This window comes from Thunnus albacares, chromosome 12, assembly GCF_914725855.1.
Source record: "Thunnus albacares chromosome 12, fThuAlb1.1, whole genome shotgun sequence".
NCBI classification, from domain to species: Eukaryota; Metazoa; Chordata; class Actinopteri; order Scombriformes; family Scombridae; genus Thunnus; species Thunnus albacares.
In genome coordinates, this window is record NC_058117.1 from 18,196,042 (window position 1) to 18,464,759 (window position 268,718).

General features: G+C 39.1%; 10 protein-coding genes and 2 long non-coding RNA genes across 51 annotated transcripts; 5 read left to right on the plus strand and 7 right to left on the minus strand.

Annotated features, from left to right (window-relative positions):
• Positions 1-3,946: 3,946 nt before the first annotated feature.
• Positions 3,947-104,640, plus strand: LOC122993189 (acid-sensing ion channel 1C). 4 transcript variants are annotated; one of them, XM_044367133.1, is made up of 11 exons: positions 3,947-5,487; positions 89,650-89,800; positions 90,323-90,450; positions 94,827-94,977; positions 95,110-95,166; positions 95,627-95,780; positions 96,003-96,094; positions 96,449-96,528; positions 97,329-97,400; positions 100,232-100,284; positions 101,431-104,640. In XM_044367133.1, exons 1-11 carry the CDS (start codon positions 4,933-4,935, stop codon positions 101,507-101,509), a joined length of 1,572 nt encoding a protein of 523 aa, XP_044223068.1. In that variant the 5' UTR covers positions 3,947-4,932; the 3' UTR covers positions 101,510-104,640. The 4 variants fall into 4 exon arrangements, with proteins under 4 accessions (XP_044223068.1, XP_044223071.1, XP_044223069.1 ...); XM_044367136.1 differs by having other exon boundaries at positions 103,330-104,640; XM_044367135.1 differs by lacking the exon at positions 3,947-5,487 and adding an exon at positions 72,539-73,078.
• LOC122993191 (acid-sensing ion channel 1-like) lies at positions 84,770-86,123 on the plus strand. The gene has a single exon (XM_044367139.1). It carries the CDS (start codon positions 85,359-85,361, stop codon positions 86,046-86,048), a length of 690 nt encoding a protein of 229 aa, XP_044223074.1. The 5' UTR covers positions 84,770-85,358; the 3' UTR covers positions 86,049-86,123.
• On the minus strand, positions 97,483-105,381 carry LOC122993193. Its single transcript, XR_006406356.1, has 2 exons — positions 104,845-105,381; positions 97,483-100,109 (listed from the first exon to the last, which is right to left on the minus strand). It is a non-coding gene; the product is annotated as an uncharacterized LOC122993193 (long non-coding RNA).
• A 1,104-nt stretch (positions 105,382-106,485) lies between these two features.
• Positions 106,486-114,672, minus strand: cdk5 (cyclin-dependent kinase 5). Its single transcript, XM_044367138.1, has 12 exons — positions 114,320-114,672; positions 113,904-113,992; positions 113,750-113,817; positions 113,559-113,619; positions 113,086-113,142; positions 112,282-112,377; positions 111,947-112,021; positions 109,865-109,961; positions 109,688-109,757; positions 109,502-109,562; positions 109,306-109,386; positions 106,486-109,048 (listed from the first exon to the last, which is right to left on the minus strand). The coding sequence occupies exons 1-12, from the start codon at positions 114,354-114,356 to the stop codon at positions 108,962-108,964; spliced, it is 879 nt and encodes a 292-aa protein (XP_044223073.1). The 5' UTR covers positions 114,357-114,672; the 3' UTR covers positions 106,486-108,961.
• Positions 114,673-116,724: 2,052 nt separating this feature from the next.
• abcb8 (ATP-binding cassette, sub-family B (MDR/TAP), member 8) lies at positions 116,725-123,018 on the minus strand. Of its 2 annotated transcripts, none has more exons than XM_044367056.1 (16): positions 122,916-123,018; positions 121,153-121,483; positions 120,887-121,042; positions 120,343-120,437; positions 120,088-120,193; positions 119,775-119,936; positions 119,180-119,265; positions 118,967-119,064; positions 118,765-118,870; positions 118,614-118,647; positions 118,387-118,523; positions 118,178-118,272; positions 117,949-118,082; positions 117,669-117,816; positions 117,334-117,584; positions 116,725-117,115 (listed from the first exon to the last, which is right to left on the minus strand). In XM_044367056.1, exons 1-16 carry the CDS (start codon positions 122,924-122,926, stop codon positions 117,032-117,034), a joined length of 2,034 nt encoding a protein of 677 aa, XP_044222991.1. In that variant the 5' UTR covers positions 122,927-123,018; the 3' UTR covers positions 116,725-117,031. The 2 variants fall into 2 exon arrangements, with proteins under 2 accessions (XP_044222991.1, XP_044222990.1); XM_044367055.1 differs by having other exon boundaries at positions 122,712-122,917.
• A 172-nt stretch (positions 123,019-123,190) lies between these two features.
• atg9b (autophagy related 9B) lies at positions 123,191-135,194 on the plus strand. 3 transcript variants are annotated; one of them, XM_044367051.1, is made up of 15 exons: positions 123,191-123,447; positions 123,693-123,836; positions 124,636-124,679; positions 125,006-125,070; positions 126,158-126,328; positions 128,151-128,292; positions 128,482-129,230; positions 129,611-129,764; positions 130,033-130,212; positions 130,381-130,626; positions 130,887-131,125; positions 131,254-131,347; positions 131,729-131,813; positions 132,469-132,638; positions 132,802-135,194. In XM_044367051.1, the coding sequence occupies exons 2-14, from the start codon at positions 123,728-123,730 to the stop codon at positions 132,618-132,620; spliced, it is 2,430 nt and encodes an 809-aa protein (XP_044222986.1). In that variant the 5' UTR covers positions 123,191-123,447; positions 123,693-123,727; the 3' UTR covers positions 132,621-132,638; positions 132,802-135,194. The 3 variants fall into 3 exon arrangements, with proteins under 3 accessions (XP_044222986.1, XP_044222987.1, XP_044222989.1); XM_044367052.1 differs by having other exon boundaries at positions 123,704-123,836; XM_044367054.1 differs by having other exon boundaries at positions 123,707-123,836.
• A 5-nt stretch (positions 135,195-135,199) lies between these two features.
• On the minus strand, positions 135,200-140,077 carry LOC122993155. 2 transcript variants are annotated; one of them, XR_006406349.1, is made up of 3 exons: positions 139,103-140,014; positions 137,812-137,894; positions 135,200-137,607 (listed from the first exon to the last, which is right to left on the minus strand). It is a non-coding gene; the product is annotated as an uncharacterized LOC122993155 (long non-coding RNA). The 2 variants fall into 2 exon arrangements; XR_006406348.1 differs by lacking the exon at positions 135,200-137,607 and adding an exon at positions 140,028-140,077 and having other exon boundaries at positions 137,729-137,894; positions 139,103-139,183.
• A 635-nt stretch (positions 140,078-140,712) lies between these two features.
• Positions 140,713-210,641, plus strand: obscnb (obscurin, cytoskeletal calmodulin and titin-interacting RhoGEF b). 27 transcript variants are annotated; one of them, XM_044368203.1, is made up of 95 exons: positions 140,714-140,983; positions 142,337-143,430; positions 147,345-147,614; positions 147,875-148,135; positions 148,672-148,977; positions 149,100-149,366; positions 149,564-149,670; positions 149,872-150,040; positions 150,533-150,808; positions 150,924-151,205; positions 151,618-151,893; positions 152,003-152,278; positions 152,388-152,663; positions 153,612-153,893; positions 154,350-154,631; positions 154,888-155,163; positions 155,253-155,525; positions 155,634-155,900; positions 156,008-156,277; positions 156,371-156,637; positions 156,798-157,064; positions 157,155-157,267; positions 157,410-157,563; positions 158,437-158,598; positions 158,744-158,848; positions 159,897-160,163; positions 162,028-162,297; positions 162,415-162,681; positions 162,793-163,059; positions 163,285-163,551; positions 163,647-163,916; positions 164,013-164,282; positions 164,449-164,715; positions 166,824-167,090; positions 167,632-167,898; positions 168,209-168,475; positions 169,068-169,334; positions 169,557-169,823; positions 171,246-171,512; positions 171,732-171,998; positions 172,284-172,550; positions 172,795-173,061; positions 173,307-173,573; positions 173,827-174,093; positions 174,341-174,607; positions 174,852-175,118; positions 175,364-175,630; positions 175,884-176,150; positions 176,398-176,664; positions 176,914-177,180; positions 178,044-178,118; positions 178,608-178,676; positions 179,236-179,325; positions 179,967-180,041; positions 180,990-181,064; positions 181,704-181,778; positions 182,425-182,499; positions 186,353-186,619; positions 187,114-187,392; positions 187,917-188,174; positions 188,443-188,709; positions 189,036-189,308; positions 191,682-191,948; positions 192,174-192,449; positions 192,583-192,855; positions 193,433-193,723; positions 194,101-194,130; positions 194,339-195,679; positions 195,917-196,198; positions 196,606-196,687; positions 196,803-196,924; positions 197,045-197,242; positions 197,368-197,400; positions 197,513-197,611; positions 197,779-197,997; positions 198,330-198,357; positions 198,481-198,533; positions 198,658-198,756; positions 199,910-199,966; positions 200,798-200,937; positions 202,136-202,336; positions 202,457-202,533; positions 202,628-202,798; positions 202,996-203,155; positions 203,432-203,548; positions 203,700-203,864; positions 203,962-204,120; positions 204,220-204,397; positions 204,485-204,598; positions 204,745-204,912; positions 206,525-206,627; positions 206,769-206,898; positions 207,131-207,224; positions 207,435-207,477; positions 208,090-210,641. In XM_044368203.1, exons 2-95 carry the CDS (start codon positions 142,347-142,349, stop codon positions 209,210-209,212), a joined length of 22,023 nt encoding a protein of 7,340 aa, XP_044224138.1. In that variant the 5' UTR covers positions 140,714-140,983; positions 142,337-142,346; the 3' UTR covers positions 209,213-210,641. The 27 variants fall into 27 exon arrangements, with proteins under 27 accessions (XP_044224147.1, XP_044224138.1, XP_044224140.1 ...); XM_044368205.1 differs by having other exon boundaries at positions 182,428-182,499; XM_044368204.1 differs by having other exon boundaries at positions 180,993-181,064.
• A 649-nt stretch (positions 210,642-211,290) lies between these two features.
• On the minus strand, positions 211,291-219,813 carry guk1a (guanylate kinase 1a). 2 transcript variants are annotated; one of them, XM_044367931.1, is made up of 7 exons: positions 219,623-219,813; positions 214,727-214,840; positions 213,853-213,894; positions 213,497-213,732; positions 213,251-213,335; positions 213,075-213,160; positions 211,291-212,207 (listed from the first exon to the last, which is right to left on the minus strand). In XM_044367931.1, exons 1-7 carry the CDS (start codon positions 219,642-219,644, stop codon positions 212,169-212,171), a joined length of 624 nt encoding a protein of 207 aa, XP_044223866.1. In that variant the 5' UTR covers positions 219,645-219,813; the 3' UTR covers positions 211,291-212,168. The 2 variants fall into 2 exon arrangements, with proteins under 2 accessions (XP_044223866.1, XP_044223865.1); XM_044367930.1 differs by lacking the exon at positions 219,623-219,813 and adding an exon at positions 218,705-218,840.
• On the plus strand, positions 218,896-224,246 carry c12h1orf35 (chromosome 12 C1orf35 homolog). Of its 2 annotated transcripts, none has more exons than XM_044367928.1 (8): positions 218,896-219,476; positions 221,231-221,381; positions 221,467-221,512; positions 221,624-221,706; positions 222,302-222,425; positions 222,612-222,691; positions 222,825-222,947; positions 223,645-224,246. In XM_044367928.1, the coding sequence occupies exons 1-8, from the start codon at positions 219,380-219,382 to the stop codon at positions 223,898-223,900; spliced, it is 960 nt and encodes a 319-aa protein (XP_044223863.1). In that variant the 5' UTR covers positions 218,896-219,379; the 3' UTR covers positions 223,901-224,246. The 2 variants fall into 2 exon arrangements, with proteins under 2 accessions (XP_044223863.1, XP_044223864.1); XM_044367929.1 differs by having other exon boundaries at positions 218,899-219,476; positions 222,302-222,374.
• Positions 224,247-225,950: 1,704 nt separating this feature from the next.
• Positions 225,951-229,720, minus strand: arf1 (ADP-ribosylation factor 1). Of its 4 annotated transcripts, none has more exons than XM_044368523.1 (5): positions 229,630-229,720; positions 228,165-228,358; positions 227,921-228,031; positions 227,689-227,813; positions 225,951-227,552 (listed from the first exon to the last, which is right to left on the minus strand). In XM_044368523.1, exons 2-5 carry the CDS (start codon positions 228,307-228,309, stop codon positions 227,394-227,396), a joined length of 540 nt encoding a protein of 179 aa, XP_044224458.1. In that variant the 5' UTR covers positions 228,310-228,358; positions 229,630-229,720; the 3' UTR covers positions 225,951-227,393. The 4 variants fall into 4 exon arrangements, with proteins under 4 accessions (XP_044224458.1, XP_044224460.1, XP_044224459.1 ...); XM_044368525.1 differs by having other exon boundaries at positions 228,165-228,357; positions 229,613-229,693; XM_044368524.1 differs by lacking the exon at positions 229,630-229,720 and adding an exon at positions 229,410-229,579.
• A 14,018-nt stretch (positions 229,721-243,738) lies between these two features.
• wnt3a (wingless-type MMTV integration site family, member 3A) lies at positions 243,739-260,312 on the minus strand. Of its 2 annotated transcripts, XM_044369486.1 has the most exons (5): positions 259,980-260,312; positions 258,256-258,446; positions 252,943-253,184; positions 246,640-246,905; positions 243,739-246,549 (listed from the first exon to the last, which is right to left on the minus strand). In XM_044369486.1, exons 2-5 carry the CDS (start codon positions 258,345-258,347, stop codon positions 246,070-246,072), a joined length of 1,080 nt encoding a protein of 359 aa, XP_044225421.1. In that variant the 5' UTR covers positions 258,348-258,446; positions 259,980-260,312; the 3' UTR covers positions 243,739-246,069. The 2 variants fall into 2 exon arrangements, with proteins under 2 accessions (XP_044225421.1, XP_044225422.1); XM_044369487.1 differs by lacking the exon at positions 258,256-258,446.
• Between the last annotated feature and the right edge of the window lie 8,406 nt (positions 260,313-268,718).

The following is a 268,718-nucleotide window of genomic DNA, read 5'->3' on the forward strand; positions in this document are numbered from 1 at the left end:
CAGTGCTGCATCTCTGCTGCTCCTTCTTTAACTTCATGATGTATGTGCTGCTTATATGTTGGCTGCTTTTTCTGCAAGGTTCAGTTTCTATCATGGTAATCTGTCCTCTAAGGTACTTGCCAAATCTGCATAACTTGGGCATCAAAAGAATGACTTACTGTAATTGCTCCCTTTAGCGCTACATTATATCAGGGCAGTTTCCTTGTCAGAAGAATCTTTGCTGAAATGCAGTAATTACAGCGCATTACTTAATACCCAGCATCATTTAGATTCATATGGTGAGAGTAGCAACAGTAGTGCTGTACTGTATTCACTGAATTATATGATATGCATTATGGACCTGCCAGCCTAGACCATAAGGAGCATCCCACTAATCCAATGAAACTAATAACAATAACACATTTCATTCCTTCGGTTATCAGGATCCTGGGGTCAGTTAGTATTTCTGGTCGTGCTAGACATCTTAATGTGCATTATGGCAGATAAAGCTTTTGTGGATTGATAGAGAACACATTTGCTGGATGTGCAATATAGAAATCTCGTTTAAAGGATGGGTTCACAATTTTTCAAGTCTGTATTAAAACAACAGTCAGGTGCCCAAATGAGCATTGAAATAGGTTTTTCTTGCCATAATTGTTCCCCCTGTTCATACTGGCCATTAGAAGATCCCTTCATAATGCACTTACAATGTAAGTGATGGGGCCAAAATCCACAGTCCTCCTTGTGCAAAAGTGTATTAAAATGTTTATCTAAAGCTAATATGAAATTTCAGCCATCCAGATTGGTCAAATCAAGTAGATATCTTTCAACATTACAGACTTTTTAGTGCCAAAGTCTCTCTTTTTATTACTATACTTCCACCGCAGCTCAACAGGGAAACTCAGACTGAGGAAACACAAAGATCTGAGTAGTTAGTATGAACAAGAGGAATGATTACAGCAAGGAAAACCTCTTTCAGTGTTCATATGGGCACCTGACTGTTGTTTTAAGACAGACTTGAAAAATTGTGAACCCATCATGCAAATCGAAATGTTAAGCTTTTATACTTGCATATAAAATACTTACATATATAAGTATCAAATATATACTTATGTTCTAGAGTCTAGATTATCAAGACCCCCATTTATGTTTAGTGCTGTGTTAGACAGGCACACATATCAAACATTATTGTGATATAGCAAGTGAAAGCTCCTCACTCTTATCTAGGTTGCATTAGTGCCAAACCTCTAAATGTGACTGCATCTCTACAATGTTAAGCTGTTATTTCACTTTAAAAATATGTTGTCTTACATGTTAAATAAGATGCTCTTACAAATATATTTGGACCAGTTAACTTAACATATGTAGTCATAACTTTGTGTTAGTTACAGAGAAACAGACCTCAGTCACATAGTCCATGAGCCTGAGGTGTTTTAAACCTGTAATGTTTCAGAATATTAGTTGGTAGTTAAAAGTCAATTTCAAAGGCCCCAAAAGAAGAGAGTGCAGTGCTTAGCAGTGCCTCAAATATTAGCCCTCCCTATTAATATTCACTGCATTATGCTGTGCATTCTACCATCCGCTTGAAAGCCAATTACTGTTGAAAAGTCCACCACTTTCATCCTGCAATCTGCAACAACAGGCATGCCTGCTAGTATGAATTTGGAATTTAATTTTGGTAATTTTTACACAGGACATCATTTGCACAAATGTAAAGAGGAGAATGCAAATAAATGCAGCGTGTATTTGTTACTGAATATAGAAACTGAATCTCAGATGCAGATTTATGCAACAAAGACGACAACAATCACTATACTCTAATATTGACTATTAATGTGCAGGTTTATTTGCATGTTTGTTTCACAGAAGACAATTGAGTTATTCATCACAGCGACTGCTTTTATTACAACTACTTTTTTATTGAATTTAAAAAAACATTGTTCAGTCACTGTGAAACTTAAGTATCTATATAGTCTCAGTATTTCACCTCGCTTTTTCCTGTTCATGTCACATAAAAACTGAGGTTAGTTCTGATGGGACTCGTAATATCATGTCAGGTCAGGTGACCAACTCCACCACACTCTACAAACCTTTCAGCACCAACAGATAATCCTTATGAATGCTATTGTTGGCTTGCTTGCCTTCCTTGTAAATTTCTTTTCACTATTTTGGTTTTGCTACTAATATACATATGTATTCTTGAAGCCTACATCCTCAATCATGTTTTGTTTATTATACTTTACTATTAATGTTGAGTAGTGCGTGTAAACATTGTGCCAGTTCCATACTTAATTCAAAAGCGACTCCTTAGTAAATGGTTTTTAGTATGCCAGTCAGCAACATTGACTTTACCTGGCACTGTTTGTGAATGAAGACATATTAAAACTCAGTGAAGGTCTCATATGTTAAATGGGTACAGCATCATCCATCACTGTTAAGTGTTTTTTAGCACATTAATCATTGTCGGTATTAGACTGTGAATACAAAGGAGTGCAGCAGAATATTATACATTTTAAAGTATGGTAGAGTAGATAGCCGTGACTTAAGAGTAGACCGCTTTTGGAGTGCCCTGCGAGCCGAATGGTTACTTCGCATGACACACACGTTCCTGGTTCGATTCCAGTTAGGGACCTTTGTTACATGTCAAACTCATCTTGTTCTCCCCTTGTCTCCTGTCTGCCTCTTCAGTATCCCGTGTCCAATAAAGCAAAAAACTGCCAAATAAAAAAAAATCTTAAAAAAAAGATTAGACATTCAAACATCTTAATCAAGTTAATTACATTTTGACAGGAAATGTAATTAGATATGTTTAAGTTGTCATGATGTTTTGAGTCATCAAAGTGAAACAGTCCTGTTCTGATGTTTAGCATGCACTGCTTTTGGGTTGAAGAGGCAATAAAATGTCTAGTGTCTTGTAGTTTTGAAATTGCAATACCTCAGACGTTGTTTCTGGTAGACCTCTCCCAGTATTTACCCTGTCAGGTAAATACTGTGATAGGTGGATTCAAAACCAGAATAGACTATTACTTCAGGCCTCATGTTGAATTTCACTCAGTGAGCATTTTTCAAATTGCATCTCAACTGTGACAATGTATGGTTGACATTGCAATTCTTAGAAGTTTACAGATGAAATCGTTCGTAGTTTTATCTGAATTGCATACCTCTATAGTGTTGTGGATAATGGTTGCTATGGTCTCTGTGCTTGGTTACTAGGACAGAATATTGATTTAATCCTCAAGGGCTGCGGCCATATCCTTGGCAGTTCACCTATTGTTATGATAATAAGACATCCTCGGGTAGCCAATGAGTGATAATCTTGTTTGGTCCCAGGAGAAATGAAAAAGGTTTCTCAGAAGAGTGTGGTGAACTTTTAACCCCAATAAAATCACCAACTCCATCACCGGTCAAGCCTGAAACTCTCATGTAGTCACACACAATGAACCATATCCTAGATTGCTATAGCCACAGTGTGTAAGGCTTTTTGAATTAGTTCATTGCTTTCAATTGCAATAATAAATAAATAAATAAATACCCATGCTTTCACAAGAGAAGACAATACATAAAGATCTCAAATCAAATGATTAATTATATGTAATAATCAAGACATAGCCAGGTGTATTTGGTCATCTCTTTTCTTGCTTTACTTGTTCTCATGGCGATAAAAAGGTTAAAATGGGGACATCTCCAGTTAGATTTAAATACATACGTCAATGCAATAAACATGCAACCTGTGGCATTCTTTTATGCGAGCAAACATGCTGATGGCAGAGGCTGTAGGAGCAGATTAGAGAATAATAACACAATTGAAGGTGGTGTCCAGATTGAGAGACTTCCCCTGTGAGCACAGACACACAGGCAAAGCAGCCATTCAGCAGTGGGATGGATCCTGACTACTAAAGAGGAAGAGGGAGAGAGAGGGAGACTGAAAGAGAGAGAGAGAGAGAGAGCGCAAGAAAGGGGGGAGTGGTGGGAGAGAGAGAGAGAGAGGAAGCGAAAAAGAGAGTGAAAGGCTCCACACGGCAGAATATAAATCTGTATGTTAACAGGACCAAAGCTGGAGGTCTCGAAGCGGCTTTAGTGGTTATGCTGGTGGGGGGTAACCATAAAGCATCAAGAGGTGGTCTTCTCTATTAACTAAGGATCTGTGCAAATAAGGAAGTGGAACCCGTGGAAGCTGTGAACGCCGGTTGCCAAGCACAGTGGTGGGCTGGTCGGAGGTCTTTGACCCCCCTCATTTTCATTTCTGGAAGAAAAGAGAAGAGCAAAAGAGACACGAGAGAAAAAGGAAGGTGGCAGCGAGGGACCAGTGAGCCATTTCTCTCTTTATTACCTCCATTCACAAAACCATTGCATCCCATTATCACAGCGATGTAGAGGCATTCTCTCCGATTGGAGGAGGAAGGGTCCCATTGACTGCTGAGGCTTAGCACCTCTCTCCAAACGCTAGCCCTTTTCATTGCAGTCCCCCCCCCCACCCCCTCTTATCTCTTTGCCTCTGTCCTTACGTCTGCGATTTTCTCTGTTCTTCTCTCGTTTCTTGTCTCTTGTATTCTTGTCCCTTTTCACACAACTCAGGAATCAGGAGGCATTGCATTTTGGTAGAAGTGGGTGTTTCTGGAGCTGTCATTGTGTTTGGTGCCGCTACAAAGGACAGCTGAGCAGGGAGTGAGAGAGACAGCTTTGGAGATAATAAAATAGCAGGCTGAAAGAAAAGGGGGGACCTGGGACTACAGGAACAGCTGACAACCACTGGAAGGTGAATTGTGATGAAAGGAAAACTGTTACAGAGACTGACAACCATTTTAAGGTAGCTATTTACTGAACCATTCTTGAGGGAATAAAGAAGCAGTGTGCCAAACCAACACCACGGTTGGATTCTGCTATTGCTGTTGCTAAGCAAAGTCTCTGACCTGAAGTTCTTGGGGAAACAGTGTTGAGCATCACTCTACAGCCATGAAAGGAAGCTCAGAGGAAAGCATTGAAAGCATCAGGCCCTCGAACCTGCAAGCTTTTGCTAACATATCCACCCTACATGGCATGAGTCACATATTCGCCTATGGGCACATGACATTCCGTCGGTTCCTTTGGACTCTTTCTTTCCTTGGTTCACTAGGCTTATTGATGCTGGTCTGCATGGATCGAGTGTCATACTACCTGGAGTACCCTCACGTCACCAAGCTGGACGAGGTAGCGGCGACTAACCTCACCTTCCCAGCTGTCACCTTCTGTAACCTCAATGAGTTCCGCTTTTCCAAAATCACCAGAAATGACCTCTATCATGTGGGGGAGCTCCTGGCCCTCCTCAATAATAACTATCAAATAGCCAACCCACACTTGGCTGAGCCTGAGGTTCTGGCTGCTCTTAAGGATAAGGCAAACTTCCAGAACTTCAAGCCCAAACTGTTCAACATGACTGATTTCTATAACCGCACAGGTCATGACATCAACGACATGCTACTGCAATGCACCTTTCGAGGAGAGGATTGCTACCCGGTGAACTTCACCACAGTAAGTGTCCATGCGTCCATGCTCTTATCTTCTCACTCAACATGCTGCAATTCTGTACTGCATGTCTGCTTTTCTATTCCCTGCCAGTCCTGACAGTCTGTCCCTTTCTTTCATGTTTAGATGAGCTTAGACTGAGTTTTGATGTTGCTTGAGCATTTTATTTGAAGCAAATGTCTGGGTTTATTGCATTTGTTATTTCTTAAGTGTTTTTATAGTGTTGTCAGTACTTAAAAAAGCTGCTGTTGAAATTAATTGTGATTAGGTATTGTATTGTGTACTGTTGATGCTTGTGCTGTGAGAAGAGCAAACAGTGGATGACATTTGTGATAAGGTTAAGTCCTGAGGTGAAATGCTGCAATGATTTTCCTTTTTTGCCATTACTGAATCACTCAGTGATTTCTGAAGACAGCTTTGCTTCTAGGAGGAGGGAAATCATTTTTGTTAGATGTTGTTTTTTTGGAGGTACCACTTGAGTTTGAAATTGAGCTTTTTGTATACGAGGTGTTGTTGTGAGGTCAAATAGATTGTTTCAGCAACAAGCATTTGTTTTGGTAAATCTGACAGATGTTTTAATCATGTTGTACAAATTGAGGCTCCAAACTGAATATTGCTTTGTTATTAGGTTGGAGGTCACTGTGCTGTCTGTTGTCATTATTTCTGTCCCTTGTTTATTAGAATTAGTGCTTCTCTAAATTATCTGTTTCACAATAGTTATTGCTCACTCTTCAATGAAAACAAAGTCATTTTTGTTGTGTATTTCAAATGCCTAAAAAAGAGGATAACTTCTATAAAGACTAGAAATCATTCAGAGGAAGGTCTTTGGTGCTGAGTTATCAGTAAGTAGTCTAAGTAGATTTTCTTATTTACTTTGACTATCTGTCCAACCTTACTTCTCATTCACCATACAATCTTTTTGTTTCAGTTTTAACCTGATTCATTTGAAATCGCACATGTCTATACAGGTTGTGATGAAGTAGTATTAAACTGAAAACTAATTTAAAACAGTCACAGTAAAATGAACATGGACCCACAGTTGTTTCCTGTGTTGATTAGAAGTGATAGAATATATTAGTTAAAGCAGAGACCTGGATCCAGGTGACATGAGGACAATATATTATCCATGTAATGAATTTAACACAGCTATGTGCAGCAGCTGTATCGTAATGTACACTGTAAAAAAAAAAAAAAAAAATGTTGGTCCTGTAGTCGGTTATTGCCATAGTCAAAAGAGCATCATGAAAAATGGCAAGTGAGAGGGTGTGACGTCATTCACTATAGTTCATTTTACATTTCTTTGTGTTATGATGTAGCTCTAAACATTTCTCCTGTCATGCAACCCGTGTTCTCCACTCTTACTGCTATCCAATACAAGTTTGGGTGTAATCAGACTGTTTCATTCATTACCAGCAGCAGTAGGCAAAGCTCTTCTTTTCTCAGTCTGGATTGCCCATTATTTTATTTAAACAAGAATATTGTACATCAGCCAAAAAAAAATTTAAGAAGCAGCCAAGAGACAGGCAGCACTGCAATATCACTTGTTTCCATTTAAGTCCCAACTCTTAATTTAAGACGCTTTATTATCTGCTCTGTGTCTCTGTCCTATATCTAATCTCTTAAAGTGCAGGTTTGATGGAGTAACACCTAACTTACTTATCTCCCAATTGAGTCTATCCACTCTCAAAAAATACGATTTGTTATCTATGTTGTATCTTTAATCAACCCTGAAAGAAATCCCTACAGATGGCCAGTTTTTAAGTGACTGATTCTACAATCTTTAGAGTTGATCAAAGCTCTTCTCTGCTGTAGGGAAAAGATAAAACACTAATTTAATATTTCCTTTCAATCGTATTTCTTTTCAATTTGTGTCACAAATATCTTGCATTGGGACTGTGTCCATGTATATGTTTGTTTCCAAGCAGCACTCAAGAGTGTCTTAACAAACAAGTCATTCATGGGAAGCTAATTGTTGTCATATTGCTTGATTGAAAATGCTTGCAGCCTCAAATGAGCTTGTAGAAACAGTTGATGGATTTGGTTCATGCTGAATGTTGACTTGTTTTTGTTGGGCGGATTTGGTGGTCCAGCAAACCGTGACCCTCCACCTGGCTCTGAAGTGTCATCAGGTTTGAACAGTCTTGTTGATATCCTTCCATCATTGTGGTATGTTGTTTGGATGGAGCGGTTCAAGCAGTGCCACACCACGCTGCATTATGCTCTCAGTGGGCAGAAATGTGTTTGTCAGAGCTTGGATGAATGCCAGTATGCCATACCCATCTAGCTGAGTGTTTGGTGCTCTATCTGATAATAATCTCACAAAAACTAACTGTAAACACTGAGGCTTGCTAGCTAATGGAGTGACAGAGTTCATAACCTGCTTCAGTGGGAAAAAGAACCCATCTCAGCTACCTTTCTATTAGAAATCTTCAGGAGAAGGCACAAAATCAAGACATGTTCCTCATATACCAAGTTGAGTTTTGTTGACTTCATCTACTAATATGTGTTCATGTTGTTTTCTTTTCAAAACACAGAATCACTATTCACTGGCAGTATTCTGATATTTAGACAACGACTACAGGAAATTTTCAATTATTCAAATTCCCTCACAGACGCGTTGAGAGGAAGATTTACAATGCAAAGGACTTTGGGAGTGATGAGCTTTGACCTTGAATAAATGAAGGAAGAATTCCATTAAGTCTGTGTTATGATGCAGTTGGGAAACAAAGCATTCAGAATGTTTTGCATTGTAATAGATGGATGGGTAAGAGGCGAATGGCAATTTGTGTTTCCAGTAACTACTTTAATCCCTGTTAATGATTTTATGGGGCATATGTTACAAATGTCATGAAAAAACAGAGAATTTTTGAGGCCCATGCATGGCCCAATCTTAAGAACATTTAGTTAGCTCTCTAGCCCAGTTCTTGGGTCAAAACAAGCTGTTTCAATTTGAAAAACCGCTTTTTTTCAAATGTAGTTGATACATTTTTGAGAGTATCCTCATCCTTTAGATGAGCATACGCTATAACCTCCACAAATTCATATGCTTAAATTCCTACCATGGTGAGCTTAGTCTCAGAATGATAAAACACATTTAGCACAAAGTCTTTGGTAATGTGTAAAAATCTACATTACAGTCTGAAGTGAACCAGAGTTGAAATCTTCTCCTGAAATCTCACAAAAGCTGCTTTCCTACCCTATTATAACGCTAATCCTGAAACCTTGACATAAGATAATAGTAGGATTAACTAGGTTTTAATTTTGACATTTTTGTCACCATATCAACTGTAATACAACTTCAATAGTTTAATTTAAGATACTGGGGATTATACCTGTTCATATGGTAAATTTACATTTTAAAGGTGGTATTTAAGATTAAATGGCAGTGTTCTGGTCAGAGAAATGACCTTTATCAATATGTATTTATTGACTTGCACGTCTTTCAAAGACCACATGAGTAGCCTATTACTAACAGTGTATGTAAATGGCACCTCAGTCGATGATAGACTGCAGCTAGTGAACAAGAGGTTGATTATCATAATCTGACCGTGTGGATGTAGCACCCCTTTCTTAAATCTTGACAGGTCATGACAAGTGCCTCTGGGCTACATTTCTGTCCATTTCTCACTGAGTGTGTAAAATCAGTATTCATCATCACATTTTGCTGAAGCTCAGTCTTTAAGATGTGAGTTATCTTTCATCTTATCTTCTAGATGACAGCAGGTGCCGAGAGGCTGAAACATGGCTATAGCTGAGATGAGGCGGGATGACACAATGTGTGTTGTGGATCTACACAGTGGAGATTTTAGTTTTAGGTAGAGGTCCTGAACATTTAAAGCCTCCCCCTCCGACCTGAATGATGCAAGAGCCAAGCCCATATTTCAGAGGCCCTAATATTACTGGCCAACGGATACTGGTGGTATACAGTATGGCTGATATGCACAAATAGAGCAAATAATGCAATTTACAAACAGTAATAATTTCATTGTTTGTTGTGCAGGTTCTTTTGTTTACAACACTGCAGCAGCTGAGTTGGCAGAGTAAAATCTCACATTTCAGCAGATGGTGATGCAGATTCTGTTAATAATAAGTATAATGATCAATTGTAAGAAACCCTGTAAAATAAATATTTGTCCCAATTCTTTGATAACCAAATTATGTGTCAGTGTCTGAATCAACCTTTCTCTTAGAAGATATTTTGACTTTTCAAATACAATTGTACCAAATAATGGCTGCAATACATTTACATTAAGCTGTACCTGGACCCTGTCACCCACATAGAATTGAGCCGTGATTAAAGCAGCATCGACTGATTAATATTTTTTTCACTTGGGGGAAGCGGAACAAGCTGTAAACACAACACTGACATATTATCACCTTATAAATTTGTTACGGCAAACATTTTAACAAATAGTTGACACATCCAGCCGACACAAAGCCACATTAGCATTCATTTAGTGTTGTTTTTCTGGCCACGCGACAAATGTAGATAGATAGTCTTTATTGTCCCAGGAGGGAAATTTGTTTTCACATCCTGCGCATATTCATGTCTCACACAAGAAACGCTTAGATACAGGCAATAAATACATACACCAACTCTTTTTCTCAACTCGTCTCTAGAGCTCTTGAGCAGCTAAATGCTCCACTATGTCCACCAGCTAGTCGTTAATCACTAACTATATGTCATTTGGTGCGTACAGTTTGTGTATCAGACCTTTTTTGCTAAAAACAGCTGCCTGGTGCAGGTGGAAACAGGATTGATGACAGCACTGCTAGTAAACAAAAACAGTGCAGGCCATTCAATCAATACAATGAGAAAGACGCTACAATGCTTTGTAGAAATGAGGGGAAACTTCAGAGTCGAGTGATATCTGTAGGTTCATCATTATGCATGACCCCTTAGTCCAGCTTTAAACTTATTTGTTACACATATGCCTTTGCTGCTATGTGTGTGTCTGAGAGGTATTGTTATCAGGACTTTTGCACTCCCAAATATTAGTTTCAGCTCTCAAAATCCAACATCAGTCAGGGTCTAACCGATGCATATGCTCAAACCTTTGTTTACATATCCTCTTACCATGTGTACATACCATGCGCGGACAGAACACACAGAGGCATGCCTGCAGTCCGGAAAACTGTAGCTGGCACCGACACATGGAGGCATGTGTAAACATACAGGGATATACAGTCAGAGCATGTACCAACACAACACAATGAGAGCGCGTACCAACACCTCACAAAGCTTCTTCCCATGAAATAGAATTTGCAGCGGTAAAACGGAAAATCCACAAAATGCTCCTGCAGCCACCGTGTGAACCTACTGAAGTCATTTGGTTTTGTCAAGTGGGTATGTGGGCTGACTTTGTGGAACAAAGCTATCCTCAGAATTCAGCTGGTGGGAACAAGTAGTCTTTAAATCTGCATCATTAAACTGATCAGTTAAAGTGGGAAAAAAAAGAAAAAAAAAGAATTCATGTATCTACGCTGTACTACCAGCTGCTCGGTAACAGTAGCTGATACGTGAACACAGTGAAGGGAAGCAACATCGGAGAGTGTCGGGAAAGAAGAAAACAAGACGCTCCACTGAATAACGTTTCATGAGTTTCTCAAGAGGCAGACATACTCTGTACAAACTCAGAGGAAGAGGACGTGTAGGAAAAGAGGAGAACATGGTGTATGTGCAAAATCAGACTAGATAAACTGTAACAAACAGAGCTGAGGTGCAATGCATTTTTAAATGAAAAATCTGTGACCATCTGTGACCGTTTTTACAAAACCAAATATCCTCTGTGCCTTTGTACTGATGGTGGTTAAAGGGGTTTAAACCATTTACTGGTTAAAGGGATATTTGACTCACCGAGCGATACAGGTTCCTGATGTGGATTCACATTAGCAAGGTGTGAAGACATTTCTTTTATGGGAAAATGTCAGCACAAAGTACTTCACTTAACATACTCTGTAAAACATGGTCATTACAGGAATATCTTCGGACAAATACTCTCAGACAAGCCTCCCATAAGTGATCTTGTCAGCTTATACATACACATTAAAGCTGTTAATTTAGACCACATAATCATTAAATTTAACAACAGTCCTCGTTCTTTTAAAGTCTTTTAAGTCGTGAATCACCTGATCCCTACTACTGTTTACAACATTACCTGTTACACTTAGGTCTCCATTATTTAGAGTAGGGCATGACAAGGAGGCAGAAAGAGGAAATATATGTGTGTTGTAAACAACAGTATGTCTAAGAAGGAGAAGAGTAATTTCATGGAGAAGTCTATGTTTCTCTGCCATTGTTTCATTCAAGTAAGTGATATCAAACCAGACCTAAAAATAAATGCACTATGCCATGAAAAAAGTTTGAGACATGCTGTTAGTGAAAGAAACACCATTACATTTGACAAAGTTACTCTAGTGTTCAGTAACATTCAGCTAGCGTAGTCTGAGTGAAGCAACCCCCGATGTTCACTGCAGGTGAATTAATCTCAGGACTTCTGACTGAAGCAAGCCTGGAAAAGTAATACATCATTGTTGCAGAAACAGTGTGCAGAAGAAATTGGAGGCCATGAGTGCTGTTATCTGTATGTTTGTTTTTGTCATAATCATTGAATAATTATATTGTGATTTCAATCTAGTGGAAGGGCTCTTTAAACAACAAATATTGGAAAAAATATAATAGCTAAAGGTATATGTCAAACTTAAAACATCCACATTATCAACAATTACTGGAGACTGACGAGCTGTGTGATAGTTTAATTAAAATTAGCATGACACTTCTTACCTTATCACTGACCCAACAGTTTTGCAATATGAAAAATATTTTATTAACTTTCAGTGTAATCTCTGGACGCCTGAAACTGTCTAACTTGGCTGCAGTTTCCGGTTTCTCTCATCCAAATTCCATACAGGGATGCAGGGTGAAATTTGTCTCGAATGAGCCTAAACTCTGTTTGCTCTATGTCACTGCTCGTATTTGACATCAGCAGATAACATTAGTTATCATAGCTTGCTGCTGCTGCTGCTGTGACCAAGTTTCCTGTAATACTGCATGTCTAAATATTCCTATGGAGACTCATACTGTCCTATAGCTGTCAAAAGTTAGTTTAAAATGTATAAATAATGTTATGAATTGTTATAATACAAATAATTGCCCCGTGTCACATTGCTGTGACAGGTGTTAGTTTTCCTAGCTTGCTGGTCAAAAATAGGGGTGGGTGGTATAGCCAAAAATATTGCACTAATACTCCCTGCTATGATAATTATAGCAGCAGCCTCACTATCCATATCTTACTAAAATATTTAAAACAGTCATAAAAAGTCAAACTCATGTGGAGCTGCGTGGCACAGGAGAGACTGAATGGGTTTGGCTGTTGTGTCAATACATTTTTTCATTGATCTGTATTTGACTATAGTAAGGCAAATGAAGTTCTGACTCATTGTTTATTGTAAGCCATTGTTTAACGCAGCCAGGTATAAAAAAACGCCCAATTAAGTTTAGGTAAAACACTACAACAGAATAATGACTGTAAACAAATAAACCTGAAGTACAAACAGCCAGACATTGCATCAGGGATGGGCAATGACTCAAATTGTTCGTTTAACGACTTTGAGAGGAATCATATTGTGATGATGTGATCATATCATGTAATTGTTTTACAGAACTCCTACTCCAAACCAGTGATTCAAAGTCATAATTAAAAGCAAAAAAGCCGCTCATTCTTGACCTTTAAATGTGGGGTTTTTCTAAACTAGTTTTTTTCTGGAAGCGAGGGTTGACAGATACAGGGTGTTGTATGTATGTTGTACATATTGTAAAGCCCCTGAGGGGAATTTGTGATATCAGGCTATATAAATAAAATTGACTTTACTTGAATAATTTTGATTATCAGATACAAGAAAAAGAATTATTGAAGTTTCTGTCTGACCTGAGTTTTGACTGATGTAATATGTAACAGTTGAGTACAGTTCAACTTTTTGATTATTTTAGTTTTGAGTTTGCCATTCCATAATATATACTAATATCAGAAATATATGTATATCTCCATATGATTTCAATTGTACACTCAGTCCTGCTTTCTATGATAAAAATAACCAGGTTCCAGTAAGATGCTAAACTGAGAATAATGAAGGTTCCAAACATTAAGAGAGAATTTTCAATTTAATGCTCCAAAAGTAAAATTGGTTTAGTCAGCATCAAAGCTCCCCGTGAGGGAGCTCAAATTGCCAGAACACAGTTTGAAACTAAAAGTTACTGTATCTGTTGGTTCATTGCCTCCCTTATATTTGCAGATAGAAAATAGCACACAAGGCACTCAGTTTGCTTGAGACTGTTATTGTTATTCAATCAGTGTAACCTCAGGTAAAGTGATATCACTTGATCAAAATATTTGTAAAACTGTGCATTTATAATGTGAGCAAAGTTTAATCTAGTTTAATTTACGCTCATGAATCATCAGTATAGAACAGCAGATTAACCAAATATGTAGTTTCTTCTGCAAAACAAGCAGTTCTATATTTTTGGTCTTTCTGGGGCACAATGAGCATTTTGCACCTTCTATTTGCATGAGTGCCTTTTCCATTAAAATACAACAACACAATGTGGAAGCACAAATGAACATGTCTCTGAGTAAATCGATTCTGCCTCCTACATGTTCAGAATGTTTAATTCCCACCAAATTTTGCCCACAGCTTGAAAACAGGCGACTCCCTCAGTCCCTTATATTTTAGTTTATTGAACCACTAATCATACAGACAGAACTGCGTTAGAAATCATTTCACCTGTCATTACCTTGATTGCGACCTGCGTTGCATGATCATAAATAGGGCTGCTGTGCTTAACTCATTTACATTCATGGGCTGTGGCGGTTCGTTTATCTTAATCCAAGACTGGATTACTTGAATGAAGACCAAATAGTCAACATGTCCCTCTGTATCGTACAAGCTCCATTTATGAGATTTGTTCATGAGAAACAAAATGTTTCCACTTTCACATGTCTTGTAGGAATATTTAAAAATTAAGGAATAACAAAATTTCTTCCTTTCCCAAGAAAGACTTTTAGAACATTTTATCCTCATAATGAAAAAGTTCCAAGTTGTTTGTCTGCTCTGCTTTTGCTTTGATATGAGATGGCTTGCAGTCTTGAATTACTGTTCTTAATGAAATTAATCTTAGGGAGATTGGTGTGTGCCTCTGAGCTTTACACTGGCTGCATTTTTCATCATTAAACCCACTTAGTTTGCGCTTGGTACATAATGTGCTCTGTCATGATTTGTCTCTTTCATTTGTCCCGTAACAACCATGGCCAATACTATTATCTTTCAAAATCCTTTAATTTGTGGTTAATGCTAAATCCAGAAGATCCTTTTTACTTCACACAAGGGTTTTACATGGACAGCAGTATGATGTGATTTTATTCTTATTCCTGCAGCTCATGTGTTGCGTATTGTTTTGCATCATTGGTGCTGCTTTTCACAGTGTCAGCTGAACTATGTTGAATAATGCATAGTAGGTCAATGGCCCTCAAACACTTCAGTAGTTGCAAAAATCCAATCTTACAGTGCTGTGGCCAGAAATAGAGACACAAGTAAGCCTTCAACAAGCTTATTTTTATATACTGTTCTAGTCTGCAGTTGCAGAACATACTGCAGTTACAGGCACAAAGCTGTTAGATGATGTGATAGCCTGCGGTCAGTGGCCAGACAGAAGGTCACACCTCTGCTATGAGACACTCAGGCATTTCTCCAACCTCTCCATGTGTAACCCTCTGAGCTAACATCTGAATTTTATTTTTGTATATTGATGTAAGGAGTGCCTTTAAGTGTATTTTCCACTTGTATGTATTCATTTTAACTTCTTTAACCTGAGCTCTATTCCAGCTCAGCCCAGTCTCTTATGATTTACACCCATATTGGACAATTCTGTACGTCAAGATCTATATCCAGTAGCAAAGTTCAGTGCCAATGCAAGACTCCACATGCAGCGAGACAGGAAGTAATACTGTAGTGTGGAGGTTGGAGTGGTGGATGAGTGTGTAATATGTCTGACTTTCATACAAAATACTGGTTTGCGTCCTGTCACAGACCTGCAGTTAATATTTTATTAAAGCATGAAGTAAACATGATCTGTAACCACCAAGTGTTTTGGTTGCTTAACCTCAACCGTACGTGAACCATATTTTATTTACCATTAACACAGTCTTTCCCAAACCATAACCTCACCATAGTTTTCATGCATAGACACGGTAGAAAGATTTAAAAATGTTGGCATTGGATGTAAAGTCCTCTAACGTAGTCATTCAATATCAACTTTCTAGTCTGGTGAGAGGGTTGCCAGGCAACACATGCAAATATCATATACAGCTTTATACTCTGGAATTATCATCCCAGCTTTCAGCAATGTCTTTATGAAATGTATTATCTCATGACTCGTCCTCTCTGTTTTTTAATCTCTCTCAATTGTGGCAACTCCAAGATTTCAAGCATGTAGCCAAAGGGAAAGTCCTTGCATTGACAAGGGAGTATATTATCTGCCCTTTGAACACTCATTGGATCGTAATTATTTTTGTCTCCCTTTACTGGGTCCAGCTAAGGTCCTATTGCACACCAGTTAAACAACAGATTTTTCAGACCATCAAACAGACTGTCATATCTGCTTCAGTGCATGAAACTGTTCAATTGATTAAATGTCTGAAATTTAAACAGTTAATAGAATTACATTGGATTTTAAGCATTTACTGATTAACAAACAAGTAAGCACAAAAACAATTAAATGCTTATGTTTTCCAGGCTCTATCAGTAATGACTGAAGTGCCATTAGCAATCATGTACCAATCAAAAAATTATGTTTTTTTGTTGTTGTTTTTTTTATCAGATGTCTGAACACAGATGATAACCTTTCTTTGTTTAACCTTCAGTCTTCAACCATTAGCTGCTTAAATAAATCGAAGCCTGATATGTACAGGTTCATGATAAATCTGTTTTCTCATTTCAGTGTGAACTGAAATGAAATCTAGCCCCCTGTTACCTTGGGCCAGTCTGTTGCCATGGCAGTCGTCTGTGAGGCATGCTCCTATGCTGACGAATTGCATTACTCTACGTTCAGCACAATTACCCGACTCATCTAACCAGCTCTTAAGGTGCAACACAGTCTTCCTGCAGTTAACATGGGCTGCAATGCAAACTTCAATCCTATATCCCTTTATTTCTTCTCTCTCTGTATTTGCTCTGAAAGACCTCTATGTTCAGCATGCTGTGGCTCACCAGCATTTGACTATGTTGACAACAAAATGACATCTCATTCCCCTGCTGATCAATATATTGGATCAGTGAACATTACGACATACTAAAGGAGGCAGTCTTCACTCAAGAGAATCAATATGTGAGCATGAGCTCAATGAGATTCCTTTTTTTCAGGATATTTTAAGAGAAGAATTTATTCTCTGTTGTTCTATAATAAGAATCAAAGACTAGCTCTAATTAATGTGGAGGTATTTGACCTGGTATTGGTATTTAAACGTCATAAAATCTGATGGTCATCTTATATAATTAGATAATTCCAACTCAAAGAACAGGAATCTAAAGAATGATGCACATTTCTGTGTAGTCCATATTATCCCAGTTTATGTGCTGCTCTCTATTGTGTGTTTGGTGTAAAACTGGCATTACTGAAGGATACGTGGGTTGCATTTGAACTAATGCAAATAAATTATGTTTTATTTCTCACTGGTTCAAACTTGTTTCTTGAGAAAGTTACAGTTAAATGTAGTGACTGTATGTTCAAACTTCTTAAAGGTAGTATAACAGACTGTTGCTGTATAAAGTGTTTTATGTTCACGCTTGATGATTGATCCTCGATCTGACAACTGTAACAAGTTCCAATTTATTAGCCTTTCCTGCCTTCCTCCGTGTTTAGAGGGAGATGCTTGTCATTGCTATGCACTCCCCTGAGACTTATTATGGCTCTGGAACTGGAGGATATAAAATAATGGTTTCACTGGGGACATGATTCTCACCAGTAACACATCTTTTGGAATGTAAAGCTTCCCAACCTTGTGTGTGACTGCTTGTTTTATTTTGTTAGGGGCTGTTACAGTTTGGACACTGAAATGGTGTGTATTCACGGTCAGACCCTATAAAAAAAAGTGCTAAATTGACTGTTGTCATGGATATCCAAATGTGACTGAAGCTGAGTTCAGAGCTGGGTTTAATTCAAAATTACAATGGCTCTCATTTATTAATGGATTTGATTGGGAGCCTACATGCCACCTGTGGATTTTAATGGGGGGCAGTTGAAAGTGGGCTTTGTGTTATTTCAGAGCACAGCCAGAAATGCACTGTATGTGTTGTAGATGTGCTCTCTCAGCTTGCACTCTTCTGCTAATATCGAGAAAGCACCATGAATCACACAGTGTCTGTATCACCACCATGCCAATCTTTAGATTCGCAGTGGTTTCAACAATAGCGCAATAAATGAGGGCCAAAGCTCCTACTAAGTGAGCTTGAGGGGGTTATGGGGAGGACGTCGACAGAACTGCAAACCTGCAATAGATGAAGTGAAACACAGTCACACAGTTTGCACAGTACTGTATTCCGGCTCTGTATTGTTATCTGTAATTGTAATGACCTTACCTGAAAAGTGTTGTTCTGATACGTGCGAGGAGGAGTGGTGACTCATCTAGTTTGCATTTTCTGTAACTGTGCTTATCTCAAAGTGTCTCTATTCTGCAGCACAGTTCGTACCTTCCTGTCTCCCGTCGCTGCCTCTGCATCTGCGGATTAGTAAACCTTTGCTGCTGCTGATTCACTCTTTTCCCAATACAACACAATCACAGCTCTGACTGTTTTGATCAGAAAATGTTAATTTCTTGGTATTTTGTCTGTTGATGAACTGAACATCATTATATAAAAAAAAACATTTTCTTCAAAAATTACTTTCTAGTACAGATAGTAGGAATGTTCTGTGTTTAGTTTAAGCTGTATTAGCTCAAACAGACCCCTCAGCTCTTTTGGATGTAAACACCCATGGTCTGAATAGCTATGTTTTGAAAATTTCTCTCATAAAAGAGCTGTTATTTCAGTCATTATTGGCTGCCTCAGAATACAGTAATTACCAAAATAATGTAGCACTGCATTTACAATATCTTCTTATCATTTAACAAATGCAACAGACAAATAATTTATGTACCCCAGAATGCCAAGGGAATCTCTCTCTCTCTATCTCTCTGTGTCTCTCTGTCTCTGTCCTCATGTCTGCTTCATCCCTCCTCTGTTTCATCTCCATCTTCTTCTCTGTCTCTCCCTCTCTCTCATATCGGCTGATAAAGTCTATTAGGAGTCTCTATGTATGACAGCCACAGGGGAACATTTCTTTTTGAAGACACTTCACACTTAAAACAGTAATTGTTATTAAGAAACCGCTGCTTTGGTAGCTGAGCTAGTTCTCCCTAATGGCTGGTTTTAGGCTACATGTTACCCAGATGTAAGCTCTTGATAATGCCGCGATAGTTGAGATGCTTTAGAAATTCCTGTCTCACAACTCTACAAGCCAATGCCATACGGTAATCATGAGGTCTGGTCAAGATCACGTTAAGCTGATTTTCCAGAGACATCAGAGTTTCTATACATCAGTGTAGCGCCGCCACTCATAAGCCGAAGGAGATGCGTTTCTCTTCAGTGGGTCGTGGGAAGGCTCTCTGCAGACGAGTCAATGTCTCACTCAGTCTGCTTAGTCAGGCCTAACATGCCTGAGGCAGATCACTCTGCCTGCATATAAATTAAAGCAGATAGCCTTGTCCATGCTTTATTATCTGCTGTGCAGCTGAGTGGTGTTTCAAACTTCTCACTGAGAGGTGGTGCTTATTTCACAGAGGCTAATGACGGGAGCGGCGACCTCATTCAAATGCTTCAAGCTGAGGATGAGTAATGACGACCACCGTCATGAATTTATGGGGAAAGCGCTGCAAATGAATGATCAGTGATTCATTACCGCTCTGTTTTTGCCATGCTTTTATTACATTTCCAAAATAACACCTTTATTTACAATTGGTACATAAGGCACCGTACAGTGCATTTGCCACATTTGAACAAAATGTGACTCACCCCAGTTCATGGATCTTACCAATGGCAGATTTTTTCAATGATATTTTTTGGGGGTATTTTCTTCACTCAGCACATGATCTCTGGCTTAGTCATATTGTAATTAGCACTTATACACCAGCATCCTGTGTACATCGTGGCACATGTGTATTTGGATGGTGACACTGTTTCAGTCATTTTTTCTCTACTCATGTGTATTGGATTTGAATTAAAGCCGTAACTATGAGGTTAAAGTGCCGACTTTCAGCTTTAAGGGTGTTTGAGGGTGTTATTCACATCCATATTGGAACTGCATTTCAATCAGGAGAGACAAGCGAAGGAAGCAGAAAAAGGATTATTATTATTATACAGATGATATTGGTGATGAGGTCTTGTGTTTGGCACTTAGACTCTACAGGGAGATTTTGTAATCGAGGGACATCAGTCCTGAGCAGCAGCAAGATAAATCCCCCCATGGAGTCCAGACACTGTTGGTGTTGATGGTGGCTGATGACTTCTGCTGAGACTGATAAGGCTGATGAGGTTGATGAAGTGGTGCGCTGATGAATCTGTGAAGACTGGGCGTTGATGGGGAGGTGGTAGGGTACGCATAATGGCAGCAGGAAAGAACTAAGGCAGACAGGAAGAAAACATATTTAAAAAGACATCTGCAAAATAATACGCTGACAATGAAGGTGTGTCACCGTGCTATTGGGTAGATGGTACCAGCTGATGTGAACAGCTCACGTCTCAATTAATGGCCTCAGGCAATGACAGCAAGGAAATTATGAATGAGCATGCATTAGGGATGGGAATGACAGATGGTTTGAGAAATAATACTACAGACCTGAGCATGAAAAAGATAGTCTTCCTGACTGAGCTAAAGTTTCATAACATGCTACAGCAAGGATTTTTAGGGCCAAACATTTTCATGTTCTTCACTGGCTAAATCAGTTAGGGCTTCAACTAATAATTATTTTCATTATTGATTCATCTGGTGATTATTACAGTTATTGTTTTGTCTGTAAAATGTCAGAATAGTAAAAAATGCCTGTTATAATTTCTTAGAGCCCAGGGTGACTTTTTCAAATGTCATGTTTTGTCTAATCAACTGTCCAAAATCCACAGATATTCAGTTGGCTATATATGAGACAGAAAAGCTTCAAATACTCACATTTGAGAAAACTGAAAACAGGCCAAATGTTTTTATGCCAAACAATTATTCAATTATCAAAATAGTTGCCAATTAATTTTCTGTCGATCGACTAATCGATTAATCAACCAAGATTGACCAAGACACTAAGACTGAAGGCAAAACTCCCCAGAATAAACAAGGCATGAAGTAGGTTGCAGTAGAGAAGATATTAAGTGTCTGGTGATATCTTTGGGTCGTAGACTTCAGGCAGCTATTTGTTGCAAAGGATTTGCAACCAAATGTTTAATATGATGACTTGATTGATGTTTTTGTTTGTGCAATTACCTTTGGTCCCCTGAAAATTGGTCATAAAATGACAAGAGCTCCTACACTGTTCATCTAAGGTGGATATAAACACTCACAACAACTCATAACAGGGCTATGTGGACGTGTGCAAACTAGGCTTGATTGACATCTCTCTCTCCCTCTCGTGTTAGTATTCCTGCACCTGTTAGGGCGGGGCTACTCACCCTGTTATCATTCTAATTGGTCCCTAGAGTTTTGTGACATCATGTAGCTCCACCCAGCTTTAACCTGACTAGAGGTCTAATCAGCCGCAGTAATTGAAAACACCTGCGTGGGTGTGTAGGTCATTGAAAGCTAAATATCAGCACTTAAACCTCAGAGTCATTGTTTGATTTACAATTCCATGTGGAGCACAGAGCCAACACAACACAATGTATCACTTTCCAAACACATACAGACTGCGCTGTGTTCGTCTGTATCATTCTTTCACGTTCCTCCAAATTCTGAAGTGTTGTGTAACCTCTGTATGTTCCACAGCAGAAAAGTCTTATCTGCTCAATGCATTTCTTGAGTCTGTGTTTAAGTTTGCTAATCTAAATTGCTAGTGGAGAAGCTAATACAAGGGTTTAAGATGCAGAATAGAAAATCAGCCTTGGCGCTTTCATTATCCTAATGAACTCATTATGGGTCTGATAATTGGCCTCAGTTGGCACAACTGATTGGAAGCTGCTGGCAAGTGATATTTCACCAGTTTATTTTCTATATTTTAGTATGTGTTAGTACAAAAACACTGTAGCATTCTGGGACTACACAGCCGAAGTTATTGACACAGTAATTGTCATTTCCAAGCAAACTAATTGCCATATTGTCATAGATGCTGCTCTGATTACAATTTCACAATGGTTTATTTCATCTGTTAGATCATCTCTCCTTCTCTTGCACATTAATTATTAAAACAGTAAAATGATGAAATTAGTTGAATCAGAGGAATGGAACATGTGACAGGATTAGCTAGATCCGTGGGAATCTGCCCACATGAAGTTTGGAAACCGCAGTTGTAATAGTGATTCAAACAGGGGATTTTCAGGACCTACCACACATGGAAGGGTTAAGAGTGCCTCTCTTTGGTTTGGACATACTTCTGTCTGGTGAATAAATTCTCAAAGGAAATACAAAATCTCCTCTGGCTTTGAAATAAGAGAGAAATAACTTTCTGTGGTTGTGGCTAGAATGGAAAAGGAGTGAAGGAAAAAAAGTCGCAGACAGATAGTGTCTGAATGCAGATTGTTTCGCAGTATTATTCATTGATATACATCTCATCTGAGACCTTTGTGGTGGTTGTTTTTTTTTTTACCCACTATCAGAGACATTTCTGCTTGAGTCACTGTCTGAGCAGGGGCAATGCTCACTTAGACTGCTGTTCCTCCTAATTTGCGAAGCTGGGATCATCCTCATTCAGGCTTGTTGCAGACTATCTTCGCTTCAGCCCTTTTTTTTATAGAGGATTTCACTCAAACTCATGCCTTCCACCTCCTTCACCCACTGCCCACACCCAATCTCATTTACCAGACCAATTTCCTCTCTCGTCTGCAAACCGCAGCCAATGTGAAAAATGCCATGTTCTTGACTCTTGTGAAAACGAGGGTCCATTCTCTGACATGTTTGGAACACGAAGGCGGCGTCTGGCTTGACACCAAAACATCACGGTGAACGCATGTGATAATAGTACAAGAATATTAATTCTGACTCTATACTAAAAATATGCTGTACTTTTCAGCATGTTAAAGTGTTAGTCTGTGAGATGCTTCATTGCAGTTACATCCTTGATGCTATACTATCACTGCTGTGGTGTTTTTGCACTGTGTTTCCTAGTCAATTAGTATCATCAGAAATGTGATGGATTTTTCATTGTTTTTTTCAGACATGGTGGTTATTCTACTCAGCACCTCTTGTTAATATACTGCAGAGAATTGCTGCTGGTAGTGTAAAACATGTCACTTGCTGTGTAGTGAAGGTGATTTTTCCCTGTAAACATGTGCCCGTTTAAAACTTTGTGACCTGCATGGGCAAACTGCTATGAAGGAGTATATATTTTCATGAAAAATTATTTTGAGTAATATCAATAAAATAATGGCCATCTTAAACAAAAAAATAAAATGTATTTTGGAGTTCTACAATCACAGTACTGAAGTTGATCATTTTTAAGTTCAGCTTCTCCCTTCTAGACTTGGTGAAAGTCCCACACGCCACAGGCATGTTCTGGCAGAAGGGTGTTCGGCTTGTACCAGGGGGTGAGAAACAGCTCCCTTAGCCAGCAGGATAACATTCTCCTCCCCTCCAGTCTCACAAAACCGCCTCCTGCCAAGAGCCTCCTACTGCACTGCCACCTGGTCTTCTGTTGTACGTCTATTCCCAGCCAGAGACCCATCCATAAGGCAGCCAGGTTTCCTTATGAAGCTGTAGTCCCACTATCAGACCTCAGCAAGGACCCTGGCAAGAACTTGTGTGAATAAGCACGCCTCAGTGCCAAGTGTTTAACTAATCTTCTTTGTTTAGGTGTGATTGAATTACAGGATTGAATAAGCAGAAAATTAAATGTTTACTTTTAATACCATTATCACAACATTGTTTTGGGCCAATTAAGGTAGTAATTAATGAAGATCATTGCACTCATTGGCATAACGATTTTTCAAATCAAAAGGTCTGTGTCATAAGATTCAGTAGTTAAAATGAAAGAATTACAGTGTCAAAAAGAGACATTTGTGTCTTTGGTTTCCAGAATGGGTGTTTTTTTTATTAAAGAAAGGCAAAGGCATTTAAGTAAATTGGCTGCTTTTGATACAGGAGGCCAGAGCCACACAGAGACCCAGACATTTAGATATTCAGAATGAGGAAGGTAGAGGCTGACCTTTTTAAATGGAATTTTCCCTAAGAGCAGTCGCCAGTGACCAAATTTAAGTCTTCAATCTTGTAGATGTAAACTCTGACATTCAGAACCCTTATGTTTATCTCATTGATTCAGCAAACGTCAAGCATCAAGGCGTTGCAAGCAAATTCCCTTCTTCTTCTTCTTCTTCTTTTTTAGGGTTGTGAGAATGGTGAATACAAATTGTATGTGATATTTAAACAGCCATAACATTTGCCTAAATCAAACAGTCATTGCCCAAAGCAGGTTGCCTTCATCAGCAGCATGTTAAAAACGTGCTGTTGATTAGTGTTTGTAATATGCCCTGCTGCCTTTGGTGAAAATACAGCACATTAGCCGTATGCTTAGAGGTGACAAGGCTGCTGTCAGTGGCTGCAGCAGAAACTCATGTCCTGCCAACTGCTGCTGATGATTCGCAATTATCAATTTATTCACAGAGAATCTAATTTAAATATGAATTAGCACTTGAACCTGTTGTAACTGAAGTTAGTGAATGTCAAATTACTTATCAACTAAAATTGTTATTAATTACTGTAATGAAATGTTCCATTTCCACAGTCATTAAGTCATGTCATAGTGAAGCCCAACATGAATGGTGGTGGTTGGCATAATGCTGACATTGAAGGTGGGTAGGGACAGGAACCTTTGGGAATTAGATTCAATTTTGATCCTCTGTGTCACAATTTGATTCTCCGGTGATTCTGTGTGCTAAACTCATGTTTTCAGCTCACTGAATTGCAATATGAATCATAGATCACTATCTGACTGAACAGAAAATAGCAGAGCAAAGTGTGTAGGAGTATGTAGTTTTTTTATTTGAGAAAGTTTACTGTAATATTTTGGAAACAAGTTACAGTCTCCTGCCTGTATAAGAATAATGAAATGAAAGTGTACTTTGCTGTCTGCTTCCGCTGGCTGGACTGTCTTGGTTGTTTTGTAGAAACAAAAGGTGCTCTGGGGTAAGCGAGCTGCGCTGTACTGTTATTAAGGTTATGTCTCCAGATCTCCCTCTCTGCTGCAACACTAGTACCATTATCTACAAAGCTGTACAGTATGGGTGCAGGTCTTTTGAAATTGAACAGGCTAGAAGAGAAGCTAGGAGGAGTTATTTTCTTTGCCCGATCAGACTTGGCTGTAATTTAAGTGTAAGTGATGCAGTGTGTGTCAGTTGACCATCTGATTTGCAAGTGCTGGACTTTGGTAACATTACTCTCTCTGGGTCATTGTGTACAATAGTGAATACTAATTGTGCCCCTGGTTCTGGAAGTAAAAATCCCATTAATTTTGCTCATAAACAATGTTACGCGACTCACAGTTTGAGCACTTCTTGGCTTGCATCGGCATGAAACTCTCCCGGTTAAATCATCAGTACAAAAGATGAACAACTCCGAACAGCTATCTGGTTCTTTTGTAGAAAGTCAAGGGCACAAGACTGTGTACATAAAAATTTCAGGTTATAAATGAAGTACGACTCCCAATGTGCATTTCAGCAGGAAACAGCCAATCACCAAGCTTAAAATTTGGTCACGTGTGCTGCTAACGGCGTGTGGAAGCTAAAGATTACGGTGTTGAGAAAACTGATTTTACAATCTACAGCATGAATCAGTTTACTTTTAATTTCTAGGTCACTTTTGATTTAATTTAATTTTAATTTACTTAATTAAAACATTTAGCATTATTTAAAGACTGTGTGTGGTCTCGTCTCCCTCTTTTGTAACATACTTTTGAGCCAGGTTGTGACAAAACAGATTCGTTGTAGGTTAGGCAGTACGTTTTCTCTCAGGCAGATATTTGGGAGCAGCTGGATGGACGTTCATGCTACTCCATAGTTTTACTCTGCCAAGCATCCATACAAGAACGGATGATGAGTCACACAGCACGCTTCTCCTCCCAGCCCAGACTGTGTGTTACGTTGAGGGGAGTGGATCCACAGATTCATGTCAAGGCAGAAAAATGTGGGGCACACTCAGCTAATTTCTCATGGCTGTGTGCCACAGGGGCAGGGCTAGCCTAGGGAGCACCACTTCTTGCTCGGGGAACACAGTATACATACAATCCATCACAGAGCCACCACAATCAGCTATCCAGCCAGCCTCATCTGGATCTAAGCACTGAAAGCACACTCCCTTGATTAATGGAGTAGCTTGGAGCCTAATAAAGGTCTTTATGTACCTCACATTTCAAACAAATTGCATGAAATCAAAGTCTTCAGGGGTGTACATTATTTTTTTTACTGTCTATATCCCAAGGAATGATCACTGTTTTAACACAGGGTACATTTGTACATGTGTGATCTTCTTATACCTTTAAGAGGTGCACTAATCTATTAATAATGGATCTATTTATACTCCCAATCTGCAAACACAACTGCATTGTCACAAAAATCAATAGCCAGCTAAATTCACTGTGCCCTAAGCCTCTGTCATGTATTTAGAAATCAAAAATCTGCCGTAGAGCACACAGTCCCTTATGGATAAGAGAATCCCAAGGCACCTCATTGGATCTGCATGCAGTCATTGTCCCCGAAGATTGTCAGACAGAGAGCAACATGAGTGAGCAAATGACGAGGCAGCTGCATTGTCCCTTTGTTCCGTACTGAAGCACAAACAGGCACAGTGTTTAGAGCCGCTGGAGCTTTTTTCTGCAAGTCTTTTGCTAGATTGCAGGGTGGACTGCTGTTGAACATTTGTAATTACCTGAGCCTCTGTAGGTGGGATTAGGAACAGAATTAAAACAGCACAGATGGCAAAAGGGAATACAAGAGCAGAGACAAAACCAAACTTTAGTGATTATGGTTGGAACAGTACAGTGGCTATTTTGTTATTTTCTGTTTGTTTGTGTGTATGTGTTGCACATGAGTGGTCACATGAGTTACTAGAAATCCAAGACAGCTCAATTGGTGTGTTACTGCATTTTAGGCCTTCTGTACACACTCCCATCTGGCTGTGGTGCAGTAGAGATATTTATGTGAGGTTGTGACACACCCAGATGCAGTAATGGTTGCATCTGTTCTGTCAGCCTGACCTGAGGGCTCGCTTTGTTTACGGAGCACTGAGACATACTTTCAGTCAGTGACCCGACTGTGTCAGGAGGTGTTTTGTTTTGATTTCAGGAAGGTTCCTACAGTCCTGCACAAGTCAAACTCTGTTTTATGAGTGAGGAGCTTTCATGGACAAGTGGTAATATTTCATGGGTATTTGCTGGCTACTGGACGAGATGAAGCTCTGATGATTGTACATCTAGGGACAGAAGGCTTGAATAATATGTGAATATGGCCGTGCCTGTACACATTGACAGTGAGTAAAAACGGAACACTTCTCAACAAAAGATGCAGTGCACTGCTAAGTGTTTTTATGACAAATTCAATCTTGCTATTTTTCCACAGATACAATAGTCGTATGAATGTTGTCAATTGAAGCATCACATTCCCCAAGGTGAGAGTTGCATGGGATTCAAAAGGGCAGAGTGTAGCTGCCTCAGCTGTTGATGGATGAGCGAAGGGATTTAGCTCCCCATAAGCCTTTTTATCAATATAACTTGTATCTGTGTAGCCAAATATTTCCACAGTATCAGTCACAGATTTACACTGGGTTAAAGAGTCAAGTCTATTGCATATTAACTCTCTGAATTGCTTTTTCAGAGTCACATACCGACTCTAGTATATATGAGTCGAGGTGTTGACTTTTTCTACGGGGCCAGTTCTTCAGCACTATATTGTTGCTTGCTGTTTAACGAGTTCAAGGTTTCAGAAATTCTTCAGGCATTGTGAATATATATGATATGAAAGCTAAATACAGTCGGCCTACAAGATTTATCCTGCTAAAAGCTTTTTTTTCAGTGTGCATGAGTCTAACTGACATGATAAAGAGTAAGACTGTTTCTAATACCATGTCCGTCTGTTGCTGATTGCAGTTGTTGCAGCCCTCAGGCTGAGACTGCGGATGTGATACCTTCAAGGATGTGGAAACACTTGCAAACTGCTCAGGTGTACAATAATATCTTTATATTGTATAGCAGTCAAATGTATTAGTCATTCAGCCAGTTGTTCTTCTGAGTATATTACAAAGCTACAATGCAGCTTTTTTTTTTTTTGGGCTTTCTTCCCTGCCGGCTTTTTGGCAGGAAACTGAACTGACCGCTTCACCTTTTGTAGGTTGATGATGAGCTGTTTGCTTTATGCTTGCTAAAATACTTTGTGTGCAGACCAAGAATGAATGAATACTACGCTTCATAGCTAAACATGTTTAAAAGACTTTATATTTTTATAACTATGGTGGAAATCATTTTTTCCCCACCAAGAGTTTTAGGTCTCTCTTTTGCTGTTAGTTGTAAAGCAGACATATTGTTTATGTTAATGTCTTTTATGTGGCTAAATATTGGGGTTGCACCAATTATTTGCCATGTTGACTGCCATCCACCTCACGGCAAATAAGATGACATTCACTGATGGCAGTGGTCGATGTTTATCTGTTGTGTCGCATCAATTTTGCACTGGCTGAATATTGTGTTGGTCATTTGTGGTCTGACTCGGACAACAGTAACCTACCCAGCTGTGGATTTGGAGAAGAAGCCACTGGCTGGACACGACTCTGGCATGACATAAGAGGACAACGGGTGCTTTGCACATGTGTGTTTTCAAATAAAAAAAATTTAAAAATCTGGGAGTATTTCACTGTGTCAGAGAAAAATCAGCAATATGCAGTTTGTAAGACATTTTCCAGTGACATTTCAAGAGGAGGTACGAGTAGCAAGAATTTTAACACATCAAATCTCATTGGCCATTTGAAAAGCAGACATGAAGAATTGTACAACGATTACCTGAAAGCTGATAAAAAATGGAGAGATGAACTGGACACCAAGAAAGCACAAACCACCACCAGCAGGACTCAGTCCTTGATAACCATAGCATTTGAAAAAGGGAAGAAATTCCCTAATGATCCCTTTAGCTTCAGCCAAAGCTAAAGGGATCACTAACAAGGTGATGGAGTTAATCGCATTAGATGACCAGCCTCTCTCCATTGTGGAGGATGTGGGGTTTCGAAGCCTGATGGAGTACATGGAGCCCCGCTACACATTGCCCAGTCGTCATCATTTGGCTAGCGTCTGTCTCCCCAAAATCTACAACATTGTGGCCACACACATTCATGAGCTACTGGCTCGTGACATCCCTGCCATCAGTTTTACAACTGATATAAGGAGTTTGGATGCTAGCCCTGTGAGCATGTTTAGCCTCACTGCACAGTGGAATGACAAAGATTTTAACTTGATAAAAGCAGTGTAACAATCCCAGGAGTTCATAGCGCTCACTGTGGAGTGCAGCTATCTCAGAGGCATTTGAGAAAATGTTGATGATGAATGAAACATGAAAAATAGACAAATCCAAAGTGCATGCTGTCGTGAGAGATAACACCAGAAATATGGCAAAAGCTATAAAGGATAGTGGTCTGGCTAGTTTTGGCTGCATGGCACATATGCTGCAGCTGGCTGTCCACGATGGCATTCTGCGTCAGCGCAGCATCGCGGATGTGGTGGCAATAGGTCAAAAGATAGTCGGACACTTTAAACACCCACCCCTTGCTTACTCACACCTGCAGGCTGTGCAGATCCAGTTGGGGATGAAACCAAAAACACTCAGAGGAATAGTACATTTTACATGATGGAAAGTCCTCTGGAACAAAAGCACGCACTTATGCCGCAGACTACGACCTCCCCACAATGCTCACTGCGCACCAGTGGGGATTAAGTTGAAAACTTTATCACACTTCTCTCCCTGTTTGAACAAATGACAAGAGAATTCAGCTCATCAGAGGCATCGGCTGCTGACGTGATCCCCTCCGTAAGAGCCCTGAGACCCCTTCTAAGCAAGGAGGCTGACCAGACCATGAGGTGTTAAAACAACAAAGACTATTATTAGAGGCTGTAAACAAACACTTCGATCAAGTCAGATCCCATTCTTTGCATTGCTACCTCGCTTGATCCCAGATATAAGGGCCACTACTTTGATGAGGATGTGAAACAAAGTGCAACATTTGACGTGCAACTGATGGATAGGCCTGCTGCTGGTTCTGGAAAAGAGACGCATGGTAGAGAGAGAGAGAGAGAGAGAGCTGATCACCCACAGAGCAAGGGAACACAAACGGACGGGGCACGGCCCACTCTGCATGACATGTTTGCGGAGCTTCTTGAGGAAAATGGAAAACAGAAAGGCCAAGGACGAGGGCATCACATCAACTGGATGGTTTCTTTGCAGAGGCCCCTGTTCCCAGAAATGAGACCGCACTCAGATATTAGAGAAATAATCACCTCCGTTTTCCAGCACTGGCACAAATGGCACACAAATACCTAGGTGCTTGATGCACCAGCACAGACAGTGAGCGGCTGTTCAGCTCTGCGTCTTGCATCTTAGATGAGAAGAGAAATAGATTAAGCTGCAACAAGGCAGAGATGCTTATCCTTGTAAAGAAAAACATGCATCTTACAAAGAAAAAGGCTATGAGGTACTGGTGATTTAAAAAAAAAAAAAAAAACATTTTTATCATTAATATCGTCTATATCTATTCTTTGCCATGTGAATGATTATATTAAAGGTTGTTTCATACATTTATATGATTGAATTTGTTTCCCTGACACAAAAGGGAGAATAAATAACAACAAAAACAAAACAAACAAACAAAAAAGCATTGGTATTGCTATCAGCTATCGGCCAAATTGTTATTTTAAACACCTGTATCGGCCCAGAAGTTCACAATCGGTGTATCCCTGCTAAATATTTTGTCAGAAGTCTTTAAGTGCAGAGTCTATACTTGTAAAGCATTTAGCCCGGTGGGGCTCTCAGCTAATTGCTGCGAGAGAAAATGGTGTACATGCTCAGAGTTGTTACACTATTGCTGAAGTAGAAGATGGAGTTGTAACGCATGATCACACAGTGGTGGGATAGCTCACAGCGGCTGTCAAAGCTTTGATGTAGATGGATGGAGGAAGAGAGATACAGTAAACAGAGAGAGACATACTGACAGCCAGAGACAGACAAATGTACAGACGCTCTCTGTCTGGAAGTTAGTTTCCAGTCTGGAGAAAACTAAAACAAAGCTGATAATTAACACATAAATATAGACCTATTTTCACTATCGATGATATTGGCAGGGGAGACTTGCAGAATAGTTTAACCAAAGATAATAGGTGTTAGTGGGGCAGTTTGTTTAGGTAATGATGGTAAGAGGGTACAAAGACTCTGTGAATTTTTTTTACAGATCCAAGATATTTGTGAGGCTGTAAAAGCAGAAGGTGAAACATGGGGTTAGGGAGTGTTCAGGGTCATGTGCTTCTGTTTAGTGAATGCATTGTGCATGACAGCATCAGTGTTGCACTGTGTGCTGCTTAAAGTAGATTGTCAAACAACATAAATCTGTGTAAAAAGCTTTTACACATTCTTTAATCCATTGTCTTTTGGGAATTAATGATTGCATTAACTCAAATGGCTGTAGATGACAGGAGTAGACCACTGTAGTATACAAATGATCAAATTATGATAAATATTCAATTAACTTAATTAGTATTGCAGTTGAAAGACGGATACCAGAACAGTCATGCAATCTCTGAGTTTCCCATAATACCACATAAAAATCAGATGTTCTGATTGTTGTCTCCACTGCTGTTTACATCTCGTCTATAGCTGTTAAACTCCCTAAATTAAAGGGAGCTCTCTTGCCACTACAAATGTCTCTAACTTAAAAGCTTTGTCTACCTTTTATTCAGTGACATTTTTTTCACATAACCAAAATAGATTAACTTCTAAGCCTGACGGGAGTGAGATCCGTACTTATGCAATCATGTGACTCTAAAACAAAAAAAAAAATCATTTTTTCAAAGATGAAAGGAGTGCAATGGATTCACAGGCATGCCATCCAACACGCCAGTCTTTAGAAGACTCCTTTTCTTTAGATCATTCTCACAGATATCTCTATTCGCTGCCAGTGGTTTGGAACACATCAGGAAATTTGTGCCTCCTGTGGCAGCCAATATTGTTACCACTTGGATCCTCTCACTATTCCTCTCTCTTGCAGACCAAACTGCTGAGAGGGCAGCTTTATATTTTGGTTTAGGATGTTACCAAGAAGTCATTAGCTGCAGCCCAGCAGACCACAGAAATGCAGCAGTTTCGTTGTTGTTTTGTTTCCCTGCAGTATTGAATTTTCTTTTTAATTCAAATTGTTATTGAATTCTCGTGCTTTTACATACTTAATAAGTAAGACGTTTCAGGTTTGTATTTTTATTACTTTAATTCTCAGAGCACCAGATTGACAGCTAAGAGAGACTGCATGGGGATATATTAAGCTGGTTTTGATACGTGGGTGAGGGATTATTTCACCTACTGAAAGCTGTTACTTGTGCACAGAATTTAGAGAGGTAACTCTGAGAAAATCTGTTGTAATTTTGTTTCCCGGGTTTGTTGCCTGACCATCCTTGAGTCCAGATTTTGTGCTACTTGGGGTGGCTTGAATTGCTTTCAGTAGATAAAATAGCACTATCAATCAGCCTGAGGGATCTAGCAGGTCTAGATAAAGACAAGTAGAATATTGACCGAGCCTGTGCGAACAACATAGGTATTAAAACGCTTGTGTTGAATCTTTTAATGTCTCCCTCAGCTAAATGTTTTCCAGTGCCACAAAATATCACCCAGTGTGCGATGTGACGGAGTGACAGTTGCTCATCTGACACCAAGCTGAAGTTTAAAAGGTCATGTGTGTACTCTGACTGAGGTTTGTTTATCCTTTTCTAACTAAATGAACAGCTGATAGGGAGGAGGAAGGGTGGATTGAGCTCATTATTAATGCATACAGGTTTCACAGGGGCATTATTAGCAACCACTGCCAGTTCACACACAGTAATGTGGCTGTGAAGTGCCAAGGAAAAATTAGATACAGGATATTGTATAGTATATTATATTCGTATAGTAATAGCATTTTACAAGTACTCGTAACAGATAATATGCTTTTTCTGGACACGTGAATATAAATTGCATGTGTGGTAATAAGCTAGAAGGAGCCATCGTCTTTCTCAGCCTCCCTCTTGGACCACAGAAGATGCTTCTACAGTTCAGGATGGGCCTGAAAAAGTGTTTTAACGTCACTCAGTCTGTGCCACACTTAAATATAACAATAACAAAAGAATATCAATATGGTCCAGTCTGCTGCTATATCTGCCCAACCATATAACAAATGAATGAGAGTAAAAAATAATTGGTAAACTGTTAAAAAGACATAAACAGTTGTAACAATCACAAAGCCTTTGTGAGTGGAGCTGGCCTGATTGTCCGACTGAATTGCCATTTCGTTTTCATTTCATTATTCAGTCGGACGTTGTGTTAATGTGAGCTGTTTGCTGTTTGTGGTGTTATTTTCCCCTTACCAATTAGTAACCAATGGAAGATTAGAGACCAGTGGATACATTATTCAACAATGTCTGGTGATGCAGATGCTTGGGGTAGTGGCAGGAGCAGCTGACATGTTGATTGAATAAATATGCCAATTTAAGAGTTGTTATTTCTGGAAGTCAACTTACAGCAACCTTTATAGCTGCATCACAACAGCTTGATGCCATTTTTATGGACAATTGCTGTCGCTATTTTTCTAGCTCTGGCACAGGAGGATGACATCCCCATTCTTCGGATTTATTCATACTTCAACATGGGCACAGAAAGCTGCAGACTTGCACTTATTTACATGCTACGGTTAGGGGTCTAAGCATACAGATGAGTTCCACACATGTGGACTAGAAAACAAGATGGTAACCTCAAACAGCACGAAGAAGAGCTCCTTTATTTGTTATATGTAGCTGGACAACAAGAACAAGTTAAAAAAAAAAAGAAAATGTTAAACGACAGCTTAACAAGACTAGTACTAAGGATGGGGAACACAGTATATTGGTGCAAAAGATGAGCGGCATCAACAACAAGCATCATGACCATGCAATAAGGATGAATTAGGCTGAAATCCCACCTACAGAGCTCTGATTGCATTGGTTGTTTTCCAACTGGGGAAAGAGCCATGAATGACCACAACACCAAACCTAATTGAAATGCTCAAAAAGCTGTGAGATTTAGGCAGCGATTCAGAGGCACGGAACCAGCTTAGAGCCAAGCGTCACACACGCACACAGTCAAAATCATAAACCTCTCTGCGCAGATTAAAGAACATCCTTTAACAATTACAACAATCAACCAGCCAGCAATTGCTCAATAAATCAAAAGAGACAACTCTTTGCCTTGATGTAAGAATACAGTGACAAAAAGTTCACAAATGCTCTTAAAAATCCTAATCACCATCCAAAACACAGTTGGGACCTGTTGGCTTGGTGTCATTCTGGTGTATGTGTGTTTGTGCAGTAGTGTAGAGGGGAGGGGGGCTGCAGAGCTCCTCTTGTGCTTTATTTACATCAGTCATGCTGACTGCCAGACCGGCACTGACTGTTTTTATGGTCACAATCACAAGCACTGAAGCGTGGCCTCTTCATACAGATATGAGTATTATCTACTTGGCAGAGGCCTATATTATTAACATAGGAAGGGCAGCATTAATTAATTATCACTCACTTCATTATGCTTTTGATGATGGGGTAAAGTTTTCAGCAGAGAATTTTCATAGTGCAAGAGGTCAACTAATTCTGTTTTAGGCTGGAGAGAAAAGGGCCAAGCAGAAAACCCAGGGGAGCATGAGGGGTGGAATGAGAGAATTGATCTCTGTCACAGTTTTCATGATTCTTTTGCCTGTTTGGAGCTTTGGACGATGCTGAAAGGTCAAATTCAGCCGGTGTACGTTCAAGACAAGACCTGGAAGAGCAAATAAATGTTTGTGTATACACACAGACTCACACTGACACTCGCAAAACACATTCCCATGCATGCACTTATCCACCCACTCGTTTGTACACACAGAGACACACACAAATACACTCGCAGCCTCCCACACACATATGCACCCAGCATATAAATCATATCGCGCACACAAAAATGCACACACACACAGCCACACCATGAAATACGTCACGTCCTGAGCCTTTATATTAAAATCCAACCTGTCTTTTAAGTCTGCATCAGAGAACGTTTTGAACCTGCCCTTTTTTCTCTCTGGGAGTTAAAAGGAAGCTTGGCTGGTTTTAGCAGAATTAAAGAGAGAAGTCATTTAACATTCAGGCCTGTACTGTCTTTATCACCTTTAATTATTTTATGAGGCTGTGTTAGTGTTCATTTGTGTGTGCGCATGCGTGTGAATGTGCATGAATGACAGAGGGTTAGGGGTGTACGCCATAAATCTTTTGATATTTTAAGTTGGTTGCATTTTGGCGAATTGCAGCTATTATCCAGCTGGCTTTGACAAAATCTGTGTGCTCAGGGACATCATACTCCTACATATTCCCACAGCCTGTTTGAATGGCATAGCGCTCTATTTAAAGCTTTTATATAGCTTATTAAGATACATAACTGACAAAAACACAATATGTGTCAATTTGGTAAATGGTACTCATGCAGTAATGGGTCCCATCTGACTACCTTTTTACTTAATATGAAGCATCTGGCATCTTATTCTGATTGTTTCACATTTATCATTTTGCTGCTTGTCCTATGCTTTGACAGAAGGTGGGTCCTGGTGAGCCCCAGAAATCATGATTTTATGTTTCTTCATGCAGGTGGCAACAGTAAGCCCAACGGGTCTAATAAAATTGGAAATAAATTTAAATACATTGTCACAATCAGTCTTCTTTGCTTAACTTATGTACTTATATCGTCAAAATTGTAATATCACCAACATTTTTATGTATTTTTCTGTAGTAACACTGCCCACTAGTGTTCTCGAGGGGCTGGGAGTTTTTGGTACAGATTGATGATGTTGATACTGTAATTTGAATGGTGCCACATCTGTGTGGGCAGACTGTTTGTTAGTTTGTTTGATCACTTTAATTCCAACAGCCTAACAGGCAGTTAACCAGCTGGGGGGCTGACGTTGTTACCTGTTGCTTAGCCCCATCTGTGATTTGAGCACTCACCGAGTTACTCCGTGACTCCATACATCCCCTGTGTCCTGACTCTAATGGTGGGTTAATATAATTAATGCAGGACAATCACAACACCAAGTGTGCAGGAGCTGCCGATGACTCTGTAGGAGTTGAAATAACAAGAATGAAAAGTAACATGGTGGGAATCAGCAGCACTAATGCTAACAAGCTAGGCTAACTAGCTTCTACTTTTGTGAAATGAGTGAAATACACACTGATAGGCATGATGAGTCCTCTCAAATGTTGAATTTTGTAAATGGACAGTCAGCTCAAATCGCTAATGGTAAACTATTTGGACTTGCAAAGGCATGTCTCTTAGCAATGGCGATGCTTAGATGTAACCTCTGTCACCAGTAATGTCAACTCAGAGCCTTGAGGCTTAGATGGTAATTCCTCAAAATATCAAAAAAATTAGAACTGCAACAATTAGGTGCCAACTATTCGCCAATTATTTTGATAATTGATTAATTGTTCTGAGTAATTTTTTATGAAAAAAAAGTCTGAATTCTTTGATTCCAGCTTCTCAAATGTGAATATTTTCTGCTTTATTTACTCCTCTATGATAGTAAACTGTTGTTTGGCACAAAACAAGACATTTATAAGCATCGCCTTGGGCTTTGGGAAATACTGATTTACAATTTTCACCATTTTCTGAAATTTTATGGACCAAACAAGTTCCTTACACAAAAAGTAAGGAAAGTAAGGAAATTCAAATATCAGTTCAACTTTGCCAAGAAAGGTAGGCAAAAAAAAAAGAAAAAAAAAACTGTCAAAATAAAATCTGAAATCACAGAACTGCTCTTCAAGTTTGAGCAGAGACACAATCTGATCTACTTTTTGAACCCCCTCAGACATTTTGACCCTGTTCACACCTGGCATTAAAATGTGTCTTGGGTGATCCGATCACAAGTGGACAGCTCTAAGTACAGGTGTGAATGCACCAAAAACTCATTGAGATCCAATCGCTCAGACCACATTCAGGGATGGTCTGGGTCACATATGGCCACATTCTTTTAGCAGTGTGTATGTGAATGTGTTCTGGGCCACAATGAAGGGCCACCAACTCAATCGACATCTTCTGCATAAACGGAAGTACATACTCATTCGTGCACCAACAGCATCATATAAACTGCAAAATAACAAGAAGAAGCCACAACAACAGGCAAAACGGATTCTTGTGGATGGAGTACAAACTAAATGTGCTGTCTGATTTTCATTTGGGCCGAAGAGTTTTGATTTTGCCAGAGCGCCAAGGTCTTTGCAGACGTCGTCTTCTTTTAGTTTCTGGCAGACTAAGCATGGGAAGTGAATTGCTGCCTCCCACCTGAGACTACAATAACGTATTTGGACTTTGCAAATGTTAATGATGTACGTGTTTGTTTGAATACAGAGCGAGAAAGTGAGATCTGATCACAAGTGGTCACTCAAAACACATGTGGAGACGCATTCTAATGCCAAGTATGAACTGACACAAGTGGACGTTAGAGCTGTCCACTTGTGATCAGATCACCCAAGACACATGTTAAAGGTCCAGTATGTAAGATTTAGTGGCATTTAGTGGTGAGTTTGCAGATTGCAGCCAAATGAATACCCCTCCCCTCCGAGACAGTCTCATTGTCCTCTCAGCTCGCCAGGAGCTGCAGCTGACAGACGGCTGCTTCTGTGGACAGAGACACTGAACGCAGTTCGAGTGAGAAGTGGGGAGGCTGTAGAGAAGCGGAGAGTGTGGATGGACTGTCGTGTTCACATGAGATGATTTTTTTTTTTTCCCCCTTGTGATTAAGTGTGAGAGGAACAGAAGTGACTCTACAGCTGACACATTGCTCTGGATCCCGCCATATTTCTCTTTTGGTCGTTGCCTTGGCAATGAGCGTCCATGAATTTGGGGGGCAGAGCTTCTGAAGGAGCACAAAGGGAGGGGTGTATTTGTTTGGGTGTTTAGCTCAAATGTCAAAAGTCTTTCACTAGAATGACAGACTCTACCTTTTAAAAAAAAAAAAGAATGGTGGGCAGCAATCGGGAGTGAAGACTTGCTCTGCAGCAGTACAAACGTCAGAAAAGGCACAGTGTAGCCTGCTGGTTTGATTGGACTTCATTATTTTGGCTTTATAATTTACCTCCAGCTCTCTGCAGAACAAACAACACATGCAGCTCACGTCTCCTTAACCACTCTATCCTCCACATTTGGCATGAAGCCCTCTGCTCCTCTTTGTCTTTTTTTTTTTCCCAAATCAGTGCACGCACAGTTGCTGTTGTGAGCTGCTTCCTTCTCAAGCTGCTTTTTAGCACAGTATGGCAAAAAACAGTTTCTTTATTTTTACAAGTGTAGTGTTCAGTGTTTCAAGTATTTTTCACAACTAGACCCAAAGTAGCCTTCATAATCATATTCTGTGACTCTGTTTCGCACCATATCATTCAATTTCCACACCACTGCACTGGCAACTGAGATACAGGAAAGAGGCCACAGGTACAGCGATGTTATGTCTAGTACAGCTTCATTTGACACAGTAGAGTGAAATGTTAAGATTTCCACGTCCTGTTGCATCAGCTGACCCCACCTTGGTATCCCCAGTGCTGAAGGAACAAGCTGCTGACTCTGTTATCTGAATTTTTTCATCGGTCATTTGTCGCTGGAATAGATCAACACAAAACATTTCGGTTCAGTGCACTGAAGACTGTTGGATACAAACCAGGACGTGTTTGTTCCACGGCTTCTTCCCTTCTCTCTGCCTTTTGATTCCCACTCTCACTCGATATTTAGTTATTTCTCCTTTTAGAGTGTACCTTAGTTGTTTAAGCATGGATTAAGCATGGAAGGGGAAGAATCCCCATTGGTATCAGCAGGGAGTCTATGGATTTTTTTTTTATTTTCTACACTCAAAATGTGCTGTAACCCAAGGTTCATTTGTTGATATTTTGTTGCATTTTGACACTATCTCCAAAGTTTTCCCCAAGGGCCTGAAAGCTTGAGTTCCCTGTGGTGTGGTGTTTGATTGATGCAGCCTTTCTTCATCTATGTGATGTGTTCACTGATGCAATGGTGATGGAGTGAGATACCGCTGCCGAAGCTGATATAGTGAGCATCTAGCCCGTGTTCCCTGCTCACACAGCGGCTTCCAAGTTGTTTTCCAATCACATTTTTCCTCCTCATTACGACTTGAGGGGAGTTGTTTTGATGGCTTGGCTTAAGGGAAATGCCGGGATTTATTGAGTGGTTCTCCACTTCAGGTTAGTCTTTTTCATGACACCCTGCTAGAATTCAGATGCAGGTTTAAGAAAGTTAAAGAAAGAGTGTGCAAAGACTGAAGATCCTCCTTGCAGCCATTGTTATTACTACACCTGATTGGACATGTTGATGCAAGTTAAGAGTTGGGTTCCCATACAGTAGCAAGTTTCCCTTTTGGATCCAGTTCCCAGTTGGCAAAATACCCAGATTTGCTAAACTCTGATGCTAGCTAATCACTTATTGAACCTTTTTATCGTTCCTTGTTATTTTTATTAGCAAAGAGCAATATAGAAAACATTTAGGTAACAGGCTTCTCGTTTTTAGTAGGTGCTGTTTGTTACTTTCACCAGTTAAAATGACAAACATCACTGGCAGCAGATTATATGAGCTTTAGCTTATAAACGTTAATGCTGTAAAGGCCAAAATGAAACTTTTGGCTCTTGTTCTCTCTGCAAGCCAGTCGTCTGTCAAAGATTGTTTTTTTTTGGGGGGGGGGACAAACATGACGCTGTAGCACTACTCTACGATCACAGGTGAACTGTGTGTTTTTGTACTTCAGCAAGACCTGCAGAGTGGTAACTCTAGAAAGTCACGTCAGGAGAAAGTCTCAGCTAAACTGTCATATCATATTAGTACTTTAACCTGTCACTTGAAAAGTTCTGCATAGGGACTGACAGTATGAAGTGAAAAATAAGGTTTAAATGTAGGTAAGTTACGCCTGCGATTTCAATGTGTCAGATGCATATTGCATCAACATATCATATCTAATAATGTTCATCTCATTTTCAGGTTGTAGATATGGGTAAAAATTGCACTTTCTGCCTTCTAAACTAAAAAAAAGCTTTGAGTTTTAGTTATTTCTGACCGTGTATTTGCAAATGTTGAAAGATTTGGATTTAGATTTGATAAAACACTATCAAACTCAGTCCTAGGGGTGTGATTATTGTTGTTTGACAGCAATGAACATCAGACCAGCTTTGTTGTTATGTGTAGGTTAGTGCAGACCAGCTGCACAGTCTCTATAGAGCCACTACAAGCAAGCTGGTAATGTTCAGTGAGAAACAGAAGAACCTGCTGTACACTGCTGTTGAGATGCTTCCATAGGGAAGGCTCATTTCTTGCTTTACTGACTTCTGTCTACAGTAGATACTTGCACTCACCAAACAAAGCAAAAACAGACACCATGACCGTGGACCTGCTCTGAACATAACCTTAGCCCCTATATCAATTAATGCATGGTTTAAAGCACACAGTATGTAAAAGAAAAATGTTTCCCATTGGAGTTCATGTTTTTAAGGTCAAAGCAAGATTGTATTTGTGGCAAAATGTATTTGCTACTTTGCAGTAATACTGGAAAACAACAGTTCCGACCTGAAATACAAGGAAAGGTATTTTTTAGAGTGAATGATGGTACTCAGTGATCACTTAATACTTGAAAAATCTTTGGCTCAGTAGAACCTCAATGTGACAGTTCAGTTACTATTGTGACCATGAATATCCTGGAAAAACAAGACTCTAATCTTTTGTGCAGTGTGGAACTGCTCCTTTGGTGCTTCATGAGCCTGACTTTGAAGACTTGGCCAATGTCTGCTTGAATTTGCATGCAAATGAGCTTTATGCCATGGCAAGACTATCAGTTCTAACCAGAAAATGCACCCAGAACATAAGAAAATCATTCCAGGTGCTGTTAGGCCACCTTTCTGTCTCTTTACACATTCTGTACAGAGCTGCACATTAGTGTGACATTGCAAAATCTTCTTGTTGCTTGCCTTGACATTCAGCAGTGAATCATACTGTAACTAACTACTGAAACAGCTCTGTCCTAAGGGTGGAGAAAATAGTATTACAGCTCAGTAATTATGAAAGGTTAAGTTTTATTGTAAAGTAGGGTTTGAAAAGTCAAAGTGAAAGTTTGAATATAAGATATGAATGTCTGGGATAACTGAGTCCCACTGCTAATTTTTGCTGTGTAATGTTTGCAACCTGCTTTCCTTTCAGAGACTCAGATGTGCTCTGTCAGCTGGGATTTCACACACTGTTTTAATTGGGGAAAGATCTGAAATTCTGAAAAAAAAAGTAAAACAACCAAAATCAGATTTAAAGGAACTGCTGAGTCAGCCTTCTTTGAGACTCAAAGTCTTAAGTGTATAGCAAAGGGTATTAAACACAAGCAACTTTACTGTTGCAACTTTACACCACATTGTTTCCATCAAACAGATACTTTTCTAATGCATATTTAGTTTTTAGTTAGTTTTAAACCTATTTGAGTCTTTCATAATTCAAAAAAAGAATTACATACATATTACAATAAAAACTGATGATGTGTATGAATAATACAATTCTCTTATTATAATGTTGACAAAAAACATGATGATAAAAGTATTGTTATGGACCCAGTATCAAAGTCAAAGACAGATACTGGTGCTGTAATGTTGATGATACCCAGCCCCATTCATTTGTCATCACCACAGTGAGAGACAATAAGTAAATAAACAAAATTTGTTCACATGTTGTTGTAATGCATAGAAGGATGATAAAAGCTCCATATTGGTCTGAGTGAAAATAAAACTGTACAATTGTAGGAAATAAGAAAGGAGTTAAGTCTCTCTGCACCATTTCCAAGAAGACAATAAAAGCTGTACATTGTTACTTATGTTTATCTATTACTAAAGCATTGATCAGTAGCACGTGCAAGGTGAAATAAATAAATATGTTGTGTTGAATGTCAATTAAATTTGGACTCGTCCTCTTTAACTTTGAGGTAAGGAGTAGAGTCAGACCAATAAATTAGCCGTGTTGATATGTTGGCTCATATAAGCTAATTTCAAATACATCATTGTATTTTTGCAGATAAATAACAAGAAATTGTAGTCGCACAATTCTGTAGGAAACACATTTTAGGAATGCCTTTTTAAATGTTTCTGTGTGCTATGAGTATCAGCCTCAAAATCCAGTATCAGTCTTGCTCTAGTAAGGAGCTCCTAATGGGGAAAAGTTAGTCTGGAGCCCTGAACACGTTGACATGATGAGGCATGTTCCACTCAACCTAAACTGAAAGACATCAAGCTAACTGAATATATGGTAAAGGACATTGTTTAATCAAATTCTGTCTATTCTATTTCATTACATTTGACAGTGCAGTGCAGGAATGAAGATGGAGCTTCAAGCAGGGATGTCTAACTGCAGAGTGAAATGCATATTTTGTTTGCTTCTAAAAAAAAAAAAAAAAAAAAAAAAAAAGTGTGGAGAATCCATGACATGCACAGTGGAAAAAATACCAATTTAAAAACATACAGAATGCTCATGATCGTCTTCATTTGCATGCAAAGACCAGTATTTGTACATCAGCTTCATTGCCCTGCAAGGTGCATTGAGTCACCCTCCTCCTCACTGATATTTTTTCCCTCAGCATAATTTAACCCAAACACCTGATCAAGAGCTTTAGAGACTAACTTATACATAACATATGATTCAGCACTCATCAGTCCAGAAAATAAGTAGATTGACTGTGAATCCGCTCTCTGGGGACTTCCTCTTTAAAGAGCTAGCTAGTCACATGGTGTTATGGTTTGATTTCTCTCATGTTAGCCACCTGTAAATCATCACTCTACTGTTGTTATGCATCACATACTGTACTGTAGGCTGATTACCTTCTGTGGGGTAAAACAAAGCTCCATTATGTGTTTGCTATCTTCAGTGATTGTGAATTGTTTCACCCTTCAAAAGTATGCTTTTTTACTTGTCAGATGCATATCTTACCAAGACACCTATACCGATAAGCCCTGCAATTTCTGACCATTCACAAATCAGTGGAATGCAATTAAGAATGTTTTATGAATTGTTGTGTCATTGTTACTTTTCTCAGTGTTGATTTGACAAGGCTGGTACATTAGCTGTGCTGGGTATCAGCCGTAGTACGCTAAATAGAGCCCAACCGACAATGGATTTTTGAGGCAGATACAGATATTGATATTTGAGAAGAAAATCCAAGAATAATATAATATAATAATAATATTTCTATAGATTCTATAAATTACTTAAAGTTTGGCCACTTTACCTTTATTACATAGGTCAGGGATGCAGAAAGGAAATGATAACGGAGGGATGCAGGGTTATGACATGCAAAAAAAGTCAACCATCAGAATTGAAGCGGGGACATTTTGACAGTAAATAATACACGTCTTTACCAATATTTGTTTTTTTTAAATAAATGCGTAAAATAAACAAACAATTATGATCGACATTCCCTAAATTTGGTGATTAAAGATTTGTCATGTACTTGAAAATAATGTAGTTGAAAAATGAACTTGTCAGTGCACCCTGGCGGACAAACTGTGTAATGGCAACACTTTTTTCTAAACGCAAATATATCTTTTGCAAATCGATACTGCTCATCCTTTTTAGTTATTGGCTAACATACAGTATGTGCCAAGATATCTGCAATAAGCTAATATCAGTGATAGTGGCCCAACTAAGGGGCACTGTATGAGGGGGAAAAGTTAGGACAATTGTAATTGGCTGGTAGATGAAAATAAAATACTGGCCAGACTGATTTTTTTACCAGCCAAAATAATAAATTGCTATTTACTATTTAAACTTGCTATAATTACTTTTTATCATTTCATTTTGGTCTCATTAACGATTGTCAATCAATATCATAATAGTGTGCAAACATGCATTTCAACACGTAGATGTGCTCAAATTGGAATTAAATGCCGTCACATTAATATAAAGACTACAGCAGCACAAGCAATCAGAAAATTCATTGGCATGAGTTTCAGTGATGATTTAATTAAGAACTATTTTGTGTCTAAACTGAATGCCAAATTCACTAGAAAGATCATGATAAGCAAAATACTTTAAATTATTTACCACTTTATATGTGTGGCAACAAGCAACGCTTTATTGAGCTACCAGATTTTTGTTCAGCAGGACGTTCAAGGTAACAGCGACATTCACGTAATGTAGTTAACAAGCGAAGTTAACGCCTGCTAACTACACTAACGATGGATCAGAAATGTGCAACATTTTTTGCATTCAACATTCAAACAAAAGCCAGAGACTATATCATATTATTGTTGTGAGTTGTAAATTCGCCACTTCTAAGCAGAAGGCAGAAGATAACCTGCCTGACAAGCCTGGGCAGCTCTCCTGCTCCAGCTGCCGTTTCAGACTCACCCTGGTCGATGGCTGTCTCCTCAGCCTGCTGCTGGGTGTGCAGCGCCATCTTCTTCTTTTTCCCCTTTTATGGCAGGTGGCAACCAGTGTTAAGGTGCATCACCACCACCTACTACGCTGGAGTGTGAACCAGAGTTATCTACCCCCACAGTCAAACACAGAGAACGAGCAGCTTTCTCCAGCATGTGTAGGAAATTCATTTTTTCCACTGGCCAGAGTGGTGGGTGGTCTCCATAATTTACTCACCAAAGAAGTGTTAATTTTGGACCCTGCGTGATAAGATCCACTTTAGATTATGGGTGTGCTGTGTTTGGGTCAGCTGCTAATTCTATTCTTAGCAGACTGGATCAGGTCCAGACAAAGGCCCTAAGAATTCACTATGGAGCTTTTAGAACGATGCCTATTCCAGCTTTGCTTGTTGTAATGGAGGAATCAACTTTAACAAAACGGGAGAAACAAATTGGGGCTCCACTATTGGGTTAAGTTAAGTGGCCTTAAATACTGCTCTGCAGCAAAATGTCCTTTGGAGGATGTTTAGGAGTTTCTAGGTAAGGAGAAGAAGTAAAATTTCCTTCACCTCATAAAACAGCTTGCAGTAAACATTGGGCAGTGACAAGACAGTGTGATTGGGTCTGTCTGGTCTCCTGTTCCTTTTTTTTCTCCCTGAACCTGAGGTACATCTATCTTTGCTTGATCAGAATAGAAATCTTACACATAGTCATGTTTACAACTATGTAAATAAATATAAGAAACAGTATATGTAGATGTTTACTGATGGATCTAAGGACACAGTCTATGGGAAAACTAGGTTTGGAATATATGTGGCTGATCTTCAGATCCAGCTGAGTATCCACATATCTGATAATGTGTCTGTTTTTTCTGCTGAGCTACTGGCAATTGGATGAGCCATGTGGTGGATAGAGCTGGTCAAACCCCATAAAAGTATCATCTGTTCAGATTCTGCTGCTGCCTTGTTTGCTTTGAGAGATTGGACATCAAGGGCCCGCCCTGACCTGCTGCTGGAGATTTTGTGCTGCTTGTTTAGCATCGAGAATATGGGCTGCCATGTAGGCTTTTTGTGGATAGCTGGGCACTCGGGGGTTGAGGGAAGTGAAATCTCTGACAAATTGGCTAAGGAATCTGTTGAGGGAAACTATTGATCTGAAGGTTCAGTTGGGAAAATGTGAATGCTGCAGCATTTGTAAAGAAATATTAGAGCTTCAGTGGCAAAAAGGGTGGACAGAAGAATGAAGGGATAGGCATAATTTCTCTCTGCAGTCATCTGTTAAAAGTAAGAGATGGATGATAAAATCTGGAAGAAGGGATGATGTTGTTCTAACTAGGCTGAGGTGAGGGCATTGTGGTCTAGCCAGCTACTTGAAAGTCATAGGCAAACATCCAGATGGTCTGTGTCAGTGTGGAGATTTGGAAACAGTCCAACATGTTATGTTCTCATGTAATAAACACAGAAGTGAAAGGCAACAGTTATTCAGGGAGTTGTCAGATCTGGGTCTTTCGGCTTTCTCTTTCAAGTCTATTCATGCATCTGAAATGAATTTTCAACCTTTTAGTAAAGCAATCTTTAGATTTCTCCACACGACTGGCCTGTATTCAAAAATATAGGATAAATAGCTAACCTCTGTCTGTGGAGGGCAGCATTACGCTTTTCAGTGTGCACCCTGCCAGAAATTCATTAGAAGAAGAATTGTGGTTGAGGAGTGCTGGTGTAGCCTCATGTCTCAGCTTCTTAAAGAAAATTCTTGCTTCCAAAAACCAAAATAAAAAAAAAAAAGAAAGATGAGAGAGAAAAGAAAGGGCAACAGTATGTCACCCAGGTTTTCACAAAGAAAGGTTGGTGTAGTCCATGAGTGGTGGAAATTAACTTGTTTACTTAGTCCACGTCGAAGAGGCTACTTTTGCTCCCCTAACATTAGTTACTTAAAGTCCAGATGAAATGAAAAATGCCTTTCAAACCATTTTAGATCACATCCCTGGTCATATCGTGCACTTCTTTAACAATAAATGCCCCCCCAAAATACAAAAAATTAATTTCTTAATTAATTTCTTTGTATTTTTATATCAAAATCCAATCATGCTTCCTTCCTGTAAAACAGAATAGGACGTGTGCTTACATAGGCTTGAACCAACCAATTTCAATCAATTATACCATGCCATCCACCCATCAGTCGATCTCGAACTTTTAGCAACACAGAGCAAAGATTCATTGTGACACGCCCACTTTTCAATGTTCAAATCAGTTTCCTCCCAACGTTTATGTCCTGCCTGTCTATCCTGATTCACTCGGAAATACGTCACGATTAGATACTTTTGAAATGCTGTTTCATCTGGACTTTAATATCTTCACAGAAAATTCTGAGTATTTACGTTTCGCTCCAATTTTAGCTGACATTTAATCAATGCAGGCAAACTTAGCAAGCCTGTTCCTGCCTGGCGCCAGGCCCAACAGATGCAGCTTCAGGCTCAGCAGCCCAGTCTCCCCATCCCCCCACCAATGAACCAGCCTTACCTCCAACTGAAGGAGAAGGTGAGCAGCATTGTGTTGAATGACATGTCAGTTGGCATAATTGCAGGGGGGTCTGTAGGAATTTCTTCTTTTATTGTTATGAAAAAAAGAAAAAATTATTGAATCTCTTTCAACGATAAGAACTGGAAGTATACTTAGTTAGTATGTATACTTGGTTCAAAAATCTGCTGCTGATTTTACTCTTGTTTGTTATATCATTTTATAGATGATAATGTTAATGTATGTTTAAGTTATATTTATTTTAAGTTATTCATTAATGTTAAGATAATTTTCCATTCAAGAATTTTACCATTAAAATTACATTTAGACTGCAAAAGATGGCTTTTAGCATATTTCTTATAGAGGGTATCAGTCTTGCATCAAATAATGAATTCTGCTGTATGCAGAATGTTACATGCATATCTGCACAGTGTTATATTTTCAGAGCTCACTGTCAGTAAATGTTATACAGTAAGTCTTGGACTACAAGAGAGAGTTATTTAAAGCTTTGAATGGGTTGATTGGGTTCTGAAGGTGTGGTTACAGCAGTAGCGCAGGGTTGATGTGGCCTGTGGTGGTGGGGCCCAAAATCCCTGGAGGCGCCCCTGGACCAGCTAATTTATTGGTTAGCCTTAAATGGCTTATGGCTTGTCTTACCATGTTGAGTGTGATTCTTTACAATATTCTTTGTTGGGGAATCGTATAATGTTGCCAACAATCCAACACAATACTACTTTTACTTTTTTCTATGATTGTGCTGCCTGACACAGCCTCATGAAACCTGTGTTGCACTGAGCCCTGGATGATGTAACTGTTATTTTACCAATGACTGGAACTAGAAATTATGTCAATTATTTTTTGACTGTTTAAATAATAGTTTTTTTTTATGAATTGTCAAAAAAAGATAAGGCATGTATAATGTATAATGTATATTAAAGCTTCCCAGAGCCCAAGGCAATATTTTTAAATTGCTTGTTTGGTCTGACAAATAGTCAAGATATTCTATTTCCAATTATATGAAACAGTGACGAGAAATACACCCTTATATTTGAGAAGCTGAAACTGTCCTATGTTTGGCATTTTTGCTTGATAAATGACTTCAAAGATAAATTGATTATCAGAATCAATTCATTATCAGTTGATCAACTAATCATTTAATGGACTTTTATTATTTGAGCACTATCTGTTGGCATCAGCATAGTTTTAATCTTGTTTATCAGCATTTGTTTTTCAGTATTTGTCTAGTTTTTCATTACATTGTAAATTCTCTGATCACTGGAATAAAGGGAACTCTGCAAATAAAAGCCACAACACAAGCTTGATGATACTTTGTTAATATAACATGAATTTTCAACTCCATTGACCAAACAGTACACTGTATTATTAGCAGTCGTCAGGTATGGACATGTCAATACTGCGGTGACATCTGATCGCTTCTTTCAAATGAGCATGGTGAAAAATGCACATGCATTGGTATTAAGTTGTCAGCGTACATTAAATCATTTGTTTGGAGCTTTGCATTTAAATCAGAGAGTGTGGCACAGTGGAAAATTCCAGGAATTTATGTCTGCAGCAAAGATTGAAGGCAAAAGAACTTCCCGGCTTAAGATTTCTGCTCCATTGAAGCAGGACCTTTGCTTTTCTGTAGACACACCTCGAACCTCCCCTCATTCTGTTCCAGCCAAAAGAGTGACAAATGAAATACATTTCCCTCTTTTTTCTGGGGGAGGGGGGGGGGGGGGGGGGGGGGGGTTCTCTAAATGTTAAATTTCTACATTTAATTACACCAGACCTGATTAAACCACTGCTCTCCCTCAATACAAGGGAGCAAATGGATGCACCATATTAGGTTGTATCAGAAAATGTGCTTCCATTCTTTGCTGAACCTTCAATCATGAATGCTGAGAGAGACTGCAAGACACGACGAGACCAGCCTCATAATTAGGAAAGGCTCAAAAAACAATTTCTCTGGTGGTGCTGAAATAATGACTGTAATGAGGTTTAAATAACAGCTATGCCCTCCAAAGTGTTTTCCTTAATATATGTATATGTGTGTATGTATGTATGTATGTGTGTGTGTATGTATATGTATATATATATATATATGTGTATGTATATGTGTGTATATATATATATATATGTGTGTGTGTGTGTGTGTGTGTATGTATGCACTAATATGTATTCAATTTATATGTGATTATTAACTATGCAAAGGCCAAATCATTGTACTCAGACCAATCAGTTGTACTCAGATACAGAAGCTGTCCTGGGGCTCATTATTAAGTGAAAGCTCAAGGATGTTTTTACTGATGGCAAAAAAACCCCCCAAAAAAACATTTTTATTGCAACCCCAATAATACTTCAATTTTATATTTTCCTCCTGAAGAAATAAAACAAAATTACAATTGGCAGCTATAGCTTTCTACAGAGGATTTATTACAGATTATCAACTGATTCTTGTTGATTTACATAAAATTTAATCTCCCATATCAAGTGGATTTGCATCTTAACTTTTCATACTACGGTATGAATTAAGTGGGGGTCATGGGTGTTTCTTAAATTAATCCTTTATTGGTGGCTTTTAATGACATTTTTTGCTTGCATTGGCTGTTCTTCCTTCTGAGAAACACACAAACAAATACAGTAAGACCAAGAAAAAGCAGGCAAATGGCAGAAAGAAAGTGAGGCATCAACCAGAGATACTTTATGAAGCAGTTATGTAACAAAATGTGATATGTTTCAAAGGTCTGCACGATATGGAGGCAATATCACAAACACATAAACATCAACCCCCTGAAAGAGTATGAAGAGATATAATGATAATAGAAGAGGGAGAGAAAGCAGCCAAATGTCCCTGCATCAGGTGCCAGAGTGAGGCAGTGTTCTCTGATGAAGCCTTTCAGAGAGGCAGGCATTATCCAGCGCTGCACAGTACTGCACGAAGCACTGCCAGTTGAATATCTGGGCTTAACTGGACAACTACTGTATTCAAACAGGAGGCTTCTTGACTTGATAGGATATCCATGTATCGGTATAGTTATTGTATGAAAAAACAAATAAGATTACAGATTGCTCACTGTTTTTAAGAAGGAGCTTTAGTGATCAATACAATACATTAGGATTTGTCTGTTGTGAGAATATAAATGTGAACTGAATACTAAGTACTAAACATACACCCACCCACTCCTGCTAGCATTAATACAGCACTGTATGTACAATAGCTTTTAATAATTCTCCTGAAATATTACAGCTTTTATATGTAACCAGAGATGTAGGAAAATGACAAAAGTAAATGAGCAATCAAAGTACAAAATAGAGGTAAATGGCTCAATTAAGGAACAGAAGATAATATAAATAACCTGCAGCGTATTGCACCCAACCTGTTGCACTCAATATACTGAAAAAGATATTCCCTCATTTGGTATTTTGATGATGGTGGTGGAGAGCACTGTCTAACACGCTGGTCCAAAATCGCCCATCTGTGTTAATTTGTCACCCGTCTGTGACAAATTAAAGGAAAAGCCTGAATAAATGAGTGGTGAAACATAACGAATGCAGATGATTCCACACAGGTGCACTGCATAGTACAATTAAGCAATTAACACCCAGTCATGCCCTGTGTTATGTATAAAAATGCTAAGCAGGCCCACTTGATTCAGATTTTGTATCAAGATGGAAAGAGGAAAAGATCTAAGTGGCCTTGAAAGAGGGTCATTGTTGGGGCACGGATGGGAGGGGCTTCAACATTTAGATCTAAGGGAAAGACATCAGTAAATAGGGTTGGAAATTGTGGTCGACAGCGGACATTTGATGACTGATGCTTGTGCATTAGTGCGATATGTAAGGAAAAACAGAAGAGCAACTCTTCCTCAGGTGAATGTCAATGTAGGACATGATCAGACTTTGTCAGCAAGAACAGTCCGTTGACAATCACATAGAGAGGGATATTATAGCAGGATTGCAGTGCATAAACCCCTCATTACAAACATGAATGCACATTTGAGAGTTCAGTGGTGCAAAAACAATAGGCACTGGTCTACAGAGATGTGGAAAAAAGCGATATGGTAAGATGAGTCAGCCTTCACCATATTCTCAACAAGTGGGCGAGTGCATGTGTGGCATACAACAAGAGAACAATACAGACCTGAATGATTGACCCCTACAGTGGCTCTGTCATGCTTTGGTGGGCATTTTGCTGGCATGGTTTGAGTCCACTTGTCCCCTTAGAGGGAAGGGTCACTGCAAATCAATACAAAGTTGTTCTGAATCATCACCTTTATCCTACAATGAAACATTTCTATCCTGTTGGGAGTGGTCTCTTCCAGGATGACAATGCCCCAATTCACAGGGCACAAGGGGTCACTGAATGGTTTGATGAGTATGAAAATTATGTGAAATTTATGTTATGGCCTTCCAAGTCACCAGATCTCAACCCAATTGAACACCTATGGGAGATTTCGGACCGACTAGACAGCGCTCTCCACCATCCTCAAAACACCGAATGAGGGAATATCTTTTTGAAGAATGGTGTTCATCCCTCCAGAAGAGTTCAGAGACTTGTAGAATCAATGCCAAGGCATATTGAAGCTGTTCTGGTGGCACGTGGTGGCCCAACACCTTACTTTATGTTCGTTTTTCTTTTAATTTGTCACTTTGTCACCTGTCTATCTATCTATCTACCTATATATACATACATACAGTCCAGGAGCTCTCTGGATAATCAGCTGCTGTCTTAGTAAATCAAATGCATAATAATCACAGATTGCACCATTTTCTTACTAAATCAGGCCCCACATCTACTTTTTAATAATTCAATCAAAGTATTATGTTCCATCTGTGACAGTCATTAAGGATTCATAGAACTGTAGTTACATGTAACTTACTGTAATTTGGAGGGAGGTAGAGGAGGGGGCCTGTTCTAGCTCAAATGGCATGTTGACTTGCTCTTTAATTAAGTATTAATTTAAAAACAAGAGGGATACAAGCTTTAATTTCCAAACTCATCCATTGTTTTCATTTGTCAGTCACACTCTGGTGGTGTTTTTTGGCACGTCAAACAAGTCGGTGCTTCCTCCATTTTAAGTTTGGTAAAAGTGAAAGATCAGCTGTGTGTCATGGCATTTCACAAGTCAAAGTTCAACCAGGTAAATAAAGTGAGAGCTGTGTGTGAAAGGAGGTGAATGCTTTTTGTGTGCTCCTTTGTACAGTAAACAAAATGGATGGTCAACTCTGCAGTGACTCTTTGGTGTATTGTTGGCTAATTTACTGTAACTATGCAAGTAATCTGCACCAACAATCATCCACTGAAGTATTAACCATATGAAACCCTTAGTCTTGCTGATGTTCAGGAGTAGGTTGTTGTCCTGACATCAGAGGGTCAGGTTCTCTTCTTCCTGTAGGCCTTTTCATTGTGATCAGGCCCACCACAGCTGTGTCATCAGCAAACTTGATGATGGTGTCAGAGTCAAAAGTGGGTGTACAGAGAGTAAAGCAGTGGGCTCAAAAGGCAGCCCTGGGGTGCTCCAGTGTTAAGAATGAGGGTAGAAGACGCCACCTGGGGTCTGCCTGTGAAGAAGTCAAGGATCCACATGCACACTGAGGTGTTTAATCCCAGGTCCTTGAGCTTTGTAACAAGCCTGAAGGGAAATATGGTATTAAACACTGAACTGTAGTCGATGAGCAGTAAACTCACATAGCTACCTTTCCTGTCCAGGTGAGATAGAGGGGTGTGGAGGATGTGTGCTAAGGTATCTGCCGTTGATCAGTTGGGACGGTAGGCAAACTATAGTGGGCCCAGTGTGCTGGGTAGTGAGGAGCAGATGTAATCCTAGACAGAGGTGAGTACCGCTCGATGATAGTCATTCAGACAGGCTGGTCTTGTTTTCTTAGGCACAGGAATGGTGGTAGTCTTCCGAAGCATGTGAGTATGGCAGACTGAGCCAAGGACAGGCTGAATATCATTGTTAACACTGGCGCTGGTTGGTCAGCACATAGTTTGAGGGCCCGCCCACTGATACCGTCTCGTCCTGCTGCTTTCTTGGTGTTCACACAATTGAAAGCCCTCCTGACATCATGCTCAGAAAGGGTGATAGGTGTGAAAGATACACCCACCCATCCATTAATCTCTGCTTCAGTTGTTTTTGCTTTCTGGCTGCCGATGGTCTCAAAGCGAGTATAAAAGTTATTTAGCTCTCTTGCAAGAGATGCATCAGCACTTGACAAGTAGGGGGGTGGGTGAGCTTGTAATCTGTCATAGTTCTTAGATTTAGCCACATGCTTCTGGGATTGCCCTCCTGGAATTATAGTTCCACTTTCTTCTTGTAGTCCATTTTTGCCTCCTTTACGGCTCTTCTTACATTGTAGGCTGCTGTTTTATAATTTTCCATGTTTCCAGACTGCAGCCTTAAGTTGTAGGCTGCTGTGCATGTGTTTATGGCATCCCGGATGGTTCTGGTAATCCATGGTTTCTGGTTGTGGAATGATTTAACTGTAATTTTTAGTACCAAAACTTTCTAAAACTTTCCAAACTTTTCTAGAGCACATGCCCCTTCAAAAGAAATTTGTTGTCACGGCACCTCGAGCCACCTAATCCCCAATATAACTTGCATAACCTATATGATCAAATCAATACAGATTCCAACAGAAAAAATGTCACATTGTTATGCAAATTGTGCACAACAGGTTTGAAAAAACAAGTCCGAACATCAGCCACATTGGCAGCGAATTTGAAACGACACATCAAGTTGAAGCATCCGACCAGTATCGGAAATATCTACAAGTGAATGACGATCACAAGAAATCATTAACAAAGGGTAAAGTAAAAGAATAGCTGGGAGCAGCTTATTTAACGTATTTTATTGTATTAATTGTTTATTTGTAGCAAAATTATGAATCTGTAAATATGCACAGCACCTGTTGACTTGTATTCGGAGTGATAAGAATAAGCCTACCTTATTTAACTAACATATTGATATAATGTAGCCTAATATAATATAAGACAATATGAAATTGTTAAAACCGATAAGCTTCTGTCTATATATAGGCTATGAAAGCTATATTGGGGATTGGGTGGCTCGGGATGTCGTGGTCTAAAAAAGTTTGGGAACAACTGTTGTAGAATATAATCTTGTCATCATTAAGCTAATGATGACAGGATTAGATGCTTATTATATGGATGCCTGGAGAAATGAGAAATAACAGCATAAACGTGATAACTTATGAAGATGAAAAGGCGAGAACTGGCAGTTTATGGCAAAGACAAAGAGCAGTGAAAATTGTGGTGTCAATATAATGAATCATGAATTTTGCATAATCACTTAACAACAGAAGTGTTATCAGCAAGGAAGAACATTCCTCCTCATAAATATGTAATTTACCTTGTAAGAATGAATAGTTTATAGACTGAAAAAATCCTGAAAAGGCTTTAAATTGTTAATTGTTTATTTCTACAATTACTTTTCAGTTTGTTGCAGTATTGAAAGTGTGAACATATTAATGTATCATGAGGCAGACCTTCTGAGGTTTACTGTGCCACAAGCAACAGATGTGTCATGTGTGGTGCTTTTATTAATAACCTTTGATCGGTTTGTGTAGAGAAGAACAATATAATGTACTCAAGGTTTATCTAATTTGAAAATAACAGTCCCCATGCCACAACCGCTTAGTCACCTTCTCTTTAAAGCTTGATTTTCTCTTGTCATATGAACAGTAACCTCCTCATGCTGTTAAAGGTGGCTGTAGGGGACAAAAATCATTAAAAATTATCAGTCATCCATACATCTTTTCACTTAGGTACATTTATTCCTCGCCATCATAGTTTTAATTTACATCTAATTTGACTGACACAGCAAAATCCTTCTCCTTTCCCCTTGTGCAGAGAAAATCCTTTAGAAACAGCCCTAGTAAATCTCCTCCAAGGGTCCGCACACTATGCTGCTTTAAATCACCAACCTGCCCATCGACATGTTTCTATAAATAGCGCGCTGGGTTTTATAACTGAGGCTTTACACTGACAGCAGGATGGTATAACTACATGACATGGACACATACCTCCTTTACAATTAATAACAAGAAATGCCTCATGATAATTAACTAACTGCCTCATCGTCCTTTTGTTTGTATGGGACGTACAGTAGATGAGCTCAGTCATGTACAAATATTCCTCACATTTGGTCAGAGTGTCCACCTGATTTGCAGAAAAGCACAACAGCATAAGCTTAATCTTGCCTTTAAATGCTAGAAACATCTCATTGTTCTCATTCTTACAGTAATATAGCCATTGCATCCCTCATTGCTATATTTGTATTATTTTTATATAACAAACAGTTTTATCAGTTCGGTTTAATGAGATTTTAGAAATCACGCACCTTCTCAGAAAACAGATTTTGGCATGAATGTAAAACTTAATGATACAAGTGAAGCTGTTATGTAAGTGATAAGTGAACACAGGTGAAGAGATTTCTTTCTTAAAACAATTATACAATTATACAAAGGTGCAATCATAATTTAGTTCTAAGTTACGAACATCAAATACCTTCCAAATCTATTGATAAAACCCTTAAAATAGTTTCATCTTTTTCATTTTTTTTGTTTCAGTGTCCATCTTTCTTTTAAAAAAAAAAGAAAGAAAGAAAACAGGAAAATGTTTGGTATGCTATGATTATACTCAATCTCCCGGAGCAATCACGATGTAGACGTGTTCAATAGAATAAGTGCATTGCCTCAGGCACTTAATTGTATTGTTTCCTCTCTATTGATTTGGGGGGAAATCAAAAGACACCATATGAGTGGGCTTGAAGATAAAAAACACATCTACTGCCACGGAGCGTTTATTCTTCCAAACGGAGGAGGCATAAGGAAAATGCTTATTTAACCCCTACTTAACCATAGAAAACAGCACCTTAGGGTGTGAGAACTCTATGAAAATTACAGTATTTGTGCCTAAGTGTGGGTTTATCACTGAGGCAGGCAGAGCAGTGGATCTCAAAATCACAGAAAACATGCAGAGCATTATCATTAGCCCCTATGGCATGGAGTGTGAACTTACAGTGCTATAATTCATAAATTCTAATTGTGAAATTATCATTTAGATAGAAATAAACCTGATGAGGAAGCCAAATTGTGTACTGTCGTCATGTTAGTGATGTAATGTAGACAAGGTGCAAACATCTATTTTTACCCCGTGGGCAAATCTGAATCAGTTATGTACACTGTTTGCATATATGAATCTACTTTACATAGTGACTGCGGCAGTAAGTGAGACCCCAGCCTGACACTCCATGCCCACACACATTGCTGTATGTGTAGGAGGGGGATTGGATGACAAGTCCAGGATATATAGTGCTTGACTCAAGCTCACTCGGTATTCCTATGTATTTCAAAAGCCACATAATTCACACAGAAAGGTAGTTTTTATGACAAGACCCACCACATGTAGCTTACAGTCTAAAGTGATGTTTCACGTCGCATTGTAATGCATGAATAATATCCTCTTCTTACCAGCTGTGAGAGCTACAACGGCAACTAGATGAATGAAGAGGTACCTTTTTGTGCTGCATCTATTTGATTCCCCACCCCCAAGAGCTACAAGCAGGAGCCTTCTCCAGCTAATGATCCTTCACAAATTAAAAAGCTGCAGCCCTGAAACCAATGCCATTCCCTCCCATCAATCAGAACATGCCTATCATTGGACCAGTCCGCATTGAAATAGACCAAATCCTGCATTTCCCTTCTCATACTGCTGCACACAAACTGCATCAGTGCGACATCAGTGCGACAGGACAAAAACATTTAAAGACCAATTGATCACTAAAACAAACAGGCTTTCTATAAGTTCTGACTGATTGGACATCTGTTTTGTGTACAAAGGAGTCTATATACTGTACAAACTCCAATAATTATGTGCATAATTGTCTCCTAATTGCCCCAATTACACCAGTAAATCGATCTAGATTTGAAGTGAAGTAGCTGACATACCTCATCAAGACCACAAAATCCCCTCTGCTCCTCTCTTTTGCTTGTTTCACAGTTCAGGAGATGTGATCATAGTGTCAGAGAAAATTATAGTTCCTAAATTATAAACTTTGTTCATAGGGACAAATGGCAGCACATGGCACCGGCTTTTCTGTCACCCCCAGATTTGCCCTAAGAGCATTTATCACGGGTGGACAGACTTGTTTGCCGTCCTGTATGCTATTGGTCATGGAGGCTTGAGAGTAATAGGTGGAAAGCCAAGTCCTCTTCCACTGCCTGTACCAGTGCCTCTCACAGGCACCCAGACCCACTGTAATCTCTCAGACGAGTGAACTTAAATTAAATTTAAATTCTCAGGTGTCAGGAATGTATGAGTGCCCTTCTGCAACCACTAGTCTGACTACTTATAGGCTCTTATTGTGTTTTTTTTGCCTTTAGGCATAATTATATTTTACATGGAGATAAAGTTTGCCTCGCATTAGATAAATTAGCTCTCTCAGATGCCTCAGAAAAAAACCCTCAAGATGAATGACAGCCATCATTTATTAACGTTCAGCTGTGCAATCATGAATATATTTTGTTTGAATTTGGTGGCTTGAGTCACTTTGAAATGAAAGCGACTGAATGTGACATCCATGTGAATGAAAAAAAATCAAATTTCACAGAACACAGACTTCACAAGTCTCTGTCGAGACCTAATCTGGAGGCTTGCCTCTGCTGACAGGAGCAGATCTGGACTAGGATAGATAAATAGCTTGTTTGTCTACGCTAACAGAATGATTTGTGGCTCAGTAGTTGCTCTATGATGGAATACGCACTGTTTCTGTGTGTGTGTGTGTGCGCGCCTCTGTGTTCACACATTCCTATTAGGATTGAACAGCACAATATTTATCACTTCATTAGTCTCTTGTTTTCCAGGTCTAAGTTGATTCATAAGTTATACAGAGTTCCAGTATTTACAGTATATATGTATTTATATATGTAATACAGCTGTGTTAGGTGTGTTAAGTTATAATCGATGCTACATTGGAGTAAAATGCCGTTTTGTTGAGAACAGTACCCAGCCCCCCAAAAGGATGCCTCCAGATAACCCACTGGGCTTGTCTTGGCTGTATCCTTCCCAGTCTGCCAGGTATTGGTAGCCCTAGCCTCGACGGCGCCTTGTAGGCCAGGTGGTCATCTATGACATGGGGGGGCGGAGGGGCTGCATCCTGGGGAACAGTGGGCTGGTGGAAACAGGTTTTAACAGGGAGATGTGTGAAGTGGGGTGAATTCTCATGTGAGAAGGCAATTTGAGCTTGACTACGGTGGGATTAATGACAGAGTCTATTTCAAAGGGCCCACATAACGGGGCACAAGTTTCCTGGAAACAGTTTGTAGAGGGAGATCTTTGTAGGAAAGCCAAACTTCCTGATGTTCTTGGTAGTTGGCTGCTTGGGTCCGGTGGCAGTCAGCAATGCGCCAGTTGCGGTCAGCTAAGCGGAGCAAGGCAGCATGAGCATCCCTCCACACCTTGCAGCTTTGGCAAAGGTAGGCCTGGACCAAAGGAACAGTGATCTTATCCTCCTGAACAGGGAACAGAGGTGGCTAGTAACCCACAGCACATTCAAATGGTGACATACCTGTGGCCGCGCTCAACAGGGACTTGTGTGCATATTCAGTCCATGCCAAGTTAGTGCTCCAAGGGGAGGGATTTTTGGCAGTCACACAATGGAGTGCCATCATCATAATTATGTTTGGCAGGGGACAAACAGTGAGAGAAGGCGGTGCAAGGATGAAGCTTCTGGTCAGCAGCGGAGTGCTGGGAGAGAACCGCCCCTACCCTGGAGTTGAAGGCTTCAAACTCCACAATAAACTGTTGCAGGGGGTCGGGATGGATGAGGACAGGTGCGGATGTGAATCATCTCTTCAGCTCAGAAAAGGCCACCTCTGCCTTGGAAGCCCATGAGGGAGGGGATAGCAGATGAGGTGAGTTGGGTGAGGGGAGCAGCCACTCGGCTATAGTCCCTAATGAACCTGCGGTAGAAGTTGGCAAAGCTGAGGGACTGCTGGAGCTGCTTCAACAACATGGGTTTGGGCCACTCTGCCATTGCCTGGATCTTTTCAGTATCTGTCCTCATCTGCCCACTCTCTATGATGTACCCCAGGAAAGAGACTGAGCTGACATGAAACGTGCAACTTTCTGCTTTGATGAAGAGTTTGTATCCAATAGCTGCTGGAGTACTTGCCGGACATGTTGGATGTGTTCCTTGGGCTTCAGGGACAAGATGAGATGTAGGGGTTTGGTTCAGTGAGTGATGTGGGTTAGGAGTTTGCCATTGAGAGCATTAGCATTCAGGGGAACAGCTAATGGTTCACTAGTGATGCCGGCTTGTGCGGCAAGATTAGCATCCAGGAAATTTTCGTCACCTCTGGAGTCCACTCAGGCGAGCGGTGGCAGGGACTGTTGGTTCCAGCATAGCGTGGCCTCCAGCTGCATTCTGGGTTGGGGGACAAGACAAGAGGTAGTTTGGCTCACCAGAACCTGCACTGCTACTGGCTAGCCTGTTCCTTTGATCGACGGTGACTGGTGGCGAGGGGATGGCCAGCTTGAACGCAGTAGACTCACTCCCTGGCCTCCATTCTCTGCAGATGTTCAGCTGGTGAGAGGCAGGCCCAGCCCAGCTGCATGGGTTCCTCTCCCAGGAAAGTGGGAGTGTTGGAGCCGGGGAAAACATGGGAGACTGGGGAAGGACCTGGGCCTGAGATTGTCCGTGTCCACTGGGTCCATGTTGGCCAGATTGTTCTGTTGTGAACTCAGGAGGGACCCACACACAGGACAAAGACAGTGTGATGTTGGTTAAGGAGAAAGGTTTATTTCAGGAGAGTTCTGGGCTTGCAGTTGTGAGCGGGGAGGCAGAGTTGCTGCGCCATTAAGCCGGCTACGGGGGTACTCACAGAGCCGGATTGACTGTGTGTGTAAAAGGGACAGCCGGCATAGCGGGACAGGGAGCTGACGCTGTTGTGTTACATGTCAGGCCTCTGAATCTGGAACGCCGGCATGTTATGTAAAAGCACACGGGGGTGGCATTATGCTGGCTTTGTTTGGTTCAGTATAAACAAGCAAAGGCTATATTTTTTACGGCTACAATGCGGGATCTCTGTGTAAAAGAGCGAAGGGAGAGACAGACGGTACAGCCATAACCATAACACGTTTTTGAAGGCAAATAAAGTATTATGTTGATTAGTTACCTGCAGTGTCTTTTGTCTTCACTATCACTGTTTCAGACATAGAAGCACTTTTCCACCATCCTGTATCCCTGGCTAAATAAACATTGCCACCTGCTGCCAGCCTCTATTAATTGTAGCAGGGCACCAAAACATTCTTTGAGATCCCTTTTTACTGTGTGAATGTGCTGACTGACATTTCATTTGGCTGCCATAACCAAATAGATCATTTAATTGGCTGGGAGAAATGTCAAACGTGAAGCCTTGGGAGCACAAATCCTTTTTACTGTAATGCATGTCTTCAGATATACTGTATCAGTAAGCGTTTAGAATCATAGCTCAAGGATCTATCAGTATGTGTCTCACAGACACACTCTAGCAATGCAGCTATTTGAATGCTAAAACTGTCTTTATTGGAGAATTAGGGATGTCTTGGAGCTTGGAGACTGTACTACCCGAGGGGGGGGAGTTTGTAGGGACGGGGGGACTGTGTCGGTAGCGAGTGCTTGGTGGATGAACAGTGGAGATGCGTAGCAGATAGCTCTGAGGCACACAGGAGAGCTTGTTAAGGAGGCAGCTGAAAAGGATAATGGAAGTTTCTCACTTCACTGTCTGCTAAAGGGCCTAGACAAAAAAAGATATGCTCTGAGAGTACACATGCCCCCAACACAATGGGGCCTGATATGTAAGCCTCCCCCCAAAATAAAAAAAAAATCTTATGTAGCAACTGAAATGAAAAGTTGGACGTCACAGTTTACAGTTTACACAGCTTTATAAACAGGTTGTGCACACACTGCCCGGAGAGTTGAAAGCCAGAAAAAGCTGTAAAACAGTAGAGTTAATAACTGAGCCACAGTACAGATGGAGAGGTCAGGTACTATTGCTTATTTCTCCAGAACAATGGCAAATTGCCTCTGTGATGTGCAATTTGCTACACCTCAAAAGCATGTTTCAGAAACTATTGATTAATTAAAAAAATAACAAAAAAAAACATTTTAGTGTATGAAATGTTTCATATGTATAAGCCTCAATGTCGTTTCTTCTGTCCTGCTTGGTCAACCTTCAGAGACACTGGTTTAGTTAATCCTAGGGGAATAAGGGAAGTAAAGCTCAGCAGGGTGTTCCCATGGATTAATGTCACAGGTTGTAGCTGAGTGAATGTTTACTTGGCCAATTTAATTGAATTCCTCATGCTTTATACACAGCACATTACAGGCTGAAGATTGCCTGATTAGTTAACTCAAGCCTGCAGCCCAATGACAGTTATCTGCCACGCCAAACGATCCAGTGTAATAGGGAAAGATTCTTACAATCAGTAAAAATACAGACTTAAATGCCATTTATTCCCAAGCCGACTCGTGTGCTCATTTATTCTGTCTTAGCATAAAGTTGCCTGACAGATATACAGAAAGAAGGTAATTGGTTTCAGTGTGTTGTTCACACACCATATCCCTGTCACAGCCCAGCTCAGAGGAGGAGACCACATGACTTTTTGAAGGTTTATTAAACAGAAAGATAATTTCAAATATGTAACATCACTAGTGTGTGCAGTGTATGAATGAGTAAGATTATTTGTATAGCACTTTTCAAACATAGAAGCAATTCAAAGTACTTTACATAATGCATGGAAATACATTATTGAAAAGATGATGAAATTGGAACATAATTAAATGAGACAGTAAAATAAAAAGATTAGATAAAGGAAAATTATGCTGTAGTTTAGTACATTTAGTGCTATATTAAATACCCACAAATTTAATGACATGAAAAATGCACAAAGTTACAAAGTTAAAAAGTTACAGTAAAACAAGTGTTTAAATTTGAAAGTGGTTAAAGTTTGAGCACATTTAAGATCATAATAAAGTTGCTTCCATCTGTGTGTAGTGTAGTTGCTAAATGCAGCTCTACTGTCTGCTTGTTGGCATTACAACCTGACTGCTTTCTTAAGAGTCCACTGGGTTTTTATTCAAGTATAAAAGCACATCAGTGTTTATTTTGGTTCTAAGCCATTAGATAATTTCTAATGTAGCAGAATCAATTCTATGACTTACTAAAAGACAGGGTAAAGCATTAAAAATATTGCACTAATTCACTCAGTTTTCATGGTTCTTGCAACTAAAATATGACTGTGACTATAAGCTAATTTGCTACCAACAGCAAATACATTTTGAAAGAATCATAATGGCGCCTGGATTACCTTCTTTATATCAAAATAATAAGAAAGATGAATATGAATCTATCTGCATTCTGCAAAGTTACAAAATTTACATACTGAACGTATCTGCAAAATGTTGATTGAACATTCATTTGTTCTCCTCACAATAGCTTCTAAAAACAACTAAAGCCTTGTGTTTTATGGTTATTTTTAGGTAACTCCAACATCTTTGTTAAGGTGAGGGAAAGAATAAGATAGTTGTTATGATTAAATGCTGAAAAAGCCAACTGTGATGTAAGAAAAGGCTTGTTTACTTTCTCTAGTACATGCAGGATTCAAACTCTGGTCTCTGATGTGAAAGTTCAGCATGTTGTAAACTCAATATTCACCTCAACCACCTCGCTAAGAAGCCTGCAGGGTACAAGACTGTTGATTGGAAAACACCCTGTTAACAGTGATTTTGAATATAATCCACACAGCAATTACATTTCCTCAAGACCAGTAGAATATAAAAGTAGTTATTAGGACACAGGCTTAGCTATTGATGTAATTCTACAGGCAGCATCCTGATTGCGGTGCAGTTGTTAGATGATGATTTGGGGATTGCAGCAATGAGGTTCTCCAAATCTTGTATGGACATAAAACCTCTAATTATTGCTATATTTTTTAGATGATTAAAGGATGATTTAGTTATTGCACCAACTATGACTGGTAAGCTAAAATCCACTAAAGCTAGTGTTTTCTAACTTTTGTCTGTCAAGCCCTTGAATCAAGGTGAGCTTTCCTCCTTGTTGCCAAAGAATAGTTTCTTTCTGGTCTTAATTTAACTGAAAGGAAATTTAGTCATGTCGAATTGTTTATTTTCTATAAGCACTGACAGTAGGAAATGTTTTGCAATGTACAAAAGAAGTAATCACAAGTCTAAACCCACCCAAAACAACATATCAAATACCAGGGGAGGGAGCGAGTGACTGACTGCCTTCACCAGCTTATATAGCTGAGGAGCCAACCAGCACAGGTGTCAGCCATCCCTCTCATGGAGTTCCTGCCAATCTCCCTGTGGGAGAAGACAGCAGAAAGGACCAGGCAACACTACAGGGCTGTCATATCCTTAGCAGTTATTCTGTCTTCCTCTGTTTCATTTTCCAGACGTCTTTCAGACAGCTATCAAAACAATCAAGCTCCCTGCAGTAGTATATTAATCGGTCAGAAGCAATTTATAGCCGCTATAATTAATGGCTGTGGGAGTGAGTCGGAAGCGAGCTTGTGTTCTCCATGCAAACTTTACACCCTGGCATTAATGAGAACAGGGAGTAATTCTTTATTGACAAGAACTGTCCAGTGCCTCCTTTCGACTGTCATTGCTAATCCAGTTAGCTGACTTTCTACAACAGTGCATAGTCAGGGCAAGCAGGGGGGACATCATACTGAAGAGCTGCCTAAATACTCTAGTCTGACAATTTCAGCAATCCTCTAAAACTATTCATATTGACCAAATGGATGAAACTACTCAGTTGTGATGATTAGTTTTAAAAGATCTAATGGATTCCATCAATCCACATCACAAAAAACACTCCACAGATTATCTGGATTTACAAGCAGGAAGAGTATCCCTCTCTATGCAGACTTTAGATACACTAGATGGACATAAGTACCCATTCTTACTCAAGACCATCTACATTTCTTCTATTTGCTGTCAAAATTCAGCTTATTGACATGGAAACCTCTTCAGCCATAGGAAGTGACAATTTGAAATTTAATTCAAATTGTCCTCTAAATAGCAGCAGTGTATCCAGAGAAAGTTATGTCATAAATTGTCGTTCTTTAAAGATGCATTGATCAATATTTTTGTATTACCAGTGGGTCAAATGATCACATATAATGTGACAGGGGTCTCGTAGTACCAAACCCACATATAATTATCAACCAGGTCCACAGAGCATTTTAGCTTCTAAAATTGTATTGATTTTACAGTCTGCAACTTTGCTCTTTTGTTTCATCCTCAACACTCTCAACAACTGTGTTTCCAGCTGCAGCAGCAGGCAGCCGATGGATAGCAGCAATGCACCAAACAGCAGACAGACAGAGTTAGTGAGTAGCAGGTGAGCATTTTACAGATGAAGAGAAAACTATTTCCATTAGGGGTTAGTGGAGACCAAAACAGAAGATGAGTCTCTATTGGACATACATCACTCCAAATAAATACTAATGTTGCCCTGCTTCTGCCAGGTGTGCAATTGTTTCTGCTGCTCCCAAGTGGCCAAAAAAAAAATCAATTCCTGCTGCTTTAAAATTGCTTGTACCTTTGTTTTCTATGGTATAAAGGGATCACTCTTTATAGTCTTCTGACATGTTTTCAATTGAATTTGGGGGCTTTTTGGTCAATTTTTTCCTTCCAAGTGAAGTTTCTTAAGTGCAGTTCTGTCTAATATTTCTTTTGTGCTTTAGATTTTTCTTTATTGTAAACCTAGAAGTGGATTAACCTGTAGTGGGCAGCTGTACAGTGTTGTGTCATCTTGATACCCGTAATGATATACTGGTAGAGCTTCATTATTGTGAAATAAGTGCCGACAGACATTACAGTTTACAAGGCAGTGAATTAAACTTTGGGCTAGATGTAATATTTCTGCCAGACCACTGGACTGTCCCCAAATTGTGAGAGTTGTTGTTTCTGTGACCTTGACGAATTAAATTACTGTATACACAATGTTGTAACAAAGTTAGAGACAAGACAGCCAAGACTCTTGCCTGTGAGTTTATTAAATGACTCTGAGTGAAACTCCTCTCACAGCAGCAGTGTTATGATACTATTCATTGACATTGTAAGTTCCTGTGAACATATGCTTTGGTTCAGAGCTACCCATACCACATGGAAACAGCATTGATTTCGGAGTAAAAGCTCCTGCAAGACCCTATAATACAAATTCCACTAAGTCAGCAAATGTAGCCAGCTCATTATAGCCTTTATTCTCTGGATAGCCCAGGAGAAAATTGTTCATTAACACAAGTCAAAGATCTTCCAAGGTACCAGTAATGGTAAGCGATGATTAAATTTTAAGGTGGACATTTCTTTTAACTTCCATCCTCAGTGATCAGAGCATTAAAGTGATTCCATAGAAACTGGCCAGGGTTCATCTAACACTGTCTTCAAGGTGGAGCTGGTGGTCATTCTTCAGTCTTAAAGGTCTGTCTCCTAATGACGTCACAGTTTAGAGCCTTGAGCCAAACTCTCTATTTTTAGCAGATAATAAAATTTGACTTTAACAAATCTGGGCTGAGTTCTCCAAAATCATATAGTATCGAATGGATGAGGTGCTTCAGCAATGTTCCTGACACCAAGACAAACCTGTAAAATTATTTCTATAAAATTTTCTATGAAGTCAGTCTTTGAAGATTGAAGGTCTCAGCAGACTGCTGGGACATGGAGGATATGTGAATGTCATTTTAGATAAGAATTTCTTCTCAAGAGTGTTGTTTCCAAAATGCTCTCTTAAACGGATGAGGGAAAAGTCACCTTTTATTCCCCTTAACTGCACTTACAGCTAATTGCCGTCTTAGATGGACAGAAATTAATTTTTGAAAGATCCTTTGAAGTACCCACAGTGAAGCTTTTCTGCCTTTTATACTCAGTGTGATTACTTTGGCAGCTGTATGAAGTCCTCTGCTTGTGCCTGATGAATAACTGTCAGCATGGAATTAGGCATTAAATCAAACAGGGAGGGGGGGTTGGGGGGGGGGTTATTCTGTCGTTACTATGAAGCACAAAGACGTAAAAAGTCCACAGTTTACACTGCAACAACAACAGCTAGAATCTTCGCTTAGCTGTTGTAATACCTAGTTTATGAAGGATTCTCGTGTGTTAGGGTCAGTGGTAAATTGTTGTATTTCCTCATTATTCGTTGCCCATTTCCTACTTGCCATAAGAGAAACCAGCTGCAGTCTACATTTGCTGAGATCTCTGATTATTGGTATTTAGAATCCTGCTTTGATGAAGTGAAAGCGGAGTAGTGGATGGATAGCAGCAGATAGTATTAATGTGTGTTCGGTTTGTCCTGGCGGCTCAGTTGGCAAAGGCTGATCAGTGATTTTGAATTGAAGTTGCTTTTTAATTTTGCTCAAGGAGGGGATGAAAATATGTCAATCTAAATTTGTGTAACTGTAATATGAGTGATGTGGCTGGCGTTCAGGAGGTAGAGCGGGTTGTCCACTGATCGGAAGATCGGCGGTTTGATCCCCGGCTCCTCTAGTCCACATGTCAAAGTGTCCTTGGCAAGATACTGAAGCCCAAATTGCTCCCGAAGGCTGCACCATCGGTGTGTGAATGAGTATTAGATTAGATCTCCTGACAAGCATGTTGGCACCTTGCATGGCAGCCTCTGCCATCAGGGTATGAATGTGTGTTTGAATGGGTGAATATTGATATGTAGTGTAAAGTGCTTTGAGTGGTCAGAAGACTAGAAAGGCACTATATAAATGCAATATATTTCTACCATTTGATGCAAGTTACAATGTTGTGATACCAAGAAGGACTTTCAACAAAACTGACAACTGATTTGCTGGCAGACAGAAATGTTTTCTTTTTGTTATTAAGTATCAAATGGTGTTTCTGAGGAGTGTTTTTGTTTGTGGACATAATAAATAAATTTGCATTTACAATTACATTTTGGCACAAAAGGGAAGTTACATGTCCCAGGCAATTAAAAACATGTTTTTCTTTGACAAAAAAAAGTCTCAACTCAAGGTCAGTTAACAAGCATTTCTGGAGCTTTTAACTAGAGTGGAAACAATTAGCTTAATTGACATTTATTGATTGACAGAAAAAAACAAAGCAGTCACTGCTTCCATCCACTTGAATATAAATATTTGGTGGTTTTATTAGTCTTCTATGATAGTAAAGTGAACAGATTTTGGACCATTGGTCTGGCAAAACAAGCTATTTGAACATCATCTTGGGCTTTGGGGACTTTTTGGGGGATTTTTTTTTTTTTTTTTTACTATTTAATGACTTTTTAGATCAAAAGATGAATTACATAATTGATTAATCAAGAAAAAAGAATTAATCGATAATGAAAATAACTGTTAGTTGCAGCCCTACTTTCAACCATATCTCAGAGTCTCTCTCAGCTGATGGAGTTTGCTCAGTTTTATGTGGTTGAAAGATCTGGAAAAAGTAGACCTTGAGTTCAAACTTTTTTTCATTGTTTCCAAGGTCAAGAATGAACTTTTCATACTCAATAAAATTCTCTGTTTAGCATTAGTCACCTTTGGGTGATCGAAGAAATTAATAGATAGGTGAACCTTGAAGCTTAACACTCAGTTGTTTGGAGTCTGGAGTTTATAACATCTTGAAATGAATTCCAGCATCCTGTTCCATCCCTGCATTTTAATGAATTTATTTGCATACTTGTTCATCATTATCTCAGTAAGGATTATTGATGTGAAATGTGTCGTTTCATTAATATGTCAGCTCAGCACATTCAAACTTGGCTGCTTCGCTGTGTTTTGATTTTGGAAATACATGAAAGGCCTTTGCTGCATGTAGTGAAAGAAATTGGGAGTGTTGGATAAAGTCTGCGTGACTGGAAGTGTCCTTGCACAAGACATTGAGTTTCAGTGACACTGCTCTGTTTTTCTCCTCTGACCTTGCTGTAAAGGGGGGCAACATTTTTTGTAATAGCATCCATCACAGAAAATGACTGGAAAATAGTCAAGAACACTTTAACCTACTCATAAACTCCACACTTTATTGGCTCTGTGGTTGTTTAGATGCATTTGGGTCAAGCGAACAGGAGAAGAGTGTAATTAGAATTTGAGGAGCAGGGGGAAAGGTTGAAACCCCTTTCCTCCCCGCACTCAGTATTTAAATGACCTTCCAGCATTATGAATAACATTCTTGTAGCTACCCATAACATGTCCTCTGTCAGATCCAGCAGACTAACTCTGACATTCTCCACGCACAGTCAGGATACAAAGTGGCTGATAAGAAAGAGCACTTCTTTGTCTCCGAAGATATCAGTAATCTTGACACGTGTGAACGCACCCTCCATTTCTTCCCACTGTAGAGTGAAAGAAAGTGTTTTCAGGACACAGAGAAGCTGTGATGTCCTCAATTGGTGATTTTTTTTAAGGCAGTACATTAACCAGTACACCTACCTCAAAGCATTTGGAAAAACTCCACAGTCTATTGATTGGATAGCGGCTCGCACTTCGCTCAGAGTGCACCTATTAATTACAGAAATGTGCTTTGACCACTTTCCCACTTGCTGTAGTTGGAGAAAGATTACTCCACTTTACCCATAGATGACAGAGAACGGCAGAGATGGTACTCACAGGACACCGGTGCTGAATTTATTGAAAGCGTAGTGAGAGCTACTTACACTTAGTAAAGAGAAATACTCTGCATACTTTGCATAAAAGAAGCTACACATTCCTTTTTGAAGATGTTTTTGAGTTTAATTGACAGCTGATAGTGGAGAAGTAGACATGAAACAAGGGGGAGAGAGAGAGCGTGGTATGACATGCAACAAGGGTACCCAGGCAGAGTCAAACCAGGGATGGTGCAGCTATGTGGCATGCTCTGTAACTACTCGGCTACCACGGCGCTCCAAGCTGCACATTCTTTAAGTAACTTTCTGTCTCGACTTCTGCAGTTTTGATGTGTCTTTGCTTGCCTGACATTGTCTTCTAAATGGCTTTTCTCTCAGTCATTTGACTTCTTCGCTGAGGGATAGGTCTTTGTTGTTTGACTTTTTTTTTTTTTTTTTTACTTTGGTTTGGTTGCCTTTGTGTTTTTGCCCAGCAGTGTCTGGATGTGCAGCTGTCTCATACTGTAGCTTCAGCACAAAGTTTGTGTTTTCCGAACTTGCTCTTGCAGTTACAACCACTGCAAATGAGGTTATTGTATGTTTTCTGTCCTGTGTGGTTTTGTTTGTTTGGCAGTCAGTTAGCTGGGTGTCTCAAAAACAAGACTTTAACAGCATGTAATGTTACAACAGGACATCAGCAGAGGAACCAGTGATTATTTGTTATTGTAGATCCAGGAAAGTATTTATTAACACCATAGGATTTTGCATTTTTGGACATTTTCATTATTTTCTCATTAAACCACTGCCCTCACTTCACTTCAATCAATCAGTTTTATTTAAAGTGCAGAATCACCATGCAGTATGGTCCCAATACACTTTACAGTTAAAAACAATACATAGGATGAAACTTACAGCAACCAATTTACAATAACAAAAATGAAGCAACCACATTAAGAACATCAATGTTAAATGGTTGTTAAAAGGTGATGGGCCCGGCTAAGTTTTAGGGGAGGCTGTATTCAGAGGTAGGTTTGATTTAAAGATTTCAACTGAATGTAGATAGAAGGAAGAAAGGCCATGCCAGAGATAAGGGGCATGGTAGGCAAATGCTCTGAAGCCAGCTGATTTTTTGTTAACTGAAGGAATGACCAGGAGACCAGCATCGAGAAAGCGAAGAGGTTGTGCTGGTGTATATGGTGTAATTACCTAAAATAGGTTAGGTGGTGCAAGTCCATGCAAGGCCTTATAAGTTAAAAGGAGAACCTTAAAATCAGCTCTAGCTTGCACTGGTGACCAGTGAAGAGAGGCCATAATGGGTGTTACATGGTCAAATTTTCTAGTTTTTGTCAAAATTCTAGCTGCAGCATTCTTAACAAGCTGCAGACTGCAAGTAGCACAACTAGTACGTCACGTTTGTCCCTTGATTGCCACTATCTGTACAAAGTCAAAATATTAAATTGTATACTTTACCAAGTGTAGCTTTTTCTCAAGTAAATCCATTGAAAGCCTGTCAAACAGTAATAAGTATGTATTAAATGCAAAGTATGACCTATCCTTGATGTATAATTCTTTTCTGGCAGGCATGAATTAAGTGATTGAGTCTCCTTCAGTGTTTTAAAGGTACTTTATTTGTCTCACATACAGTTGTACAGTGAAATACGATCTTTAGCGGTGACACAGACACAATGACAGCCCCAATGGAAATGCTATGTCTGTTAAAGCTGCACTAATCAATATTTCTATATAAACAAACTCCTGGTGACAAATTTATCGAGAATACCTGACTCTGCTGTTTCCCTCAGCTCTAAGCAGATTTCTGTGTCTTTCAGCTCATTGTTTTGGCTTCACGGACCACAACTTAACTATTTTGGTTCTGTCTCACTGCAAAAAAGCTCTTAAAAACCCACCCTACACAACCTGCCCATCACCAAACAGCACACAGACAAAGTTACTGAGTAATTGGTGAACATAGTGGAGCATTTCACAGCAAAATAGCCAGATATTTCCCTCAAGAATTGGTGGAGACCAGAACAGAGCTACAAGGAGAGTGAATAGTGCAGCTTGACAGACATATGACTCCAAATAAATGCTAATCCATGGTCCATGTCTGTGGAAATAGGCAACTGTGCTTCACTCTGTAAACTGATAATATGCCAGTGTTGTCTTTCCAGCTTGTTGCGCTGCCCTCAAGGTGCCAAAACATCAAGAAATTTTGAGACGCAATGCGTCACATTAATAACTCTGAATGATGTTCTCTATTTATACCTAGTAAATAAGTAAAAACAGGCTAAAATATCACAAGTGCAGTGCAGCGTAGATCATGGAAATCAGTAATCAATAAAATACACATTCCACATACTTGGGATTACATATACCTGAGTCTCTGGGGGACCCAGACAGTAACTGAATACGTAGAGCTGAGAGAGATATACACAGAATTGAATGAAGGAAGTGGAGGATAGAGGGGGATCAGAGGAGAAATAGATGTGTAGAAAGTTAAGTAAGGGAATGGATGAAGAGGTGTAAATAATGAAGATAGATTGGAGGGTGCTGTAAAGAAAGCCGAGACCAACAGGAGAGGATGGATTAACCACATATATCGTAAGCAGGTCTGTCAGAAGATTTAAAGGTGTGGCTGAGGGCCTTTGTTCCTAACAACAATTAACTTATTAACTTCATTTTAAATGAGTGCTGCTCTGAGGAAATCAATTTCAGTCGAGACAGATGCTTATCAGGATGAACTGAAATAACCTCAGGCCTGCATTCTGCGAAATATACCCCTCTGTCCATGAGTTTAAATGTATGCAGGAGAATGCATTAATAATTCATGCCGTTACAAAACACATGATAGCGAGGCTGCAGCAAGATGCAAGATGATGTGTGCTGCAAACTTAAGGGATCAGCTATGGTAGTATTGACTAGAACTTCATGCATGAATATTTTCAATCCTTTTAATTGATTTAAAGAGGTTATTGAGTATATGTGTAGTAGATGAATGTCTGCTTTGACTCTCTAAAGTGATTCATTGTTTTATATGTAATTGTTGCAAGTAAGTTCAGGAGTGATGGTGATAGCTTAAAGATTAAAAATGTGAATGTGTGACTATGAAATGTGCCAGGTTGAATCTCGTCACCAGCTTTAATAAGCTTAATGGGAACCATGAGTGAGTAATAATCTGGCCTTTCACAACAACGACCGTTAAGGTTTCATTAAGGAAAGCACTAAACCATTCCCCCAGTGAAGCTCCTCAGTGGCTAACAATAGATTACTGTGGTTATACATGGCAGCTCAAGCTTTGTACGTGCCGCTGTAACTAAATGTGATCCTAATTGGGAATTGCTGACATTTTGTATCTGCAAAATGTCAACTTTTTCAGGAACTAAGAACAGCCTTGTTTTTATCCTGGTGACCACACATTTGTGCTGTCTCCAATGGGCTTTGAAGGGGTTGCAGTGCTTATTCACCAATTAAATAGCACAGAATCTTTCTGAAGTTAAACAATAAAGTCCTTCGAGTTGTAGTAACAAAGTATTATTCATGAAATAACATAATAGAAGACATAATAGATGTGTGCCCACAAACCTTCTCTTGATAAATGAATGTAACAAAAGAGAAAAGAATTTGGGTGCATTACAGGTCGCTGGATTGAATATGCTTCACTCTTCATCTTTGCCTCTCTGATGTATCAATCTCTGATCCATCCACCACTACCCGCTGTGGGATCAGGTCTTACTTCCCAAATGAAACCGGATCTTTTAAATTCAATGTGCCCTCTAAAATCTCAATGAGAATTGGTTGATACAACAGTCCATCGCTACTTCCCAGCCCTAGATATCCAACCCCTTCCTCTCCCTCGGGTGTGAAAGGGAAACTAGATCCTGTCTTGTCCAGCCTCCCTTGTACATTTAGTTTGGGTGAACCTATCTGTTAGCACCAGTGTTCAGTGGGCCACCACAGCAGCAAGACCATATCCACTAATCGCAGAGTTTACTTGGAAACTTTGTGGAGAAAATGGGAGCCCCGGAGGAGGAAGCACCACGCCCGCCATCGGACATCACAGTGTTCGGGGCCAACTGTACCCTCCATGGCCTGAGCCACATCTTCCTACCTGGCGGAGTGACTATCCGACGGTTGCTTTGGGCTGCCGCATTCAGCTCCTCCCTCTCCATCTTCCTCTACCAAGTGGCCGACCGTGTGATCGAGTACTACCAGTACCCTCATGTCACCATCTTGGATGAGATGGACAGTCCCGTCATGTACTTTCCTGCCATCACCCTCTGCAATTACAACAGTTTTCGGAAGTCCCAGATCCGGAGGAATGACATCTTCTGGATGGCTGGGCTCCTGGGTGTGGAGCAAGGGGACTTTGATGACTTCATGGCCGCTTTAGGGCAGCCCACAGACAACAGCAAGTTTTTCCCCAGCAAGACTTTCAACATGCTGGAGTTTGTGCAGAGGACTAGCCACAACATAGAGGAAATGTTGCTTGACTGCAGATATAGAGGCAAGGACTGTGGTCCAGAGAACTTTACTACAGTAAGTATGGCTCCCTCTGTGGGTCTAACCTTGGGTGAGATCAGTGTGAGCTGCATCAGAATCATTATAGGAAAAAGATATTTAGACTAAATATTTATTGAAAAGTCTAAAATAGTGTTACAAATCTTAAATTTGAGGAAAAAATTAGCAATAGAAAAGCTTAAAAGTGAGATTTGAACATATGCAGACACCTTTGGCAGCAATGCCAACAACTGCGAGCTGTATAATAATCGTTATAATGCTACAATTTCAATGCTTCAATTTTTCTGCCCACGGCGAAATGAGAATGAGTCAATTTATGTTTATGAACGCCAGCAGACATTACAGCAGAGATCTGCTGAAAGAGATGGGTTCGTCTTATAAAATGACATGGTGAGACATGCACATCCACATCTGATATCATTAGGGAAAGACACGTCACTTTCTTTCAAATTATGTTGTCAGTTCTTCATTGCTTTTTTTGTAATAATCATCATTTTTTAAATAATTAGTGGCATGGTTGTGGGAGATTAAGTACCTAAAGGCAGAACAAGAGGTATGGGGATTTACAACGGGAAAAAATTCTGAAGAATTCTAACAAAGCAATGTTTTATCTTTGTTTACACAAGCTGACTCCAAAAGCAGCAAGATATTTTCTAGCCTTTTATGGTGATGTCAATATTTATACTGTGTCCAATTCTTCATTTTATGAATACTATTAATAGTCATTTTTCTTGAAGGAAAAACGAGAGCTGCTTCCTTAAAAGTGTCCTCAGAAAGATATTAACTACTGTGAGGTGCCATATGGTTCAACAAATCTCTGCTGACATCATGCATCATGCATTATGAAGTAAACATATGCTGTTTTCAAGACCAGTAGAGTTTTTAATACATTATTGTTTTTCTTTGTAAATAGCTCAGAAGAATGATCGCCTTCATAGTAGCAATGATACCAAATGTTCTAGTGTTTTTTCCCATCTGACCAAATCAAAAACGCATGATGTCACCAAAACAAAACAGTGTCATTTTTGCAATGAAAAGGTAATTTTTCTTAACTTGTGTGCTTTCATTTTTCTTAAACTCCCCATCTTCCCTCAGTTTTCCAGCCTTTACCAAAGAGATAACATCATGTCAGCAGAATCTGAATGGAACTTAATCGTCCTGCTGCAGAGACAGGGGAAGGATTGTATTTCGATGAAATGGGCCATTGATTTGAGTGATGAAAGCCTATAGCACCAAGATGGGCTTGTCATGCTGCACTATTTCTTTGAGAACCAGCAGCAGTGAAACTGAGGCAAATGATTTATACTAATTACTTAGTATAGTTCTACAGTGGCAATACTGTTATTTTGTGTGGAAGACAATGATTTAATTTGAGAGATGAGGTTTGGATTTTCAATTCCAAACCTGACATCTACTGTAAAAAGAGCCTGAACACTTCATCAGACTTGTACATGAAAATGTCGCACCAGATTTGAGGCGTTGCTCCAAAAACAAAATACACAAAGCACACGTAAGCCAATAGAGGCAGATTTGGATATTACTGTGGTCGGTCAGGTGACCTTGACTTTTCACACCCACACACACAAAGGACAACTTTCAGCTAAATGTCAGAAACTGGAGATGCTCTGAGGACCTAAGTATAGAGGGGATTTATTAAAGATTCATGGAGCTGCCTGAATTCCCCCTCCTCGGCCTGCTGATCTTACTGTGGGAGGCTCAGAGGCGGGTCCTCTCGCAGGAGATCAGATGTGATGGAATTGAGATTACCCATTATATACTTCAGCAACATCACCACCAGATGACTCATGCAAGGTCTAGACAACATCTGACAATTAGCTCTCTACATGTGGAAAAATCTGAGAAAATATAATATCATTCGAATGCCCCCGCTGATGCATTTTACTTTTTAGTGTTACACATTATGATGTCATTGAAACTGCAACAGTAGAATACATACTGTTAGAGTACTATTATCTTTGCTCTCTTAAAATTGAACATACTACCTGTGTCATACTATTTTATATTATTTAGTTATCCATAATGAATGTTTGTATGTGTTTGTGTGTGGGCCACGCCTCAATGTGCATTTTTGTTTAAAAGTCAGACAAAGAAACTGGCTGAAGAAACTCAGCATGACTACAGTGACAGGAAAGACCAGCTGTTTCTACTAATGAGCTGGATATGGGTGCTGTGGTATTGAGAATCCCTGGAGAGAAAATATCAGGGCTCCCAAGTGCAATTATTCCCTCTGCATAAAGTAATGTAATATATTTTTGGGGGGAGGACTCTGTAATTCACTGGAGGAGAACGGGTCTCAGATACTAAAAGGATGGCAGATGGTAGATATCCAGCGCTATAAATATATACAGGAACATAGCCTTGAATGTCCCTGTATCAATCTGTGAGTGAACTGTGGCGATGAGATTTGTTGAGATTATGCTGTAAGGTTTTTGTGCTTCTGCATCTCAACGTTGTCTTCGAGAAAACATTTCTAAAATTCAACACAACCGATCGGCCAAATAACTTTCTTATTGGAGGCTTTATTTCATTATTGAAATTAATCTCATGCCTCCATCTTTCTGCCGTACATGCTGTCGGTCAACTGGTGCATGATTGATTGCCTCATTAATACTCAAAAGTGTAAGCACCCCAACACAGCCCAACTCACTGCTTTGGATTAAACCTGCAAGATTGGCTCTGACCAAATAAATCATCCGTCAGTGTGTGTATATGTAGGATGCATGCTGAGGTTAGTGTAATATCATTTTAATCGATGAGCAGCTCAGGGCTTTAGAGAGCCTGCGCCACTGCAGAGAGTAGATTCTAACACATTTATCCTTTTACCGCTGATCTCATGTGTTGTGATTGAACTTCCTGTTAAGGGTATCAGCTTGTTTACTTTAGATGGTTATGTTGAAACCAAAGAAGGAGCCTTTTTATTGTTACATTACAGTCTGTCTGTGGAGGAGTTCGGGGTCTGACAAATGAGAACCAGAATGTGGTATTTTACTTCATCCATTGCAGTGTAGTCCGGAGAGGCCGAAGCTTGTTTTGGAAGTCAAACAAAAGAGACAGGTGGAGTAAAGGAAGCAGAGGTCAGGATTGAGTGTCAGACCTCTTCAGAAACAATGGGTCTGGCTGCAGACAGAGGCAGAAAATAGGCAGTGTGGGAGAAAGGAAACGAGACAGAAAAGTAGTAGCTTACACAAGAGAGATGGAGAAATGGTGAAAAGCAAGAAATAGAGTGGAAGCAGAGAGCTAAGACAAAGTGGAAACAAAAGGGAAAGAGAGGAGAGAGAGAGAGAGAGAGGGAAGTAGTGGAAAAGAGGCCTATGCTGTGCTTAGATTGAGGTGGGACTTGGTCTCGGCTCAGGACTGACACCATCATTGTGATTCAGCCTGCTTTGGAGCTGAGCCAGTTCTGCGATGCACAACTGGAAGCATTTGGAAAGATGAGGGGAAGAGGTGTGTGAAGGAGCACAAAATTACAGCGCTGCCTGGAGCATGAAAAGGGAGGGAGAGATAAAATAATGCTTCATAGTGCAAACAATGGAATAAACAAATCTGGGGCAGGGAGCGCAGATGACAGGACAGATAGCAAATACCTAATGTGTTTGTTCCATTACTCAGTGTCTGTAAAGGCCAGTGTGGCAGCCAATGTTACTGTAAGTGCGGTATTGGCAGGCCGATCAATGGTGCTGAAGAGGAATAGTGAAGGAATTCATAGCGGGGATGCAGCGCAGAGGGACGCTTTTTGCTGACTTGCACATCTGGTAGCAGATAATACCAGAGGCAGACATTGAAGGTGCCAGTTGACAGAACCTCTTACGTTAATGAACTTGTTAGGTGGAGACACCGTACACAAGTATGGGTCTGTCCAAAACCAATAGTGCCATTATATTACGTTGTAGAAAACCAGCCTTCTGGCACGGTTCGATATCCAAACAAAAGCATGTGTTACTATTCAAATCGTCATCTTTTACTGGATTATAATGAGTCAAAAGTGACTCATGGTTTCATATCTCATTTCCTTTTGATCTTAAATTACCTGCGATGCCCATATTTAGTTTTGTTTCTACTAATGGCTTCTGGGATCTATATCCTGCTCTTAGCCAATAAAAGTGGTGTCTTGCACGTTCCGAAGTATTGTATCGCTATCTTCTTTCAAGTAAACTGAGATTCCCCTCGGCACCATGTGTCACTGTACAGGGGAAGCCAGACATGACACATCGTTTGAAGAGTTTGATAATCTTTTCCCTTTTTTTGTTGAAGGTATGGTTTTGGGTGGTGATGTAATGCAGTTTCAAGTGTTACAAATCCTTTAAGTTTAGGTGCCGTAATGACATTTCTTTGAATTTAGGAAAGAGAGATAGCCAGTGTAGCCTTATGGATTTTTTAGGGATATGATTTGAATTTATAATACGTTCACCTGACACAGGAAAAGCTCCTGATGGGAAGCTATTACTCTTTGGCACTTTTAGGGCACTGGCAAGTGCTTATTTTGCTTAATTTTAAGGCAAGCAGGCAAAATGGATTCAGGAACGGATACCAAATGCCTCCAGCTGAGCAAACAAGATGAGAACATGCTTTAAAAAAAAAAAAAAAAAAAAGATTATCCTTGCAAATGAAAGTACCAGGGAGGAAATTTCAGGAGTGAGTTTATCAAAGTGTGACTGCAGGCTTCAGACTGAAAGCTTGAGTGACAGCACACTTATGTTTTTTTTTTTTTTTTGTTGGATTCTGCCTGGAATGGAACAAGGGAACAAGACGGCAGGTGTAGCCAAGAGCATCTGTTTTTTATTGATACAGACTGCCTCTGCCCTCCACTCCATCTGCCGGGGGGGATATACAGTACATGTGCTGGGTCAGAGATGTTTGCAATTACTGTGGATGTCAAAGAAGTCTTGCCTTTTTCTATACTGTACCTGAAAAACATGCTGCAGCAGCTTTAGAAAACAACACTTTTAGAAAAAATGGGTTAGAATAGTTTTTTATCTTATCTATCTTTTTATCTATTTAATTTAGTGTTACAAACTACATGTCAGTAGTTCTCCCTTTTGATGAATTTTATATGAGGTATTTCACAGCATAAGCTAAAGATTCATTCTTGCTTCCTTGGCATTACTCGCGCAGCATACAGAGTGGCTGTGTTGCTCTTCAAGGCGGCAAGAGGTTAGTTTCATTTAGAGACAGGCCACAAGATGTCTCCCTCTGCTAAAGAAGCTGCCTGTCCACCAGAGTGACAGCACTGATTGCAAATGTTTTTGGCTCTAGCTGCCTGTCTCCTCCACATTTGTATCTGTGTGGTCATCTCAAATTACATTGTAACACAGGACTTCTCATCCTGTTTCTGGCCCCAAGTTTAGTTCTGAAATTCTCAGGGTGTCAGTAACCCCATGAGGAATCCTCATCTCATGGTTGAGAAACTCTGGTGTAATGTATGTTGAATATTCCCTTAATATTCAGCAAAATATATTTGGAATTTTATCTATTTTTCAAGGCTATTATTGGACAGTATGTATGTAAATATTTGCAAGTTGGCCTGTTCATTTTGTTTGTCCATTCAAGCTCAGAATTCTCTAAATGGATATATCTAATGTATTACTGTACAGTGTCATCAAAGCTTTCTTTGTAGAGCTGAAACAATAAGCCAATGAATTGATTTGTTGACTGGCAAAAAATTAATTGGCAACTAATTTGATCATTGTTTCAGTCACTTTTCAAATATTTGTCTGATTTCAGCTTTCAGATGTGCAGATTTTCTGCTTATCTTTGTCATATATGATAGTAAACTGAATATCTTTTTAGTTTTAGACAGTGAGATAAAACAATGAATTTTTAATACGCCACCTTGGGCGTTATAATGGGCATTCATCACTATTTTCCGCCATTTAATAGACAAGACAATTAAATGATTATTAGAGAAAATAATTAGCAGATTAATAAATAATGAAAATAATTGCAGACCTAGATCTGTTTATGTTCATTAAGTAGTCACTTAGAGCTGCAACTAACTTAATCAGTGAATCTGCTGAATATTCACTTGATTAATTAATTGTTTGCTCTATAAAATGCCAGAATCGTGCATAATCACAGTCTAAAACACAAAGATATTCAGTTACCTATCATGAAGACTAAGAAACCAGTGACAGCACATATTTGTATTTGAGAAGCTAAAATCAGTGATTTCTCAGGCATCTTTTTCTTAGAAATTTACCATTAATTTATTATCAAAAATGTTACTGATTAGTTTTCAGCTCTACAGTGACTGGACATTAATGTTGGATATGGCCTTTCATCTCCGTCTCTGCCCTGTTTGTGCTGCGCGTGTTTCTGATGTGCATCTAATTGCTGCCAGTTTTTCATTTGGTGTTGAACATTCTCACTGGTCCTTGAAGGAGCTCTTCCCTTTACACAGTAAAAACTCTGCTCCTCCTCTAATGAGACCTCTGGGGTTCAGCTTTGACATAAAAGAGGATGGTTAGTGTCATTCTCTGACAGGCTCAGAGACCACTGAGCCAGTTTTGAAGCTGGGCAATAAATGTTGAAAAAAAAAAAAACTGAAAAAATAAATCTTTCAAATAGTTCTACTTTCTTTCCCATCAAAAAAGAATCAGCTGATCATTTCAATTTGGGACATTTTATTACACCATGAACATCTAATTACATGCTCGAATACCAAGACAAAGATGGAATGTGTTTGCACCCCCTGGAAGATAACAATGAGAATGTGTGAGCAGCAGAGATGTGTTTTCAATAAGCAGGAGAGCAATTTGAAGAAGAAAAATCATTAACTTTTGCCTTGAGCGCTTTATATTTTTGAGTGACTGCAGCACGGTGTATTTTAATTAAATTAATGATTTTGTGAAATGACTTCAAATATGAACTCAGTTTTAAAAAGTTAGGGTCACATTGAAGTGTAAGGTACAAAGGAGTGAGGTCTGCATGCTGTTAAGCTCCAAATAATATTATTCTTTTTTTAGGCAACATTTCGATCTGTAAGATCTTCCTCAGGCCTGACAAAGATCTTACAGTTTCGATCTGTAAGATCTTCCTCAGGCCTGTGGAATAAAATTATTGGGAGCTTAACAGTGTGCAGACCTCACTCCTTTGTACCCTGCAATGAAACTTTTTTTTTGTCTTGCACCTGAATAATTTGTCTGGATGTGCTCACACTTGGTCCCCCTTCACATTAAAGTGTAAGCTATATTTGAAGAAGTTAAAACATTGCAGTGCAGTGCAGAAATGCGATTGCAGTGTTATACCAGAGTGTTACACCAGATTTTATAGCTTTGCTGTTTCTCAAATTCTTAGAGTTGATGGAAAATATACTCAGACCCTCATATGAGGTCATGTTGTTTCTAATAATAAAGGTGCAGAGAAAATATAGAACTGCTGTGAATATAAAGATACACAGTTCACCCCTTTGTTCTTTCACATACAGTACATAAGTCCAGTATTAATACTTAATGTTGCTATAATCAGCTGCTATAATCAGTTTATTTGTTAAAGGTTCTGTATGTAAGAATTGTGAAGCAATTTACATGTATTAATCGTTTTTTATTGCCAATGAGTGAACAGGTTGTAACGTAGCTTAAAAAATGAGACCTTCCGCGACTTTCTCAGTTGCCTGTAACAGCCTGTGGACTGATTTCTATGTGAAGGACTTCGGCTGGTTTTTCCGCGAAAATCGACGATGAGATGTTACTGTTACTGACTGGGAGTGAGAGGTGCTATGCTGAAGCACGGTGCAACACAACGTTGGAGTGTAAGTGTAAGCGAGAAAGAGGACATCACCTTCAGTAGTCTATCGCACCACTGCTCTCTTGGAGTGCAAGGATGGCACGAGCAACAGGATGCTGACTGCAGCTCACTTAACGGCAACTGTTAAGTCACCAATGAGAAGGAATTTCTGATTCTTACATACAGAATAATCGAAAGGAGTAGTAGTAGCTTGTAGTGGCAAACCAACAGAGAATTATCACCTGACTCTGCAGTTCCTCTCATTTTTACAGACCAATTTTAGCATCCTCTAGCTCATTGTTTTGGTTTTCAAGCCCCCAACTTAACAGTTCTGGTACACCCTCACTGCTCTCATCAGTCATTTCCAGCTGCAGCAGAACAGACAAAGTTATTAACTAGCTGAACATAGTGGAGCATTTAGCAGCTATAGAGCCAGATATTTCCCTCTGGAGTTGGTGGAGACCAAATCAGAGCTAAAATGTGATTATGCGAACACAAATGTGACTCCAAAACGATGCCAATGTTGCTCTGTGTCTGTTGGATGGGTAAATAGGCAACTGTTTACTCATAAGTTCACCATATCAGCTTGTTTCCACTGCCCCCAAGTGGCCATAAAATCAATTAAAGCAAGTTGAAGTTAAAGAAAAGCAGGAAATCTTAATAACTGAAAAGCTGAACCTAGGGAATGTTTGGTATTTTTGCTTGAATATTGACTTCAATCAATAATCAAAAGAGCAATTTTCTGTCAAATGGCTTATTGATTGATCAACAATCCTTTCAGCTTTAATAATAACCTTTATGTAATCAAGTGAGAGCTTACTTTGCAACAAAGACCTGAGTACAGCAGAAAAAATGAGTGGAGAGAAGACATACTAGCACCATAAACATCACTACATACTGTAGGTCCAAGTTAAAAGGTTAGAATGAAACATGAAAAATGAAAGCAATCAGTGATCAGGCGCTTAGAAACATACTTGTGCTGCTTCACACACAATAAAAGGGTTGAATGGAGGTCCATGGATTGAGAGCCCATTCGAAAGAGAGTAATGATGATTGTCATGCATTGCCTTTGCTGGAAATAATGAAATTGCGCTTCGGTTCAAACTGCTGACGAGGGATGATTCTTAGACCCAAGAGGGCCGTCCGCCTCACGCCTCCACCAGGCTTGTATAGGATAAATGAGCTCAAGCAATTAACTCACAAGTTAAGTGTGCCTCATACCTATTGACATGTTTCCAAAGAAACTGAGAATAGAGGAAATCAGTGCAGCTGGTCAATAAGTGGAGAAACCAGGCAGTCAGCCATAACTCTGATAAGGTGTTATTGTTGGAGTTATTTATTTGCCTGCCACTCATCTAGCATTAGGATTTTTCTTCTCTTTGTTTTTCTTTGTTAATGGGTCTGAATCTGAGGTAGTTGTCCCTGTTGATACAAAAATAGAGCCAATTGCTCACCTTGATTGGATCTTTTCCTCACAAAAATGAGAATCCTTAAATCTGCAATTAAAAAAGCCTAGTCGGTTATTTCTATGTGCAACAATGAAACAGTTTGAACATAAGACTGAGAAGAAAGCAGTGCCAGGGATCTGTCTGCTGGGGAAAAATAGGCGTGGGGCCGACATGACATACTGTAGCTGTTGGGGGAGCTGGATCCAGGCAATTAATTTAGTTGTTTTGCTGCCGGAAAGCCCTGAAAGCACACACAGAGAAAATAACTATTACCACAGTGCTGAAGCTCTTTATTTTTCAGTATTCAGACATTCATTAATATTATCAGACTGTTATTACCACAGCTTTTAAACACAGAACAAACTGTTCTGCATTGTGTTCCTCTCTCTCTCTCTTTGAAATAAATTAATCACTTTGGCCATAGTTAAATTGGCTGGAGATAAACTGGAATGTTTTGAAATTATCTTTTTATTAAATTAAGTTTAGTTCAATAACAAATGTGCTGGTAAGGTCAGAGGACTCTCAGTACATAAGACTAAAAGTCTACAATTTGACCATTTGATATGTCTGTCAAATGTAGAAATATTAATGTTGGATTTTTAAAATAGTTACTGAACAATAGTGTGGTCTTGACGAAGTTAAGACAAGATAACACTGTATTCATCCCGGTGGGAAATTAAGTGTTACTCTGAAGCAGCACAAGAAGAAACAGACCACTTACAGAAAACGACAGAGCAAGTAAAGGAATAAAAGTATTAAATGGGGAAAACTACCCATAAATCAAAACTTTATTCAGTTAAATCTATATACAGATACAAAAGAAGGAAACAGTACATAGAAGCCAAAGTGCACAACAAATTACATATAGGTACATAAATGCGCTTAATGTGCAATAATGAATCTTATTGCTGAGCAAGGTAACAAAGTGGAGTGGTATAATATAATATAATATAATATAATATAATATATAATAGGTATACAATAATAACTATAGGATAATAGAATATACAGTAATGAATTTAGCAATGGCATGATATATAAAAGGATATAGGATAATATAATACACTGTGATAAATAGGAATCATATATAATATATAAGGTGACTTACGTATCACATTACATGTGATTACCAAACCCTTTTCTCAGTTGTTAATAATCACATCCAGCTTCATGCAGTAATCATATTTCTTCTTTTTACACTTTTACTTCTGTTCACTTTTCACTTTTGTCGTTGATTTTGATATCGAGAAAAACAGTGTGAGAAAAACAGGACATCATGGCACAGTGATTACATAAGGCAGCGTATGTGAAATAAAAAGACACCTCAGATGAATTAGTGGCGATTTTTGACACTTTAAACCAGGCTTTATAATTATTGGACAGCAGAAGTCTGAGGTGGAAAAAAAGAGGAAAAAAGCCTCCTTTTTCTCTCTCTCTCTCTCTCTCTGTCTCTCGTTACATGGCCGGCTTTTCTGTATAGTGGATTAAATATTGGAACTAATGACATACATCATGGCTCTAGTAATTTATAAATGTATAACTTCCAAACATTTATTATGAGCCCACTTTCACTTCAAAGAAGATATTTTTACCACACTTAATTAAATTTTATGACTACAGCTTTTAAGATGAGACGAGGGAGAGTAGGAACATACTGGCAGATGGACTTGGAATTGGCGAATCAGCCATTGGCACCTCTTTTGACATTTCTGCATCACTTCTGTCTGTGAAACTGAGATCCTGTAATGCCCATGAGTCATTTCCACCCTTTTCTGTTGTATTTTAACTAGGTCGAACCCAATTATTTTACACCAATTTATTCCATCTAAACTTGGAAATGATACCGTCTCCTCGAAGTAGACACAGTAATCCAAGATTTTTGCTATTTTTCCCTTTTTTTTTTTTTTTTTTTTTTTTAAACAACCATACATATCACCACAGCTGTGATCAGGTTACTGAGCCAATATTCAAATTAGGGACTGACAAGATTCCAACTAACATAATGAAAAAAATAGTCTCAGTATGGTGCTGAGCTTTCTGCCAAGCAGAATCCTCTGATAGTCTCACATAAACGGACCAAAGAAGTCTTTAATATCAGCTAGTGCCACATCTGCATGCAGCAGGATGTCAGCCCTTATTACACTGCATTTGTGAAATTATATTTGAAACTGGCAGAAAAGAAGAGCTGGAAAATGGGCTGTAACGGATATTTCTACCACACTCTGAGAGGGGATTTTGCTGCTATGGATGGCTCCCCTCAGATATCAATTATATAGGTATATTGATCCACGAGCAAGCTGCAGATTCTTTAATATTAAAGAATTTCAGACTAAATCCTTTTTGTAGCAAAATTTCTTCATCACAATTATTTCTTCTTTGATTGATACATTCCTCCCGCCTCTCTATACCATTGGAGGTCTACTTCATCACCGGAGGAAAACAATCTCATCCAGTGGCTCCACCTCATTTTCCATTCGACTGTAGAGAGAGTGTGTAGGGGGGCAACAAGCTTTATATTCCTTTCTGCAGGCTGCAAGTCAACAGACTAAAAAAGCATCTCTTCAATCTGTGGAAAAGGGAGGAGTTGGGTTCTGGGCAGCTACTACACAAAGAGAGAAACCACCGAAATCTGCAAGTATTGTCTGGCACTGGGAGAGGGAGATGGAGGAGTGAAAGATCTGAGCAACAGGGGTAAGCCTCTCCGGATTTTCAAAGTGATTGCCTCTGGGAGTGAAGCCGTCGCTTACATCTGCAATTATCACGTCCATTTATCTATTGATGAAGAACTGGTGATGGTTATGCTTGATGGTTTTTGTTAATGGAGTGATTCAGCTGTTTTTCTCATAAAGAAATCATTATGTAAATCAATTTTACCTTCCCCAAGGAGCTCAGTTCCTTTGTTTATATCCTCATGGAAAAGAATTTTCAAGCTTGAACAGTGGGACAGCTGCGTATTAGGACTCCTGTCGCTGCTACCTGGAATTTGTGCTACATAAACCTGGAGATGGTTGTGGAGAAAGCCAGTGTGTGTAAATTGAGGGAAGTGTAAGGTGTGCTACTAAGAAACTGTATTTGGCAAAAAAGCGCCTGCCTTGACACAAGCAATTATGGTCAAAGCACCTATATCCGAATCAATCGCCCTGGGGCCACACAAAGAAAACGAGAGAGACCAAGAGACCACGCTCCAAAACACTGAGTCCAGCTCACTTAAGCCGACATGGAAAGCGATCACAGTGGATTTCATAATGAGGACCAAGATCCACGGTTTGAAGTTTGTCTTCTCTACAGACAAGTCGAAACCACAGCGGGTCATCTGGATCCTGGCCTTCTTCGTTTGTTTCAGTCTCCTCATCACCTGGTCCGGGAACCGAATCCTCTACCTGATGTCCTACCCTGCTATCACTAAGATCTACATGGTGTGGGCTCACAACATGTCCTTCCCAGCGGTGACTTTCTGCAATAAAAATGTTTTCCGTGTATCCACCCTGACCAGGGATGACCTGTATCACAGCGGCTACTGGATGGACCTCATGTATCCTAATCACACAGTGATGGAGAGGAGCCTTTCCATCCTTAAGGAAAACCACAAGCAGAGTCTCCTGAGCCTGTTGGACTTCAACAACTACACCCCGCCCCCTGATTACCGCGTCAACACCACCGAGATGATGGGTCGGCTCGGTCACCAGCTGGAGGACATGCTGCTGGAGTGCAAGTTTCGTGGTGAAACCTGTACCTACAAAAATTTCAGCACTGTATGTACAGAAAAAAAAGATAGTGTTTGTCAGTTGTGGATATGAATGTTGTTTACAAGGTGTATTAATAATTCATGTGAACATTTGATGATGCTCCCTCCAGCAGGTATTCTTTAGTGTGTGTTAAGGTGTTGATGTTTCAAAGCTGCAAACAAGCCTGTCCTGTTTTTACCTCTCAAACATGACAGCTTTGCCTTATTAAACTTGATGTCTGGGTAAAGTCACTCAAGAAAACAACGTTGCCTTCATGTTGTGGTGGGAAATCAATGTCATGTCGTCATCAGTGACTACAATGTGTAATTTGTAGTTTCAAGTGTGTCTCATTTTGGTATATATTAACCCGGACAAGTTCTTGAGCCAGTTGCTATTATGTCTTTTTTCTTTATAACCTGTGACAACAATATTAAGGTCGACAGATTACAGCATCAATAATTCAGACATCTTTATCAGCATGTATAGTATATGGTCTATTTTTAAAAATGTGCCTCAGTAGATGTAGATGATGAATATGAATGGGTGTACGTCTGTTACACCCATTCACCGCTGACTGCTGCAAGGAGGAAGTGGATGATGTTTAAATCATAGTCACAGTATTCCAGATGGATATATTTCTATCAAATACTTTCAACACAAAACGGCAGCTGACAGTGTCATGAGAAAATATTCAAAAGGCTAAATAGGGAAACTTCTGCACTGAGAGGTGTGCATGCACAGAGACTAATGTATTTCTACAGTTTTGAGAATAATTTAAAACTGGGAACACACTTTTTAAAATACTTATATTTAAATAAATTTAAATTCTTACCTTTGCAGAAGCAGATCTGAGCATCCAGTTCAAGTTCATCTAGATTCCTGTCATAAAAATGAAACCTGTAACTGTGAAAACTTCAGCTCGTCTAAGACACTTGAAATTTAAAGCCCTGGGAACTACAAGGTGTCAGCCATCCATCGAGCCTCCACAAACTTACGCCCACCTCCATCCATCTTCCATCATGGCTAATTTGGGTCATAACTGGGATTTAAACTGTGTTGTGTGCTCCCTTCTGAAGCAACATATGGTATGGTTTTCAAAAGACTGAATGAAGCTCCCATTTCATCTAAAGTTAAATCTTATATCACGGTCAGCAGTTAGATGGTGTCTAGTCACTTTGCAGACCTCATAGCCTGCAGGGAAAGGAACCAAATCTCTGTCTTATCTGTCTGAGCTGCTTGTAAGTCTGTCTGACTCTGGACATGGACCACTGACTTTGATCTCTTGAGATCAGCTTTGACATGCTGGTTGAATTTTTGCCAGCAGCTCTCTAACCACAACCCCACCACATTGTATATTGATGAAAATTTAATATTAGATGTTTTTTTTTTCTTTTTTTTTAAATACAGTGTGACATGTTTAGCCAGGTTGTTGACCAAAACAGCAAAAACATGATCTCACCAGCCACATTTTTTTATCAGGGTGCTACAGTATATGACCAATTACTGTCTGCAAAGTAAAGATATTTGACAACCATGATCATTACTGGTGAAAATATGGGTCAGGGTAGCAAATTACCTTTTTGGCTTCTACAGTATGGGTTTTATATGGAGGCAAAAAAGGATGTTATAATTGGATTTTACAAGCAGCCAAATACAGCCGTCAAATTTAACCACTGTGGAATAGTAATGTTGAAATTTAAATACCACTGCATTTATAGCATTGCAATATTTGACTTTAAAATAAAATTAAACCTTTTATCTGGCTTAATGTGGTTTGAATTTCCCTATTTGAATTTTACAGGACATAATTTTAGGTTTTGGAATGGGGGGGGGTTCACAAGTTCAGATAGATAATTCAAGTGTCTGGGTGTGTCAGTCGCTTCAGAATTGTTTGCTGGATAGTCTGAAGTTTAGACGTTTAAGTTAGAATTTTTCATCTTGAATTTTGGTGAATACATGATGCTGAATTTCATCAATCCAATTTGAGCAACCTGATTGTTAGACTTGATCCAACACTGACCAACTGACTTTGAGTATCTTGAATATAATCTTTTTTGTATTGGACGCTTGAATTTTCAGAAAAAAAATATTTAGTAAAGTCAAATTTATTTATATAGCATATTTCATACAAAAAGAAACACAATGTGCCTCACAAAGGCAAGAGCAATACAATTATAAAGACATAAAATACAAGTATACATATTATCATACATAAAAGGAAGTAAACATGCGCTTGCATACAAGGATGCAAAAAATAGGCAACTAAAGTACATAATAATTCAGTTAAAACAGAAGCAAACAGTGTATATACATTATTCAGCTAAAAACGGCCAGACAGTTCACGTTTTTGACATTGCAGAACTCGAAATTACAACTCGAAATTACCCTCTAGAAATTTCAGAAAGGAGAATTCAAACCACATTAATTCAGATGTTAATCAATAAAAATATTTAAATGCTAAAATTCTGGGGATATTAATTTGCAACATACAATATTCAGTAATAACTAAATTTCACAATTAGGTTTTCAGTCGCTAATAAGATTCAAATCTTATGGTCTTTCTTAGCTTCCATAATTTTATGATACAATTCTCCAGTACAGTCATGATTCATCCACACTCTTCCCATTTAAATATGTATTTGTTTGCCAAGGACACAAGTAAGCAGATATTTGCATATATGCAACTCTGCTGAACATCTGTGCATATATGTTAGCCGAAAGTAGGTGTGTGCCACAATTTGAAATGGTATAAAATGAATATGACAGCTGTTCGTAGTGGGACTTATCACTGCAGGTTTTTACATTGTGTTGAAATGCATGAGGAATAGATATCCCAGTTCCTCAGAGTATTGCATAACTAATCAATTCTACAGTCTGATAGTCTTATATCAGATTGTTAGAATTATCTAGAATTTACTCAACCCCTCAAGCTGTATTCAGAATTTTAAGCTTTCTTAGTCTTTACACAAACTGAAGCTTGATTCGATTTAAAATGTCAAAAGTTCTAATCATGATACAGACTTCTTTTTACTTTCCTGGCAAAGAGGATGGAGAATATTCCAATCACAGAGAGAATCAATAAAATTGAAAATATGTCGACTGTGAGCACTGAAGCAAGAGCTGAAAATAAATAACTGAAGCCGACTGGATTAATTAAACCACAAATGTATTTGGCGGGAGAAAACCTACTGTAGCGACTGCACATCAAACCTTGATTACTGCTGAGCTTCACTGGCGCAGGTTCGGTCTCCTAAGAAGTTAGTCAGTCAAGACACACAATGTTTTTTACAAACCCAATTTAGAGCTTGTGTGTCCAGAGAGCTTCGACCTCAGATGTTTCTTATTTTATGACAGCAAAATAGTACATTCACTCTAAATGACTCAGGGGAAATTTGGAGTGAAATTGGGTAAAGATTGATAGCTGCTCCTGCTGCTGCTGAGGAATGCACATTAATTCCTCGAATCAGAGTCAGGCGCCTGTTTAAAGCCTTCACTGCTTTCTCTGATAATCTTGAAACCTCTGCAATGATTACCTGTCTTGCACAATTACCAGCTCACATGTAATACATCTCCTCCTAGCACACTATTTACAACAGCACAGTGGAAAGGCTTTGACCTTTCATTTACTCACCTGTTGTTTTTGTTTTTTCTTTGCTCTTTTTTTTTCTTACAGATCTACACGCGCTATGGGAAATGCTACACTTTCAACTCGGGATTAGACGGCAACCCACTGTTGACCACGTTGAAAGGTGGCACAGGGAACGGCTTGGAGATCATGTTGGATATTCAGCAAGATGAATATCTGCCTGTTTGGGGAGAGACAGGTCAGTGCAGCTTTTAGCACCGTTCTGACATTTACAGTAACATTTAAATTTCCTTTCCCATCTCTTTAACAAGTGGATGTATCACTTTTATAGAGGTTAACAAAAAAGAGATTTTCCAAGGTCTTACTGCCAAATCTTTATCTTTACTGCAGAATCTGCACTACACGGAAGTGATGTACAACCATGTTTAATAGAATATTATCTTGATATGTTTCTCCAGATTTACAACTGCAATCAGGTCTAATATATTGCCTTCAGTGACATATTGTTTCCAATTTATGGTGGGCAACCACATCACTGGACTCTACATTTGTAAAATTAACAGCATGTGATAAATCTTTGGTTATAAATCTGTTTATTGGTCCAGCATGCTAACATATGAGTGCCTATCTGATATTAGTTTCTAGCATGGGGTTTAGGAGCACGCAGCATCACTACCAGTGGAAGGATAAAGAGACAAAAAGCGGGTTTCCATAGGCAACTGTACCTGCTGTTACATTTTCTGGCGTGCTGTATCCACAGATGAAACCTCCTACGAAGCAGGCATCAAGGTTCAGATCCACAGCCAGGACGAGCCGCCCTTCATTGACCAACTGGGATTTGGTGTGGCTCCTGGGTTTCAAACTTTTGTGTCATGTCAGCAGCAACTGGTACCTAATGTTCAGCCTCCTCCCCTCCAACCTCAACCTTTTTGCTCCGCTTCATTCTGTGTTTGTCCCCAAATCCTCACCAGCCAGTGTCCGTTACCTCTGTGTCACGGAGCCCTGGGCAAAATCAGATCTTTGATTTACCTTTTGTTGGAAATATGCAGTGAACGTGTTATATAAACATCCAGTGATTCTGGCTATAGTAAATGAAATTGAGGAATTACAGCAGCCAAGGAATATTGATAGAGCAGGGCCAAGTAATGATTTTATGCAAGCATACAAGCAGTGCTTACCAGAGCAAAAATAAACCCAGACTACACAGCATGACAAACTATCTGGCAGCTCAGGGTGTTTGTTTTACTTTTCATATTGAGCCTTCACTACTTTTAGCCTGAGTACAGCTATTTGAATGCTGTTAAAACTGTCTCTAGTGGCGCATTCAAAGAGGAGGCAGAGAAAAGCTTTGAGACTCACAGACTTCACACAGACATGGTCAGCAGGATTTAATGATAAACACATATCTAATTAATAAAAAATAAACCTTTCTTAGAATTTTTTGAAAAGAGATTTAATTAACACTCTTCAAAGCAATTGTTAACATACTAATGAATATTATGAATGATCTTTCTCAATGAATGTTGCTAAAACGGCCTATTGGCAGCCGCATTTAGCCAGAATCAGACTGCTTTAAAGACTCGCTATAAATAATTGACCTCTGAAGACTCCTTCTCAAGACTAAATGTATCTTGAGGGAAAAATATTAAAATCATCATCATGTTTTTGATGTCAGATTGAGCTATTAAAAGAGGCCTGGTGCACCTTCCCAATTTCACAAATACTTACAGTATGCATCATTAGATTAGACAGAGGACCCAAAGCTACTTTGAAGACATATTTTAGAATGCTCTATGATTTAGGGACACAGTGAAATTAATGTTTTAGCACATTATATTCTGGGAAGCAGAAAGACCCACGGCAGGTTTGTTGACTGTAGAAAATTAGTTCTTCTCTCGACTATCCCTTCACTGCCGTCAGTGAAGGATGAAAAGTAATAACTATAGTTAAGCCTGAATTGATCGGCAAGTCTGTGTGCAAGGTCATAACGTGAGGCTCACATGGATTTTCTATCCAAATCTAATGACACTGTAAGGCGGTTTTGTGATGTTGCCAGGACAACAAATTCAAATTGTGTCCCTTTTGTCTACACAAGAGTAGCATACAAGCTAAACACCAGTCTTTGTTTTCCAAATAGAAACAGTGACAGAACAGGGAAATGTCCTTTGACAAAGAGCAAAACCCTCATTGTAAGTCACAAGAAAATGGCAACAGTGTCACAAAGGATTTTAGGATTTTACAATGATTACCATTGAGATCAAGAGTATTTATGTATTGTGCTGCAGGCTCATTCAAATTTCCACCACATACTCAGACCTCTTGAAGTTTTGAAGTGATGAATTCTCAAGCCGTGAATTAAATTAATTACTTTAACAATTATCAAGCCTCATTTAAATGATTTTGCTCCTGAAGTTAATGGTCTTGGTCAGTTCATTAGCATGAGATAAACAATCCTTATTTTAGCAGAATAACATGGGATGATTGAGGCAGAGTTTTGGTCTAATGAAACAGACACTTGGACACCACAAAGATGGCAAATTTTGTTTTTTGGGAAGCAGTTTTGAAACATGTAATGTCTCTCTATCTTTCTCTGTCTCTCTGTCTCTCTTTTACTCTCTGTGAATGTTGTAAATTGCTCCAAGTGTATCATCATTCAGCCATTTCCAAGAAGTGAATTTGGTCTATTAATCACCATTTGAAAGTTTCCCTCTAGAACGCAAATTGCATGGATTGTCATTTATAACCATGACACGAGCGCCCACATCGGTGACAGCTAAAAGACGTGTTTACGACCTAAAAGATGTGCTGAATTAATTAGACTGTCATTAAAGTCTGGCCAGCATTAATTTCAGTCAGTCTCCAACGAGTACAGTGACACGGCTCTCAGTGTGATAATAGACAGCTGGATGAAGCACTTATGAGTTCAAGACTTTTCATTTGTAAAGCTTCTGTCAGAGGAATTAAATTTTTAATAGGAGTCTTTGACTTGTGAGCCCAGAGAGACATGAAGACCACACCTCCAAATTCTGGGCTAGAATTATGTAATGATTGAAACTGAACTGTGTCTTCACTCAAACTTGAGTGGAAGAAAGAAGAGAATGGCTGAATGACAACCCACCAGTGCACCGATGCTGCAGAGTCTTCACGTGCCTCTGGGAGCTGTAGCTGTTTTGTTGTTTTAATGGCAACAGGTTCTTTCACTGTCCGGAAGGGTTGACCACTTTCTATCCCTTGCCTTTATGCCTTTTTTTTGATAATGATGTGGGCTGTGTTCCCTCACCCCTCGCCTAGATGAGACGTCCTATGAGGCCGGCATAAAGGTACAGCTTCACACTCAGTCAGAGCCTCCTTTCCTCCATGAGCTGGGCTTTGGGGTCGCCCCCGGCTTCCAAACGTTTGTTTCCACCCAAGAGCAGAGGGTAGCGTATGTTTGTCTGGGCTTGCTGCATGCCACAAAATACTGTATTGTTAAATAGCTACACACCCATTGTCACGTTCCACACTTTCATCCGCTGGTGCCTCCCCCCGAGGAATGAATTCATCTGCCCCCCTCTGTGTGGCTGAAGCAACCACATGCAACATCTGCAGTCCTTTCCAGTCGTCATTGTCTTCTCTGTTTAATAGGTATCAGTTAAGAGCAGTTAATGTGTTTCATTCCAGCTTTAGCCATTCATCCAAGTCTGTATCTTCATCGAAACTGTTGTTTGGCTTTACCCTCTCACTGCCACGTACAGTTCTGTTAACATCTTTTTTTTGTTTTTTTATGCTTTCATGTGTCATTGGGTTGGTCCACTGGACTGCTCCTTAATGTCATTTGCAGGGACCAGACAATGTGATTCATTAGGTTTTATTACCCATGAGTCCTCTAGCATCAGTTTGAAGTCTAGCCTTTATTGCACTTGGGTTTTATATCCAGTGTAACTCCAGTTAAGAAAGTCTGTGGGCTAGAAATGGAGTTCAGTAAAGGCTAAATCAGTTTGCCAGTTGAAGTCCACCCCTATAGCGAACTGCACTCTTATCTCTGTCATTTTCTATTGACTAAATGACCATTAGATTATCAGTGTTAGCCTGGTTAGAGCTGGTGGAGATGATTGGCAATTACAGTGAAGTCATCATTTTTCTGTGAAGATTGTTTCAGCAGGATGCCTTTGGGATTGATTGTTGGCTAACTTCCACTGCAGTTAGTTGCTATATGCTCAAATACCCAAGCCTCGGTGGCCTTCATAAATAATTGGTTTGTTTTTGTCATGAAAATGAGTAGTAGGCATTTATTACCATAAATTGCTTTAAACAAGACTTTTAAAGGGTACTGAAAGTCTTGTTGGTGGTTAAGTGTCAGTGTGTCTAGTGCACCAAAAAGAGTTTCCTTTAAGTGTTAAAGAGAGCTCTAAACAGATTGCACAGACACACGGGGGCACATCGCTGTAGTTATAAGACGAGCACCATGGGTCTAATGTTAAGTGTGAACCACAACCTTAAAATCCAGGCATTAAATATTCCTCATTATTAATTTAGAATTCCCTGAGTTACTCATAAATGTAATGACCTGCACTTAACCTTTTAATGAGAGCTTGACCCCTAATGAGAAAAACTGAATATACAATACATCCTCACTTCATTGTTAAATTTATAGGGCCATGCAGTAAGGGTAGTTTGGTAATAAACTTTTATGGGCTTTTATTGGAAAAACTAAATAGTTAATTAAAAATAAAACCACTTGTATAAGCTTATACAGTGTAGTTCATTCATTAGGATTTATTTTCATCAAATATTTACCATAAACTAGGGATGTACAATGTCTGTTGAATTCAGTACAATTCATGAAATCATTCATTTGAAAAACTGTAAACTGTTTACTGTTCTAAGTCTGTTCTCAGGGTTGGTTTTGTAAAATTTGTCCATTGATTGTGGTGTCCTGTCTGAAACTGCATATTTTACAGATTTCTATTAAGCCTGTCTCTATTCCCATGGTACTCTGCTTCCTACCCGGGACTAGACCTGCATCAGTAATGTTCTGCATGATGTCTGCTTGCTGCTATACATGAGCAATAATGTTGGTCTGACTGGACATTTTGTGCCAATATTGTGTCATTTTCATTTAAATGCTTCTGTATTTATTTATTTATTTTTATGTTTGAGACTTTTTTGTGCCAGCTTGTTGTCCTCTTTTTTTACTTCTGCTGTGCTGGGCTTGATTTATGTTATTTGTTGTAATCCTGTGCGCTGATATACTGAGGGAAAACATGTGCTGTTTGCTCTTTCAGCTTCAGTACCTCCCTCCGCCTTGGGGAGATTGCAAGTCTACTCCCATAGACTCTGAATACTTCTCCACATACAGTATCACCGCCTGCCGCATTGACTGTGAAACTCGGTACCTGCTGGAGAATTGCAACTGCAGGATGGTTCACATGCCGGGTATGAATTCAGACTTGAGTTCACCAATGAAAAATGTTATTACATGCAAAAAAAAAGTAAATACTTCTGTCCATATGTTGTCAGTTTATATGTCATGTGTAATTATTTTCACTTTTATGTTATTTCAAACAGGAACCTCAACAGTTTGCACACCAGAGCAGTACAAAGACTGTGCTGACCCAGCTTTAGGTGAGCGCTTACAGTGTACCGTATAAAATATTGGTGTGATAGTTTTGCATTAATGTCTGAAATCAACCAAGTGTTCAGCAGCAGTACCATGAGACTATTTTAGCCTGTAGATAATACTTCTGTAGCATTAACTTTAAATTACTTTAATCTCAAATAGTGCTGAAGCAAAAATAAAGTAATAAAGTGAAATTATTGTTTAAAAATTCCATTAGGAAGATTTGTGACGTGTCTATGCTTCGCTGATATCGAATAAATCCCATAGAGCTTCCCCCTCCCCCAGCCTCTCTGTATAATAGCTTCAGTCATTATTTGCTTTCATGGAAAGTGAACGATGGCAGCAATTGTAGTTTTCTTCCGTGTGCAGAGATATTTTAAGCAGAAACCGAGAGCCTCTGTGTGCAGGTTTGTTTGATTGTTCGCAGTGATCACAATATTTTTAAATGATTTTGATCATCCACAGACTTTTTGGTAGAGAAAGACAACGATTACTGTGTCTGTCAGACCCCCTGCAACATGACTCGCTATGGCAAGGAGCTGTCCATGGTTAAGATCCCCAGTAAGGCATCTGCTAAATATCTGGCTAAGAAATTCAACAAAACTGAGCAATATATTGGGTAAGTATTATTTAGTAGCAGTCAGTTGTTTGGATAATGGCCTGTTTTCTTTTTCTTTTAATGGATGGATGTATTTTATGGGATAGCATGACCTGGGTCTCCATCGTTCACCTTCAATGTAACAATAATGAAAGATAGTTACACAGGAAATGTGACATATTATTTATGTAATATCACCAGAAATAAAATCTGTCGGGTGTGCTCTTGTCTGCCCCTCTCCAGCGAAAATATATTGGTCTTGGATATCTTCTTTGAAGCACTGAATTATGAGAAGATTGAGCAGAAGAAGGCCTATGAAATTGCAGGGCTTCTCGGTAAGATCCTTGCAGTTCCAGGTTCATTGTGACAGAAAAATGTGGTTGACCTTGGTATCAGCACTCTCAGCGGGCCCCTGCCACACATTTCACATTGTGTGTTCGTGCCTGGTGCTTTGAGGTTTCCTCTTTGAACTTGTGAAACAGGCTGAACACATTTTCATAATCTGATGCTCTTGCAAGGGCAGCCGGGTTCTGTCTGATGAAAAGTTGGGACTGGATGGACACTTTTGACAATTCTGCTCAGATTACTGCAAGATATAGTGAATTAGAAGTGACAGCTCGGGGAATGGTTTCACGCGCCATTGTTCAATTACTGTACCTGCCAATATCTGTTAATCTCTCTTTTTCTAGGTGACATTGGAGGTCAGATGGGGCTGTTTATTGGAGCCAGTGTTTTAACAATACTGGAAATATTTGACTACCTATATGAGGTAAAGTGATGGTTCTTGGCTAATAAAAATTCAAACTACCAATTACTAATTAATTTTATTCTTATCCCAATATATATGAAGGCAATAATTAAGTGTGAAACTTAAGGTTAGTAATAAACTATAGCCAGCAGCTGGTTAGCTTAGCTTAGGATAAAGACAGGACCAGCTAGCCTGGCTTTGTGCAAAAGTTAACAAAACTGTTCCACTGTGAAATTTTTGAGGGCGCTATATAGTGGATGGATGTACACATTCAGGTTGTAAAATACCCTCAAAGAAAATAGCGAACAGTAAATAAAGTGTCCTATGTAGTAAATAGGGAGTTATTGTGTACATAGCACCAAGAGTTGCCAGGCAAGAAGTCGGCACACAGCCCCCTAAAACAACAAATTGTCATTTTTACACTGATGTTTTTGTACAGATTAAATATGCAAGATATAAGGTATTAATTAGTGAGCTTTAGAGGTGCTGGCAAGGTGGATTTTGTTACTATCGGACAGAGGCAGGCTGTTTCCCCCTTTCTACTCTTTATGTTAAGCTAAGCTAACTAGCTGCTAGCAGTAGCTTCATATTTACTGTACAGAAATGAGAGAGATATATCGGTCTTTTTATCTAACTCTCTCCAAGAAAGAAAATAAGCCTATTTCCTAAATTGTCAAACTAAAGCTTTCACAGCTGATTGATTTTACATTTAAATTATTCATAGAAAGTATTTGAATATACTGCTAATGTTTAATTTTAGTGTCACAAACTATGATGCATTTAATCTGTGTGTAATCTTTATCTGGTGTTTTTGCATCTAGGTGTTTAAGGATAAGGTTTTGGGTTACTTCATACGCAAGAAACGACCACAGCGTTGTCAGAGCGACAATCTGGTAATTTTTATCTCTCAGACTGCATTTTGTTGAATGAATTGAATGTGGTGAATCTCAGATGAGCTCAGAAACAACAACACACTTAAAGTTGAAATGCTTTTAATGAACAGCACCATAGAGAAAGAAAATCGTACACCACATTATGTCATCATTAGTTTCAATTTCCCACGCAGGGGAGATGAATTGTTGTAGTAAACGTAATTATTAATAATACATAAACTTTGTTTTTACTGCACAGTATGAATACATAATCAGTGCATCTAATATTACACATTATAATACATGGTGAATATTATAGAGAAGGAGCACAAATTATTCCCCATGATGACAAAAATCTACAGTAGCTTTACAGATGGAACGCAGATGAGTATTTACAAGGAACACACTGACTTTGTAAGCCTTCTTTTTCCAAGCTTTTTGTAGCTCAGTGTTTTGCCACTTGAGTGCCCTTAAATCTAAATGCATGGACAAGTAGAATAAAATTGTCTGAACTGTTCTCTTTTAATTATGACTCATAAACTTCTCTTATGCTCAGATTGCTTGAATTTATCCCACACACCAACCCACTTTTTGATATATAGTAGCTTCTGGATGTTGACAACCACAATAATATAATTACAGTTCATTTAGAGCCAGAAAAGCTGTTATTGTACTTTGATATTTACACTTTATCTCTTGCAGTATGATTAGAGGAAATTCATTATATCTTCATATGAGAGCAGGAGAAGGAGCAGAAAGCAGGATGAGATTAAGAGGTCTGGGGACATCATGAACATTTCATGATCAACCTGTTTTCAAAGCCTTCAAGGCAGTAAAACCCATTTAAACTTCAAGATGAAACTTAGAGTAATGTGAGACGTTTCTGTTCTATCCTAAATCACAGCATTTTGTTGAGCCCCATGGTTTAACAGAATATGTCCAGAGGCACCTCCAGTTCCCCAGCATGCAGTTATGTAAGTTTTATACAGAGCAGTTAAGAAATTATTTATGACCAAAATGCACCTTCTTAATATCAGTAATCAGCAAATGTTTGGCACATACTGCTGACTTAAGTCTTTACCCAAAGATGGAAAGGTAGGTTTTAAAGGGTCTAATTGTCGAACCACTGGTATATTTCCTCTGCTGAGTAAAATACTTGATTACTTTCAGACAAATTATAAAATCTGTCTTATCAAAGCCCAATATGCTTGTAGACCAGGACACTTTTTCACTACTGCATCATGACTGATCAGTGGTCCCCAAATTAATCAGGGCTGTCCTCCATCTAGACTTTGCAGCAGTATTTTTGTTACAGATTATATTATTTTTCTTGCCAAGCATTAAATGTTATGGTTTTTCACCTTCAGCTCTTGCCTTGATGGAGCATTACCTCTCTTGTAGAGGTAATGTTGGTGCAGATCAAAAAAGTATCTTGAGGAGTCACACAATGAAGTTGCTTGGGGCCACTTTGATTTTTTGTTTTTATTAATGATTCACCCTAAAAATGCTGATCTGTGGACAACTTAAGTCTGTTCTGTTCTTTATAAATTTTAGTAGAGCTGAGAAAGAATCTACATGTTGAGCTTCATACCATTTCAAAATGATCCTGTGTATTTTTAATCGCTTTTTATTATTTTGTACTCACATTAAGTTAATAAAAAGTTTTAAAAAATTGTTTCTCTGCCAATCAAAACCCCATCAAACTGATCAAATAATAGATAAGTAAAACTTTATATCTGTGAATTTTCCTTGTAATGCAAATAGATCAATTTTGAAATCTAAACTGTAATAACCACCTAATCCAATTATTTCTCTCAAGTCTGAATAACAACTAAAAGACCTTAATCTCTTTCTGCAGCTCACTGTATGGGTGGAATAACCAACAAAAGCAAATACATTTCCTCTCTTCTGGTGCTGTTTTAATCAAAAGCATTTAAGCTGATTTTTGTTAAGTGCAGACATTTCCTTTTATCCCTCAGTATACTTTATCTACCAATTTGCATCCAGCCTTCTTGGCAGAATGTTGGAAATGCAAGCTCTGTTTCTCTCTTATGTGTCAAAAAAGCCCAAGACTTTATCATCATGAGCAATAATACAGCATGCAAAAAAGACTGTACCAAATTTGTCTTCAAGTCAGTGAAAAAGTCATGGGTTTGTCCTTGCATGAGGATTGTGTTCTTGCATGTACAGTTGCCTCGGGTTCAGAATTTGGTTTGGTAGCTGATGTGGGAGAAAAGAAAGAAGCTGTTTATTCTCTTAAGTAGAAGTGGAGATAAGTATGGTAAAGTTAAGCCAACATAGTTATGAAGGAGGTTATTTTAGTCTGATTTTGGGAGGATCAGTTTTTATAAATTCAAACAGTGGCAGTAGATGAAGCATTTCTTTAGTGGGCTGATATTTATGTCATGCTTTATTAGAGACTTACATAGTGTGATATTTACTGTATTCTCCATTCATGTCATTATATTCACCTGCTTATGATAAACCATCTTCTGTTCTTCCTTTTTCTCATATTCAATAACCCTTTTTTCAACTAGTCCATTGTCACATCTCCACCCAAACAACCCAACAGTGAAGTAAATCATTTAGTTCTTTTTAGTTTTAAGTTTGACTGTCGTTCTCCTCAATGATCATCAACACTTTCTGTCTTTTGCTTTCCCTGCTTATTAAAACAAAACCCTCAAATCTTGTGTTGAACAGCCACCTTCCTTCAGTTCTTCAATGATATCACTGAGGGGAAAACACAACAAGCAGTATTCCATCAAAAAAAATTACCTTATAGCATTTGCATTGTGTTTTATTTTCATCTCAGTCACCCTCACCCATCTTTCTTTTCATCATGTCTATTCCAGGAGTTTCCAGAGAACCCAACCAGCCCTGGTGTCACGCCTAATCATGCCCCCAGGTAGCACACCCCATTGATAATAGATGCTCCCTCCCATGCTGTCCCTCTCTTTCATACATACTTAAGACCATCTCATACATCATTTCCTCAGTCGCTACAAATGACTTGTTTGGCTGTGGTAGACAAGCAACCAAAGAGGGGTAATTATCCGACTGCAGTGAGCAATTTAATATCTACCACTGTGTCAGGACAGGTTAGCTTGTTGTGTTTCTGTATTTATTGGCTTTACAGAAGACATGAGTTGGTTGGATTCTCCAAATGCACAAAGATTTGACTCTCTGCACTACACAAAACCTGTTCCTTTTTACTGAATAATGATGCTTTCTTTCTCATAGGATAAAGCCCAGTACTCCTGTGAAAACATATTACATATTTATTGAACTGTTGTACAAAAAGCTGAACCACCTGAGATCTATTTGTTTCCCTGCAGCACAGATTTCCATTTAGAGGCAATGCATTTGAGGCTCGTGCCGGATAACATCACTAGATGCATTACTTTGTGATGTTATCACAGGTCTGCATGCAGTGAGTTTGCACAAAACTATAAATGGTTCTTTGTCTGCTGGAATAGCCATTTTGCCAACAGGACTACCAATGGTTGTTATCCACATATCAACAGCTATTCAGCGAGCACCTTTGCACATTCAGGGAAATGCAGACATATGTGGATGTTTCAACTTCCATAGCTATAAGAATTTAACATGCTAGTATAAAAACAGGACTAAAAATATGCTGTTTTCTTTCTCCTCTCCCTCCTTTCATTCATCTTTCCCCACCTGCCCCTTATTTACTTTAAACTCTCTTTTCACTACCTGTGAAACATATGCGATGTGGCTGATTTTGGAACTTCCAAATCTGTTGTATTCATTACCTCATCATTGTCCACATATGTTTCTGTCATTCATTGTCCTCGCTGATATTCTCGTGTCTCATGTGTTAATAATGATCATTTTTTTCTGTCTTTGCACGAAATGTCCTCGTCACATATTAATTTCTCCCCCCCGCGTCGCTTCATAATCGTCCTGGTCGCTCTCATTTTACCTGTGGCTCATACCCTTACTCCACCGTCATCATCACCCCCTTCATCGCCCCTCCCTTAATCCGGTTGAACTCGTCTTCCCTCCTTCCCTTCCCTCTGTTTTGCAGAGCACCTGTGACACCCTCCGGAGTCACTCGGACAGTCTCGGATTCACGCCGAACATGTTACCTCGTCACCCGACTCTAGGCAACTTTGAGGAGTTTGCTTGTTGACAACATAAAGTAGGGGTGGGGGCGGCACATCTGGGGACTTGACAGCAAACTGTGAAATAATTTATGTACTTAACAGAAAAAGGTTTGAGTGTATACTCAAAAAAAGAATAGTAGAGTTTATCAATGCCTGAATAGAAATAGAATACTATCATCAGAAAAAAAAGACCACTTCCAGAACAGAACTCAGGTTTAACTGCCATGTCAAGGCATCAGTGTTAATTAATTCATGTTTCATTTTGTGGATTTTGTTCTTTTTATCCAGTCACTTTAGAGTATACAATCAGTAAAGATAAATGTGTCCCAAAAAAAGGGATTCTGAACTGTGTTACAATGAGTTATGTAGTACTGTTGTGCTAGTTTTGCTGTACATCAATCAAAACAAAAAACAAAACAAAAAAAAAAGACATGTGGATTGGTATGTGTAGCATTGCAGTTTCTTATCAGTGTACCATCTCCAGCATCTTAACAATGCTGTTTAGAGTGACCTTATACCTGTCACCAGTTAGAACAGGAGAGCCTTTCTGAAGTTCGCTCGACTTTGATGAGCTGATTGTTGGTCAAAAGAGCTGCTTCTCCATTGCCTTTTGCTACTATGATGCTTTGAATTGTCTCACTACTTAGATGACTGTGCTTATTCAATTTGAAAATCGAAGAGGAACTTGATTATTTGTATATATATATATATGCAAGTATTTTGTTTTGATCCCGGGACAACAGAAACTACTGAATTGGATGTTTTTGTTAACTTTAGGCACTTTTTACACACATTTAGGGTAAAAAAGGTGGTTGATTGTACCTTTATACCTTTATATAGCTGACATTTCAATTTTCATTAATGTTTCCCATTTTTTTGGGATAGTGTTGCTATGCTGTCACACACAAAAGAATGCTAGCATTCAGCTTGCTGAAAAAGTTGGACCTTAATTCTGTTAATTAATCTGAAACAATCAGGCTTTCCTTTGCCTTTCTTAATAATTCTCAGCTATGTTTCTTCATTACAGTGTCTTAAAAGTGTTCATCAGCACAATCCCCTGTGATAGTAATCTATTCTCTATTGAACATAAAGTATAGTTTAAAAGGCTTGTTGGTGACATTCCTAAACCTAACAGAAATTTGTAAATACCCACAATCAAATGCCATGAAGAAATTCTATACTGATCATGTGAGACATTTGTCAAATATAAATATAGATATATATAAGTTTTAAAAAAAAGTGTTTCTTCATTTATTCTTGCAACAGAAGGAATTTGGACTTTCTATCTCGGTGGACCATAAGTGTCTTTGCGTTACTGGTGATTATAACATGACTGACAATTGAATAGTCTTTTATTAGATACAGGAAATTGCCTCAAAACATCAAACACCATGCACCTCAGCCCCATTCTATTCAGTTGATTTATAACGGAAATGCATTGTACAATTTTACCATTGTATCCTATTATCATTATTATTCCAGAACATGTAATAAGTCACAAATAACAGTTTGTGATGTATAAATGATCAAGTATAATAAACTATATATGTACCCATCTTACTCACGTACAAAACTTTTCTTCTTATCTTCGTGTCAGTCTACTTCCTCTCTTCTTAATGTTCACTATGTGTTAATTAAATCCTTGACACTACAGTTATGGATTTGTAGGTACACTTACATATCCTCACTATTAATACTTTGCTGAAAATTGAGACAAGAGTCTGCGTTTTTTTTAAATGTGAAACTTTCAAGTATAATGCCAATCAAGTAAGTGGTGTTCATAACACTGTAGCTTTATTACTCTGTTGTCTGTGTATTAGATGACTGTTGATGTGAAGCACAAACCCTTGGAGATCAGCCATCACTTGAAAGCCAATGACTGGGACGTCTATGGTTGTGACTACCTTTAATGGCTCTAGTTTTAACTACACACACTGTTACACAGGGTGTGTGCTCATTGCTCCAGCATTATCAGGAATAATTGTGTACTCCAAGAGGAGCAAGAGACCACCTCGAGAAGAGACTTTATCCAAATGGAAATATACCTTTCAGGACAAAAAAAAGGTGAATCAGTGGCGTTGTGTTGTGAGCAATAAATGCACTGAATCAGATACCACTGTTATCAAATTGACATAAAAATATATATATTTGATTTGGGATTCCCATTTTCAATTCATGGCGTATTTAACAGCTGGAATGGATGTACGGTAGACTGAACAGCTGCCAGTTGCAACATAGACGTATAATATGACAATTGTATATTAATCATCATCAGCCAAATGCATTAAGAGACACAAATGCCAACTCATGTTACACAATGATGCTATTCTGATGATGCTGCATTGCCATGATGATTTTGAGTGTGTGTGTGTGTGTCATGTTGTCGGGTTAAGCATAAAAATGATCCAGCAATTACCGCAAACTGTGGATGTAGGATTTGTGAAAATGTCCTTGCCTTACTACCAGTCAAAGAACAGCAGAGTGTATCTGAACAGGCAGAAACTATAACTGAACTGTTTGTGCTCATTAAGTAGTCCTCAATTGATATTTAACACATAGCTATGGCCAACTAGGTAACAGTACTCTATATATTTCTGTCATCCAACACCTAGATTTGAACTATTTGATTCTTACAGCTAACAATTTATGGCACACCGCCCATTTTCTTCCTTGCATGACCATTATGTATCCCTATTATCTCTGGTCTCTTAATGTAATATTACCCATGCTATTCACTTTGTATTGTCCAAATGTATTTGGGAGCCAGATGAATCAAAATGCTGTCCTCCGCATCCTGTGGTACAGTGACTTGGATCATTATAACACAAAAATCCTCCTCCAACCAGACTTGGGATTGTGCAATAGTCATAAATGGAAAGATAATATGCAAGTGTAGGAAAACTGCAGTATCTTTCCAACAATTTTAATGTATTAAATGAGTATATGTGGCTTGAAGTAAAACAAAAAAATGTGCCTTTAAGACTGTTTCTTACTGGTGACATCAAGATTTTCATGCACACACACATCTGGGGAACTGCACTTGCTTCATCTGGCTCTACATGGTCTGTGTGCATTTTATTGTAGATATGTGATTTTAACTCTGAACTGTACATTAAATAGTTAATACTTAACTATGTGTAATGTACTCAGTCTTAAATCAAACTGTCATGAGCGTTTCAAACCAAGTTACTGCTAACTTAAACAAAATGACACATAGTCGAATAAAACGTGGGTTTGATGTACACTGAGTTAGAATTAAAGCTGGAGCGGGGGACTTTTGTCTCCCACCTCTGGCAGTGAGAGTAACTACAAAAACACTGCCAAGATGTGCTTACCTCATTGGCTACGCTGTAGCCTACTCCTTCGCCACTGTCGCGGATGTAAAATGTTGGATAGATTGCCGCGAGCAATCCCCCGCGAAATGACTCGATTCACTATCAGAATTTGATCCATTCGGTCCGATAATATTTGGAAAGTCTCGGATAGCCGCACGATTCAATTAAGTTAGCAGAGGGCCAACCGGAAGTTAGCTGACTCGGCCAGGGTAAGTCTTTGGGTGCGCATTCAAACAGCCAGCGCGGGAATGTCCCTCCCGACATGAGATTTAAGAACTCTGTATACTGTGAAAATCAGATGCTTGTGATATGGTGGTGATATACGGTGATATGCTTAATCAGCATTGTGTGAAGTCGTTTGGCAAGGGCTTGAATGTAACGGACACTCATTTATATGTTAAAGTTCCGCACTGTAGGTTAAAATCAAAGTCGCTGGTCGCTACTTGAGATCGGAAAGTTCACTCTTCACATTGGAAACAGACAACAAAATAATCTCACTACAAAGTCTATTTAGTCATTCTAGAGCTTCCGATCAAATCACACCACACTCTTCTTCCTCAGCAGATAGAGTTTGCCCAGTTTTCATCAAGTATTCAAATCTTTTACTTCAGTAAAAGTAAAAATACCACAATATAAAATATACTTTTTAGTAAAAGTCCTGCATTCAAAACATAAAGTAAAAGTAGAGATTTATTGTCAGCAAAATGTACTTCGTGTATCAAAAAAGTAAGTGTTTTGCATATGCAGTATTCAGTATGCATTATGTGTGTTGTTATACTGTATGTATATGACTGTATTACTGTTGCAGGTTAGTGTGTAAGTAATGTTTTAATGTTGGTTAAAGTGGAGCCTCTGCACGACCCATTGCAACCATAGAACATACATCTTGTTAGGTATTGTTCCTCCATATTTGACTCTGAAATACAGTGTGGTAGAAGTATCAAGTACTAAAAAATTATACTTCAGTAGTGCACAGTACATGACTAAATGTTCAGTTCACCACCAAATGTTATGGAATTGTGCGTTAAAATGTTCCCAGCACTTTAAAGCAAAGGTCTGACTTTTGAATGAAGAACTCACACTGTGACAAATAAATACTTAGGCAATAATACACACGTTTTCCCAATTTAATACACTCAGGTAGGGTTTGCAGCTGTAGTCTTACCTGATCTGGTATGACCAGTAGCTTGTGCTAGCTAATGTTAGCAAACTTGAGAAGCTATGCAACTAATATTACTGAGTCAGTTTGCTGACTTTTTGACTCCTCTCTACTAGTGTTATTGTTCCACTATGCTTTACCTTTTACCATTATCCTTAAAGTGTCACTTGTGGTCAAAGGTACATTATCTCCTTTAAGGACTTGTCACCCATGTAAAACCACATCTATAGTGTGCTCATAAAAATGGAAATGTGGATATTTACAATCCCATAAAAACTGGGAACACTCCATGGGCCAAAGAAGATCGTCTGGTACAGTTTAAAGCTCAAGAACAGCTACTAAATAGACCTTATGGTGAAATTATTTTGTAAATAACTGGGTAAAATATAACAAATGCTGTAAAAAATCAGTTCCCAATATACTGACAAGATCAAGGTGACTATGAATGAGCAAGCTGAATTATTTTCAAAGAAAAGCAAACGTGTATTTATGTCCACTTTACTGAACACAGTCTTATTGGCTGAAATATACAGAAAAAAATATCACTGACAATATTTGTCCCAAGTTCTACCAACAAAAGCAAATGTACTAGCAAAGTGCAAAATCCACTCTTCATTCGAAATTAAAGTTTAAACTGTATAAAGTAACTCTACATCAGTTTGAAATGTCCTGTGATCACAATGAGATAATGAAATGCTGAGCAAATGCTTGTTTTTTTTCTTCAATATAACTTTACCCATACACACATCTTTCAATCATTTTAAATCCTAAAAAGGGCCCACTAAATGCTATAGATAGAGTATTATTAAATCATTCAAGAGGAGAGTTTCTGAACCAAATGAAGTAGTGCTACATTTAAAAGAATGCCAAAAAAAAAAGAGCAGACATTCCATCATTAATAAATACATGCATCCATTAACTCGTCTTACATCAGCAAAATGAAAATGAATCATTTCCCTATTAAGACAGCTACTTCAAACACAACTCGTTATGTAGGCTTTTATGGGATAAGTAGCACTCTAACAATCTGGAGTAAAATAACACTGCAAGCTGTTGACCATGTTAATATAATAAGTAACCAAAATGGTGCAAAACAATCATATGAAAATACAGATTATCAGTGGATTATCTGGATTTTTTTTCTTCATTTCTAATTTAACTATTAAAAAAGCATCTCATAAAGGCTAAAAGACACAAGTATAACGATAAAAATGATGTTAAAAAAAAGCAATGTGTCACTAATGGTCCACTAGTTATTAACATATATATATATAGATATATATATGCATATATCTCTATATTGGCCCATTTACTGATAACCGGCCATAATCCTGGCTGTCAGTGTTCAACATATTTAATAATAGATAATTAAAGAACTTCAAATAAAACTGTCAGTTACAAAGTGCACAAAGAAAAAAACAAAAGGGGGGGTTGGGGGAAGCCTGAGAACAAGAAAATTATAAATTAGCTTCCCATGCTATTATACAATCTTGTGATAGGTAGTGGGACAAAGAGTTGTACTGTTCGTATGTGAAACATAAGAAATACAAGTTTGTCGTCTCTTGTGGTCTAAAAAGAAAGAAAAAATAATGGTAACACTGTTATTGCTATAATTTCCCAGGATGTTTCCATGAAAAGAACTATGTAATTTGGTAAAATTATAGGGAAGATAGAGTTCAATTGATACACTTCAAATTGATAAATTCTGAGCACAAATGTTTAGTTTCCCTACAAACACTCATACAATTTAGCATTTATGGATATATATGGTTTCCAATAATAAATTAATAATTGTTGAATATTTCCTTGGGTTTCATTGGAATAATTCTTTCAAGGAAATACACATTTTTTTCTGTAATTAGTACAAAAACTACATAATTCTATCCATGAAACCTCTTGGAAAATCTCTCAGAAATTACACACCTGTAGAATAAAGCATTACAAAAATAACATACAATTCTTAAAAAGAGGGGAAACATTGACTTCAGCCTTTACAATTTTCAAATGAATCACTTGCTTGATTTTCTAAAACTGGTAGATGAATTTAATATAACTTATTTTTAAATAGCGACTTTGTAGCATTAGCTGCCCAGGGAATCTGTGGTCTCCACCACAGCCCGACTGACGCCAACATACTAGCGGATATTAGCTTATCGCATATAAATTGTATCAGCGTATGTAACAGCCAATAAGTGACAAGAAATTGCCATACAGAAATGTTAAAGATATGTCTGACATAATTTAGAAAGGGTCTCTGTTGGATAGCTTGTCCACCTGTGTGCACTCATAGATAAGATCATAAGATTATTTTTTAATTGTAAAATAGTTTATACATTGTGTTTGTTAAGGAATGAATGTCAGCCAATAACTAAAAATTATCAGATTTTTTAAACTCTCACAGTAATATTGGTACTGGCATCATAACTCCAGTATCAGTCAGGCTACAGTCTCCACCAAGATAAAGATTTCCATTAATAACAGCAAACTGCTTTGCAAAACACAGCCCTGTAAGAACAGAAACCGTCATGTTTCAAATTGAATTCAACCAAATGAGATCATCACAGATTCAATGGGCATCTCTCAATCATTATAGACAATTTAAAAATCTGAAGAGTACAGCACGTGAATTTGATTATTTGGGAGCAGAAGGGCTTCTTGTCGACAAACATTTCCTCAGGTATAAAATATAATCAATGCAACAAATAGTGCAGCCTCCCAGAGTAGTGCTAACTAACTGGGAGGCTTTTATGTACCAAATTAAACAGGCTTGCAACTTAGAAGAACTAAAACCTTGCAGAGCCACCAGGACTTTGTTCCACACGGAGGCACAACAGAACGAAATGCAGGGGTTGTCAAACCAGTGAGGGATTTGCCTTGTTGGTACTGGTCCTAATGACCCAACAGAGTGATGGATGATTGATTCTGGCGGCTGAGGTTCAGCGAGAGGCAATTTAGCATTTAGGGTGGGCAGAAATCAGCAAAGTATGGGTGCTGCAAGGCCTCTTCCGCAGAGATCCTCTGGACAGGATTACATTTCAACAGGTTCTAGATGAGATCAAAGGAAACTTTTTTAGTATGAGGACAGCAATCTGATGTTTTTTACAGGCAAACTTGTCTGTTAGCAGTAATTGGCAGTAGTTGCACAAACAGTTATAAAAGACTGAAAGAAAAACATTTTATGGACCACATATGTGGAAATATTGATATTTAAATACATAAGTGGATGCATGCATATCTGGAAAACCACACATTGCTGATGATGCAGATTCCTAAAAAATCTAAAGGTAGGAAGATCAAAGTACCTGGAGTAGATCCCGTCCTGTGCTACTGAGTTTGGGGACCACATTCACCAGTGAGGTGGTGGCTGGATACATGGGATATGGCTGCAGGGAGAAAAAGAAGGCAGATAAGAATAGTTCAGTGAAAAAAAACGACAGTAAAACACAGTGTATACTCTACACACTGTAGGTATTACACAATTAGACATCAGTAATTTACCTTGTAATCTGGGAGTTTTGTCATTGTCTGCCACTGTTCTTCAGTTGGTGTACCCAACAATGTACCAAGAGGTTAAAGAAAAACTTTTTGTAATTGCAACTTTCATAAATCATTGCTGAAACAGTAGATCAATAGTTCTGCTCCAACAAACCACTATGGTGTACAAATGGTGTCAAAAAAAGATATCTGAAGATTCTTTTCAACTGGTCGTCCACATCGTTCCCAGGGAATAAAGGCCTTCCAGCATTAGCCAGCTCTGAATGGGACATGGAATCAAAATAAATCAAGATAAAATTTTTGCGTATATGTATTTTGCAGTACAGACTATTTTGAATCTCTGTTTGTCAATAACGAAAAACAAACCTGCAAATATGCATCCAGCAGACCACATGTCAATAGAGGTAGAATAAAGTTTAGCACCAAAAAGCACATCTGGAGGCCGGTACCACAATGTCACCACCTACACACAGACACAGTGTTAAGAATCGGACCAATTATCACAGGCAAATGGGTGGTAACACAACCCTTCAGGCATTCAGTGTAATCTCTGTTCTCACAAAGCGATGGATTTGGCAGCACTGCCACTAATACTAAATAGTGGATTAACATCAGCCATCTGGTTTCCATTACAACTTCTTGAAATTTTAACAAAACGATGCTTCGTCAGGTGTCAAGTGTTTTACAGACATTTTTCCAGGTAACACGAAAATGTGTCTGGTGAAGAGCACTGAGACTGAAAAGAATAAAATAAAATAACAAGTACAAAAAAACCTTCCCTTTCCCAGTGAGAATGTGTGGGCTGACTGAAAGCAGCTTGAAGTGCTTGTGTTTCACCTTGAAAAGTTTGAAAGTTTGATTCAGTGCAGATGTAAATTCTGAACACATGCTATCACTACTAACTTTTCTTAAATCCATTTTTCAGAGAAAAATGAAGTTACATTTGTGGATCCTCCAGCTGGAAAAGCATAAATGTGCTTTCAGCTACTCAGTAATTTGAAAATGTCACATGGTTATGAGCACAAAGATTGTACAATATATGTTAATAAATAATCAATGTCCAAAAAAGTGACACACAGATGACATAGATTGAGTGTGTAATGCTGTTTTGTTTTGTTTTTTTGCTCCTTTTACAGCACATCTTTGAGCTCTGTGTTTCAAAGTTGTGAGCTACCTAGGATATTATTTGGTTTTTTTTTTATTGATCTGGGTAAACAGTGTTTACCCAGTGAATTTTAAAAATGGTATGGGGACCTCTGAATGTGTCTGTTGCAAAAAAATCTGATAAAATTGCATTTGTGCCTGAACAATTATTATTAAAAATAATTATCTAAAAACTAAAATGAAAAAATTGACACTGAAAGAACCACTTTTTTATATTTGTTAGGATTTGACTTCATGGATTTGCTGAGCAATGATGCTGATAAATGGCACAAAATGCAATACTGCCACCATAATAACCTCAGTATAAATTTTTTGCAGCATGCACTAAATGCTACACACTGTATATCCATGCAGTGTGAAGTAACTGTAGAATCGTTCATTTCTTCTTGCTGAAACAGTGCTAAGACTCTCAGGGTCATACATCCTCTGAAATAAAATGACCTTACTTCAAATTGTCAGTGCTTCAGACACTGTCTCCCTCTAGGTTTTCTGTTTATTACATTTTCAGATCAGTAGTGTCACGCTGGGTCAAGTGCGCCCCCATGACACCAGCTTGCCAAGCCCTTAGGTCAGCCAACCAAAACCACTAAACCTAGATGAGCCTTGCCTGTCATTTCTCTGATAGCATCAGCAACAACAAAAAAAAAAAAAACACAAAACCCACCACTTCAGCTATACGCTGGTGTGTGCTCCACTGTCTCCCATCATACACTGAATGTCTTAACTTCAGATTCTCGGAGAAAAATTGACTGTTCACACAAATAATAAGACCCCCCAAATGAGGCAAAAGCATTTTAACAGGTTTAACACATTTGGGATTGTAGAGGAGGCCAAATATTTACTGATGTTATTGCAGTTTGATGGTTTATATGTTCCTGCGCCATATTCTGATATCACTTTTATAGTTAGATATGGATTTTTAGGTCATGTCATTCAGCCTTAATACAAAGCCTGAAAGCTTTCATTTTAGTGATGAAATATAGTTTAATTTAAAAACTGAGAAATTATTTTCAGAGAACCAGATTTGGGACCATTTACCTTGGCTACATGCATCTGATATTACTACTTTGAAATTCTGGATTAAGAAGCATAAACCTTTTCTAAATGTCAATTAGCACCAGATTTTAAGTCTCTCAATGACAGTCAAAAGTTCAGAAATCAATCACGGACTTCACAGATGCTGAATGTGCCAAAAGTCAAAGCAATTTCACACAGGTTATGTAGTTTAAGCTTGTAGCAGTCAGTCATTAGCACCTTCTGTGTTAATCATGTACAACAACCTACCTCTGCTGAGTAACACCTCACAGGAATGCCAAAGGCTCGAGCCAACCCGAAGTCAGCCAGCTTCAATTCCCCATTCTACAGACAGAGACATAATTTACCAAATTGAACATGATTGTAACACGTCCTAATAAACTTCAACCTCCACAGTGCATCGCATTCAACTAACTTTTTCACACAAACTGTTACTAAATAAAAGGTTTTCATAGTTTTAGTTGCCCTCCTCTTACTTTCAACATTACAGACTTAGGAAACTGACTGAGCCAAATGATTTGCTCATACAGTTATGAATATTTACCAGCCTTCCTGTCAAAGTCCAAATGCACCTAAACACTCACTCTGTTGATGAGGAGATTCTGCGGCTTCAGATCTCTATGAAGAACATTACGACTGTGACAGAAAGCGAGGCCTTTCAACAGTTGGTACATGAACGACTGCAAAAACAAGCATAGGGACAAACAAATATTTAAGCTTTTAGTTCACATTTTCAAAAGAAGTTACAGTCATACTGATGACAATCTGAGACCAAAACTAATGCAAACTTAACTATACATATTTAAAAAGGTGCAATATACAACATTCAGCCCCTATTTTCTGTGTAAAGATATAGTGGAGTAATGGCGAACTGGGCAGAGAATGAAGTCACACTCCCTCTGTGTGTGTTGTAATCTGAGCCTCTCTGTTCTTTGTTTTGATAGCCGGTCCAGCCGCGCGTGCAAGTTAGTGCATGTAAGTGTGCATGTTCGTGCATGTGGGTCCCTCCGTGTCCTCCTCATTTCCAGCATGGCGGCCATGTCACAACCTTCCTCAAATAACAGCTAAACGGTACACTAAAATATGTTTCTGAAAACATTTGAGACAAGACATAGGGAATGCAGTGACAGAATCTTGATCCATATTTGATCAGCAGTGCCTAGTTTGACAGTTTGATCTGAGTTTCGTGAGCTGTCTGTTCAGATGGCGCTTTCTTTTTTTCCCCTCCAACATTATTAAGTAAACAATGCACACATTTGTTTTGGTCTGAGATGCTGGTGCTAGTGTGACATCTTGTGGAGCTGAATGTCGTATATTACACCTTTAAGCAGTCGTGCTGTCCTTGATCAAACTCTCTTTATGCATTATCTAGGATCTTTATGTCTCACCTTCACAGTTTCAGGATCTAAATCCCCATTGCAGCTGTCAAAATACTTCTTCAAATCCTGTAGTTAAAAAGAGGACATGAGCTTCAGGAGGTGCACATTAACAACATACAAGGGATGCAATATTTTCATCATCGATTAATCTGCCAATTAGTCGTTCGGTTTTTAAAATGTCAGAAAATGTTGAAAATCACCATTTCACAAAGCACAAGACACATCCTAAAATGTCTTTGTCCCAACCAACAGCCCACTACCCAAATAAAATCAGTTTACTATCATAGAAGACTTAAGAAACTAGAAAATATTCACATTTAAGACGCTGGAAGAAGAGAATTTTAAGCATTTTTCTTTAAGAGAAAAAAAAAAAGACTCAAAACAATTAATCAGTTACCAAAATAGTTGCCAATGAATTTTCTGTCAATCAACTGGTCGTTGCAGTTCTAGTGCACTGTAAGTTATGGATGATTTTATCTCACCTGATCACAATATTCAAAAACCAAGGTTAACTTCTTGTCACTGTGCAAAACATCATGTAGTCTGTAGAGGAAAGAGCAGTTTTTAGTGTTTGTTGATATCAGGGTTAAATGAAACCAACTTATTAAACTCACATGATGAACAGTGAAACTACCTGTCATTCCCACCTAACAGTTAAATTTCAAACACTGACCTGACAATGTTTTTATGCTTGAGCTCCTTCAGAAGACAGATTTCTCTCAGAGCAGAACTTGGCACTCCCTGAAAGAAACAGTAATCAGCACTGAGCTGCTAACTGCTTGCTCGCAAACACTGACACAGAAATTATTTTATTCTCAACACATTACCTCGTCGTCGTCGTCCAACCTGACCCTTTTCAACGCCACAATTTCGTGGGTTTCTCTGTTTTTCGCCTTGAATACTGTCCCGTATGTACCTACGGAATAAATAACGTGAAGTTAAATCACAGTTATCGTTACTGATGAATGGCATAGCAAGTCCTATTATCAGCTAATGTTAGCTGCCAAGCTAATATCATCTAAGCTGGCAGGCTGAAACATTCAGACAAATCTTGTCACTGACACATTACAGTGTTATACAATACTGCACAAACTGCACTGTGCAGGGTTAACTAGGGAATTAATTAACGCAGGCATAAGTCTTACGATCTAGCTAACGTTAGCTAGCCCTGCAACTACATGAATGCTAGGTTTGTAAACCAGGCTAGCTCATATTAACTTTACAAAAAGCGTATGAAACTTACCCTCTCCGATTTTTTCAAGCTTTTCATATTTCTGCATGGTTGACCAGTGAAGCCAGCCTTGACCTTGCTAGCAAAACAATGAGCGACCAAAGCCCCAAATTGGGGTTAATGTTATGATAGCTAGCGTTAGCTTGCAGCTATCTGCACTTGCTGCTCCTGGTCGGTCTGCAGCCAAGCTTGTCTTGTTGCTCATCTAGAGGCTGAAAGATGAACTGCAACATAAAAACCAGGGACGCCAGAAACACAGTTCTATCTGAGATGCAGCAACATCCTCACTGGCTGTGATAATAATGATCAGTTGTTTTCATTTGTGGGACAGTTGAAAACATTTTCTGAAAGACTGCAGTTGTAAAAGGGAGCAAAACGACTGTGCGTAATATAAACTAGTGTACACTTTAAAGGATAGGTTCACAATTTTTCAAGTCTGTCTTAAAACAACAGTCAGGTACCCAAATGAACACCGAAAGAAGTTTTCCTCGCTGTAATCATTCCCCCTGTTCATATTGGCTATTAAAAGATCCCCTTCAAATGTGCTTACAGTCTAAGTGAGAATCTAGTGTGTCCATACGGTCATTTTGTGCAAAAATGCACTTAAGTGTTTATCTGAAGCTTATATGAGGCTTTAGCGGTCTGAGTTAGTCATATCAAGTGGATATCTGCCACATTTAGTCTTTTTAGCATCAAATTCCCTCTTAATGTTTCCTCAGACAGTATTTCCCTGTTGAGCTGCAGTGGAAGTATGGTAACAAAAAGAGGGACTTTGGCACTGAAAAGACTAACGCTGGAAGATATTTAATTCATTTGACTAATTTGAATGCCTGAAGCTTCATATTAGCTTCAGATAAACTGAATAGGCCTACATTTCAGTTTTCAGTACATAGGGGAGAACAGGGTAACATGAGCCACTTTTTACATATGATGATTTTACTGCAAAATTAAAGTGTATTTGTTTCAAATGGGAGGTTGTTGTGTACCCATGGAAATTAAAACAAGTTATCTAATTATTACGGTTTAAGAACAATGAGCCATCAAAAAAAGTTAGTCCAATGGCACAACTTACCCCAAGGTGGGGGTAAAATGAGCATGAGGATGGGGTAAATAGTGCTACCATTATATACTGATATAAAAATTACACAAAATCAAATAAATTAATTATAAAATTAAAAATAATTTTGAACTTTATTAATGCCATCAATTTAACAAAGGCAAAAACTTGCTTTTTTAAGTAAAATCATACGCTTGTGTCTTGTTGTTCAACATGTTACCGAAACATTTTCAGGAAAGATTAAACTGTGATCTTTGTGTGTTAACTACAGAAAGAAAGTGTGTATAGCTTACACTGACTTAAATTAACATGTAATAATGTCCAAAACTTATCTTTTTTAAGTAAGATACAAGACTGATAACTTTAGTGACATGATGAATTCACTTAGCATGACAAAAATCTTTTTTTTTTGCTCTGTTTTGTTGACCACTCTCTCCATGTGCTTGAGTCTAAGATGGATTGAGTAATGTGAACTATTCTTTCTTAATTTGTGGTCACATGATTTCTTTTGCTTATGATTACCGAGATAAAGGGGGTGGCTCATTTTACCCACTGGCTCTATTTACCCCATTCTCCCCTACAGTTGTAAGAGAGGTGTACAAGTGTTCATGAAAAAAACCACATTAAATGTTTCTTAACTTGATTGTTTGTAATCTAATCTCAAACTACAAATGGATTCTGCAAGGTAGTTGTCACGCTGAACACCTTGATCAATTAAAAGCAAATGTAAAATCTTTTTGCCTGAGCAATGGTGTAGACCATATTATGATGCATTAAAATCTTTGCTATCCACTTGTTCAGTTTGGTGAAATGAGCACTATATAATACAATAAAAAACAAGGGTGATGGTTGATATTCCCCACTGTCCATGACTTTGTCTTAGCACACATAAGACGGATGAATAAAATAATGCCAGATCAAATCGGGACATCATACCCCAAACCAATATTTTGAGTATCAAACATTCACCATATGTAGGGTTGAAAGGTAGCTTGAAAAATGTTTTTTTTTTAACTTCATGAAGGACAGTGACTGGGGTAATCTTGAATCTATGTCATAATAGATTAAAATGGTGACAAGTTAGTCAAAAGTTTTATCTTAGAGGTTAGTAAAAACGCAAATATAGAGGTAGGTGTCATCTTTAAATTCATTAACAGTCATAACCTATATACGTGACTTTCCAAATCAACATTTAGCAAATACAGTAATCAGTTTAAAAACAGGTGATGGTGACAAAACACAAGAAATGACACTATCCATAAGGCATTGACAGTACTCCTCATAAAACACGTACCCTATTGTATTTGTAAACTAGTGTGAAGATCATCTGCATTATGATCCATAAAAAGGAAAAAAAATCAGTACACTCATTCAAACACAATTTTATTTTATTCCTATCATATTATTTTATACAGAATAAATTATTTTATGAAATTTCCATTTCTGCTGAAGACTATACAGTAGTGTGGTTTGTTCACAGGCTGATCCAGTTGGTCCACTTATACATTTACCTGAATGCATTTGAAAGTCTTTCATAAAATTAGACAGTGGGCTGGTAAATTTACATCACCTGTTTTATACAACTCATCTGTCTGCCTGAGCGTTCTCTATGCATTTAAAAATATTCTACTACTCATCGTAGATCTACAGAAAAGTTGTTGCAGTGGTCATTTCTTCCCCTCAGCTCTTTGCCTACGGATCAGATCAGAATAAAGTCCTCCTTTACTCAGCAGTTCCAAGTGAGTCCCAGCCTGAAAAGAAAAGAGGAAGCTATTAGATATAATTAAAACTTACATTGTCAGTACATTCATATGGAGGCATCCAATATATCTGTATAAATTACCGAACATTGAATGAAGTCAAATCTCTTCAGTGCCACCCTGAACTTACAATGTAGTCTAATAAATTAGCCAAGGCATTTAACAAGAGATAAGCGGCCTCCATTTCTCTAAACACTCTGCTACCTCACCTCCACAATGCGGCCATTGCTCATGACACAGATGAGGTCAGCGCCTTGAATGGTGCTCAGCCGGTGGGCGATGATGAGCACAGTGCGACCCCTTGTGGCCCTGTCCAGAGCTTCCTGCACCACGCGCTCTGATTCTGCATCCAAAGCGCTGGTCGCTTCATCCAGTACAAGGATGCTGGGGTTCTTAATCAAGGCGCGGGCGATGGCAATGCGCTGTTTCTGTCCACCTGATAACGTCACACCTCGCTCGCCTGGGTTTCGAATATATGAAGCTTAGTATTTAAAAGGCACATCATTTTTTAAATAGTAATAAGAGTCTTAATGAGAGCACATACCAACCACAGTGTTATAGCCATCTGGGAAATCTGTAATGAAGCGGTGAGCGTTAGCTTGCTTGGCTGCATTAATGACCTCCGCGTCAGTGGCTTCAGGCTTCCCAAAGCGGATGTTTTCAATGATAGATGATCCGAACAAAACTGGCTCCTGCAAAGAGTGGTGGAAGATACAATGAAAACTGGACGGCAAATGGGAATAATTAACACATTGACTGACACTGATTGATTATTTATATTCCTATTTAAAAATTGGGACGTATTAATGATGAGCAATCTTTACCTGATCAATAAATCCGATAACTTGCCCCCTCAGCCAGGACAAGTCGAGCGTTCGAATGTCGAGTCCGTCCAACATGATGACACCACTGGTCGGGTCATAGAAACGCTCCAGTAAGGAGGCTACTGTGGACTTTCCTTCAAATTTATAAAATTAATTAATTTACAGGCTCACGGTTACATTGTTTTATTGTCACATGATTACAATCAGAATCATTAACGAAGAAAAATACCCCCTCCAGATTCTCCAACGATGGCGACAGTTTTGCAAGGTGGCAGCGTTAAGTTTAACTTCTTCAAGATCTGATGTTCAGGTCTTGTCGGATAGCTATAAATATACAAAAAAGAAATGACCACATACGTAGTTTCTTCTGATATTTATGTTCAGTTAATGTCTACTTTAGTGTTGCAATCTATTTTTGTTTTGAATTAAGATTCCAACCTGAACGAAATGTTCATAAAATCAACTCTTCCTGTCAGTGAATGGTAAGGAATGCGTCCTCCTCCAGCGAGTGGGATAGTAGGTTGCAAAGACAGGTATTCAAAAACACGGGCCCCAGAGCTTATTCCTCTCACCATCTGTAGAAAATATTTTGGACACAATGAGTCAACTGAAATGCCAACTCAATTGCTACACACAAAATATTTCTTTATATAACATTCACTCACCTGTCCAAAGAGGATAGAGATACTGGCCAAAGACCTAAGCATAAAGAAGATGGATTTGTTATACCCTAACATCAATTAAATCTATTATTTAACTTTATATGGTGATGCAGAGTTAACATTATTAATTGATGGGAGAAGTTGTGTCTTTTACCTCTGCACTGTCTGGGAAGCAACCAAGAAAGACATGAGGTCTCCAGGGGACATTTCATTGCTAGAAATTAAAGTCCCTCCTGCAAAAATAGTTCCCAGAACAATGCCTGTATCAATGATACACAACACAAACATGTTATCATACTGAACATCCTGATGTAACCATTTTCTCAACATTAGTTGCCTAAGTGTAATACACTCACAGTTCAGGGCAACGTTTGACAGTCCTTGGAAAATTGCTATTCCAGCACCAAGATTTTCATTCATTTCGCATGATTTGTCAACTTCATATGCGTATAACCTGGAAAAGAGATTTTTGGAAATTGATACATATTATCTAACATATCTGATGTGACAGTACAGTGTCTTCTAAAAGTACTATGGCTATGATTATATCATAATATACTATCACTTACTGTAGCTCCCGCTCCTCCATGGCAAAAGCTTTCACTGTCCGCACATTTCCAAGTGCCTCGTCTGCCACTCCTGTTGCTTTTGCCACCTTAAATTGAACACAAAGTTAAATGAACAGCAAATTAAACTTAATCTGTAAATAACAAAACAATAGCAACTCCAGTGTATCTCAGATTGTACATACAATTAATAGCTTTGTGTTGCTGTGTAATAACATACTTAAGCTTCATGGTAGCAGTGCAAACGTCTGTTCTCAAAACTGCCAGCAAGGGCAATTTTCTGTCTCTTCTGACAAATTGGGAGTGCTCATTTTCAGTCTGACATATCTTACAAAACAGGCATAGTTATGCTGTATCTTTCTGTTTCTATGTCAGCCCATGAAGTTATGCAAAACACAGATAGAGTCAAAAAGAAGTTGCGAAGAAACTTGTCATCTTAACATTGAGTTAACAGTAGTGAAAAGACATCTATACTGTGTTTAGTAAGGAGGAAGTACAGTATGTCTGCCCTCTGTGATGAGTTTATTGTTGAAATTCATATTGCAATCAATCCTTTCAAAGATTCAGAGCTAAATGAAACTACTATATTTAGTCTCACCTGTTCTTGAGCCAAACGGGATAGTTTGCGAAGGAATGAGCCAAGGAAAGCCCCTGCTCCCACTAGACAGGGAATGACAACCACTGTCAAACCTGTAAGCTTAGGGGAGATGACATATAGAGACACAAAACATCCAACTGTCTGTGTCATACTCCTTAGACCCTGCAAATATGAAAAAAGAGCAAAAAATGGGAATTAGAAGGACAAAACCAGCATATATTCCTCCATAACACACATATTATTGGTTATTTTGCAAAAAAAATCAGCACTTTGATGCCATACTATGACTGTTCAAACATGCATGTGGTTATACCTGAGAGATGACCAATTTAAAGGATGACTTGAACTCCTGAATGTCAGCAGTCAAGCGATTCACCAGCTGCCCAGTTTTATTGGCATCGTAGAAAGCCACATCTTGTCTGAGACAAAAAATAATAATGTTGACAGGACTCCTTGTTGGACTGCAGATGTGGTCCTTTCACAACAGTGGAGCATTAGCGTAAACATGACATCGTTGTGTCCTACATAGTGCATGTTCTGCTCTAAGTCAACACTAAGGAATATGTACCTTAGTAAGGATGCAAAAAGGGTCTTCCTCATGTCAGCTGCCACTCTCTCTCCCACCCTTGACAGCAGGATGATGTAGCCGGTCGTCAGCAGGCCCTGCACAAAGGAGGTGATTAATGGCAAGTTTAATAGACCGTTTTCCAGGAAACAGCTGTGACATTTATATGTTTGCATGCATATTTTGTCAGAATGACAGTGAGTGGAACAGAGCATGCTGAAGGCTAATGAGCATCATAGCTCTAAGAAAAAATAGATTTCTTTAGAAATTAGAGATCTGCAAGCAGCTGCTGAATGAGTAGAATTATTGCAAGGAATATGTGTTCAAATAGGAGCATTTTATTATACAATGTAATAAAAGCATTAGACTGTAGAAAGACAGTGCCAAAAAATGTGTAGTTATACATCTTTGCAACTACGTTCTAATTATTATAAGAGATAGACCTATGCCAGAATAATTATCTCATCATAGGCTAATTGTTGTTGATTCTTGTGAAAAGCAATGACATGAAAAGTTGTGCTACTGCTTATGATATTTTTGGACTTACTTGGATGCCGTACAGTCCAAGCAATTTCAGGGCAGGAGCCCTCATCTCATGGACATAATTCCCAGTATGTTCCCTGAGGTAGCGTGCCACAACATTCACCAGATCCCCAAGCATCAAGGGGATTTGAATATTCAAGATAGCGGCACCAAAAGCAAGCTAAAAAAAGAAAATGATCAGTTTTAGTTGATCAGTGTCTTAAACATGTCACATTGCATTTTGTTTCAGAAACACTGACATTGTGTTTAAGTGAAGTGATTCAGGCTTACCACCACAGCACCAATGAGAGCAAGCAGCTGAGGTTTGACAAATTCCCACAAGATATGCCATTTGAACTCAGGCACAGGACTTTTGGCTTCAGCCTCCACTGGAGTGTTGTTATTCACATCTGCCTCGCAATAAGCTACATGGCAAAACAGACGTCCGGAGACAGTAAGTAGTGCAGGTCCCAGGATAAACTTCAGAGCCACTCCCGGGGGTTTAGATGTTCGGGTGGTGGACTGGCGGACGGCTCTCTGAGTAAGGCTCCAAATGCGACTGACAGCATTACCAGGTTTTTGTGAGGAGCTGTGTGCATTTGATCCCGGAGATGTATACAACCTGGATATGAAAAAGAACATTAATACACTTGGGCATGCAATAGCCTATCATGAAAATGTTGTAAATCTAATGCAACAAAAGCAATGCCTCTAAGAACTCTACAGGTATCATAGCCAGGCAGGTTTTACACTTTAGACTGATCTAAATTAGGACTGCAACTAGCTATTATTATCATTATTAATCTGTTAATTATTTTCTCAATGAATCATTATTAATTCATTGTTTCTCAATTTTACACTGGAGTCGTACAAGAAAGCGAGGCCAGTATGAACAGTAAGAATGATGACAGCAACCAGTAAGTATTGTACTTTCATCAAAAACACTCTCTAGTTTCACATGATGTTTAAAGACTTTATTTATGTATTTGCAATCCCAATTGTAATTGTTTCTCTCAATGTGAAAATAATGTGTAATGTGTGTCTGTGAATAATCTGTGTGTCTGTCTATGTTTAAACTGTATTTATTCTTGCACACAGTTCTCTCTTGAAAAAGAGATCCTGATTTCAATGAGACTGCCTGTTTAAATAAAGGATTAAATAAAATTTTAAAAAGTAGTTGGTTTGGTCCAAAACCATTATTCCATTTATAATGATGTAAAACACGGAAAAGTAGCAAATCCTCAAGTATGAAAAGCTGGAGCAAGCAAATGTTTGCCTTTCATGCTTGAAAACAAAATTCACTGCATAAAGCATTTCAGATGTTTTGTTTTCATTGTGAAGCCTGTATGTTGTTGTCTGATGCTGGATCTGTTTTACACACAGAACCTGAAGAAACATTTCATTTAAGAATTTATTTTTACAGTCTAGTCTCTATTCTATTTTAAGTTTGAGTTAGTCTAGTTAGTTAGTTATAGTTTAGTTTTGAATTGTGTTTGTATTTTGATTTATGTTAAGTGCCTGCTGCAACACTTTAATTTCCCTTTGGGATTAATAAAGTACTCTATCTATAAAAACGACAAATTAATTGAAGCGTGAAAATTGTTGATACTTTTCCTGTCGCTCAACTGATCAATTAATCGACTGTTTCAACTCTAATCTGCATTACACAACTCGAACAAACAGGTACATCTCACTGCACATATGAACACTGAAGTTAACCAGCTATGTCCAGACGTCCTGTCTAGGTCAGTAAAGTAGGCCGACGCTTGTCAGTGTTAATCAACACATAATAACGTTTTAATAGGTCGGCTGTCATTAGCTAAGCTAGCTGCCGGGTGACTTTACCCTACCGTGAAAGTTTCCAGAAATCTGCTGTTTTATTGCATCTCGGGTAAAACGACAGTGACCGCACAGGTGCAGTAATGTTGGCTCTGCACCAAATTAACTGAAACATGTTTTTATGCTTGTTTCATGAATAACAGTTAGCTCTAAATAATCGTTTAAGCTCTGAAGTAATCCAAAGGTAACCTACAGACCGCCATATTGACACTAACCCAGAGTGCATTTCTGTGGCCACAGAGGACCTCGGCTTTATTTTCAACTGCGGCTTCAGGCCGCGGTGTGCTACTTTATTTTACAACAGGCCATAAACTGAAGACTTTTAAGTGATTTCATGCGGCATCCTGAAACAAAGAAGCGAAAAAAGTGGCTTTCTTCATGGAAAACTCGAAAAAACTACAATTGTGTCCCGGACGTGACGACGCGGCTAAAACCGAAGTGACGTCAATGACGTTTTGTTGACATTTGTTTGTGAAAGACAAAAACAGTGGACGCACACGGGAGAGTGTATTTTTGGAAACCTACTACCCGACCTCTGAGCAGACTGACGACCACCGCATCGTAATTACAACATATCTGTTCGTATTAAACGAGCTCTGGTCAAGATTTGGACTCTGAGCAAAGACGAAAAGCAGATCAACATCAGCAGATGGACGGACCAAGTCGGGAACAAAACAAACCGTGTCACCCTGACTACACGAGTGGCTGAATCATTCACAGGCTAGCCAGCCACCAGACAGCTGCCAGGTAGTTAGTTATCTTATATGCAGGTATATAGCATTCATTAATTATCTGCGGGATATTCGTCTACTTAATTTCAAACTGCTTCGCATTTTTATTACGCGTTACCATGGCAGTGTAACGTCGTTAGACTAGCAGGTTAGCAGGCTAACGTTAGCTGTTGCTACCTATATTCGAACTGCTGTGGCTAGCTATAGGATGTAGCTGAGGTTGCAAGTCTGCTTTCGTTTTCACACGCTGTTTACTTCAAGTCGCTCGTCAGTAGGGAGTAAGAATGTGAAGCACAATGGCCAACCTTGAAGCTTACCAGGAGTATCAGAGAATTGAGGACTTTGAGGAGGACTCACCACCAGGGGAGGAGGATTTACTGGTGCATGTACCCGAAGGCCTGAAAGGTAAACATGTCATCATGACTTAGATAAGTTGAGTGTAAATTATCTTAAATAATATTAACCACCAACTGCACTTTGGCAGTCTTGTATTAGATTACACGACAGGTTCACAATTTTTCATGTTTGTCTTAAAACAACAGTCAGGTGCCTTAATGAACATTGAAATATGTTTTTCTGGCCATAATCATTCTCCTGTTCATACTGACCATTAGAAGATCCCTACATAATGCACTTACAATGTAAGTGATGGAGGCCAAAATCCACAGTCCTCCCTCTGCGCAAAAATTAAGCTAATACGAAACTTCAGCTGTCCAAATTAGTCAAATCAAGTAGATATCTTTAAATATTTCAGTCTTTTTAGTGTCAAAGCCCCTCTTCTTGTTACTGTTCTTCCCCTGCAGCTCAACAGGGAAACGCTGTCTGAGGAAACACAAAGAGGGAATTTAATTTAAAAGGACTGTAAATGTGGCAGATATCTACTTGACATGACTAACCCAGACTGCTGAAGCCTCATATAAGCTTCAGATAAACTTTGAACAAAATGACTGTGTGGACACACTGTGGATTTTGGCCCCCATCACTTACATTGAAAGTGCATTTGGAGGGGATCTTTTAATAGCTAGTATGAAGTAAGGAATGATTAGGTGAGGAAAACCTCTTTCAATGTTCATGTGGACACCTGACTGTTGTTCAAAGAGAGAGAGTTGCCAGAGTTGAAGTACTGTGAAAAAGTGATGCATCTGGGTCAACATGTTTTGGGGTTTCCAGCTATCTCATGCTTTCCTTTACATTTCTGTTCCAGACTCATGGCATCACATCAAGAACCTGGATAACTTCTTCACAAGAATATCCTTTTAAATTACAGGACAGTTTAATAGCAGGTTTCTGATAGTGTATTTTCATATGGCTGGCACCATGTCATGTTGATAATAAGAATTGGTTGAATTTTACAATGTCATTGCCTGATTGCCACATAATTTTTACAGTGTTACTAGAGGAAGCAATGGGAAAGTGAGTTTTCTAGTTGGATGTTTGTTATATTTGTGATATCTTGTGAAGCCTTGAAGATTGTCTATGTTTACTTATGGTACTTTCAGTGATGGCCCAAGGCTGTGTTTCATGTTTTCATTTAAAGCTTTTGCCGTCATGTTTTCCTTAACCAGACTGTCCACATCTACCATTTTCATCAAAAGAATGGATTTGCTTGTATGATGTTGACAGAGTTCTTTGAACTTGTGTAAGTATTAAGTATTAAAAAGTTTAAATGCCTGAAGAATACATCATAAGATGTAGCTATATGCTTTTAATTAAAAACTTGGGGTTGAGTTGAGTGTGCAGTTTGAACAGGAAGCTTGTTTTTTGTCAGACTTACAGTAAGCCTCATTTATGCCACCGGTAATTTTTCATGTTGTTGTGACAGCTAAGTGTGCCTCAGGCTTCAGTATGAGCAAGCTCAGCCAGATGATTTCAACAGCAGATGTACTTGAATCTCATGTGAAATAATTTCCCGAAACTGTGTTCACTAAACTGAACACAAAGATTTTCTTCATACTCTTTGTTTCAGCTTTTCTGTTGATGTGACTTAGTCTTTTAGTCTAAATCACCTCACCAGGCCAATGTGTCAGTGCAGTATGTTGTTTATTTTCAATTCCTGCTGCCTGAGATAATTTTTCTGCTGCTACCGTGCCAGTAGGCCATCTCTATTATTAGGTTCTGCTCTGGTGTTTGTCTGAATCTTGCCACAGTGTGCTCATTAACACAGCTTCCCTTAAACTATTAGTTGGAGGAAATCTGTCCACATAATGACAGCCCAAAACAAACCTCAGCATGTCCACATATTTAATAATTGAAGTGCAGTTGATCTGTCTTAACCGCAATAAAACATTAATCCCTTCTCAGTATAGCCAGTATGTCAGATATTGGATTTTTGAGGCAGACAGTGATATTGATATTTGTGAGTTTTTATTCATTAATTTTAACGCTGACAAAGACACATATTGACCAAGACATTTTACAGTTGAAAAATTGACTTGTCAGTGCTCTCTGGTGGACAAACTATCTAATGGAGACACTGTTTCCTCAAACCAAGTTTTCAATTTAGTGATACTGATATATCTGCAATAAGCTAACAACATTGGAATATCTGCACATATGCTGACAAACTCGCTAACTAATCTTTAACTGCCAAGCTTGGTTTGGTTAGAATAAAATACAGTCACTTAGCTAAATATTATATACCAATATTGATATCTGTTGTTATAATTATGATTTGGGGTCTAAAGCTTAATCTCTCCTTATTTTCTTTTTTTCTCTCACCCTAATAGTCAGTTTTTGTTTGTTGTCACATTCACAACGTTCCTTGTCAACTGCGTGGAGTACGATGTCCTGTTTGCCAATCGAGTCGTCAATCACACCGGGCCGGGCCAGAATCCCTTGGACAGGAACAAGGTCACTCTTCCAGATGCCATCCTACCCAGCCAGCAGTGTACTCAGAGGTAATTGTGTTAAATATAGAAGTATGGAGAGCTTAGGTGTATGTAAAATTCTTTCTTTTCCTGTGGGGGGCAAAATGAATGGGACAGTCAAAGTGAATAATTAGAAAAGGCTGTACAGTCGCATAAAGTGATGTGCCTGTCTGCTCAGTTCAGCCAGTTCGATTAGATACTTTGTTCTCAAGTAGACATGGTCTAGGATATTATTAGAGCCCTTTTAGAGACAGGCCTTTAGAGGGATTTAATTTGTCTGGCGTAATACAGTTGTAATCAGACTCTCAGTCTTCATTTCTTATAGGATGGTGTCAGATGGTTTCAGACTGCAAGATATGGTCACTGGGTAGGAATATGGAGTAATAGCGTATTTAGCTGTACCCTGTGGATCTCTTGCTTTACCGTAGAAAATTATGAGAACTCACTCGTATTTCTAATGCTAAACAATGACTCTTTAAGCTCTTTTATTAACAGTTAGCTTTCTAAAGCAGTGACTTAATCAGAAATAGTCTTTTCACTACCCCGTATGAGATTATGAACACTCAACCACAGTTTACTGGCAGACCTTAGTATCCATCGCTTGATTTTACTCTTAAGACATTGTCCCAAATGAGGCAACTTTTATACACATCCATGTGATCCAATTATTATATTTTGTGTCATGCATTTTCCTTTTGAAGGCATCTGCCAAATTACAGTTATTCGTGTTGAACAAAAGTCTTAATGGCAGTGACAGATTACCAGGACAGCCAGCATTAAAGGTCAGATTTGTTTTTAAAACAGGCCTATTAATAGGGAACACAGTGTTAAATTATATTGTTTGATCAAATCCAATTTTTATTTTAAGGTCTCTTGGATTTGAAGTGAAAGTGACGTTTGTTCATACTCAGTTTTGCTGTTCATTTCAACTTGAGATCGGCAGCTTCAAGTTGCAACATTCCTGCAACTGATGATTACGAGGAAGAAAGTATTTGTGCACTGTGTTCACACTGGCTTTAGGGAACAGGGTAATGTAATTGATAGCTTCAGTGAGGTAAAACTGGCCGGCTGAGATACTGACAATTCAGCTGGGCAAGCAAGCTGACAACCACATGACACCTCACTAGCAGGCTGCAAGGAACAGACCCCACCCCCCAAACCCAGTGTTGTCATGTTTTTTTCCACGATGCAGCCTAACCTCTGCTTGTTTTCTCCAGCTAGTCTAATAGGCCTCTCATCAATTTGTTCCTGATTCTGACTGTGGCTCAATAGTCATTTATATCAAAGCCAATGACGCACAACTGCTTGGCATTCCAATTTGGGAACATCATGTCCCACTATTTGGATCCTCACTGCCCTCTCTGATTTCCCTTTTAAAGCCAGACATTTGTATTAAACATTCTGATATTTTATCTATAAGTATCCAATAATTTCTCTGATATTGGCTGATGTGTGTTTTTGAAGTGTACGTTACCGTGTTCTGAGTTGTGATTTGGAATACTGGGAAGCTTCCTTAATTATAGAATGAAGTAAGCAGGTTACCCAACCCGTTACATGTAAACAGGGGCTCAGTGTCAGTTTAATAGATGGCAACATACACAGAGCAACACTTCTCATCTGTTTATCATGATTTAAGTTACATACTGAGAAAAGGGTCAGTTTTCAATGTCATAACAGCAGCAGGTGGTATCATATATATCATATATATGAATATCCACTTTAGAAACATGTTATTTTGTTGTAATGGTGGATCTGAAATTTCAGCATAGCTTCCTGTTTTTACCACTTTGTCAGATAATGAAAGGCTTTTCTTTGTGGGCTATCTCTTCATCCCCTTTGTTTTTTGATTCAGGATCCAGGAAAACAGCTGGATCATATTCCTTCTCATCATGGCAGCCATCTTCTGGGTCTATCGACTCATTAAAGTCTTTTGCAATGTTCTGAGCTATTGGGAGATCAGGCAGTTCTACATCAAAGCGCTGAAGATCAGAATGGTAAGTGCTACACCTGGATGCCTTTTATCAAAATGTTCCACAGCAGTAGGTCACTTCTGCTCGTCATTATGAAGACATAAAATGACAATTACCACACTAAAAATGATGAGCGTTACCAGTTTGAGTTGTGGCATCACACATTGCCTCTATGTTAGTCAGTTTAATCACTCTGTTGTCTCCTTGTCCCAGGATGAACTATGCAACTTCACATGGCAGGAAGTGCAGGACCGGCTCATCAGCCTGCAGCGCGAACAGCAAATGTGCATACACAAGAAAGAGCTGACAGAACTCGACATCTATCACCGCATCCTGAGATTCAAGAACTACATGGTGGCCATGATAAACAAATCACTCCTACCAGTGCAGCTGCAGCTCCCCCTGCTGGGCAATGTGGTATTCCTCACACAAGGCCTGAAGTACAACTTTGAGCTCATACTATTCTGGGGTCCTGGCTCTCTGTTTCAGAATAAATGGAACCTGCACCCCAAGTACAAGCGCATTGGAAACCGCCTAGAGCTCGCCCAGCAGCTTAGTAGAGTCATCCTGCTGATGGGTTTGGCCAATTTGCTGCTGTGTCCCTTCATCCTGGTGTGGCAAGTGCTGTATGCTTTTTTCAGCTACACTGAAGTGATCCGCAGAGAGCCCGGGAGCCTGGGTGCCCGACGTTGGTCCCTGTACGGTCGTTTATACCTGCGTCACTTCAATGAGCTGGACCATGAGCTGCATGGACGCTTAGGCCGCGGCTACAAGCCCACTTCCAAATACATGAACTCCTTTACATCACCCCTGCTGACTGTGCTTGCTAAAAACATTGCCTTCTTCTCTGGCTCGGTGTTGGCTGTGCTCATTGCACTGACAGTCTATGATGAGGACGTTCTGACAGTACAGCACATTCTGACCCTTATCACTGTGCTGGGGGTGGTTATTACTATCACCAGGTGGGTTTTCAGAGACAGGTTGTTTTTTTTTTTTCCTGCATCTATTGCAGGATCACTCCCAGTAGGTGTAGCACTGAAGGAAGTTTTTATTGTTACTCATGTCATTTATATCATTATATACAGACAACTGTATATCATAATATAATTTGCAGGTTTTTTTGTTGAGCAATTTATTTTTTTTACATAGTCATCTTGCACATTGCTTTCTTAATGTATATGAGGAAACTTTAAGAGCATCCTTGTTCCCTAATCAGTCACAGGCTTTCAGTCAAAAATCAAACATTACCTTATTAAAGAATCCTCTTTTCTTGATTTACTTATCTCACGAGTACAGGGGTACTGTTTAAAATATGCCATATTCTGAATTTGTCCAACACTAGGTCCTTCATCCCAGATGAGCATATGGTGTGGTGTCCAGAACAGCTGCTGCAGTGCATGCTGGCACACATTCACTACATGCCAGACCACTGGAGGGGCAATGCTAACAAGAGCGAGACCCGTGACGAGGTGGCACAGCTGTTCCAGTACAAAGCGGTGAGGAAGGCAGAACCTCAATGGATAGGCAGGCGCAAATTTGTCCCACTCAAACTAAAATAATGCATGAGTTTTGGTTGCGATTGAACGATGGAGTTTTTAATGTAGCACCTGGTCAATGCCAAGCTTGGATTTATTGATGTAATGCCCTTTAATTCATGGTAAATGAATTAAAGATTAAGTATATTTTGGGAACATTGATTGCACATTGATCTACATTAGAATCTGAGACTGTAATAAATATCTTCTGGAATATCTTCCAAATCAGGTGTTCATCTTGGAGGAGTTGCTCAGTCCTATCGTCACACCCTTCATTCTCATCTTCCTTCTGAGGAACAAGTCTCTAGAGATCATTGACTTCTTCAGGAGTTTCACTGTGGAGGTTGTTGGAGTTGGAGACATCTGTTCCTTTGCGCAGATGGACATCAGACGCCATGGAAACCCAACAGTAAGGATAATTTTGCCTTACACAGAATTCAAGTCAGCCCACTCATTAGCTTTTATGAAGCTGAGGGGAGTCTGACCCCACATGAGCTGAGGTCTCAGTAAATGTTTACTTTATTGTTGTGATGCTGTTATTTCTTGAATTGAAATGTATCCTCTGATGTTTTTGCAGTGGATGTCAGAGGGCCAGACAGAGGCCTCCATATACCAACAGGCCGAGAATGGCAAGACAGAGTTGTCTCTCATGCATTTCACCATTAAGAACCCACGTTGGCAGCCGCCACAGGAGAGCTCAGTGTTCATCAGCCATCTAAAGGAGAAGGTGCATCACGACGCACAAGGTGGCCCCTCCACCCAGCTGCTGCTCTCTGAGGCTCCTCTCTGCACTTCACTGCAGTCCAACGAGTCTGGCACTGGGGTAAGAAACCCTGAGTACCCTGTTGATCTTACCATTAGCCATACATGCGCCATAGAGATTTTGTATGCTAAAGTGGTCACATTATATTTTATTCAAATTTGAACTGATGTAACAATACATTTCATGATTTGATGAATTTAGTTCAACAATGTTTTTTCCCCAAAAGGCATTGTGTCACAACTTTTGTTTTGCACTCAGTAAATTTTGCTAAACCAATGTAAATGTATTCATCCAGTGGCTCTGATGTGTGTTGTTTCCAGCCTGATAATCTGTTGGCCAGTGTCCTGGCCCACCCCATTCTAACTGCATCTGGACTACAAGGGCGAGATCATCGCTTCATCCCGCCAAGCACCGCTGCTTCTGCTGCTGCCAGTGTCCTGGCCTCTTTATCCACCTCCCAGCTCACACATGCCAGCCGCGGCCGCTCTCACGGCCTCCTGCCCTCCTCCGTCCATCCTGAGAGCACCATGTACCGCAGCGATCGCACCGTCATGGACAGGTGTGCACCAGACATTTCATTTTCTATTGCATTATTTACGTAATGCAGATTGATTAATGTACGGTGAAACTGATTAATACATGCAAAGACTTCAGCTTTGATTAACATGTTTTTCATGTGTTTTTCAGTATGTCTATCAGTGACTCTCGCATTCGGAGCAATGCGCTGCACTCAGAGTTTGCCTCAGCAGAGATGAGCCTCCACGCTATCTACATGCATGAGGTAATTTTCTGACAATGAACAGTGGCCTCCAGGTGCTATTGTTGACTCTATACCTCTTCCCTTTCATCTGTTGTGTACCTGGATTTTTGAAGCGATGCGCAACTTAAAATTTATCTTCTGAAATTTTAAAAGGTGGCTGTAAAAAATTTGTTGTTTGTCCATCATGGAGCACAGAGGCTGCAGTCAGCTTCATTTAAGTTGGTAGCAAAGAATTTCACTAGTGACCTGTTTTTATGGTGAAAAAAAACCCCCATCCACTTTCATGTCTACTAGGGGTAAATATTTGCTACTCAAAACATAGATTTTGGGTGGAGTATCACTTTTGAAGATTCTTTGTAGACCGCAGTTCTGCTGTATAGTGACAACTGCTTGTCTCTCTAGCTCCACCAGCAGAGCTCCCACCCGCAGAGACCTTCGGGGCAGTGGCAGAACCCGGTGCCATTGAGAGATCTACACGCAAGCACTGGTAAATTAAATATTGATTATGAAGAACTTTCAGATTTTGGTGTAGATTGACTGTCACTGAATTTTTCTGTTTGTGAAGGCTAAATGACTTTTCCGCCCACGTTAATTTATATTTTTGATATTAACATAACATCAAATGACTCTGTGTAATGTGGAAGGAATTGATCATAGTGCAGCGCCTGTTTACACTTATTACACACAGTCAGATATCCAACTGCAAATTAAGCAGAACCTTAAAGGACAATGACTTTAGATCACATTAGAATAGATTTTAGGAGCAATCATATCTTCTTTTTGTTTTGGTACTGATAATTTATGGGAAACTGCAACATCATTGAGGTAACAATAAAGCAAATATGAAGTTCACTGTAAATTCATAGAGGTTTTTAAGTCCCTACAAACTGATTTTCCAACTGTGAAATAAATGGAGATTAGTGGCTGCCATAAAGGTGGAAAAACACCTTACAGGCATGCTGCTATGTTTAACATTCACAGATCTTTGAATGTATTGAAGGTGTGTAAACATATTATAGAGTAGATAATCTCAGTGAAAGCTGTGAATCGCTGAGCATTTAGTCTGCAAAGGTGTGGAAAGTGTTGGGTATTGTATCAATCATTTGTATTAACTAGACTGTACTCTCACTCACTCACATTAGGTTTCCAGGCACATAGTAGCCTTGGTTCCACAATTTCCATGCCCCATCCTGTGCACCTTGGTGGCTGGCAAGAGGAGGAGGAGGAGGATGAAGAAGATCAGGAGATTAACAGTGGATCTACTCCAAAACAGGGCACCAGGAGTAGTTGTTGAAGTGCCTTTTGTCATCAGGTATATGCTCACTTTTGAGCTCTGTAAGATGACACTATGATCTTTACTTTGTGGTTCTATATTCTGTGACTGATTTATTTGTTGATCCTAACAACAAATGGCCTTTTATCCTACAAAAGGATACAGCGCCATGATAATTTCTCTTCTCTTTTTTGTTTTATAGTGTTTACATTTTACTTTCTTCAATGAACATTGTGGCCTTAGATGATCTTCATGGAGAATTTAGCATGGACCTTTAAAACATCATTCAGCGTTTGTTGTAAGAGGGGCTCATTGAATAACCACTGTCTCTGCACCTCCACGCCTCATCCTGTCACACCAGGCAGACTATGGCATCAGGGAAACCATATGTCTTCCGTCCGTTTCATCACGATTTTTGTCATATAAACATGTACAGACAAACTGCGTATAAAGTGACAGAGAGACAATATAGTGTATTCATAGGATCACTGTGTGATGGTGAGTGTGGTCAATTTTATTGTGGAACGCAAAAGGCTCATAGTGACTTTAATTCAAGTATTTGTACATCACAAGGTTTTACAGTCTTAATTGTAGTTTTTGACATAAAGGTGTCCTGATCTGTGCTACAAAGACTGTAAGCTGTATCATAGCTGCCTGAACAAATTGTGATCATCTGAAAAAATTAATTCAATATTTCAACTCGTGCTGTTTGACCCTTGTGATTTGTAAATACACTTTTGCGTCTTACTCCTCCTTGAAAAGTCCACATTTTTACTACCAGATCTAATCCTTGAAAAATATACCAAGTATTGCTATGATAAGGAGCTAAGTGTACAGTAGCCGTACTAAAACACCATGTGTACCTGGAAAAAGCCCCATTGGGCTTGATAAACTAGGCATACACATGCTTTGATGCTGCTGTCTGTGTTTAGTGGTCCTAAATACAGATTTTGTTCAGTATTAATATTTCTACAGCTCATGTATCAAGACCTTTGCCAATCCTTAAAAAACAGGATTGAAATCATGGATCAGAATGCACTTGGCATCAAATCCCAATGCAGATAGAAGATGTATTTTAATTCTATTAAAGCTAGACACAGAGTCAGCTTTATGCCTTAACACTTATGTATTTAAATCCTAGTTTTCCGTATTACCTCAGTGGCAGTGACGAAAACCTAATTTTCCAATGAGTACCTCTGCAGTTCATTTACTCTTGTATAAATAGAAATATATTTGAGTTTTTCTCATCATACAGATGCATCTTTTAACTGCATTTTGATTTTGATGGCAGGTGTAAATGGAATCCATTTCACTTTCTGCTTTTATTCTTTGCCCAGCAAATGTTTTGAGTCAAGCATTGATGTCCCAGAAATAGTCAAGAGGAATCTTTTCTTTTTTTCTTTTTCTTTTTCCTTTTTTTTAGAACAAAACAGGGTGGTATTGCTTTTACAAATCTTGGTTGTGTGCACTAATTTTGCACCTTTTTTTTGTGCAAATGTTCACATGAACATGGAATTCCATCATAAGGGCTGACTTCAAAGTGTGCACAGTTGAATCTGCAGCTTTAGGTTTAAAGATTTTTTGACAGATTCTCTCAGTGTTGGCGTTATACTTTCAAAGTATGAGTGTGAGAAGAAAAAAGGCTTGCCACAGTCAGAATCATTGATTAGCTTTAGGTTTATTTATTACCTGTTTCCCCCTCAGATATTTAATTGATATATGTGTATTATTTATTTGAAAAAAAAAAAAAAATCATTTATTTAGATTTGTCACTAAAGTTTATATTCTCGTTGATAAAAGAAATGGCATGTCCCCCCCCCCCCCCAAATTTAAAAGAAGTTCAAAAAATGATTTTGGTATAATGCTTTTATTAATGCAAAAATAACATGCCCAGCTGCATGATATTGAATGTGATTTACACTTTAAATAAACTGGGACTATATCTGCTTGTTGATGTGGTGCGCAAAATACTGCTCTACACATTTTTCTACTTCATTCTGCACACAGGAGTAGGCATGGGACGATATGAAAATGTTGCGATTATCCTGGCCAAAATAACTGTGATTCATGGTATTATCCTGATAAACATCAAAATATGCTTAAAACTCTAAAAATGGCACTAAAACATACTGGAATCACTTTACCTTACATTTTCTTAAGAAACAAATATTTCCAGAATGACTGGAAAGATGTGGGCTCCCCCTTGTGGTAATTCAAAATAAATCAGGAAATCAACATAGGACTGTATGTTAGTGAGCTATACAGCTTTTTCAGGTCACTCGTGAGGATATACACGATTATCCTGATAATGGAAATTCACCATGATCAGCTTATCGTGTTTTTTAATCACGATCTGCAATAAAATCTTTTATCGTCCCATCCCTACACAGGAGATGATAGTAAACTAGTTCTCACTTCACTAATGCAACACTTTAGAGCTTACAGATACGTCTTTGCCCTCTCGTGTGTTTAAAACTTGTTCCACTTTCTTTGTGAGTGTGTATGTGGAGGGACTGCTGATCTTGACACCTGCATAATTATGCTAACATGAACTCAGAATTTTGCACTGACAGAAAACAAGCTGTTTTTCTTTTTTAAAAAAAAAAAAAAAAAAAAGTACATATACAGTACTTGCAACAGTCACATTTCAGAAAGGGCAGGTCTCAAAGGGACACCGAGTCAATCTCCATCCTGAGTGACCTCTTCTCATTGTTTGTATATAAGCATAGCATCAGCACGTATTGTATTGTCTTTGTCCACAGCAGACCATCTGGAAGCACTGTGGCCGATCATGCAAGGCTGTTCTTACCTCTGGTCAGTAAAAGCTCGCCCTGTAGGGGACGACGTGTGTTTTATGTCACACTGTTAAATTTGCTAACATGGGTATTGTGGTCACTGTTCGTTTGTGGTACATCTTAACATGCAGTGAGTTTTATGTTGTAGAGACACTGGAGCTCAGCTTTGTGTACAGAGTTGATTTCTCCACATTCACACCTCACTGTTATCTTTGTCATTTTATTTTAAGCAGTGCCTTAGTATTAAGGATTAGTATTTGTTCTTTGTAGAAGTCATCATATGTAAACCATCAAATTTACTTTTAACAGGTTTAGCAGCACGTTATGTACAGTATTTTTTTTTTTTGGCAAGTCATTGTGTATAGCATCAAGTATGAAGTGAAGATGTGGATGTGGCTTGTAAGATGAGTTGCAAACAGATTTTGAGCCCCTGTGTCAGTCTGTTGCATCTGACAGCGCACTCCTTATCATGGTGTCTAAACTTGCACTGTCTTTAAAATCCTAAAGAGGCAGGAGTACAGTATGCCTTGTTATTGGCAGTGTCATCATGGCCAATTATCTCACCATACTATGGTTTCATATCCACTATACACCAGTCTAAGTATCACAGTGACTGGAACAAGGTGCTAAGTTTTCATCCTGAAATGTTGAATATGTTTTAAGATATGTTTTTTTTCTTGCTTGTTCTGTTACATAGGTTTGTCTGTTTGTTTTGTTCTGTAAATTAAGAAACACTAGCTGAAAAATGAAACATGCCAAAAGAACTTGTTTTCGGCACAGCTTTACAATACACGTGTTGTTTTCTGTGAGTGAGTAGAGAGGCAAATAAATCTTATTTTGAGTGTATTTAATCATTTCATGTGTGGTTGATTATGTGAAGTTTATTTGAAATAAAAATATATTTTAATTTTCTGTCAGTTTTGAATTACTGTGGTTAGTTTGCAGTGTCAAACAAGGAATTACAACATGAGGGGTTGTTTTTCTTTTTTCTTTTTTTTGGTCCAGAGTGAAATATCTTGACAACTATTGGATGGATTGTCAAGAGATTTGCCACAGACATTCATGAGTTTGCTGAACCCCTGACTCTTCATCTAGCACCATAACAGTGTAACATCCAGTAGTTATGTATTGTTTATTGTTATAATTCCTACAATTACAGTAGTATTAACATGCTAATTCTAGGCACATGTTAACTGACTAAAGTTTGTATGCATTCAACTAAGAACACAGTTAAATACAGCTGAGGCTGAAGAAGTAAGGCCTGATATGCTGAGTCTGACATGACTTAAATTGGCCACTGCACACAAGACAGACCACCATCTAAACCCAGACATACTTAATGCCCCTACAGGTAGGATTTAAACATTTTTGACTTTGTTGATTCCCAGTAGTAGCAGTGTGACCACTTTAAAACAAAGCAATGTCTATGGCTGCATGCCATTTGAAAAGCATCTGTATTTTTATGCTGCCTATATTTTACACTTGGTTGCTTTTAATAAAAGTTAAGAGAGAATATGAGTGATGCAAGGGCACTGTAAATTTTGAGGTATCCTAGGTGAACTTTATGTTATATGCATTAGGTTTAGTGGTGGGTTATGCCCATTGTAACACTATGAAGAAAAGTTCATTTTGTAGATTAATAGGGCATTTTGTGGGTTAAAATATTTTTGTTCCATGCTTTTATTTTGGTGCTAAACACCTCATGCTTTCTATTTGTTTTGATCCTTTTGGTTGTCATTATTTTCCAAGTCTTTTTAGACCATTTTGAGGGACATATACGCCATCTGCTGTTCATTCTCAGCCATCTACCCTTGGTGCAACTCATTTATCTTACTTGTCATCTCCTATGTAAATGTTCTTTTGAGGTAACACCCATGTGTTTCGGCTGCATGTGAACGTGATATGACCATGACCTTATTCTTGAAATGGCTGAGAGGTCAGGTGGAAGGCTATGCACTGGAGAGTATACATTTCATCCATTTTGTGAAAACTGTCTCATCACAAGGAAATGCATTCTTGTGGAATATTATCCTTCTGATAGTTGCTAAAATGTAGGCTGGTGCTGTGTACCTGTCTACTGCCCTCTGCTGTCTTGTGCTCCAGGCGCCATGAGAGGACTACTGGCTCAAATTTTTGGATGATTACCAAAGGTTGTGGAAATACCATCCATGATGTGATATGCCGTTTACTGAATGGGCGTTACGAAATTTAGACTGCAAAAACAACACAGGAGGAAGAGAAACACTGTTAAAGGTTAAGCCATAACACATAAGTGACCTAAAAGGTTTGGATGAATGTGGCACATAAACAATTGATTGTAATTTTTCCTTTTTATTCTGTTTAGTTACAGAAACATGGGAACCAAACACAGTAGCCAGAACAGGATAAAGTGGGGGCAAGCAGTAACAGTGGATTACCGTCTGCTAGAGTTTCGGGGAGTTTAAATCAGGGTCCAGACGACCTGCTGCTGTCAGTCACTGGCATTGGGGGAAAGCCCACACTGGAGGAAAATACCATAGAAGCCAAAGAATAGGGGAGGAAAGAATAAGATGAACCAACCCTTGTTTCTATGCATTAAAAGTAAAACAGGATTATAGATTTGAGAAATATAATTGTGTCTCTGAATCTATTATGACAAAGGGAAAGTGGCAAACAAATGCCCTGTGATCTGAGGTTTGCTATCTCATGCTTAATAATTGCAAAGTGTTTTCATCATGGTGAAGATGTCATGGGAGATATTATTGTATTTTAGGCCTTTGTACAGCATGAAGTCATAACTTAATTATGGACCTGACCAGCTGGGTAAAGCAGCTGTCACAATGGTGGTTGCGGGATAAATTGTGTCATCAGCTCTTGGCCAGGTTCAGCCAATCCCTCTCAGCCTACTCACATTTGCCCTCAAGTAAATATTGGCTTAATACATTGGCATCAACATTTTATAGATATTGTTATGCCACAACACTCCAGACAAGCTCCAAAAGGAATGGTCAAGAATGAGTGAGAAATAAAATTGATTCAATTGTTTTAAGGAGAACAGAAGATGGGCAGCATAACAATGAAGAAACATATCGAGCAAACAAACGTCAGATTACACATGAAGTCTGTTTAAACAGATAATAAATTATTATATAGAAAATAAGTGAAATTATTTGAGACAGATTGCCTGCCAGTGCATGCTTATTTATCCTAAAAAGCAGAAAAGGACAGAAATAAAAGTTTATTTATGTATTTGTCACTTTGCCCACAGTCTGGTTAGGGGACTGATATTAATATAATCTTGGTGTGTTCAGTACATAGATTAGGTGTTTATTCTAGTGTAGCTGAAAAAGTAGAGGCAAGGTCAATTAAGCCTTTATCACAAGCAAAAAAATATGCCATTTTAACATGGCTTTTTTCTTTTCATTTTTTCTTTAACTGGCTTATTCACAAATGTCTTGTTAGCTATCAAACTTGGCCATTTTGTTCAAAGCTATATCAGACTGGTTAATTCATGATATAGAGACAGACATCACAAAGTTGCAAGTACAAGGTACAAGGAAGGCTCAAAAGTACAAGTGAGTCTGAAGGCATCAATAGACACACTAGACACATTTTTGGTATATCATGGCTGCCTGTATCTATAGTCTGACTCACAGACAACACAAAATAAGTAATGATCAATAACCATAATTGCCTTTAACTACATAAATGAAAGTCTGAAATACATACCTAATCTGCCTTAAAACAAAATGAATAGTAAATTCCCTCCATCTCCTTGGACAATGATAGGGCACTGGGTCCTTGAGGACACTGGGTCATGCACAAAAAGTGTTTTAGGCAGTTGGGGGGAGATTACTACAATTAAAACATAACACATACAGACTACTGTAATTCCTAATAATAATGTAATATTTTTAGATACATTTTTTTACTTTAAATTTAGGGCTAGTGAACAAATATATAAATCAGCATCTCATCCTCTGAAGTGTATTGTGATTATTAGTGTGTGTTATTGTGTGGAGAGACCTCCATGCAGGGAAATAAAATATACATCAAGTACAATTGTACAGTTAAGAGAATAACTAAACAATTAAAAATCCAAATAATTATATATTTCTATATAACTATATATATTTCCATGTAACTATATTTCTTTGTGGTGTTTGGTCAAATTTTTCTGAGGGGCTAGGGGTTTTATTGGTGATTTGGCTGTGGGAAGAAAAGCAACCAGACTCAATTTAAGCAAAAAGTAGTTGACTAATTAATGGGTGCTTCAACGGAAACTGTTCAGATTGGACCTTGGAATTTTAAGATTTTTGATCATAACCAGAATTTTGTATTTCGTAACATGAAGAATATGATAGACCAACAATAAAACATACTTTGCAAGCTCAGGCACTATTTTTTTAAATTTAATTTTAAAGTCTGTGAGGGGGTGGAAAGATTCAAAGTAATATGGCTGAAAGCTAACACCACACTTAGCATGCGGCTAAATGAAAAAAATCATTTTTATACAAATACATTTTGAAAATTTAATTTAAAAAATGTTTTCCCCATGTTTTTTGAGTGATGGGGTGGATATGTTATGACTGAGAGAGAAGTTTTTGAAAGAAAAATGTGCCAAAAAATGTTCTTAAAGAAAACCAAAACTCACCAGCAATTGAATTTGTCTTCTTCAAACTCTTGAATGACATCATTGCCTCTTAGTGATGTCACTTAAAGGAACAGTACAGTATTTTGGTGCACAAATACATTGGCATGACAGGGTGGAACATGGACACATATAGCATGCTATTTAAACAAAATATGTTTTTTTAAATTTTTTTATTTATATGTTTTAATTTTTTTTGATTAACATAACATTAACATCTCCCATAAAGGAAAATGAAACAGTTAAAAATATAAAAATTGTAATTTTATTATGTCATTTTATTTTACTTCACACTATTAAGCACATTTGAAATAGTGTTTTCAGCCACTGAAAACAATACTGACAGTTTTATATCGCCTCGTTTTCCCCTTTAAATGTTGGGGACCCAAACTTAACAGTTTTCATGACTCAATAGTATTTTACCTGTTTATGATCTGTTAAAACATATTCTCTGACATATGTATTGCTACTGACATCTTCCACTCAACAGGTGTAAAACATTTTGGTAGTAATCTTCAGCATTGTGAGTTGTTTACGATTTAACTGTCCGAACTGTAGTGTGCAGCCTGCAGCAGTGTGCAGTCCAGCAGAGGCCGGGCCAGTCTACTCTCCCTCCCGACCTCACCAACAGGCTATCTCCTATCTCCGCAGTAAATGACAAGTCTATTTTGGAAAGGAGGCAGCGCCGAAACAGGCACGTCAGCTATTTGGCATGATGAGGTACCGGAGAAGAAAGAAAAAATAAGTCTAGTCAACCGCCCACTGCAGGAGACTGGGGGATGTTCCACTACCCTGAATTTACAACCATTTCAAGGATATTTAAGCACAAAGAAGACATTTTTTTGGTGGGAATTCTAAACACAAATGTTGGAGTTTCCATCCGGAAAGTTTGACGGCCAACTGACGTTTTAGCCCACATGATTCAACGCCCGCTTTACCTGAGTGGCTGAAGACTCAAGGTGAAAAAGTAGTGTTAGGCTGAAAAGTATTACTAGCTTTAATACCAATTGTTACATGAATAATTATACCGAGAACCTGACTTAACTCAAGCAGTGTTTCAGTTTAATTTCAACTGAAATTTAACGAACTACTAGCCATTCACACCTGTAACGGTTAACCGTTACAATCCCTTCTTTTGAGTTAACGTTAGCTAGCTACAACTGCCAGTTTCAGTTAGACCGTTATGTTATTTAACCTGATGTGTGGCTATTTTCAAGCTCATTTGCTCCCATTTTCGCAGTTTTACAAGCCACAAATTTGTGATAGAATTCCAACATAATTTTGAAAGACGTTTTTATTAGCTTATAGTAAAAGATGTAGTAACGTTATGTTTCTGAATTGGGAACTTTATCAAACAGCTGATGTCCCTTTCGCTTCTACAAATGGCAATGGACAGAGACGGGGTCTGACAGCTGAGGTTATTTTTGGGACAGGCTGTTCGAGCGACAGAGGTGACAAAGCTGGCAAATGTCACTCTTTGAAAGGCACATATCTGCTCTATTTGACCTTGTTATAGGGGAATTTATTTGTTGTTGTGTTATTAAACTACCTTTCCATTGAATAGGCTGCATGGCATGAAGTCAAGTCTTTGTATTGATGAGTGTGTCTGCTAGGCCATGACAGGGATATGTTCACTGACACTTACTGTAAGTGCCGGCTATAAATATGCCAATCTCAACCGTGGATTTATGTCTATTTTCATAGCACCACATATTTATAGAGTACACAAAGAAAACAGTCACATCTCACCTTTGGTGCATTTGACAGGGTCTCTTATTTGTGTTGAGGAAGTTATGTGAAATGCTTGACACAAGCTTTGTATGATACAAAAACAAAACAACAAAATTAAACAACGATTGGTAATTTGTTACAATTCAATAAGAATTGTATTTATTTATTTGTCTATCCAATATAGGGTGGCAACAATTATTTTCTCGATTAACTGAGTAGTCATTTGATCTATGAAATGTCAGAAGATGGTGAAAAATGCTGAGAAGTGTTTCCCAAAGCCTGTCTTCTTTTGTCCCCACACAAGACTAAACAATTGATGAAGACTAAAGAAACCAGAAAATATTCGAATGTGAGAAGCTGGAATCACATTCAACATTTTTCTTATTTTTTTTCTTTAAAAATGACTCAAAACGATTAATCGATTAATGAAATAGTTGCCGGTTTATTTCCTGTTGACCGACGATTAATCCACTAATTGTTGCAGCTCCTATTCATTATTCTTACTGTTCAATGTTGCATATGATTTCTTAAGCTCTTCAGTATTGTGTTGTAGCTAATATTCACATTTTCTTTGGCTATAGAAACAAAACAATGGATCAGAATTTGTTTGGAGGAGCCCCCAGGTTTCTCACCCGCCCTAAGGCGTTCTCTGTGTGTGTTGGCAAGGATGCCACACTGAGCTGCACTATCATGGGCAGCCCGACCCCATTGATCACCTGGGAAAAGGAGAAGCTGAAGTTGACATCTGGGGGCCGCTTCAAGACTGTGGAGGATGGAGATGTGTACCGCCTGACCATCTATGACTTAACCTTGGAGGATAGTGGCCAGTACATGTGCCGGGCCAAAAACAGCGTTGGGGAAGCTTATGCTGCTGTAACCCTCAAAGTGGCCCTGCCAACAGAGATGGCTCAGAAGGCCCCTGTTTTCATGCTTAAGCCTACCTCTGCACGTGTGGATTTGGGAGGCGATGTTGTTTTCCACTGTCGTGTTGCAGCTTACCCTGATGCCAACTTTGACTGGGAGAAGGATGGGCGCTACTTGGGGGAGACTAACCGCATCAAGATTGTTTCAGACAGCGACAGCAGCACCTTAAAAATCCAAAGTGTACGTAACCTGGACAGCGGCACCTACACCTGCAGGGCCCAGAACACTGTGGGTCGGTCACACGCTGCAGCAGCTCTTGTCGTAGATGCCCAGGATTCCCGCCACCTGGCTGCAGACAAGAACACCTCCCTCCTCTCTCACCTACAAAAACGCAAAGAAGAATTCAAGAAGGACATCTCTATCTATCGCACTGAAGATGGCAGCTCCTCAGTTTCTTCCTCCTCCACTGCCAACATCACAGATGGTTTTTCTCATAGTCTGGAATATGAGCTGAGGGCATCTGCGCTGGCAAAGCTGCCCAAAGGTGTGTTCACCCGTACCTGCACTGTCACTGAGGGCAAACATGCCAAACTCAGCTGCTTTGTGACAGGTCACCCCAAACCCCATATTATTTGGAGGAAGGATGGAACAAACATCAGCGAGGGCCGTAGGCATGTCATTTATGAGGATCATGCTGAGAATTTCATCCTCAAGATCCTGTACTGCAAGCAGACTGACAATGGTCTCTACACTTGCAATGCTACCAATATGGCCGGGCAGACCTACAGTGCTGTGTTGGTGACAGTCAAAGGTAAGCCTTTTTTAAAAATTTGATTCTTACAGAAACGCTACTTACAGCGATAGCAAGCCACTTTTATTGTAAAATCACATTTTAGAGAATCCTCTCCAAGTGAGCTTTCATTTAAGACACGTTCATGAATTTAATGCATCATTTGTCTGCAGTTATAACACTGTAAATGCTGACAGACTAGACCATTTTATGGCTGGCATTTACAGCATCTTCCTAATATGTACAGGGAGAGATTAAAGGATAAAGCTGACATTAAATCCCTTCAAAAAGACCAAAACCAGCGGTTTGTTAGACTGCCTCTCAATAGTTTCCAACTTCCCAAGCATTCCTGTGGCAGAGCCTTAAGCCCATTTGTTCCTGCTGAAATCATTAAAAATGGCTACAAATATATAGTGTCATTTACAGAAAAAGGCTTAGTAATTTCCTAAAACAGCTGGGCACCGTGGTCCTTAGAAAACATTACTCAAACAGGAATAAATAGTGCCTTGGTTAGGAACTATTTTCAGCTATGGATTAATACACATTTGGTGCTCCAGTGAATATTTACAGCAGCAGATGCAAGACTGACTCAAAATAAACTACATTGCCCATGTTCATTGTAATAAATGAATAGGTCACCCGGTGCAACAGTATAGATAATGTCTGTTTATTTAATCACAATAGAAATGGAGGTCTGTAGCACAGAAGAATAAGCTACATTCACAGGATAAACTCTGGCAACTGCAGTACTGGATGTGTTCACATCTCTGTACTAAAGCTTCTTTTAAACCTCTCAAAATGTGTTTGGCAATTTTCACAACAAGGTTGAATTCTGGCCCATCCTCTGAAGGAAGGTGTAGTGTTGCATCTATTTTCTGCTGGTGATGAGTAGTTCACAGTTGCTAAGATGATCACTCACTTACAGGAGCACATTGGCACCGCTGCTGGTGTAACTTCCCTTGGGTAGAAATTGGCAAAAGGATGAAATTAGTGTGTCAGTAATTGATCTTAATTAATTTTAATAGTGAAGGCTTTGGCACTGATGTAGCTGTTCATTGTAGTGAAAGACCAAGGATGCCTCTGATGTTTGCCCTGCAGTTTGTGAGTAAGTTGGATTTAAGCTGAAGCTTTGCATCAGAGAGGTCTATGAATTTTTGCCTTTCAGTGTTCATAAGTGCAATTAAATACAGTTCATCATCTACAGAACTGAATAAAAAGAGAAAAAACAGTAAATAGAAGAAAAAATGGTAACAAATACACTACAGTGATACAATTCCTTTTGATACACAAGTACAACCACATTGTACATTGGAAAAACAGCAACAAACAGCAACAAAACAGACAAAACATTGTATACAAAAAACTAAATTTAACATCTTTACATTGAATTAATGTACATCACTTTTATATACTTTTATATCGGGCCTTGGCCAAAAAAAAAAAGGTCAGACACATTACTGGACAGATAATATAGGAAACTACTTATTTTTTAAAATACTAATGAACAAAGTAAACTTTTAATGGTTGTTGGTGTTCTGTGTCAAAGCTTTTGAGTAATTTATGATCTAAGGCTATTCTGTATCTCACATACTTTGATTTCCTCTAGTGTGTGACTGTTTGTTTTTTTGTGAAACCTAATATTCTCTAAGTACAAATATTGAACTACCAAGCCATTGAACATCTCATTTGTCCTTTGGAAGGTACAATATGGGAAATATTGTAAATATTTTAATGTAAACATTACATTTAGCTATATTATGTGGATACTTTGAATGATTTTCTGAACCCAGTGGACTTCTCCCATAACTCAAAGGAGAGTTCCACATGTTTCAACACTTGGTTCCTGAAGTATCCACTGTTTAAACTGTTGGCTGAGAATTGCTGGCATTTTGAAATAGTAACTCTTGTTTACGGTGCATTATAACATGGTAAGAAAACCCACAACACACAAGTAGGGGAAATGTACAAGATGTACTGTGCAACCCCACTGAAATATGAGGTGGTTGTGGTGAGCATCTTATAACCTTTAGTCCACAGGAGTACAGGACTTTTATCTTCCCCTTCTGGCAATGAGAGTAATTACAAAAACACTGTTTACACATGTTTATTAGGGGTGAGGGAGAAAAATCGATTCTAAGATGCATCCTGATGCGGACGTGGACAATTCTGCATTGATTCACAAATGTCAAAAATCGATTTTCTAAATGTTAGTTAATGACGTGATGTTGACGTAATGAAAAGGCGAAACTCAGCTGCGAGGTCAGTGCAGCTGCAGCACCCGGACAGTCTATAGTGTGGACACGCCAGAGTTCATCCTCAAAAAAGGCAGCGGTTCCAAGCATGTTTTGATTTAATGTCTAAATAATTACCTTTGCGAGACAAACGTGAAGTAGGCGAGATATTGTGAACTTTCTACACTGTCACTCAGAGACTAACATTAGTGGAGCGAAGCAGCAAACTCCAGCAGTAACAAATGAGATTGGCTGACCAACACATACTGCAGCACAAACAACTTAAACAAAATCTGAGGTGAAGAAAACAACTCCGTGTGTTGGACAACGATGTCTTTCCCCAGAGCTAACAGTGCAGCAGAGAGGCCGCCCTCCACTGCTGGAGACATAACAACACAGTAGAGCACTCCACCTCCCTTTCATTTTGTTATTCTCATACAGGCAGGAGGCTCTAAGATGCTTTCACATTAATTAATTAATTAATAAATGCAGTTAACTTTTTTAAATGAAAAGGCTGCGGACCATTTATCTTATCTGCCAGTTATGTTTCATATTGTATTTCACTAGACTAAGGACCAGTGAATGGTTTGGTGCACAGTATACGGAGTAAGAGACTGAATATAGCCCCCCTTCCCCCCTTTTCTATTCATTCAATTGAGAATTGATTCTGAATTGAATCGGACATCAGTGGGAATTGAATCGAATTGTGAGATTCCCAAAGATTCCCACCCCTAGTGCTTATGTCATAGGCTCTGCTGTAGTCTACTCCGTCACTGCTGTTACCGCTGTGAAACAGTGGATTAATTGTTTTGAGGGTCATACAACCCCCGTGAAATGATCTGTTTCACCATCAGAATTTGATCTATTCGGTCCAATATAATTTTGGAAAGTCTAGAAGAGCCACACAATGAAATTATTTTATCCCCATCCAAGTCAGCCTAACCAGAAGTTAGCCACTTGGCCAGCGGAAGTCTCTGGTGCGCATACTCTGCCCTTACAGCGTACGCAGTATGCATTCATGCGTCCAGTGCGGGAATGTCACCACCGACACCAGATTTTAAAATTCTGTATACTGTGAAATACAGAGATTTACCTGGTGGCGACCGTCTTAATCAGCATTGTGTGAACTCGTTTGGCGAGGGCTTGAATGTAACAGACATTAATTTATATGTAAAAGTTCTGCACTGCAATAAATACAATTTTCTGTGACATTACCTATTTAGTGTCTTTAAGCACACTGTGTTTTGCATTATTTAGCTAATGAACTTTACAAATTATTAATCATTTATTTTACAACCATTTGCCAGAACATCCCACATTTTTATTTCCTTCCAGATAGCAATTGCTAAACCATGCAAACACCTCATAAAAAGGATAATATCAATTTGGAACTTTTATGCATTGAAACCATTGTTTCAGCAAATTCTCAAATATTGGCTATTGGCTTTGTCAGAATGCATAACCATGGGAAAACAGTGTATCTTTAGCCAAGTATTTAACAGATAAAATGTCCATTGTGATGGATAACCTATCTCAACGCAAGTTTTAAAGTTTCTAAGTTTCTTTATTTTAACAGTGCACTGGCTTAAACTAAAACCAAGGTCACAGTTAGAAATTGTTGTCAGTATTGTAAAATATGCTTATGGGTAATTGATAATGTATGGTCATATAACTTAAAGGTTCTTTTCTTCTTCACTGTGTCAGAGCCAAAGGTGCCATTTAGGAGGAAGCTGCAAGATGTGGAGGTTCAAGAGAAAACTTCAGCCACACTGATGTGTGAGGTGCCTCTTAGTGCCAGCCAGGCCAACTGGTTTATGGAAGAAACGCGTCTGGAACAAAGTTCTAAGTATCGTATTGAGGAAGAAGGCAGCCTGCGTCGTCTCACTATACACAATGTCACCACCAACGATGATGGTGTTTATATCTGCGAGATGAAAGAGGGCAGTCGCACTGTGGCTGAGCTCACTGTCCTAGGTATGATTGAGACTTTCTTATTTTTTCCACTTCATTTATTGTTAAATCTTATGTCTGTGTATCACAATGCTATTATCAAGTGTAATTAATGCAGCCTTATTAAATATACTGCTAGAAACAAGGACATGTTACAGTTTGAATCAACATCATATCTGTTCCCTGGAAATTTCTGTTGTCCCCTAGTGGAAGTTTTGTTAGTGTGTCTCCTACGCTACTAAATGCATTTCTTTATGTAACATCTACTTCGTCCCATATCCCAGGCAACATTACTAAGAAGCTTCCTCGGAGGACAGTAGTTCCTGTCAGTGACACTGTCATCTTCTGTGTGGAGCTGGAGCATCCCTGCCCTGATGCATACTGGACCCGCAATGGCGAGAAACTAAAGGAAGATTCCCGTATTTCCATTGCCTGCATGCTCAGACAGTACACTCTCACAATTAGAGAGTGCCAGGCAGATGACTCAGGAGAGGTGGCCTTTGTGGCTGGAGACTGCAAGACCTCCACTCGATTCTCTGTCACTGGTGAGGATAAGACCTGGGGAAATGTTATCACAAACTAATTCTGTTGTTTTGACTTACTTGCAAAACCATATGTGTGAGGCTTAGGGTCAGGACAGTTTGTATTTTGGCTTTAAGTTTTAAATTACAGATAACTATACGCAGCAGACTGAGCAATATTTCTGGTGATTCTCTTAATTGTCTTGTATTTATTGTATTGTTGTTGTCCCAACCCATATAGCACCTACATGGATTAGAGCAGCAAAATATAAAAGTCATACCTTTATACCTTTGCTTAAAAGCAACATATATAAAATATAAAAGAAATCATTACTTTGTTTTTTCAAGATAACTTGGACTGATACAATTTACATTTTGGATGTGATTGTTATTATTTTCACCTCCAAAAAAAAAAGTAGTTCAGATACAAAAACCAAAAGGCAGTGCTGCAATGAGTCAAGTAGTGAAGGAGTATAAAATGTAGAACTGAGTATTTTACTACAATCACTCAACACTCATCTGGTCATATAACAGCATGACTGTCACTCTTTCTGCTCTAGCTGCAAGGAAGCATCCTCCCGATCCCCCAGTTGATGCTGTGGTGCAGAACAAGACTGACTCATCCCTCACCATTCAGTGGTCTCCTCCTGACAGTGACCGCCCCGTGCCCATCAAGGGCTACATTGTGGAGAGGAGGAAGGTTGGCACTCAGACATGGCAGAGGTGCAATGCTGGAAAAACAGTTACCTCAACAGAGATCATTATCAACAGCTTCGCTGAGGAAGCCAGCTACCAATTCCGTATCTCTGCTATCAATGACTTTGGCCAGAGTCCCTACCTGGAAGTGCCTGGAAGCTTCTACCTTGGTAAGACTGATGTCTTCTGATATTTGTCATTCATGGCTAGATGCTGTTGTTGGATGCCACTATGCTGACTACATGGACTACTTTAAACCTTATCTCATGTGTTGTTTGTCTTTTTCCTTCAGAACCAACTGCAGAAATCAGGAAAGGCCTGACGAACAGCACTGCAGTCTTTGGAGAGGAGTTCTCTCTCTCTCTGGAGCTGTCTGCTGCCTGTTCTGGCTTTTGGTCTCTAAATGGCCGCCTCCTGCGCAGTGGAGGCGACTACCTCATCACCAGGTCCAAGAACGTACACACTCTGCTCATACGAGTCGTGACCATGGAAATGAATGGAAATGAAGTCAAGTTTGTGGGTGGAGGCTCGGAGAGCAGTTGCATCCTCTCTGTGAAGGGTATGCACTTGAACACAGCCAGTAAAACAGAAAAATGCTCTAAATCCTACTGATACAAGGCTGTTTTTTTGGACATTACCTTACCATTCAAGTGAATGGTAAGGTATGTCCAAACTTTTGACCGGTACTGTACATTTTAATTTGTTGTGAAAAGCAAAGCAGTAATGCCTTCATACCTGACATACATATTTTTTTAGTCCCTCCTGTTAGGTTCACTAATAAGTCAGATCAGCTGGAGGTGGTGACCTGCAGTGCCCAAGCCACTGCTCAGCTGACTGCTGAGGTGTCAGATTATGATGCACAGGTTTGTGATGGGAAAATACATCATTTCCAGCTTTACTTTTTCTCACATATTCTTTTAATGTACCTTTAACTTTACAAGTATGCACGATTGAAAAACCTACTGGTATTTTACACTAGTAGAAAATTCAGGTACTCTTTTAATCCAAACACTTACTTACTATTGTGTATATTTTGGTAATCCGTTCCCTGTTTGTTTCTTCAGGTGGTTTGGATGAAAAATGGGCGGGAGTTAAAAATGGGCAAGAAGTATGAATATGTGATGACTGAACGCAAGAGGATCCTGATGATACACAATGTTACAGAGGAAGATGTCGGCATCTATGAGTGTGTTTTAGCTGAAGACAGGATGTCCATGCAACTCACTCTTAAAGGTACACTCATCAAAATCACTGGCACATAGTACAGCTATACAGTTTTATTCTGTGTTCACAGCACAGAGTTGACAATCTGTCTGCCATGGACTGTTCAAACATGTGTTGAGGTTATTGGCATGTGAAGCAAAAGTTTTGTTAAATGCCACCTTTGTGTCTCGCTCATTGCAAAGATTATGTCACAAAGAGGGCTGTGCTCAATTTGTGCAACATGTGTAGCATGGGGGTTAGGGTTAGGGCCTATAGTATAGCCTCCAGCCCTCATAATGCAGACAGTGTGTGTCATACCACATGATAGACCTGCTCTGATGGCTGCTAGCATAGTGCTTATGAGCCATCAAATACAGGAAAAAAAATGTCTTCCTACACATGAGCTGCTTTGATTAAAAAAACCTACGATTTCAGATACATTCATTATCAACAAACAAAGATGCATGAATAAAAAACTAAATAACTTAAGACTCAAGACTTTTCCATCTCTTCTTTTCTAAGATGAACCTGCTAAGTTTTTGAACAAGGCCAGAGGTCCCATGGGACTGTCATCGTCCCTTAAAGGAGATCTTGAGCTGAGCTGTGAGGTTTCTCCTGCCAGCGCAACCGTTTTGTGGAGAAAAGATCAAGTGGAGATCACTGAGGACCAAAGAACTACCATGATCTCCAAAGGGACTCAAAGGAAACTCATTATCAAGAGTGCCAAGAAAAGTGACGAAGGACATTACTCCTGTGAGACAGCAGCAGACAAAGTCACATTCCAGGTCAAGATAAAAGGTAAGACTGTATGATGCATCTGCAGGACATGGAATAGCTTTGTAATTTTGTTGTCTTCTCAACACTTGACTCCACGTTGCAGACTGAATTATAGGAAACATTCTTTTTCTTTCAGAAACTCAAGCCCAAGCTGCCTTCTCCAACAAGGAGTCAGTCCAGCAGGAGGTGAAAGCTACTTTCTCCCAAAAAGCCACTCTTAGTTGCAATGTGTCTGATAGCAAGACAGAGGTAAAATGGTACAAAGACGGCAAGCTGTTGATATCCAGTAGGACGATATACTCAGAATCCAAAGGCAATACCCGTCAGCTGGTGATTGAAAAGGTGGAGAAGAAGGATGCTGGAGAGTATACCTGCGAAGCTGGAGGAGATAAGCTGGTCTTCAAGATATTCGTGTCAGGTAGAACTGAACATGTGATCAATTATATGCACACAATTACTGTCAGTGTCTATGAGCTATGAATGTTAGAGAGAGTTAATTACTACACATTTAGCTAACTTTTTACAATATTTATTTAGGATGTTGTAGAATTTTAATTCTTTCAAATAATCTGCTGATAAGTCTTGTTGAAATATTCCTGCCATGATAAATGAATAATCAAAAACTGAATAATCAAATTTGTTGCAATTTACTCAGATTGTATCACTTTAAATCTTCAATCCTGAGGTGTATGTCTTCTTTTATCAAGCTAAAGAATATACTGTCTTTATAGTTAAACTGTTTCTAATATATATAATGTAGTCTCTATTATAAATGTTTAACAGTGCCCATAATGACACTGTATAACATTTCTAATTAACTTTACCCTCAGAGCCCCAGGTTGCATTCTTCAACAAAGAATCAGTTCAGAAGGAGGTGAAAGCCACTCTTTCCCAGAAAGCCACTCTGAGCTGCGAGGTAGCTGATTCCAAGACAGAGGTGAAATGGTACAAAGATGGCAAGCTGCTGACTTCCGGCAAGACAATACATGCAGAGTCGAAGGGTAAGAGTCGCCAGCTGGTGATAGACAGTGTGGAGAAGAAAGATGCTGGAGAGTACATCTGTGAGGCTGGGACTGAGAAACTGGCCTTTAAGATACATGTGGCAGGTAAGACACCATATAATAATCACACAGCAATCATTACTTGTTGACTGTTTAGTAGAAAGCTCTGAATGAATAGCACCTGATATTTTCCCCTACATGACTCCTCCATCAGAAGCCCAGTCAGCCTTCTTCAGTAAAGAATCTGTCCAGAAGGAGGTGAAAGCTACTCTCTCCCAGAAAGCCACTCTTAGCTGTGAGGTAGCTGATTCCAAGACAGAGGTGAAATGGTACAAAGACGGAAAGCTGCTTACCACCGGCAAGGCAATACATGTAGAGTCGAAGGGCAAGAGTCGCCAGCTGGTGATAGACAGTGTGGAGAAGAAAGATGCTGGAGAGTACATCTGTGAGGCTGGGACTGAGAAACTGGCCTTTAAGATACACGTGGCAGGTAAGACACCATATAATAATCACACAGCAATCATTACTTATTGGATGTTTAGTAGTAAGCTCTGAATGAATAGCACCTGATATTTTCCCCTACATGCCTCCTCCATCAGAGGCCCAGTCAGCCTTCTTCAGTAAAGAATCTGTCCAGAAGGAGGTGAAAGCCACTCTCTCCCAGAAAGCCACTCTTAGCTGTGAGGTAGCTGATTCCAAGACAGAGGTAAAATGGTACAAAGATGGAAAGCTGCTTACCACCGGCAAGGCAATACATGTAGAGTCGAAGGGCAAGAGTCGCCAGCTGGTGATAGACAGTATGGAGAAGAAGGATGGTGGAGAGTACATCTGTGAGGCTGGGACTGAGAAACTGGTCTTCAAACTCCAGGTGGCAGGTAAGAGAAAGGGATAAACTCCAGTTACTGTTATTTCCAGGGCATAGCATATAAAACATAAATACCAGATGCATTTTAGTTGAAACCTAGTTTTGATGACTGTCTCATACAGTGTTAATTGAACTGTAATAAACATGAAAATTAAAAAAAAAGAAGTAGGCAATCAAAATTTTGAAAATAAATGTTCTTTACTCATTCTGATTGCGTAATTCTTTAAAACATGTTTTATAAACACTGAGAATGACAAATCATTTAAGTGGTCATTTTATGTTCTCTGCTAGCTTGTTTTTTAAAGAGATGAATACATTTACAATGGGAAATTGGAGAATATTTTGTGTTTCGTATTTGAGTCTGTGGCTGTGATTGTAAATGTCATTGTGAATAATGAATTTTGGTTGCATTGTTGGTCACTTCAGTTATGAGATATTTTGCATGCTTTGCTCAAAGGTGCAATGTTGATGTTGATGTTTGATTCTCATGTTATTAGGTAATAATTGAAATTACAGTATGTGACTATTTGGGGTTTTGTTGCTCTTATGTGCTACTGAGCTTCCGGCTCTGAATTTCTTGGCGTATTTGTTTGCTGAGGAAATTCTAGTGTTTTGTGGTTCTGTTGTTCGTCAGGTTGTTTTCTGTTTGGTCTTCCAGTCCGAGTAGATTTGTTGTAAATTGTTTTTTTCAGTCTGAAATGAATTGTTACTGACATCTCTGTGGTGCTTCTCCGTGGCTACCTTCAGATATACAATATGCTTTCACTTTATGTCTGCAAAGCTTGTCTCTCAATTTGACATCCTTCAATATAGTTTATGGCTCTGTGTTTTACGTCTATAAAGTTTTCTTGTGTTTGTCCAATTCATATAAAGTGGTATCTGTGCTGTGGTTTTAGTGTTCTGGCCATTATTGTATTGGTAATTGTACTGCTACTATACCTCCCCTCTACTTCTGCAGAAGTCCAGGCTAAATCTGCTTTCCTCAATAAAGAGTCTGTCCAGAAGGAAGTAAAAGCCACTCTCTCCCAGAAAACCACTCTAAGCTGTGAGGTAGTCGATAACAAGACAGAGGTAAAGTGGTACAAGGATGGCAAACTGCTGAGTCCAAGTAGAGCAGTTCAGATGGAGTCTAAGGGCAAGAGTCGTCTACTGGTGCTCAGCAGCCTGGAGAAGAAAGATGCAGGAGTGTACATGTGTGAAGTTGGAACTGATAAATTGGAATTTAAAGTACAGGTGACAGGTATGAGGACATCAAAGCAAATATTATATGTCAGAGTGCTGTGATTTGTGCAGATGTTTTAATTTGTTTGTGTTTCTGTCTGCCTGTCTGAAGATTATGGGTGAAGAAGAAAGAAAGAAAAAGAAAAACAGCAGTAGTAGAGGATTTCAGTTTTTAGTTTTGCTTAAATGCTGCTTTTGTTGGAACTGTGAACGTTTTAGTGTGTTACTAGTATCACACATATGCATATTTTCATTCTTTGTAATATTTTTAGTTGTTTAATTTATGTGTCTGCACAAAACTGTGTGCTGGGCTCAGTGGTACTGCACATTTGTCCAATTGATTTAGTCTCTGTTATGTTGTGGTTATAGTCAGTTTTCCTGGTTATATTTTGGTTTGCATCATTCTAAAGAGTAGTTTTTATTGTATTTTAATCAGTTTACAATGTTGTGACATTCTTCTTTATTATCTCTGCAGAGGTTCAACCCAAGTCAGCCTTCTCCAACAAGGACACAGTTCAGAAGGAGGTGAAAGTCACTAGCTCCGAGAAAGCCACTTTGAGCTGCGAGGTAGCTGATTCCAAGACAGAGGTGAAGTGGTACAAAGATGGCAAGCTCCTGACTTCCAGCAAGACAATACATGCAGAGTCGAAGGGTAAGAGTCGACAGCTGGTGATAGACAGTGTGGTGAAGAAGGATGCCGGAGAGTACATCTGTGAGGCTGGGACTGAGAAACTGGCTTTCAAGATACAGGTGGCAGGTAGGCGGGATAAGTGTATGCAAATATGAATTATAAATATCTGCACAACATAACTTCATGCATTGGCTTTATCAAATGTGTTTTATCTTATTTGTTTTGTAGCACTGTGTGTTAAATCCGTCTATTTTGTTGTATTGTTTTACTTTATTTATTGAGTCTGGTCATTTCTGCTGAGAGATTTTGGCTGTGTGTGTGCTTTTCCTCATCACTGATATGTTAGCATTTATTTACACTATTTTTTAAATTTGCACTACAGAAGCTCCGGCTGGCTTCTCTAACAAGGAGTCAGTCCAGAAGGAGGTGAAAGCTACTCTCTCCAAGAAAGCCACTCTGAGCTGTGAGGTTTCTGATTCCAAGGCTGAGGTAAAGTGGTACAAGGATGGCAAGCTGCTGACCTCCAGCAAAACGGTCCACATGGAGACAAAGGGCAGGAGTCGTGAGCTGGTGATAGAAAAAATGGAGAGAAAAGATGCTGGAGAATACACATGTGAGGCTGGAACAGAAAAGCTGGTATTTAAGCTGCAGACGGCAGGTAAGATATACTTAAAACATAAATCGTTTTTTCCTAACATTGATTATTCTCTGCACAAAGCACAAAAATATGTTCTTGCTTCTCTGTAGAAGTAGCTGCCATGTTCCAGAAGAAGTCTGTCCAGGACACCTGTATTGTTCAAGCAAGTGAAAACATTGTATTGACCACTGAGCTGACCACAGAGAGTGCTAGTGTGAGGTGGTTTAGAGATGGTGTGGCGCTCAAGGAGAGCAGCAAGTATGAAATGAAAAAAGATGGCCTTTCTCGTACTCTGATAGTAAAATCCGCTGAATCCAAAGACAGTGGAACATACTCTTGTCAAACTGCTGAAGACAAACTAGAGTTCAAAGTCCAGGTTAAAGGTAAGTCAGCTTTCTTAGAAATGTCTTAAAAATTCTGAGAACTGCTTCATAGACCTCTGCAGATGCCAGATTTTGTTTTGATATCTAACTCCCATATTTTTATCGCAGAGTTATCTTTGAAGTTTGTTGTTCCTTTGAAACCTGCTACGGTGGAGTTGGGAAGTAACCTAAGCCTGACGTGTGAATTAAACCAAGCCTCAGGGGATGTTGTCTGGCATCATGGTGGTTCTGAGATTAAACCTGGTGGCAGGTACTGCATCAAGACAGATGGTGCAAGGCGGGTTCTCACTGTGACTGGCATGACTAAGGAAGATGAAGGAGAATACAGCTGTGAATGTAAAAATGACAAGACTTCTGCTAAAGTCTCTGCAAAAGGTAAGTAACTGTTAAATCAGTAAACAGTTGCTGGGTGAAAACTTTTATTTCATCCATATTTTATTTCATATCAGTCTGCTTTATTTGATGTGACTCATTCCTTTCAGCACCCAGATTAGTGAGGATCACTGCCAAACTGAACAATGTGGCTGCAATGGAGGGAAAAGAGGCCATTTTCAAGTGCGCTGTCACCCCAGCGGATGTCAATATTAAATGGTTCCACAACAACATACCCATCACTACTGGGCCTAAGTATAAGATTGAGCATGGTGGTGACAGGCACTCAGTCACCATCATCTCTGTCACCGAAAAAGATGCTGGAGAGATTAGCATTGATGCAGAAGGCAAAAGCTGCAAAGCTACCCTGCAAGTGCAACGTAAGAATATGCATTTATTGTGACAATATCTGTTTTTTATGAACAAGTATTGTAATATCCTTATTCTCCTCAACATTCTGACATCCCTATCAGATGAGCCTGTGACATTTAAGAAAAAGCTGGAGAACCTGACAGTGGATGAGCAGAGTGAAGTGAAGCTGGAGGTGGAGCTCAGTAAGGCATCAGATGAAGTCAGGTGGATGAAGAACAGTGTAGTGCTGCAGCCTGCAGGAAACATGGAGATTCGGGTAGACGGAGCCAAGCAGGCTTTGGTCTTCAAGAGTGTGACTTATGCTGACCGTGGCATCTACTCCTGTGAAACTCTGGATGACAAGACCCAGGCCAAGCTCAGTGTGGAGAGTAAGATTTTTTTAAGATAAAATATATAGTATTTAAGGACATTCCTTAACCCTAAAAAGGAGGTCATCATTTTCCAGTAATGTGTAGTTGAATGTAAATTTTGAGTTAAAAGCTAAGAAACCTTGCATGTTAACACTCAAACATTTCCTCTTCCCTTTAGTGAAGAAAATCTTGGTAATAAAAGGCCTAACAGAAACCAAGGCACATGAGACAGAGACAATAACTCTTGAGGTAGAACTCAGCCAGGCTGATGTTGAAGGCTTCTGGACCAGGGATGGGGCCAAGATTAAGTCAGGGCCCAACTGCCGCATCACAGCTCTGGATAAAAAGCACGCCCTTACGTTGTCCAATCTGAAGAGAGAAGATGCAGGGACTTTTGCCTTCCAAGCAGATGGCGTTCATACTTCTGGCAAACTGATTGTCACAGGTAATGGCTGCTTCCTGTTAGTCATTTAGTTGCATAATTAGTAGCAAGTCTGCATAGTCACTTTTTAACCACCTCCTGTTGATTCTACAGAACCTCCTGCTATGATTTCCAAGCCCATAATGGATATCAGTGTTCCTGAGAAGGAGAAGGTTACTTTTGAATGTGAAGTGTCCAGAACAAATGCAGACGTTAAATGGTTCAAGGTGAGAAGCCATAATTGCTGTCTGAATTACTGTCTGCAGAGTAAAATAATGAGATTTTTACTGTACAGTTTTAGTGACCAAAATAAGTCATGAAAGAGAATACAAGACATATGTAACATTTTGAAAAATAATTCATCTGCAGGATGATGTGGAACTGAAACCGGGGAAGAACTTTGGCATCCATTCCTTGGGCCGAAAACGTACTTTGGTCCTCAACAAATGCACCCCTGAAGATGCAGGCACTTACATCTGTCGCACTACTGATGATAACACCTCTGCCAAGCTCACTGTTCATGGTAATTATTAAGCATGTCACATCATTCAGGTACCATTAACAGGGTTTTCCCTACCTGTTTAACTCAAAGGTGGGCAGCCTTTGTATTACTGGCTGCCACCTTTGTTGAAAATTCCAACATGTGATGTTGACAAAATGACAAAGGCGGAACTCAACTGCGAGGGCAGTGCAGCACCTGGACAGTCAACAGGGTGCACACACTAGAGTTATCTTGTTGTTCATCTTCATCAGAAAATGCTTGCAACCGCTGCAATTTTTGATGTAATGACTAGATAATTACCTTTGCAAGACGAACATGAAGTATATTGTTAACTTTCTACGCCGTCACTCAGAGAATAAGGTTAGCACAGCAGCGATCAGCAGTAACAAACGAGACTGGCTGACCAACACGCACTGCAACATTAAACAGCTTACACCAACTCTGAGGTGACAAAAATAACTCAGTGCTCAGTCTGTTTCACCTCAAAAACCCTGCGCCTGCTTAGCATCTTGTACAAAGATGTAGAGATCGTAGGAAACTCTAAGAAGCTTTCAAATTAATTAATTAATTAATGCAGTTAACTTTTTAAAATAAAAAGGCTGCGGACCATTTATCTTATCTGCCAGTTATGTTTCATATTGTATTTCATTGGACTAAGGACACCAGTCAATGGTTTGGCACACAGTATACTGGAGCAAGAGACTGAAGATAGAGCCCCCTTTTCTATTCATTCAATCGAGAATCGGTTTTGAATAGACAATCACCCAGGGAAAACCTTGATTAATCAGTGTTTATTTATTACTTTTACAATTTCCAGCATTTTACAATCAGCACTGACATTGTATTAGTCAACATATCACAAAAGGTTCTCTAAAAATATTTTCCCTACTGCAGCCAGAGATATTAAGATTGTTAAGAAGCTGGTGGATGTGGAGGTGATGGAGAAGGAGAATGCTGCATTTGTCTGTGAAATCTCACATGATGAAGTGGACTGCCAGTGGTATAAAGGAAATACTAAACTCAAAGTCAGTGACAACATCAAGATGAGACAAGAAGGTAAAGGCTCAAGAAATAGAAAAAAAGTGATTCCACTATCTGTACATTCATGCAATGTCACAGGAATTATCTGAATAATTAAACATCACTTATGACAAATGATAATGACATTTTGTTACTATAAACTGTCTGCTCCTTAACACAGGCAGAACCTATGTGCTGCTGTTTAAGTCTGTTTCCCCAGAAGATATGGGTGAGATTAAATTTACAGCTGAGAAGGCCTCTTCAACTGCACAACTTAAAGTGAAAGGTAAAAATATCTAACTCAATGTTGAAATTGCATAACAGTATATATTGTATATTGTTGCATGGATTAACTAATTTACTAATATGTGACAATGTTTAAGTGGTGATTGCAAATGGATTAATTCTATTCATTATGACAAAATCTGTCAGGAAGTTGCAAATAATTGAATGTTTATGCACATAAAACCTCACTTTCTTTAAGATTTAAACAGTCACTACTTCAACAGATTATTAGGTTATAAAGTGGCAGATTATATATCATTTTGTTCAAATAATAATACTCACCTAGTAAACCAAATGTAAAAGGCCAGACTAAATTTAGATAAAAGAAAGAGTTAATGCCATGCAAAATTCTGACAACAGTCAGTCAGGTGATGTAGAAAATCCAGTTGCAACTTGCTTGTACATTGTTATGCCTCATTGAGACCTGATGGCAAAGGGAACACAACTCTTTTGGGGTTTTACAAGAAAAAGGTTTAGGATTATTTTTCAGGAGTTTTGTCATATCTTTCCTTCTTGATTGAACAAAGGTAAGCCTCTGTGGTCTATAGAGAAGACATTAGTCCAGTGCTTTTAGACAGTTTGGGTTCAGTTGATGATTGTAAGTCTTCTAGAAGTATGAGGTCTATGAAAAAAATCTAAATTATGTTAGAAGCACAGATTCTGTGACAGCTTAAATCAGTTGACCATAAGTTGCTCTAAGTGTCATGAACATGCATTTTCCTTGTGTCTATTTCAGTGGCTGGCTGATTGCAATCAAACAGCAACTGACATACAAACAAAAATGATTGGCACACAGCCATTCCTATTTAATGTAGTGTGTCAAGTTACTTGCTATCTGCTTAAGCTTATGCAAAAAAATGTTGGAAATGACATGATGTGCCATTTTAGCCCCATTTGCTTTGGCTGTCACATAATTTAATTATGGAAGTTGCTTGTCATATATTGCACTTGGGTAAAGGCTTCGGCAAGGCCTTGGCATTGGTTGCCTTTAATGTTCCTTTGTGGCATACATGATAGTTTTCATTGATTTGATGTTATTATTGCTGTAGAGCTGCCTGTCAAGTTTGTGAAGAAACTCAGGGATAAGATAGCGATGTATAAGCATCGTGGTCATCTTGAATGCCAAGTGTCACGTGCTAGCGCAAAGGTGAAGTGGTACAAGAACAAGATGGAGCTCGAACCCAGCAAGAAGTATGAGATCAAAAGTGAAGATGTGTACCGAAAACTCACCATCAATGATGTGGACACTGGGGACGAAGACACGTACACCTGTGACGCCATTGATGACAAGACATCCTGTAAACTGCTTGTGGAAGGTAACACAATGGAGGATGACAAACGTTGATTGTGAACTTAGTGTCAGGTTTATCAATTGTAGGGCATTAATGTATATGACTTTATAAATACATATACATACTCAAAGTATTTACACAAAACAAGCCATCAATCTCCTAGTCAATGAGGTATTTGTATATGTATATATCTGTCTGTCTGTCTAGTACTATCCTAAGTATACGTATGATACTAATGGCAAAATGGGAACATAATGTTGATGCATTTCTCAGCCATTTTGTAACATGCCTTACCTAGTAGATGAATTAACATAAAAATCGTAAATTCAAATTATTCATACAAGAAAGGAATTAACAAAACTATATTACCACAGATAGTTGAGTAACCCACACAGATGTTTTCAGTTAATCTGATTGATCTGAACTTTGCTTAGGCTGAAGTTATTACCATAGAAGACATTTTGACGTGTCACAGTAGGAAAAGTACAGGTGTAAATAATAACATTAATGGCAAGTGCAACAAAACATACACAGTGAGATGTCAGTTAGACACAACCTGTGTACTGTATGTTCAGTCAGCCAAAATTTATGGAAAACATCTTTGTAACATGGGTGTATAGAGGTTTTAAAATAGGACGAAAAAATAATTGTAGAAGTTTCACATTGATCATTACCGTGTGATGTGCTCTGCATGTATAGTAATTGTGTTACACTGTCAAGTGTAAGTCAATATAGTTTCTAACATGTAAACTTTAATAATGGATTATCAGATTGATTACAGATGTTGCTAATGTAATATTCATTGATGTTGTTGATAGTGATAGTATCTAGGGCTGGGCAATTAATCAAATTTTATTTTCAATTATGATTTTATCTTCCAATGTTTATGAAAACAAGATAATAGAGATCAAATGATTAGTGTGCCACATTCCGTTTTGCAATGATGCTCTATTTTTGTCTTGTGTTATAAATCCAGTGCACTCCGTTCCTTTACAGTGGTGCATGTTCGCCCCTCCCTAAAAGCCCAAACTCACTCTCAGCCAGGCATGTTTAGTTCAGCTCACTGCAGTCATGTGAGCCATTGTTTGCGAAAACCCGGTCAAGTTAGCTGCCGAGTTTGATTCCCTGCCGAATTTGATGCAGGTCTGTCCATGCTGTTTTGGTACCAGTGCTTGGCCAGCGGCCAAAAAGGATTAGAGTTGCATTTCAGCAATCCTTTCTCACATTTTGTATACCATTATATAAAATGACATTATAATACACATCATATATTAAACAAGTCTTTATAGTTATTATTATTATTATTATTATTATTATTATTATTATTATTATTATTATTATTATTATTATAAGGCATTATGTTTTTTTTTAAAGTTCAATAAATGCATGATGTTTCCAAAGTCAGTGAGTAATCATGTTAAATAATCATGATCTCAATATTGACCAAAATAATCATGATAATGATTTTTGCCATAATTGAGCAGCCCTAATAGTATCCCCAGTTAATTAATAGTAAGCTCTGGGGATTTAGGTGGTGTTTCTAGGTCCAAAATCAGGGACTGTAATGTGTCCTTAAATTACTATGAAAGTAATCATATATGAGTTATCCTTCTTATGATATTTAGGTACTGTTAAAGGACCACACTGATTGGTATGCATAGCATTTTTGCCCATGAACCCATTAAAGGATACTGTTTTTTTTTGTTGTTGTTGTTGTTTGTTTGTTTGTTTTCTATCATCTGAAATGAAGATTTTTACTCATTAAAAAAGACAGAACCACCAGTATGGTCCTTTAGTATAAAGCAACATTACATTTATTATGTTGTTATTATATTTTATCATATTAATGACTTCTAACCAAACCATTCTTGTTTCATGATGCCTACAGAGCAGTCCATAAGCATTGTGCGGGAGCTTAGTTCAGTAGAAGTGACAGAACCCTTTGCAGCTGTCTTCGAAGTTGAAATCAGTGTGGACCTGGTGAAACCTCCTACTTGGACTCTGGATGGAGTTGCTGTGCAGGAGGGCGCTGATGTTGAGATGGAGAAAGAGGGAACAATGCACCGTCTCACTTTCAAAAAGACCAAAGCATCCATGACAGGACCTGTGCAGTTTACAGCTGGAAAGAGCAAGTCTTTAGCCCAGCTCACAGTCAAAGGTAAAAGTGTCTAATCTGATGTATATGACACAGTTGGCCACAATAACTTGTGTACTACTGTAAATATATCCAGCATAATTAATTTGATTCTAATTTCATACTGTTCCTCACATTTAGAGCGTCCACTTGAGATTGCAGAGCCCATCAAAGACGTGAAGGCGAAGGAGAAAAGCTCAGCCATACTCACCTGCAAATTTTCTGCATTGCCCAAAGAGATTCATTGGTTCAAAGGTCAGGTACCTTTGACAGCATCAGACAAGTATAACATGAAGAAAGACACTACAAGGGCTCAACTTACCATTCAAAGGTTGACTGAGGAAGACACTGGAGAGTACCGCTGTCAGTCCGGACCTGCTGAGACCAAAGGCAACCTTACTGTTGAAGGTACAGTTTGCACCTTTGAAATACAACCATTACATAAAACATCTGTTAAAGAGTGACACTTGAATATAGTGGGCCTTAAAACTAAGACCGCATCTTGTTTCTTCTGTGTAGTGCGTGAAATGAAGATCACCAAGCACTTGGCTGACACAGAGGTTGATGAAGACAGCGATGCAATGTTTACATGTGAGATTAACTATGAAGATGAAGAGGTACAATGGCTTCTGAATGACAAGGTGCTCTGCACTAATGAAGTCAATACCATAACCCATGAGGGAAAAGTTCACAAGCTCTCGCTTAAGAACTTGGCACCTCAGGACGGGGGAACTATCACCTTTCAAGTCCGCAAATTGAAAGAGTCTGTCACACTGAAAGTTAAAGGTAAGAACTCAAGTTGACAAGGACAAAAAAAGGTTTCTCTCTTAACCTGATAAAGGACCAAGTTTCTCATTCACGTGATATTTCAGAAATCGGTTTACAAAAGCCAGTAATAATCAGATTATTTAAGGGAATATAAATGGTATGTTGGGCTTATTCCAGTCAATCCAAAAGTTGAGAACATAATATATCCTCCAGTCATTCTTTACTTTCTCAATTACCCTCCAGAGAAGCGTGCTGTGTTCCTCAAGTCTCTAGACGATGTCGTTGGAGAGGAGAAAGGCATGATAACTCTGGCATGTGAGGCCTCCAAGCCTAGGGTTTCTCCCACATGGAAGAAAGATGGTAAAGTTTTGAAGGCTGGACCAAAGTATGAGCTCCTTCACACAGGCAAGTCTTTGGGATTGATCATCAAGGACGTCATCAAAGAAGATGCTGGAGAGTATAGTTGTGATCTTGGAACTGAAGTTTCTAAGTCAAAGGTCACTGTAAGAGGTAGGTTTTGTTACCACAACGTATATATATATATATATACAGTGTTATCTGAGATATATAGCAGCTGAATAATACACCTCTCCTCTCTGTCCTAGAAATTGGCATTGGAATTACCAAATGGCTGAAGTCAGCTGAGGTGAATGAGGGAGAGACATGTAGCTTTGAGTGCATCTTATCTCGTGAGAGCACAGATGAGTGCTCCTGGACTCTTAATGGCCAAACAATTAAAAATGAAGGCCGCTTCAAGGTCTCTAGTAAAGGACGCAAGTACATGCTGACCATTAAGGATGTCACCCCTGCTGATACTGGAGAGGTGGTCTTCAACATTAAAGACCTGAGCTCTAAAACAACATTAACAGTAGAAGGTAAGTTATCTTACAAAATTATGAATGGATTGACATGTTAAAATAATGAGAGTGAACCGTGACAAATGTCAAACATGTTATGGTCCCTTGTTACAGGAAAAGCTTCATCTGTGTCAAAGGAACTACAGAATGTTAGTGCTGTTCAAGGAGAAGAAGCTGTATTTACTTGTGAAGTGACACACGCTACTTCGACTGTAAGGTGGACCAAGGAAAGCAAAGTTATCAAGAAGAGCCAGAAGTATGACATCAGCCAAGAGGATAAGGTCATGAAGTTGATCATCCATAATGTCTCTGCTCAAGACTCTGGAGAGTACAGTTGTGAAGTTGTTGGAGGTGCAACCACCAAGGCCAAGCTGGAGATCAAGGGTAAGACAGAAATAATTTATTTAGGGATTACAGTAAAAAAGCTAATCAATATCTGTACCAAATACAGAATAATTTAAAGGATAATCAAATTTTCTGAAACCTTATATTTATCCTACAATCTTGTATGGTGCCTAAAATCTTAAAAAGGATTCTTTATTTTTTACAGAGCCAATCCATAACTTCACTAAAGAACTAAAGGACAGCCAAGCAGATGAGAAGAGCTCTGTGACCTTGCAATGTGAGACTGCACAAACCCCATCCAGAGTGATATGGCTTAAAGGTCACACAGAGCTCAAGGCTGGAGGTCATTATGAGATGTCCCAGAAGGAGGGTGTCTTAACTCTCACCATCAAACACCTGGAGGAAAAAGATACGGATATCTACACTTGTGACGTGGGCACTGCCAAGACCATGGCAAAGGTGACAGTCAAAGGTAAGAACATAAGTATGTACTGTATGTGTATACGTTTGTATAAGTTTTTGAATAGTGTATGAAGAGGTAATTGAATATTAAATGTCTAGTATGTCTTACCTTTCATCCTGTTGAATAGAAGAAGAACCTTCAATATCTGATATCTGGAATGAAATATTCTGAAGGATTAATCTGAGATAATTCCACTTTTAATGTGTTTAGCAACATACATTGTAGGTCTCTCAGATTGTAACCCTAAACACCTGAATTTCTACTGTATAGCCCCATTTCCTTCATGAAGTATTTTAATATAGGTACTGTATGTATTTATGTTTTTTTGCACCTCTTTGAATTGGTCGTGCCATATGTAGTGAGTTCCATGCTGACTTGGCTCATAGTATGATTTGGTTTTGCTTTAAAGGCCAGTCAGTGGTGATACTGGAAACACTGCAGGATATTAATTGCTTTGAGGGAGAATCTGCTACATTTGTTTGTCGTGTCAGTCCCACTGATCTGCCTCATGTACAGTGGTGCTTAGATCACACCCCTCTGCAGTCAAGCCCCCTCAATGACATTCAGGTTCTAGAGGGGGGTTTCCACTCTCTTACCGTAAGAGAGCTGACTCCCAGGGACTCAGGCACCATTTCTGTTGTTGCTGGAGACCAGAAAGTATACGCGTCCCTTATTGTCAAAGGTAACTGACACCGCCCTCAGTCCCTTACAGATCTACTTACAATGTAGATTTGTCAAAAATACCATGAATTAGGTTGACTAGTTATTAGATCTGCTGTATTTTCTCATAGAAATGTGTTCTCAGTGTTGCATTGTGAATATATTACTGAACAATCTGCATAGCTCTTTTGTTCTATGATTTGTTCTATCCTCTTTGTCTTGGGATTTGTATGACTGAGATATTGTTTGCAGATTCACAAATTGTGAATGACATCCATCAGCATGTGCAAATGTTTCATTGTGACCTGTTCCCAAATGTAATGTCTTGTTATGCAAGGGCTGCTCATTTCATGAATGAAAATTTCCTGTGTTGATAATCCTTTGTGCATTTCAAAAAGGATTTCATTCTTTAGAACTGTAATGAGAGGTTTGTTTTTCCGTATAGAATAAATGCACTGTAGCTTAAAGGCCCATTATGCTCATTTGCAGCTCTTTTATTTTAATTCTGGGACTCCACTATAGTAGTGTTGCATGATTTACAGTTCAAAAAACTCCTTATTTATCTTACACTGGCCCGTCATGCAGCCCCTTAGTTCAGCTCGGAAGCTTGCCGAGGGGCAGCTGTATCAGAATCATGTTAAGTTACCGCTGATGCAAACCCAACATTTCCTGCTAAACTGCTTCAAATTGACAGCTTTTAAACGAAACATGTTCCTCACTGAATTAGAAGAGCCTCATTAGTGGCACTAAAAACCAATTGACACAAGAAGATATGGGCATATTTGGAGCTATTTTTTCAGTGGATCAGTTAGAAATAATGCAGGGAGGAATAGTACAAGCAGAAACAGCCATAGTGATGATGATGTTTGATGAAGAGATGCAGATGACCAGCACACCTCCAACAGGTAAACAACTTGTTTTACTTTGGAATGGAAAAGCTCTGAGCGTGCTAGCTCGAGTCAGGGCTCGGCGTGACTACCCCCAAAACAATGGAAAAACACCATAATGTTAGTGGAGCAGTGCAGTGAACTTGCACGCTTTGCGTGGAGCAGATGATATCTGTCACAAGCTGACATCAGCTCAGGCTGAAAGTAGAAAAAAACGCTGAAAACCGAGCGTTCAGAGCACTCAAAAGCCAGCACTTTTTGCTCACAGGGATTACTTCTACATATGTTCACCTCATTATTTGACACTTCGGCCACGTTTAATATGAACATCTGACATTGTACCATTATATACATATATGACTGAAAATATGTCCCCTTTAACCTTCAACAAAAAGAAGATCAGCCAAACTGTTGGAATATTTTTTGGGTTCAAAAAGCTAACATCAGTCGACTGGAGCATGTCAAATCATCCATCATCTTCACCTGTAATAATTTCCCATCCTTCATCACAACCCAACGAAATGCAACAACCTATTTAATATAATCAAGTCTTTGTTTGTTTTATTTCAGCCCTGCCTGCCAGCTTTGTAAAGAAGCTCAAGAACCAGGATAAAAAGGAAGGGGAGACTGTGACACTTTGCTGTGAGTTATCAAAATCTGCGGCCGACGTTCAGTGGAAGAAAGGCTCTGAAATTCTGATAGCTGGAGAGAAGTATGAGATGAAGCAGAAGGAGACCTCTTGTGAGCTTCAGATCAAGAGTTTGAAGGTTGAAGATAGCGGAGAGTACTTTTGCGTGTGTGGGGACCAGAAGACATCTGCAACCGTGAAAGTCAATGGTATGGATTCATGATTGAAGTCTGTTCAGAACAAATGGAGTAGACAACAGTTATGATATCAATCACTAACATTATTTAAAAAGTGTTAAGGGAGGATACGTATAGTTTTATTAATGTTGTATAAAAATGCCTACTTTTACAGTACTACACAGAAGTTTTATATTTACAAAACACAAGTGATGTATTATGTTGTATTTCTCAAAAGAAGTCCACTTCTGTTGCCTTTGTAGTTTTTTTTCTTTGTGAAACCAAACGATTTCACCTGATTTTGACAAGTTATGAAAACTTGGTTGTACAGCATCTGACATTGTACCATTATATACATATATGACTGAAAATAAGTCCCCTTTAATCTTCAACAAAAAGAAGATCAGCCAAACTGTTGGAATAATTTTTGGGTTCAAAAAGCTAACATCAGTTGACTAGAGCACGTCAAATCATCCATCATCTTCACCTGTAATAATTTCCCATCCTTCATCACAACCCAACGAAATGTAACAACCTATTTAATATAATCAAGTCTTTGTTTGTTTTATTTCAGCCCTGCCTGCCAGCTTTGTAGAGAAGCTCAAGAACCAGGATAAAAAGGAAGGGGAGACTGTGACACTTTGCTGTGAGTTATCAAAATCTGCGGCCGACGTTCAGTGGAAGAAAGGCTCTGAAATTCTGATAGCTGGAGAGAAGTATGAGATGAAGCAGAAGGAGACCTCTTGTGAGCTTCAGATCAAGAGTTTGAAGGTTGAAGATAGCGGAGAGTACTTTTGCGTGTGTGGGGACCAGAAGACATCTGCAACCGTGAAAGTCAATGGTATGGATTCATGATTGAAGTATGTTCAGAACAAATGGAGTAGACAATAAACAGTTATGATATCAATCACTAACATTATTTAAAAAGTGTTAAGGGAGGATACGTATAGTTTTATTAATGTTGTATAAAAATGCCTACTTTTACAGTACTACACAGCAGTTTTATATTTACAAAACACAAGTGATGTATTATGTTGTATTTCTCAAAAGAAGTCCACTTCTGTTGCCTTTGTAGTTTTTTTTTCTTTGTGAAACTTTCTTTGCAAAAATTTCACCTGATTATGACAAGTTATGAAAACTTGGTTGTACAGCATTACCGCCGACCTTTATACAGAAGCTAGAGAGCCAGGAAGCTGAGGAGGGAGCTGACATTGTTCTTCGTTGTGAGATCTCTAAACCTGGAGTCCTAGTGGAGTGGAAGAAAGGAACACAAGTCCTGACGTCTGGAGAAAAGTACCAGATGAAGCAGACGGCCTCTGTGAATGAGCTCCACATTGCTAAAGTGGTGCCAGAAGACAGTGGAGACTACAGCTGCATGTGTGGAGACCAGAAGACCACAGCCAGTCTCAACATTAAGGGTAGGAAGAGGATTTAAAAAATTTGATCATCATTTTTGAAAACTGTATGCAAAAGGTTTTCATGTTATATATTTAGACATTGTCGTGTCTGGACTGCAACTTGTCATTTTTTTATTCTTCCAGTTTTTGCAATTGATTTTATTAGAGTACTATGTATTATAGTATTTTGCATTTCTGGTATTGTTTTCGATGTAAAGGAACTTGTGGAAATGGCTTTTAACTTCTCAAAGACATTTATGTTCAGCAGGCTTTAGATTATCCACACTGGGGAGCTGTTCAGTCATTGTCAGACCAGTTCTATACATGCCAATCTGTGCTCTTAAAAGGAAAGTAAAGTAATAGGAACCATACTTTAGACCTACAGATGCAAACATCTGTAGTAATAGCCGCTGCATTTTTAACACTTCTGCAGGACTGGAACTGCAGAGCCAGAAATGTAGCGCTGACATTGCTGGCACAACAGCTCTGCAACTGTATAATTTTGGTTGGACCTGGTTACAGATGTTTTATATCAGTGATATCAAGTCTGTCCTTTTTTTTTTTTTTTATTTGTTTGTTTGCAACTGATTCTAACCCACAAATAAATACTTAGCCCAACCAGTGACCTTCAAAGAGAAGTTAGAGAGCCAGGAGGCTGAGGAGGGAGCTGACATCATTCTGCGCTGTGCGATCTCTAAACCTGGAGTCTCAGTGGAGTGGAAGAGGGGAACGCAAGTACTGAAGTCTGGAGAAAGGTACCAGATGAAGCAGACGGCCGCTGTGAATGAGCTCCTGATCAACAAAGTGGTGCCAGAAGACAGTGGAGACTACAGCTGTGTCTGTGGAGACCAGAAGACCACAGCCAGCCTCAAGATCAAGGGTAGGAGGCCAAATTTTCAAAGAGTTGTTCCACAGAACCTAAAAACTGTATAGATCAGCCGTTCATATGTATGTATGTCATGTTGGTTTTGGAGTCTACATTTTAACATGGATTGCAGTATTTGTTTTTTTGTACCAGTTTTATCCATATACAGTATATACAGTTTTTTCTGTTGTATGTAATGGCATGCAACCGATTGCTAACCAACTCATAAATACTTAGCCCAACCAGTGACCTTCAAACAGAAGTTGGAGAGCAAGGAAGCTGAGGAGGGAGCTGACATCAGTCTACATTGTGAGATCTCTAAACCTGGAGTCTCAGTGGAGTGGAAGAAGGGAACGCAAGTACTGAAGTCTGGAGAAAAGTATGAGATGAAGCAGACGGCCTCTGTGAATGAGCTCCAGATCAAAAAAGTGGTGCCAGAAGACAGTGGAGACTACAGCTGTGTTTGTGGAGACCAGAATACCACAGCCAGCCTCAAGATCAAGGGTAGGAAGAGGATTTTTAAAGAGTTGATCTGTGAAACTTTTTTAGAAAAATTCATAGAACAGATCTTTATATGTGCATATGTGGACATGTTTGTTCTAGTGTCAGCATGTCATTATGTCTGCACTGCCACCTGCCAGTGTTTGTTTTTTTGTGTTTTCAATGTTTTTTAAATGTATTTGTGGCAGGTTTTGCAGTTGTGTGGCACTATGTACGTAAGTGGAACTAAATGTAATTTGTCCCACTTTTATTTTCCTGTATTGTTGGCTGGACTGGCCATGGACCAGCCCTATAACCATGGTTGTCCGTGAGTGACTGAGTAACTGAGTGAGTGCCCGAGTGAGTGATAAAATGACACCATTGGTCAGCCATTGGTCAGTGTTGGAGTTTCCTCGTTGGCCGTTGCTCTTTCAAAATGAATCGGCATAAGATGATGGAAGTAGAGGATAGCAAAGTGACACAGAGTGACTGTGTTTCCTGCTCTGAGCTCTGACACTCTCAGCTCCGGTGCTAAATGCAGCAATGTCAGCTAAACTCCTGTTTAAACAGATATGTATGAGTGTCTCTACTGTCTCCTCCTCTACCGTCCAGTGTGATCAACTCTCTGGCTGGCAGAGCTGTCAGCAGCTGGCAGGAGAGACGCTCCGCGCTGCATTTGGATTTTATAACTTAACTTATACCGGGACACCAGCTTTGTATTTCTCTGATGTTCTCACATCACAAACGATGAACAGTAGCATTAAAACACGTAAAACATGCGACTCGTATATGTAGCTGTTATATCAGTTTAGTGTGGGGTGGCTGCTCTGCAGGTGCGCTTGATTTGACTGTAACTGTGGTAACCAGGCAGAGATAAGCCTCCTGAATTCGCACTCAAAATGCGGTTAAAACTTTCATTTATAATTTCCACCGCAGCCTCATCAAGCATGAGAGAGAGCACACAGTTAAAGCACCTCAGATAAAAATCATTCTGTCAAAACACTTTATACAGAGTGAAAAATGAGCGACACCCACAGAGTGAAACAGATGAAAGAGAAGGGAGAGTTAACAGATAGAATAGTTGTAATTAGAATTAAAATAAATTCTCTTTCAAATCAAACATCCCAAGATATGATTGGAAAGTATTGTTCTTGCAACTGCATTCATAACCTTTTCTTTTTGACTCAAATGTAGTTTAACCATGTCATGTGATATGCTTCTTCAGTACACTTTATCGGCAAATATTACTGGGACCACTTCAGAAAATTGATGATCATTTAATATTCAGGAATTCACATTATAGACACTACCACTGACTATGCCTGTAACAAATTGGCCACAATTTCACACACTGACCATACACAGTCCAGCCATATACTAGGTTTTGACCTAGTCTTGTTTCTTATTTGTCTGCCACTGGTTACTAACTAACTAATAAATGCTCAGCCCAACCAGTGACCTTCAAACAGAAGCTTCAGGGTCAGGATGCTGAAGAGGGAGCCAGTGTTACTCTGCGATGTGAGATCTCTAAACCCGGAGTGCCTGTGGAGTGGAAGAAGGGAACACAAGTCTTGAAGTCTGGAAAAAAGTACCAGATGAAGCAGACGGCCTTAGTGAATGAACTTCTGATCAACAAAGTGGTGCCAGAAGACAGTGGAGATTATAGCTGTGTATGTGGAGACCAGAAGACCACAGGCAACCTTAAGATCAAGGGTAGGAGGACGATTTCAAAGATTTCACCCCATGGAACCTAAAAGTTGTATAGATCAGCCTTTCATATGTAGTCATGTTTGTTTTGGAGTCTGCATGTTTTCATGGATTGCAAATTGGTTTTTTGTACCAGTTTTATCCATATATATATATATATATAGTATTTTTTTTGTTTTATGTAATGGCATGCTACTGACTGCTAACCAACTCATAAATACCCAGCTCAACCAGTGACCTTCAAACAAATGTTGGAGAGCCAAGAGGCTGAAGAAGGAGCTAGTGTTACTCTACGCTGTGAGCTCTCTAAACCTGGAGTCCCTGTCGAGTGGAAGAAGGGAATGCACGTACTGAAGTCTGGAAAAAAGTACCAGATGAAGCAGAAGGCCTTTGTGAATGAACTTCTGATAAAAAACTTGGTGCCAGAAGACAGTGGAGACTACAGCTGCGTGTGTGGAGACCAGAAGACCACAGGCAACCTCAACATTAAGGGTATGAAGAGGATTTTCAAAGAGTTAGTCCATGGAAGATTTTTGGAAAATTTTATAGAACATATTTTTATGTGTTTATTTAGACATGTTTGTTTTGGAATCAGTCATTCTGTCTGTACTGCAACCTGCCAGTGTTTGCTTTTTGTGTTTTCAATGTGAGTGTTTTTGTGGCAGTTTTTGCAAATGTGTGTTACTATGTTTGAAAGTGGAACTAAATGTAATTTATTTTCCTGTATTGTTTCTTATTGGTTTGTCACTGGTTTCTAACTAATAAATACATGCTCAGCCCAACCAGTGACCTTCAAACAGAAGCTGCAGAGTCAGGATGCTGAGGAAGGAGCCAGTGTTACTCTACGCTGTGAGATCTCTAAACCTGGAGTCCCAGTGGAGTGGAAGAAGGGAACACAAGTCCTGACGTCTGGAGAAAAGTACCAGATGAAGCAGACGGCCTCTGTGAATGAGCTCCACATTGCTAAAGTGGTGCCAGAAGACAGTGGAGACTACAGCTGTGTTTGTGGAGACCAGAATACCACAGCCAGCCTCAACATTAAGGGTAGGAGGATGAATGAAAGAGTCAGTCCATGGAATGGTTTTTAAAAAACTGTATAGAGCAGCTTTTCATCTGTACATACAGAATTTCGACACATTTGTTGTGGAGTCTGCATGTCATCATGGATCGCAACTTTTACTTTTTTTTTTGTATTCCATGTCTGTTTAGGTACTTGTTTTGTTTATATATTTTAATAATTCTATGTAAGGGCATGCCAGGGTTTGCTAACCAATTAATAAATGCTCAGCCCAACCAGTGACGTTCAAACACAAGTTGGAAAGCCAGGAAGCTGAGGAAGGAGCTAGTGTTACTCTGCGCTGTGAGATCTCTAAACCTGGAGTCCCAGTGGAGTGGAAGAAGGGAACACAAGTCCTGACGTCTGGAGAAAAGTACCAGATGAAGCAGACGGCCTCTGTGAATGAGCTCCACATTGCTAAAGTGGTGCCCGAAGACAGTGGAGACTACAGCTGCATGTGTGGTGACCAGAAGACCACAGCCAGCCTCAACATTAAGGGTAGGAAGATGACTTTTAAAGAGTCAGTCCATGGAATGGTTTTTAAAAAACTGTATAGAACAGCTTTTCATGTGCACATACAGAATTTAGACATGTTTGTTGTGGAGTCTGCATGTCATCTTAGATTGCAACTTTTACTTTTTTTTTGTATTTCATGTTTGTTAATGTACTTGATTTGTATATATATTTTAATAATTCTATGAAATGGCATGCCAGGGTTTGCTAACCAATTAATAAATGCTCAGCCCAACCAGTGACGTTCAAACACAAGTTGGAAGGCCAGGAGGCTGAGGAAGGAGCAAGTGTTACTCTACGCTGTGAGATCTCTAAACCTGGAGTCCCAGTGGAGTGGAAGAAGGGAACACAAGTCCTGACGTCTGGAGAAAAGTACCAGATGAAGCAGACGGCCTCTGTGAATGAGCTCCACATTGCTGAAGTGGTGCCAGAAGACAGTGGAGACTACAGCTGCATGTGTGGTGACCAGAAGACCACAGCCAACCTCAACATTAAGGGTAGGAGGATGATTTTTAAAGAGTCAGTCCATGGAATGGTTTTTAAAAAACTGTATAGAACAGCTTTTCATCTGTACGTACAGAATTTAGACACATATGTTGTGGAGTCTTCATGTCATCATGGATCGCAACTTTTACTTTTTTTTTTTTTTTTTGTATTCCATGTCTGTTTAGGTACTTGTTTTGCATATATATTTTAATAATTCTATGTAAGGGCATGCCAGGGTTTGCTAACCAATTAATAAATGCTCAGCCCAACCAGTGACGTTCAAACACAAGTTGGAAGGCCAGGAAGCTGAGGAAGGAGCTAGTGTTACTCTACGCTGTGAGATCTCTAAACCTGGAGTCCCAGTGGAGTGGAAGAAGGGAACACAAGTCCTGACATCTGGAGAAAAGTACCAGATGAAGCAGACGGCCTCTGTGAATGAGCTCCAGATCAACAAAGTGGTGCCAGAAGACAGTGGAGACTACAGCTGCATGTGTGGTGACCAGAAGACCACAGCCAGCCTCAACATTAAGGGTAGGAGGATGATTTTTAAAGAGTCAGTCCATGGAATGGTTTTTAAAAAACTGTATAGAACAGCTTTTCATCTGTACGTACAGAATTTAGACACATATGTTGTGGAGTCTTCATGTCATCATGGATCGCAACTTTTACTTTTTTTTTTTTGGATTCCATGTCTGTTTAGGTACTTGTTTTGCATATATATTTTAATAATTCTATGTAAGGGCATGCCAGGTTTGCTAACCAATTAATAAATGCTCAGCCCAACCAGTGACGTTCAAACACAAGTTGGAAGGCCAGGAAGCTGAGGAAGGAGCTAGTGTTACTCTGCGCTGTGAGATCTCTAAACCTGGAGTCCCAGTGGAGTGGAAGAAGGGAACACAAGTCCTGACGTCTGGAGAAAAGTACCAGATGAAGCAGACGGCCTCTGTGAATGAGCTCCACATTGCTAAAGTGGTGCCAGAAGACAGTGGAGACTACAGCTGTGTTTGTGGAGACCAGAATACCACAGCCAGCCTCAACATTAAGGGTAGGAGGATGAATGAAAGAGTCAGTCCATGGAATGGTTTTTAAAAAACTGTATAGAGCAGCTTTTCATCTGTACATACAGAATTTCGACACATTTGTTGTGGAGTCTGCATGTCATCATGGATCGCAACTTTTACTTTTTTTTTTGTATTCCATGTCTGTTTAGGTACTTGTTTTGTTTATATATTTTAATAATTCTATGTAAGGGCATGCCAGGGTTTGCTAACCAATTAATAAATGCTCAGCCCAACCAGTGACGTTCAAACACAAGTTGGAAAGCCAGGAAGCTGAGGAAGGAGCTAGTGTTACTCTGCGCTGTGAGATCTCTAAACCTGGAGTCCCAGTGGAGTGGAAGAAGGGAACACAAGTCCTGACGTCTGGAGAAAAGTACCAGATGAAGCAGACGGCCTCTGTGAATGAGCTCCACATTGCTAAAGTGGTGCCCGAAGACAGTGGAGACTACAGCTGCATGTGTGGTGACCAGAAGACCACAGCCAGCCTCAACATTAAGGGTAGGAAGATGACTTTTAAAGAGTCAGTCCATGGAATGGTTTTTAAAAAACTGTATAGAACAGCTTTTCATGTGCACATACAGAATTTAGACATGTTTGTTGTGGAGTCTGCATGTCATCTTAGATTGCAACTTTTACTTTTTTTTTGTATTTCATGTTTGTTAATGTACTTGATTTGTATATATATTTTAATAATTCTATGAAATGGCATGCCAGGGTTTGCTAACCAATTAATAAATGCTCAGCCCAACCAGTGACGTTCAAACACAAGTTGGAAGGCCAGGAGGCTGAGGAAGGAGCAAGTGTTACTCTACGCTGTGAGATCTCTAAACCTGGAGTCCCAGTGGAGTGGAAGAAGGGAACACAAGTCCTGACGTCTGGAGAAAAGTACCAGATGAAGCAGACGGCCTCTGTGAATGAGCTCCACATTGCTGAAGTGGTGCCAGAAGACAGTGGAGACTACAGCTGCATGTGTGGTGACCAGAAGACCACAGCCAACCTCAACATTAAGGGTAGGAGGATGATTTTTAAAGAGTCAGTCCATGGAATGGTTTTTAAAAAACTGTATAGAACAGCTTTTCATCTGTACGTACAGAATTTAGACACATATGTTGTGGAGTCTTCATGTCATCATGGATCGCAACTTTTACTTTTTTTTTTTTTTTTTGTATTCCATGTCTGTTTAGGTACTTGTTTTGCATATATATTTTAATAATTCTATGTAAGGGCATGCCAGGGTTTGCTAACCAATTAATAAATGCTCAGCCCAACCAGTGACGTTCAAACACAAGTTGGAAGGCCAGGAAGCTGAGGAAGGAGCTAGTGTTACTCTACGCTGTGAGATCTCTAAACCTGGAGTCCCAGTGGAGTGGAAGAAGGGAACACAAGTCCTGACATCTGGAGAAAAGTACCAGATGAAGCAGACGGCCTCTGTGAATGAGCTCCAGATCAACAAAGTGGTGCCAGAAGACAGTGGAGACTACAGCTGCATGTGTGGTGACCAGAAGACCACAGCCAGCCTCAACATTAAGGGTAGGAGGATGATTTTTAAAGAGTCAGTCCATGGAATGGTTTTTAAAAAACTGTATAGAACAGCTTTTCATCTGTACGTACAGAATTTAGACACATATGTTGTGGAGTCTTCATGTCATCATGGATCGCAACTTTTACTTTTTTTTTTTTGGATTCCATGTCTGTTTAGGTACTTGTTTTGCATATATATTTTAATAATTCTATGTAAGGGCATGCCAGGTTTGCTAACCAATTAATAAATGCTCAGCCCAACCAGTGACGTTCAAACACAAGTTGGAAGGCCAGGAAGCTGAGGAAGGAGCTAGTGTTACTCTGCGCTGTGAGATCTCTAAACCTGGAGTCCCAGTGGAGTGGAAGAAGGGAACACAAGTCCTGACGTCTGGAGAAAAGTACCAGATGAAGCAGACGGCCTCTGTGAATGAGCTCCACATTGCTAAAGTGGTGCCAGAAGACAGTGGAGACTACAGCTGCATGTGTGGTGACCAGAAGACCACAGCCAGCCTCAACATTAAGGGTAGGAGGATGATTTTTATAGAGTCAGTCCATGGAATGGTTTTTAAAAAACTGTATAGAACAGCTTTTCATCTGTACATACAGAATTTCGACACATATGTTGTGGAGTCTTCATGTCATCATGGATCGCAACTTTTAATTTTTTTTTTTTTTGTATTCCATGTCTGTTTAGGTATTTGTTTTGTATATATATTTTAATAATTCTATGTAAGGGCATGCCAGGTTTGCTAACCAATTAATAAATGCTCAGCCCAACCAGTGACGTTCAAACACAAGTTGGAAGGCCAGGAAGCTGAGGAAGGAGCTAGTGTTACTCTACGCTGTGAGATCTCTAAACCTGGAGTCCCAGTGGAGTGGAAGAAGGGAACACAAGTCCTGACGTCTGGAGAAAAGTACCAGATGAAGCAGACGGCCTCTGTGAATGAGCTCCACATTGCTGAAGTGGTGCCAGAAGACAGTGGAGACTACAGCTGCATGTGTGGTGACCAGAAAACCACAGCCAGCCTCAACATTAAGGGTAGGAAGATTTGTGATGTGAACCTTTATATTAAGATGTATGTCAGTAATTTAGAAAATCAACCTATTATGCACATTTTTTGTTTAACTTTTTTTGTCACTGGATGCAAATTATATAATGCTTCACATTTAATCACATATTTTTTTCTTTAAAGATTGCTGTTGAATTTTAGGAGCAATATTTGTATTATACTTTAATTTTATCTGAACTGAAGCACTTCCGTTTCTTGTAAAATCTGCATTGCTCTCTTGTTGTTTCTTATGTTGTCTTATCTGTTTGCTCGCTCATAAAATGCCAGCTTTCTGTGTGTGTGTTTAACACCAGATTCATCAGATGTTTCCTTAACTTTGTATGTAGTGGATCAATAGGTTGGATGTATTTGCCCGGATGTCTTTTCTGCAGTGTGCTCCGTGCTGTGATACAGAGTTTGAATTTTGATCTTTTCTTTAGAAGGTTTTTAATCACTTCTATCTCTTTTTCTTTTTCACTCTGTGCATTTGAAATTACAAAAACACAAACAACACAAAAAAAAACAATGCCTGAACAAGCTTGTCTTTTTTGGCAGACCATGCTTTTTGCTTCTTTTTTGAATGTCTTATTGGTTGATGTGTTGATCATTTATAATGTATGTACGCCGGCCTATAAACTGTCCTATCTGTTTGATGAGCCAAGTCAGTTGGATCTTTGTTCTTGTTGTGTCATGGTTGTCAGCTGTGTTTTATGGTGCTTCCTGATTTCTGACATATTGATCTGCAAATTGTGGGCCATTTTGTCAGGTGGTATTTTGCTTTTAGGAATAATTGCAAAACAGATGACCAAGTATGTTACGACATTGATTCTGTATTTAAATTGTTTCCTCTCAGCTGTGAAGCGATCAGCTTCTCCTTCTGCTGCTGAACCTGAATCTAAGAGGCAAGAGGCCATTGAAACGATGGAAGGTATGGAGGGAAGACGGCGATGTTTTAGCTTGACTTTCAGCGTTATGTGCTCTGTCCATCTTGATAATGGCTTTTGTTTTGCCATGTGCTGTCTGCCCTCAGATTGGGTCTATTCTTTGTGACTTATACAGGTTATAATATAGATATTCTTGCAGCAGTTTTTCTTTCTAGTTTATCTTTTATTGTTTTGCAGTTTCTGTAACTCTGCTGTGTCAAATGATGCTTCTGTCTGACAGTGGGATTGCCTTGTTCATGTGGGTCTTTTTCCTCAGTGTTTTATTGCAGCATATGTATAGTAAAACCAGCGTATTTTAAAGAATAGAAAGAAGATATAGACACCTTTGTATTTGTCATTTGCACTGGTAACATGTTGATGATGTGAATTGAATACCTGTTGTCTGTTGTTTGGAGCTGACACGTGTGTCATTTGCTTCTGGCAATGTTACTGGTTGCTGTGATTATACTGATAATATCAAATTTGTATTTCAGTCAAGAAGGTTGAAGCTTCATCCGTAGTTGCTAAAGACCAAATGCAGGAGATACATGAGACAGTAGAAGGTAATCTTCTTAACATTCTCAGCTTTGCTTGTTTATTTAGCACATGTGCATTTGTAATTAATCAGTGTGCAAAAATTGCTTTGTTCAAGAAAAGACAAAAGAGAGAGAAATAGATGCAGCTATTCAATACTTTAAACACTGTTCAGTTTTTTTTTGTTTGTTTTGTTTTGGTTTTTTGGCTGCTGACTTATGTTATCAGACAGAAGTTGTTGGGTCATGAATTGGCTTACCTTGTACATTGTTGCTTCAAGAAGTGCTTAAAAGCTAAATATGTATTCATATTTTGCATGCATCAGATTTTTTTCACAAAGTCATGATTTTTGTCGTTTTTTGTTGGTGCTTTTTTATGATATTGTAAAAAATAATTTATTGCTTCAACATTTGTGGATTTGTGTGGTCTCCTGGTTTCTTTGTTGTATTGTATGGAGTCTCACTTTTTGGCATGATGATATGTTTTCGCTCCCATATTTTTTTATTTTTTGAGACTTGTAAGACCCGTGAATTACACATAGCAAGTCAATTTCAAACTGAGGATCAAATATTATGTTCAATTTCATAGCCGTGACACTGCAAACCACAGGACAGACTCCTACTCAGCAACTCCTGAAACAGGAGACTCAGACACAGGAGCTGAGAGTTGAAGGTGAAGGTAATGAGACACACCGGGTTTGTTTGCTTGGCTTTTGTCGAATATCGAATCATGTGTCAATTCTGTGGGCATGGCTGCCTTTTTTATTCTACTTTATTAGAGAAGAACTGGAAAATATGGAGGGTGTTGACAGTTCAGTTTGGCTTTACTATATGTGCAGTAGGTTCAAATATAAAACAAGATGGCTTTTGTTTTTTGTTAGCTCTATGTTGCTGTTCTGTTCATTCTTTGGTAAATATGTTTTCCAGTTGTTTTAATGCTGTGTTTTGCCCCTGATCTTTGTTGAATGTTGAACATTTTGTTGCATCATGTTTATGGTAATTTAGTACCACTGTGCTGGTCTGTCGCTTCGTGTTGGATTGTTGATAATGTTCTGTGAGAGAAAAGACAGGCTTGAATTGTTTTTGATCCTAGCTCCATTGGTGTTGATTGCTTTCTGTTCTCACAGACGTTGCATACCGTCAATGTGATGTCAACATGTGTAATTTGCCATTGTGTGAGCAGGTGACAGTAAAGTGGGTGTGCTGGGACATTTGTGATTATGTTTGCTTTACTAGCTCCAGTTGGCTGTTGTCTTCAGGTTAGAAAACTCATCACTGTGAGATTGTGAGGCTAACATTGTGTTTCCAACTGCATCCCAGTTGAGAAGACTGCTGCTGGTATAACTGCCGAACAAGATACACAGAGGCAGCAGGGGACCAAAGAGCCAACAGAGGGTATGCAAGGATTTTAGCTGTTAATTAGCTTCCTGTCTCTTATTCTTCTGCCACATTTCTCATTCTTTGCATTGCTAAATGCAGGTGTTTTTGCTTTACTGAAGTTGTTAACTTTCTATTGTGTATATGTTTGGCTGTAGCTTGTTTGTGCTGCAGTAAGATAAATTGGTTTCTAAGATTAGGTTAATTGAATGTAACAATATCAATATAGGGAGAGATGGTGTAGTATTGAATTATATCGGATATTGAATTATTGCTTGAATGCCTGGCCATAGCTGCTACAGTATGTGATGTTTTTCAACTGTCCATGCACTGCAGTTTCTTCAGTTTCTGTTTGTTGAATGTTTGTGCTTTTCATGGATTTTGGTAGTTACATCATTGAAAGATTGTAGCAAATAAGAGATTTGTAAGAATACATATCACACAGTTGCTTAATTGTCAGCAGTAGTCATGTCACTCAAGACATGGTTGGTTCGTGAGGCATACAGTATATTGTGGCTCAGTTGATACAGTGTAAAGACTACAGAAATGTGGTGGAAGGTATGAACCCAAACCTTACCTTACCTCTTACCTTGCTATAAAGGATAATGCACTATATTTATTTGAAATGTGCTCATCCATGTGTTGGTGTTGGTTGTCATTTGCCGCCATGCTACCGTTGTCTTTGTTGGAGAACAAGCTCTTGGTCATGGCACTATCTGTTGTTTTTTAAGATATTGCTTTTCTTATTTCACATTGCATGGATTTTGTATTCAAATAAAATGAAAAACTTTTGCAACTGTCAGTTTTAGACAAATTAACGTTAAATGTACTGTTCTGTCTTGAGAATTGTGACTCTAAAACTGTGGCACTCTGCTTCTTATTTGCTGCACTGTTAGTGAAGTGTTACAATTTACGTAATCTGAATTAAAACCTACATTATATGTCTATAAATACCTGGAATTACAGCAGAGATCACACCAGCTCCAACAGTAACCTCCAAAGTTGAGCCTGAGAAGGAGGAATCCAAAATTGTTGCTGAAGGTATGTGGTAGCGTTATACATAAACTACAAGAACATTAGTTTGTTTTGAGTAGGGTTTTTTGTATGCTGGGTTTTTGCCAAAGCACATATGTTGAGCATCCAGACGCTTATGTTGTGACATAACATCCTTGTGTCTTGAGGGTTTTGTTAATAGTCTGGCACATTTGTTCTTGTTGGCTTATGACTTGGAAATTACAAATAGGCAATTGCATTAATTCAAGTCAATAAATTACTCAGTGTTGATTTAATTATTGTGGATAATTTTTGTGTAATTTATCAGTTCAGCAATATCTTTTGTCATTACTCATCCGTGTGTTGTGGGTTGTCATTTGCCGCCATGCTACTATTGTCTGTTGGAGAACAAGCTCTTGATCATGGCACTATCTGTTGTTTTTTTAAGATATTGCTTTTCTTATTTCACATTGCATGGATATTTGGATTCAAATGAAATGAAAAGCTTTTGCAACTGTCAGTTTCAGACAAATTAACGTTAAATGTACTGTTCTGTCTTGAGAATTGTGACTCTAAAACTTGCGTGGCACATTGCTTCTTATTTGCTGCACTGTTAGTGAAGTGTTACAATTTACGTAATCTGAATTAAAACCTACATTATATGTCTATAAATACCTGGAATTACAGCAGAGATCACACCAGCTCCAACAGTAACCTCCAAAGTTGAGCCTGAGAAGGAGGAATCCAAAATTGTTGCTGAAGGTATGTGGTAGTGTTATAAATAAACTACAAGAGCATTAGTTTGTTTTGAGTAGGGTTTTTTGTATGCTGGGTTTTTGCCAAAGCACATATGTTGAGCATCCAGACGCTTATGTTGTAACATAACATCCTTGTGTCTTGAGGGTTTTGTCAACAGTCTGGCACATTTGTTCTTGTTGGCTTATGACTTGGAAATTACAAATAGGCAATTGCATTAATTCAAGTCAATAAATTACTCAGTGTTGATTTAATTATTGTGAATACTTTTTGTGTAATTTATCAGTTCAGCAATATCTTTTGTCACTACTCATCCGTGTGTTGTTGTGGGTTGTCATTTGCCGCCATGTTACTATTGTCTTTGTTGGGGAACAAGCTCTTGGTTATGGCACTATCTGTTGTTGTTTTTTAAGACATTGGTTTTCTTATTTCACATTGCATGGATATTTGGATTCAAATAAAATGAAAAGCTTTTGCGACCGTCAATTTCAGACACATTAATGTTAAATATGCTGATCTGTCTTGAGAATTGTGACTCTAAAACTTGCGTGGCACATTGCTTCTTATTCGCTGCACTGTTAGTGAAGTGTTCCAATTTACATAATCTGAATTAAAACCCACATTATATGTCTATAAATACCTGGAATTACAGCAGAGATCACATCAGCTCCAACAGTAACCTCCAAAGTCGAGCCTGAGAAGGAGGAATCCAAAATCGTTGCTGAAGGTATGTGGTAGTGTTATTAATAAACTACAAGAGCATAGTTTGTTTTGAGTAGGTTTTGTTGTATGCTGGGTTTTTTGCCAAAGCACATGCTGTGGTAGCATATGTTGAACATCCAGACACTTATGTTGTGACATAACATCCTTGTGTCTTGAGGGTTTTGTCAACAGTCTGGCACATTTGCTCTTGTTGGCTGATGACTTGGAAATTGCAAATAGGCAATTGCATTAATTCAAGTCAATCAATTACTCAGTGTTGATTTCATTATTGTGGGTAGTTTTTGTGTCACTACATTCATCTCGATTACCTCCATTAATGGCTGCATTAGTCCTGTGCTATGTTCATCACAGTAGATATTGAACATCTAATTAAAAGTATTAAACCAGCAGGGATGGAAAAGCCTGCTGTTTCTGGAATAATCCCAAAGCCAGAACCTACAAAGCTGGTTACCAAAATGAATGTTTATTTGTTTAAGGCATCTGCATGTTGTTTGTTCCCCTCAGTTTTGTTTTGGTTACCATGTGGATTTTTGTATTTTTGACATGTATTCAGCCTAGCTGGAAGTTGCTCACTCAGATTTGCTATATTCTGGTTTGCTGTTGTCCTCTGATGGTAATAATTGAGTCCTGCGTTTGACTGACATCAGTGTTGTTTTGTGTGTGTGTGTGTAGAAGTCACACATTTCTCTCAGTTTTTTTTCATTTTTTTCATTCTGACTTTGGCAAAAATCATATGTCCAGTCAGGTAAGTTGAAAATGAACATATTTTTGAAACAGCATGCTAACGTCTTCATCTAGTAGCTAACCTGAAAGCCTGTCGGTTACAACAATAAATGAGACCTTTATCTGATTTATTAAATCTCCAGCTCTTCCAGTCATATTCCTTCAAGATTTGGAAAGCCAAGAGGCTGAGGAGGGAGGTAGTGTTACTCTGCACTGTGAGATTTCTAAACCTGGACTCCCTGTCGAGTGGAAGAAGGAAACTCAAGTTCTGAGTTGTGGAGAAAAGTACCAGATGAAACAAATAGGATTCAGTTATGAATTACAGATTTTTGATTTGAGACCTGAAGACACAGGAAGCTACTCATGCTCTTCAGAGGACACAATAAGCTTGGCCTCTCTTTCAGTAAATGGTAGGATGGAGACTCATCGTTTCATGCTGTCTTTTCAGCCATGAAGTCTTACATTTCATCTCGTTTATTGGTCTTTATTTCATTTCTTCATCTCCATTCACGGCTGTGTACTATAGATTAAGAAAAATCTTTGATTATTTCTTTTCATTCATCAGCTCTGCCAGTTATTTTCACAAAAGAGCTGGAGAGCCAAACAGCTGATGAAGGGAACAGTGTCACTCTGCGCTGTGAGCTCTCTAAACCTGATGTTCCTTTGGAGTGGAGGAAAGGAGAACTTGGTCTTTGCCCGTGTGCCAAGTATGAAATTAGACAGACGGAATGCCTCAACACACTAGTGATCCATGATGTAGACCTAGAGGATGCTGGATGTTACACATGTGACACTGGTGACCATCAAAGCACTGCACAATTGACCGTGAAGGGTATGCTTGATACAATCTTTGGTGTTTGGTTTGGAGATGGTTGCAAATTAATTGACTAAAGACTTGCTTGACTGAAAGACTTTGATTATGGACTACTTTATTATTTGGAACCCCTCTTAGACTAGAGATTGATAACTTGATGGAACAGAAGGATACACAGAAGAGGCTTCTCTTTTTTGAATTTTTCTTGTTAGACCATCATTGATTGTGATCACTGAGGATCAATGAAATTTGTGATTTAACTTGACTTTAGAGACTAGAGATTTGGACATGCATGACTTATTTCCACCTCTGCTACTTACTTTTTGACTTACATAGTAGTTTTAGCTTTCTCTCAATTCTCCCAAACTTTTCTTCTCATTTCCTTCATTTCCTTCCCTGCAGCCCAGCCTGTCCTTTTCAAAACCAAGCTGCAGAACCTTGAAAAACAGGCAGGAAAGAGCGCTAGTCTTCGCTGCATGACCACAAAGCCGGGAGCCAGTGTCATCTGGAGGTGCGGTGACAGGGTGCTGGCATCCAGCAGCAAGTATCACCTGAAACAGGAAGGGGCGATAGTAGAGCTTGTCATCTATAAACTTCAGGGAGCTGACTCAGGAGAATATTCATGTGATACAGGCAGCCAAAGAACTTCTGCTGTCCTCACTGTGCAGGGTAGGATTTTTCTCTTCAAGACCTTTTTTGTTGTTTTTTTTCTCACGCACCGTATGGAGTCACATCTTTCTGCGTGTCACTTTGTCAACCTTTTTCCCACAACGCATCCCTTTAACATGAAGTGCGTCAACAAAGTTCTTGCTTTGCAGTTCACTGTTTTCAAAGCACTTGTAGTTATTCGCACAAACACTTTTCTGTTGTTCTTGATCTCATATCATCATTTGCGTCTGTCTCTGGTCTCTCCTCACAACATTAACACACCATACTCTGTCTTTCTTCACTTGGCGTCTACAACAACAAATAAATCTTTAAACTTGTATCACACTTTGATCACATTCTGCACAGACTTGAACTTAATATTTGTCAAGCACTTGCTCACCTCAGCCATCATATATATAACTATGGTGCTGTATTCATTTGTCAAGCAGAGGTTGAGGTTACAATACTGAAATTCTTGGAGAGCTGCGTCGTATGTGAAGGTGAAGATGTCCACTTTGAGTGTCTAGTTTCTCATGAAGAGGCACCTCTGGCCCAGTGGAAACTCCAGGACGTCCCACTACAGAATAATGAAATGAATCTTATTGAGAATGAGGGTCGGGCACACAGCCTCACACTGCGTGGTGTCACCACAGCTGACTCAGGCACAGTCACTTTCTCGGTGGGTAACCACACTTCCACTGCCTCTCTGACAGTCAGAGGTAAGGGAAATATTTCACTTGCCACTTAGTATATTACATATGTAATACTTGCCATTTTGCTTCTACAGTAACATTTGTAGTTCTTCTCTTCACTTGCCTATATGATCCTCCTTGATGGACACCTTCCCTCCATCTTTTTTAAAGTTCTTAGAAAAGCATCTCAAAACTTGGATGCTTTTCTTCATTCCTGAAGGCTCACTTTTTATTTGAATTTAGCTTTCACTTTCTATTGATTTGTTCCTCATTCATCTCACTTTTCTCCATAGCGTATAACATGCACTTTAGAGCGTATCCCGTCATATTTGTACAGTATAAGCATGCTCATTCCTCCTTTAATTAAATTTGAACTAACCACATCCTTTTCAACTGTATTTAAAATTCTATATTGGTCATGTTGGTCAATATGTTTCTTTATAATTCTTGTTCACAGCAAGTATTCCTCACTGTACACTTTCATTATTGTTTGCTTTTACTATACGCTTTGTTCAAATAACTTGAAGCACAGTGTTCTAACTCATTCAATGTTTGTCCCAATGTTATGTTATTTTATTATATAAATGTATGTTTTTTTAATTGTTATGTTCATTTTATTGCACCACAATTAAATTGACTAAACCTAATTTTCTTTTCAATAACTTTGTCAGTGTTGACAAATTGTTCAAGAACAAATCACTTGATTAATTTGATTGCAGATTTTTTTCTGATTCACTCTTAAAGTGTTTTCCTTAAACCTAAAATGGGCTGAGTGTATGTAAACCAGTCACTTTAAAGTTTTTTTCATGTTTTTATTTGTTGTTTTAAGTTTCTTGCTGCTATGAAATTGTTGGGATTGTGAGTAGAGGTAATGTTGCTTATGAGTACAGTGTGTTTTGTGAAAACTGGGTTTACGTCTGAGAAAACTTATAAACTTATATTAAATAATTAATTCTTAATAATAATGGTCTTTCTGGCAGCTGCACCTGTATTATTCAAGAAGGAGCTGGAAAGTCAAGAGGCCATAGAAGGCGACAAAGCCACCCTGTCCTGCGAGACATCCAGCCCCGATTGCAAGGTGACCTGGCGGAAGGGTTCGAGTCTGCTCACACATGGGGAGAAGTACACTATGGAGCAGAGAGCTACCACTCACACCCTGGTCATACACAAGCTGAATGTGGAGGATAATGGAGAATACACCTGTGATACAGGCGACAAGAAAAGCACTGCTACCGTGACTGTGAAAGGTAAAAGAGTTCATCATCATCTATGTCTCTTGTTTCCTCTTGTCTCAATCCTCTCTGAAGTCTATTTTACATTTATCCATCCCATTTCTCTCGGATTTCACAGTTGTAAGTTTGATTTCTTAGTTGGCATAGAATTTAATTAAAATCAAACTTTTAAAAAATGGTCTTACTTGACCTGATTATCTGATGTTGGCTAAAAACAATATTGTTTTTATTTTTTGCCTGGTTTTAAGGAGAATGCAAGTTTATATTGAAGTATTATCATTTAATTTATATTTGTTGTAAGATGTAGTGTTAAGTGCCTGACTAGTTTTCGTTAGAAGGACATGGAACATGCCAGAGCACAGTATCTATGTTCCTCAGATAACACTTTGGGCATGAACTAACAACTAAGTATTGAGATTCTTGATGATGGATACATCCTCGTTCTGATGCCTTGTGGAAGCCCTGCTGAGATCTGATCACTGACCTCCCATCATCCCATTCACCCTCAGAACATGTGCGCATCATCCGGGAACTCTGCGATATTACTGTGACTACTGGGCAGGATGCTGTCTTTGAAGTCGAGTTGTCTCACTCCGGTGTGATAAATGGGGAATGGTGGCTCGGAGACAATCTCCTTCAAAATAATGATCTGAATCAAATGAGCATCCAAGGTAGAGTGCACCGTTTGGCCTTGAAGATGGTAACCACAGATGAATCAGGAGATGTTGCCTTCGTAGTGGGAGAGGAGAAGAGTGTGGTGTGTCTGCTAGTGGAGGAAAAACCCAAAGGTAAAGAAGATGACATGGTCACTAGAGTTTTTTAGTCCTTACATCCCTCCCCATCGACCACCAAACAGCTTTGTCTTGGCAATTGGAAATCTGCTGGCACCAACATCTTCAACATCCTAACTTTTAGATGTATTTTCCAGTCTTTGCATTTATTTTATATTCTTTGCTATAGAAATAAATGCTATCAAAGTGCTAACAGAAACATTGTTACTTAAGCAGATAAACTACTTAATACTGTAAATTGTTAGTGTTTATCAAACATGAATAGTTTTCACTACTTCATGTATCACATGTTGCATTTTTAGAGCTTAGTTTATTTGATTGACTTTTTTTTTCAAATTTGAAAAGACATAAGTTATATCTTTATTCAGTCTGCTGCAATCTGTGACAGCATGTAGTAGTTACTGCATGCCTCAATATATTTATGTATATGGCTTTGAAATTATGAATGCCATGGCTGTAAACGAAGAGAAATGGAAATGCTACCATTATTAAATCTAGTTTCGGGTTTCCCATATTTACAGTGCTAATACTAGAGAAGCCACATGACACTGTGGCATTAGAGGGTGAAACTGTCACTCTGGCCTGCACCATCTCTGACCCCAAGGCCAATGTCACCTGGCTCAGAAACAACACCGCCATCAAAGCAGGTCTCAAGTATGACCTGAGGAAGAATGGAGCATTCCAACAGCTTCGGATCCACAGCCTGGTGCCTGAGGATTCAGGAACGTACACCTGTGACACTGGAGATGCACAGTGTGACGTCACCTTGACTGTGGAAGGTAAAGAACGATGCCACTGCCAAAACTAATCTCTTTCCTGTTGATCAGATTCAAGATTGTGGACCAAGATAGGATTGAAATGAACAACTGAAATATTCTTGAACTTCCACTGCCCCCTTTCACACACCCAGGCTGCATTTCATTCTCCCCAGCAAAACTTTTCTCTTAAACCCTCAGAAATGTATGTCTTGTCATCTCAACTTTGGGATACCAAACCTGCCATCTCAACTCATCTGATGCCAATCTTTGCCGTTTAAATTCTCACCAGGTGCGCCAGTAGTCTTCCAGAAAGAGCTCAACAACATGGATGCCATAGAGGGTGATGATGTTATCCTTTCCTGTGAGCTGTCTAAGAGAGGTGTTCGCGTTGAGTGGAGGAAAGGAGGCAAGGTCCTCCAGCCTGGTAAGAAGTATGAGATGAGGCAGGAAGGGTGCGTTCAAGAGCTCTGTATACGAAACCTGGAGCCGGATGACTGTGGCTACTACACCTGTGATGCAGGAGACCAGCTCACTACAGCTTCTTTGGCAGTGCAAGGTAGCCTACTTTAATACTGTTGCGTCTGTCCTCAATTGAAATTAAGGCCAATGAGTTTCAGTTTGACAAGAAGTATGATTTGTAATGAGTAAGAAGAACTATTGGACACTTTAGGGTTAATTGGAAATGTATTGCTGTAACAAACAGAAATGTAGTTGTGTTTTTAGGGCAGGCCTTCCAGTTCCAGTTTTAAACTGTGATGTTGCATAGTGTCATTTTCTGTCTGTCTGGTATGATGTCATTTTGCTCTGACATTTAAGTTGACATGATGCTGATAAGTAAGTTAGAGGCTCAGTGTGTGCATATGTGTATTTTTCACTCAACAGTGAAAGAAGTCTTCATTGTGTGTGGTCTTAAGACCACTGACGTCTTTGTTGGGGAATGGGCAACCTTCTCCTGCCAGCTGTCTGGTAGGGCACCTGGCAAGGTGCAATGGTGGTTGGATGGCAACTTGCTGGAGAACAGCCCCTCTAGTGAGATAGAGCTGAACCAGAACTTCATCCATACACTCACCTTAAAGAACCTGGCCACAGATGACTCTGGCACTGTCACGTTCAAAGCTGGCAATTTAACATCAACAGCCAAGCTCCTAGTCAAAGGTATCACATTACAATGATAACCACTAGAGACCGACAAAGGAGAGAATCTAAATCACACTCTTTTTTTTAGACCCTGCAGAATCTTAATTATACATTTGAAATCTTACAAACAATAAGTGCAGCTTATCTTAAATCTAAGGTTGTGTTGTTGTTACAATGTACAATTAATGGTAACATTTATCATAATTGTGAATTAAATAATAGGCACAGGAGACTAAAATTTCCTGTTTTCTACCCAATTATCAAAATTTACCAAATTAAATTTGGCGCAATGATTTTTTAAGAACATGAGTGAAAATATCATGAATAATGATTGTTTTCTGCAGGGTCCCATAAAATGTTTGAGGTTTATGAATAGATTAACACTGGATATTGACATTTTGGTGCTTCATCATGCATGAGCAACATTGTTTCCCATTTCATTAATAATCATAATAATAATAATAATAGAAGTAGAGTTCAATGCTCTGTGCTTTGACACAATCAAAACACGCAACTGGGTGTAGCACCACAGCAAAGTCTGACTAAAGTGACAAAAAAAAAAGTTTAATGTTTAATTAATTTCAAATTAAAATAATTCATTAATTAAATTTAATATAAAAATATTTAGATACATTTCTTTTGGATTCTGTTTGAATCCTTCCTATCTGCTGTATGTTGGGCTGCTGAAATGATAAAATGATAATCACGATTATGTTTCTCACTTCTTTTTATTGGCATTTTTGCATTTATTTAATAGTTGACAGTGCCGGGAGACAGGAAACAGCAGTAGAGAAAGGGGCATGACATGCAACAATGGTCAGTGGAATTGAACCTCAAGATGTTGCAGTGACGTGGTATGTGTCTTTACCAGTAGACTACCAGAGTACCCCCTATTCCTCCATCTTTGGCAACAAATTAGTTTTATAGGTCTTTAACTTTTTTAAGTGGTCTCTCCTTTTGCATCGCAAAGCTTGCTTCAGTTATAAGGTGTGACATGAAATCAGGGTCTGTTCTGTAAATGTTACAGGAATAAAGTTAATACTAATGTCTTCTGACCTTGTATTTGTCATAAACTACAGTTAATGACAAATGCATAACAACTCAACAATTATGCTGCACTTTTGTGTGATTGGCAAGGATCAGACAAAAGAAATTGTGAAATTGGCTCTCTAAATGGCCACTGTTGGTAGATAATCTGTGCTAGCATTCTTTTCTGTTATCTTGTGTCTGTTGGCATTGGATGTCTTTATCATCCCCACTAGAAGTTTTCCTGACAGCTGGGTCGATCTTTATGGTCTAGTCCTGGTGGCTAATTTGTGATTTGCTGCTTGCTCACTGAAGTTTCTGACATTTCCCTGCTGTTTTACAAATCTTCTGTTTGATCTAATGTCCTTTGGCTCATATAAATGACATTTCATTTACACTTACATTTCAATCCCAGAAAGAGTGCCCATTTGAGGTACATTTATGGATTGTGAATGATTGTGCCAGTTACATCACTGGCAGATGGTTGGCATTTGCACATTGTCAGCTGCATCTCAGCAATACACGGAATTCTGCAAAGTGTTATGAGTGTCCTCGCATGCAGCCACCACTTTGTTTTGGAGGCAGAGACAACATGCTGGAAACATACATTTGTGTTTTGGGATCCCTTGATTCATTGTGTCATACCAGGCACTCTTAGATTGTCAAGTGGTAACTGATCAAATTTTACTATAGGATTCAAAAGCATGATCGTGATTATTATATGGTTAAATGTGCAGCCCTAACTATATATCTCTTGGAAATATAAATGAGGAGAGATATTTCATTGGTGATTGGATTCAGTGAAGAATGTACAGTAGGCCTGGTTTTGGTGATATTGACCTTTTATTCCAGGGAGTAAGTGAACCAATGAATAGTAACAACAGAAAGTGCTGCTCCACCCATCCACTCAGGCCGGTCGGTTTCCACTACTCACCTTTACTCTCATCACCATTGTGCCATCTCACCAAACTGCCCTGCCCTTAACCTGCAAGCACTAAAATCTCTAACCCTCCAACACCTTCCCTATAAGTTTGGGAGTTCTCTCCGCTTATCATGCCCTCCTCTGTCATCAGTGGCCAGCATTTATTCGCCCTTGTTGTGGCCATTACCCCAAATCTTGACAGTTGGGCTTTTTGACCCCCATGTCAATTTTAGAGTCAACACAGTGGTCACAGTTGACGTGTACCATTTTGAATATACATTGTGTACCAGACCATCCCCCAAAACATATAAACATCACTTGTATATGAATATCTCAAGGTGTTCTGGGGGTTATAAAGCCCATATGTCATTCGGCATGCCCTGCGCTTGTCCTTATGTCTTATGGCCAAGCCCTGATATTATGACCCCTGACCCCAACCTCAGATCCCACAGTTGAAGTGGTGAGCGACATGGAGGACCTTCAGGTGGTCGAAAACCAACCGGCTGAGTTCATCTGCCAGTTCTCAAGGCCAGTCAAGGCTCAGTGGAAGAAAGACGGGCAACCATTACAGCCTGATGGCCGAAGGGTGGTGGTGGAGCAGGACTGGAATGTGGCTCGCTTGTACATTAGCCGAGTGTCCGCTGAGGACAGGGGCACATACTCCTGTGAGGCAGAGGGGACCTTTGTGGTTGCTGCACTACATGTGGAAGGTGAGCTTCCCTCCACATGGAAAGAGCACCAACCTTTAGGGAGTCTCCTCTGCTCCCTCATATCTGACAGTTCTGTGGCCCATTAGACTGATCAGTTGCTGATCATCACAAAGTTCGTGCCCTCTGTTGACAAAATCTCAAATGATTTGACTTCTTGAACATTGCAAGTCTTCTTTAAAAGTTTAAAAAATTGTGCTCTCTTTCTTGTTCCTTTCTGTTCTATAGCCAAACCCATTGAAATTGTGCAGGGCCTGGAGAATATGGAAACCTTTGATGGAGGTGAAACATTGTTTGAGTGTGCCCTCTCTCGTCCTGAGAGCAAAGATTGCTGCTGGCTTCTTGATGGGAAACCAGTGAAGGAATCACCTAATGCCGAGATTGTGTCATTTGAGAGTGGTCGTCGTCACCTGCTCCTGCTCAAAGAGTTGCGTGTTAAAGACAGTTGCACAGTGACCTTCAGAGCTGGTACAGCTTCCACATCTGCCCAACTCTCTGTCAAAGGTGAGTCACTCAAATTAACACAAGACTTTGAAATTGTATTTATAGTAATATTTTGCTTGAATCTTAAATCATATCATGTGATAAACTTCAAATGACAACCTTTTACATTTAATTGTGGATTTTCTCCTATAAGGCTGGCAGCTGGAAGTTGCAAAGGCTCTGGAGGACAAGGTGGCAGCAGTGGGAGATAAGGTTGAGTTTTGTGTTGAGCTGACCGAGCCTGTCCCTGCGGCAGAAGTAACCTGGTATGCTAATGGTGTTGAGCTCAAGCCCAGTGACCTCTGGGCTATGAGGGCTGATGGCTGCTCTTATCGCCTTGTCCTGAGACAGGCACCTCTTTTGCCCCAGCAGGAAATTACATTTGCAGCTAGAGATGCTCTCTCTTTGGCCAAGCTCACCATCATCAGTAAGTGTTTGACAAACAGCACTGTTAGGAAACAGTGTTATGTTAAGCAATTTATTTTTGATGTTTTTAATCTCTCACTTTTTTGTAGCTTTATTTTGAATATTTTATATAGTTTTCAGGTTTTAGATGTAAGTTCTTTTAGAGAAAATCTAAAAGATACATATGTAATTATGGCTCTCTGAGTGAATAAACAATTTCTCCACCAGTTATGTATTCCATATGTACTGGTAACATGGATGAATACTTTAAAACAAACCACCTGTGAGCATGCAAGCACTTATGAATTTAATGTCCATGAGAGCAGGTGTGTGTGTGTGTGTGTGTGTGTGTGTGTGTGTGTGTGTGTGTGTGTGTGTGTGTGTGTGTGTGTAAGAGATGTAATGTTTGTGTGAGGGAACAGCCATGGCACTTATTTAGGGTAAGAAAACAGTGTTAGAGTTGCCTCTCGATTTTACACGTAACTGAATGGACTGATAGTTTTGATAGAATAGACAACAGACATTGACAGATAAACATTGCAATCTGTGTAGTTGTTGATTAGAGTTCATAAGAACATCTGCTGTTTTCTTCCCAACAGCTGTACCTGATCCTCCAGAGGACCCAGAGGTTCTCAGTAAGACTGAACAATCTGTCAGCCTCTCTTGGTTCACTCCTCTACATAATGGAGGGAGTCCCATTCTGGGCTACAGAGTGGAGATGCGGCTGGTAGACAGTGCCCTCTGGCTTCCATCCCATTCTGAACCTGTGTGCAACACAGAGTTTTTGGTCGAAAATCTTCTTCCAGGGAGTAGCTACAGGTTTAGGGTGGCAGCCATTAACAGAGCCGGGATTGGAGAGCCTGTTGAGCTGCCTCAGACTGTGCAGCTTGGTGAGTGGATGTGTGGTTTTGTTGAACCATGAAATTGTAAAATTTCTCTATTTTCTATCAAGGGTGTGCTTGCTTAATTTGCCAAGGCACTCTGCTTAATATTAACTGCTGTTTTTATTAATTTTTATTGATCTGAGATGGAAACCCTTGTCATCACTCTTGACACAGAAAGTACTTGGTACTGTTTTGCTTCGTAGTACATTGTTGTGCTATTATTTGCCACAGTTTATAAAATGAACAATCTATTTTGTTATATATAGAAAGCTTTACAAATTTTCATAATTTGACCTAGTGATACGATAATAACAGAAAAGGAAATTTAGAAGTTTTCTAAATTACTATATCATATGTGCATTTCTTTTTTTATTGTTATGCAGAGGCACCTGTGCAGGCACTAATTTGCCCAGGTAAGACATTGTGTTTGGTGTGCCAGCTTTTTGTATTTATACTACATGTTCTACTGTAGTTATACACCTCTATCAAGTAATCCCTCTCAAACCAAATATAAAACATTTAGGAATGTCTGTCATGCCAAATTTGAATAAGCAGAGTTTTGTTTGATAAGTCTTTAAGAGATTTGTCACAGTCACATTGAAAACTCCATTGTGGTTATAGGCACAGAGGCAACACAAGTAGAGTCTGACTTACTGGGGCAGCCCAGTCTGCCCCCAGAAGCTGCAGAAGAAGGTGATGTCCATGAACTGTGGGAGTCATCGGCCAAGAAACGGCGCATGAGTCGAGAGCCCACTCTGGACTCCATCTCTGAACAGCCTGAGGAAGATGGTAAAGGTGGTCAGAAGAAATCAGAACAGAAGGAGATAAGTGCGTCAGAGAAAGTGGAAACAAAATCAACCGAGAAAGAGCAGGCCATTGTTACTAAAAAGCAGACAGAGTCCAGTTTGTACACCAGCTCTGAGGATGAGTCAGTGACTGGGGGTCCAACGCTTGTGTCCTACCTTAAGAAAAGCAGCAAGTCTTCTGTCACAGCATCAAGTGAGTCAGAGACTCTTACCACTGATAGGTTCTTTGCACATTTCCAGATGGCAGAGCAGAAAACAGTGCAGCAGACTGAAGTGAAAACAACCATAATTCAGCAGACGGATACAAAACAGGTGTCTACAGAGGAGACTGACAGGGAGATCGGTAAAGGGGATGAGTCTGGGCTCACAGATGCTGCCATTAAGATTCAAGCTGCCTTTAAGGGCTACAAGGCCCGCAAGGACATGCGTCCTGTCTTCAAAGGGGTATTCAAAGACCAGACCAAAGAACCTAGTGGCACCATACATCTGGAATGTGTGGCAGAAGGTAAACCTGATAAGGTGCGCTGGCTGAAGGACGGAGAACCACTGACGGATGGCAAGCACCACCACATTGATATCTACAATGATGGCACCTGCTCACTGGTCATCACTGCCATCACCACAAAGGATACTGGAGTTTACACTTGTGAGGTCACCAACAAGTTTGGAGTCACCTCTCACAGTGGTAAGGTGACAGTGGGAACAGTGAGAGAATCATCTGGCCGACGGCCACTGACAGTGGGCTACAGTGCTGACAGTGAGCCTGAGAGCTCGTCAGGTAGTGAGATGGATGAGTCACTGAGGCAGGCAAGCAGACGCCTCCGGCGCTTGTTGCGCACACGTCTCCCTCCAGATGTGGAGGAAGAACCATTTGTCAGTGCAGATGAAGGAGACCTGCGTCCCCCAGATCCTCACTCTTACCGTGAGGATGACAACTACATTTACATTCGCTTTGATTCACGGACAGAGGCTGAGGTCGCCTCGAAGAGGTTCCAGGAGATGTTTACAATCCATGGGGTTCCCGTGGAAACCACCATCCTGGAGGCAGGGCATCTCAAAGTGGAGCTGCGAATTAAAAAGATGGGCTACTCTGAAGATGGCACACAGACCCCTACACAAGATAGACAGCCACCTGCATTAATGACTGGAGCCCCTGGTAAGAGACACATGAGAGTGGCCCTGCTCCTCCTATGATAGATTTACAAATATTTATACACTTTCTAAAGCATCAATAAATCACTCTCTGTCCTCTTAACACTTATTTTGCATGCTCACCATTGTGATTATTACTAAAGCCCAACATACCCAACAGTATTATACAGTTTATTACTGGTTCAAGCTTTATGTGATTATTTTTTTTGATTTTCTGACTTGATTTGCTCTTGTTACCCAGCTGCCCCAGTCTTCTTGACAGAACTACGAAGTCAGGATGTTCCAGATGGATATCCAGTTAGCTTTGACTGTGTGGTGATTGGCAAGCCCCCTCCCACTGTTCGCTGGTTTAAGGATGGCAAATTGCTGGAGGAGAATGACCATTACATGATCAATGAAGACCAGGAGGGCTGCCACCAACTAATTATCACCACTGTGCTTCCCACTGACATGGGTGTCTATCGCTGCACAGCTGAAAACAGCAGCGGCATTGCAGCCACTAAGGCTGAACTCAGGGTGGACAGTGAGTGAACGTGCATCACGTACCCACATGTGTTTGTTTCACAAATATTTGTACTTTCAGTCGTTACATTTTGTCCCTGTGATGGCAAACAGTTAAGGCAAAATCCAAAAAATAACCAATTGACTGGGTTGAACATAGCTTATTGGTGTAATATAACAGTGTTGTTGTATCCAACATCTGCATAACCATTATCTTAAACCCTATCTTAAACCTTATTCCAGGTCACTTCTTGACCCGAAACAGAAGTCCTAAATGACCCTACTTTGCAAGAATATTGTTACATTGAGAGTTCAAAACTAACACTGGTTCTCACAAGGCTAGCAAAATTACACAGTCACATGTACACATTATGTCTTCTTTATTCCACTGATCATTGTATAATGCAGCATGCCAATCATTTCCAACAGTGTCTTGCAGCTCAGATTATGACACTGCTGCTGATGCCACTGAGACATCTTCCTATGTCAGTGCCAAGGGCTACCTTTCCAGGTGAATTTACTGTGAACAGCTTTTTATAGTGTTTAAAGACATATTGACAAATATATTTTATAATATTTTTAAATGTTGAGTACTTGATATGCACTGTTTTACTCTCTTTGAGCAGGGAAACTGAGACCTTTGAGTCTGTGACTGAAGATGATCAGTTACCACAAGTTATAGAGGAACTTCATGATGTTCATGTCAGTCCAGGTTCACCTATTGCAAAGATGGAGCTCAAAGTAAAGGGTATGTTTATTAATCAATATAAATGGTCAGTTTGTCTAAATAGCAGTGGATTGTGAGCCTTACAAATCTAGTCAACTTACACAAAAGAACAGTATATCTGAAATGTCTACTGTCTTCCAGGCTTCCCCAAACCCAGAGTATACTGGTTCAAAGATGGCCATCCTCTGCGGGCCTCAGCAAGGATTACGTTGCTAGCAGAGCGAGATTATCATGGTGTGGAGATCCTGGAGGTGAAGAAAGAGGACATGGGAGAGTACTCTGCTTACATCAGCAATGCAGCCGGTTCTGCTTACTCCTCTGCCCGACTGATTGTCCTAAGTACGTGTACCTAAACAGTTGACTACACAAAAACAGCATGAGATACTGTACTGCATACTGAGATACTTTGAGCTTAAAAACTGCAGTTAAGATGCTTAAATAGTAACAACTGTGTTTTGTAACAGAACCAGGGGAGATTTTGCCACAAGATAAAAAAGGTAATTTGACATTTATCCTACAGACTTGGAACTGGTACTGGTTCCTTTGAAGATATAATGATATATTATAAGTGACCGAGCTCTAGCATTACAGTGTACTGCATTTTTACAGATTCCAAGGAGCCCTTGGTGCCACCACGGTTCCTTGAAAGGTTCAGCAACAGGAAGGTGAAACAAGGAACCAGCATCACTTTGTCTGTCAAAGTAGAAGGTTTGTTCACTTCATTGTTTGATTGTTTAAACACCTGCAAACATTTTATCTGTGGTGTGTGCAAAAAGATTGTTTTAATGAGATCAAAACCAAGTGCTGCAACTCACATGGCGCTACCTGGTATAGCATGAATTACAAATTCTCAATACTCACCTTTAATTTTTCAGGGTCTCCCACTCCCATGGTCTCCTGGCTGAAGGAGGAATCAATGGAAGATGTCCTGTGGATCAAGCCTGATACCAAGGGATACAAAATAGCAAGCTCTGGGCGACAGCACAGCCTCATCTTGATGGATGTGGGAACAGAGTACACTGGTGCCTATACGTGTATTGCCACAAATAGGGCAGGACAGTCCATCTGCACTGCCCACCTCGAGGTGGATGACAGTAAGGAAAACAAAATTATCTATGCTCTCTCTCTATGTTTATTATCATGATCTATGGGTATAGTCCTAAAAAAGAAGACACCAAGTAGAGTACAAACCTCTAACTGCATCATCATGAGTCATCGGGGTTTTGATTTTCCAAGAAAACAGAATGTGAATACATTGCTTTTTAGCAGCCAATTTGCTTCTGATGTTGGACAGACATTAGCACATAAAAATGTCATAATAGTTATGGCTAAAAGTATCTCATGGCAAAATTTTCATAATGGTATTATTACTAAAGGCTGATCAAGTGATCCTTGGTGTTTTTTATCATTTCATCCAAATCCTCAGCACCAAAGAAAGAGACCAAAGCCACAGAGTAAGTTTTTGTTGGAGATGTGAAATGGCACAGCAAATAAAAATATGTATATACTGTACATTGTAAAATACATAAATACATTTAAATATATTAAAATAAAATGCATAATTTAATAATCCTCAGGGTTCTTGGGATTACAGTTAGTCCTCCAGAGGAGGAGGCTAACAGAGAAAAAGGTAAGACACATCACTTTTATATGCTGTCATATACAAGTGTTATTTTAGTAGTCTGTTGTTTATAGTGAAACTGTAAATACTACAATGTTTATGGCATTCTTTCCACTTTGTGGCTTGATTCAAGAGGGTAAAATACCCTATATAGGTGAAGTAGGTACAGAGGAATTCCTCATGAAACTCACCTCCCAGATCACTGAAATGGTATCAGCGAAATTCACTCAAGGTAAGTGTATGTTATAGACCATTCTGTCTATGCAATAAAATATTAAATTATTTGATAATGCAATAGAAATTCTGAAGTTTACAACACTTTCTTCTAGAGAAATACTGAGAAATGAGTATATTGCTAAAAATGCTGAACTTACTGTACTAATAGGCTAATATCATCAGGCAACCTCGAGGTAGTGATTAGGTTTTTTACTTTTAGTATCTAAAAGTATAACAGTAATAGTTAACCCATTTAGCTTAGAATATTGACAGTTAACCACACAAAATTGTTTCAGCTCTTCAGAAAGACAGATGTAAGAATCTGTTTTTGATCAAATAAATGATTGAGATACTAGTAGAAAACACACCAGCTAGGAACGTGGGTGGTACTTTGGCTTTCTACCGTGTATAACCTTCAAAATGCATGTGAGTGATACAAATAATATCCAGCACCCACTGTCTCTGGTATGAAGGTAGAATGAAATACACATATTATGTCATTGAATGTTGATGATCAATTTTGTCATCATCATACATGCAACAAGCTAACTGACCAGATAACATACAAGATAGGGAACCAAGGCCACAGAGTGTTTTTACGTTTTTATTCCAACCAAAGACTATACCAGGTGATTACACTGTTGAGGACATCACGTGGTATTTTCAGTGTTTGCATATCCCTTTGCTAAATTATACTGAATATTAATTTTCTGATACTTAACATGAACACTGTATATTAAACGTGCAAGCTGCCATTAATGGCTTTGCTAGTAGCTAATACCAAAGCTGCTTAAAAACATATAATCAATCTAAACATTGTGTTAGATACAGTGCTGCTGTTAAGTGTTTTGTTACATACCTATCACAGGTTTGGTTGAATTAAGTGAATTTATACTGATAATTCAAGAATTTTGAAGGTGTTTAATCCGAATGCTTTAACACTTCAATTCTTGAATTAGAATTCACATATCAATGGAGATGAAGTTGGCAACAAACCTGTTGTTCCTTTCGTCCACTTCGTTTTTCAGCATGTAGTGCTTCATCGATGTGTATATGATTTACAGCCCCTTGTTGCTTCCTACAGACATCATTCCTTTATCACTTTTACAGCCATCAGTTTATCAACCCAACCAATTAAGTGCTCATCCAGTCATTAATTTGTTATTCAGACAGCTCACAGAATCACGAAGTGCTCCAGTGGATGAAATCTTGGCCTAAAGCTACCAGTATGTATCCCAAGTGCATCAGCCTCACAATAATTGTACATTTTTTCCACAAGATATATGACTTGGTGAGATATTTTTTAGCATTAGGTCACTAAGGAGATGACTTGTGGAAACAATGTTGTCTTATATTTTCTTAAATCTTCCTAAATATAGGAAGACATGTATTATAATGTTTTAAGCTGCTATCATCCCTCATTTTCTAACTTCCCATTATAAGTGTTCAAACATCTTTTCCATTTTCATGCTGTCTGCGTCGCTTATTTCATCACCATTGAGGTTTCCTTGACATTTCAAAATGGGTTTGAAATTAGTCACTGAGTTATAGCTTGAATACATGCTCACATACAGACATGTATGTGTAGAGCTCAGATCACAAATGTTATCTGTACTGCAGCTTTTTGTTGCATGTTGTCACAATACTAACGCAATCACAGTAAAGCATTTAGAGTTAAATGATTATTGTTGAATTTTAGCACTACTTTAAATATTTATTTATTTGGAAATAAAATCATAAATTGCATATTGGAGTGATGATTTGCCTGTTTGGAGAAACATTAAATTAAGCACCAGTAGATGCCAGCACAGAACCATTTATTGCTTGAAATGTGACTTTATGCTGACTCGTCCTGCCTCAGCTGCGCTCTGACGAACTGAATGGAGTGGGTACTAATAACTGCTACCACATTTAAGCCAAAACCTGATACCATTTCATCTAGAGCAAAGTACTTAAGTTTAAAAGATAGATGGATCATCAGACTTGGACATGTTGTAGCACTTTTCACAATTGACCCATCATGCTCTGATTACCTTCTTCCCTCCTTGCTACCCCAGCTTCATTACGCGTACCAGGTGTTGACAGTGATGATGAGACTAAGACCCCCTCTGCATCACCTCATCACGGTCGCTCTCGTCCTCCTTCCCTCATTGCTGACTCCTCCTCTGAGTCTGATGAGGGGGATGCCAGGGGAGAGGTGAGATGCTGTATGGACATCATACATTTAACATATTGTGGGCCAAAATTTGTTTGTATTGGTCAGAAATGTGAAGAAATCATTCTTAAACAGGGTTCACATAAATTTAATCTGGTAAAGATATCATGATGAAATGATCTGTAAATATAGAATGACCAGAAAAATAGAGACACCTGTGCAAAACAATGCGATGCAATACTTTATTTTTGCAGTATTCTTTTTTGCTGAGACTATAGTACCTCATGAGATTCTACAGTACATATTGAGGCTGTACTTAGTGATGGCATTGATATATATGGAGGACAGAAATATTACAAACAATATAATGCAAACCAGTACAACACCAGCACAAACCATTGTCTATTTACCACAGAGTCAGATCTCTGAAGCAGAACAATTATTGTAAGTTGTGTAAGAAAATAATATTTTATTACAAGACTGTACTATTGGATTGTATTACTATGCATTACTATACTTTTATCATAATTTTCTAGTATCTGCAAGTAGTGAGTAATTACAGTATCTCCCACAATCAGAACCAGGTGAGAGTTCAGACCTTAACCTGGGATGTAAACAGACTCTGGGTTACATTCAATAGATGTTTAAAATTTTAGGCGCACATTAGATGTATTTTACAGCAGTTAATACATGGTCTCCAACAATTGTGGTAGGTTTTCTCTGTGGCTCACAGAGCAGACTGTCTGGGCAGCTTCTACATGTGATTGTGTATAACTGTCAGAGTCAAGGTGTTCCTGAAATACAGCAATTGTTCTGGATCCGGATAGATTAAATTTTAAAAAACAAAATTTGACTCTAGATGAGAGTAAAATCAAACCATTTAGTCGATGTACAATAAACATATTGACATTAGTTAATCAATGTGGAATTGACAATAACCACATGACATTAGTTAACTACACACAACAAGCTCATGCCTATCTTATTTGTAGTTTGTAATTTCTTTGTAGTAAATGGACATAAGAGGCAACAATTCTAATGCTGGTATACATATGAAATGCCAAAATTTAATTTGTGAGATTCTTGCGAAGTGCAAACTTAAAAAACATAAAATACAGAGAAGTAAGAATGACAATAGGACTAAGACTGTAGCATACACAGCTTTACAACATACTGAATTTATATGTTATCATATTGCACATACATTATGTGTGCTGTCATTAATATAAATTCTTTACAGATGTTTGACATCTATGTGGCAACGGCTGACTACAACCCCACCATTGCAAGCAAAGAATCCATCTCCCTGAAGGAGGGACAGTATGTTGAGGTTTTGGACTCAGCTCATCCACTCAAGTGGTTAGTCCGGACCAAACCCACCAAAACTACACCATCTCGCCAAGGATTCGTCTCACCTGCCTACCTGGACAAGAAACTCAAAGTATGTCTCAAAGCTACAGCAGTTGATCCACCAGAATAACATCTTAACTTTTTTCACTAGCATCAGTTCTTGACACCTTTGAACATTTGAAGCTGATAATAAAAATGTCTATTCCTCCAGCTCTCTGCTGATACGGGTGACCTTCCAGAAACAAGTGTAGAGGAGGTATCTGAGGGAGAATACAAGAGGAAATTATTGTAAGTAAACCTTATCTACTCTCACTAAGCAAATACTGGAACCAAACACAGCATCATAACCAATATGCTTCTTTATATTATTTCATGTCCCTAGCCAACTGATTCAGGACTTGGTCAAGGGTGAATCAGAGTTTGTTAAAGAGGTAAACTTCTTTACCTCCCATCACCTGAAGCATGCAGACAGCTCCGATGCACCACCTGATGTCAGCAGCCACAAAGAAGCCATATTTAGGAACATTGATGATATCAAGACCTTCCACAGCAAGTGAGTTCACCTCTTGATGACTAGTCTTTGTAGTCAGCTTTTTTAGAAAAGAAAGCAAAGACATGTTTTGCATCTTTATCATCTATGCAGAGAACAATTTGTATTCTCCTTTCTGATTAACTTAATGACAAACAATGAGATTTACAGTGAAATTTCCTTCATCGTCATTAAATGAATTCTCTGAATTTTCTTTGTAGGGCCTTCATGCCAAAGTTAAATGACTGTGAGACAGACGATGACATAGCCATGTGCTTCCTGAAGAACAAAGAGGGCTTCGAGAAGTACCTCCAGTATCTTGTAGGTCAGGGTCAGGCTGAATCTGCCCTCAGTGACAAGACTGTCCACTGCTTCTTCAAGGTAACACAGCTCTTCACAGAACTATTATGACAAAACCCATTACACTCTCTGAATTTTAACTTAACATCTCCTGCCACACAATAAAAATATTTCTGTTGTTTCAATTTGCAAGTAATTTATTTTGCAAGCCAAATTAAAGCTGTAATTTATTTGACAACTTACTCCTGTACACTGTAGTTGCTACCTTGTAAATACCTTACTTACGGTGACTGTGAAAGGACTTCACTAATATAATGATTTGAAATTTTAAAAAGTCCACCTTTCATTATATTGCAGGAGTACACTGACAAAGAGCAAGCCAGTGCAGACCCTGCGGGTCCCCCTGTACGCAGCATCAACACCTACATCCAACAACCACTGGAGAGGATTCAGAAGTACAAGGTCTTCCTCAAGGTGACAGCTTTCACACAGAATATGCAGTCGTCTTGTTGAGATCACTTCTCTACATCACAGATGGGAACTCATCATTTACATCTGTTATGTCAACTACTTCTTGGTGAGTATCACCTCAGCTTTATTGAAATTTCTTCTCCAACATCTTCAGGAGCTCATTCGAAACAAGGCAAGAAACGGTCAGAACTGCTGCCTCCTGGAAGAGGCGTATGCCATGGTGTCTGCACTTCCTCAGCGCTCCGAGAATACCCACCATGTCTCCATGATAGAGAACTATCCTGCAACCCTGGAAGTACTAGGAGAGCCACTTAGACAGGTAGGATATAGTTGCTGAATGAGTAATGCAATGATTAGAGGCTCGATTGTCTTAATGTTTGATTATGTGTATATGTTTTTTTTCCTTTTTGCACTAGGGACCTTTCCAAGTGTGGGAGGGAGCGCCTGGAATTAGGACGTCCTCTAGAGGTCACCACCGCCACGTGTTTCTCTTTAAGAACTACTGTATAATCTGCAAACCCAAGAGAGACAGCAACACTGATACACAAGCTTATGTCTTTAAGAACATGATGAAGGTAAGACTTTTAATACAGTCATACCTTCTTTTACTGTCATCATATCTCTTGTGGTCCAACAGCTGACTGATGTTTGCTGTATTCTTCATCCTATTGCAGCTGAATAACATTGATGTGAATGAGACAGTGGAGGGTGATGACCGTGCCTTTGAGATCTGGCATGAACGCGAGGACTCGGTTAGAAAATATACCTTGCAGGCCCGAACCGTTACCATCAAGAACTCATGGCTGAGAGACTTCCGAGAACTACAACAGCGATACACCATGCCTGCTTGGAGTGAGTGGGATGCACAATCTAAACATGTTTTTCTTTTATCACTCCCACTTTCAAACATTGTCTTCCATGGTTAATCTGCTTTTATAGGTCCCCCTGACTTTGATGAAATTCTGGCAAACTGCACAGCGGAGCTGGGACAGACTGTTAAACTGGCCTGCAAAGCCACTGGAGTACCCAAACCTGTGGTCACCTGGTACAAGGGTACAATGTTTTCTCTATTTCCTCCACTGGTCGGTAGAGTAACACTATATGCCCTGACTGAGTGACAGATTAACTTCTGTATGCAAGCAGTCGTCTGAGGCTAAATGTTTTGCATCAATACATTTTGGTGTACTTGTTGGTTGTAGACGGACGTGCAGTGGAGGCAGATCCTCATCACATCATCATTGAGGACCCTGATGGTTCCTGCACGCTTATACTGGATAACATGACAGCAGATGATTCTGGCCAGTACATGTGCTTTGCCACAAGCCCAGCTGGCAATGCCAGCACTCTTGGCAAGATCACTGTTCAGGGTAAGTGACATACAGTATGAAAGTGTCCCAAAACACCCCATGTTTTCATCTATTAACATGGTGTAGCACAGGAAATTTTAGAAATTAGTCATTCTGCAATTAAACTAACATAAAAGACATTTTGAAATTAATAATAATAATAAACTTTATTTATATATCACTTTTCACAACAACCGTTACAAAGTGCTTCACAAACAAGAACACAAAAGAAAGCAGGAAAACAATCACATACAAAATCATAGTCAACAAACAAAATAACACATACAACAGTTAAAAGTAATGATGAAAATAATGGATAAAAGTAACACATGAGAGTAACAGACAAAATAAGTAACAAATAAAATAATTAACCAAATGCCATACGAGTTTTGAAAGATGATTTAAGAGAAGGCAGTGAATTTTGTAGTCTAAGTTTCTCTGGTAAGCCCTGTCATCCTTGGTCTTCAGCCTTGACCAGAAAATAGCTAACAGGGCCTTATCAGAGGATCTCAAGCTACTTGCTGGTGAATAATAGTTCAGAAGCTCAGCCAGGTAGCTTGGTGCCATACCATTCAGGGCCTTAAAGGTCAAGAGTAAAATTTTAAAATCAATTCTAAAACAGACAGGTGGCCAGTGAAGGGAAGCTAAAATAGGGGAGATATTGATAATGCTTTCGTGATTTGGTTAGAAGTCTGGCGGCTGCATTTTGGACACCCTGAAGCCATGCAACCATATTTTGGCCAAGGCATGTAAACACTGCATTACAATAATCTAGACAAGACATGGTAAAAGCATGAATGACTCTTTGAAGATCATTAAAAGAAATAAAAGATCTAATTCTAGAGATATTTCTCTAGTGGAAAAAACAAGACTGAGCTAACCTTTTAACACGAGACTCAAGAGGGAGGTTCTGATCTAAAATAACTCCAAGGTTCTTAGCAGTGGCTACCACATGCTGAGCTAGAGAGCCAAGAGCAGGCAGAAATTGGCCATGAGTGTGCTCAAGGCCTATAATAAGGATTTCTGTTTTGGAGGAGTTAAGCTGAAGAAAAATTTCTGCCATCCAGTCCTTAACCACAGCTAGGCAGTTATGCAGGGAAGATAACTTAGCTGATTCAGATGGTTTGCAGGACAAGAACAGCTGAGTATCATCAGTGTAGCAATGAAATTAAATATTATGCTGTTTGATAATGTGGCCCAAAGGGAGTAAATAAAGAGAAAATAAAATCGGTCCTAGAATAGAGCCCTGTGACACCCCATATATAGACAGTGCTTGAGAGGAGGTAAAGCCATCAACAGACATCACAATGAATTTTCTGTTAGAAATGTTTGAGGAGAACTACTGGAGGGTCAGCCTTGGAGATACCAACCCATGTTCTCAACCTTTCAATAATAATGCTATAATCCATTGTGTCAAATGCGGTACTAAGACCAAGCAGAACCAGTATCAAGCATTCACTTGCATCAGCCTTCATCAAAATATCACTGAAAACTCTTACAAGGGCAGTCTCCGTGCTGTGTTGCTGTCAGAAACCTTATCAAATAGGCAAAAAAGGAGCATCACTCCAATACAATTTCTATTTCTTAATGTTTGTGCTTAAACATGTATTAAATTCTTACATATTTCTTGTAGTGCCTCCTCGTTTTGTGAATAAAATGAGGACTGCTATCTTTGCTGCTGGTGAGGATGCTCAGTTCACTTGCGTCATACAGAGCGCCCCTAGCCCCAAGATCAGGTATTCATACTTCACTCACTATATTATAATGTTTGACGTTTTCAGAATATTTTGATTAAATTGAGATGGTTGTTTGGAATTATTTCTCACCCTGTGTGTTAATCTGTGCTCTCTGATTGTGTGCACCTGCGTATGGTCAAGGTGGTTCAAGGACGGCAGGCTGCTGACTGACCAGGAAAAGTATCAGACCTACAGTGAGCTCCGTAGCGGAGTTCTGGTCTTGGTAATAAAAAACCTAACAGAGAGAGACCTGGGACACTACGAGTGTGAGGTTGGTCTATAATAACATCCCTCTTGAATCACAGAGCTAATTATAGTGTTGTTGAAACTAATATGTGAGATGCATACATTATATCCAGAATGTTTTTTTTTAAAAAAGAATCATATTAATTTGGTCTCACAATTGTGTCTACACCCAAGAGTTGAGTCTAAGTGAGTTGATATCAATTAGCATCAATGAGTCATCTTTAGGACTCTAAAAATATATTCCTTATTGTTGCCAGTTGTCCAACCGTCTGGGCAGTGCCAAGTGTGCTGCTGATTTAGTTCTACCCTCCGCTGTGGCTCGCAGTGGTGAGCAGGCCATCAGGATTGAAGGTAGGAACACTGACTTAATACTCACAAAAAAAGACTCTTTTTCAGGTTTTGAATAAGTAGAAAAGTAACACCTATTACGCTCATAATACAATAATGCTGATTTAGAGAAACAAAAGATACAATAGATGTGATCTATTTACTTTTCTTTCTACCTTAGATTAATTATCTTTCTTTGCCCATTAAATTTTATTCATTCTGCTTCCTTCATAGTTACAGAGCAGGAGACTAAAATACCAAAGAAAACCATCATCATGTAAGTGTGAACAGGCCATGTTCATCAAGCATGTTTGTTGCCTGGTAGGACATGTTATCATCCCTTAAACCATTCATCAGTGCATTTCATGTCCTCCCCATTACTGCAGTAGGAAATGTTAATAGACTACAGATGGACAGCTTTACTTTGGCCTTGTTGTAGATGTGGCTTGCTAAAGAGGAAATTTGGAGCAATTTTGCATGTGTGTGTGCACTTCCCTCACTGGCCCTGTGTGTGCAGTATTTAGAGCCTGAGTGCAAAGGACTCTATCACAAGGATGATGAAAGGATGGGCTGTTTTCACCAGGGTGCTGTGCTGGCAACTTTATTATTGCAGCTCGTCACAGAGCATTTATATTTGAAATCAAGACTTCATACTTGTAATTGTATCATTTTAAAACATACACAATATGCAGAACAGTGCCGCATACTTCTTGTGGCATGTTACATGTACTGTCCTTCCTTTCCAGTTTTTAGGGAGTCAGCTTTTCAAATTTAGTTACATAGTTTGGTGCCAGTTGTATGGTAATTGAAGCCCCCCTGCTTCCATCATGAGTGTGAAAACCGCATGCAGATCAGTATTTTCTATAGAAAGTTTTTGTCTTAATTCCAGTGAGGAGACTATAACCACTGTGGTGAAGAACCCACGTATGAGGAGGCACAGGTCCCCTGGTTTGACTGTTACTGGAGCCCACCGCTTGGAGACTTCCACCCCAGAGCCCCCCACAGCCAGGCTGAGGAGGATGCCCACTCCAAGAAAGACCACTATCCCAACCCTTTATGTTACTGAGCCTGAGGGTGCTGAGGCCAGGGTCACGGAAAGCAAGCCCAAGTGGGTTGAGGTAGAGGAGGTCATTGAGTACAAGGTCAATAAATCTCCCAGGCCGCCCAGGAGGAGAGGCATCTCACCGGCAGGGTCTGATCGTGCAGCCACTCCCTCCAGACCCAAAAGGTCTCCACCAGAAAACCCAAATGCCAACAATTCCAACAACAAGCTGGTGGAGCAGGCACAGGCCCAGCTGCAAGGAGACGTCAGCAGCCAGCCGCTCTCCTGGGAAGACGAGGAGGGTAGTGCTCCCTCTGGTTCTGCCGCTGAAATCATTGGAGAGCCACATGAGCTCTCATCTGTCCTTACCACAGCTGAAGAGAACGACGAGGACCTGGATGACCAACAGACCGTCATCTTTGAACCCGATGACGAAGATAATGATCTTGACCTTTACAGAAAGCAGGAACCAAAGATCCTGACACATGGAGACCGTGTTTTGACCCTCGAGGACTTGGAGGATTACGTCCCAGAAAAAGGAGAGACCTACGGCTCTTCCAGCACCCACGACCACCCGGCTGAAAAGCCGTGTGAGATCTCCGTGCTGCAGAGGGAGATCGGTGGGTCCACGGTGGGACAACCAGTGCTCCTCAACGTGGGGCGGCCTGTCATGGTCCCGAGACAGAGGAGTGGCTTCTTCAGTCGCTTCAGGGATCAGCTCTCCAGCAGCCTCTTCTCATCTGCTGCCCCCCAAGCCAGTAGCACCCGGTCTAGAACGGAGAGGAATGTCCCCATTCAAGTGAGCCACGCAAAGCTGGAAGTGAAGCCTTCATACTGCTCAGAGGTGCAGAGAGTTGAGGGTGGGCAGCAGAGCTTTAAAACCAAAGTGTCAACTCAGACCTACGGATACACATCAGTGGGAAACCCAGTCACTCTTCAAATTAGTGATAATCTTTATCAGAACCAGTAGCTTTAAAATAACTGGGGTACAAGAAAGTATAATTTGGTACCACAAATCCTCTTAGTCTTAAATGGGGACAATACTTTTCTACTTACATGATGAATAAGACATATCCTAACCTGAAGTATATTTACTGCATTTGACAAACCATTCCATTTTGAAGCTATCCATCAGAAAATAGGCTCATCAGGTCTTTTTCTTGTCAAATGGTTAGAGTCAGATGGTCTCTTTAGACGTTCAGGCGTTTCTATAGAGAAAACTCTAAAGAAGAGAGAAAATCTAAGTATAAATTGTGTCACTGTAAGCAGGTTTCAGTCCCACACGGTTCTGTTACAACATCTATAAAACAGTAAGTGTATGTGTTATATAATACATAGTGGACAGAAGCCCAGAAACCAAGGCTTGACATTTGACTGATGGACTTTTGAAGGCTCTAACATTACATGTTTTGTTTCAGTTACACATAGTTTCACAAAATCATGAATCCAGGCAGTATATTTAGTGATGCTTTATACATAAACAAATAGCTATATATTTAGATATACAGTATATATTTTTGGTTTTTACTTTTGTACCTTTCAAGAAATGTTGCCTTTTTCACTTTTGCAGTGACCAATTCCTGGAGCAGCAAAAGTTGGAGTTAATGAATATTAATGAGGTCAAGTCTACACCTTTCTATTTCCGTATTGCTATAAGTTAATTTAAATATGCAATACTCATGTCAACCTGATAGCAGACCTTCGATGACTGTTGTGGTTCATGGGCTGTTGTTGAAGTTTAATCAAAGATGGGCTGTCAAATATGCTCAGGGAACTGAGTATATTTGACAAAATAAGTCCTCAACACCTTTGTGAATGATTTCAAAGGTGAGCAACGTATACAAACATGACATTTCTACAAGCAAATCATTTAAATGGGCTGACATAACAGATCTCAACCGACTGTTGAATTTACGTAATTTATTAGTGTGAAACAGATGTTTCTACCATCAGTTGTGAATTTAATGCTGTACTCAGTTTGTAGACATATCTGTGTCTGTTAATGCGGTGCAATGACCTGTGAACTAACAGGATATCACAGGGATATTTCAGTGTAAGTGATATATAGTTAGATGAGTGACTGCATGTATTTGCTTTTTCAGAGCAATTGTGTTCATCCAAAGTAATCCAGTCTTTCATGTCGTATTTAATTATGATGAAATGTTTGTGCAAAGTACCGACTTTACTACCTTCACTATGCAATTTAAGTGTCTAGAATAATTGCCTCCTTAATTATGTGTGTGTGTTGATTTTTTAGTCAGTTACAAGGATCATGTTATGTATTTCAGTATTACAGCACTAACAGATTGTAATTGCTTGTACATGTGTAGTTTTTGAGAGACATGTTTGTCTTCCAAAAGTGTTAAATCTGAATTAAATAAAAGTACGGCAAATTCTCAGCGACTTCCACAATTCTTATTTCTAACACAAACACAAACAGTTCTTCTTGGAGTATTGTAACATTTATTTAAGTTTCAACAAGCAACATAAGTCTTAATGCTGGATGTCTACTGGATTTAAGAAATACATAATGACATTTTTCCACAACAAGCACATTACTATAAGAGCTGGTTAAGTGTTAAATGGCAAACAAGAGGACTGCATGCATCTCAGTGAGTATGATGTTACATTTGCACTATTATGTTATAACAGAAACACAAAATTATGTGTACAAAGGAATGGGTGTCACAAGGGTATTTGGGTATTTTTAATATTCACGAAATTGATATAAGGAAATAAAACAGCAAATTATTGATAATCTGAATTGGGAAGGTGGAAGGATCATAAATGTTTTACAGTAAAAAGGAGATTTATTGTGTGCTTGATTCTAAGCAATATATCTTCAAAGTTAAAAAGCTCTCCTTTTGTTAGGAATCCAAACAGTCCACTGAATGCCATTTTACTGTAGAAATGAGGCTGCAAAATAATACTATTACACAATATAAAAGTTTTAAAAATTTACAACTGTAAAATAAACAGTTAAATTGTTCTGTCAGAACCCCACAAAAAATAAAGGACATTACATGTACTATCGTTTTTTTTTGTTCCATGTGACATTACCTATATTACGTGGGATTAAATCCTACCATAGCCCACAACAGTATTTATTGTTTTACAGCAAACAAATCTTAAGTGGAGTCTGTAAAAAGAAAAAACATTAACCAGCACTGGAATAGTTTTATTGTTTTAACAGTACAGTTGACTTGCATGTATGTACCCCCTGAAGTAAACCGCCCCCATGTCTCAGAGATCAGTCTCAATGCTAAAATTACACGTGTTGCTCTCTTGAATTAAACATGTGCAGGAGCTTGAACGCTGACATAAAACTCTCACTGTATCTGTCATTGAGTATTTCAGACTAACTCTGAAACTCAATTTCGCCGTCAACACAGTATATAACTGATTACACACAAAAAAACCTTCAAGTGTTAAGAGTGGCATAACTCACTGCTTACAAACCTAGGAATCCCGAGATGTGCTTATTCATACCCTTGGCAGACCAGTTTACCCACATGTTGGAATGAGTTATGTTACTCTCCTTTTGTGTTAGTCCAAGGTGATGACAGGACGAGGCTACAAGCAGTATATCCGTGTTCAGTTAACCCTGTCCAACATCCTGCATACCATGCCAGTCACATATCAAGTACGCATTATTGGAGTATCTTTTTTTTTCCATACAAATGAAATAAAAATCTGGAAAGCGCTCCTTTTCAATAAAAAAAATGTTCCACATTACAGTATGTTATCATTTAGTAAGAACTACTTCTAAACACCATGTAAAAGCTACGCGTCTATGTATCCGCTGACGGATGTTGTCTGAGCTTCACAGACCACCATTTGAGGGAATGTTCAGGACTGGAATGGAGGTCTGCGGTTTTGTGAGGAGTGGCTGGACGGGACTAAAAAGGTGTTGCGATGCTCGTCCCCTACGAAGACATGTTGACTTTCTTGACTTTAGTAATTTCCTAGAGAAGGGAAAACATATTTTATGATGGTCCAAATACATGTAGGTACAGTAATGTTGGTCAGGAAATACAGACAAATCCATAACTATTAACTAGGTAATTTCAAATAAGACTTATAGACTAAACTTAAGCTGAATGACAATGACACATTCAATTTCCTTCCTTCATCTCCTAAGATTGTTCTGTCTCAGTTGATTTAAAGACATCATGTTTATCTGTGACATGCGAAAATGTGTTACAGGAGCACAAGTAAAGAAAAGTGAAGTCAACAAACTTAACGTCAGTTAAACAGCAATATCTAAAGTTCGTTAACATTAGTCACCATGACTTAGGAAAGTAAGGCTGTGAGCGCAAAACCCCTGACTGTATTGAACTGAGTGAGGGTGTATTATATTTCTCATGAACTGACAGTTCGCTAAGCACTGCCACCCTTAATTACTGTTGCTACGCCTGTCTTGTGCAGCACATGTGAAGTTTCTCAAAATCTAATGTTAGCTCCATGAGCTGTTGAAAATTCTGTGTACCCAGATCCCCCTTCACCACTTGATAAGGAAGTGAACTGTTATGTATTGCAGTGTCGAGCTAGTTAGCCCTAGTGTTATATGTATAAATATAAATTTGGTTGCTTACATACTTGGACACGCAAAACAGATTTATGTCTTATTGGTTGTATTTTCACACAATGTGTTTCAGTTTTAATGTTACAAGAGAAAAGGCTTTGAGGATGAGGAATAACTGATGTCTTTGGCAAATGTAAAGTTAACATTTAGTTAGTAACTCGGATAAGAGTTTATCTGGTAATATTCCTGTTTAATGTGTATTGACTATATCTAGTGTAGTGATCTGTGTTCGGCAATGGCAACTTACCTCAAGAAGAGCATCTTTTAACTTCCCATAAGCATCGTCCAAATGATCATTGATGATTACGACATCAAATACACCAGGTTCTTTACCTAGAAGGAGATAAAATTATGCTCAGTCAGGTTTTGAAAATGTATGTGGTTTTGAACTTTAATCTTTGTGAACAAAAGATAAGCACTTACTAAACTCCATATCCACTTTAGCCGCTTGTAAACGCTTCTGGAGGCTCTCCTCTGACTCAGTCTTCCTGTCTCTTAAACGCTTTTCCTGAAACAATACAAAGCAGAAAACGGGCTTCAACCTATGGAAGACATAACAGAAACATCCACAGAGCATCTAAAAACATATATGACCAGAACATTGGATACAAATCAAATTCAAGATCACAGACAGTTTATCGATTCAATGAAATTTCCTTCTGTTCTCACCAGGACTGCCATGGATGGTGGCTGGATGGAGATGTAGATAGGACTGAGGTCTGTCCTTTTGATGTTCTTCACACCCTGCATGTCAATGTCAAGTATACAGATGAGGTTCTTGGCCTGGACGTCTTGCACGGCAGCTTTACTCGTCCCGTACATGTTCCCTGAAAACTCTGCGTTCTCAATGAAATCGCCTTTGTCGATCCCTGCCTGCATCACTTCCCTTGTAACATAATGGTAATCTGAAACCCCCCAAAAAAGGAGAAACAGAGAGTACACATAACGTAAGATACACAACTATTGACTTGAAATTAAAAAGTATGATTCACTGTTGGTGACCAGAGAGGAGGAATATGCTGTACCTTTGCCGTTCTCTTCTCCAGGTCGAGGGTTTCTTGTTGTATCTGAGGAATAATAAGCATTTTTTGTCATATACTGTACTCGATTTGAATGTAGAGCTGAAACGGTTGGTCAGTTTATGCATTAGTTGATCAACAGAAAACGAATCAGCAAAAATTTTGATAACTGATTCATTTTTCAAAGGGGACATATCATGATTTTTGTGATTTTTATACTGTTATAATGTCAGATGTCTATGTTAAACATGGTCAAAGTTCCTCCCACGCCACCGGAAGTCTGTGGAGGGGCAGCTGCCAGGATCTGGCAAATCAGAACAGAGTGGGCTACTTGGGAGGGGGGCTTTAAAGACGGGAGCTAAAACGGCCTGTTTCAGACAGAGGCTTAACTGAGGGGCTGCATTAAGGGCCAGTTTTTTAAACTGTAAATCATACAAAGATGTTCTAGTAGAGCCTCAGAATACAAATACAGACCTGGAAATGTGCATATGTCCCCTTTAAGTAATTTTGCAAAAATGCAAAAAAATATCTGGTTCCAGCTTCTCAAATGTGAATATTTGCTGCATCTCTGTTTTATATCATTGTTATATCATTGAACATCTTATGGTTTTGGGACTGTTAAGACTAACAAAAACAAAAAAAACCTATCAAAAAAAAGTTATGAAAATGGGAGAATGACAGGCTTTTTATTTCATGACATCTCATAGATCAAACAATGATGAAAATAATGAAAATAATCATTTGTTGCAGCCCTATTTGAATTTTTAAAAATGCATTACATCTCCTACAAAACACTGATGACCTGCAGGTTTAAATATGCTGAACAACAATATGCCTCGATTGGTAATATGTCATTAGGGCCACAGGCTGGTACACTTACGGGAGACGCTGAAGCCAAACACACTGTCATATTCCTTCATGAGTTTCTTCAGCAGAGTGCTCTTCCCTGCCCCCGATGGGCCGCTAAACACCACGGGCCTGGGTCCAGCCATAGCTGAAAGAGAGGAGCACAGCAGAGGAGAGTTCAGGAAAGGAAACTAGTGGGTGAGGCTGCAATCTTACGAGGTGAGTCATCACAAGACCAAAATCAGCCTGTGCACCAACATACGGCTTTAAAAAGACGACGACATCACAACATTGCAGTGGGTTGACACGTTCAGACAAACCTCGCTCTGGTAGGATACGCACAATAAAAATGATAAGCCGGCAGTTGTAAAAGGAAACACAACTGATGAGACCAAAACATGTCTCACAAGTGCAGAGGCAATCAACTGGTTAGCAAGCCGTGAGGTTACCATGGTGAGGTCGAGGGACAATTATTCACTAATTGGAGAGCCTTACTCTCAAATTAGCGGTAGCAGGAAAGAACAGAGCAGCTAAGTATTATTAGAATAAAAGGAAAAGCTGCTTTTATTACAGACAACAGGCTTATATCAATATAAACTACAGCTTAAAACAATTACTGAAAGCCTGTGAGTATTTCCAAAACATCTTACCTTTTCTATCCTGTGATACAGTCTATGCAACTTCTCTTTCACCACCAATAGTTTTTAAAATGAAAGTAAAAGTTTTGTCCGCTGCGTTTTTTATTATCTTTCCTCAGTACACACAGAGCTCTAACAGACGTGGAATTCAAGTGAATAAGGAGGGTGTGACTGTGTCCAAGAGCAGAAGGCAGGCACGAGAGACAGACAAGGAGGGCAGGACCATGTTTACACACCAGTAGATTTTGTTGTCCAAGATTAATGTGTTGAATAGATTATACATAATGAATCGAAGAGTCTGAGTTGACATGAACATAAATGCAGAAAACAATGCAGTCAGTATAACAGGAAGTCAGCTGGTTTTCAGTCTTCCAAGCACATAGCAGCAACCAGAAACCAGCTACAGATTGACTGTTAAACAATTAAAAAGGGACTACAACGTGAGGCAAATATTAACCATTAAGGTTACTTGTTAAAAACTTCAGCCTATTACTTATATCAAGGTCAGGTTTCAGACAGGTTGGGAATTAGTCCAAAAATTAGTTAATCCGAGACATTCTGACATGCTACAAATTACAAAAAAATAAATAAATAGAAACTAAATTTTAAAATAAAAACAAAAGTAAATTGCACTGGACTTCAGCAAGCCTGGAGAATAAAATCACAGCATCATGAGCCTTCGCGTCTCCAAGCAAACCAGATGCATCACGGTTCTGTTGGCAGGTGCAAATGACAAGAGTAATTCTCCATTGCCTCTTGAATGCTTCTCGTAAACAGCTACATGGCTAATTAAAGGTGCAGGAGTTCCTTTTTTCAGAGGTCAGTGAAGAGGCCTCAACATGTTTAAGAGTCCTGTTCTAGTGTGTTTATCACCTCCAAGCCTGAACTGCTTAGTTAGTTTGTTATCCAGGATTGTATTTTGGCAATGTGCACTGGCTCCCTGTTATCATTTAGAACCAACTAGAGCTGCATCTAACAGTTATTTTCATCTTTTCTTAATTTTTCCGCTATCTTTTCAATTAATTGTTTAGTCTATAAAGCATCTAAACATAGTAAAAAAAATGTCCTAGAGCACAAGAGGATGTATTCCAGTTGTCCAAAAACCCAGAGATATATAATTTATAATGATATAAAACAAAGAAAAGCAGTAAATTTTCACATTCGGTACTACCAGAGAATTTTTTTGCAAACTTGCTTAATAAATGACTTGAAATTGTTGCAGATTAATTTTGTTGATCTGCTATTTCAGCTCTATAAATAAAAAACTTAAACTTGAATAAAGCTTATACTAGAATAGTTCAAACATTTATAAGCAAAAAGCCTCATCAGCTTGCTTGTTGATGGATACAGTATCTCCTAAATAATGATAATTAGTGCTGCAACACTTGATTCGGTCATTAAAAATCTGACTTTCAGAATGAATTACTACCGTTTATAAAGTTAAAACACTAGATATTATGACTTTATGAATGTAAAGATTTATTATCTTTTTCTCTAAATATAATTTTCACATAATTTTATCATTATTGTGGTTCTTCTCTTGCAGGTGAGTTTAGATATTTAATTTTAATGCATTACTTTGAACAATGGACGGGCATTTTTCATCGTTTCTGACATTTTACAGACTACAAAAGAAACTGAAAAAATAATAAAACGCCTGCAGCTTCCTACAGCCCAGCACCCACACAAGAATCAACCTCTCGTACTTAGAGCTGCATGACAGGAAATGAGAGACGTGAGTTTGGGCTGACGCTAATTGAAAGCTGCACTGCGCTTGACTGTAACCATGTGCACTGAACACCATGTGACTGATACTTGACCAAAGCGAATCATGTGAAATCTATTAGGTCTCAGTCGTCTAGTAGGTGTTCAGTATTACAGCTGAAACAGTGAGTCAATTAATTGAGTAATTAATTGACAGAAAATAAATCAGCAGCTATTTTAGTAATAATCAAGTTACTTTTCGAGCAAAAAATGCTGACAATGTAATGATTGCAGACTCTCAAATGTGATGATTAGCTGCTTGTCTTTGCCTTATATGACAGTATACTGAATATCTTTGGCCTTTGGACTGTTGGTTGGCAAAACAAGCATTGAATATGTCACCTCTGGCTCTGGGGAGTAATGATCATATTTTTTTTTACCATTTCCTGCCATGTAATGGACAAACTGATAAATCAAGAAGATAATTGAAAGATTACTTCTAATTAGATTACATCTTTGTTGCAGCCCTAGAAAGTACAACATACAAATGTTACGTTAAAACCGTTGTGTTGTTAGTTCAGTTTTTCCTGACGTAGAGGTGATCTGGTGATGATGAGGGCACATGTTCAACCAGTTTTCATCCTCATCCAGTCTAATGCTGTGAGCTCTTCATTCTAACTCATTTTTATTTGATCAATACAAGACTTAGCATACATAAAAATGCCAAAATAGCACACTCTGTTTATTATATTTATTGTTATAGAGAGTGTGTTACAAGTGTCTGAGACTTGTGCCAGAATGATTTAACAGATAAAAACAACAAGCTCAGGCATTACAAACTGCACTTTGACTCAATCTTAGGAGCAATTAAAGGCAATAGCATCACTATCATGGAAATGCTGAGTTAACATGTAGAGGATGGTAAAGACATTTCCTAAGTGAAATGTTGGTGATTATTACTGTGCAGTAATGCTGATTGGCATGCTGGCTATTGTAAAAAAAAAAAAAAATCAAGAGTCAGCAAGAGCTGCAACGATTATTTGATCAACAGAAAATTAATCAGCAACTATTGTGATCATTGATTAATCGTTTAGAGTCTTTTTTTTTCTTTAAAAAATATGCCATAATTTTCTGGTTCCAGCTTATTAAATGTGAATAACGATGGTTCCTTTAGTACTTCATGATAATTAAAATATCTCTGGGTTGTGGACCATTGGTCAGGACAGAAAAAGACATTTTAAGTTGCATCTTGGTAACTTGCATCATTTTATAGACCAAACAACTAACCGATTAATCAAGAAAATAATCGACTGATTAATCCTTAATAAAAAAAAAAAAAATCACCTTTAGTTGCAGCCCTATCAAGAGTGTACTGTATACACTGGATGAAAACAGTAGATGTCTTGGGCATTGTTTGTAATAACTCAAAGTAAAACTTTCATCTACAACGACTTATGCAGGATTTGGCGTATCAGTCGTCTTGGAAGCATTTCAACTGTCAGGCAGTCACACTAGTGACACTACAAAGTCAGACAAGGAATGCAATACAAAAATCATCTTTCCCTGCAGCAGAGACAATCTGACTTCTGCAGGAATTGAATGGCAGCTTTAGAGAGCAACAGACACATCAAACACATCGACAGAGACGAGACAAATATCCTCCTTCATACCTGAAAATAGCCTGGAAAAATATCTCATGTACATCGGGAGCTACTTCAGTCCGAGGTTTAGGGACCGTCTCCGAAGGATCGTCTCCCTCCTCGGCTCCGTCTCTTCTGCTGCGCCAGCCATTAGGGCTATTTTGTACTGCCTACGTCATCACGGCGGGTCAGAAACATCAACACGTTAACGTTCACGAGCGTCAAGAATGCGCGCGACAAAACACAGAAACGTTGAGTTTTTAATAACATTAGCTTTTTGATTCACTATAAAGAGGATTTACTTTGCAAACGAAAGTATTTGAAATATATTAGTGTAATAAGACTGCAGCTACAGCTTCTACTTTAACGAGAACATAGATCTACGCACGGACAGCCTCTTTTTTCCATTTAAACTTTGTATTTTTTCACCGCAGAGTAACGTTAGCTATGTAGCATAGCATAGCTTCCGTTGAATGCTAGCTAGCTCTCTCGATATTTAAGAAATAACCACCAGACTTCAGTTGCGGCGATCAAAGCAAACATCACCACGAGGAAACACGTTGCTCCGAGGTCAACTTACCGGAAAACTCCCCGGATGAGTGGACGACGAAGGCCCTGATCAATCGCGCTGCTCGTGTGCTAAACGTGGCTAAAGTTAGCTGACGTGAAAACTGATTTCTTAGGAAAAAGTCTAACGAACGAAACATGTTTGGTTCCTCGAGATCTGGAGGGGTCCGAGGAGGTCAGGACCAGTTCAACTGGGACGACGTGAAAGTCGATAAACACAGGGAAAATTATCTCGGTAAGTTCATAAGACTGGCAGCTATCAGCCAGGGGCATTGCTGTCGGCTATGAAGCTAACAGCTGTCTGTTAACTTGCATCCAACAGAGAAAATCATTCAAAATCACACCACGGCTTTATTTCTCCACATGTTGTAATATCATTACCTTTTGTTGTAACGTCCCTCATCACACAGTATCTCGGTGTATTCGGTGTTATTCCTGTTTTCCGCTCTGCAAACTGCAGCTTTCATTACTGACTCAGAACAGACACACTCCTCTGTCTCAGCCCTCACACCGCTGCCAACATGTCAGCATGCCAGACGAGAGCTACGTAAAAGGCCACCCCAGCTGTGACAAAAAAAAGGTGGAAACGTAATAAATCACTTCTTCTCAAGATTTAATTAATTAATTTGGGCATACGAACTCTAGTAAAGACATTATTTAGATGCAGTTTAAATCTTATTGTTGAAACACATTCAGTCAGCAGCAGAAGCTTTTTTAAAAGTTTAGTGAGATCATCAAGTTGACTCCAAAATGTGCGTTTTCCAAAGTGAAAAATTTCCTCTTAATTCATGAAAGTGTTACAGAAATTTTAAGTATTAGGTATTTGATTTTTGACTTAATTCCTACCAGGGTCTATTGTTTTCTCATTACTCTATGTGTTGTTTGTACATATAATGTAGCTATAGTCTCAAATCAATACAAATCTGAATCTAAAATGTAAATATATACCCAAAACCTACATTTTTCTGTTTTAGTGAGTTTCAACAGTTGAGTCAACATCTACAAAGACAGACAAACTTAAATCCATCAAGACTTGAACTTAGAGACTGCATTGATTGGATTTTTGTTCACAATAGATTAGGGCTGCAACTAATGATTATTTTCATTATTGATTAATCTGTTGATTATTTTCTCGATTAATTGTTTGGTCCATAAAATGTCAGGAAATGGTGAAAAATGTTGATCACTATTTTTCAAAGCCCAAGGTGACGTCCTCAATTGTCTAATTTTGTCCTTACCAACAGTCCCTAACCCAAAGATATTCAGTTTACTGTCACAGAAGACTAAAGAAACCAGAAAATATTCACATTTGAGAAGTTGGAATCAGAGAATTTGGAAATTTTCTTCAAAAAAAATGACTCAAAACAATTGGTAATTAATCTAATAGTCGGCAATTAATCAACTACTTGTTTCAGCTCTACAATGGATGCTATTATAGCATCCTACAGTTTGCGTCTCTCTTCCCTGTGTGTACGACAGGGTTTGTCTTAGAATGACATGATTATCAAAGCTCTGTCTTCTGCTTCTGATTCACAAAGTTAAAATGAACTGTACAATATTATAGAAATAATAGAAAATACCTTTTTCCTTTTAAAATTCATATCATTAGGGAGTGGGTGGTACAGAGAAAAATCTGTTACAGTATATGTAATGTTATATTGTGATACACTGTGGATCATGATATAGCAAATCTTATGGAGAATGATAAAATAAATAAAATGTCTTTATTTCATTGGTGCAAAAATAATATGAATATCTAATATTGCCACAAAGTAGCCTTGTTTATTGCTTTGCAACATTACTTCAATTGTTCAATGCAACCAGACAGTAAAAAGATTGATACTGAGGTGTGGAAAAATTGTCAGTTGATAGGTTTATTTCATGTTACAGTACAGATAATCACATCCCCCAACCCTACATATCATCATATTACATCTTCTTCCATCACAATCTTCCATCTTTCTTAACCACCCTCCGTGTTGTTTCCAGGGAACTCTTTGATGGCACCAGTAGGACGATGGCAAAAAGGCAAAGATCTGACATGGTACGCAAAAGACAAAAAAGGCGGTGCACCCTTGACCAAAGAGGAGGAACTTGCTGCCGTCAAGGCTGCAGAACATGAGGCATTGATGGCTGCTCTGTACGTATAATTTCCCCCCAAAAAATAAATAATTGACAAATGCAAGTAAAGGCCTATTGATTCACATTTTTCTTTCTCAATCTAGAGGGCACAAGAATATAAAGAGGCAACCAACTGGCCTGACAAAAGAGGTATTTCACTTTGTTCAGTTTGGTTCAGTCACAAGCTTGTAAACATCTTTTAAAGATTTTTGCTTAATAAAAAAGGTTAAATGGTTTGAATTTCCCTCGTTGTCATATCAGGACCTGGCTGATGTTTGTAGGAGGGAAGAAGCTGATGGCGAGGAGAGAAATGTGGACCGGATCTCAGGCTTGGGAAGCTCCAGGTGATTTTTTTTGTCCTCTTAATATGAAAACATGGTTTTTAGAGGATTGATGACTTTAGGATTTGGCCTAATATACAAATTGACAGAATAAGATGAATCAACAAGTTAAAAAAGGACAGTATATGTAGCAAAGGAAAAAGTGCAACCAAAACATGTAGAAATAAACAGCCATAGATTCAATTTACATATTTTTACACATGGAAATGTGCAGAAAACATGAATTATTATTCAGATCCATTATACCAAAAGGATTTCAAATGTTTGTGAACAATTTTGTTCATATTTTGAAGACGCTCTTCATATATAAATGTACCATTTCAAAAATTTAAATGTTCACCACTTTTGAGGGTTTCAGTTCCTGTTTTTAATCTGTGTAAGATTATCTTGATATAGAGCAAACAACGCAGTGGCTCAAGCAAAAACCACAACATCCCCCTCTGCCCTTTAGAGGTCTCTGTTATGTTATGCTCTGTTTTAGCTCTATTAGAAGTTAAAAATGTTCCTCTTGACATTCAAGTGGTGGTGAGAGAGCTGCTTATCTCAGTGCAGTATGACTGTTAGATGTTTGTTTTCAAGTGTGTGTTTCTATTTACAGTGTAGGGTCACGGAAAATGGTGCTCTCCCAAAAGGAAAAGGAGGCTGCTAAAATGGGCTTACCAGTTTTTACAGTAAGTTTTTCTTTCCCTCCGCTGCCTTTTGAAAGGTCACTGCTGGTTCAGGTTTGTAAGATTCAGACTCTGTTAAATGCAGAAGTTAATAATGTAATTACCAAGCTGTTTAATGGATGGAAATGAGGTGTAGGTCTCAATATATCAGACAGGCTTTATGAACATGTTTTTGAGGGTAGTGAAGGGACAGTTTACAGAGTTTATTTCAAAGGTTATTTCATGGGTTCTTCTTTACAGCACCATAAGACAGAGGGTCGTCCAAAAACCTCATCAACAAAGACAACTGAGAGTGTAGAAAAGGAGGAGATGGAACAACGGTGAGTACGTATTATATTAGTAACCATCTATATGATGACATAGTTTTGGTGAAAAAAAATGAGGCCTTGTACCCAATTTGTTATTTTTACTTTAACAGTAAATAACTTCAATCCTTTTTTTTAACTCCTGCAGGCACGAGAGCAAAAAGAAGAAGAAAGAAAAGAAGAGCAAAAAGGAGAAAAAGAAGAAGGAAAAGAAGAAGAAAAGGCAAAGGAGAGACTCATCTTCCTCTGAATCAGATGACAACAGAAAGAGGTTTGCTCATTTCTCCATTAGCTGTCATCGGAGGGTGGACAAAATAACATTACAATAACACTACAAACTATGGTTTTAAAAAAAACATTACCACATATATGGATCAGCCCTTCTATGACACAGTTTGAATCAAATTTAATTATAACAGACATTACAAAGGTTGCATTGTTTATAAGATTATTGTACTGAGTCATATACATTTGCTCATGTTAATGTGTCCAACTCGCACTATACTATAGCGCACAAGTTAGCAAACCTGCAGCTTTGCTATGATACAAAAGCTTTCGTCTGTCAGCACTAGAGGGCACTGAGGTACTGTCCTATAGACAGCAACTTGGAGCTTCATCTTTTACGTTTTGGGAGCATGTAACCCAAACCCTTAGATATATCCTGTAAATCAGGTGTGTAGAAGAGAGGTCTACATACCATACTGAGCAATGTTATTAAGGTGCTTCAATAATTTGTGACAGAGAGGAATCATAATGTAAACATAGCGGTAGCGTACAGAATTCATGAGGAATAAATTGTTAAATTTGCTGAACTTTTGTGAAGTTATATTTATTTACAGCTGCCATTTGGAGTTTTCTGTGGATGTCACTATAAATAAGCTCATCAGGCAGCTACTTCCTCCCGGGCCTCACAACAGCTCACCCGATCCCCGCCAGTCATTGATTGTTTGTTTCCTTTTACTCTTCAGGCACAGAAAGGACCACCATCATCATAATCCATCATACCATAGTCAGAGTGGAGCCAGACCCCATGACAGCCATTCAAGGGGGGGAGCAAAGGCAGAGCGACAGCCCTCCTACCCCCATCATCGACAGCAGCGGCACGACACAGACTCCTCCGATGGGGGGTCCCCTGTTCCCCGTAACCCTGCCAGCCACAAGACGGCCCCTGGTGGTGCCACACAAAGCCACAGGCGGCGCCACGACACAGACTCGGACGACTAATGTCCTCCCCACCCCCTCATTCAAAGACGCATTATGCGGACAGAGCGCTCTACAGCAGCTTGACTGGCCCTGAAGACCTCATTTACCCTGGACAGCCAAATGAGCTGTGGATGGTTACAGGTCGATGTGTCTAAATAACAGGCTTTGACCACACGTTTGAACTTTTTCACCCAATGAGTTGTTTTTTGTGTAATTTTTGATTATGTTTGACAACAAGTTAGTTTTCAACACATTCTATGTGATTAAACCACCAAATATCACATTTTATGTATTGTGATAGGTTGTCAATTTTAGTTTTTATTTCATTAATGCAATATAAAATATTTTTGCAAAGCAAACACAACGATCTTTTATTCCTACGTCTGGTTTTGTTGGCTGTTGCTACTCAGGAAATCTGACACTGTTTACGACAGTTTAAGAAAAAGAAATCACACCGATTTAATTATCACTCTTTATAAACTTGTCTTTTTTTATAGTATCATATGTCCGGCAGCTGTTAATGTTCATGAGGCGGAAACTTTTGAAGGTTGCAGAAAGCTGTGTTACCACTAACTGGTGCAATAACGTTTGTAACAAGGAACATCAGTGCTACAGGAAGATATTTATTTAAATATAGGACATTACAGAGTACATTTGAATAATCAAGCGTTTCTTTTAGTGTTGGTGAAAATCCTTCAAGATGCTCCTTGATGCCTTTTCGTCCTTGCACATCTCCTCTATCCTACTGTGCCTCTTGCACTACTCAGCAGCTCTGGTCCTTTTCTTTTTCTCAATCACGCCAGCGCTCCTTAATCCCTCACCGTTCTAGGTTTGGCTCCCTGACTGGTGCGATACCATTGGAATGCTCTCCACTGGTCATAATAGAGTGTAGTGTTTGCGTTTGCCTTGAATTGGTCTGAAAGGGGGTATTCTGCTGGCTGGCACCTGGGGGGTGCACTAAAAAGAGCAAGGCATTCATAAAGAAGAGTGCAAAAAACCAGGCGGGTCCTTTTATATGGCCGAGTACCGTTAGACCGCCACACACAAACCAAGCTGATGGAGCAGCAGGAGAGAAGGCCAGACAAAGCCACCCTATGAGGGACCCAAGACTCAAACTCCCTCCCCTTCTAGCACCACCATACTCTCCTGCCATGTTTTATAGGCTTGGCTGCATTAACCATAGCAGCCTAATCAACCTGCAAGAATGCTGTCCTAGATTGCCACCCCTACACAATGTGAAACAGGGTGTGCTATCCACATTACTGCTTTAAACCAAACATTGGGTGGTTTCTTACACCTTGGGGCATCACATTTCTTCTTGGGTCAAGGGGTGACAGCCCAAACAGGTTGCTATGACACCAGTTTTTGGGTCCATTATTTTAGTATAAAATTGACCCTCTGTATATTACTATTGTCTATTAGGCCTGAAACTGATATTTTGAATATCAATGAACCTGTAAATTATTCGTTTTGATTAATCATTCAGTCAATAAAATGACAGAAAATTGCAAAAATTGCCGTTTTTGTCTGAAATCCTAAAATACTTATTTTCTAAAATTGGTAAAACAGAAGAAATGAGAACCTGAAAATCTGACTATTTGGGATTTTTGCTACATGAATGACTTAAAAAAAACAAACATTTCCTCTAGACTGACTGTTTCAGCACTACTGTCTATTGTAAAGGTAATAGATCGGGTTTAGCCAATCAACAGAACATTCATCAGTGGCCAACTATTCTGATAATCGCTTTGAGGTTTGTTTGTTTTTTTAAAGAAAAATGCCAGAATTCTCTGGATCCAGTTTCTTAAAGGTGAAGTAATTAAAAGTTTCTGTTTCTTTTAGTCCTCAATGATAGTTATCTGAGTAAGCTGAGTCGTTGGGACTGTTGATCAGGACAAAATCTTGGGCTTTGGGAAAAAGTGATTGACATTTTGTGGACCAAACAACTAATCAAGAAAATAATCAATAGATTAATCGATAAAGAAAAAAATAGTTAGTTTATAGCTCTATAAATTTTCAAGAGAAATGGACAAAGGACCGCTAAGTAGGGAGACAAGCTACATTATGCACCTTATCGTTAAGTAATTTTATTGCATAGAGTGAAACAGAATGAAAATCAGTTGCAGAAACATTTTTATCCAGTCGCTTTAATTACAGTGCTTTATCCTCACAAAACAAAAGCTTTACATAAAAACAAACTTGAGATTAACATAGTTTTTTTTTTTTCAAACATTTAGGCAGTTATAAATCAAAAAGTGAAATGCACCCCCCCAAGACGTATTCAGAACATTAAAGTAACACCCACAACCTTTTAGAAAAGAAGCTGGAAAATAATAAAGAGGCAACATGTGTCTTGGATAAGAAGGCATATGTATGGCTTCCTGTTTATGCCAAGGACAATGTGCTGCAAAGGAAGATATAAGAGCACGAAGCTGAACATGTAGCTGAAACTGATTTCGTATTGCCATCGAACGCCATTTTCCACATTGAGATAACTCTGAATTAAAAAGGCATGTCTTGCTAGGGCCTTTAGTTAGGACACAAGGGACATTGTAGTGTGCAACTCCTTTTTGTTACTATTGCCTGACACAGTACATACAACAAGTTACAGTACAGGGCTGTTGAAATAAGCAATCAGTGGAGTAATAGTTCTTGTGCAGCCTAATGATGTAAACAGCCAGTCCATTTATGCATGCCCTTAAAGACCAACAGATCACATCATGCAGTTTTGCTAACAAGTACATCGGTAGAACATGATCAACCTGAGACTTATAGGAATACAAAAACCCATTGCTGACTCAAAAAACTGCCCTTCAAACAACCATAAAGCAGGTAGATGTGAGCTCATTACAGCATTTCTTAAAATTCAAGCAGACATACTGTATAACAAAGGCTGGTAAGTGTTCACAGGAGTTCTCGACTTGGACAGAGAAATGTCAGTACAGAGTACAAATAGACAATGCCAGTGTTTACTAAATGGAAATTTTGGGGTGGGGGGGTTTGTACTCGCAGTCACGATTTAATAAACCATAGTAGATGCGAGTAGTGCATCATTATTTAATTCATTTTTGTAAATCAATACACCCTCATGGATTACTCCCTACAGTACGTGTGACCAGATGATGAGTCGTCAGATTGCAATGAGGTCCTGGGGTCAACATCTGCTGGTACATTTTTATTCCATGCCTCCCTTTTCTTATTCAACACACACATGGCTGCCCAACAGCCAGAAAGTGAAACAACCACGGTAGAAAAAGTAAAATAAGCTGCCCCATTACCAAATATATTTACAATTACATAAAATAAAACAAAACAAAAAAAAAAAAAAATGACAGCTTTACAAGAATAGATCATCCCCACCACTGGCCTGTATGTTTGTGGTAATAACAGCTGACATGAGGGCAACTTCCAGTACTTTTTTTGAACAGGGTAGCTCAGTTTTGCAACACCTTAAGAGTAGAGAGCAAGGACAGAGGTTGGGTGGAGTAAATTAGTTGTGGCTAGCACATAATTATTAATGGTTTTTGAGCTGATTAGACAACCAATCCAGTCCTTCATAGAGACCATCCCCGGTGGTGGCACAGGTTGCCTGGATGTACCAGTGCCTGTCACGTAGGGAGTGGAGGTTCATCTTGTCTGTGAGTTCTGCTGCGTTCATAGCATTTGGCAAGTCCTACAAACATGAAAGAGTGAGAAAGTATTAGGGACCTATACCCTGTGACTACAACAGGCCTACTGGTAGGAACAAGAAAAACTTGTAGGGAACTGGTTTTGATACATCTGCTTTTGTCAAAGAAGTATTAACTCACTTGTTTGTTGGCAAACACTAATAGCACAGCATTACGCAGCTCATCCTCTGCCAACATCCTCATGAGCTCTTCGCGGGCCTCGGTGCATCGCTCTCTATCGTTGCTGTCCACAACAAAGATGAGACCTGGGAAGCAGATGGAGAACTAATGAGTGTGTACAATGCTGTAAATAAAGTGAATATTTTAAAAAGGCCATAACAAAGTTATTGATCTAAAGAGGAACAAAATGTACCCTGTGTGTTCTGGAAGTAATGACGCCACAGCGGCCTAATTTTGTCCTGACCACCGACATCCCATACTGTGAAACTGATGTTCTTGTACTCTACTGTCTCTACGTTAAAACCTGAGGGGGAAAGAAAACAAAAAAAAGTCACATTTAAAAACTCAAACTTAATATCCTTATGAAACAGAAATAAGAGACCATGTGATGTAAAACACATAGTAGTCATTTAATAGATCCCCGGTCTCTGACCTACCTATTGTGGGAATGGTGGTCACTATCTCTCCAAGTTTGAGCTTGTACAAAATAGTTGTCTTGCCAGCAGCATCTAGACCCACCATGAGGATCCTCATCTCCTTCTTCCCGAACATTTTAAAGAGCCCTGCAAACATATTCCCCATGGCGGCTGGTGATGGGAACCTACTTTGGTGTAAAAATTAAAAAAAAAACCTGAGGAGAAACAACAGAGCAATTGTTGAAACCAAGTGCAATGAAGGAAGCATGTGGCTAGTAAACATGATTTGGAGTTAAATTACCATTTGACTATAGCTGAAATGGCTGATTGACAGACACTTAACTATGTCGATAATTGATTATTGTTTGATTATTGAAGCAAAAATGCTAAACATGACCTAATTCCAGCTTCTCAATTGTTAGGATTTGCAGCTTATCTTTGCCTTATGTGATAGTAAACTGAATATCTTTGGGTTTAGGCCTTGCACTAAAAAACTATTTGAAGACGTCACATTGGGCTTGACAGGAAACTGTCATGGTCACTTTTAATCATTTCCTGGAAGTTTTTGGACCAAATAATTAGATAGATACATTGACAATGCATACAATTTTTGACGAAGCTCTTATCACAACTACACTTAACGTCTGAGTTTTAGAGAGCTGAAATACGACCATAAATGAATAAATTTGCATACTAGCTAAGTGGATCGTCCCTTAAGTCTTTGACATCTGTGGAAACATTGGATTTAAACGTCGTTTTCGCTACGAGGAAACGATATAAAATACCTCTGAGGACACACAACCCGGCGGAAAAGCAGTGAAAATATACACTTTGACTTGTCCTTTCTGTAAGGAAGGCTGAGTGACTGATGCAATTAGAGGTTAACGTGTCCTGAGATCACAAATGGGGTTAATGTCAATTGACTTAGCCGCACGACTATATAACACTAAGCAGGATGTTGCTCTTTTAAGCGGTTTAACTCAAGCTAGATGTTAAGACTCAAACTATTTCGTAGCTGAAGATACACAGTGGCTAATTTGCGTTTAGTTAGTTAGTTTGTCGCGGTGCGATGGTTAAAAACCACGTAAACAAACAGCGAATGTTAGCTTGCTGAATAGCAATGCTAATGACGTTACTCATCCGGCTAATTCTGATTTTTGACAATCTATTATTAAGAAATTTTCCAGTATCCTAAGAGCCTTGTTACGCCTTTAATGCTAGTTTAACGCAAAGGTGTGGATAAGGGTTAGAAAAATGAGGAAATACCTGGAGAAAGTCAGATAAATCGATTGAGATACGTCAGCTAATCGACAAAGTTAGCTGTTAGCAGCGGGGTCACTGTCGCTGTTTCTCTCTCGTCGTCCTCACTATTGTAACCGCGGTCACAAACACGACTTTGCTAACAAACGCTCAGCTTTTTGTACTATTACATTTAAGCAATTACGATATTAAACTGCCTCATAATAAGTACCTCTTACACACGTACAGAGTTGATGTGTTTCCTTCCCTCGTCAAGGCGTTTCCTTCCTCAGGAAAATGGCGATAATTTGACACGTCAGAGGTTCCGTTCGGCAAAACTTCCGTGATCATCAGACTGGGAGGTGCTGCCCCCCGCGGCCCAGAGGACAATTACACCAACAGTTTATCCAAGTTTTCTCAATTACTTAATCACATTTCCTGAAAAACTTGCAGTTCTCAAAAGAAAAATGACTAGGTTACGAATCAGAATCAGAATATTATCTTAATCTTAATCATATTAAATCTTACCGCTATTTTCTTTATGTTGTGTGATCAATGTTATTAATACTGTAGCACTTTGAGTTTCACTATGAATGAAAATGGCAGTACAAATTAAATATATTATTATTATCTATTGTTATTATTGGGATCTGTTTATTAGCCATGCATGCAAGCACACAAAGAATTTGTCTTGGGCGTTTGCTCCCAAAAACGCAACATAGAACAATAAAAATATAACAAGAGTAAGGTAATAATAATGATGAAATAAACAAAGTAGTATTAAAATTAAATGAAAAAAGTAAAATTTAAAATCTGTTTACAGAATGAAATAATTATAGTTTTGAAATGGGATATTGGGAATGGGAAATTGTCCATTTGTATTTCTTTCTCATTAAGGCTTACACACATTATTCAGTAAAACCTCTGTCATACAATTGCAAGTTTGACAAAAAGTCTGTAAAGTGTGTAAAAGTTGTAAAGTGTGTGAAAAATTTTAAAAACTAGAAAAATTCAGCTCTCACTAAAATACGTGATAGAAAATGTCTCAGTGCAACAAAATCATATCATTTAGAGACTAGTGTAGAAATGTTCCTGTCTGGCCTCAGCGTTTTGTCTATTTCATATCTGATACTATTCCTTCCAATACTCACAAATCTATGGCAAGGTGCAAATATTCTCTAAGTCACATCCTTTCAGGAAGCATGTGGGATCTTCCCTCCCTCTCTTTCTTCCTCTATGTCAACCTCTCTCTCTCTGACCAAACCACCACATTTACAGAGGTGAGGTGCACTTTCACATTTTCCCACTGCATGCGTGGGCTGGTGTCCCTCTCTGATGTCTAACTGCAGAGAGGATTTGCAATCATTTGTCTTAACATTTTAAGATGAGCAGGGTACTAATTGAACTGTATGAGAGATTGACCTGTTATCAGTTCAGTTTTAGATTACAGAAAATGGATCAAACATGTTTGAAGGATTATGACAGTTGGCTAAAATATTTTGCATGTGAGGATTTACACAGTGAGCAAACTGACAAACATGTCTGAGATTAATACAGTTCATAATAAAAGAAGTTTAATCCATTTTGATCATGAGGTCAATGAGGATTTAAAAATGTAAATTCTGCATGACAGCAACAAGAAAAGCATGACCTATGCTATGGATTAGAGAATTTGACAGAACATTTTGACAATATGATTTTCATGTGACAATTGTATCGACACAACTGGGAAAATCTGTAATACCAGTAAACTGTAATAGTATTGTTTAATTCTTCTAAATATCACAAGCCACAGTACATATTGCCATAACAATAAACAGCAATATATAATTTAAGTCACCCCAATATGTTTACTGACATACCTAAGCATGCCAGCTGGAAATAGTTCTAGTTTGACGTCATGTGGTGATAGATATTGTGATAAACTTCCGTACCAGAGTAAAATTTTCCACACAACCCTGTGAGACACTTGGAAAAATACAACTTATTTTTTGTCAGTGACCGTCTTATTCCTCACGATACATGATTACATGTGTAGCTGTAATTGAAGTGAACTTGATGGCCAGTTGTTATACTTTAAAAGGCCAAAAAAAAAAAAAAGTCAAAATTGGAATTTGTCTTGATCATTATGCCAAAAGCAAAGATTCTTGCTCTTTATCTTCTTCCTCTTCTTCGAGCAAGACATTGAGCTCTGAGCCAGCTAGCCTTAGGGCAGTCTGGGGTCTACCAGAGGTCTTAGGAGTTGTTTTAAAGGATCTTGAAATGTGCATATTTTAAAACTTCCTGGTAGGCTGTTAGGTAATACAAAAATACTAATGAATTTATTGACTGTAAATGATTACAATGCTCAAATACTTAACTCCATCTTGTTGGTATCATCTCACCCACTTTTCATATTTTTGTAATTCTTCAAGAAGTGATATTTTATGTTGTTTTTTTAAAATATTCATTGAATGGACTAATGCCATATATGATTAGCATCAAGCTAATCTGCAATACATTGAAATTTTAAATGACAATAAATGTAATGAGACAAACTACATATCAAACTACATTAAAAATCCTCTGAATTGGGGTTTGTGTACAATTAAATGCTTCACAAGCATCTATGGTCTCATCTATTTAGCATGTCCTTGACATGAAACAGCATAGTAACTCCTCATATAGTGTGAATTGATTAATTATATTCTTAGTATTAATTGTTAAGACTCTGGATGATAGGAAGTCTTTTACAACAGCTGCCAAAGGGACTTTCAGGTGATGACTGTTACTGTACAGTCATTTTAAACCTATTGAGGCATTTGTTGTCCAACTTTGCAACTTCCACTCCCTTTTGATCCCTGAGCAGGTCATTGAGAAAAAGTCTAAGCACATTATTGTCAGGCCAGTTGAATTTTAACCAGGGTCAACTATGCCTGCTACCCCCAGCAGAGGGGGCAGCAGGAGGGGAGAAGGGCAGGAGAAAACAGTGGGAGGGGAGAAGGGTCTATAGTTGGTGATGGACCACACAGTGAAGGGTCATAATGCCATCTCACTCTGCAACCATAATTTGTGGTTTTGCCCGAGAAACCGCTTTCAGCATATTTTCACAACAACTGCTGTCTTTTGTGTGGAAGGTGTTTACTGAATGGAAACTGTTAAGATTCTTGTAGATTCACACTTTGAACTCAAGATCATTCAGCAAAGTTGTTTTTGGGTTTTTTTAAAATCAGTTTTCAATATACAACTGTTGCACATGTATAAGTATAAAAGATTAAAACAATAAAACAAAGTATTGAAAATCAATGTTGCACTCAAAATGAACAAAACCCTCAGTGGTATCAATTATGTGCTGTGTCTTTCTCTCTTCCTGTCTCTTCCTTTTCTCTCACAGATATTGTTTGGATTAAAATAACAAAAACACATAATAGTACAACTTGCATTGCAGTTGTCTCTTTCTTTTAATGAAGACATAGTCTGTCTCTACCTGTGGTTGGTAGAGTTGAGTAAATTAAAGGTTTGCCAAAGTTGCACATTACTGACAAGTTTAGAAAGTCACATTTGCATAACAAAGCAATTCACTTTCCCCACCACACTGTAGTTCTGATGATTTAAAACACATACAGTTTTGAAATGATTGTTATCCAACCATCTTAAAAACAAAGTTATGAGCGCATTTACAGCAAAACCTATCATTCAAATGCAAATCAAACATTGGCATTGTTGAGCATCTTAACTTTTAAGTGACTATGTATATAAGTGAATATGAACTACCACACTTAATCACCAAACTTAAATTACATCAGAAAACAAAATTAAGATAAAAACAGCAGAGAACAGACAGCAAGAGCTTCAGCTATACACTTTTCTCATCCCAAAACTACAGGCTATATTTCAAAGGACAGTTTAACACAAGAAGTCAAATATATCAATAAACCTTAATTTGATTCACTGATACTCCATACAGCCTGGGGAGGAAAAAACCCAAAAGTCCAAACCCCCATTCTTCTCTTTTTCACAGATTGAGAGCACAGATGCAAGTGTTGAGTTCAGGTGAAAACAAAGATCAGGGCGAACAGGTGTGATGAAACCTGTCAAAATCATATTTTATATTATATTATATATTATTAGTGCTGTATCTTCTGCTGCACTCCTTAGTCACTTTACATGTCTGGACTCTGAGATAATCCCTTTTCTGGAATATTACACATACTGGCTGGAAAAACAATACTATCTATGAACCTTTGCAATTGTCATTGTTGTCTTCTAAGACATATATTTTGGATTCAAATGGGACACATAAGGCAGAAAATAATGCTCAGTGATCAACTGGATAATTTAAAAAAAAAAAAAAATTTATTGCGAATAGTAGCTTACCCCTCATTTTACCGTATGAGGATTGTTACAGAAAATGTAAAAAGCTGATTTTATTGGGTGCTAATATCATAATATGCATTTACAACGTACCATGTAGACGAAGATACTGTAAAGATCCTAGAGGTAAAGCTGATTCCACCTTCCCATGCTCCACAGGCGAACACAGCGGTAATATCCATTTCAAGGGTTTCTTCCTTCCTTCTTTTCTGCTTCATATCTCTCTAGATACTGACAGTTGTGATGTGTGGTTGGAGGACTAGAAATAGGACAGTAGGGGGTGTATAAATCACACCCCCCCTAAAAACACACACACAAACACACAAACAAATTCTGGGTGTACACACTTAAAAACGTTCTCCCACACATGCACAGTCATACGGTCACACAGACACGCATATTCTCTCTCTTTATTTTTTACATTTTCTCCTCTTTATTTGTGTCAAATGTGTCCCCAGAACACCTATCCCCACCTGGCATGGCCACAACCCCAGATGATGAGGCAGCTACAGTAGGACCCTGGAGATTGTCAGAGTAATCCCTCTCAGCAGGAAAATACGCTTTTGGTACATTTCTGGGTATTGTATACAAACTACATCATCACCTGTGAGGTGTTATCTAAGTCTCTGAGTCGGTCATGCCCAAATCAAAATAAATTTATGGCTGAGGGGCAGAGAGTGAGGCTCGACTGCAGTTTGTGAATGGAGGAGGGCTGCCAAGGGGCCAAAGAGGCTTCGCAGTAGGAAGTGGGTAAGGATCTCAGTAGGGGCCTTACTCCCCTCTGAGACGAGGCCTAGCAAGGATAAAAACGCTCAGTAAGGGGCTTGGGAATGCTGATCTGGTGTGTGTGTGTGACAGAGAGAGAATGAGTGTGTGTACACAGAAGAAAAAGTGTCTTATTTGCAGTTTCATGAGCCTTCACATTGTGTTAAAAAACTTATTCTGGATTTGGAGCATATGGTGTAGGGTTTCAGTAATCATAATAATCTTGGTAGTAGACGCACTTTATGAAATGGCCCTTAGGACACCAATAGACTGCTGTGTGAGTCGTACAAAGGAGCCAGTTTGGGCTAAGCAGTGCTGGAACTCGGATGGACAGGCATGGGATGCCTCCCTCTGCGTCTCATGTACTGGATTATAGGTCGGGCAAAATCCCAAAGGAGGTGTGAAGCAGGAAACAAACCGAACATTATTACAACGACCCGCATCGTTGGCATGAGAGGATCCATGCTGGCTTCATCCATTGGCAACAAGTGCCACTGGGCACCCTACCCCACGCCTCTCACAGTAGGGGGCGCTACAGAGAGAGACAGGCTGGGGCAAAGGATAAATGTGCACCAGTGTCGGCTGCCAATCACCTTTGTATGGTGATTGTCGGCAGCCTGAAAAGGTCGTTAAGGGGATTTACATAACATTTTGCACTCCGCCCCGGGTACATACGGAAATGTTTGATTCCATATTGAGTCATTACCGCATAAAGGTTGTTCTCACGTACTTTGACAGCATAGTTTATGAAAACAAAGGTTATGAGGTCATCTAGTTTACTAGAAGTGAAGAGGCTAAAATACATAACAAGACATGGGACTGGCAAACAAGAAATTGAAGATGGTAAAGTTCTGAACAAGCCACGCCTCGTCATGTTTTTTGCATTAATCAGTTTGCCGAAAACCTACTTTTGCAGTACAAATGGTTTCATCCTTGAGGTCACAACTGATCTTTAACCTCTTGGACTCTGAAGTGAGCAGTTGTACTACTATGCATATGATATAACTCAAATATTGGTTTTAATTTGCCATGTGACCCTTTGATTCCTCCAATCATAGCTGGTGCAGTATATGTGGGAGCCATTGGAGTTGATGGGAGATGTCCTTGGACATCCGTGACTGATGGTTGAGACAAGCTCTTCAAGGACACACTTCCTCAGAAAGGACATGGGAGGGTGGGTAGGGGGTGTATTAGGAATGGGAATTGCTGGCTTGCAGGATGTGGGTATACTGGCAAGATGTAAGGGTACACATAGAACACGACATCCATGCCAGGGAACCGGATTTCCTGGTAAAGGATGACTTGGTTGGACGTGAGGTTTCCATGGTCCATTTCTTCAAATTCTCAACACCCTTTAAATGACCTGCATTCAACAGGACATTTCACCATCTTCTACGAACTTAGAGGACATTTTGACCTGTGTAATATTTGAGGCTACAGCTGCTGTTCTTTCTTTGAAACTTGCTTCAAGCATCCAAATAGGCCATGACGAGCCATTGCAAGATGAAACAATAGTGAGGATAAAGGTATTTCTTTGAAAGACTTTTTTGTTTCCCTCAGTGGGTTGGTTTGAAGTTGATTCATGTTTGCTGTGTATACAGGTTTTTAAGGGCTGTCCCACCCCTGTTCCCTGTTTTAAATCCAGCTATATCCCATTGGAGGAGGCATCAAAGATTAAAGTGTGAACCTGTTGCACCTTGGGGTAGATAATTGGTTGGAATGCACAGCATGTCGAAGCAGGGCCTTGAGGACAACCAGCACCTACCAAAACCCGTGGCATCAAAACCAGGTAGGTGTCCAGATTTGGCATTTGGGATCCTTCACTTGTCATGTTGATGCCAAATGATTTGTAACATGGTCTCATCTTATTTCTCCAACATTCAGGTATCTGTGACATTGACAGGTTGATTGTAAGTGGCCCTTTGGGCCCTCTAGAGAGGCCTCATGGTGACAGGCCTAACATGCACCCAAGGTGGTCCAGGTAGGGTGTTTTTTATTGCTACTGACAACTCATCTCTATCAGTTATGTAACCCTCTTCAAGATAATCCTTTACTGATGAATAATACATTTTGAGGCATTTTGAACATTGCAAGTGTGGGCATCACAGACCATAAAACATAATTGATCATTTTGATGATAACTCCTCCTTCATGGCTCTCCTATCATGGTGTTTGTTTACTCTTAAAATGTTAAAATACTAAGGTGACATATAAACAGTGTTATCAGTGATTCCTGGTCATTGTGTGTGTGTGTGTGTGTGTGTGTGTGTGTGTGTGTGTGTGTGTGTGTCTGTGTGTATGTTGCTCGACGGCGCACCTGTCTGCCTTGAGGCTGGAAAGGCTACAGCCTCTCATTTCTGGCTGGCACTCGTGTGGTAATGCATTGGAGGGCTTGTCATTGTACTTTATTGAAGGCCTCTGACAAGCTATTTGACACTCTTGACAGGGTCAGAGGTGTCAACCTGCTCAGACTGACAGGGATATGGACACATAAGGGCACAGGCGAATTAGGTTGCTACCCGAGTCAATTGCAGGTTGCAGCCCTGGGGCGCTTTGCTGCTCCACCAATAAAACCTAGATGTAGTCTCATTTGTTGCTCAGACAGAAACAGGAGAAATGCAGATCACTTTTCAACATTTTAACTGTATTTTAATTAGCTTTGCATTGTGTATTTTTCCTTATGATTTCTTTGTGTGTTGGTTTCCTTTTCTCCTCTGTAGAGCAACTCAAAATTTTTGGGGGGGATCAATTCCTGAAAAAACTGCAAGGTAAATGGATAATACCTTTTATAAGATGTATCCACACATTGCATGAGATGTTCTCAAAATGCTCTCAAATGAATTTTGCATTTGCATATCTAGAGCAAACCCAGAAACATAACATTTGAAACAACCAGCAAATAAATCAGAATAAATAGATAATAAGCACATTATGTCACAGTAATTTTAAATATTGTGTGTACTCTTGCATGTGAGGATGTGAAGAACAAGGGGCTTGTATGAGCCACAAAATGCCAAACAATTTAGCTGAAACTGCACAGGATGGAAATAATGGCACAATGATTTCTAAAGTCTCAAATCCTTGTTAAGACCCTCCATCTTTCAAACTAAACTGGATCACACCAAGAATCTCCTATCCCTTTATCCTGTTTAGATCCTCTAATCCCTCAGCCATTTTCCATTCTTTCTCTTTTTCTCATTTCAAATGGCAACTGTTTGGTTGTCCGGCATTGGAACGTTGAGAATTTGTCCTCTCAGTGAAAAGAAAGTAACTATATTGAAGAAAGGAAGAACAGCTTGACAGAGCCAAGAATGCTACGGATCTCTTTAAGTCCCATAATGAGATGTTTTCTCTGCTCTGAGCTTGTATTGACATGGAGACTAATGATTTCCACAAAGTAATAGATTGAGAAAGTAATGCGCAGGGGTGGGAAAGACAACACGGAGTGATTTAAGTGGTAGAGTAGCCAAGATGCTCAGTGCCTCTTTTTGTATGGGATGTGAAGAGCCTTAATGATATCACTTCTTTGGAGCAAACACACGCAGGAGCATGATGGCAGAGTTTAGCCATATCTTCAGAACGAATGAGAAACTAATGAACTTTTTCCTAAATTAATAAAACCTAAAAACACATGAAATTCTAATAGAGTACTCAAAATGATATGACTCGTAGGAAACTTTCCTGCAGTCCAAGACCTTCCAATTAGGGACTAATGTTATCTATATTAACCCTTCGCCCCCTCCCTGACTTAGCTTTATTGAGGGAAGAGCAAGGGGGTTGGGGTTGCCTCAATAAAAACAGCACTAAAAAGCAATTACAGTGCTGTGAAGAATGGGACTTGTCAGTAATTTGCTGTCTAAAACTGAGGAGATTGCAGGTCTGGGGCCGATTGGAATTCTGAGCCTGCAGTGCAGTGTGGGAAAAGCAGTGGGAAGGCAAGCACCACCCTTTGTGAGGTAATTACTGGAACTACCAGAGGCCAGCGCCAGTCCCTGCTAATGATAACCCCGCTCCTCTCCCCTGCTAGTCACCTTGTAATTGATATACCCAATCTCACTCATTCAGGACATGTCCACAATAGTGTGGATAAAATCTGGACATCCACCAGGCTGATGTTTTCCATCACTGAAACATGGAAGTTCTCAAAAAAAGCTTCAATTTGAGAATAGTCTATGAATACACAGATTAAGGTAATATTTGATGAAAGCTCTTACTAAAACAGTCTCAATTAACCCAGATCTTCTGTATTTACATGTGATTTTGCACGATAGTTGAGCTACTGTATGGAAAGATGTACAGGTAGGAAACAGGAATATAATAGGAAAATGGAGGGTGTTTGTGAATGTTGACTGTTTTTCGTGTTAACAAATTTACATACAGATTCTGTTAGTTTATCTTCAGTGTTACCCTCCCCGTCACAAGTTTTTTTTTCCCAACACTGACAGCTATGGCAATCTTTCTTCAAACAGATCAATATGTGGTTAATATTATGTTACCTTTATATAAAGCCCTTTATATAAAGGGCTGACAAGATGCACTGAAAGAGTTGAAAAACTGAGAATCACATCTGCATTTTAGAAAATATCAGTTATTGTTGTCCATATGACAACATGAGGCCAGTTTTTTCACTTTGCAGCTATCTGGATACTTTTGGTTTTGGAGTGGGAATACACCAGTGTAGAGTTGATTTTCTGCCTGGGCTTTATTTCCTGGTGAAAATATAAAAGGGCAATTGCTTACTTCACTCATGTAGCTCCAGATCACACGGGCTCAACTTCAAAAAACTGCTCCAACACTTTCAGTTAGCGCTGATATGATCTTGGCAGCACTTCAATATTGGTTAAGATGTGAAAGGGGCCCAGAAAGCAAGAAATCTTGATTCTGACAATCCTGCACCTGCAAGACAGAAAGAGTAAATGCATATTGGTCAAACTAAATGAAACTACTTCTGGAAATGCATGCTTCATGCTCATCCTACCTGCTGAACCGCTCTGAGCTACAGAAAGGTGAAAAGGTGACTAATGAGTGATCATGTCTGCCTCCTTCTCCTCACTACAACCCCAGCCCACATTGATGTGGATGACCCCTTGTCAACCTTCAGGCTTGGCAACCCCACCACCAGCACTACCACACCACATCTTACAGGAGCATTCATACACAGGAGGCTCCCCCGAAACACTACAGTGTACTGCACAGTAAGTGTAGTAATCAAATGCACGCACCACTCAAGCACGTGCAAACACACACATGCAGACTGCATTAGTCTCCCATATCACCCTCCCCCCTTGTTATCTCCATGACTAATGTTCTCTTGTAAGTACAGAGGTGGCAAAATTCCTTTGTTCGCTTCAACAATACAAACAGGCACTTCAAAAGGGATAAGGCTGCTTTACAGGTGTCACATCTCTTCAGATGATGGCTGTCCTCTTTAGAAATCTTGCAGATAACCCATCATTCCTCATTCAAGGCAGGTGACATACTTCGCACGTTCCCCTCCTTGGCTGTAAAAGAGAAAATATACCGCCATGATTGCTACAGATGTTAAGATGCTTCAACACGGCCGTTAATGTAAGGAGATGAAGGTTTATCTTCTATGAGTGGGTGGGTAGATTTATCTGCAGAAGTCAGATTATTTTGTATGTCTACTGTTTATAACGTTTATCCAAAAGTGGCAAAAAAAGTGAGTACTGTGTGATAAACAACACATTGGTGAATCTTCAGTTAGAATTTCGTGGCTGAAGTGTTAGATAAAGGTGTGAGTGCTGCTTAGGATCTATTTATTCAGAAAACAGAAGTGAGAAACATTATCACTTACAGGCCATATAAATATAAGACTAACAAGGCAAAATGTAATAATGCCATTTTAACATTCTGAGAAGGGATGAGTTCTAACATTTTAATTTTGGATTAACAAGCAAGAAATCACATGCGTGAGGTTTTCAAATTAGGCTCTGCAGGTGCAACAAAAATAAGTTTACTTTTAATAATCTTGAGATCTAAATGGTCCTCTGTGTTGTTTAAGAGTTGTACTGAATCCAAGAGAGTGATCTAATTTCAGACAGACGAACACACAGACATCAAAAGACAGGCTTCAAAGTCACTTACATAATGGAATACCCACACACATGCACTCCCCTCTGTAGTTCAGTCGTGGCCCATCACCTTTGGTGTGTATGACCTGCACAAGAAGCAATGTGAGAGTCATGTTCTTAACAGCTGCAATCTTTTCTCAAACACATTTCATACAGAAAAGTTGAGCAACAGAGCAGCTGAGTCTCTCTGATACATCATCTCGTAACATTTCAAACTTTTGCACAAAGATAAAACATTATTTGAAGACATCGGGTATCAATGATCATCCTAGCTTGCAGGTTGGAAGAGATTTTCATGTTCAACTGTCCATACATCAAAAAGCCTTGAGAACAGTGAAACAGAAGCTGGCAGTAACAAAAGTGTGACTACTGTGGGAGTATTTGCATTGTGTCATTTGAGTGTGGGCCTTTGCACCACTCCACTGTATATATGTCGCTCCAGTCAGCCCCAAAACAACATGGCTTTATTGAAATGCATGCGGTTGTCTCTTGTGAATGTCAGGGTGAAACTCAGGTTCCCCCTCTCTTTGGCAAAAAACAGGACATAAAATAAAAAGGACATTGATTGCAATTAGGCCCATTGTCTCCCATTTATATGGTTATTGGGTGGTGCCACTTGCAGTCTGGTCGCGTCGAAGTTCTCACAGTCAGGATGCCATCTCTCCCACTGCAGCCACCATAGCCTCCCCTTGCAACTATCTGCTAACAATGTTCATCTCACTTGGGTGACAAAGCTGCTAGGTGGGTCTGGCTGAAGGGAAGGGCCCATTTCCTTCAGCGAAAATACTGCGTTGCTGCAGGGCCGGAGTTTCTGTCCATCCTGTGATCTGTTTCATGTTTTGTACTTGTTTTCTCTCATTCAGATGGTGTGAAAAGTGTCAAAGGTCGAGGTGTGGAATGAGCTGCTGACAGCCTCCTAGTCACTAAACCAAACCCGAGCCTGGCCGGCTCCCAGGAGTTCATACACAACAGAGTCCTCAGCAAGTCTTTATTCATTTCCCATCATGAGGCAGGGTTTAAATGCCATAGCATTTTTATGAACGTCTAGGAAAACAAGTACATCCAAGTAATGAGTTCTACTCATAGGACAAACTGTGAAAGACGGCTTAAAATATAGTTTGATGTGGGGGTGGGCAGACAAATGAATCCATATGAATGAGAACGGAAGGGTATCACTTTCTGTGGTGCTTCCACTCCGGAGGGGGTGTGTATCAATCTTTCTGTGTGATAATGGGGTTAGATAGCAGTGAGACCTGGCCTCTGGTGGTGACATTGTTGCAGGGCTCAAAGACTATCAGGGGTCCAGCAGCTGAGCCGGAGCACTGGTGGGCTCTATTCACATCGGACCCCTAATCTATCTTGAGATCAGGTCTTTCTCTTCAGCAAAGCTCCATCTATTTCTAAACTCTCATCACTAAGATTTTTTTTTTTTATTTTTGTTTCTCAAAAAAGCACAGCTGGCTTCTGTAGTCTCTCAAAGGAATCAAATTATTAGTCCAGCTTCTTTCTTCCAATGACAAATCCACAGCTCATGTTTGGGCATTATGGCCTTAATCTATTAGTGTTGATGACTGACAGCTTGCTTATTTCCTAAGTATGCGGCTATGATTAGATTATCTATTTTGTGCATTAGAAAAAAGGGTCATCTCAATGACATCTGCAGACATGAAGTCCTGTGGGTAATTCAGTGGCCCTCAGGTATTTAATATGGCAATGACAGGGCCTAAATCTCCTCTGTGCTGACTGTAATATTACCTGCATGTAGAGATTGTCACTGAGAAGTGTTCAGCCTGTTAGTAACACAACATTTAAGGGAAAATGAAAAGTAGCTTGTTCAAACTTGTCTATTGTAGATAATTTTTCTCATACTCAAAGCAATGTCCAACAAGACGATGGTTTACTGATTTTACATGATTAACATGTTGTTTAACTGTTGTTTAAAATTTCAAGCTGCATTCATCACATGCTAAAAACAGCAGACAAAATGTTTATGCATCGATCTCTGAGTCTGCCACATGTGTTTTCTGCTGTTTCTCACTGCTATATGTCCCTTAATTCAACATCCTTTATCAGTGGAATATAAGGCAAGAAAACATTTTTCATGTGAGAGACTGCCAGTGAAAAGAGATGGTGAAAAAATCTTTTTTAACAACAAAAAATATGTATAGGAAATATTTAAATCGTGTTATTGTGATATGCAATTAAATTAATGATGTGAAAATGTAAAGTCAAAATCAGAGAATAAGAAACACATATCACTATGCAGTTAAATCTGACATTTGCATCACTGGTATTAATGCAAACTGTACACAGCAAAAATATTTAATGCACTCAGTACTTTAGAACATTAAAACTATTAGTAGTAAAAGCATCTTGGACCCGTACCACCCGACCCTCACTCCCTCCTTTCAGCACCTGTTACACCCTTCCAAAGGTGAATCTGACCAATATCAATCATCAGGCATCATTCCAACCTAATACATGATCATCTGAGTGTATTTTTTTTGTTTTATTTGTATCCTCTTTGGGAAACCATAGATTAAATTGACCTTAAAACGTGACTATTAAAAGAATATTGCCTCTCTTTTATGTGACTTTTTCTTTTATGATCAATCAATACAAACTATTCTACAAAGTATTAAACCAAACTGACCATATTTGACATAGTTTTACATAGTTGAAACCTGTAACTATCACTTCCCACCACTGTATACCCACCAAAATTCTTCAAAAGCATCGGTAATCTTTTTTTTTTTTGTTCTATAAGATAGGAGCGACCTATTTACATCTATATTTGATGAAAATGGTCTGAATTTGAGACAAGGCCTCTGCTAGCTGAAGATCCAGGATAACTTATTTCACGTTGGGCCATCTAATCATCTCAGATCCAAGTGCTGCACTTAGACACACATTTTAGATGTGTGATATTGGCTCCTGTGTCAAGGGGTCTCCCCTCAGGTCATTCAAAGTTCAGGCCTCCATGCTCAGAGGTTCCTGGATGCTGGCCCCATTCATCCTTCGTAGTTTACCTGTTTCTTGGCGTTCACGACTCACAGAAGTCACCGAAATCAGTAAAGTTTCACAACGTCCACACGAAAGTTCATTTGTAAATAATAGAACAACAGTTTGGTTGTTTATGTTGTTTTATTTTGGTGTTACAGAGTTAACATTAAGAAATCTACTACAGGCAGTAGGACAAACGATACCTGTGTGCAGTCAGTGAAAAAACAGAGATGAGGTAAAAAGGCTACAGTGTTACAAGTCACAACACTGTTTAAAAAAAAACAAACAAACGTATTTCTGCAAATATATACTTTTACTTACTAATATGTACATAGCGTAAAATAAATAATTATAAAAAACATCAAATTTTAGAAATCCATAAAAACGCAAAAAACTAGTCTGTACAAAACTTTGGATTTAAAGAAAGAATTAGAACATAAGCAAATTGTCCACACAAGCAATCAATCACAGATAAAGTGTAAGGTAATGAATACAAGATAACAGATCTTGTACTGATAATGGTTGCTGTGTACTTTATTAAAGATGACTTAAAATGTGAAACTGGTTATGGCTGCTCATTAATATTTTCAGTCATGATGAAAAGTAATCATGGGTGGGTGATTTATTTGAACTATACATGCCTGAGACGTAGCATTACATTGGCTGTAAACAATAATTCATCAGCGACTTTAAACATTTTGTTAGTTTTTTTTACGACATCTTGTCTCAGTTTTCAGTAGTTTTTCACTTTCCAAATAAATAAATACTGGTTGTGTCTCATCTTCTTGAATTAAGGGAGAGTAACGTGAATTGTTTTTGCCCTGATGTTTAGCATGACTACAAGGAAACTAAAATAACATATCAAACTCTATTTTGGTCTATTTGGTTAAAATGGAAATTACTGTATGCAAGAATTAGTCAAAACTTCACATTTTTTTTCCTCCAAACTATATATAATAGATTTCTTTCACAGAAAGAATCAACACATGCAAAGAATATACATATAACACAGATAGACAAAGACATAAAGAATGTAAGGACTTAAACAAAGACACACAGACACATATTATCTTTACTTAGCAGCATTAAAGTAAGGGAAGTATTGATAGTTTCAGTGATGCTGCTTGTTGTTTAGTTTTGGGGAACAAGAAGCCACAGCTGAGAATCATCACATGCACAGGTTTTGGTCATTTTTTTTTACTACAGCTGCAAATTATTCTGCATTACACAGAGCTTATATGATACAGCTTAGTTTGCAGTTTGTTTGCCTTTTGTGTTTTTTTCCCCAGGGAATACAGAATTTACTTCTACTTGGTCAAATATCAAAACAAAAGAATAATATATGTGTATAAAAGAAACAAAGATAGTGGGAATATCCCTTTTTATAAATAACAGTTTTTCCCCACACCCAGTCACATGACACATTGCTAATACTGATAAAAACAAGGAGAACATGCTTCATATTTCTCAACGGGACACAAGTGCTGACCTTTAAGATTCATTGGCAGCTCTCTGACCACCGCAGACTTGGATTGGGTTTTCTTTTTCGTGTCTTTGGTTATAACTCTCTGTGTTGTTCAAAGCGTTGTCACTCTTAACAAAAAGCTTCCAGTGTTTTCAGGTGTTTCAGGAAATGTGCACACTGTGTATATTCTTGTTTGGCAGATGTTCGGTGGATGTGGCTCATGTCTACTCTCAGATAAAATTAGTCGTTTAAAGCAGATATTAACTTGTTAGCTTAAGAATTTTGAGAATATGTAAACACATTACAGCGTAATAACTACATTCACTCAGGTGCAAGTGCATTCTTACCCAAACATCAGTAACATATTAACACTATTAAACAAATACTCATTCACACTATGATAATGTTAGTTTTCAGATATACACATACATACTAATAATGTTGAGGAGGAGAATGCATGCTGTTGAGTGTCTGATCCTGTAAATTTCTCATAAATGTTGTCACTTATTGTGGCAAAACAAATTTGTGATGGAATAAGTTATTAAACATGAAAGAATATGTGACATTTTCATTGTTTGCCCCATAGACTTGAAAGCATTGGCAGTGCTGTACTATTCTCAACAAAAGTAACTACTTGGAAGACAGAAAAAAATCACCAATATGGTGTTTGTCGATTAGCCAACAGTTCTCCTTTCTGGTGTCAGTACATGAAAACTCTTTCATCATCACTATAGACATCAACATTGTTGTCCTCATCACCACCGTCATGGTTCATATGGGTGATGCTTTCTGATGTCAACATCTACTCAACTGTTCCAGTTGATTAAGGCAGAGACTGGCTCTTTTTAGCATCACAGCACAAAACACAAGGCTGTTGTGTCCGCCGCTGGAGTCAGTGGGACAGGTCAGACAAGTTCACAGTCTCATGTCTTGTAGTTGTAGTTCCTGTATTTGTTCTTGTGCCTACTGGTCTTTAAATTTTGGTGAGAAAGGCAAGAACCTGGCGTCGTTATTTGCAGGTGTGCACGTCATAGACTCTCACACACTCCTGACAGCTGACGTAGCAGCACCAGTGGAAAATACAGTGGCATTTCTCCTTTCTCCTTTCAGTCCGGGTGTTGTGACCTCTGCCGCAGCAGAGGAGGTCGCATCCATCTATGCCATGGGACGTCAGGTTGCAGATACGATCACGGGTGCCAAATGAGCCGGTCTCGGGATTAGGGTCACAGAAATTGGGTGAGCTTTCATAATAAACCAGGTCGCGCTCGGTGGGGGGTTTGAAGTAGTTGTACTTGGGTCTCAGGGTCTCCACCCATCCACGAGATTCTTTATGCTTCTCCACCACCATCTCAGATGCGCTGTCATACTTATCCTTCATGTAGTCACCGATAACTCGGAAGTCAGGCTGAGACCACCAGCACGTCTTGACCTCGCAGCTGCCCGAGAGCCCATGGCACTTACACTTCAGGAACATGTTGTCGTTGAGGGACTAAGGGAAAAAAAAGAGTTAATCGAACATCTGAAAGTAGAAGTACTGCTCTGACACAATCAGCACAAAGAGCTTTTTAAAAAAACTCACCATTCTGCCTGCCTCATTATTATGGCGGTTCATGGCTGAGCGTGCATCAGGTCGATTCTCCCTCGCATCAGCAAACTCCCGGGACACCATACTCCCAAACTCCACATCCTCACTGCAGCCACCCCACTTCCATCCCTCACCGGGGGGGCCCTTATGGCGTGTGTCACATCCACAGATGGTTGCTGAACCCTCGGCGCAGGCACGGGTCACCGCAAATGCCACTCCCGCCGAGGCAATAGCATGGACAAATGCTGACTCGCGAGTGGCTGGATGGAGAATTACAGATATGTGTGAGACATAGAGCGCTGGAAAAATACTGGAAGACAATGTCCGACAGAGAAACACCTCTGCAGAAATAAATGACCATGGATTGTCCCATGAGTAATGATTTTACTCATGCTAATGATTTCTTTCTGTAATAAACAAAGAGGTTGCAACATACTATGATGGGGAGTATATGTACTCATTGCTAGAGAATGTAGGTCACTACTTTTTACTGTATATGGATATCCTGTGTTAAGTCTTGCATAATTTCATTGGCAAATATTTCTCAACCCAAACTAACAACAAGATTTCAAACATAGTGGTCAAGTGATTAACTTTACATACTGTAACTGCCATTACTATTGTTAGCTGCATGCGTTTAGGTCGTATCCACCAAGGTGTACCAGTATGTGGGTTCATCCAGCCCAGACATCAATCGTCCTGTCTCTGAATAAGGCCAGCAAGGCCTTTGTCTCTGTCTGACATAGCTAACAGATGACTCAGAGGGATCAGGATCTTCCAAAGAGATGAGAGGAAGAGACGGGCCTGACAGGCCTATAATTAAGAGACTCAATTAAGCTTTTGAAAGGTTTGGAAATGGCCTCACACCGCGGGGACAAGTCATAGACAACACAGAGATAGGTTGTAGTGTCCAGATATCCCAAATGACACTTAATCGTAATAAAAGTGGAAACATTCACTGCTTCATTATTCCTTGCTTTACCAGGATTATTACAGCGAGGTTTCCTTAAATATATGTACTTGTATGGTTTTGCACTTTGCACATACAATAAAAGACAGAGAGAAAGATAGAGTAAGAACATGGAAACATGGAATGAATAAGGTGAAGCAGAGTAAAGAGAGGGTCAAAATCAAATGAATTCAATCAGTGTGTGCATATGTGTGTGTATGTAAGAAAGAAAGAGGCAGTGCATGTGCATGTTTCTGTCTAAAGAACAAGAACGACAGAGGAAAAGAAAGAAAAGAAAGCAGGGAGGAGTATAAAGCTAAAGGGAGTAGGAGCTCCTCCCTTACAGCAGGTTCCAACCAGTTTGAGGACTAAAGGGCATTAGAAACAATGATGCAAGAGAAAAGGTCTACTGTCATCCTCCACCACCCACTTCACACTACTACTGTATGCACACAAGGTTACCGACATTCACGCTCTCCTTAGTAGAGTCCCTCTAACAGTGTAAATGTCATGTATCATTTTTCAATCAAAGTAACTGTAAGCTGTAAGATTTTATTGTAAACCACTGCATGAGGTAATTGTGTACTGTGATTAATTACAATCATTCTCCATGGTCTTAAACTTTTAATGTACTGTATGTGCTTCCTGTTTTGATAAAGTTAGTTCCAGGTACTAATAAGGAATTCTGTAATTGAATTTTTTTTCAGCATAGAAATAATATTTAATTAAATTCTGTGTCACTTAACAACTACGATTATTTATGAAAATTGAGAGAAAATGTGGACCCAAAATGGAACCCTGGGGAACACCTTTGGAAAATTGCGACCTTAAGGATGACTGACAATGATGCTGCAGAGCATAAGGGGGTGGAGGGATGAAAATGGAAGAGGAAAAGAGGATTATCTTGACATAAAATGAGCAAAGGAGTAGAATGGGGAATAAATTAAATATGTCCTGACATCTCGTGTGTGAGAGGGGGCTAACTTGGGAAAAAAGATTATTTAAGTAGCTCTATAAGGTTATGGATTTCTAGTGACAGTATCTTAATATCCAAAAAATTTTAGGAAAATGAACTGATTTCGTTGTTTTGATACAACAGGTTGGCTAAATTTACGCTTATAAATGATCCTTTTCAAGCAATTATGCTATATTGTCCACAAAGCTGTAAACTCTTACTGACAGTGCAGAAACTTTCACCATTAAGCTGCAAGTTTTTAACTTTGAGTTTATGAAAACAAAAAAATAAATACATTTTAACAACATGCAGAACACAGATGGTTTATGAGGACAGTGTGAGCCTCTATATCCACCTCAACACCACATTGTTAACCTGGTGCCAATACATATGTTTAATGTGGTGTGTGGTTGAGCCGTTTACGGTTATACTTTTATATACTTCATCAAACGACTACTGATATTACATATGATGCTTGGTGTTTCATACAACATAATATCAACATTTGAGGTCAAATACACCTATAACAGCATTTATTTCACCTGGAAACACCAGCTCTTACATTAGTTCCACTGTGTTTCTTGGTTTTAACACCAATTTATGGTATTTCAGGACACTTTTTCTCTGACAATGCTTCTCCACCAAACTTTGCCAGACCCTGGCAGGCCAAGTGGTCCCTACAACCTGCTGGGGGGTTGAATCCCCTATTGTGCTTCCACTGTCACGCTGTGTTAGTCCCACAATGGGCCCAGATATTTTATATGAAATTTGCCCTGGCCAGTGATTAGTGGGGACCAAGTTAAGTCATAGCAACAGAGAACTATGCATTGGCTGGACCCCGCTTGTCGGCAGACGGGGAAATCCCTATTCAAATGGTTTAATAAAACAATCTAAAGGGCGTGTGAATGGGGAAAAGCACTTTTTCTCCTGCTTAATCTCATGGTTGCGAAGATATTGTGCTCTGAGCAGTGCCCAGCGGGGAGTGGGGCTAAGGTCCCCCCATCAACTCCCTTTACCACACCCCTTCTTTCTTTCTTGCCCAGAGTTAATGATATACTGGTGTGCTAGCTTCCCTCCCCCAGCATGGAGAGACATACGTCTCATGAAAAGCAGAGACCTCTTAGCTCATCCTAAATAGTTACACTTTCTCATCCTCAGGTCATAGGTCGTAACCCACATCCCCTGACCTTTTCCCAGTTAGTTTTAGATGGGACTGAGTGATTTAGGTTAATTTAGTAGGTGGATTTCCTGGTGCACAGAATTTGGGCAGGGCAGAAGTAGAGAAGGTTAGATAAGTCTGAGCTACAACTGAATGAAACCTTGCAATCCCTTCCACATGCTTTACATATTACATAATAGGAGTTTCCTATAAACCACATTTTAATTTAATGGTTTGAAGTGGGATAGTGACGGCACATGTCTAAACATGTATGGGTGGTAACACCTGTGAAATTGTGACTGTCCACTTTTTGTAGCAAAGTTGCCCTCACTAATTCTATCATATGACTCATAAACTGGGGCCTGATTATACCCATATAGTAGGTAGGTGTTCTGTAAATACCAAGAATGCCGAAACAGCTCTGGGATCGGCTCTGTGGACTAAGAACACCTGCGCAGCTTTCTATTACCTTTCATCACAGGCAGATTCCAGCAGTGCATGTTTTGACACTTTACTTAATGTAAATTAATGAGTGCTGACGCAGACATAGCCTAGAGGTAGGGCTCGTGATTTTGGGTGTGGAGTGAGAGAGAAACATAGTGAGAGGATCAGACCAATGTGTAAGGGAGAGAGAAGGACATGTCAATTTTAAAAGCAGGAATTGTTTTTTAACTGTTTTATCTTGTGGTACGTGTACATGAGGTTGTGTATGCGTGACAGTGTGCACTTAAGATGGATGCTTTTATGTGTGTAGTCATACCAGGGTATGATCACATGTTTATACATATGTGTTAGACAGGAGGTCGTGTCAATGACTAAAGCATTTCCACAAACGGAAACTGTAAAATGTTTCCCATTCAGTGTTTTATTTTATCTTAATTCACAAAATTGACCTATCTCCATAAAGATGCATGTTTTTATTCTTCTAGTATTATTCTTAATCCACCTCTGTAAAACAAACTTCTACCATCTACAGCAAAGGTGAGAAGTACATGGGCATTAAGGGCTAACTGATAGGAACTAAGCCTCTGAGGCCTATAATGGCGTCTACACTCTTCCTTTCAGCTTTGCCCCAGAAAAGGCAGGAGGAAACCGACACACTACAGTCTGAATCGCAGACAAACAGACACCAGTGAGGACAATGGCCTGGTTGCACAGACAAACACCAGCATCAATCAAATCCAATGAAATGGAAGCCCTCTCCTACTAAGCCCTATCAAAGGCCTGTGAGCCCCTGAGTCACTCTCCTTGGCCTCTGACAAAGGCACTTAATCCAGCCACTTTGACCTCTCACATTATTAAGGGCCTCAGTGACCTTAATCCAATCAAAATGATTTACTAAAGCCCAGTAGCTGCCTCCTCTTTCCAGTCAGTACCCCTGCAATTTAGGCCCGGGAGGGGAGGCACTGGGAGAGATGTGGTGGCATTTTGCACCACAATAGGGTTCGGATTGAGCACCCCTATCGTTAGCCACCTACTTGAGCTCAAGCCTCCTCTATCAACTGGCTCAAGAGTTTATTAAAAGCAATTGCCCCAACTAACCTTCAACACCCCCACCACCCCCCCACCCCACCCCGACACTCCACCCCTATGTTCTGCACTCATTCTCAATTTTGAAGCCATTAACTAATTTCAGACTCATATAGAAGAAGAAGAAGAAGAAAAAAAGTATCCTGAATCACCATATTATAAAAAGCATCTTCTCTTACTAAAGCCATTAAGATCAAATCCAGGCTGCTATATTTTTATTAATGATATTCATGTGTTTAGATTATGTTCTTGTTAAACCAAATACAGTATGTAGTTATAGTAGACTGATATATATGGTGAAAACATGGATTGTTTAATGATTTTTTTGTCAAGTTGTGTATTGTACATTGGGGGATTTCTACAGCCTGAGCCCATGATTAGACCAGAACTGACACACATCTGCAGGTATTAATACATCATCACAGAATCTACTGGGAGAAATGTGTTTCTGAAAAGTCCATGACTCAGTTTAAGTCTTGTGTAAGGCACTTCAGAGGAACATACAGCAGAACAATCACAGGGTATTCCCTCCTAAAGAAAACTCCAACAAGACAGAACTCACTCGACACAATTTAGTACATTATTTCATGCATACAGGCTGTGCGGAGCTTGTGTAGGCTAAAGTCTATTTAAACAAGGATTTGAATGAGCATAATGAATGATGCACACAGGGAGTGCAGCTTTTCTAATGCAAATATAAGACATAGAAGATTTGGAATAGAAGAGTTAATCAGCATAGAAATAAGTCACTTTCATTTTTTTCCCCCAGTGGTCTTTTTTTTCAGGTGGTTTGAATATGTTTCATGATAATTGGATGCAGCAGCTGTCAGACGATCTGGAGACAGTTATACACTCACTGCATAAAAAAACTAGTCTTACTCTACACATTTAGGAGCAGGTATAACACGGGTACATAATATGGGGCCAGTGGAGTCAGACGGTGTCATCATAGCTATCAGTAAATAGTATGCTTACTCAAGTTGCTAATACTCTGAATTATATGACACTTTGTACTTCTACTTTATTGCATTTCAGAGGGTAATGTACTTTTTAACTCACACATTTATATGACAGCTATACTTACTTTTCAGTCTCAGGTTTTACATACAAAACATGTGACCAGTTGACAAAATATTATGCACTGTTATGTATTGAAATATCCAACAATGTATGAAGTAGTTCATATTACATTTACCTTCACCAGCTACAACATTAATATGCAACTCTCATAGTAATAAAGAGAATAAATAAAATAAAATTAACTAAAGAATTATACACTTGTTCCAAAGATAATACATTAAACTGGGTCTTACCTGATGAGTCTAGGCCTGATAATTTAGTTTTTCTGCAGAATGTATGTGTTGCTCTCATGTTTGTAATGCTGGTAAGGTAAATTTCTGACTGGTTCTCACTTTAATATTTGAGCTCAGTTTGCCAGTTTTGTTTGACCTTTTAAAAGCCTGTAAAATGTTTATAGCTTTGACTAATGTTTATTATGAATGAGACAAATACATCATGGGAATGATGACTAATTAAAACACCAGGAATTCTGGGGGTGTTAAAAACTGCCCAACTGACTAAGGGCCTGTGGTACACTCACAAGTTGTTTGCATGAAATAACAGTAGCAAATGAATAACCTTATACTCGTATAAAAAACAAAGCACTGCACATCTTGTTAAAGTTCACATGCGTGTTTGCATTACCTTTATCTAACACCGGCCCAAAAATGGCCAGATTGTCATTGACTGTGGTGCAATTCCAGCGTCGGCCTCTGAACTGATGCTGGCACTCCTGGATGCCAATCTTCACCCCTTCCGCTACACTGGGCATGATTTCCACATAGTTCCGGCAGAAACGTAACTGTTTGGGCACCAGACCTGGGATGCTGCCACAGAGGATGGGTTGAGTGCCCAGTGATGAGTACTGGTGGCCCACTGCTAGTGACCTGCAAAGAGAGAAGTCAATGTCAGTGTTTTAAAATCAAAACGGCATCTTATCTTCTTGTGTGTTTGTGTCTTTATCTATTGATTTAAAATCACTCAGGTGGGAGACTCATTCCCCTCCCAAGGCACAGTGTAATTTTGTGTCTGTGTTTGTATGATTGTGTGTATTTGTTTGCTGTATCAGATGCTACCATTAGTTGCGCATCCTTTATCCCTTCAACTACCCTTTCTGCAGACACCTGGCCTTTGTGTGTATTGAAATTGCAGCCCTGCTACCACAGAGGCAAGCAGTGTTTCTGTCTAAGATGAAAGTCCACAATGCATCTAGAGGTCTTCATAGACCTTAAGCTGACAACTTGGAAAACTACACCTTGTTATTAACCGCACACTTAACAGGCCTTCAGCTTAGGCTAATAAGAGTGCAAACCCTACATTGAAACTTCAGAGAGTGTATTAAGTGTAACACAGAAACTCAACCCCCCCTTTTTTCCTTTGAGGAAGGTATTCTGGGATACAACAAGTGCAAACTTGGTTCACTGATTACATCTCTCTGTCTCGCTGCCTTTATTGCTTTCTCTCTGTCTTTCTGTCTTTATTTTCTCTGTCCTCTCAATTAGGACTGTTAGTAACTAGTAATCATAGAAATGGGATTTCCATTGTGTCATTCTATAGTATGTAATTGAGCCAATTTTAAGAAACATTTTGCAATAGTACAATTGTAAATGACCATTTGTCACTATCTGTCTGTGTTTCCACATCACAGAAAGCATTATTGGTTGGTTATATATGTGTGTATAAGCTGTATATATGAAAGTGGTTGATGGCCTTGGTTTGGATGTTAAGTTCTGTATCAAATGATATAAATAAATGTTGTAACTTTCCTTGTAATGAATACCATTTTTTCTATAAATACATGAACTGCTGACCTGAACTGAGCTTCTGGTGAAACCTACCAAAATCAATATTGTGACTTCTTGACACCAGTATAGAAGAGCCAAATTATTTAATAGCAGAGTTCCTATTATCTTTGGCAAATGCCTTGCAGAGTAGCTACAAAGTAGCTTGTTGGCAATCCAGACAAGTCTTCATTTCACGTCAACTGTCTATTAAAGACTGAACACTGGCAGCAGTAATCTGATGATCCTTCCCTGAGTGATATAGGGCTTGGTAACAGTTACTGTGTCTTTTAGCGCAGAGGCAGAGCCAGAGCAGGTGTGCAGTCTTTCGATGCTCAGTTTAGCTCACTATCTGTTGACCTGTTCACTGTTGTTCAAGGACTAATCGCTGATCACAACAAGATTACCAAAACTCCTGACACTGGCCTCAGGCTGTTTTCTTTAAAACCTCACAATCCAAAAAAAAAAAGTCAAATGACCCTTGGCTGACGGCTGATGGCTTTAAACATGTTGACCTTGAATACCTCAATTATGTATTGAAATGTTGAGCTGACAAATAAATTGCATGTTAAAATTTCATTTTCGAGATTACATTTTAATGTTGTCTGTCAGGTGTCAAGGTGTGTTTAAGTCATCAGATGACCCAGTAAGTGAACTATGCTTTTAGTTCCCTCGAGCAAATGGCAGAGCTATGTGTCACGCTGCTTTTTAACAGAATTTCTTGCCTAATTTCTGCAGACTAGACTGCTGTAGTTAATCATAAATGAGACATCCAGTAAGCGAGCAATGGCAAGTTGAAAATGACTCCAGAGGAAATCACATTTGCATCTGCATCTGCAGTTTGTCTGCAACATCCATCAGTAAACATGGGCACTCCTGTTACAAATTGACCTCTATTTGGCCCTTGTCAGTCCATATACCCTGAAGCACATCATTCCCAGCAGAAACCTGAGTCCACATCCCAAACTAGTGCAGACTTTTGGTTTGAAAGAGCAAAAATGCAAAGAAGACCTGTGCTCAACAATTCATCACAGGTTTATCATTGTGAAGTTGCTTGAACAGGGACTGAAGGGAAGTGAAAACAAGTGCTGCAGGCTTGCCTTTTTATAAAGTCTAGTCCCTTGTCAGTCAAGTCTTGAACCTCACAGAAGAAAAAAGGGTGGCACCTCTAAAAGTTTACATGGCATTTTCAGGAAATCCATCTTTAAATTGGAGCTTTGTATTAATAAATGAGCACCAAATGTATCTCAACAGCAGAAAACAATGCATAACAAATATCTACTTTTGAAAAGTGTTGGATTTTTCATTAGTTCTGCCAGAAGTTTCAAGAGTTTCCTCTTGGCCAGAGTCTGTAATGAGCCTTAGTACTCATCAGGACTACACCTGTGAGCGTCTATTTACATGCATTTGTACCAGCTCATCTTCTTGAACCATCTCACATAAAACCATCATGAGTCAATGTGCTTGGGTTGCTCCACTCACTCTGTCTGTCTCAGTGGGGCTGAGTAATCCACGAAACCTCTTCCTGTGTTAGGAAATGGCCCAAGAGAGGAGGCAGGGCATGTTCCACCAGGGATGATTTATGATTTTTTAAGGAGCTATTGAATAAAGAACAGTGTTGTTGGATACCAGCTCTGACAAATATTTACACATAACTTCTGGTATTTTATGTGTTGAGCGCTCTTGATTTCATTCCTTTCTAATTCCTACAGAGAAATCCATTTATGCTCCAGCTGCTCTCTGAAGAAACTGATGGTCAGGATAACAGTGGATTGACCTAAGTTAACAAGGAAATACTGAGCTTGTTCCCTGCTACAAATGAAAAATTTAGTTAAAACTGTTACAAATATATACTTAGGCAAAACATGCATCACATTCAATTTTTTGTCTCAGTACAGACTTTCCCCCTCTCATCTAAGTGTATCCAGCGCAGGTTTAATGCATATTTCAGCAAGCCCAAGCAGGGTACCTTAGAATTACCACTTTACTCGTGGGCCCTGGGGCCTTGGAGCCGACTTTGACATCAAGAGAATATGTTTGGGAAAAGGAATGTGCGGCAAGCTTTCACCTCCAGGTATTTATCTTCTAAGGTGGGGTGGACTAGGGAAGGGGGTGGCGGTGGGGCGGCGGGTGCAGCCAGGCTATGTCATGGCAGGTTGAGAAGAGACAGACATGAACCTGTCTTAGTGCAGATCCCCAGAGACTACTGTGGGACAGAAGGTGAATGTGATGCAGTTCTGATGGCCACTTAAAGCCAAGTTCAGCAGCTGCTGTCAGCAAAACATCATAAGTTGCTTTTCACAGAAGCAACAGCTCCTCAGATAGCTGATGTGCCGTTTGCAAAATGGAGAGACAGTGCAGCAATACTGAGTGCAATTCAAATGAAACCGCGTTATTTGACTTGGGATGAGTTGCCAAGGGACAAAAAAAAAAAAAAGAGAACATCAGCAGCCTTGCAAGAAAAAAAAAGTATAGTATTACGTCAAAGAGTCAAGACTCAAAGGTGACTTCATGTGCTACTTCTGCACTCAAAGATTGTTTGTACTGGTAGGAGTGATACAGCAAATTTTGCTACTGTTATGTTTACTTGCCGCTCTTTTGCTTAGTACTTGAGTTGCTGCAGGGTTTCTGTTATGACAGAATGGAAACCTGCCTTCCATTGTGTCATTCATAAATGGCTCCACAAAAGGTTTGTATGGAGATTGAAATTCGAGGCCTTTCTTTGCTCCGTTTGCCAAAAATGCAGCGTTGACACACACTGGCATCCAAAAAAAAAAAAAAAGTGTGACACATGCTCATGTAGGATGGTAAAAACAAACACTTCATAGAAAAAATATTCTAAGCATCAAGTGTCTTGGGAAAGCATCCAGTGTGACTACATGTGCTGAGATAACCAGGAGTGTGCTGATTTGGGCCAGTTTTTTTCCATCTCTCAGTGCCGAGGGCCCACTGTTATATCAGGATTTCCTTCCAGCTGAGCGTGTAATTAGTTTCTCATCAGTATTACCACCAGGGGACCCATTAAGGGAAGTAGATTAGGGTACACCCAATATCTAACCAACCCAAAATATTGAATGATTTACTTAAAGAATTACATCATTTGTTTGTTTAGCGCTAAAAAAGACATTTGTGATTGATGAGTGTCTGATGATTGAAGCGCAGACACTGTTAAACCAGACAAGAGCTGCTCCACAGTATGTGACAGTATATTTATCCATAAAATAAAATGTGCATAAATAGTGCTCAGTAACAATATTTGATACTTTATGAATAATTAGGCTACTATACCATTTGTTTACAATTTCATTAGTGCATGAATTGCAGCAACTCACTGCCTCTTGTGTGATTAAAGAGTGAAAGAAAATCCAAGAAAGACATCAGAATATTGTTGGTGTCATTAATGTGAAATGCTGCAGACCTCATGGGAAATGTGATCTGTAATATTTGTGAAGAAGAACTGGTGACAGCATATGCTGCGTCCACTTGTGAAGCTTGTGAAGCCTTCATTTATGTACAAACTGAGGAAAGAGTCAAATACACCATACAGAAAGTATTGCACTATCAGTATAATCAAGCATCCCTAGTATTAGATTTCATCCTTCTTCTGTGCCACTTTGACCCCCTTCCCATACACACACACACACACACACACACACACACACACACACACACACACACACACACACACACACACACGCACACTTGCAAGCATACAAACTTTGCACCTGCTGCACTCTGAATATGAAAATTACTCTATGTCAAACAGCAGTGGTTATAATATAAATGCTGAGGTGTTTAAGGTAAAAATATGCATAAAAATAACTTGAAGCCGTCCACAAACAGATGTTTCGTCAGTAAGAGTTGCTGTCTACAAACCTGCTGTGTGCTACAGCTTTTAAAATCAAAAGCGTCATTGACTCACGTGCTTTCTTTCCTCCCTGAATCGTCTGCTTATCAAGCCATCCTTTGCACTTCAGATAATGAACACTCACGTCAAACGTCTCAAAATCAAGCTGGAACAGCTTTTTTTTTCTCTTTTTTTTAAACCCTCAGTGCACTTCAATGACACTCTTCTAATTGCAACTAAAACAAATCAAAGCGGATTATCAGCTACTCCTCAGCATGTTTTAAAAATGCGTCGCCATTTGTCAAGGGATATAATGAAAATAAAACTTACCACCAGATGGGATAACTTGCCATGGCATGCGTAAGCCCGCAGAGCAACAGGAAACATCCAAGGTATATCATCCTTAAAGTTTCGCAAAACATCTCCAGCAGAAAGCCTACATGCGCGCTCTTACGCGCACCGAGATTTTAACTGAAGAGCAAAAACCCGAATCTGCACTGATGGATGTTTATTGCTATCCTCTAAAAGAAAAAAAAAAGAAAGGAAAAAAACTGAGAGACAATCTATCTTTCGCGACTACTCGTGGCAGAACTCGGGAGCCAAATATTAAAAGTTAAACACTGCTTGCTTCTTTAGGACCCAATCAGCAGGTATTGCCAAAGGGGGAATTGTGATGATATGTTCCCTCTGTTCTCTAGTCAGCCAGTTTGAACTCAGACACCAGAATGAACTAATTTTAAGATGTGTTTTAGTGCTCATTGAGAATTGGTCGCATTAGCATGCAGTGTGTGTGTGATATATAATGTAGTTTAAAGGAGAGAGGGAGGGTCTGAGGGGTTTTAAATAGACATCGGAACCCCTGTGGATTGCGTAGCTATAACAACCTGTCCGGATTTCACTCCCTGGCTTGAAGCTTCTAAAATGCAGAAATAAATATGTGTGAATTGCTTGAGACCATTATTAACGTCTCCAGTCCTTTATTTGTGCCTGTTTGCCATGAATGCAAAATTAGACGTTTTTTTCCCCTACGGACTGATGGATTCACAACGAATTAAATAAAACTAAATCGATCAATTGCTATTAGATTTTTTAAAAAAGAATTTACAATCTATCGCGTCGTATTTGTTTGTGAGATACAAAACTAAAATCTTTGACTCTCTGTTAATACACTTTTAATATAATCTGATGTTGTAGCTACAATGAAAATGCTCTTGTCATCATAAATTAGACGCATCCTGAGCTGCAGGTAAATGCAATATTTACAGCATTAATTAAGGAGGGAAAAGAGTTTTTCCTCAAAGGATTGTTATTATTATTTTTTACCTCACGCACTGTTAAAAACGTGCTCTGTTTACAGCCTGAAGAGCCTAACTGTCTGCACGATAAGCTGCCAGACTGCTTATTCCAACGAAAATATCCGATAAAATTGGCCGCACCACTGAGTTTAAATGGAAGACTGTCTGTCTGTTTCCCTTTCTCAATGTCAAGTGGCTGTTGATGGCTGATCTAATAGGAGGTGGACCGGTCTCTCTATTTACAGGCACTGATGCTTATCCGAAGATTAAAAAAAAAAACTGTCCTATTGTGCAACATCGGTGACTAACAGGGTTGTGGAGAGGGAACAAAAAGTCAATTTCTAAATTTAACGCATGCGATTAAATCATTTTTACTTTTCGTTTTTTATGATATAATGAGAATAGCGATTATTTAAAAATGTTGAATAAACATCCTACCAAATAGATGTTTCAGCAAAGCTTTACTGCAGGGAGGGACTGATCATAAATTAAATGTTTACGAGGAGGGAAGAGAAAACTTGCAGAAAAAACTGGTGCATGAAAAAAAAATACCGTTCAAGACTCAGCAGAGACATTTTAGCTTAATTTTAGATTAATAACACAGATAACTCAGTGTTCTCGCATTTAATGAGCCCAAAGTGGACTTTAACCTTTAACATCCGTCTGTAATATTGACATAGAAACGAAATTTTAATCAAAATATCTTGTTTTAACATTTTATTCTCTGTTCGGATCCAACTTTTAAGTTCACTTACTTACCCTGCCAGAACCATTTTGAACGTATCCATCTATTTGGGAGACATTTATTGCCAACGTTAATTAATACAGGATGTGTATATTTCATCATCTTTCACAGTCTTAATGGGTCTAATCTCTAAACTATGGTGAAATGTAGCCATTAATTGGTTGTTGTTTGACCTTCCCTGTTCCTTCCTTCCTATTGTTTACTCGTCTGCAGATGCAATGACTCGTCGTTCACTCTTATAATAGCCTATTTAGCTATTCAGTCAGACTGCCATTGTTGTCTAATTTCCAAAAAGTGTTCATATGCTTAACTTTAATGACATGCCCGGAGGTACCAAACATGGTGCAGTCGTCCTGCAGCCTCTTTAGGCAGTGAGAAGAAACGATGTTAGTGTCATCTGGTGGACGTTGATGTGCACTGCAAGTCTGATTTAAACAATTATTTTTTTCACCTTACTACGTAAATGCACATAAAGTAAAAAATGAGACTTAAATCTCACTTCACACCCAGTGGTGGAAAGTAATTGAGTACAACTTTATGGTAACTGTACTTTACTCGTATATTACTATTTTCTGCGTCTTTATACTTCTTCTCCTTTACATTTCAGAGGGATTTTTTTTTTTACTCAACTACCTTTTGACAGCTCAAGTTACTTTGCAGATTTCACACAGAAAACAACAACACAGTATAAAGTAGCTAAAACTACATTACCTACAGTAGACCACATGAAGATGCCTCATAATCCATTCATCTAATATATAATGATATAACTCTGACCATTCTGCTGAATTTGGAGTTTTGCTTTTGATACTTTCAGTACATTTTGCTGATAACACTTGTGTTCTTTTACTTAAGTAAGGGTTTTAATGCAGGACTTTTATTTGTAATGTAGTATTCTTACATTGTGGTATTACTACTTTACTTTTTATGCACACGACCTGGACACTTCTTTTACCACTGTTCACAGCAACAAGGGTGATGTCATGAATGTTTTTTGATTATTAATAACATTTCAATATACATTTATTCCATTAAAATTAGACTCAACATTCCAGTGATGAAAAAGTTTATTATTGAAGAAACAGTTATAATAACTGTGACAGTAATAGGAAAATAACTAATCGGCACATAAAAGAAGTTGTAAATAAGAACAAATACTACTTTTATAGCACTACTCCAGCAACTACTGCTGATACTACCTTTGTTATTACAACATTACAACCACTACTACTGCTACTACCACCACTACTAATAATTTAATAATTCCACGACAATTTAGTGGAAACTAGGAAAGCTGCACAGAGGAGTAAGTGGGTTTTGGGCAGCTGCAGAGGGGGAAATCTGGAATATGGAAGCATGAAGTGAGAAGTCAGAGCAGTTATGAACTGGGCATTTTTCTCTCCCCAGTAGCTGTCAGCACTGGCACCGAAGCCAAGTCAGCAAGGGTGTTAAATGCATGAGAAAAATGTGATGCCTGTTCAGCTTAGTGAGGTGAATGTATGTCTGGAGCACCAGTGACAATCTTATAGTTCAACAAGCTACTTAACAAGTGTGTAAAATATGTTTAACTCCTTCATACCATGAAAATCAACACATTTCAGTGATTAGTCACACAGTGAACACACTTTCCCAAAATAATCTCCCTCTCTCTCTGCAGTCCATCCATTCAGATTCCCCGCCCCCCCCTGAGCAAATAGAAGGACATCATGGCACCTCTGTGTGCCCATGGTGACCTCACTGTGCTGATGATGTCATTTAGCAGCGTGCCGTTAGCACCGAGTCATGTCCGACAAGTGAGTCTTGTCGTTGCTCTGCATCATAGCTCTCAGTCAGACTCCCTCCAGTTGACATAACACAGCCACACTAACATCATGCTATACACAAATATTGAACTAATCACATTTTCATTACTTCACTGAGTTTTCCATGAATATTTTCCTGACGTGCCATGAAGCTTTTAATGCTCATTTGTGCATTCAAGTGTTTTAATAAGGTGCAATAAACACATAAAAAACATTTGATTAAAGCACAGTTTGTGTGTATTTAAGATCAGTGTTGTGTACAAATGTGACAGCACCACTAGATGTCAGCATCGTAGTGGAATTATATAATGTCTATTGTCACAGCTGAACTTGAGGATAGAAAAAAAAATCTCAATTGGAAACACATGTGGTCCATACATAGTATTTTTTATGCAACTTTAAGGCGAGCATTTTCATTTGCATAGCACCTTTCAGACACAGAGGCCATTCGAAGTGCTTTACATAAAGCAAAAAAAAAAAAAAAGATTTAGAACAATATTTAGAAACACACAAAAAATCTTAAAAAATCCATTAAAATCAAATAAATTATATAAATAAAATAAGAATAAACTAACAAAATACAAAAAAGAGACAACAGAAAAATAAAAGGCCAAAAAGGAGACTTATAATATTGTTATTATAAAATTGTGTTTGTGTTCAATAATAATTAAACTTAAACAGTTTAACAATGTCAGTTATTTAAAAAAAAAAAAATGAAGTTTTGAGTAACAGTCTGTGGTGGTTTTCAAAATTCTGTTTGGTTCAAGCAAGCATTAAGAAAACTAAAGTAATCCAGGCTGAGCCTTGTGACAACATAAGTCTGTGACAGAATTTACTATCCAGTGTGATCTTCTGTGCTGTGATGTCAAATGCTATTTTCTCTGGAAGATCATAAAACAATAAATCTGATAATCAGAAAGAGACAAAATGAAGATGACTAAAAGCAATCTAAACGATGACTCTTCCTTGTTTGAGCTATAAACTTTATGAGGAAAATGAGGAGAGGTGTGCCTCGATAAGTTGTGACACACCCTACGAGCTCACACCTGGAAACAACTCATCACTTTCCCTTGGACTCCTCTGTTGGTCTCCAGACATGGAAAACAAAGCAAAGGGTCTGCCTCTGTTTTGACTTTATCTTCAGGATGGGCATTACCACAGGCGTTGACGTCCCTATCTCCCCAACTCGCCTCTTGGCAATACAGGGTGTAAAAAGGATTCTGATAAGAGAAATCATGGGAGACGACTTCCAATCTTTATGTAAACTGTCTTGGAAATCTCTGAAGTCAGAGTTGCTGCTTTTGAACTCAAAACACACCTATAGCATGTCATTCACTGGTCGGGAGGGGATTAAATATGCAGTCCAGTTATGGATGGGTGACGACTTAAAGGACAAATCTGGATAAATGAGTTGAGTGGTTATGGATGCCTCCATTCTGTACAAAAACCAAAGTGTCAAAATGACAACTGTGATCACAGGGAAGTTAAGTAATACTTAAGTAATGGACTTCTTGGCTGGGCTCATTGACTTCCTGGAGTCTTGTCGTCACTGTTAGGTTGTTCAGTTTTTGTATGGATTAAACAAATAAGATAAAACCTGTTAATTAGTGAGCTTTAGGGGTGTTGGTAGAAGGATTTTGTTAACTTTGGATGGAGCCAGGCTAGCTGTTTCCAGTCTCTATGCTAAACTAAGCCGACCATCTCTGCTCTCCAGGTCTATAGGTATCTAACTCTTGGCGATACAGCAGGTATATTTCCCAAAATGTCAAAGCATTCCTTAATTTGTTATCTATATTATGAATGAAGAACTGATTTCTAAGGATTTCAGGCAAACACGTGCACCTGAAGCCCTGAAATCATTCTGCCTGCCTGCATGTGTAGCGTGTTCAGTCTCACTTAACAGTCTGTGCTGGGAGTCTTTGGTCACAAGGTTTTTCCTCAGAGGGACTCAGATAGTTGTGTTAGCGCTGAGGTCACACATTAAGGAAGCGAGATGAAGCTCCGGAGGCCAGAAAACAAGAAGAGACAACGCAGCTTTAATTACAGGAACAGCCCTGCTGTCATATTAGGGTGCAGTGTTTTCTATCAAGTGCTGAGGGAGAGAGAGACAGAGAGAGAGAAAGAAAGAGAGAGAGAGAGAGAGAGAGAGAGACACTCCATTTCCCCACCTTCCTTCAGTCTGTTCTTCTTCTCTGGTCTTTTCCACACAATGACACTTTCTTCTGGGTCATCCCAGGTCAAAATCAGCTGAGTAGGGGAGGCTGCATCGACTGCAGCTGCTCAGCTGGACTCTGTCTTGTTTCATTAACGCTAAGTAAAGCAGATCATACCATCCCATCAACACCATCTGCTGGTCAAGAGCGCGACTCATTCACTATACATCTACCATATCGTCTGTCTACGTATGCAGCAACCTGTACTTTCCTGGCTCGGACTGTTAACGTGTCACTACTCTTACTGTTGAGACTGTGTTGTGTCATTGTAGATGCTTTCCCCAGTGAAACGAAGTCAACCTGGATGAATGACCATGTTTGCTTAAGGGCAAATAGAAAATTGCGATTCTGTAAACACCATTCAAGCAGACTGTTTCACAGGTTGCTGGGAAACCAAAGAGTGGATAGTATCTTGCGGGTTTGGCAATAAAAGACCTAGTAGAGTGTGGTTTGATATTAATGTCAGATATTAATGTCATTGTTTGCAAGTAAGGAAATGTAATTTATGCTTGAATGAGCAAAGCTGTTGGCTGCCAACGGGATGGAAATGTTAGAAAAACTAAACAAAAGATGCCTTTAGAAGGATAATTTCTCTATTATCACACCAAACTCAAGTTAGTTTTACCTTTAGAAAATAATCTTTAGCAAAACCAACCAAGATATTTCATGTTACCTCCAGTTGTTCACTGTCCAACACTCCCACAGTTACACTGCAGCAGCAGCAGCAGCTTAGATGTGCCTACTTAAACACCTTCAAGAACGGACAAGCCACTGCATGCTCACATACAATTTGGCTCAAGTGTGTCATAACGCTTCAGTAGAAAATATGCATGGACCATAGGTTACATGCCATAAATGAAGCACTGGGATTAAGTTCCACTACGATGTTTTTTGATTGTAACATGCTCCCTCTTTAAACTGCTGCTACTGTTTTTGTTTCTGCACACAAGGTAAATCCAAGAAACACTATTAAGCAAGAATTCTGTAATCTTCTAAGCTGTGAGGATGTCTTTTTGGAGGTCTATATTCTTAATTTTGTTAGTTTCTTGTGTGAGTTGTGAAAAGATCTGTCCGTTTTTGCTTCCTTTAATCTACATTTTGATTTGTTGCTGTCTGCTTTGCAATCAAACCAACACAGGAGGTTGACAGTGCTCTTGGGTTTCAAAAACAACAGCTACCTCTCCAGCCCCTGAAGACGGACTTTTCCTGAATCCTGAATCCTGAGAACTGCAGCACATGTTGCACCCGACGCCTGAAACAGCAGAGTGGCGCAGACGCACCGTCAGCCTCCAAACCTAAGCCACAAATTATGTCTGGTACATGGAAAAGATCATGTGGCCCTGCAGCGGAGTAGGGGTGGTGAGAATGAGGAGTTTGGTGGTAACTGGGTTGGGATTGGACGGATACGATTTACATTCCTCTCCAGGGATGTGATATCAAGACAAGGTCAGACCAAGGCTAATACATAAGACTCTGAGGGGAGGGAGGAGGAATATAATCTGAATGGCTCTTTACTCAAACTGAATTTAAAAAAAAACTACAATCAATACCATATTGCATGATACAATCTATCTTGCATCATATTACTGTAATTATCTTTGTAGATCTCTCAGTTTGTCTAATCTTTGTGGACAGGCAGCAGATGCTCTGCTTGTCAAAAATATATATTGTTTTGAGTGTTTTTTGCTCCTTTCAAGGAAATTCCTCCAGATCCATCAACATCCTTCAGCACATTCCATCTCATTTGAATAGTCGGTGCACAGACTAACCTCAATGCCCAGAGGAACCTCATTGTAATTGCAAAGAAATGTAACACTGCAGGCGAACACTCTAATCTGAACTGAGTATTCTGGTCACACATGGAGCTGAAGCAACACCGTTACTTAAGGTTGACTTTCTCATGGATACCTGATATGGCTGTTTTTAGACGGGTCTTTAATATTCACATCTAAAATGCGTTTTGTTCATTTCTATGCACGTGCAGTAACTGAGTGAGAATTGCTGAAAACAGAGACACCGAGAAGGGTAGTATCTCCAAAAGCAGTGAGGGAAATACTCCTGACAACCTAAAGAGATTAGTGTCTATTACCAAACAAATTTCTGCTACCACCTACAACACTTATGACAGCCCTCAGTTCAACCCTCATAGGAGCCCGGGTAAGAAACCACACGCTTTTGTCCTCATGCTCATGTTCCCTCGACACCAGAATGAAACAAGCTCTGCTTTCTTGGTTGCCTGGTCTGAGAAAAGAGAAGAGGAGGGGGGGGGCGGGGGGGGGCGAGTGTGTTTTAAGAAGGGTGTGGGAATCAATTATCCCACTCAAGAGACGTGCAGGACCAGTGGGTATTGCTTGGGATTAGTGTCCATTCTTGTCATGTACTGACAAACCCTCCTGCTGATCTCCTTAAAACCAGGTGTTATTAAGAAGCAAGGCCCTTACTGGGGGCATATAGGCTTTTGAATCCCCTTTAGAAATGAGTGACACGCTTATAATGTTAAAAAAAATGCATTCCTTTGCTTTCATGTGCTCACCTGTATGAATTCTCAAATTATACCGAGCACGAGTTGAAAGTGAAATCATGCAAAAAGCTAATTTGTAAGACTTGCAATCTTAGCTGTGACCGCTTTGACTAATGCTGTTCTACATGGGTGTATCTGTCTTCATATGTGAAAGTTAGATGTTTAAATATCCTTCTACAACGCTGTCATATTCATTCACACTCAAATAACGATTATACAAAGTGCAAAAGCTGAAAAACTGGCAATCTGTTGAAGGGAGCGATCATCAGATGCAGTATCATTTGAAACGCACAACCATAATTATCAGCCGTGTTCACTTTAATCTCTAATTTGAGGTGCGATTTTGTTTACACACAGTAAGTGGAAACTTGGCCTCTGTGAAGCAACTTGGCCCATCTGTGGCTGTTTGTGATCTGCGGTGAACGGGCTGGATATTGTTTGAGATTGGGAATGAATAGACTTCATCCCGAATCCTGGCAGCAGCGCTCCCCAGGTGTAGCTGAGAAAACCTGGACCCGGACCAAGTTCAGATACCTCTCTCTCTTTTCGTGCCAGAAATCAAGGTGTGTGTGGACACAAAAGATGTCAGGTGGTAGCTGAGCCACTGAAAGGTGTTTACACAGGAGTTAAGTAGGGTTGTCCCTGACTAAAGACATTCTCAGCTGGCAAACAGTCGGTGGATATTATTTACAAATCAAGAGGCCAACATAGTCAACAGATGTGTGGTACTGCTTCTTAGTTGTTATGGCTGTCAGGCTGGTGAATAAATCTGTAAATGTTGCTGTCATGAGAGGGAAATGTTCCTGAAAATAGTTTTTTTCTTAAAATATGACATTAAAGAATATTAAACTTTAGCCCTTCTGTGAAACAACTTTGCTTCATTATAAGTTCATGTATGTATTTTACATTCATGTAACTTTCAAATACAAGTGAGTTGATACTGTGTGCATGTTAGAGAAGGTTTTCTGTGACAATTACTAAACCTTTCATTAATCTCTAAATCTTAAGGCATCAAATGCGTAGGAAGAGTAAATATTTTTCATGAGCAGGCTTGCCAACTGGTTTAGATTACTTGCCAGAGTGATTGATAGTTTGCCAATTGATTTATGGTTCTCAATATGATACAGTATTTCGCAAAAGTGATTAAAAGGTTTCGTCTTCTGCTCTTGTGCAATCGCCTGCAGTTATATCTGCGGACAAATTTTGCTTTCTTCATTGTGGACTGCAGATGAACTCACGACTCACCTCAGCAAATGTGGTTTGGGAGAACTGATCGCTGTGTCTTGCAAAGGCAAGACCAGACTGATATTTAACTTCAACAGACAATCTTTAACCAAAATTTACTAAACATGGAGCCTTTCTGCACTATATGATGTCTTTTTGAGTGATGAAATCAACACAGACTTGATAATGTGGGGCACAGAGGTGAACTAGTTTAAAAATGCACAGACTGGAAGCAAAGTCTGAGCCAGGACTGTACACATTTACATACATTGGCAGCAGTAGTGAACAAAGGATTCAGACCTTTTACTTTGCATTAATACTACAATGTAAAAAAACCCTCCATTACAGGTAAAGACCTGTATTCAAAATCTTACTTACTGTAGCAAAAAGTACAGAAGTGTTATGAGCAAAATGTAATTTGTACATGTAACGTCACTAGTACTCATTTTGCAGAAAAATGGCCAATGTGGGTGTCATTATATATTTGTATGAGTGTTGTACTGCTGTTGCTGGTCAAGATAGAGCTTATTTAAGTAATGTATCATGTCTTTTCTATTTCAAATCTAAATCTGTACAGAAACTAGTAACTATAACTGTCAAATAAATGAAGTGGAGTTAAACGTATTTGCCACTGAAATGTTTTGTAGAAAAATAGAGTAGCTTAGAATGAAGTATGTCAAAACTTGGATTGAAAGTCCATTCTTGATCCTGGAAATATCAACACTAAGCCCACTAGTAGTAGCAGTACTGGAGCTTTTGATCGGATCACATGATCTTCCTCAGCAGATTGAGTTGCCCTTTTCATGAGATTGTTTTGTCAGCTAAGTCAAAACTGTTCTTAAGCACAACATTTGAGTGATAGTTACTTTCCACCACTGCACAGAAGTGAAAAAGTTTAAAATAAGAACAAAAATTTGGTGGTAGTTTGAACCACATTTCCATACAGTATATAAACTAGTATTGCTGCATTATGCTACTCCTGCTGGATTGAAC

What these genes read in the sequence shown, in the direction of transcription:
- LOC122993189 (XM_044367133.1), top strand. Translation starts at nt 4,933, where the DNA reads ATGAAAGGAAGCTCAGAGGAAAGCATTGAAAGCATCAGGCCCTCGAAC. An exon ending in TGTCATGTCAGCAGCAACTG is followed by an intron (nt 90,451 to 94,826) that starts GTACCTAATGTT and finishes TTGCTCTTTCAG; the next exon opens with CTTCAGTACCTCCCTCCGCC. An exon ending in TGAAATTGCAGGGCTTCTCG is followed by an intron (nt 96,095 to 96,448) that starts GTAAGATCCTTG and finishes CTCTTTTTCTAG; the next exon opens with GTGACATTGGAGGTCAGATG.
- LOC122993191 (XM_044367139.1), top strand. Translation starts at nt 85,359, where the DNA reads ATGGTCAAAGCACCTATATCCGAATCAATCGCCCTGGGGCCACACAAA.
- cdk5 (XM_044367138.1), bottom strand. Translation starts at nt 114,356, where the DNA reads ATGCAGAAATATGAAAAGCTTGAAAAAATCGGAGAGG. An exon ending in TTTTTGAATATTGTGATCAG is followed by an intron (nt 113,143 to 113,558) that starts GTGAGATAAAAT and finishes TTTTAACTACAG; the next exon opens with GATTTGAAGAAGTATTTTGA. An exon ending in TAGATCCTGAAACTGTGAAG is followed by an intron (nt 112,378 to 113,085) that starts GTGAGACATAAA and finishes TTGTTTTTGCAG; the next exon opens with TCGTTCATGTACCAACTGTT.
- abcb8 (XM_044367055.1), bottom strand. Translation starts at nt 122,815, where the DNA reads ATGTTTCAGTTAATTTGGTGCAGAGCCAACATTACTGCACCTGTGCGG. An exon ending in GCTTCCCAGACAGTGCAGAG is followed by an intron (nt 118,648 to 118,764) that starts GTAAAAGACACA and finishes CTTTATGCTTAG; the next exon opens with GTCTTTGGCCAGTATCTCTA. An exon ending in GCAATGGCCGCATTGTGGAG is followed by an intron (nt 117,116 to 117,333) that starts GTGAGGTAGCAG and finishes TTTTCTTTTCAG; the next exon opens with GCTGGGACTCACTTGGAACT.
- atg9b (XM_044367051.1), top strand. Translation starts at nt 123,728, where the DNA reads ATGGCCAACCTTGAAGCTTACCAGGAGTATCAGAGAATTGAGGACTTT. An exon ending in AAGCGCTGAAGATCAGAATG is followed by an intron (nt 128,293 to 128,481) that starts GTAAGTGCTACA and finishes TCCTTGTCCCAG; the next exon opens with GATGAACTATGCAACTTCAC. An exon ending in AGATCTACACGCAAGCACTG is followed by an intron (nt 131,814 to 132,468) that starts GTAAATTAAATA and finishes CACTCACATTAG; the next exon opens with GTTTCCAGGCACATAGTAGC.
- obscnb (XM_044368203.1), top strand. Translation starts at nt 142,347, where the DNA reads ATGGATCAGAATTTGTTTGGAGGAGCCCCCAGGTTTCTCACCCGCCCT. An exon ending in AGCCAACCTCAACATTAAGG is followed by an intron (nt 173,574 to 173,826) that starts GTAGGAGGATGA and finishes ATAAATGCTCAG; the next exon opens with CCCAACCAGTGACGTTCAAA. An exon ending in ATTAATGACTGGAGCCCCTG is followed by an intron (nt 195,680 to 195,916) that starts GTAAGAGACACA and finishes CTTGTTACCCAG; the next exon opens with CTGCCCCAGTCTTCTTGACA.
- guk1a (XM_044367930.1), bottom strand. Translation starts at nt 218,738, where the DNA reads ATGTACATGAGATATTTTTCCAGGCTATTTTCAG. An exon ending in TTTTTCCAGGCTATTTTCAG is followed by an intron (nt 214,841 to 218,704) that starts GTATGAAGGAGG and finishes CCTCTCTTTCAG; the next exon opens with CTATGGCTGGACCCAGGCCC. An exon ending in TGGAGAAGAGAACGGCAAAG is followed by an intron (nt 213,733 to 213,852) that starts GTACAGCATATT and finishes GGGGGGTTTCAG; the next exon opens with ATTACCATTATGTTACAAGG.
- c12h1orf35 (XM_044367928.1), top strand. Translation starts at nt 219,380, where the DNA reads ATGTTTGGTTCCTCGAGATCTGGAGGGGTCCGAGGAGGTCAGGACCAG. An exon ending in ACACAGGGAAAATTATCTCG is followed by an intron (nt 219,477 to 221,230) that starts GTAAGTTCATAA and finishes TGTTGTTTCCAG; the next exon opens with GGAACTCTTTGATGGCACCA. An exon ending in GAGGCATTGATGGCTGCTCT is followed by an intron (nt 221,382 to 221,466) that starts GTACGTATAATT and finishes TTCTCAATCTAG; the next exon opens with AGGGCACAAGAATATAAAGA.
- arf1 (XM_044368523.1), bottom strand. Translation starts at nt 228,309, where the DNA reads ATGGGGAATATGTTTGCAGGGCTCTTTAAAATGTTCGGGAAGAAGGAG. An exon ending in TTACTTCCAGAACACACAGG is followed by an intron (nt 227,814 to 227,920) that starts GTACATTTTGTT and finishes TCTGCTTCCCAG; the next exon opens with GTCTCATCTTTGTTGTGGAC. An exon ending in TAGTGTTTGCCAACAAACAA is followed by an intron (nt 227,553 to 227,688) that starts GTGAGTTAATAC and finishes TCATGTTTGTAG; the next exon opens with GACTTGCCAAATGCTATGAA.
- wnt3a (XM_044369486.1), bottom strand. Translation starts at nt 258,347, where the DNA reads ATGTTTTGCGAAACTTTAAGGATGATATACCTTGGATGTTTCCTGTTG. An exon ending in GCAAGTTATCCCATCTGGTG is followed by an intron (nt 253,185 to 258,255) that starts GTAAGTTTTATT and finishes CTCTCTTTGCAG; the next exon opens with GTCACTAGCAGTGGGCCACC. An exon ending in ATAATGAGGCAGGCAGAATG is followed by an intron (nt 246,550 to 246,639) that starts GTGAGTTTTTTT and finishes TTTTTCCCTTAG; the next exon opens with TCCCTCAACGACAACATGTT.